Source organism: Cryptomeria japonica, chromosome 4 (genome assembly GCF_030272615.1).
Source record: "Cryptomeria japonica chromosome 4, Sugi_1.0, whole genome shotgun sequence".
NCBI classification, from domain to species: Eukaryota; Viridiplantae; Streptophyta; class Pinopsida; order Cupressales; family Cupressaceae; genus Cryptomeria; species Cryptomeria japonica.
The window spans coordinates 517,229,376-517,517,733 of record NC_081408.1 but is presented as its reverse complement, the minus strand read 5'-3'; the positions used below and the strand labels follow the sequence as shown (position 1 = coordinate 517,517,733).

General features: G+C 37.6%; 2 protein-coding genes across 10 annotated transcripts; one reads left to right on the top strand and one right to left on the bottom strand.

Annotated features, from left to right (window-relative positions):
* The first annotated feature begins 21,588 nt into the window (after positions 1 to 21,588).
* On the top strand, positions 21,589 to 25,825 carry LOC131031246 (putative UPF0481 protein At3g02645). Of its 2 annotated transcripts, none has more exons than XM_057962302.2 (2): positions 21,589 to 22,325; positions 23,598 to 25,825. In XM_057962302.2, the coding sequence occupies exon 2, from the start codon at positions 23,608 to 23,610 to the stop codon at positions 25,225 to 25,227; it is 1,620 nt and encodes a 539-aa protein (XP_057818285.2). In that variant the 5' UTR covers positions 21,589 to 22,325; positions 23,598 to 23,607; the 3' UTR covers positions 25,228 to 25,825. The 2 variants fall into 2 exon arrangements, with proteins under 2 accessions (XP_057818285.2, XP_057818284.2); XM_057962301.2 differs by lacking the exon at positions 21,589 to 22,325 and adding an exon at positions 22,487 to 22,915.
* A 34,002-nt stretch (positions 25,826 to 59,827) lies between these two features.
* Positions 59,828 to 254,804, bottom strand: LOC131031236 (phosphoglycolate phosphatase 1A, chloroplastic). 8 transcript variants are annotated; one of them, XM_057962287.2, is made up of 12 exons: positions 254,489 to 254,800; positions 254,335 to 254,402; positions 245,123 to 245,215; positions 244,959 to 245,030; positions 182,948 to 183,019; positions 165,636 to 165,695; positions 165,442 to 165,494; positions 138,142 to 138,239; positions 96,789 to 96,888; positions 69,582 to 69,685; positions 69,247 to 69,314; positions 59,828 to 60,293 (listed from the first exon to the last, which is right to left on the bottom strand). In XM_057962287.2, the coding sequence occupies exons 1-12, from the start codon at positions 254,589 to 254,591 to the stop codon at positions 60,273 to 60,275; spliced, it is 912 nt and encodes a 303-aa protein (XP_057818270.2). In that variant the 5' UTR covers positions 254,592 to 254,800; the 3' UTR covers positions 59,828 to 60,272. The 8 variants fall into 8 exon arrangements, with proteins under 8 accessions (XP_057818270.2, XP_057818269.2, XP_057818268.2 ...); XM_057962286.2 differs by lacking the exon at positions 59,828 to 60,293 and adding an exon at positions 68,714 to 68,878 and having other exon boundaries at positions 254,489 to 254,801; XM_057962285.2 differs by lacking the exon at positions 59,828 to 60,293 and having other exon boundaries at positions 68,931 to 69,314; positions 254,489 to 254,799.
* Positions 254,805 to 288,358: the final 33,554 nt, after the last annotated feature.

Here is a 288,358-nt window from a genome sequence, read left to right as displayed (position 1 = left end):
CACCCCCCCTTTTCAAGACCTCCTTCCTTCAACTTAAACACTAGGCTCTTGGAGGATGAGGATCTCTACTCTACCTTGGCCTTCATCAGACTTTTTAATATGAAAGAGCATAACCAACTCTCTAATATTGATAAATGGAATTTGAACATTAAAAGTTGGACCACCCTCTGCCAAATAGTAGGGAAAAATAAAGCCAAGGATGCCAAGCGGGTTGAAAGGATGCTTCAGGAAGATCTTTGTAACGCAGAGATGAATCTTCAGAACTCACCTAATGATGAAAGCCTTACTAACACCCTAGTGTCAATCAAAAACCACCTTAGGAAGATCCAGAATGAGAAAATTAGAGGGTTGAAAACCAGGACCAAATTAAATTGGTTGGACTCGAGAGACAAGGGCTCAAAAATTTTCTTCCAATTGCTTAAGGTCAAAGAGGCAAAAGAGAACATCAATGCTATCTAGGATAACAATACCCATATTACAGACTCAAAGGAGATCCTAAAGTGATTCACCCAATTCTACCAAAATTTATTCACTGCAGAAGAGTTAAATGATGAACATAGGACTGCCAGGGTGCTCATTAAGGAATTGATCCCACCTAAGCTTAATGTGAAGGATTATGAGTTTGTAGGGAAACCCATCTCAAAAGAGGAAATTGAAAAGGCTATCTCCTCAATGGGCAATGACAGATCCCTTGAACCGAACGACTTTCCGGTGGAATTTTACAAGAAGAACATTAGGTGGATTGTTGGTGACCTCCACAACCTATATCTGGAAGCTATTAATAAAGGAACCCTGGGAAAGAAATCAACCAAGGGGTTATCAAGCTCATCCCTAAGGAGGGGGACAAGACATTGCTAAAGAATTGGAGGCCTATCACGCTATTAAATGTCTCCTATAAGATATTGGCCAAAGTGGTGGCTAATAGGCTGATTAAAATCCTTCCAAAGATAATCAGCCCCACCTAAACAAGATTTGTTAAAGGCAGATATATCGTAGAAAATTTGGTAACCTACTGGGAATCTCTCGAGTGGGCTAAGGACTCAGGATAGAACATGGCCATGTTGTTGACTGACTTTGAAAAGGCATATGATAGGATAGAGTGGAGCTTCATAATTCAAATGTTAGTAAGTTTGGGGTTTCCAGAGACATTTTGTAGGATAGTTCAAACATTACTCTGTGAGGCCAATGTTGTTGTTGATGTAAATGGAAATAGATCTGGTAATATTGTTCTTTCCAGGTCAATAAGACAAGGCTTCCCACTTGCCCTGACCTTATTTGCATTGGTTGTTGATGCTATGCACTATGTTCTTAAGGATTGCAATATAACCCCCAGGGTCAAAGGCATCTCTCTCCCTAATAAAGAGGAAATCATCAATGTTCAGTTTGTTGATGATACAACTATTTTGTTAACCTTGGAAGAGGAGAACTTATCCTCTCTCTTGTACAATATTGAAATCTTTTGTAAGGCCTCAGGCAGCAAAATTGCTCTCCATAAATCTACCTTGCTAGGATGGACCGATTCCCCTCCTAACTAGATGACTAAAATTGACTTGAAATGGGGAGGACCGAACATGATCACTAGATATCTGGGTATCCCTTTCTCTGTCTCCCTGAATCTGAAAGAAATGTGGGAGTGGTTCAAGAATAAGGTGGATTAAAAACTCACCAAATGGAATAGGAACTTCCTCTCCTTGGCAGGTCAGTTTCAGGTATGTCAAAAATTATTGTCGTCATATAACATCTATTGCTCCTCAGCCTGGCTATTCAGTAATTACCAGTTCAATTATATTCAAAAACAAATCAGGAAATTTCTATGGTCGGATGGGAAGGGGAACAGGAAGCAACATGCTGTAAAACTGGAGTGGTGTGTTAGATCTAAGATGCAGGGGGGTATGGACCTCAAAGACCTCAAAATTCAGGGCATTGCCCTGGCTGCGAAGTGGATTTTTAAAGCCCTTGATGGCAATGAACCTTGGAAAGTTCTGATTAGACATAATATACAGTGCTCCACCCCTAAAAAGGAAAAGAATTGGAAGAACTTGCCCATGTGGGACCTGATTGCTGGTAATTTCGAGATCTCTCCTACGAGATCAGAAGTCTTCAAGTCTATATGGAGGGATTGGAACCATGTCATACAATTCATCAGTAACATGGGCATTGTTGATAATAAGGGTTCTCTCAACTTGGGCAGATCTATATGGTGGAATACTTTACATAATGGAAAGCAGCTAGCCTGCCTTCAAGGATGCTCTGCCTTGAAGTGGCACAACTTAGGACTGGTTACTTTTGAACACATCTTGAAAGACGGTTCCCTAATCTCTTGGGATGCCCTTAGCTCAGAATTCAACCTCCCCGTTTCCCAAGCCAGAACCTACAATATCCTCAAGACTGCACTCGAATCCATCCTCTCCTCACTTGCCCCTTCTTCGCTCTCCCCAATCTCCTCCCTTTGTTGGGGCAATGTATCTCCCCTCCCTCTAATGAAGGCCAAACTGATCTACTCTACCCTTGCTGACTCCGAAGATATCCTAACCCATCTCAACAATATCTGGAACCTCACTTGGGATTCTAAAATGTGGTACTCTAATCTCTTGAGATTCTAGTCTGCTCCAACTGAACCAAAAGAGAATTTCTTTGCCTGGAAACTTTTGCTTCTCAAGCTCCCTCTTAAGGACAATAATGGCAACCCCCTATTGTGTAACTTGTGTCATCTCCTTGAATCTGTGCTACATATTTTTTTTGAATGTCATTTCGCCAAAGAGGTGTGGAAATTGTTTGGTTTTTTAGTTGATAATAAATGTCTTTCTATTGATGAGGTGGTACTTGGTTATATTAAAGGTGGCGAGAAATGTGTTAATCTCTTTTGGTATGTTCTCTCTTTGGAAATTCTTTGGATCATTTGGAGATCTAGGAATGATGATGTGTTTATTAGAAAGGGTAGATACCTCACTGAGTCTCTTAAGAGACTCATTCGTTATCTTGTTGCTATGCAGGTCACTGTGGTTCTACGACTTGATGAGGACAAATTTGACAGATGGTTGAATGATGGAACAACACATGTCTTCATCTGAGAACTGTCCCATGGGTTCACTTGGGACCGAATGAGAAGCAACAAGTCACACTTTGAGCAAGCGCTAATGAGATTTATGTAGGAGATGGAGGCAAGACAACAGAGAGAGGATTTCATTCAGATGGAACCAGAAGGACTACCTACCCACCCCTATAGAGACCAGTTCGCCGAAGGAAATGTACTGGTGTGGTGCGAGGGAGAGTTAGGATGGACTGCGTGGCTCCCCCCCCTTGGGAGATAATATTGACCCTGACTCCTCCTTCCTCTTTAGTTAGTCGACAACATGTTTCCTCTATGATATATTTTGTATATGGGACATCCAACTCTGTAATTTTGTGATTCAGTCGCAACTTGTGTATAATGGTCACATGATATGGCCTGTTGGCCTTCCTGCCATGGTTTTTTGTCACTATGAGATCTATCTGCCAACCGTGTGTTTTCCAGCCTGATCTGCTGAATGTTGTAATGATATTTTATGATAATACATATATATATATATATATATATATATATATATATATATATGTGTGTGTGTGTGTGTGTGTGTGTGTGTGTGTAAAATTTAAATATTATGAAATATTAAAATAATTAATAAATGATTGAAATAGAATAATAAAAATATTGTTTTTAGAGAAACTTTATGAATGTTGTATTTTAAAATTATTAATTAAAAAGATAATTATTAATTCAAAATCAAAATTTATTAATTATAAGTTTTAAATTTATAATGTAAGTTAGTTTTAGGTTTTTTATAAGAATTATTCAAAAAATAAGTAAATTTCAATCATGAGTGTCTTTTAATTGACATGGGTAAAATAAATTAACTTTTGCAACTACCCATTTTTTTAATATTAAGATATATTTTATTTAAAATTAATTATATAAAACTAATTTTAATTTTTTTTATTAATTTAATCAAATCATTTTTATATGATATTAGAAAATTGTTATTATGGTTTATTATTCATATATATATAATTATATTTATTATTATTTTATATAATATTTTGTTTAATATAAATTATATTTTTAGTAGCTATTTTTAACAATTACTTTATGTATTTTTTCTTAGATAAAATTAAAGTCAAAATGGCATGACATTTTTCTCAAAAAATTGGCCTTATTTTAATATTTCTTTAACAAGTGGGTATTTTAATAGTCCAAAATCTATCAAAAGTAGTTTTAATTTAAGCTTAATATTTTTTAGGGACAAGTTACCTTTTTTTTATTTGAATCTTAGAATTTAGCTCGTGGAATCTAATTTTTTTTTTTTAAATAATTAAAAAATATATACTATTTTATTCATAAAATTATTATTTTTAAATATAATATATTATTTATTATTATTATATATAATATTTTAATTTAACGTTTTATCAATTATTAATTTTTCTAACTATTATTATATTATAAAATTATATATCTACATTAATTATGTTATATTTTCAATGTTGATGTATATTATCAATTTTTTTGAAAAGAGAAATAATGTTCCATTGAAAAAAATGGCTTACAAATTTAAATCTAGAAGCTATTAAACAATTTCTCACATACTGAAAATTTGATACATTTAACATTTAATTTTTTCTTTTGATATCCTATCGGCTTATCCTTAAACCTCCTCTAGGTACAAAGTGCTAGTATAATTAGACGATAGACTTTGTTATAAGTGGACCGTAAAGTTGTCTCACACCGTTTGTTGTTGTTTTTCGGTAGTCGAGAAATCTCGCCTTTTTTAATCGTCGGTTTTCCCTCTCGCCGTTTTCCCTCGAAATGGATTGCCCTTTTAAGAAATTGTCAATTCGCAATTCTTCAGGTAGCACACGCCTCAACCAATTCCCTTGCTTTCCTTTCAGTCAAATTCTCACCTCATTTCAGAACAACCGTATTGTTGTGGATATCTCTTATTCGAACTGGTTTTATGAAGAAATCAGTGCATAGAGCAGCTTGAACATTGCCTGCCGATAACCATTTCCCTTATCCCCTGTACCGAATATGTTACCATCTCAACTGTGTCTTCTCTGTCTTCATACTAGAATTTTCAATTCAATATCTTCTACAACATCATAAAGTCCAATCGGATGCCATTTCCAACTCTTTAACCACTGCTGCGACAAATTTATCAGCAACCCTTGGAGTGAAACTGTTGTTCGCGGCCAATCTGATAGACGTAAACTGAATAACACTGCTTATTTTCCATAATCATAAAATACCATTTCCATCCATCACACATCTCAGTCTCACAACATTACAGCGTCTCGTGGAATATGATTAATGGGGATTGCAGAAAAAATGGGCATCCTCATGAAGTAGTCCTATTCTTTCACCATATGCAACTAACAGGTCTCCAACCCGATCAATTCGCATTTGCCAGTGTACTCCCAGCCTGTGCCAGCATGGGAGATTTGGAACAGGGTATGGACATCCGTCAAAGAATTGAAGATAGAGGAATTTCTTCAAATGTTGCAGTTGCAACACCCTAGTACACATGTATGCAAAATGTCGAAGCATAGACAAGGCACGTGAACTGTTTGACAAAATGCCTCAAAGAAATGTGGTGTGATGGACTGTGATGATCGCAGGATATGCACCAATTGGATTTGTTGAAAAGGCTTTAGAAACATTCAAGCAAATGCAATTGGCAAGTTTAAAGCCAAATTCCACAACCTTTGTCAGCGTCCTCCCTGCCTGTGCCAAAATGAGAGCGTTGGAACAGGGCATGGACATTCATCAAAGCGTAACGAAATTGAGCAGAGGTCATCATCAAATACATGAATAATCATAGCCTTAGTCTGCAACATTAGAACCAATTCATCTAATTCTTCCCTGAAATGCAGGAAGAAAAGGTATAAGTGGTAAAATGCACATTACTAATAATCATAGGTGAACAGAGTGAAAACTCACTACTTTTATGATATGCTCTTAAATAACTTCATATAATTACAAATTTCACCCTATAAAAACTATGAATACAGAAAAATTAATTATTTCACTTACAAATCATTAATACCGTGAGTAAACTGTGAACATCTTTCACAGAAAGGCTCAAGTCTCCATCTATCGTTTAAGTAAAGCCCCACATAACCATGAATCTACTCTAATCAAATAAATCAATATAAAATCAATCCATTAAATTTGATGTTTCCTCCTCCTTTTAGTACAACAAGTTACATCTGAAGGTAATAACCATACCTCCATTAGACAAAGTTGTTGTACACCTTGTCACAAAATGGCCTTCAACAATGATCTCCTCATAAATATTTCTAGCCCTTTGTTAAAATGTATTCAATCAAAAAATTAAGCTACCATACTTAAACTTCAATTAATATAGTAAACTTGAGTATGATATATTTAAAATATGTGTTGTGCACTTCCCTCGACCAAAAAGTAACCAAATGTAACCTCTATCATACCTCAAGACCAAGAAACAAATGAAATAAGTTGATATCATTCATGTCAAACTCGAAGGCCGACTTCCCCTCACACCATGCAATTAGATCTCATCATTACTTATACCAATACAATCAATAACACGAGACAAGTGTAGACAAATACCACTATCCATGACATGCACTATCAATCAATTCTATCATATTATTCATGTAATGGAATATGGTTATTTATATTCTTCAAGTTTTCATCTCTAACTCTTATTAAAACAAGCAGTGTATATAAAAATTTATTATCAGAAAATGTATAAATTTATATTATCATATAAATGTTGTTGAATTTGAATTAGTTTGATGCTTGTTAGTTGAACTGTATTGTTATATCTAAATCTTCCTTCGTAAAAGGGTTCGGACCTTTTTTATACTATTTATTTGTTTTTTAGCTAATGATTTATAATTGCTATTGTTAAGTCTGATTTAATAGATTGTGATCGTCAGTTGTGTTAGAGTAAAGTAATTAATTAACTTTACTCTCCTCTTAAGATTTCTCTTTATGCATACATTAGTCATTTAATAATTAATATTTAATTATTAAATGCTCACACCTTAGGGTTAGATTTTCCTTTCGGTGTTGATCTCCTTTATAAGGATTGATCTCTTGTATTATTGTCATATATTCTTGATTCATTTTTCTCTGATAATAAATCTTTTCTCTTTGTCAGAGCCAAAACCCTGGTATTCGTTCTCTCTCTTTCTCTGTGACAGGTTTCTTGCATGCAGGTTTCTTTGGGTTCTGTGGATTTGTATTTCTCAAATCCTACATGGTATCAGAGCTGGATCTGCTGCAGCTTGTTCAGACTTTTGAAAGATTTTGAGATCCAGTTTTTGGTTGCATCAGATCTGTGTTTGTCTTCTGTTTTTTTATTTTGGAATAGGGGGGTATTTTTTTTTCGATGCACTTTGAGCCCAAACGGACCTCACCGTTGAGCTCGTAGCGCCCAAAAACCCCTATTTTCATATAAAATTCGTCTGATTTGGACACAGTTGCTCCAGAAGGCAAATTTTTTTATGCCCCAAGGCCGTACGGCCCCAAAGAATGCAGTTCGAGACAGGAAAATCAAAAAAAATATAAAAACCATGGTTTTTTTTTAAAAACCGGGTGCAGCCAGCTTTACCGTTGCGCAGCCCAGCGGTAACCACCGTTACGCCGCCCAGCAACGACCACCGCCCGCGCGCCGCGCGCCGCCCGCACACCGCCCCTGCGCTAGCTCCTGGTCACCCAGCGAACCAGGGGCTTCTTTTTTTTAAGCCCTTGAGGGCTTAAAGGCCCATCTGGGTCCTTTTTTGAAGCAGTTTTACAAAATCGGGCATAACTTGGGCGTCCGATCTCCGTTTTTTGAAAACGAATAGGCGTTGGAAAGCTGACTCTGAGCCCGTTCTAATGGTGTAGGAATTTTTTCAAATTTCTCCATTTTTATTGCATTTTTTCGCAGTCAAAGTCCGAAGAGCCTTTTTGCACTCCGAAGGGCATAACTTGCTCGTTTTTGCTCCGTTTTTCGAAAGCGAATAGGCGTCGGAAAGGTGGTTCTGTGCTCTTTCCAGATCTACAGTCTATTTCATCAGTAAAATCTTCAAGTGCTCCAAATTTTGTCTCAACCCGTTACTGCTTTCTCTCATTTTTTGGCTTTCAGTTTGTACTGGGGATTAGTTTTTTGCATTGTGGGGGGGTGTTTTTCTCTTGCTTTCTGTTATTTACATCAGAAAACCAGAATATACAAACACCAATACAAAACAATCAAACCCCTTCTGCATCTTCTATCTAGTTCTGAAAGACCACTTAATAATAATTAAAAAAATTCAAAGCAGTTGAGGCACAGTTTACAGGATGGCAGACAAACCTATTGACTCTCTCACACTGCATAATTACCACACTTGGAAGGGTCGCATGATGACTCTTCTCCAGTCTCGAGGGTTATGGTCCTGTTTGGATGAGATTCAACCTTAGTTGACACGTCCCTTTGAGGTTATGCAGCACAAGAACAATATGGATCAGGCTATGGGATTGATGGTTTTACACATTTTCGATAGTCTCCAGTTTCATCTTGAGGGTTGTCTCACTTCTCGAGCCATTTGGACCAAGTTTGAAGGACTTTTTGGTACTGTCAACGAGTTCAGAGCTTTGCAGCTTGAGGCAGAGTTAACTTCCTTGGTACCTGATTTGTTTCCCTCTATTGAGGACTTTCTGATGAAGTTCAAACAACAAAGATCTATCTTGCAAGGTTGTGGTAAGACTAAGACTGATACAAAGTGCATTTTCCTGATCCTCTCCAAGCTTCGGGGTCCATTTCAGATCTTCTCTTCGACCTTCTATTCCACCATGGATGCCTTGGGTGCTCGACATGTCATGCCTTCTTTTGAGGTCTTTGTGATCGTCTGACTCGTGAGCAAGCTAAACTTAAGCAGTTGGATTCACTTTCAGGTTCACAGAACCAAGCATTGGTAGCCCAGTCCTCCAAAGGAAAACAGAAGCAGAAACCGAAGCCTAAGAAAGATTCAGAGACTAGTGAGAATCCCTCCAAGCCACCACCTAAGTTTGATTCAAAACCACAGTCCAATTCTAAACAGGGCAAATCTTCAAAGTCTAGTGAGTCTTCCTCCAAGACTAAGAAGAAATCAGGTGATCCTTGCAATTTTTGTGGCAAGGAAGGACATCCTGTTTCCAGGTGTTGGAAATGTTTAGAGGCTTTGGAGGAAGCCATGCAGCAGCATAATATCAGTGCACCACAGCCTCCTTCACAGCCCACAGGGAAAGGTCATGCTCTTTCTGCACGAGCATTGTCCTCTGCATCCACTTGGATTCTAGATTCTGGTACCTCTCACCATATGACACACACAGAGGATTTGGTCACCGCTCTTGCCCCTACCAGCACTAGACATATTGCAGTTGGTGACTCAGCACAACTTTCCGTTCAGGGTTCTAGTATTGTTTCATTGGATGGTGGTTGTCTTCAGGATGTGCTTTTGGTTCCTGACATTTCGACAAACCTTCTATCCGTTTATCAGATTTGCCACTCTGGCTCTAGTAAGACAATTGAGTTCTCACCTCATGATGTGGTTATTCGAGATATTCATGATCCTGACTTGGTTGTGGCTACTGGGAGTGTGGATTCTGCATCTCACTTATATAGTTTTGATGGCTTTGAGAGTTCCAACACTGTTGGTTCCTCTCTTATAGCACATGCAGATTCAGTGAGCAGGCTTTGGCATGAGCGTTTTGGCCATGTCAATTACAGATATCTACAGCAGATGAGTACACAGGCACTTGTGATTGGACTTCCACAGATTTCTTGTACGGATGGTGTATGTCATGGTTGTGTCCTTGGCAAACATCATCGAGATCCTTTTCTTAAGGGTCGAGCCTCTCGTGCTAGGGCAGCCCTAGAGTTGGTACACAATGATCTTATGTCCTTTCCGACTCCTTCCTTTTCCGGGGCCCGTTATGTACTCACTTTTATTGATGACTTCTCCAGACGTACATGGGTGTACTTTCTTAAGTACAAGTCTGATGTCTTTGACTCATTCAGGATTTTTAAGACATTTGTGGAGAAGCAATCTGGACTTTCTATCAGGCGGATACGCACAGATAATGGGGGGGAGTATGTAAATCAGGCTTTCAGAGATTTTTGCACTGAGCATGGTTTACAACATCAGTTTACCATTCCTTACACCCCTCAGCAAAATGGTGTTGCTGAGAGAAAGAACAGAACCTTACGGGAGATGGCAAATTGTATGATACAGTCTCGAGCTATGAGTTCTTCATTTTGGGCTGAGGCAGTCAATTGTGCCAATTATATTCAGAATCGGATGCCTCATAAGGCATTGCGACATATGACTCCTGAGGAGGCTTGGACCCATGTTAAGCCTGATGTTTCTACATTCCGAGTTTTTGGTAGTGAAGCTTGGGCATTTATTCCTGATGCTCAATGAAACGCCATGGAGAGAAAGAGCCGACCACTCATTTTTGTTGGCTACTGCGAGGATGTTAAGGCATACAGGTTGTTTGATCCTGATTCCAGAGAGGTCTTGTTTCGGCGGGATGTCCAGTTTGATGAGTACTATCCTAAGATGGATTCTCCATCACCAGCTTCTCCCTCATTGCCTACTCCTTCCTCTTCATCTCTTGAAGATTACTTATCTCTTGAGGATGATGTAGATGATGATCCACCATCTCCACCACCACCAATTGCTCCATCTTTGTCGAAGTGGGCCCGTGATATTGTTGATGCAGCTGGTTCTTTGGCAGGTGATCCTTTAGATACTCATCGCACTCGTGCTCAGACATCTGGTTCTAGTCTTTTGAGTCATGCCCTTTCAGATGATCCTCAAAAGTTTTCAGAGGCGACAGGACACCTTGAGTGGGATAGGGCCATTGATGAGGAGTATTCTTCTTTGATGAAGAATCATACTTGGGATCTTTGTTATCTTCCTAAGGGAAGAAAGTTGGTTCGGTGCAAGTGGGTGTATCGTACCAAGTATGCTGCAGATGGTTCTATTGATAAGTATAAGGCCCGTCTTGTTGCGAAGGGGTTTTCTCAGGTAGAGGGTATTGACTACTCTGAGACCTTTGCTCCTGTCGCCAAGATGAATTCTATACGCCTGGTACTTTCACTTGCAGCTTCACAGGGATGGACAGTGTTTCAGATGGATGTGAAGAGTGCCTTCTTGCATGGAGACCTACATGAGGAGATCTATATGGAGCAACCTCAGGGATTTGTGCAGGACACTTCTTTGGTTTGCAGACTTCGTCGTTCATTGTATGGTCTCAAACAAGCCCCCAGGGCTTGGTATGAGAAGATGGACTCTTTCCTGCTTTCCTCTCACTTCACACGCTGTCATTCCGATCACACTGTGTATATTCAGCGTCAGGAGGGTGATCTTTTGATTCTTGTGCTATATGTAGATGATCTCATTCTTACAGGTAGCTCATCCTCCATGATTCAGAGTGTTCAGAGAGCTTTGATGGAGCAGTTTGAGATGACAGATCTTGGTCTCTTGCACTTCTTTCTGGGTCTACAGGTTATTCAGTCTTCAGATGGGATTTCCATATTTCAGGAGAAGTATGCTCTTGATATGCTTCAACGATTTGGCATGCTTGATTGCAAGTCTGCCCCCACTCCATTTCAGTCAAGTGTTGTTTTGTCTTCCACTTGCTCTACTCCTTCAGTAGACCCCACTTTATACAGGCAGTTGGTTGGCAGTTTGTTGTACCTGACACATTCTCGTCCTGATCTTTCCTTTGCGGTTGGCCTTGTCTCTTGGTTCTCCCATGATCCTCATGAGAGCCATTGGCAAGTAGCCAAACGTATTTTGAGGTACATTCGGGGCACCACACATTATGACATTCACTACACTTCAGGATCCCCTCACATCATTGGCTTCACTGACTCTGATTGGGTGGTGATGTCAATGATCAAAAGTCTACTTCTGGCTTCATTTTTTGCCTTGGTTCTAGTCCTATTACATGGTCTTGCAAGAAGCAGTCTGCTATTGCATTATCATCTACCGAGGCTAAGTACCGTGCAGCAGTGTTAGCCAGTCAGGAGGTTTTATGGCTTCGACAGTCGATGACAGAGTTTGGGTTTCCTCCAGATTGTCCCACTACTCTTTGGTGTAACAATCAAAGTGCCATTCACATTTCTCACAACCCAGTGGAGCATCAGTGGACAAAGCATATTGAAATCCACATGCACTCCATTAGACAGTTGATTCAGGATGGTTCTCTCATCTTGGAGTATATTCCTACAGAGGAGCAGGTTGCAGACATCTTCACTAAACCTTTGGCATCTCCGCGCTATCTTCAGTTGCGCTCCATGCTTAGGGTGAAGGAAGTTGTCCTTGGGGGGTCTCAGTGAGGCCTTCCTTCCTTCATGTTTTCTTTTCAGCATGTTTCTGTATCTCTTTTTGGAGAGGAGTTTTTTCCCACAGGGTTTTCTCCTTTACTCCGCTTTATAGAGATTTTCTTGTATTAGGGTACCTGATCAGGCCTTGTTGCCGGGACCCTCTTTTGCATTGTAGTTCCTTTGTTTTCTTCTGCATTGTTTGTAGCTGCATTGTAGCTCATCTTAAGGGGGGGTGTTAGAGTAAAGTAATTAATTAACTTTACTCTCCTCTTAAGATTTCTCTTTATGCATACATTAGTCATTTAATAATTAATATTTAATTATTAAATGCTCACACCTTAGGGTTAGGTTTTCCTTTCGGTGTTGATCTCCTTTATAAGGATTGATCTCTTGTATTATTGTCATATATTCTTGATTCATTTTTCTCTGATAATAAATCTTTTCTCTTTGTCAGAGCCAAAACCCTGGTATTCGTTCTCTCTCTTTCTCTGTGACAGGTTTCTTGCATGCAGGTTTCTTTGGGTTCTGTGGATTTGTATTTCTCAAATCCTACAAGTTGAACTCTATTGTTAAATTTTTTTTTTTTTCTTTTCAAAAACCCATCTTTATTTCTTGTAAAAAAATACCATTTTTTTTAACGGATACTGCTTAAAATCAAATGGTTGGTAGAAGGTAGTATAACAAAATAATTCAGCTGATCAGCGCCTCTGCAAAGTGTCGAATGGAGAAGTTTAAGAGAAAATGGACTCTTCAAGGTTACTCCTCAAGACCTCAGGATTTCTCCTTAAGAGCTCAGAGAACCCAGAGAAATCAGAGCTTTCAGAAACCCGTGCGGTTCCAAAATCAATACTTTAACCAGGGCTCCCTTAGGAGGCAGTACACCCGAACGAGCTTCTAGAAATCCTCGAGCTACCAGAAGAACCACAAAGTCCAAGGGCTTCATAAGAACCAGAACTTTCAAAGTCATTCCTGGTTAGGTCTTCAGGCATGCCTTCCACAAGAAAGATCAGTCTTTCCTCGTCGGTCTGTCATTTCTTAGCAAGCTAATAAACAAAAACATATGTTTAATGATGCTTCAAAGCACTAAATCTTAGAATCTTGTGCTAAGAAAGTAGCAACAGGCCCAAATAGTATCCCTATTTCATCCAGGGATCAGAGATTTGTTCCTCCCAAGCAAGCCTCATCATATCATCAGCACCCTCAACACCAAAATTTGCAAGCTCACCCTATAGTCGCATCCACATTTCCCTACAGGGGTCAGAGGGCCTCGGGTTTCAAAAAACCTTTTCCCTCATGGCAAACACCTAACTTTGATCACAAGGTTCAAAAATGAAACAGGAAGTCCATGGGAAGCAAATTGTTTGTTTTACCTTCAGACGCTTTGAATCCTACAATTGTTCGACTCAAAGAAAATGCTTTCTTTGCGCAATGGTGCGGTAGCGGTGGGAATAGCAAAGAAATAATTGCCTGGTGGATGTCTTCCTTTCTAGGTTTGATTTCAGCCAAACAACTACAAAATGATTTTTTCTTCCTAGAATGCGTGGACTCGACACTAAAGAAAACAATCATGAAAGGCAGCCCATTGTTTTTAAAAAGGCTCGACCTTTCACTTTCTAGACTGGAAACTAGGCTTTGATCCGATGAATCATAGGTTTTAGAAAACTCCAGTGTGGCTTTCCTTAGTGGGCCTCCCATCTGAGTTTTGGTGTTCGAAGGCTCTGTTGAAGATCGGTGACGCATTAGGATCCTTAGTGGAGATTGAGGCGGATTTCCTAAATGGCCTCAAAGAGGATGTAGCTAATATATATGTTGAGATTGACCTTAAGAAAGGCTTTTATAGAGAAATAGAAATCATTTCAGAAATGGGTAGATGGAAATAGAAAGTGTTGAGATTAGGAAAGGAAATCCTTGGCAAATGTATTGGCAGCTTCTATGGGAGCTCTGAACCTACCACAGTCGCCTTCAGAGCCAAGCACTGCTGGTCAAGATTTTTAGAAGGGGGTCAAGGGAATGGAAAACCTATCGGACCCACCTATATTAGATGCTGCCCAAGCAAGCAAGTATGCTACTCTGCAGTCTCAAGATAGATCCCTAGCTCCTCTACCTATTTCTCCTGCTCCTATAGACTCACAACACCTTCATACTCCTAGAATAAATCGGCTTTCAAGAGAGAAGCTAGGTAAGGTGATTTAATCTAATCTAGGTCAAGTATCTCAGACTTCTCTGCCACCTCCTTTAAGTTTTCCTCCTCTCATTTTATCCCCGATTGTCAAGATCCAACCACAAAAGGCTGCTAGGAGTTTGTTTGGTCAAAAGAAAACTCCCTCTCTAAGAAGAGGTGCATTCAATATATTCTCCCAACCTCTTGCTAAGGTTTCAAAAAGGAAGAATAGTCTAAGATGAAAGAGACCAAGGGGAGTTCATCCACTAATAAAATCTAGTAAAAGTAAACCTATGCATCTTGCTAAAATCTTACAGGAAGAGGATGTTATTGAAAAGGACCTTAAAGCTGATCTGGAGGAGGAATATGAGCCACACTTATCTGAAGGAGAGATCTCCCCTTCTCCAGAACCATTTCCAAAAAACCAACATTTTAATCTTTTGGCGGAAATTCCTTACCCACTTCTGTTATCACCGCCATTAGTGCCTCAAGGTCTGGATTTGTCTATGGATCAGAATGCCCAGAAATTTCTTTAGGAATTTATGATAGAGGATGAAGATTTGTACTCAGTCTTAGATACTCCTCTAGCATTACTGTATTCATAGATTAAGGAGAAAAGGAAACTAGGGTTGCATCAGATTCAAGAGGGATTGGAGAAACTGGACTTTGGATCTTCCCCTCCTAAGAACAGTCGCAAATCCCTCATTGAAGCTAGAGCCCAAGATGGGGCTGCAAAGAATCAATCAAAATTACCAGATCTTTGGACAATAGGGAAGGGAAATCCCCTTCCTGAACAACAATGAAAATCCTATCATGGAATGTTAGGGGACTCATTTCCCTTAACAAACAGAGGGTGATCAAAAGAAGGATTCTTTTAGTCAATGCAGACATCATCCTCCTGCAAGAAACTAAGTTGGAGTGTAAGAAAGAAGTCTCATTTGGTAGTGGAATTAGTCCCTTGTTTCAGGCATCTTTGCAATTGACAATGGCATCAGAAGGGGCCTCTGGAGGCTTAATGATAATCTGGAAGTCTTCCCAAGTCAAAGTTGAGGGCATCGCTTCTAGCAGAAATTGGCTCCTAGCCAAAATTACTCACCTTTAGTCAAACTCTTCCTTTTTTGTTATAAACACTTATGGCCTAGTGTCCCCACTCAAAAAGTGACTCTTATGGATTTCTTTAGATGGATTCATATCCCTTTTGGCCGAGGAACAACTCATCATAGGAGGAGACTTCAATGCCATTAGGAATGCTTCTGACAAAAGGGGAGGCATCACCCAATTAGGTGGATCTCAACAGGATTTCAACGATTGGATTGATAGGAATAGATTATTAGAAATAGATTCAGGGGACTCCTTCACATGGACAAACAGAAGGAAAGGCTTTAGCAATATTGTAGAAAAAATAGATAGATTCTTCTGGCAGGGTGACTTTAGGTCCTTTCCCTTTACTCTCACCTGTGTCGTTCTCCCATGCTCAGGATTAGGTCACTATCCCATTCTGCTTTCACTTCAAGGTAACCAAGAAATTTCCAGAGCTCCATTTAGGTTCGAGAATATGTGGATGAAAGATCCAAACTTTCTAACTTTGATTGAAAATTGGTGGAAGGAAGAATTATTTGAAGGATCAAAACTCTTTTGCTTTATTGCAAAGTTAAAATTAGTAAAGCAGAAATTGCTTCAATGGAATTCTCAGCATTTTAAAAACATTTTCTCAACCAAAATTCTTTAGAAGAGAGATTGGCAGCTCTAAATGACAAGATCATTTCGGTGGGAATGGATCAAGAATCCTTTCAACAAGAAACAAACCTCCTTTTGGAGTATGAGGATATCCTTTCAAAAGAAGAAATCTTTTGGAAACAAAAGTCTAGAGAGAACTAGCTCAGAATGGGGGATAAATATACCAAGTTTTTCCATAATGTTACAAAGCTTAGAAGGAGCAAGAATTGGATCTCAAAATTGGAGACAAAGAAAAACCAAATCTCAGATGACCTTGAAGAGATAAAGAAAGAGATCACCACTTTTTATTTCAATCTCTTAGATAACACAGAAGGATCCCTAAGATCATAACAGATGAGCAGAACTAGAAACTAAATGAGAAAATCAATTTGGAGGAAGTATTTCAAGCCCTTAATCAGCTTCCCTCTGGAAAGGCTCTTGGCCCAGATGGCTTCCTTGCAGATTTTTTCAAGAAGTGTTGGCATATATTGGGTCAAGAGCTTACAGAAGCTCTAGAATATTCAATAAGATCAGGAAAAATTCTTAAAGAAGTCAATAATACGTTTATTGCTCTCTTTCCAAAGAAGGAGAAAGCAACAAATCTAGGTGATTTTAGACCCATTTCCCTATGCAACACAGTTTACAAAATCCTCTCAAAAGTCATGACAAACAGAATGAAGCCTCTCATGGAAAGCATTATATCATAAGAATAGACAGGGTTTGTCCCGGGCCACTCAATTCTTGATGGGTTTATTGTGGTGCAAGAAGCAATCCACACTCTTCAAAGCACTAACAGACCAAGGATGATAATAAAATTAGACATATCAAAAGGTTATGATAATGTAGATTGGTGTTTTCTCTGCAAAATCATGCAAGCCTTTGGCTTTGCCAAATAGTGGATCAACTGGGTCTATGAATGCATCTCAACACCTAAATTTTCAATTCTGATAAATGGAAAGCCAACAAGCTTCTTTTCCTCCTCTAGGGGCATCAGACAAGGAGATCCTATATCTCCTTTCCTCTATATTATAATGGGGGAAGCTTTAGGAAGGGCAATCAAAACAAGACATACTAATAATCTACTAGAAGGAATTAAAGTAATCAAAAATTTTACAGTTACCCATTAGCAGTTTGTAGATGATAATCTCCTCTTGGGGGCAACAAAAGTTAAGGAAGCAACTCACCTAAACTAGCTATTAGAATCTTATGGAAAAGCCTCAGGCCAAATAAGAAACAAAGATAAAACCAAAGTTTGCTTTTTCTCCACCCTAAATCTCCTACAGGCCAAGATTCTAAGAATCCTAGATTGCAAAGTAGGAACTCTCCCATGTATACATTTGGGCATCCCAATAAACTGAGGTCTAAGGAATACTAAGTTCTAGGATCCTCTAAATTTAAAAGTGGAACAGAACTCAAACTCTTGGAAGGGGAAGTGGCTCTCTTGGGTTGGAAGGCTAGTGATGATATAAGCAGTGGTTTTAGCTCTACCTATTTACTTATTATCTGGATCTTATCCCTAACAACTAGTGCAAACTCATTTATAATTAAGAAGATGAGAAATTTATTTTGGCAAAACACTGAGGAAAAGCACAAAATTGCCTTAATTGCTTGGGATAAAATAATCAAACCTAAGACAATGGGGGGTTTAGGTATCAAAGATCTAAAATTGCAAAACAAAGCCCTAGGGGCCAAACTAGTCTGGAAGTTTATAAAAAATCCTAACACCACATGGGTCAAAATGCTAGCAAATAAATACTTATCAGATCAAGATCCTCTTAACCTACTAAGAACAAGCAATCATCTCAAGGGATCTAGAACTTGGAACTTCATCATCTCCTGTAGAAAATTGGTTTCAAAATCAATCACATGGGATATTCACGATGGTTCATCTAGTCTTTTTTGGGATGACTCTTGGGGTGGTTATCCCTCTGTTGCAAAATCCCTAAACATTCCAATAATAGAGCACTAGTTTAAACAACATTGGGGTGTTCGAGTCAGAGACTATATGGTAGAGGATAGCATTTCGAATATACAAAGTTAGAGGTGGAAACCAATGGTAGGACTGCCAATCCCAGGGGAAGATCTAGAACAACTCTTAGACCAACTAAAAGCAAGAACCATCAATCCTAGAAGAGGAAAAGACACCTTAATTTGGGCATCCTCCAAAATAGGGTAGTATAATTCTAAAGATGGCTACAAAGTTCTAGTCAGTAATTCAAATCAAGAAAAGCAGGACATACCAATTAAGCTATTTTGGAGCACTAAGATCATTCCAAAAGCAGGGATTTTCGCATGGCTAGCCTTTCAAAAAAAAATCCTAATTGTAGAAAAGTTCACTAAAATGGGGTATGAAGGACCATCTAGGTGCATTATGTGTAAAGCACAGGCAAAGACAGTGGATCACCTCCTTCTGAATTGTCCCTACGCTTCTAAATGTTGGTGTTGGTTCTGCGCTAAACTGGGGTGGATCACAACCCTACCGAATGACATTAATTCCCTATTTCAATACTGGTCTCTCCTAGTTAAGGAAAGCACCATGAGTCAAATCATGGAAGTGTCCCTATCATGTCTAGTTTGGGAAATTTGGAAAGAAAGGAACCACAAACTATTTGAAGACAAAGCCAGAAGGCTTGAATCAATCCTAAATTCAATTGAAACAACAATTGTGGACACAGTAAACTGCAAAATAGATTTCTCATTGGAACCGCCCAAAATTTTCTCTTCATGGGATGAAAGCATTAGAAAAAATTGGCAAGGAATTGGGATCCCTTCATCTTTTGGGCAAAAAACCAACTCTAGAAAGGATGCTACCTGGACCCCTCCAAAGCCTGACTGGCTAAAATTAAATTTTGATGGTGCCTCTAAAGGCAACCCAGGCCCCTCAGGCATAGGATATGTAATCAGAGATCACTCAGGATCAATCATAGGGAAAATGGCAAAGCTGATTCCACTTGACACTAATAATATAACAGAATTCAAAGCTTTACAGCTATGACTGATGGATTGCATCAAGCATGGTTTAAGAAACATCACAGTGGAGGGAGACTCAAAGATAGCAATAAATGCAATCAAGAGGAAAAAAACCCCAAATTGGAGGCTACAGACAATTCTAAATAATATAACAGAAAATTTGGCGAGATTAGAGCATTATAAGCAAAACATATCTATAGAGAAGCAAATTTAGTGGCAGACGCCCTCTCTAAATTAGCAGCCCAGGGAACCTTTATTCATTGGTGGGATCAGGGAGCTCGGTAGCTTGGTCTAGTAGAATAGGTCAAATTAGTAGGAATGTGCCCCTTGGGTCTATTGAGTGCGAGAGAGGGATTCAATAGAAGTGTGAAAAACCAGTAAAAGATCTCTTCCTAAATTAAAGCAAATGTCTAATGTCTATCTTAGGCGTTCAAGTGGGGAAACAACTACTCTTTATTTGAATTCAAATCTTCACATAATTTCGGCAAAACAGCAGGACTGGACCCAATGACGTCATCTTAATGCACTCTCAAATTAAGCCTTTCCTTTTTTTTGTTTCTCGAAATCCAGTTGGTGAGAGCCGTCATTTCGGACTCAAGGAATGCGTTGTCCATAGGACAGTTATCTTATCTGAGCCGGGGAGATTTGGCTTGTCTGGGACAAATATACTTCGCCACCTTTGTAGGCGAATTTAATGCAAAGCAAATCCTCATAATTAGGCATTAAAGAGTGTGCCCGCCAAGCTATACTTAGCATATCCTGCAAGCCGTTATCATTTCTAATCCTGCCAAAAATTATTCCAAAGATTAATCTGCTTCAATCCTTCTCCTGTCTGAATCCTCTACAATTGCCAACCATGTCTGGTGAGGAACTGTATGGGTTTATTATGAGTGTTTATCCAAGGCCCACTTCTTGCCTTGGAGCAAACACTCCCATTTCTCTCTCGGCCTCGATGCGTCAAGTATCGTTCAGAAGAATAACAGACTTGAAACTGAAGCGACTCCTACTCCACATAGAGCCTTCGATTATCTTGGTGGTTAAAATGATACTGGGTAATGGGCATTTGAACAGGGAGGAGTTTCCTCGAGATAATACAAGTATATCATCCAGGTTCGTTGCTTCCTTGATGGACTTAAAACTAGCTAAGCAAGCCGTATGGAGCCTTACCAAGAAGCTATTCTTAGAAGAAATCCTTCAAGAACTCCAAGAAATTATTAATAAGGCGCTTCATGAATCTGGAGCCCCTCGGCCAAGCGAAAGGATTATGTTCAATGTTCATGGGGAGCTCATAAAGTATTACCCCTTCCTGCTAGACCTGAAAGGTAAGGACCTGGACAAACATAGGGTATTTGCTGGAGTTGGGCTCAGATATCTCAAGTGGCGATTAATGGGGGAAAATCTGGAAGACCAGGGTAAAGAGGAAGAAATCATTCAATTTGCAAGATAAAATGAAATCCTGCCTCCTAAAGCTGAAGAAGAGGATCTCCAGGCCGAACAGGGTTGTCGGGGTGGTGCCAGAAGGGTACATCGTGGGTCTGGTCGCGGCTGAGGTCGTCCTCCAGGTAGAGGTCGAGGAAGAGGGAGAACTTCTACTTCTCCAACCGAGCCATTGGATGAAATTCAAAGCTAGGTTTTTTAATTTGGTTCTTTTTTTAAAGACATTTCGATGCTTATAGCTGGACACTGGTTTTAGTTAAAATTTTGGCTATATAATCATGGTTAAAATCTCTATTAATCTGGCAAGTTGAGAATCTGTTACTCAAACTTTTTATAGTTTATATGATGTTCGATGTTATAAACCTGGTAGGTTTTGGAATGATAGATGATGATGCATATGGTTTACTGTTTGCCTTGAAACCTTTTTTCTCGAAAGTGCTGAGAATGGTTTCAGTAGCATACAATAAGTTTTTTGATTCTTTATTATTCATCTATGTTTATACTGTAATTAACCATAATCAATATAAAAACTCGACTCTGCCTTTACTGATAAAAATAAAAATAAAATTATCATATAAATAATTATACTGATAAAAATAAAAATAAAATTATCATATAAATAATTATATAACATTAAAATATATTAAAATTTATCTTTAATTTCCTATCGACGTTTCCCATGAATCGCCTATAGGTACATATGCTAGTTTAAATATAGTTTAAGTAACATATTATTATTGATAATATAATACAAATCATGCTTAGAATTAATTAAAATATGTTCTTACTGGAATATTGTCCTCTAGTGACCTTTTTTTTCACTCACATCGTAGTGTTTGTTTCCCTTTTAAATATTGATGGTACACAACCTTCAACATTGACCAATTTTAGCATCAAATTTCACATTCGTTTATCTAAAGTAAAGATACAAAATGTAATCTACTGCAAAAGTCTACAGGAGATCTGCAGCATGTAAAGGGAGATCATAATCTCTCCAACTTACCGATGAAGCTACCACCAAAAATTGCACCACAATCTCAGATATAACTGCTCTGGTCTAGCTTGCACTTTGCAGTGTTTTTGTCAAGCAATTGACTAAATTTACCTGAAGGCCATACTCCATGGTTGATCCAGTCAAGCAATTTTGTTAAGAAAAATTAACAGTAAAACTTATAAAGGATATTTTCTGCTGCTTCTCTTACTCAACCACATTTTTTCCCTTTCAATATTCATGGTACATAACCTTCAAATTTGATAGGGAACATCAGCAGGATGGAAAATGACATCATAATGATTATTTTTTAAGCTGTAACTTGCAGAAAACTGTGTAGACAATACGTACAGTCATACGATGTAGCATCAAATTGTCATGCCATCTGTAATATACTAGCCGTGCTGCTTTGCTCATTGCTGGCAAGCGGCAACGTCTAGGTATCTGCTTCTAATAAAAGCCTTTGATATTTCCAGTGCATGATAAGGCTGCTGGACTCTCCTGCACAATTAACATCCGCGTCGCTTCTGAAAAGTCTGACATATCAAGATGCATATATAAAGAGGCAAGACAGACAGAATATGAAGTCGGAATATCTGGACTTATTTTTAATATCCCCTCTAGCTAATAAATTGGACGATTGGTACAACTAAATCTGGCAAGTACTCTAAAATGTTCGTGGAGAGAATAGGTAAAATTTTCCACTCAATCACATCGATTATAATTCCTTTTAATTTAATTTTTTTTCAAATTGTACAAGATTTGAACTCACCATATTTAAACCAAATGCCCTAGTCAAATTCCCATCTTGACTTTGAAAAATTCCAAAAAAAAATAGTTGGGATTATCTTGCTTGCAATTACTGATAAACATTTGAGTGTACGTTTGACCAAGAGTTGCATATATAATTTCAGCGAAGCATCTAAATCTTGAATAGTGGAAACAGAGTTGTTAGTAAACAACATTTCCAGTCAACCCCCTCGCCATTCACTTGAGGAGATGAACTGTATTTGCTAGGTCCAACCTAATGGTCAGGAAATTTTCCGCTCTAGTGCAGCAGGTATTTCTATGAAAGTAAATGGGTGGGAACTCTACCCAACAACGTCTCGCACTGCATTTTTTGTACCATCTTTAGTTCAGAAAGGTTCTTTTCAGGTTTACAATTGTTTGGAGGCATTTTCTCAAACGAGAGCATCGGGTGCACTCTTCAGTGGTCAGATTTTGCTGCCCACAAAATCTTTTGCCTTTTCAAACAAAGAAAGTTGCCCGGCTTATCAATTTGTAAGTAGGATTTTTTATGTTCTTATGAGATTGCTGTCTGTTTTAATAAAGCTCTATAATTAGTCATAGCATTTTCCTCCTCTTCGAAGTTGGTAATAATATTAAACCTTAGTTAATGATGTTTGGTAAGATGGGTTTAACTTGATGCTAAGTGACATGGAGTGATATTCATGCAGTAGTTTGGCCATTTACTGCCCATACTGATTTAATATATCTGTGACACTTAAATTTTTCATACATCAATTAGGAGTCCAAACTAGGATCTCCTGCCGGTACTCTACCACTAAGCTATTGACCCTCTTGGTGACCAGCCCATCTACAGTTCAGATGCGGCTCATGTTTCAACACCTCCCTTGAGCCATACTGCAGGTGCATATCGTGGACCAGCTAGGAGATGAATCGAGGACCTCCCATTGCTGGGGGTGCCTATCACTGGCCTACTGACCTTTTTATTGATCGATCCATCTTTGGTTCCAACATACACAACTGCAGATTCATTTGGCTTTGCCTTAAATATATACTTTTTTCATATTAGTGTTTTGGAAAAGAGGGTCGAATTCCAAAACTGCCAAGTTGAATTTTGGTGCTATAAGTTCTCCCTTAGGTCTTCAACACTGCAACTTTTTCCTTTTGGCTCATGTTCTCCCTTTCAACATTAACATATAGATTAAATTGGCTGCAGAGAAATCTAAATGGCAAATGTAGTGCTGGAAGGGAGTTTGACTGACACCCAAGGCTGCAGCAGCAAAAGAAAATTAGATGAATGGGTACTACAAGTGGAGCAGGAGCTGATGAATGATGAAGAGATAATTGATCGAAAGTTAGCTACCATCTTCCACGTGCCAAAGCCACTGCGAGACTCCAACAAACATTATTATACTCCAAGTCTTGTTTCTATCGGGCCTTATCATTTTGGGAAGCCAGAGCTGAGTAGCATGGAAAACCATAAATCTGAAGCAGTGCGCAGAGTGCAATTGAGAGTTCAGAAGAAATTCCCAGAACTTACTATCAAGTCTATAGTTGAGTCAGACATAATGAAAATGGACAAGAAAACGAGGGCGTGTTACGATGAAGAAATTCCCTGTAGTCCCATAGCATTATCTTGGATGGTCACCAGAGATGCCTGTTTCATTCTTGAATTTCTCCTCAATTATATAAGTGGTTTTGTGGAATACAAGGAGGAAAAAGTTGTTTCCATAAAGTACAATTCAATTTTTGATGGGTGTGTTAAGAACCCTACATGGGAAAGAATTATAGATGATCTTTTACTACTTGAAAATCAAATACCTCTTTTCATTATGAAACACCTCCTTGAAATGGAGATGGGTTCTAATGTTGCAGCCGACGAAAAACTTAATGATATGATGCAGAAACTGCTTTCCGTTAACTTACATGTAATTTTTTCATGGGATGCCGAGCAATTCAATGGGAAATCTTGTCATCTTCTTGAAGTACTCTACCTTTCGATGGTGGGCTCGAAGCTTGAATCTTATTACCAAGAAGCTGCGTCACTTGAGAAATCACAGTTGTTTTCTTTTTATTGCAGTTCCATTTCCCCTGCCTTTTTGAAAAATCATGCTGATTTTATTAAGACTGTTTTTGAATCCATATTGATCTATTGTTGTAAGCCGTGTTCACATTTGATGAAGAGGGACTTGGATTTGTCCCTACCAACTGCTAGCCGTGTTTTTGAAGATAAGGTAGTTCCACAAAGACGAAGACCAAAGCTACCCTCTGCAGTGGAACTAAAAAATGCAGGAGTGAAGCTTCAGCCAGTGATCCTTACAAATGCAATTGCCTTAGGGGAATCAGTTGCACCAATCAGATGGATACGATTTGATGAGAACACAGCAACACTCTATTTACCTGAAATTTTCATAAAGCAGAATTCACATTCACTCATCAGAAACTTGATTGCGATGGAAGTTTCCACTGACAAGTATGATCCGAGCCCAATTACTCAGTTTGCTAAATTTATGGATGAGCTCGTTGACAGCCAGGATGATGTTGCCGCGCTGAAGAAAAAAGGAATAATTAACAATTTCCTGGGAAGTAATGAAGAAGTGACACAACTCTTCAATTCCTTAACCTCTGGGATTGTCTCTCAATATTGGTGCAAACCTATTGACGACGCAAGAATAGGACTTGCCAAGTACCAAGAAAAGAAACACAAAATCCTTTGGAGTGAATTTGTGGCTGCTTATTTTTCAAAGCCATGGCTGGTTGCTGGTTCCCTAGGAGCCATTTTCCTCCTCCTCATGACAGTCTTGCAAGTTTTCTGTTTATTTTACTCATGCAATAAGTCTTTTTAAAATGTCATGTGTTCTCTTTAGATGTGCAAACTCTTAAATGAACATACTTGAGGGAATTGAATTTGTTTTTCTTTGTTTTACTCAAAGCTTCTCATTAGTAAATGTATGGAAGTAAAAGTATAGTATATTATCCACAATAAGGCTGAATTTTACAGAAATAAATAGCAGATTTAGTCCCTACCAAAGAGCATGGATTATTTGATTTTCAGAAGACCATTATACTCTCAAAATCCACCTTTTCAATAACAGCAGTAGTGAAAAATTATCAACCTACAATAGAGTTAAGAATATTTTGTTCAATTGTGCAATCCACGTAATATCCTCTGCAAATGATTTCGGAGATGGAATTCGAAATTCTTTTAAATTTCTCTATTAAGTTACCAAACACTGGTTGTCATGAGTATGACCTTACAAAAATATTCCTCGGGAATCCAGAGTAATCACTTCTCTGAAATCCACCCTTTGTTCTAGTACATTAATGGAAAGGAAACATTCAGAGTGCGCCTTCCATTCCAGCACTTTTGATGTTGCTTAGACTTTACCTTTAGAGTGAAAAATTAGGTAGGTCTCCCATATCCAGTTCCAAAGAGCTTGGAAGTGCCACATTGCAAAACAATAATTATTTAAGTAAGATAGACATGTAAGAAACTGAAGCATAGAGATAGACCTACTAGCAGTAGAAAATATCACCAAACAAAACCAATAAAATTAACATTTTGGACAATGAGCTGAAGCAATCAATAATGAAATTACACATAACAGCTCTTAATATCATATCAGGTATTAATTTCATTTCACATTAAGATCACCAGGTTCTCACAGTTGATGATATTTCAGAATAAAGTTTTTAGACAAACTTGATTTACATGTTTAGACTGTGAAGATCTGCTTAACTTTTTACCTAGCTCCCAAAGTCATGTTACAGTTAGTTCTGTAAAGCGATGCCTGTAGTATATGATATATGCATCAGGATTTTATTTGTAATAACTTTTGACACGATGGTATTACTTTTATGCAACTATACAATATGGGCTTCAAGTTTTGGTATAATCGAGATTTTACCTATAAATCTCTTAAATCAATAGCAGAAATTCAGTAGAAATGTTTTGCAAAATCAACGCAACATCTTAAAAGCTTTTGCAACTAGGCCTTTTAGGAAGACTTGGAAGCAGCTTGAGGTGATATCTTCTGCAGGTTAAACGATTGAGTCTGCTCGTTTAAAAATCTTAATATCATGAAGCTAGCTCCGCCATTAACATTTGACATCAGCTTTACCACATTAAGATACAAGGAGATTGATATAGTAGATCCACATCATGTCTCCTTCTCAGACCACATTGGTGCCACAATCAGAGATGTGTTTATCATCTGCAGCCTTCTATTCTCTGCTTCTCTAATATTATAATTTTCTTCTTGGAGTGCATTATTTGTGTCAGTGAACCGCTCTGTGATTTAAACTTTAGAATGTACAGATAAATGCAAGAGCAATTGCTGTGACTACAGGCATTGCTCATGCCGACAATCTCTGTTGCTGCAAATTTTGATACTCTGTTCTAACTGTTAATGGCTCAAAACACAATCTACAGGTGAAAGAAGGAATCAACAGACATACAGTACAGCAACTGAATAATAGTCTTTGAAATGAAACACAGCAGACATTACAGAGAGGAACAATCTCTATAAACTGTAACAGATATACAGAAAATGTCTTTTATTTACCTTTAAATAAGAAGCTTTTTACAAAGTCTCTATTCTATCTCCTCTAATCTCCTAAAACTAACGACAAAACTGACAAAGATGTATTTATCTCTATAGCCTAACAACATCACAAAGAGAACCCTGTTTTAACTTTCTAATCCAAAAATAGCAATTAGTTGATGGTTGTTCCTTTATCCCTCAACAAAATCGATCCAGTCAAAAGAATTGCTAAGTTCAGAAAAGCAAATCCTAAAATAACTGAGCAGAAACTGAGAAAAGTGAATCAATGGAATTGGAAGATGTCTTTATTGAAGGCACTCCACATCATTCTCCTCATCTTTTAGCAATTCTGAACCTCTTGGTTCACGGTCATATGATGGAGTTGTTTGGCTGTGCTTAAGCAAGTCACCCTCCACAATCCATGTTAAAAAAGGGTCGCAGCCAAATTAGTTTCCAACACTTGTTCACTCTGTTCTCCTTCCTTCTTCAGTTGATCCACTTGTTGTTTTCCTTCTCAGGCTGTTCATCATTCATTTGATCGTAATTTGTCCCAATTGAGTGAGAGTGAAGGCCAGTGACGTCAAAAATAGGACTGATGTCCAAGTACTCAATAAGATTAATCACATAAGCTTTATCATTTATCCTCTTCAGAATTTGACAAAGCCCAGTTTTCATAGGCTTCAATTTTTGTAGACATCTTGAGGATTCCTCTCTTTGCACAAATGTAACATGACCATTTCTCCTTCCTATGCAAGTCAGCATTTTTTAATAATACTCATTCGTTGCCAACAATTTGGGCCTAACCTATTGACGTAACTCTCTAAAACTCGTAAAAATTCTATAGCACCTTGGCTGATTTGTGGGTTTACACTTTACAGGCAGACCGCAGATCATTAAGTTTACAGTTCCTTTAGGATTTGTACCATACACAATCTGAAATGTAAGCTTACCTGTAGACCTGTTTATACTATAATTGTAAGCAAATTCAGTGTGGGATGGTACCAAATCCCAATGCCACAGACTGTCATCAACTAAGCACCTCAAAAGATTGCCCAAGCTCCTATTCAGTTAGATCATCAATTTGATAATGATATGCTGAACTGTAGTGCAACCTGTATTCCTTCTCATGTTGTCCATCATTCATCTGATCATCGTTTATCCCAGTTGAGTGTGAGTGAAGGATGCTGAGATTAAAAATAGGGCTGATGACCAAGTCTTCAAGAACATCAATCACAGAAGCGATTATCATTTATATTTTGTCTCCTATGCAAATCAGCATTATTTTTATACTGTTCTTTCATTGCCTACAATTTGTGCCTAACCTATTGATGCACTTCTTGAAGTTTTGTAGCATCTTGGCTGATTTGTGGGTTTACAAGCAAAGCATTTAAGTTTGCAATTCCTGTGGGATCTGTACCATACACAATTTGAAATGTAGATTTATCTGTAGACTTGTGTATACTTGAATTATAGACAAATTCAACTTGGAATATTACCAAATTCCACTACCATGGATTGTCACCAATGAAGCACCTCGATAGATTGTCTAAGCTCCTATTGACCACCTTAGTTTGACAATTTGTTTTTGGGGTGATATGCTGAACTATATTGCAGCCTGTTGTTCATCTTTTCTACAAGGTCCTCCAAAAGTGGCTTAGAACTCAACATCCATGTCACTACTTAGGGTTTTTGGGATACCATGCAACCACACTACTTCCATAAAGAACAAATGTGCAACTTCACTCACATCACTTGTCTTCTTATAGGGTATGAAGTGGGTTGTTTTAGAAAAGTAGTACACTACTACAAGCACTGAATTTTGTGCTCTCTAGGTTCATGTCAGCCCCAAGAAAAAATCTATCAAATATTAGTCCATGATTCCTTTGGCACAGGTATAGGCGTTTATAGGCTTATATTTTGTTGTCCTCCTTTTGCAATTTGGCACACCCTACAAGCAGTACCAAACCGATTCATGTGTATTCTCATATTTGGGAAAAAGAAACTCTCTCACAAATCCAAAGTCTTCTATTTGAAAGTGTTTTCTTTTAGCTCTCTTGAGTGCACCTCTCTCACTAGTTTTTCTCTCCTTGATCTAGGAGAAATGCAAGGCGGAGATCCCTTAAACAAAAAAAAAATCTATAAATAAATGCATAGTTGTATGGTCTTGATTACTTAGAGCTACATAAAATTCTTCCAAAAAAATAATTCATTTGCATATTTACCCCTTATTTCCTCAAAGCTAACCAGCTCATTGCTCATTACAGCTAGCAAATGATGCCATCTATTCAAAGCATCAGCCACCACATTGGTTTTCGCACTCGTAATTTTTTTTCCTTTGCACTAGTTCATCTAGACTTCTTGCAGGCAATGAGTATATGCTTGCAAAATGAAGCCCATTTAGCTTATTTGTGGGACTACTTATCCTAGGAATATATGTACTTCAAGGCTTGATTATTAGTTATCAAAATTTACTCCCCATGTAGAAGATAATGTCTCCATTATTTCAATGTTTATACCACAACATAGAATCCCTTATCATAAGTGGTATACTTCTTTTTAGCGTCATTTAATTTCTTAATAAAAAAGGCCACATGTTTACCTTCTTGGTGTAATACTCCTTCAATAGCTACCCCTGAAGCACCACATTCAATTGCAAAACATTTCTCAAAGTTTTCTATTGCAAGAATTGTAGCTTCAATAACCTTTCCTTTGAGCTGTAAAGCTCAGTTTAGGTGTCTTTGTCCAAGTAAAGACTTTCCCTCATGTGCAATTAATCAAGGAAGCACTTTACTGCTGAAATTCCTAATGAACCTCTTATTAAAATTCTACATCCCATGGATTAAGCTCCTTTTTGTGATACTTTGAGGTGTACACCACTCAATAATAGCCTTGACAGTTTTTGGATACACTCAATCCATCAACTTTTTTGGATATGTGCTCAATCCATCAACTGAAATAACTACCCAAGAATACCAACTTATCCTTGCAAAACTCATTCTTTTCAAGATCGATTAACAACCTTTCAGCTCTAAGTATGTCAAATATAGCTCTCAAACGGTCTACACCCTCCCCCATATTTCTACTAATAATCAAGATATCATCAAAATAGATTATGACAAATTTTCCAATGTGTAATCTAAATACTTGATTCATTGTCTGCATGAAGATAGCCAAAGCATTGGACAATCCCAGTGGTATCACCATCCACTCAAATAAACCAGCATTGGTTTTGAAGGTGGTCTTCCACTCATCACCTTCACTATTCCAAATTTGATGACATCCACTTTTGATGTCAATCTTAGAAAAGATATTGACAACCAACAAGCAATCTAGTAAGTCATCCATTTTTGGCAACAAATGTTGGTACTTCACAATGATTTTGTTAATGGCTCTATAATTCACACAATCTCCATTTTCCTTCTTTCTTGACGGAGAGTAGAGTAGGTTAGCACATGGGCCCATGCTTTCTCTTGCAAATCCTTTTTCCAATAATTCAGTCATTTATCTCCTCATTTCCTCATTTTCTAGAGGAGTCAACCTGTAAGCAGCCTGATTTAGAAGTTTGGCATTGGAATTAGATCAATTTGATGATAATGCCTCTTAAAGGAGGCAAACCAACTGCCTGGTCGGATGTTATCAAATCTGAATATTGATATGGTAATTTCTGCACCTCCAATGGTATTGCTTGCTGATTTGGTTTCTCCTTTCCTTAGGTGTATGGTAGATAACAATCTTACCATTGCCCTTTTTGAAAAACTTGTCCAACTCACTATAAACAAAGATAAAGTTGCTATTTCCATTGTTCCTTCTCCTTTAAATGGATTCAAGATGTGGAATTTACCTTCATGTTGTATCTCATAAGTGTTTTCTCTGCCATGGTGAACTACATTGTTATCATATTGCCAATATCTACCTTATAGAAAATGATATACATCCATCAGCACCACATCACACAACGATATGTAATATGTAATATGAAGCGAGTATTAGGCTGAAGGAACCTGTGCATGGCTGTGCAACCCAAGTTCAGCAACTACAGAAGCAAATCGCGGAGCTGAAGTCCCAGTTGGCAGCCACACAAGCAGAAGTAGTAAAGACAAGCTTGGAGAGGGATGAGCTTCTAGCCCTCCTCATAGGTGGGTATCAAAATGATGGTGAACATGTTTACTGTGAGGTGCAAACAAGTGACAATTTGACAGTGGATGATGTGGAGCAGCTATGGAAACCACTTTGGGAGGCATAAATGTAACCACTAGCAGGAATTAATAGAAAATATTTCTGTTTTGTATTGATCAGAGAGAGATTGTCTTCTATAGAGTACTTAGATTAGAAAAATAATTCCCGGTAATGATTCGTCAATATCTGATTTTGTCACGCCTCTAAAATATTCTCTGTTGCTTGTACTCCCAATTTAGACCTTTAGAAAAAGCTTGCCATTCACATGTGCTGGTTCCTAATTTTCTCGTGGCTATTGTGCCAATCACAATGATATGTAATATGTTCCTAATTTGTCCCGTCAAACAACGGAGCCTTGTTGGAAGAGAATCCTTCTTGTTCACCCATGTGTGCTCTTAAGATATACCTTCTAGCTTGTTATACTAATTTTAAGAAACTGACTCTAATATCATTTGATGAGCACACGGTTATATTGAGAGGGGGCGTGTGAATCAATATTATTTTACCTTTTTATAACTTATTTAATCACTAAGGTTTATATGTGAATCAACTAATGAATAACACAACAAAAACACAATTTATATGGAAACCTTTGCAGAAGAAAACTATGGCAAAACTATTGCTTTTATTAATCTTCTTTCTACAAATTTTGTATACACCAACCTACTAGAGGCAACAACCCCTAAGAAACTCCAATTTCTCTAATTTGTAGGCACCAACCCCTACAATATGAGGCATGAAGCTCACCAATATGAGGCACCAACCTCAGTATCATTTTCTCCTCCATTTTTTTTTTATGATTTTAGTCACCAATCTACTATAATGCTGATTACAAATCTGCTACAACATTATTCATAAATATGCTATAAACACTAGTACATTCATGGCTAATTTCCGACGGTCTATCGTTGGAATTCCGACCACTTTTCGTCGGACTACCGACAAATGAAGTCGTTGAAAACTCATTGTTGGACTTCCCGATGATGCCATTGAAGGTCGGCATTACAACGACACTGTGAACTCTTTCGATAGCGGCCATGATCGCTCCTGCAAGAAAAAATATCGTCAAATGGACGTCGAAATGCCGACGCGCCCCCACTAACATGCATCGACGAGCGTCTGACAAGGAAGTGTCGTCGAACATACAACATCCTCATCGGATGTTTATTTAGTTGGCGTCGGACACCCGACGGATACCAGAAACTTTGCACCGATGAGAATGTTGTTGGTCCGACGGTTTGGCTGTTGGTGCAAAGTTTAGTAGTTGTCGGAATTCCGACGACTACTTATTTTGTTAAAATAAATAAATTTGATTATTCCGTATTGTGACTGGTTCTCCTTATCTAGATGTAAAGCACACCTCATTGATATGTATAGCGAATGGTATTCTATCCCCATCAGCTACCAATAGGGGGCATAGGTTTCAAGCTAATATGAGGGGGACTGGTTTCAAGCTAATATGAGGCGCACCATGGTTGAGATGGTCCAACTCCTAAGAGGGCTATATGAACCACTGAGTATTGGTAAACCTATTAAAAATGGGATCAAAGGGAGCAGCTCTGGTGCTGATAGGGAATTAGCTAACCCAAATACAAGAGCCTTTAAAGCCAATTGTTTGGAAAAGGAAGGGACAACACCAATGGAAGAAGAGCAACCCAATCAGGGAGATGAAATGACTTTATCTACTTTATCTAAGTTAGTTGTTCTTGTTCTTTTTGTTATTTTCATAAGTTAGTTGTATGAGTCACATTTGATTTGCAATGACTTCATCTACTTGAAACCTACTTTGGATGTTTTTCTTAAGCTTGTAGCCTTTGACTCCCTTGCATGTTTTCAACATTGCCCCCCATCAGGTTTCCATTTTAGGTTATCAACCTAATGGGAATGGTACAACTCTATCTTAGTAGAAAAATCCATTTGCCTTCAACATATTCTCCCTAAGTTTGGTATCTAGCTCGAATGACCATTTATCATATTCTATAAAAACTCTAGTACCATAAATTTTTCATAGCACCAGTCACATAGAGGTTCACATTGACTAGAATCAAGAGCTTATTCAAAGACCAATTGTACATATCCAACACCTCCTAAATTCCAAATAGATGTCAACACCTTCATAAAACACTTTACAATAAGTTTAAGGTATACTTAGCCCTTCATTTCTCTCTACTTGGGTGGTTTTTTTCCCCATTAGTTATGGGTTGGGTTTTATCTCTCTTTTTGAAGGGGTTTCTTCTCTTGAAGCATTTCTATGCTAAGCTCACTCTCTCTTTCTCACATTGTATTTGTGGTGAAGGATTGAGGGTCTGATATCTCCATGTATCAAACATTTAAGGACAACGAGATTGAATAAACACCATGTTCAATGAATAGAGATTAATTCACCTTGTGTTTGGTGATAGAGATATGTGTGGGGGCCTTGTGCATCCGATCAACAAGGTTGGAGATCATGTTGTAAAGGAAGAACACAAGCACTATTGACTGTCCTAGAAGGACAGATTGTGACAAATTGAAATTACTAGTGTCATTGCTACAAAACAAAGTCTTATTGTAGGGTTTGGGAGGTTGGAAGTCCAAGAGACTGGTCCTAGTTCTTGTGTAGGTTCTGCAAGTCAGTTTCAAGGGTTTTTTTTAAAGGCATAGATGTGTTGATTTGTCCTTTGGCCATCAATGTTGACAGTCCTAATTGTAAAGGACTAGTAACCATCAATGATAGTATGTGTGGCATTGTTGAGATCCACTAATTCACACTTGTTATGATGTCACAAGCCCAAGACTAGTTTACCATGATGTTTATATTGCCTTGTAATGTTGGATCAAGCCTTGAAAGGGTGATCAAATTCTAGTGGCCAATAGGTGTGTCCAGGGGTACCCATAAAGGATGGGATATGAAACCATTGTCATTGTGAATTGAAACACTTGTGAATTTTTAATTTGTGAATTCTTATGTTATGGATTTGTTGATTATTGTTATCCAGTGAATGACCTTTTGGCCATTTCCTTATATTAAGTTCATTTCTATACCTTCTTAAGCATATTTGTTTATTTTGCTTCTCCCTGGAAAAGTGAATGCAAAGAACCTATTGAAGATCTTATACTTAGTTCTCATAATCACAAGATGATTGTGCTTGATCAAGTATTAGAGTGCGACATATCTACACACCAACAATACTATAGGTAGGCTAAAATTAAATAACAATTAACAACATAGTGGAAGAACGTTAAATTTATAAAGAATTACTATCATACTTACAAACTTACAATAATGTCTTGAAAGTTATTTTCTTTGTCTATCATGTCTCTCAACTATCTTCAATTTCTATTTGTTAGCTCTATTAGTTTATCTCAATTTATATATATCGGTGAGCATGCTAACATGAGTACAAGGATCATGTGACAAACACGATCGCTTGCCAATTCTAGGGTTTCTACATATAATCAATCTATGCAGAATGAATTGGTCCCTAAGGAACCCTTGAAAGGGCTTTCTATCAATGGGTAGACAAAAGTGACGAAGTTTTCCCGAGGAGTTGTTGCATATCCTTCCTCAATTGTGTAAACTACTTTATGTAAAACTCCATTGGATTTATCTTAAGATTGAAATCTAAACTTAATTATTATTATAATGACATCAAGCAAACAATAAGGTAAAGAAAAATCGAAGCCAAGCAAAACCTTAGACAAAAGGATATGCAACAACTCCTTTAATAAAAGCATCCATTAAAACTCATAGTTGTTGTCACCTCATGAAATGTTACGATTGCAAGATAAGCATAGGATGGGTTTGTTAAAAAGGATTTAGAATCTTTCAAGAAAATGTGATTGGCATGGTGAAACCCTTGTGAGAAAAAAACCACACCAAAGAGAACAATGCTTGTGTTATTCCTTCAAATGGGTTACAAGAGTACTTCTCTCTAAATCCCTCTAGCACTTTATTATTGCTACAACCTACAAAACAACTTGTCTAACCTCCTAGACCAAGCCCCAATTCACAAAATAAATAAAGGTGAAAACATGAGATGGTTTTGCAAAATATTTTACAAGCCCAATTTCACATCTCACCAATGCAAAAGGTATGCATTTGATTTCACAGTATCGAATGATTTCTCAACTTGTCTATTATGTTTGTCACTCGAGGATAGGCCAATGGGGAGATTGTTAAATTTATTTGTTGAAGGGTTTGGGGGAACTCTATGAATCACTGAACACTTTCTTATCAATAATGAGATTTGTGGTATTTTTTTCTTTATTGAGAGGTAGAAATCTTTATAGCTTCTCTCATTAAAACTTCCAAAACACATTTGTTTTTGCTAATTCACATGGTTTGATGGTGCAGGAGCACCCTAGGGACCTAGGTTTGGCCAAAACGGTCAAAATTTGAGATTTTAGTTTTTTTTGTGTTATTTCATGTAAATAAGGCCATTTGAGGCCATTATGATGTCGTTGGACCTAATTGGGAAATTTTGAGGTCCATTGGGCAAAAATTGTAAAAATTGTAAAAAGTTGTCATTATTGTCATGACAACTTTTTAAAATTTGGTTGGGAGGTTGGTTTTTGGCGGTTTGAGATTGTAACCCACTTGGATGGGCATAAATAGGCCTTTGTCACACCACCCAAGTTTGTCTTGTTGAATTTTGAAAGTTTTACTAAATGAGTTGGAGATTTTTGTTCATACAAAAACGTTTCAGTCTGATTCTCATTATGGAATGTTGGAAGAGATGTGTGGGACCCCTGCACACCCCATAGAAGAATTTATAAGCCATAAAAAAGTGCCATAGACCAAATATTAATGATTGTCCTAAGGATACCAATTGTGACAATCACAATTTTACTAGTGATATTGCCTACTCAAACAAGTTGTGTTTGGAAACCCCAGGTGTGGATATGTAATGGTAATGAAATGTCCTAAGAGTAGCCCTTACATCAGTATGCACAAACCTTGGTGTCACAATTAGGACAATGGTGGTTGACTATTACAATTAGGACAATGATCTCAAACACAATTTACAGTGTTTATAACTCTAATGTCCCAATCTACTTGTATATATTTTCACAAAACAATGAACAACCCAACCATAGCTATTAATAAGATTTCCCCATAAAATGCATACAAAACATATCATCATTGATAGGATAACTGACTTGCATTTAGTAAGAGACCTCAATGAGTGGAGTTTCATGCTGGAAAGAGTACTTGCAATAAAGATATTGAAATCAACAAGACATTATGCATTCAAAAATCCACAAGGAAGATCTAATATTTATGAATGAAATTGCAAATCAATCTAAGTTACATGTTTGATTATATCTTACTTATATCATGGCAACATAAAATGTATATATGCACTCAACATACCTCTTTGCTTGTTTATTTGAGAATGTTGCTAGGAATTAATAGGTGAATGATACATTGATCTACACATGAATCACTTGTACTTTCCCGATACTTTCATCCCTTGGTCAAGGCCACATACCCCCTAACACTTGAAGATTGTTTCCACACTCTTGATTACTTGAAGTCCATGCTCAAATCACACTAAATCACAATAGTTAGTATAAAATAGGGACCATAGCCAAGGAAGCCCAAATTTACTCATACTCAACATAATAAGAATAACTAAATCATCGGGACCATTATTCATAATATAACCTCTTTTCACATCATGGAAGGCCAAAATTACAAGGATCACGCTTCTTCGAAGGAGCCATTGTTCAAGGCCACCAAACTATCAACAAGAGTAGAAGCTATTAGGCTCATACAATTTTAGGACATAAAGAGTCACCTTAAAAAACCCACACTAATTGCAAAAGATCAAAAGCTTTCCTAGAACAAAAGTACAATATAACATAAGGATGGTGATAGACTATCAAATAGAAGAATGATCTCCTTATCCTTAACTACTCCCAAAATATTAATTATCATATAGAAAATATATATTAAAAAATATTTAACATCTAAAATATAATGTTGATATTCTTTTCCTCTGTCAATTTTGTTCCATCAAATATTTTATCTAATACTCTTTTAAAAGTAGTGAACCTTACCAACATTAGAAATGAGGCAGATGTTGATTTTAAATTTTAAAATAAAAAGTGGTGAGTATGATCAATGATGCTAAGGTTCTATTCATATTGTGTAACAAGGCACAATAGGCTAGGGATAGGAAAGATTGACTTGCTACTCTTCAATTTCATATGGTAATTTAATATATATTGTGGACTTTTTTAGGTTGTATGCCTTAATATATATTGTATTAAATGTCTCTTTGTGGGACTACGTGCCCACCATCCATCCTCTCTTTTATACATGACAATACATTTATTTTCATTGACCAAAGATGGACAAAAATATTTCACCGAAAGGATATCTTAACCGATTCTCGTTGAATCAGAAGCGAGAAAAAAAAATGAAAAATTGTTGAAATATAATCTTCACAATTCTATCATCACGAGTGCAAACAATCTAGTGAGGAGGACAAAGCTAAATAATGTGATGAGGATCAGAGCCATCCAATCTAGGATGCATATTATGAGACTCTTTTTGAACCAATGCTAAGGGCTATTATGATTTGAAGCTTCTCTTAAATCCTCACATTTTGTTACCACATAATGAGGTAGAAGAGGTAGACTCAAAGTCTTAGAATGAGGTCGATATATATATGGATGGCAATATATTTGAAAGGATATATGAAAGATATATGAAGGCCATGGTAGAAGAGAATATTTACTTCACACTAAGTGAAGTTATGGAGGTAGTTGCCATGGATGTAAAGTGGGGAGTGTAAAGGATTCTTTGGATTCATGAAGAACATTAAGGAGAAAGGTTAGTTATATCAAGGAAAAATAAAGAAAAAGGGAAGTGATAAAGAAGGGAAGAAGAAAATAGGGAAGAAAGTGAGGAAATAAAGAGAGAGATCTAATTTATTTTGGTATGTATCCTCTACTACTCTTTTTCTTGTTCAATGATTTTGCAATATTTTGAGAAGACTGCAAGGCATGAAGTAATGCTCATAAGGCATGAAGGAGCTATGTAAATCACAAACCATACATATGAATACATGAAAGGCACGAATCATACATGTAAACCATGAAGTAATACATAAATACACATAAGGTACAAGCATATATGAGAAAGGTTCTCATGGAGTGGACATGTTGAAGACACATCGATCATGAAGCATACAAGAGAGAGGTATTCATGGAATAGACATCTAAAAACATCTCATTCATGAAGTAGCAAAATGCTAAAGAAAATGACAAGTAATAAAAAAACTTACAAGGATGAGGCATATTCATAACTTTTGTAGTCCCGCCATGGATATCAACACTAGAAGCAACTCATACTGTTAGTGTACATACAAGACAATATGGGGGTTCATTATACCCAGCAACTTGTGGTGTTGTTGTTCGTGTTGGCTCTGTTGGACCCTGCAATTAAGATTCAATATACATTATTCAATAAGATTAACTGTGCAACATAATGAAATATTGAAAAGTATGTTATCTTATTGAGCTTCGCTTGGTTTCAAGAATAGTTTAATATTCTCTACTTAATAGGGCCAACCATGTGAAGGTGGAAGCTCATTTGGCCCCTCCCCCCCCTAACATCACTCTAAATTCCCCGTTAACATCTTATAACATTCATTAATTCTTTCTTTCTACCATTAATAAAATATAACATTCATTCATTAATATCACATAACGTTCATTAACACATAACATTGATTAACATTAATTAACACGCAACAGTCATCGATATTAATTAACACATATAATTCATAACCATTCATTAGCACATAATTTCATTCCTTAACACATAAAAATTAGTCATTATCAAATAAGGTAGATTACAATCATTTTTATTTATTTTTTGTTTGAAGCTATGAAAAGACTAAGTGGAACATCAGTTTCTTCATCATTTCCCCCCTTTGTAGTTGTTCTGCCCTCTGCTCGTGGTCTCAATGTATGCCTAGTCCTATACTGAGGACAAGGACACTGAAGCGAAGGGGGGTCCTCTGCAATAACAAAGAAATGGGTTAAATTCAAAACATTTTATATTATTGTTACAAGTATTTCATTAATTTAGAGAACATAACTGTTGCGCTCTTTACCTGATGGGGCCACATCATTTTGTCTAGCCTCAAGCTCAACATGTTGAACACCCTCTAGATCATCTGGAGTTGAAATACTAAAAGGTTACATTAATGTTGAACACCAATTGCAATTATATTTGTTTAAAGGAATAACAGTGGTCCTCTTTACCTGATTGGGGAACATCACGTTCCTGATGTTGTGTACCTAGATCATGCTCCACTTGGTCACCACCGACTACATGCTCTAAAATATTAACAAAAAAGGTTACATCAATTACTACTCTAATTACAAATTAAGATGTTTAATTGTGTTAATAATTACATAAATAAATTTGAATAGCAAATGAATACCTCCACTACTGGGATGCACATCTAAACCTTCATGTGCAGGTGGTGTTTCATGATTAGCAGGCTGCATTCCAATGTCATGCACATTGTTATCATTGCTTGGTTATTTAAAACAAATATGGTCACTTTATGTTGGAACTCAACATCAATTAGATTATTGGTAAAGTATTCAATTTGAAACAATTTCCATTTAGCATATTTACCTATGTGATGGATGCACCAAAATATTGTGTATGCCCACTCAATTCTCATAGCCGATTAGCCACGACTGTATAGCCTTGCTGGTAGGCAATTATCTTGTCATCTTCTGTAGGTGCTCTATTGAATTTAGAGCCCTGCAATTTTGCTTGGTATCATGCTTTTCTTGTCTTGCCTTGGTTGCCTTTGACATGTCACTCAGTCTATAATTACATCTTATAATTAACTACAATAACATCTTATAATTACATCTCACTTTCTTCAATCTACCTATCCCCGCCAAGTACTCCCCTTCGAATTTGTTAATGGGGTTGGGATCCCAAATGCGATCCAAGTGGATCTTTGCTGCAAACTTAGGAAGATATTCAAAAATGTATACCATATATCCCTCCACAATAGAACCCTCAGGATGTGCTCTTTGTCGAACCAAAGCCTTCAAAAATTTCAAGTGCCTCTCAACCATCCACATTGACCTAGTGTGTACAAGACCACACAATTCAATCTCCTCAACTTGGTGTATGAGGTAGTGTTCTTGTGCATTGAAAAAAGATGAAGGTAGACACTTTTGCATTTCACACATTAGATGAGGAATTTTTCTCTTCCAATATTTTATATCTTCTTTATGGATTTATCTACATGACAACCACCTACAAGATATTCAAGATGCAAAAAAATATATTACATAACAAGCAAAACAAATTGCAAATATAATATCTATACAACGAACAAAACAAATATCACTACTTACCTCATGTATTTTCCAAGATCATGTATGACTTGCTTGACATTATTGTCGAAGTCGTCTAGGAGAGATAGAGGTAGAACATACTGCAACAATTATAAAATTATCTTTTCATTTTTTTCTAACATAATACAATGAAAAGTACATGCACAGTATACAAATATATAGTAAAAACACAAGATCATGAATTACCTTAATGAAGTATGCCAATCATGCGTTTTCATCCCTGGCCCAAATTCACTTTTCTTTGATATGAGTTTGTTTATGTTTGTAGCAAATCCTGTGGGAAATCAAATTTTTCGTATGACTTCTTTTATAGCATTGCTTTGCTGGTCCATTAATAACCAAGGAAGCTCACTTATATTAATATGGTCTCCATGGCTATTTGATTGAATGATATTTTTCATTACATGATTGGAATCCTAAATGTCACTACAAATTTTGACAATTTTTTCTTTGTCACGCCTTCCATCCAATATTTTCCATAATGTCTCTGTTATATTCTTTTCAATATGCATAGTATCAAACAAATGCACAATTTATAACTGCTCGTAGTAGGGCAACCTACTAAATTGTTAGGGATAACTGTTTAGTCCCTTAGGAAGGTGGTGATTTATGCCTTGACGACCTTCACGATCATCAATCATATCCTCGGTAAACAAAACACAATAGAAAAGATGTTTTATGACATAAATCATTAGATGGAATGGCATTACCTTGACAATTAATTATATTATATTCCAACTTCCACAGGTGAGGTGTCATTCTTTGTGGCTTTGATGTATTCTCTTCTTTCCCATTGAAAATATGTTTTTTAGTATTTCGATACTTATGTTTTTTGTGGAGAGAGTGTCTATACTCATCAAACACCTGTTTTCCTAAACTTTTTGAATGACGAGATTTCATCTTTGGACCACAAACTGGACATGCAAATTTTCCCTTTGTTTGAAGACCTACAAGATAATGTATAATTGGATTAAATATGTTAATTTTTTGAATTATAATTATCATGCGCAACTTGAACACTATAACATACCACAAAAATGTGTTAGCCCTGGGGCATCACGTATTGTCCATACAAGCATCACATAGAATTGAAATTGTCTTTGTCTTATTGGTCTAGAGACGTCATACATAGTGACACCATTCCATAACTCCAACAACTCGTTGATAAGAGGCTCGATATATACATTCATATCTTTAACTTGGTACTTACCTAATCGAATGAACAAAAACATTACACAATTATTATGACCATTTTACTACAATATTTATAATTAAATGTAGACGACTATATTTAAATGATAAAATACTTGAAACAATCATTGCCAACATTATGTGCTCTCTCTTTATTGACATCCATGGAGGAATGTTTTGTTGATAACAAAAACAAGCCACACTAGGTAAACAGATCTCAGCTCTCCAAATGGATTGGCACCGTCCGCTGCCAATGAAAGCCTGAGATTATGAGGTTCTTCTTTAAAGTGTGGCCACTTTTCTTCTATGTCCATAAATGTTGAACCATCTATAGGCATTCAAATAATGTCATCTCGACTTCTATTACGTGCATGGAAATTCATAAATTGTGCCAAGCTAGTGCACTTTAATAATCATTGCATACGTGGAATAATGAGAATATAGCGAAGAACCTTGCGAGGAACCCTTTTTGTTATTTGATTTGTTCGATATCTACTGATATGATATTCTAGACATTCGGTTTGAAATTCATGTTGTTTGTGATATATAATATGATCATTGGGACAAGCATCTATTGATTGATACTCCATTCCAATATCTTTCATAATGGTAGATAATTCTTGGTATGAGCAAGGTAGAATATTTGATGGTGGTAACAAAAACTCACCTATCAATCTACAACAAAAAAATATAATTTGTTAATATAAATAATATTAATGGTACAACATGATTCACCATTTATTATGACATATATGACATACCTTAACATATGTGAGATTTTTATGTTGGATAAACCATTCATAACCTTCAAGTTCACCAACAATAATACAATGGAGAGAAGAGTTGTCTAGGAGCCTTCGTAAAGGGCCTTAGATGCCTTCTCAAGTAGAGGGACATCATGAACAACATCAAGGTCATCTTCATCATCATGATCAGCTGCACTAGTACTAAATGTGTCATGGATCAATGTATTTGTACCATCATCTTCAATTGTGTTTTGTAGCTCATGATCGTCATCTTCCATGGGATCATTATCTTCAGCTTCGATATTCACACCTCCATGTTCCTCCACTTCGAAAACCATATTCTTCGGGTTGTGTTGATCCATATCATGTGCTCTGGGGTGCTCGACCTATATAAAATTGATAAACTTAAATAAACCATGATCATGATCTCATCATTAAGTGATTTCTTATGTATATAAATTGTTAAAACGATATAATGAAAAACTTACCAATGGATGATAATCATGTCCACCTTCAATGTGACCATACAATCTACAATGTTTCTTAGTTGTTTTGATTAGAAGTCTTCTAGTCTTTAACCCCTTACAAATTTTCCAAGGACAATAACATTTTCCATCACCTTTTCTTTTCAAGTTAGACGACAATCTAGCAATTGTCTCCTTATTTTGTTGTTCGTTGATATTGTCTGACATGGTCTTTCTTCACAAGCAAAAAAATCAGGCTATAGAACTAGATATATAGAAGTTGAAATCACATTTCACTATAATATACCAAATTAAATTACTTGAACATTTTAATTATGAAAATTGAACCAAAACCAATTAACACTCATTCATGGCCACAAGGCCAAATCAATGTATCTACGCTTCAAACTCCTTACTCTATGCTTGGAGGACCCTACAACAGGTCTATTAATTTTACCATTATAATTATTTTTTAATGGATGAGGATCTATATTATCATTTTCAAAATAGTGTTATGAATATTCACAAAAAGAAAGGTAAGTGGAAAGAGTGACATCCTGTTGTGATGTATTCACACATCGCCCCATTGCAAATGGGGACCCCAACTTTTTTGCTTTCTAGTTTAGTTGTCTTAGCTTAGTTGGTTGTTGTTGAGTCTTTGTTGTTAAGATTTTGTTCATAGTTGCTCAGGAGATGGCCAAATATTTTTCTTTGAAATGAAGTGAGGTTTAACATTCCCTTTGCCTAGCCAAGGCATAATCCCTTCCACTTCTGTCGATCTTGTCAGTGGGTGCCCAAACCCAATCTCCCATTTCCATTTCCTCCCATTTCCACCTCCCCTAACACTCTTCACTTCCATTTACCATACCTTCTAACTCACCTACCTTCCTATCCTCTATCCTTTATCCACCTTTCATACCCCATGCCTTAACCTCCTTCACATCTTAACTTAAACCTACCCTTCCATCTTACACCCTCACCTCCCTCCACTAACTTCATTTCCACCTTACCCCCACCCCTATTCTATCCTAGCATCTCCCTTCCCCTCATACCTTATATCTCAAACTCCCCTCCACAATACCTACGCCTTTATTCCCCTAAAATCACCTATTCTAACCCACATCCCATAAGTCTTACTTCCTTTATTTCCCTAAGCTTACCTCTACCACACACCTATTAACCTTCCCTTTCCATCTTATCACCTACCCCCATCCTAGCCTACCCATATCCTATCGCTATCCTAACCCACCATCCTACCCCCTTACCCTTTTTCCTTACCCCTTATAACTCCCATTATAATCTACATCCCCTTTACCCTTTCATTACCCCCTTATACCTCCCACTCCACTTTATTCCACAACATATCCTAACTCCAACCCCTTCTACCTCCCACATCCTAAACCTCTTCCCCCCCATGTATCTCCTTCTTACATCATTTATATCCCTTATGTCCCCCTTTCCCCACACATCCCATTCCCTCCTCTTTCTCCGCGTAGCAACTACCCTTAACATTTCCTACCACTCCCCCCTCATATTTCTCTCCACCGTATCATATCATCCTTTTGGGCAAGAGCACCTAGCACAAGATGGCCACCATGAAGCCAATTTAGTAATAGGTCAAGGGTTTTGAGTTTGGTTATGAATAAGGTCTTAGAAGACCACATTTCATGTAATAAATTTCATTAAGACCATTAGATGGCGTATTGATTCCTAGTGGGGGTCATGATGATCAATACTGTCAAAATTGTCACTATGTTGCAAATAAGTCTCAATGGGTCAAATGTGATGTTTAATGATATGTAAAGGTCTTATAGACCTATTTGAACCTATTTCTATAATATTTGAGTCATAGTGGTCTTGGGTTGAGTATAGGAACAATTTTTGACAAAGTTGCTAATATTTTCAACATTGTTAAAGCAACATTTTGTGCATTTTATGAGCAATTAGGTGTTAGTTTGTTGAGACAAGTTTAAATCTGGTATTTTGGAGTTTGGCATTCCTTTTCATGTTATTTTTCTTTAAAAATCTCTTGAATGTGTTATAGGGGTCAATCCTCTTCAATCTCCCTTTGGTTTCATCTTGTTTCGTTTAGTATTGCAAAAGTTATAGCCAAATTGGTGAAAATTGTCAAAAACCTAGTCTAGGGTAACCTGAGGCAAACTAAAATGCATTAGGGGTCATTTCCATGTTGATAAATCCATTTCAAGGCATGGGATGACCCATAAAATCATGTATTTTGTTTTCTTAATCATTGCAGGGTCTCATGAGCATTTTGGCACGTGCAAATATGTGGAAGGTGTTGATTTTTGTGTCTTTATTTGAGAACACAGTGAATGCATGGAGTTTGGATGGTGTAATTGAATCAAGGGTACTTGAATGGTCTTGTTAAGGGATTGGAGAATTTGTGAGGGATTTATAAACATAATTCAAGTGTTTGGTGACCAAAAAAGCCGATCAATCTGTGAGGGTGTATGACTGTCCTAAACCTTGCATTGACTATCACAATTCGACAGTGAGTTGAGTTAGTCCATTAGTGAGATTGGGAAGGAGTTTGGTATTGATTTTGGTGTTGGTGGAAGGTTTAAGGAGGTACACTATCATCACAATTAATGTTAGAGAGTGTTGTGAAGAATAATGGCCATGAAAGGAGTGACTATTCTAAGTGCTTGAGATTGTCACAAAAAGTGAGTGTTGCAGTAGTGAATCTTCCTTTGACCTTTGGGTGGTTGGGAGGGTAAAGACCCATGGTGGTATATGTTCAGTGGTCCTTGTAAGAGTGTCTGAAAGTACTTTGGTTTTTGGATATCTAATACATTTTGTGAGTTGATTACAGGGGGATTAGAAGACCTAGTTGAAGGAGGATTTGTGTGAATAAGGGTTGAGGGTGTTGGTGGTGATTGAATGTTGGAGAGTTGGATTGTGAATTAGACATGTTTATTTGTCCTATTTGAGTGTGATTCAATGGTTGGGTGAGGGTTGGTGAATATGGGTGTGTTTTGGGGTATTGAATCCTTTTGAGTAACTTGTGGCCTTGTGAGGGGTCTTGTGAGTAAGTGAAGGGTTGACACCTAATTGAATAGGTGAGTTAGGAGAAATATCTCCCTAGTTGGTTGAGTTTATTGGATTCTCTGCATCACCATGCCTTTTCGCTATCAATCCATTCAAACTTCCACCCAAAGATTCAATCTTGTCAAAGTTCAAAATAAATTTCCTTGTTGTCCTTACTATCTTGCATCAACTTTCATATCATTAGGTAGTCTTTTGCTTAGAACTATCATATTTCATGGTAGGATACCATCTTAGTCCCTTGAGTTAAGTTAGCTTACCTTTAGAATTTATCATTTCCTAATCAAGTTGTTCAAGGGGAAAATGTCACTGATCAAGTTGAAATGTCAATTTCTCAATCTGCCTAAGCTAAAAGGTTAAAATAAATTGCAAAAGATAGAACAAGGCTACAAAAGAATGAATCATCAGTATTACCTAAACCCACATTATCAACAAAATCTAGAAATAACCTTTTATGTAAATAATTTATCATGCCAAAATTGCCAATTCTAACATGAAAATGAGACCAAGGAAAGCTCTAGAACAATTACTACTATTCATTCACATGTTCCTTATTAACCTCAATCACCACGAAAGATGCACAAATTGATTATAACAAAGAAGATGTTTCATAAATGTAAATATTAATTCAGGACTAAGGAAAATGAAAGAAATAGAAGAATACCAAGCAATAAAAAAAAACTACCAATACCGTTGCAAACTATGAACTTCGTTTCCATTAATTCTTCAAAATATACCAATGAAGCATAAGTATTCAATCTACAGCCTATTGCTAAATGCCTTTTGAAAGAAAACAAACTAAGTAGTGTTACTAAACTTGGACCTTAAATAATCAATTCTTAGACCCTCAAAATGAATTTTGAAATTACATTTACAGGGAAACTTTTTCCTCAAAATTAGAGATTAAAATCCACCCAAAACCTTATCAAACTAAGAGGTACAATCAACACACAAGATACTAGCCTATAACTGAATTAATACCTATAAGTTGACTCATGAAAATGAAATATAAGTTGGAAGGAACTTAGAATATGGAGTCAAAGAAGCATGGAGAACAAGAAAAAGAGGATCTATTTGGGCCCCCACCCCCAAGATGACTCCTCCAAAATTTTAAACATAGGTGCACAAGCAACAAGATGAAGAACAAAGGCCAAAGTAGGTTGTAACTACCATGAACCCATCCATCCAAAGTGATGAGAATCTAGATGTTCCTAAGTGGCTACAATTCAACTTTGAAAGGATAAAGAAGAGAGTATTGAAGAAAGTAAGTTTGCAAAAGATGATCGTTGAGGTTGAGACCGCAAGGAAGCCAAAGAAGGCAATGACTTTGTATGCCACCTAAAACTATGCAAAAGGAGAGATGGTTGCCAATACCCTAAACTAGAGAAGATTTAGTAAAAACTACCGATACCCTAAACTAGGGTAACCCGAGACAATAAGAAAATGGTTTGGGGGTCATATAGACTAGCTTTATGATGTATGCTAATTACAAAGTGATAAGTTATGTGGTTGGATATTTTCAGTCCACCCCTTCTAGGTTGGGATTGTGTTGAACCGAACACAATTGTATCTCCCTATGGCTTCTGGGTCAGGTGTGTTAGGCTGGCTGGAAAGAGAAAGAAAGGCTTGCCCAGACAACACTGAATGAAGGTTGCAATTGAATAATATTCATTCCTGTTGTTTGCTTGTTTGTTGGTTTGATCTCCATCGATTCAGCAGCCAGAGGCAAACACCACCCTATATATTATCTCGTACAATAATGATCAATCAACACATATACGAGAGGAAGGGATTGCTCCGACAAACTTGAACGCTCACTCCTCAATCAAAGTTCTATGGTTTTACGAGGAGTGGATTCATATAGGGATTACGCATTCAAGGAACCACACCTTTAACCAGGAGCCATCCGGCCTGAGATTGGATAATCAATTTGAATATATACGAGATTGACCAATTTGCATCCAAAACTTGCACAATTAACCACCACATGTATCATTTCCTAACATCTTTTGCATAAAAAAGGAATCTCTCATACTCCAAGAGTTGCTTCCACAATCGGTCAATATCCCACAAGAATGCAGGCATAGCTAGCATGTATAAAAGAAAAAGTTGTAGAATCTCTTGAAAGGAATATCTTGAATGGTGTATTTTTTTGCAACATGAAATTAAGATGAAGAATCTACCTCCTGCATGGGATTGCAATGCACAAATTCCTTCGACGCGGGTTTGATCTTTTTGGGGGTTGAAGTCGACATGGACGCCTACACGGGATTCCAATGCCACAAATGACTTCCCTCTTTTCTTTTTTTTTAAAGTAATGCCCGTTGTCGTCAGAATTCCGACAAACGTGAGCACTTTTTTGAAAAAAAAACAAATTTCATTGCTAATGCCTTCTTCATCGAAACCAAATGTCAAATTACCATCGGTATTCCGACAAATTCGGGCATTTTTTCAAAAAAAAAAATCAAATTTGGTCACAATATACCTTCTTCGTTGGAAATCTAGACCAAATGTATTAGTGAAAATTTGTCTTTAAAGTATAACTTATTCTCCCCAATTATTTCATAAAATTTGCAATTTAATTCCTCGTTTTCTTCTCTTATAATTCTTTAATTCTCATAAATTCTTCATATATTTGTGTGATGTATTCGATGAGATTTTGCTAAGATCTAGAGGCAATGAAAAGCACAAATAAGAGAGAAAAAAATAGATGATAGGAATAAACTGTATTCTATCAAGATGAAAATACTGATCAACTGGATCATCAATCATTCAATGATTGTCGTATGTTTGCAATGTAGATGAGCCTACTTATATAGGCAAGGCTAATGGAAATGTGAGCACACAAACATGACATCTGGCTCAATAAGAAACAAGGGTAGGTAGGAAATAGGTGTGGGTAGGTAGGATAAATAATATAATATTCCACATGAGGTGGAATGTAACAAGAAGATAAGATCAACACCATAAAAGGTGGAAATTCTCCTACACACACTATCCCAATGTGGCACAAACACCCAAGTGTCTCATACCCAAACTACTATGATATGCATGTACCTAAGTAAACTTAAGTATAATGTAATAATATCCATGATGAATAATTATTTACACCAACCTATTCCTTTGGTTCTATACTCACTCCCTTCTTTACATTAACTTGTTGGTGTGTGTCTGATGTAAATTTATTCATCCTTGCACCCACATCTTCACAATAACTCACAAAATTATTTTATATCTTCCCAAGAGGGACAATTCCCTTAGGGACATGTTATTTCATTAATAAACATAACCCAAAATAGGTCAGACCCTTTGTAAATATGAATAATTTTTGGCTTTACTTTAATCGTTGCTTTTCACTTTTGTCAAATTCGTCTTTGTCCTATATGTTTTTGTCTTATGTTGTCTTTGTCTTTATGTTTGTAATTTCCTAGCATTGCATATAAACTTCTTTATCGCTACTTAAAAAAATTAACTTTAGACAATCTTTTTCATATTGAATCAATTCCTTCTCATATAAAATTATTTAACAAGCAAATATACTTTAATAAATAAATCTATTGTCTAACATAGAAGCATTGCCATATTGAATATCATAGTTGCCACCTTCTTAATAAATCATTCCTTAGAAATATTAGTTGTTGCTCCTCATTATTTAATTGTTGCATATATAAAACATTATTGTTGTTGGCCCAGTTTGTCGTTGCGTCAAAAGACTGATCTGTCAACACCCGATACAAATTGTAGAGATATGGATCGCACAGGAGGCGGTCAGTCCCTTGTCACAAATCTCGAGGGGAGCGCTGACCATTTTGCCAACAATCTCCCCCTTGGCATTACCTGAGGGGATTCGAAACCGTGACCCAATGCTTTGTTACCACTTGTTGGCTCAATTTGTCATTGTGTCAAAAGACTAATATGTCAACACTTGATACAAACTGTAGAGATATAGATTGCACGAGAGGCAGATAGTCCCTTGTCACAAATCTCGAGGGGAGCGTTGATCATTTTGCTAACAATTGTTGCTTCTTAACAACATTTGTTGCTCTTCATTAGTTTGTTGTCTTTGATAGATGCAATATTAATGTTGCATAAAGTCGACCATTCTTGGATATGTATAATACTTTGATTTCCTTGTTGCCCATATTTGACATCAATGACAATTTTTCCAACACACACACACACACACACATACATATGTATGTACATATATGTATACACACATACACATACACATACATGCACACACATACACATATGTACATATACATACACATATATACATGTATATGCGTGTATATATATGTATATGTATATGTATATGTGTGTGTGTGCATATATATTTATGTATATGTATGTATATATATATATATGTATATATGCATGTATATGTATGTATGTATATATGTATATGTATACGTATGTGTATATATATGCATATGTATATACATTCATATGTGTGTATGTATGTATGTATGTATATACATACATGTATATGCATGTATATACATATCAATATATATACATACATACATGTACATATATATGTATGTATGTATGTAAATACATGGATATATACATACATATAATACACACACATATACATATACATATACATATACATATACATATACATATACATATACATATACATATACATATACATATACATATACATATACATATACATATATGTATATGTATATGTATATGTATATGTATATGTGTGTATTATATGTATGTATATATCCATGTATTTACATACATACATACATACATATAGATGGAGACAATGACAACATCCTTGAATATTGAAGAGAAACAACCTTTTCCAACAAGTTGCCCTCTCACCTTAATTGTCATGCAATGAGCTAAGGAAGAAAAGTCATGGGTTCCAATTCTATGTCCACAGATAGTTTTAGGTGGTCCAAAATCAACAAAATCAGTTTCAAAAGCAAGAGTAGCACCACCTTGAAGCATGAGGGTGGGTATATGTATGTATGTATGTATGTACGCACACACACACATGTATGCATATATATGTGAGTGTGTGTGTGTCTAATATGTGTGTGTGTGTGTGTGTGCATGTATATATAGATATGTATGTATATATGTATCCATGCAGACACACACACACACATATGACCTCACCTTGGTGTTCTATCTTTCAATGTCCAATGTCTACTTTGATTCTTCTCACACCTCCCACAAACATGCATTTTCAATTTCTCTTTTGTCTCTTCCCCAGAGCCGAGTCATAATTCCTGGCGCCTTGGTCCTCTTAATCTAGACCCAAATTTGGTCCTCACAATGGTCACATTAAGTGAGTCAAAATTTAGGTCTTGTGTCAGCCTACTCCAAAAGTTCAAATAATTTCTGGATGATTAAGTATAAAAGGAGGCCCAACCCTATCATTTGAAAACCTAATCCATCTAAAATCTCAGTTGCACTTTAACAAATTTCATTCAAGTGAGAAAGAAATCAAGCATTCATCAAGCATTGAAGGAGAAATTTAGTCAAGTTCAAGCATTCAAGATGGCATCCATGATCAAATTTATATGAAGATATTCTACATGACATCCTAAAACCCTTGTGTGAGGATTCAAGAGAGCTTCATCAAGGTATACACTTGAATTACAAGCATTAATTTTAGATCTAGCCTTTCCCTCAAAAGGAAAGCATCTTGATGCAATTTAATTCTATTTCCTTTACATTTATTATTCCAATTTCAAGGTTAATTCCTAAACTAGGGTTTAACCCAAGGAAAAACCCTATCCACTTGATCCCTTTTCCTCTCTTTCTATGTGTAGGAAATTGATTCAAGAACTCCGAATGAATATTTTGACAAAATTGATGACAATGAACAAGTTCACATTTCGAAGGAGCAAAAAGCAGAGGACTAGGGCGACCTACCACCACAGTCCCTATAATTTTATCTAATCTTCTGATAGTGAATCTAGTGCCTCTCCCTTATCCAAAAAAGATCCCACTTGCTCGTCAGAGAGTTACAAGACTAGGACAACCTACCACCACAGTCCCAACAATTCAAACCAAATTTCTAGCAATGGGTTTTGATCCTCTTCTTCTGCTCAGATTCTTGTCTGTTGCTCAGTCTGATGTTTGTAGCATTCTGATTTTATTGTTTCACTTCAATTATCCATTGATTTGCCCTAATCTTTACAATTCAAATCAAATTTCAACTCAAAAGGAGGTGGCGAACAAACACGTAAATCTAATCTGTATCTTAGCCCTTTTCCTAATTGAATTGTGGCTAGATCTATCAGATTTGCTCCTCTTTTAATGCTTTTGTTAAGTAAATGAGATTAGTAATTTTATTATCTTAAGTAGTGAAACCCTAATTTTCCTTCACCAAATTTTTTTGGTGAACCCGACTTCTTTCAGGCTTATTTTTTATTTATTGTCTCAAATTTGATTTTTATGCACTTAAACATTAATATTTTCTCATAAATCATATATGCAGTTGAATTACATAAATTTAGAGGTTAAATTCATAAAAACCCTAATTTATTCTTCTGAAATTGACTAGTGGGTTGCATAATTTTTTAATTGAATTTTACCCATAGAAACGAGACTAGCCCAGACTCGCCTAAACTCGGCAAGTCCGAGTTCGAGTCATGCTCGCCGAGTCTCTGGGACTCGCCAAGTTAGCGAGTTTGGCTTAAACTCGCTAAACTCGGCGAGTCCCGAGCCCCAAACTCGGCTACTGGTTGGGTTAGTAAAATGACAAAAAAAAGAAAAAAATTTAAAAAGTTTTTTTTTAAATGAATGGTATCGTTTTTGTTCACTATAACCTTCGCCTGAGAATGAGAAAAATTAGGGTTACAACATGTCAGCCAATAGAAAAATAACACCCGACACCTTTATTAAATAATAAGTTTTTTTAGCCTTGCGGGGCATTGCCCCTCGACCCCGCCCTGTATCGTGACAGGGAGCGCGCAAGGGGCGATGCCCCTTAACCCCACCTTGGGGGCGCTGCCCCCAAACCCCCGTCAAAAAATATGGGGGGAAATTGCGTCGATAGAAGTAGGGAAAATTTAAAATCCGATTTTGACACTGATTGGATCGACCAGGTAGATATAGAGGCTGAGACTGTAGCCATGGCAGAGGAGGAGCGGAGAGCATGAGCACAGATAGGAGATTTAGAGGCAGATAGTGACATGGATGTTCTTGATGTTGGTGAGCATGGCATGGTGTCACGGGGAGTGGCTATGATTGTCAAATCATCTAGGACCTACCTTAGATGCCTTTACAGGGGGCTGGGGCCGGAGGGTGCAGGCTCCTCTGAGCCATAGGCTTGTAGTTGTATTTACCTTTGGTATTTGTATGAAACATTTGATGATCATCATATGATGACATGGATTTTTTATTCCATGAGTTTTGTAATATTGTATACATTTGACAATATTTATATATCTATGTTTGTTATTTCCTTCAACTACAATTTGCATTTATGCTTATGTGATTGATGTATACTTGTGTATGTAATCAGATGAGCCGAGTTTGATGATGTTATTGTGACTTTAAGGTGTATTCAATAAAGGGTTCCTGAAACAAGTTTTAAATCTTTAAAAATCTCTAAATTTCTTGAGTTTTTCACTTTCCTGAGTCCACCCGAGTCTGGAGCCGAGTCTGACGCCGAGTCCGAGTCCGAGTCGGCCTTGCCGAGTCTGAGCTGAGTCCGAGTCCCGTTTCTTTGGTTTTACCACACCCAAGAAGAGCAATTTGAAAGAAATTAAAAGTTCTCGTGGTGAGGAGGAGCTTACCCAATCATTTCAAGCAAGAGTGCAAGTGAAAGATAAAAATTTGAATGCTTTATTTTACTCATATTCTAAATCCAAACTCGTTAAATTTGGATATTGTGAAAGGCCCAACTCTATAGTGTTGGTGGGGTTGCTAATGTTGTGTACACAAAGGAAAGTTAGTAAGCAATCCAAAATGACATTTACCCTACACTCAAAGTATGAGGATACAATTTGGTTTAAAATGTCATGTTGTTATAATTGTGTAATCTAATTTTGGGTGTTCCTTGTAATTGAGGATACTATTTATTTTAGGCACAATAATCAATATAGAATCTGGTTGAAGGATAAGACCTTCATTGGTAATTCATATATTGGTAGCACCTCAAATTCAAAGAGGTTGATTAGTGATTCTGGAAGTTTGATGGATTCCCCATTGGATGATAAGTTGCATGCATATCGAGGGACAATAAATAGGGCTATTATAAAGATTTAAAATAATGTATACCAACAAGATATCACATAATGACAATTATGTATGAGTTGAGAAAGAAAGGGAATCAAGAAGGTAATTGCAAAATTGGTCAAACATTTTTGTTTTGATTTCTCTAATTTGTTGAGGTATCAGCCATGTTCAAGTTTGTTTCCATTATTGGTTACATGCACTTCAAGAATGAAGTAGGTTATAGGGTTTCAAGATACCAAAAAAAAGAATTATTGAAAATACATGTGTGGGTGATTGGGAGTTCTTCATTTGGTTCTACATTGGAAGATTTTGGTGACCAAAGTCATCTTGTTTGGGGAGATTATTATCCATAAACTTGAATGAGTTAAACATTTGAACCATAAATGTGTTGCCATTCTAGCTTGTGGAGTGTCAAGAAGCATAATCGATGAATTCATAACCAAACTTGTGTAACAAGAATGTTTCTTATGAGTGGTGTTTTTCTTTGATGCATATGATGGTTTGAAGATGTTATGGAAGATCTTGAAACATTCATTGGAAAATAAGACATCTTTCAAGTTGATTTCACTCACGAGGATCATAAATACAATTTTTTACAAGGAAAAAATTATTGCGAAGATGAAATAAAAATTTGAGTATGATTGCATATTTATATTCCTCTTAATAAGTAGTGTAATTTCAAAAAATGGCAATTTGTTCCAAGTTTGTATGTAAATGTTATGGCTTTTAGAAAGAGGAGGTCAGAAGGGATACAAACATGGTGAACTTGCATTCACTCCAATGTCAAACATATGGTCACTTTGAAAAACTTGTCATGAGAAGTGGTGACAAATTTGTTCAAAATCATCAAACTTTTTAGTAGTGAAGTAGCGAACTCATCATTATATGGTTTAAGAGTTAGAAATTGGAACACAAAATGTTTTGTCTTTCATTTTATGAGGTTAATATTCCATCTTAAATGTTTGGAAAGTAAGAGAAAGTTGCTATGAATATGTTCTATGGTTGGTGGTGTTAGAGCCATTTCTTTTAAGACAACTTCTATATCAAAGTTTGTGATTAGTAGAGTGCTTGTGGAGGTAGTTTAGAGCTCTTTTATATATAGTTAAATCCTATTGAGACCTAATTGGCTATTTTAACCTCTATACTTCCTTTTTCTGTAGTGGAAGAAGAATTATTTGCTTCTCAAATTAGAGTTTTTGGCTCAAAGTGGGTTTTCTCTAGAGTAAATGTGTTGTGTTTTTAGATTTTGAGCATGTTATGCTATTTCTGTATTATATTGATGTTTATATCTCGATTATGTGATGCATTATTTTGAGCATGTTCAAGTCTTTATAGTAAACCATTGTGGAAGGTATTAGTAATTGTTAAAGTGTATTAAGTGGTCCTAGCATTTTGTATCCATTCATTATTGACTATGTGTAGTATAGCAACCCTAGTTTTTGAATCAATTGGGTTGCCAAACAATGTCTTCACTAGAGTTTACACACCCACCACAAGGTGTTAGCATAGTTGACATCACCCAACAATGTGTTGTTTATATAGTTTCATTTCCAAGACTATTACGTTGCACTCCATTTATGTTGTTTGTAATTGTTATATTGTTACCATGAAAACTCTAGGGTTCACAAAAATTGTCATAGGCTATCATAGAGGAATCAATTGCACAAATGTGGCAACAAATAATAAGTTTTTGGTGCCTCCATTCATGTTGACTTTCCTTCCAGATTTGACATTTTTTCCATCTTAGGTCTCTTAAGATATTTTTTTCAACTAATGTAGCCCAATGTCATAAAATTGGCATGAGTAGTAGAAGAAAAGATATATTGGGATTCACCTTTTCACCAAAACATGTTAGTGAAATCAATTTCTACTACAACACACCATTCACAAAAAAATTCTCCCTTGAAACCCTAACACTACATTATATTGATGCTTTTTGCAACATTGATAACTTCTTCCACAAGAAAATTATCTAGAGTTTGCAAAACAATATAGGATATAGTAGAGAAATCAATTGTGCAAATGTAATAAAATACAAGAGGTTCTTACATGCCTTAATTTGTGTACATCATCCAACAAAAGTTTTTTTTTTAAATCATCTCAAGTCTCATAAGAAATTCCATCCAACTAATGTAGCCCCATGTAGTTTGGGAGGCATGATTGGAAGATTGAAAGCTCAACTAGCCTTATCCTTTCCACCATGACATCATTGAAGGTTTTCTCCTATCTTTATGTTGCTTATTGCCTCCCATAATTATAAAAATGTGTTATTAATGTGAAATGAAGTTGAATTTGATGTCAATGACAAAAAAAGATACAATCTTTTTTTGAACAAAGAACATGGGGTTGAAATTCCATTCAATAGTTAACTTTATATGAGATGGAAACAAATATCTATTTAAGATAAAGAGCACACGATTATACTGGGAGCGAGGGGGTGAATCAATATAATTATGAACTTTAACAATTTAAACTTTATTGATCATAATAGCAATATTCCCTATCTTTTAACAATCATGCACATAGTAAGAACACAATAACACAATGTTTTACGTGGAAACCCAAATGGGAGAAAACCACGAAAAATTAATGCTTTTATATATTTTTTCTTTTACAATGTCTGCAGGCACCAACCCCTAAGTTTGTTTGTGAGCTTGTGAGCACCAACCCACTAGAAGCACCAACTCCCACAACTAAGCACCAACTTGGCAAGAGACACCAAGCTCTTTTCTATGAGGCACCAACCTTCAAATCAAAACTAGGTTCCACCTTGATTGTTGCTTCTTCAACGGATGATGGACAATTTAACCTTTTCCTCCACAAACTCTCATTCACTGTTTTTCTATAATGACGTTCCTTACACCACCTTCAAATCTGCTATAAGCTTGATCGCAAATCTTAAATTTTAAAGAGATCATTATCTCTTCTTTTTAATCTGCACATCAATTTCACATACACTTCCGAATTGATCCTCTATATACTAAACTCTCTTTGGTGTATGTACATAGTCTATCTCCTTTCAATACTCCACACACAATATGAATTTCCTCCTTCCAAATTATGCTCATATCTTCTTCATGTAAACTTCACTTAATTGTGCAATCCCATTACAACTAATCGTAACCGGGGGTGAAGCAACTATCCAGCCAAACAATACCAACTTCATTAAACTACATGAACCTAGCCTAAATGAATATACTGATTTAACCTTCCTTCTTTCTCGTTAACTTGTTACTACCTTCCTTTCTAGCAACTACTAGAAGAGCCATACTTCCTCTAGACACATATTTCCTTCTAACATAAATATAGACTTTCTTCTAAAATAAATCTGAATTACACTTCATATTTCTACCTTTTTTCCTCTTTTTTCCCTTGAAGTCTGCTCAAAACTCAGAAAAATAAACCATTACACTGCTAACCTTCCTTGATATATCTTTTATTTCAGTCACATATGCTTCTCTTTTATTTAATCTGCTATCATCCTTTACTTCAATTCCTATATGCCCTTTTATCTTTTTATTCTCTCACCACATACAATACACTTCAGCACTCCTATCTTCCATCTCCATTTATTCCTGCCAAGATATACGTTTCATTTCAAAAGTCACACCTCTTCATAATTGAAGAGTTTTCTCCAAGAGAGATGTCTTGAAAGAACCGCCTTTTATTTACTAAACAAGTCGCATTCCTTGCTAATATAAATACTTAAGCAAACGCTGCCTTTTGTTTATCAAACAAATCTGTATCATTGACTTTATAACAAATAGCAACCTTTAGACTAATATTTATTTATTCTTTTTTTTAAACAAATCGCTGACTTATAAAACAATTCCTTAACTCGTTCCTTCCTATAAGGTTTGCTTTTATAAATTGCATCTTTATTATATTACTCCACATTCAACACTCCATATACATTTGCGTTCAATAGATTGAAGAGTAGCGGCTACTAATAGACGACAAACATCATAACATCTTGCAGAAATAAGAACCCATGACTTTCATTTGCTAAGATAGTTTCTCAAGTTTGCGTAGATCTCTTGTGTCTATGAATGTGATCTGTCACCTTACTAAGTCTGTGTCCCTTGATTTTTCTCACAAGGTCGCTGCGCTTATATAAATCTCTCGTATGTTTATTTACATTGCTGTCTTTATACTTATTCAATGGTCTTCATAACACAATTATTTGATTGCTGAATGTCTTAATGAAAGAAACTTGTCAATAAGGAAGTCACCTTGCTTTATAAAGTATCTTGCCAATGATTTGGCTTGTTTTCATTTAGAGGAGTCGATCATCATTTGTTTTGGACATCAAATTCGATGATATATGTAAATCAAAGCACAACAATGATAATCTTGTTTTTTTTGGCATTTGATATCAATGATAATGAAATCAATAATTTTTTCGAATGTTTTTGACATCAATGACAACATTTCTAACAATCTCCTCCTTTATCATTGATGACAACATAAATCTTCTAACTCTCCTCCATTCTATTTCTCTTCCCTTTTGACATCAATGGCAAAGAGATATCTATTAAAACTTTTGTCCATGAATGTATCATTAGAAACATTTGATTGCAAACTCACATTGAATGCATAAGATATACTTCTCCCCCTATCAGAGAGTCTCTATTACTCCCCCAATCAAGGATTCTTTAATTCTCCCCCTTTCTCTAATGTTCATTTTCCTTTGTATTCTGATTTGCATGAGTAAAATATTTTCTTATGTGTTTTCTTCTTTCTCTATCCATGTCTACTAGACGAAGAGTATCTTTTCATTTCTCTATGAGAGTCTTCTATCTTCAAGATTTCTGTTTGCCATAGCTAAAAGGTTGCCTTTCTGCTCTTAAATGATAACTCCTTACTCTTCAAAGTCTTCAATTCATTGCATGGGTTAAGAACATGCAAAATTTTCATCATCTAGGATCTTGAATATGCATGTACTAATTCATTACTTTCCCTTGTTGTTAGCACAAGTAGATTTTTTTCTTTATGCTTTAGAGTTCTATTTGAAGATTCCTTTCAAGGTCTTTGACATCAATGCAATCATTACTTCTTTGTTATAACTTTCCAAACTCTTCAATCATGAGATTGTGACTGCCTACTTCATGTGCATGGATAAATATATGCAACCTCTTATCTTGAATACTTCCAACCAAATATGTAAATACCAAAAAATTAGATTTTGACCAAAGGTTTATCAATTCAAGAAGTTTCAAACTGATTTGTACTTTTGACTAGAAGTTTGACTAAAAAGCTTAAAATTTGGCAAGTTAAAAGATGGTGACTTTATGAAGAATAATAATTAAAAAGTTGCGATGGCAACAATTCATATTAAAGTGGTGCTCATTAACATTTATTAAGTAACTAACAAAAAGCAAACAACAATTTAAGGGTGCAATTTTTATGCATAAATAATATTGGTTGTGAAGAGGTGTAATTTATTCTTAAGGTGGTGACTATTTATGAAAGGATTTTGCATCTCTTGTGGAGGGGCATAGGAAAGATGTTGAAACATGATAGCTTCGTTAAGATAAATGATTGAATGAGAGATAAATGAAGTCTCTCATTCAATCATCTATCTCATCGATGAATAATGATAGACTTCATTTATATATATCCTTTGTAATCTTCATTCAAATTTCTTGTAATTGCAAATACATTTCATGATCGGTCTGCATATACCGATATGTATTTTCTTGAATGATCGAGTACATGATCATATTGATATACTTCTGCTTAATTACCATTCACGATCATGAAGATATTGTATTAGACTTGATTGGGTTATCGTGTATAATAACCATGCAACAATGTCAATACTCCTAACATCCCGATTGGTATTGGGTTGGACAACAAAAGGTATTTAAGCACCGATTTGTATTGAGCATTATCTGTATTAAACCGATTGGTATTTGTTATGCGCTAACACCGATTCATATCGATATGATCATATTTGTTATCAAGAGGCACGATCAAGTGTTACCTTGATCGACCATGTCTAAAACACATGCCCGATCAAGTTAACACTTGATCAAACAATGTCATCATATATATGCCAATCAATGGATGAGTGATAAGACATCGAAATTTATTAATGTTCTATCACAGCCACCTGCACAAAAGAAAGTATAATCAGCAATATTCATTGAAGGAATATATATACAATTAGAATTTAAAGACAAATAAATATACCTTTGAGCATTTGAACATAGATTTGAATACTTTTACAAAAAATATAAAATCATAAGACGAGCTGATTGAAACATGTGGTGTTTTCAAAGATAGATCAAGCATATACACCAATTCTAGAAGAGTGGATATATGAATTCAACATATGCAGATTTGAAAAAGAGAAAATGCAAAGTTGAAGGGTGAAGTCTTACAAGAAACATCAGACATATTTATGAAAATATTCATGGCAAATTTATGAAGGCAAAGATTTTTTGCAAGACTTATGAGCAGATTTGTAAGAAGACTGTAATCAGTTTTATAAGAGATTCGTGATTAGCATCATAGCAGAGTTTGAAGAAGAGATTATAGTAGATTTGTGGAAGAGAGTATAGTAGTTTGAAGAAGAGATTTATAGTGAAAGTTGTGGAGAAAAAAGTTATCCATCATCTGTTGAAGAAGCAACATTTATAAGGTGGAAATTTGAATGAGGGGTTGGTACCTCTAGTGAGTTGGTGCTCATGACCTAAATGAGGGGTTAGTGCCTCTAGTGGGAAAGTTCTCATGAATTGAATGAGAATTGGTGCCTCTACTAGGTTGGCGCCTAAGAACTTTATAAAATAAGGATTTATATAAAAGAATTAATGTGCCATGGTTTTCTCCCATTAGGGTTTCCATGTAAATATTGTGTTATTGTGTTCTTCTCATGTGCATGATTGTTGAAATTAATCACTCAAAAAATTAGTATTTTATTAGTTATAATTTTTTTGGCATTTAATATCTATTCGTTGATGACTATGTGTGTCACAACCACCCTTATGAATCATGTTGGTGGCCAAATAATGTCTTCACTAGAGTTTATACACTCACCACAAAGTCTTATGAGAATATATTTATTTTTTTCAATTTTTTTAAGCTAGAATAAGCCCTTTGCTTTATGCCTCTTTAAACATTTAAACAACACCTCTTTAAAATTTGTGATTTTCATTGCAATATATTGCAATTACTCAAAAAGAAGTTAATAACTTATAAATTGTGTTCAAAGTGTTGTGTCTTATATTCTTATTTTTATAAAGTTTTTCTTACCTTTCAATTTAATATGCAAAATTACCTTTATGTCTATTTTTCAATATCTTTATTGTTACGGAAGGGTGTAGATTGGCCCATTAATAGTTTACACCAACCTTTCACTTGTACTACATACTCTATAAACAAGAGTGCATTCATTGATCAAATAAAAAATGATTAGTAGCTCTACAATATTGTCAATTGTTTGATTAGACAAACAAATTTTAAAACAAAAAGTAACTTTCTTATTTTATTAAGATTATGAATACAAGATTCAATAACCTTCTATTTAAATTGAATCCTTTCTTAAATTATTATTTTTTTTAGTGGGGAAAATGGAAGGTGTTAATGGCCCTACCTTTTGAAAAGTAACTTTCACACAAAGAAATGATAAAATATCAAAATATTTAATCCTTAATTATTATATCTATATCATAATATATTTCTACTATACTCTCACGATACTACACAATTCAAAAAATATAGTAAGCAAATAAAGAAACTTATAACAAGTACAATTTACAAGCTTGTATAACCAACACAACTTAACATGATTTTAAACCAACAACTTCCCAACATCAAAGTTAAACCTAACTAGTTGTGTTCATTAGCTTCTTGCTAAATACTCATGGGCTTCTGATATTACATTCAAACTCTACTTGAGTCACCAATCTTCATTCTTTATATCTTCTTTTTGTTGTGCAACATTGAACTTAGTTGCAGTTTGTTTGTTTTTTTCAACAAAATTTCTTTAACATTTTCTTCACTTTTTCATCAAACAAATGGTACAAAGACCTAAATGCGTTGAAGATGAGGCAAGGATTAGGTAGCTTTCAAAACGGTCCCTAACTAGATCAGTACTGTTAGTATATTGCCTTTCAAACTCTTCATTTTTGTTGGAACATTTTTCAATTTCTTCAAACCCTTCATCCCACACTATTTTCATGATTTTTTTTCTAGAATTTGTTTTAATATTAGAAGGGCATGATGAGTACACAAAATTGGGTCTCCATCCTACATAACAATTACTTAACCCCTTAAAAATTGGTGCAAGAAATCAAAATCAATTTTTGGGGGGTAAGTCATTTTGTAACTACTAGTTAAGCATGACTAAAGTTTTCCCACATCACCTCCACCTACAAACAAATCCTTCAGCTTAGATAATTTTTCAACCACCCAATCAAAACTAATTTCTCCAAGGTTTCTTCAATAGTGTCATGTCCCATTTTTTATTAATTTAATTTTATGGATAAATCGCTCAATTAAAATAAGACGATTTATTTATTGTATGACCTTGTTGTGTAACTTCTAATTTTTAAATTTGGGGCCTAGACACCCAATTAGAATTGGATTGATTGTTTCAAAGAAATATTTTAATTTGTTTTCCATCCAAAATGAGGCATGGGATTTTGGGCATCCAAGTTTGGATTGTAACATATAAACATGTTAACATTTCCATTTGGGAAAGCATCTAGTCTTATCTCAATTTGTTTTTTGAAGTACTTTGTTTTTAGGTATCCTTTTGTGGATAAAAACCCATAAAGGATTATGGCTTGTGGACCAAAAACTCACAAGTTACAAGAGTCAAAAGGACAAAAACCCTTTGATTTAAGAGTATATTCTCATTGAGGGATTGCATTGGATCTTCACAAATATGCAAGAAATTTCAATTAGTTAGTGTATGTTCATTTATTGCAAGTTGCAGATGAAGTATATGTAGTTGGAGTACAATATATGTGTTAATTTGTTGTTGCATTGTGTGTTGTTGTAGGATTCCTTCTTGTTATTTTTGTTATTCTTGATCCTTTCCAAGAGTTGAACATGTCAAACTTATTGTGCAGAAGATTAAAGTGTTTTGAATGCTTTGGCTGGCAATGTGTATATGAAATGAGCATTGTTATTTTTGGATATTGTATTTGCTCTGGTGGCTATTGTAAGGATTATCAATTCAATTTGTTATGTTGCAAAAATCAGAATTATATCAATTTTAAAGTTGCATACATTTCTAGTTACATTTGTACAAGTTTGTGTGTTGACTAGCTAGTTTTATTGGTGTTGTTTGATGAAATTTATTGTATTTTCAAATTTGTAATTATCATTGAAATTTTTTACTTGGAACATTACATAGAGGCCCTTGCCTTGTATTCATTTGTCTTTCAAACCTACTAAACCTATTTTTCTCTTCACCATAGTCAATTGCAAGTGAAGTTCAAAGAAGTTTTAGTAGCGACACTATGGAAAAAGTTGCAAGGCTTGAGGAAAACAAAGGAATGAACAAATCACCTTCAATAATATGAAAATAACAATGCTTATTTATAACTAGAGTTCATTTTGAATGTGTTTCAATAATCCAAAACAAATAGAATTCTCATCCATAACCCATTCTAATTGCATTTCAATAATTCAAGACCAACAAAATTAAGTTTAGGTATGTCATTCATTAACAATAAGCTTTATTTTTCATAAATGAATTTGCTCCTAAAATAACACTATTAAAACTACTACTTAAAGTGTATACATAAAATCCCACCTTCATGTAATAAACTTTATAAATTATTTTCTATTGTAAAAGAAGAATAACTCAAATTTTATAACTTAAATTATTCTAATTTTTATTTAAGAGTTTTAAAAATATAATATGAATTGATAATTTATAAAAGTAGAAATTCATACAATAGAATGAATTGAACGTGAAGTCTTTGTCTATAGGATCAATTACACTAAAGAGGAAATCATTGATATCACGTGATCTATATTATTAGTAATCAACCTATAATTGTTGAGTGGTCTATTTAGTTGAAATCTTAATATGTGTTGGAAAGTCATTAATTTTAGTTATAAATCTTTAGGAAGATAAAAATGGATTTTTAGATATAAATTTTACTTCATACAATTTAATCAATACTTTTTATTAATTAATTTACATGGAAAATAGATAAAAAATAATTATAGTGTCACCCACTTTGAAAGGTGTATCATATGCTGTGAAAGGGTGTTGAAATGGTTTCTATATCATACGAGATCGCATAATTAGTTGAAATCATCTAAATTGATTCTCTCTAACAATAAGGATTAGTAACAATTCATATTGGATTTGGTTTTATGAAGCTATCAGATGGAGATACTTAGATGCCCTGATTACTCTTTAATATATGTACATACTATGTTAACAATACTACATTTGCCCTTTATTCGGATTTGGAAAACATTTTAGGTGCTTGAAAAAGAACAACTACAACTTGATGCATTGGTAATAGATGACAATTCATTGTACAAGCTCTTTGCCTCTAAGGCTCATATGAAGATTGTTAAAATATACACCAACATAAATAGCTGTCATTAGGTATCCAGTTTGCTGTTGCACAACTCCAGTTAGTTGTCAATGACTCTTAGTTGTTACTAGTTTCCAGTTTGCTATTAATTGTTTTAGTGCGGTGTCAAAAGAATTAGTTGTTTTACAGGAAGATCTTTGAGACTTCAGCAGCTATTAATTTGTAATCTATTGATGCATAAATAAATCAAATAATTTGTTGTTCCTTTTTTTGCTCCATTCTACTCTCTATTCTCTGCTAACTTTTTAATTTGGTATCAGAGCCTTGTATATTTCTGTATGTTGCTTTGCATAGCAGTTACGAGGATAAAAACTATGTTGCTTGCATAAGTATCGAAAGGCTTTGTGTCTCCAATCTATCCATAGATGTTGGAGCTCCCCAAATTTTACAAGAGATGAGACTATAGTAGCCAATGCATAGATTGATTGGAGAAAGCTATTGCCAGTGTGTTGGAGGGTGCTGCTGCGTGGACTTATGGTGGATATTTAAAAGATTGTAGAAAAAACTGTTTATGCTTGCTAGTTGCTAGAGGAAGAAACATAGTACAAAGTGCAAAAAGTTGCTAAAGCCCCTGTTGCTTCTGCAAATCCTTCTACTGTGATACAGTCACAAAGTTTTTTTTTTCATCATAAGTATCTGAAAATTGAAAAACTGAAAAAATTTAATGGCCATAATTTTGACCATAATTTCCACATATGGAGGCTGAAAATACAAATGTAATTTCTGAACAAAAATTTATGGAGTATAGTGAATGGCACAAAAGTAGTATCTACTGATGCTAAAAGGAAGATTGATTGGGAATATAGAGATGAAAAAGCCGGGTCCATTATTGGCCTTGCTCTTCGAGATATAGAAGTGCATCATGTTGATTTGGAAAAATCATCTAAAAAATTTGGGATAAATTAAATAAGCTGTTTGAGGCAAAAGCAACAAATGAAAAGTTCTCTTTGAAGCTGTAATTATTTAGATTCAAGATGTCTGATGAAATTACTATGTCTAACCACATAAGCAATATGAGATCTCTCATTGAACAACTAGCAGAATGGTTGTTGTGGAAGATAAAGAGGATGCTAAAGCTATTTTGTTAAATAGTTTGCTTCAAGAATATAGCAATGCTATTTTTACTCTTAGCCAAATGCTTTCACAGACTTTAGAAGATGTGATTTTGGTGCTCTTAATTGAAGAAAAGAGAACAAGTACAGGAGATTCAAGAGGTGATACTCAACAAGAGCTTGCAGCCGTGCATTATACAAAAAGAAAAGGAAGGGAAAGAGAATGTCAGCAAAGAATGAGATTGAGTGCCAATACTGTAGGAAAATAGATCATACTGCAATTAACTGTAAAATTCATGCAGTGACCTTCTCAAAGAGAAATTTAAAGAATCAGTAAATATAGCAGCTGTTGAGGAACATCGTTGAAGATGAAAAGTTTGTTTTATTTTGAAGAGGCCAACACTTTGAAGACAAGAAATGATACAGTAGAGAATAGTTAGATACTCAAGAGTCTAAGGTGCTTGTTGATGCAGATCCCCAAGGAACAAAGGTTTCTCACACAAACTCAACCCACTAGACCCTCAATCAAGGTCTCAACATTCACATGGATTCTTGGACAATCCTAACAGCAACATGAAAGAATACCTCTACACTCCCCTTTGCTCAATGGGACCCCACTATATCCATGAACAACTCATGGAGATACAACTTCTCACATCAAGACTATTCTTGACACCAACTATCCTGTAGCCACCTATGGCCAATTTGGATTACAACACATCCACCATTGCAGAGCAGCTATGGACCCTATAGAACCTTTTGTCTAACCCTAGTAACATTGATTACAACCAAAACAACACCCTTTTGTTTGTACAGATGCAAACAAGGTGACTGCCCTCAACAAGATGCCTACTCCTAGTAGCCTTGTTTTGAACTTTTAAGACAAAACTCGGAAATCCAACTAATGATACTACAAACTCTTGACACTTTTTGATGCCACTATTGATGACACAAAACACTTCCAAAACTCAAAACCCAACTCTTGCATTTACTGGGTCAAACGCTGCTGCTACAGGAGGGCTAAAAGGCTTTTAGGCCACTTTACAAAGCAACTCCACTCCAAAGGTCTGATCCAATGGAACCAATGGATGGGAAAGGTCTACACACATCCCAAAACAACAAATCCACGGTCATATAGGGTCCAGTACGCTTAGTTTTACCTCCAATTTTTAACAGTCAAAATAGGCTAGTCACATGAGGATGCCTAGCCTAGGGCTTGATCCCAAACTCCACCAGTTCAACGGCCCACTCAGAAACTTCAAGAATCTTAAAGTACATTGTCTCCCCTCCCATTCCTCTGATTTTGAGCCAATTTGGCCGGAGGAATGTGGGGTTAAGAAGACATTTCCTTAGAAACCTTGGTTTTGGAGGGTTTTCAGACCACCTGTTGCAAAGATGCAGATATCTTTCTTATTACACAGACTTTTCCTGCCAAATCAAAGCCAAAAGATCATCAACTCAAATGCCTATACAAATCAATGACTTAGATTGCACATGGAGTCCATACAAGGCACTGTTACAGCAGATTTAAGGAAATTTCTGAGTGTTTATTGAAATCTAATCATGAAATTACATCCAAACTTCTTCATCAACATTCTTCTCGACCTCCAAGGCTTTAAACAAGGTTTCCCCAACCTCCTCAACCAGCTCCAACTGAAATTTGAATTAGGTAGCCGTTGGAGGGAGATTAGTTACATTTTGACAACAAATTGACAACTTTGCACAAACTTGACAATTTATGACATTTGCCTATGGGACCTATTAGAACACATCATAGACCTTACAAATAGGCCACATAGAAGCCAAAATACATTGCTTGGCTCATTTAGGCATGTTGGATGTCATTTGACCATGGTTGACCAAATAGGTCCTAGGGAGTGTACACTACAAAAATGGCATCAAAGCCTTACATGGCTGATCAAAACAAAATGAATGGTCTTGAAAGACCTTATTACAACACAAAAACATTCAAAGAACCTACAAACACTTCTAAGAGCCTTCATTGCTCAAATGGTCTTCAAAATCTGCAAGGTGCTCCTGCACCACTTGTGGATCAAAGAAACTATACCTCATTGGGGATATGATACATACATGTGTGAATTAGTGTCCAATAGTTCAGAGTGGGATCTAAAATCTAGAAGTTCAACATTATACATTTATGAGGGTGATGAGACATTTCATGTGCAAAGGGCATCCACTTGGGAACTTGGATGATAGCTAGGTGACTATATCTGCAATTGAGGAGCAGCTTGAAGATGTCCCACTAGTTCAACAACTATTTTAAAAAACTTCTTTATAATTTAATTGCTATTGTTTTGTTTTATGTTGTTAGTCAATTTAATGTTGCAGCGTTAAGAGGGGGTGTCGGAATACATGCTCCAATTGTATCCACTTTGCTGTTGGACAACTCCAATTAAATGTCAATAACTCATAGTTAGTTGTCACTAGTATCCTGTCAAATGTTTTAGTGTGGTGTCAAATGAAATAATTGTTTTAATTGAAGATCTTTGAGCTTTCAGCAGCTATAAAATTGTAATCTATTGATAAATAAATCAATCAAATAATTTGTTGTTCTGTTTGTTCCATTCTGCTCTGCTGATTTTTTAATTAAAAGACATAATCATGAATGTTACTATGTCAAACAAGCCAATAATAAAATTCGGCCATTATTTTTTAGCAATAGAAAAAAATGTCATGTTCTAGGATTTTCTCATTGTCATATCAACACCAAATCAAGCCCATCCAATCACGGTTATTAAGATTGTCATATCTTACCAAGGAATGACATAATCAAAACCAAAGTTGTGTCTTAATTAAAATTGATATCTATAGCATGATTTTAGTGACACCATATATTGCCATGTTTGGTTAACCTTGTGAATGTGAACTATTCCATCTGCGGTTATGAAATTTCCTTTCCCCTCCTGCCTATGGATATTAATTAGTATACCGACTAAGAACAAGATATATCCGGCCAACCATTAACTTGATTCTAATGACATGTTAATTATAATGCACACTTGCACTGGACAAATAAATCACCTCAACTTTGGCAAACTTGCATAAACCAGCATTACCTAGATCAACAATTGTGCACCCCAATAAGGGTTCCATTCTTTACTTTAAAGATAATATTACCTTAAAAACTCTTTAAATTAATGATGAAATTATAGTAAGTTTGGATGTAGGACACGATCCCTATATATCCATGTTATCAGATTAATAATTTAAAACTTTCTTTTTTTTTTTGAATAATAATTTATAACTTGACAAGAGATCAAGAATAACTCATGCAAATTCTTCTTTGACGAACTTGCAAGTATATGGCAATAAGCACTTTCAAAGTTCTTTATTATTCTTTGTTTGAATTGATAAAATTGTATCAAAAAGATTACAGCAAAAAGCCTCATACGTCTGTATCATTCTGGGTAAGGAGATTTGACACCTTTTCTGTGTAAAAATCAGGTTGAATATCATTTTCAGGGCTTTGAAGCATAGATAAAGTCGTGACACCTGTATAATTACAAAGACAGAATATCGGACAAAATCATCACATGTAATGCCATTCAAACTTCAAAAAACAGTTATTTTCATTTTAAAGAAAAGCAAGAGGCCAAACAAAGAAAATTTCCACTGGTAATTGCACGTAGAGAGAATGTTATTGCATACTCAATCTAGTATAGAACTGTGACAATGAATATGAACATTCCACATTATATTGGCATGATATGAACATGAAATTCTTTTCTGATGAAGGTGGAGAGCTTTTTTTTGGTATACCTGAAAGCACGAGAAGAGTTTTGCAACCACTATTTATTCCAAATAAAATGTCAGTGTCCAACCTATCACCTACCATACATATTTTTGACTTATCAGTCTCAAATCTGCATCAAAATCACACCAAATTAGAGTCAGGAAAAACTCACAGAGCCTGAATATAGTTTTTTCTAAATATGTAATGCATATTGGCAAGAAATCGTACGTCTATTGTAAGATAAAAGCATATCATAAGACTAAGGGATGATAATATCCACCAATGCTTGCTACTGTCACCATGGATATAGCTTTTACAAATACTGGAATAAAACTTGCACACCATCATGAATTGAAATTTATGATATGACTTTGAAAAATAAAACAGCTATATCATATTGCTCAGTTCAAGTATTGATGGAAAAGTTCTAAAGCTGTTATATCAGATATAAAGTTTAATAGCCCTGTTTTCATAGGTATAGCTCACAAATGCAACTGAAATGATATTTAATTGCTTGCTTGCTGGCATATTCTGATTAAAATGCTGTCACAAAGTTATGAAGAGTGAAACTAAGGTTTTAATGTATGAAACTATGCTTAAGTACGACCCTTGGTACTTCCTGGGTTCTCGGGTTCGCTATGGGTCCTTCACAAAAGGACCCATAGCGAACCCAAGCACCCAGGAAGAACCCAAACCATTGTTAGACACAATGCACCACTAAGAGGGGGGGTGAATCAGTGGTTCTCAAACTTTTCCCTTTAACTATTCTAGGTGAGCATACCGATTAACAGATTCTAACTCAATGCAGACTTGCCGGTTAGAGGAGAGACCACCACAAATGCAAACACACACAAATGGACATCACATAACACTAGTATGTACGAAGAAAACCCAAGATGGGAAAAACCTCGGTGAGCAATGCTGTTGGAGTCTACTACTCCAATCCAGCCTCACAATAAATCTTTGTTACAATGTTTAGGGCTACAACCCAAGGAGCTACAACACCTAATTTAGGGCACCAACCCAAGGAGCACCAACCCCTAACTTGTTTATGGGCTACAACCCAAAGGAGCTACAACCCCTGCACCAAGCTACAACTTAGTGATCTCAATGATATCTTCAAATACAAAATTAGTAATATTGTTGTAAGTGAATCTTGTAACCATTTTATATACCTCACTCTGCCAATGAGACACCTTCTCTACTGCACCGACTCACTCTTCTGCTTCTGCAATGCCGGTAAACTCTACCAGTTCACCTCTTCTTTTCCTCTACTCTGTCGGATCTCCTCCTCACTACTCTGCTCTTCAGTTCTCTCAATTGTCTTCCTGCCGGTACAAGTTCCTACCAATTATCTCCTCAGATGCACTCTAGCTGCTATACCAATTACTCAAACCATACCGGTTATCTCTCTGTTAAAACCTATCACCGGTTTAACCTTCACTCCCTCAGTCACTCCTATCCTTAGCTATTTTCTCTCTGACTGATCTAGCTCTCTCATGCAACACTCACACACTTCGCAGCAACTCTATCTTCTTCTATCCAGCATCCACCTTCAATGATTTTGGCTTCCTTATAACCTGGTTTTCCCGCCAAAAGACAATTCAAAAACATGGGCGGTTAGGGTTTCCTCATTAACCTCGAGGCAAACCAAATCCAATCAGATCTTATCCGATCTAATCCTTCAGACAACTATTCGCACAACACCCCAATTAACGCGCCTTCCAATACACATTTTCCAAATATAGAAAACACGACCCTATATCTCGACTTGCATCTATCAAAACGCCATTAATATCTTTGTTGTTTCCTTCTCGAGGTCTTGTCACACTCCGATTTCCTTGCTTCGATCCAGGCGCCAACAACTCCCTGATTTTTCTCTGTTGTTCATTCTTCCTCGAGCCACACTCCTCTGATCTGATCCGCAAATCACGGGATCCATATTAAATGCACACCTACAAAAACACCTATCCCTACACGACACTTCACCGACCTCTGCGAGCTTGCCACTTCATCTCTATGTGGCATCCACATCGACCAACTGCCAGCTTGGATCTTCATGTCGGTCCAGATAGGATCACCGACCAAACACTCTACCGGTTCCTCTTTTCTGCCGGTATCTTACACTGTACCGGTAATTCTTCATGTCAGCTCTTTTGTTGAACTGCCAATGGAACTTCTTAACCGGTCACCAGACATGTCTACCCATAGCATGCTCATTCTCATTAGGTAGAGTCACATATCTTAGCCTCTTCGCTTCCTTGCCGGTTCTCAAGCTTACTGGTAGCCATCCTGATGACATGTCATCATCCTTCAGTGGTTTCCAACTAAGGCATCTGCATGCCGGTTTCATTCTCTATTTTCAGCTGCACCACTTTGCCTCCTTTATCAACCTGAATAACATCTCTTCCGGTTTGTCAAGGTGCCAAACTCATCACACTTCATTTGTTCCGACATCCCAACATGCCTTCACTGTCGGTCCAGTGCATAACCCTGATTTCATGCACTTGAGGCATTCCTTCGATTCTCCGGTAGATCCGGTGTGAGCCTTCAAACACCTGCCTTTGCCTCATCTACCTTATCTCATGGAACTATGATGCACACTATGCATAATAGGAGATAAGCTCCACATACCAGTGGAGTGATACCTTATCATCAGCATCTTGCAATGCACTCATGTGACTTCCTTGTTTGTGCAGCACATCTTCAAACAGGCACATGTGATCCAGTGTGGACACATTCACAGTCAGTCATCTCTTCACATGCTAACTGCATCTTCATCCAGTGGGAGTCCTGTTGTTCTGCAACATCACAGCATACCGGTGACCTATTCATCTTTCTCCTCCTGTGTTGATGTGATTTAGGTAACATTCTGCCTCTTCATCACAAACAATAGCTCAAGCACCTTTCTCTTCCTGCTTGCCCATCCTTGGTAACCACACACTGTCAACACAACACTTATCAGTTGACATCCTTTCCTTGCCAATGATACACTGTACCGGTACCGGTAAACTTACCATTTCATCCACACAAGTCAGGAACTAACTTGTGTACCGGTGACACCAGTGGTCATTCATCTGAATGACATTCTCTTCCTTACCTTACCGGTATTCTGCAACACACGGTGATATCAAAGATATCTCATCCTGTACTTCTTCATGACAATGTTGCACATACATCTCTCATACCGATTGACATCAACGACAACACAATGCCAACAACCATACCCAAGGCCATACCCGAATAGTACTCGTACCAGGTCTCAGGCTTTACTAGCAGTACTCGGTAACAAGGGTTTGGTCTTGTGGAAAGGTTTCAGCTTTGTGTATCGATGACCTAGGTTGAGGAGGGTTGTCCAAATTGTGACCCTTTTCCATGCTACAAACAATAGTTATATCTTGCCGTCCCAAGTTAGAAATTGATTCTAATTGGCTCTATACATCTAGTTTCAGCAAAACTCTCTTCATGATCAGTGACTCACCACTCACTAGTTCATCTACCGACTTTGTGACCATTTTGATTCTTTATCAAGATAAGTGTTTCTTTGATTGATTCTTCTCTAACTTTAGGATTACTCAAATCCTCTATGACCTTCCACTCCACATCTAAAGCAAGATTCTCATAAACATCTTCCGCTGCCTCTACGATTTCTTCCTCTACCGCTTTGGTAACCATCACTTCTATCGTTGCAACATGAACTATTGGATTCTTTTGCATTGTAGCATGAATTATTGCTCTCTCTATCATTGCAATATATACTATTACTTCCTATTCCTTTGACGTCTTCTTTATATGAACTTTTTTCAATGCATTGATATCTTCCTCTTGGAAATCTCCTCCTCTTCCTCAATTTTGTTTGATCTGAAATCTTCGTCCAGCTTGTCATCAACCCTCAATGCAAATTGATATGCATCTTTTACTATCTTCAGTCTCACCATACTTAGCTCTTCTAGGATAGGTTCTCTCAATCTGTTGATGTATATGATTATGGAAACCTTCTTATTTGCTTCACTAGATGCTCAATTATAATGATCATCCTATAAAATTCTTTAGAATATTCCTTGAAGTTTGTGGTTTTCTTTGTAATAACCCTTGGAAAAGATTTAAACCAGTTTTGATGTTCTTTAAATACCTTAAATGAAACTTTGCAAACAAACTGAAACTACCAAAAATTTGCAAGGAAATTGCTTGAAATCACACACCGAAAAGTGACCAAACCACATAGAACTGATAATATAATCAGATAATCAGTTTTGCAGTAAGAATAGAGTTTCATTTTACTGCCATAAACTGATTTGCACAGCAAACAACACCTGTAACAAGTATTTCAAGCTGAAACCCAAAATATGGCTCTAGTAGGCACAGCGAGAAACAATGTTTACATGAAACTTCACCCAACTTACAAAGTCTTTATCAAATGATAAAATATTAGTCTAGGACATGAAATAAAAGTGATGCACAGCCACCATGCTGTTATCAAACACTGCAGAAATCTGGAAATACTATCTCACCACAAACCAAACAAAACTACTAACAAACCCTTAGAAACTGCATATAGAAAACTATGAAAGTTGAACCTTTCTGCACAATGGTAATCTCTGTGAGAGACTACACTATGGTGAACCTCTGACTACCATCCTTAGTCCACCTGGAAACCTTCAAACATACCATTCTTGGGCCTCCTTCACAGGTTTGACCTCCTATAAAGAACAAGTAGTTGATTAGCAAAATAACAATTGGATGAATGAATAATGGGAACCAAAACCACATAAATATCATAACACATCAAACACATATTTGGGTGCTCAAATCCCATGCCAAAGAGAAAAGATGTCTTGCATGCCAAGAATGTAACTCTCTCTACCACTTGTCCTTCACCTCCTAACACTCCCCTTTGCAACTTGCCACTTGTTTGGTGTTGTCTTATGTTTCCAATTGCCACTAACATACTAAAATATGAGCTCCAATTTCTCACACCACAATTGGGAAAGTAATTTAATTTGAATATCCTTTTATGACTAAATAATATTTCTTCTTTAAACTCAACATCAAAATAGATACGATTTTCTGGTTTATCCACCACTCCTGATTTACTATTTTTGGATAACCGGACTTACTATAAATAGTAAGTTGTATTTTTGGAAATGGGACATGACATTCTCCTTCTATCTCAAATTTTGCAATCTTTCAACAATTCTAACTCATAATCTGCAAGTATGAATTGATTCTTCAATTTCTACACCATCTATCCCATTTTTCTATATTTTTTTTTCATTTATTTCCAATTGTACTTATTTCCACCAAAAAATAGTGCGCACTTTTAGTATACTCTTAACAAATCCAACGCTTTCAATATCTGCAATTTATTCATAATCAAAATAGTTTTTTTGATCATTTATCCAATCAATCATTTCCTCAAGATTCAAATTACCAAAATAGCTCGAAATATCAACTTAAGATCTCTTACCAATTTTGGCGATAACTTTAAACATTTTTACATGATTTGATTCTTCTTTCACTTGATCTTTCCATATCTTTTTCAACATCTCATACATTTTCTTTTGGTTTAGTGTCTTCATCATTGCTTTCATCATTTATAGGGTTATGACCTCTTTCTATCTTCTTCTACAACATCCAATTAGATCTTCATCGCTCTCATCATCTCAAACATTTCTTCCATCCTTCCAACAACGTTAACAAACACCTTGTCCTCTTTGTGGAGGCATCTTACCCTGGATCTGATGCAAGTTGCCTCAAGGTCAACAATCTACCCACGACCCATTCTACAAACTACTTCAAGGTTGACATTTTGTTCAGTCATTCCTATAAATTGCTTCACAATCAATGCTCTATTTACAAACTTCTTTTAGACTACCTCAATTTAAATGATCTATTTACCAGAATAAACCTTTGCTCTTTATAGGATTCAAAAATATCCTCTAGTACTATCTAATGCAATCATGATCAAAGGTCCAATTGAGATTATCCAACCATGCAACCAAATACACAAACACACAACAATTATAGATCTTATTGATTGACAGTCATGAAATATATTACAATCTGCCACAAGGGCTTATAACGTCAGTTTTATTCTTTCAAAGACACATTGTCATTACTATGTGCAAATTATAGAATTATCAAAGGAGATTGCAATACAAAACCTCCATTTGCCACTAAACACTCTAACGAACATCTAATTCATCTTGCATAACTCCTTTCAAATGTTGCTGATATGTTTATTTAATAGCAATAAAAAACATTTAAGGAAAAAATCAGCAAACCAAAAGTCTAAGATGATTTGAAAAAATCAAGATTCAAATGGGAAAGAATCAAGAAAAAAAAACAGATTCAAAAAAGAAAATGTATATTATTATATTAAAATGAAAATTATTATATTATATTATAGTTTGAATATAAATTAAAAAAATAATGGAAAAAAATTATTAAAAAAATTGAAGTTAAAAAGAGAAAAGATAAAATATGGCCACAATAAATAGGGTTGATGCCCTACCACCTGCACCTTGCTGCATAGGGGTTTGGCCCTTGTGGCTTGCACAACTATAATGGGTACCACGGCTCCATGGAGGGCCAACAACTGCCAAAACAAATTGTGTAATCTCATTTCCGCCATCAATTTTTTGAAACTCTACCCATGAAATTTTGTGAAACCCTAGTGATTTTTTCCCTTATTTTTTGGATACTAATGCATTTGCACACCAAAAACCCTTCGAATACCGCAAGTCAATGATTTTGCTGAAAAACACAATTCAATGGTGGAAAAATCAACAAACCTAGCGATTTCTGATTTTTACGACTAATTGTGAATTTTTTTGCAATTTCTGCTTCTATTATTTATAATTTATATAGTGAACTTTTGGCTTCAAAATGATCTACACCAGCCATGAGGTGAGGTAAAACTCGATAGTAGATGAAATGTGCGTCTTGGTAGCATGTAGTTGGGAATAGCCTTTTAGGTTATTTGTTGTTTATAGGGATCTTTTTCTTATAGATCAAAGACCAGTTCTACTAATTTAATCAATAGGGAGTTTCCCCTACGGATTCACACAGTAGTTCTACTACATATCTATTTTATTCTGTCACATTAAAAGGTGTGAATTAAAATGCTAACACATAGCTGAGATCTTTAGACAGTTCTACTAGTAAGGAAAACTTTGAGACCTACACTTATCCTATTGTGCCCATCAAGACCTTTCCTAATTTGTGATTCCAAGAGTATATGATATCAAACTAAAGGCAAGAAAAGACCAAGTCATTCAAGTATGGATATTCTTCACAAATGAATAGAGGCATGATAAATGGGAAGGGGAGACGAGTGTTCTTAATAGTGTTGGATTGATCTCTAGGAGATCCTTGATATTCTGTTAACAATGTGTAATGTCCCCTTTCTAGAGTTACTTAAAATTTCCCTTCAATCTAAAGATTCAATGCCCACTATTGCAAGGGACCAATAAATTTTAATAGATTGTATCAAATTGTATAAATGGATATAGATATTTGCTATTCCTATTCTAATTTAGATTTATTAACATGAGGCTTGCTTACTGAACAACGTGTACACCGATAAGAGAATGAGGAATTTAATCAACAATGATGTCAAATATCTTTATGGTCTAAAAGATCAGATCTATTACGAATTCTGAAATTCTGACCAAATAAAGAAATCTGATATGATTGCTGATTTGAGGATGGATGTCTGCCAATAATATCTAATCTGATACATCTACGATTAATGTAATTATCACGTGGAAGATGGGACTGATTGCAGAAGCATGTATCTATGTCTATGGACCAATGGTTCGTTATATATGAAGAATAGAGTTAAAATGTAATCGCTTTTCAGAGTTATATCTCTATGCTTGTGTCCTCATATGTAATGCCCACTTTTACCCAAGCGAACATCACTAAAAGTAACAACAATTTTTTTTAAAACAACATATTACAACATTACTTAAAAAAGCTTATGATCATACATACTATACATTGTGAATTCTGATTTAAACAACCCTCAACTAACAAACCTGTTACCTCATACCTAAGTTTTCTCTTCCCAGTATAGCACATATCTCGACCTACCGCACATTCCTGCACACAAGCCTACACCGCTAGATGCGCACATTAGATCTATCAAATGTTAGATATATGTTCAACAGGATAAATCATACAATGACTTTAACTGGGTCAAACATCTACCATCAAGAACACACAAGGGTAAACATATAACCTTGGAAGAGTGACAAGACCAAACAACTCAGAAGAGCCAGACCTAAGGGCTAGACCTACAGTCTCGAGGGCTCATCGCAAATGGCCTTGCCTACGTCAAAGCATAGAGACTTCGTAGTTTGACTTTAAAAAAGACATAACAAAAGCGAGTACGCAGCCCTTTATAGGGCCTCATACCCCAGACAATCCTCTCGTCGGTTGCCACCCACTTAGGTGAAACAAAGACAAAGTCCTAGAAAACTTTAATATAAGGATTATTTGTACAAAAGTTCCCATACAAACCCACCCCAAGGATCCCAAAACACCGACTCCAACACTAATATAAACCAATATGATACCTTGGAGCATTAAGAATATTTAAAGTGCTAGATATAACTTACATCTTACATTTGAACCAAATTAAAACCAAGGAAGTGCATCACTAAGATACTCACACCTAATTCTACATAAATGAATCTTAATATCATTATAATATCTTCAAACAAGAATATATTTGGGATAGCTATTGCTTTTAAAGGTTAGCCTCTAACATATAAAATTAGCACTCTTCCTCTTGGTTCCTATCCACTCTTTGCCTTTTAAGAACAATCATTACTTAATGCTAAATTAAAGGTAACATGTCTAGAATTAAAAGGTTTACATACTCAACTAACTACCTCAAACCAAAGGGAATTCAAGTACAAGATTCCCCTAATTACCAAACACACTTTACCCGCTACTAAAGAACCATAAATCAACAAAGACTCTACAAGATCGCTTTCTAAATTTAATAGCAACCTATTAAATAAGATTAACTTGATATAAACATTATCCTTAACAATGAAAGTCCTTAACTAAAATTTTACTCTTCTACAAACAAGAAAACCAAATAAGTATAAAAGAAACTAATAAAACCTCATCTATTGACATAGGATTTCTATTGTCTAAAGGTACCATTTATTTAGATAATAATCAAATCAATTTAATAATAATCCAACTACTTAATGCACAAGGACAACAAAAATTCCCTTCCGAGTAAATACATACACACTTCCATACTGGTCTCGGTTGGGAGAGAGAAATAAACTCTAAATACTAATCCAATCACCCTAATCTAAAATTATATTAAATTTCATTTAGCATTATAATTTCATAAAACATGTGATTTATATTCAATAATTTGAGTCCACTATAATTATAAAATTATTTTCACAATTAAAGAATTTAACCACATTATTCATTAATTATATGAAATAACATTTATATTAATCTAAATAAATTTATTTTTATCAAAAATATATCTAATTTCTCAAATATATCTATATTTATCAAAATACATATATATTTCTCAAACTATAACTCCATATTCGAATTTGATAATATTAATCTAATTATCACAATTTCCAAAATAAAATTTTCATTAGTAAAAAATACCACATTAACCAAAATGAAATTAAACTACTTCTTTATATATATATATATATATATATATATATATATATATATATATATATATATATATATATATATATATATATATATATATATATATATATATATATATATATATATATATATATATATATATATATATATATATATATAATTAAAACCACATCGAAATTTATATATAAAAAACCAAAGATCATCTTTTAAAACAAACATAAACTAGTCATATTGCAAGTCTGTGAGAAACCACAGATTGTGGGAGTCCCCACACACCATGGAGAAGCCCCCACAGCTGTGGGAATGCTCCCCACAGCAGTGGGTTGAGTTGCCCATAGTTGTGGGTGCTTCCCACGGCTATGGGAAAGCTCCCCATAGCGTGGGTGCTCCCCACAGCAATGGGTAGAGCTGCCCAAAGCATGGGTGCTCCCCACAGTCGTGGGTTGAGTCGCCCAGGTCTATGGGTCAGCTCCCCACACCAAGCCAAAAATAAATTAATTAATTAATATATATATATATATATATATATATATTTTAAACCAAACAAAATATAATTAAATTTTTAATACATAAAAATTCAATAGCAACTCCAAGCATTAAAAATTTCCATAATATGACGAAGAAAATTTATTAAAAAATCAGAATTTATTTCCCCAATAATAATCTGGAAATTTAATTAAAAACAACCCCCAACAAATTATTATTGCCAATTTCAACCAAAACCCATAATTATTTCTTGAACAATAATCTGGAAATCTATTAAAAATTTTACAAAAACCCCAACTCTTAATATTATAATTTAAAATTTCATTTACAGAATTGATATTTACACAGGAGATTCAATTCAAAATCAACTTTCCAGAAAAACCAAATTTAATTTATTTTCTTTTCTTTCAACAGAAGATTTCCATCCTTTGAGTCGAAGGATGATGGCAATGAAGATGGCAATGAGGATGGGGAAGATCGTGAGGATTCTGCAAAGGATGATGAATCTGTAGATAGTGACACCATTCGTGAGATGGCCTGTAGGGAAGTATGGAAGGAAGAGCGCGAGAGATTGAAGACATTTGGAGAGAATGCGTGGGAGATATTTGTAAATGATGTTCAATTTACATTCAATATGCAAGTTATATTCTACTTACTATTATCTTGTTTTAACTATTACTTAATTATTATATAAATCTGATTGTCTTCTTTTATGTGGCAGGAGAGGAGGAGCATTTATAAATTTCAATATCAATTCTCACACATACCATTTGACATATATAGTGGGTTGGGTACAGTCAAGCGATGCCTTGACCGGCCATGTCTTTTGGACATGGCTGATCAAGACATCACTTGATCGTGCTCCCTCACTATAATGGTGTATGGCGTTTTACTTAACCAACCGGTGTATATTCAAACACCCGATAATTATCGGTGTATGGTTATATTTAATACTTTGAACACTATCCTTAACACCCGGTATTAATCGGTGTGAGTTTAATATACCACCCGATATTTAATTGGTGCAAACATAAACTAATATCGATATCAATCGATAGTCTAACTGATAATCATTAAGTCGTATTTGCAATGTTTAACTCGATTTGTCAATCGGTGAATACGAATAGATTATCAAATTGGGATACTATGATAATGAACAGTTAATATAAATAAAGAATGTTTATCAATTGAATGCTTGAGTTTATTCATTTTAATAATCGATATGATAAATGATTGAATGAGAGACTTCATTTATCTCTCATTCAATCATTTATCTTACCGAAGCTATCTATGCATTAACACTCCCTCTTAGCTAGGTAAGATAAATAAGAGTAGTGTATCAAGCATCACAATTCAACTGATAGTTAGCATTCTTTTAAATATTTTAATTTTCTAGAGGATCATATCATCTACTCACAAGATATGAAGTATCACCTAACCACGTGATACAAAATGTCTATCACATTAGTCTTGTGATGACAGGATATCACCTTAGCACGTGATACTAGTATTACCTAAGCATGTAATACTTAAGGATAATCATATGAGAAAATATTCAATTCTCACCTTTATCCAAGTTATGGTAAGTGCACTAACACTTCATATGAATGTTTTACCACAACACAATCATGGCTTCATCCATGATCCACCAGAGATCCAACATGATAACTGGTTTGGACATTATAAGATTGTCACCTTATAATGTCTCCATACAAGTGTTCATTATCTTGAGAGATTGTCACCTCTTAGATATGAACCCAGGGGATAAAATCCAAAAATGTCCTATCATGACAAAGAGGTTTACACATTAAACATCTTATAGAAATGCAAATACAGATTACAAAGCAAATTACCTTTCTATCATACCTAAACCTTTTTTGAAGTGATCAACCTTCACTCTGGAAAGAGGTTTGGTCAAAATATTTGCAGTTTGATCTCCCGTACAAACATATTCTAGTTGGATTGCATTCCTGTCTACCATATCTCGCACATAGTGGTATGGAATCTCAATATGCTTGACTCTGTCATGAAACACTGGATTTATTGAAGGTTTTATGCAGCTCTGGTTGTCACAGTGTATAACAGTGGGTTTCATAGGTTCTCCAAACAACCCCACAAGCAACTTCCTAAGCCATACTGCCTCTCGGGCAGCCATAGAAGCTGCAATGTATTCTGCCTCGATGGAGCTTTGAGCTACAGAAGACTGCTTCTTGCTGATCCAAGATATCATAGTTGAACCTAGACTGAAGCAACACCTTGAAGTGCTTTTCCTGTCTGTCACACTTCCAGCCCAATCTGAATTTGTAAATCCATGTAGGTCTATATCAATTTTCTCATATTTGAGACCAAGGTTTAGGGTACCTTGTAGGTATCTCATAATGTGTTTTATTGCAACCAGGTGTATCTCCTTCGGTTCACACATAAACTGACTTAGAGCATTAATTGCATAATAGATATCTAGTCTTGTATTTACCAGGTACATCAGGGACCCAATCATCTGTCTGTATTGAGTAGGATCAGTGGGTTGTGACTCTGCCGCTGCTTCTTTAAGTTTATGTAAATTGATTTCCATAGGAGAGGTCACGGGTCTACAGTTTAGCATTCCGAATCTCTTCAAAATATCCAAGGTGTACTTTCCTTGGTTTAGTATAATGTTGTCAGAATTCTGCCATACTTCCAATCCTAGGAAGTAATGAAGGAGTCCTAAGTCCTTCATATCAAATTCTTTGGATAGATCATTCTTGCATTGATCTATAAGGTGATCATTTCCTGTGATTAATAAATCATCAACATATAAAATCAATATTAGCATATCACCTTTATTTCTTTTGTAGTAGAGATTAGGATCTGCATCATTTTGGAGAAGCCTAGCCCTGAGAGATAGGTGTCAATTCTTTCATACCAAGCCCTGGGAGCCTGTTTGAGCCCATAGAGAGCTTTCTTGAGTCTACACACATGAGACTCTGCATCATGAATTTCAAAACCTTCAGGTTGCTCTAGGTAGACTTCTTCTGAGATCTCACCATTTAGAAAAGTTGTCTTAACATCCATTTGGTGTACCTTCCACCCCTCCACTGCTGCAATGGCTAATACAGCTCTTACTAATGTATATCTGGCAACAGGTGCAAAGGTTTCTTCATAATCTATTCCTTCCCTTTGTGAGAACCCTCTAGCTACAAATCTGGCCTAGTGTTTTTCAATACTGCCATCTGCAACTTGTTTGATCTTAAAAAACCATTTAGATGAAACCACAGATTTCTTAGTTGGCCTAGGAACAATCTCCCAAACATCATTTTTCATAATGGACAGATACTCTTCAGACATGACATCCTTCCATACTTGATGTTCAAATGCATCTGATACATTGTTTGGTTCGGCTTTAGAGAGATCATTCATAAGGGCAACATAGCTAGTGAATTTATTAGGCCTTTTGCTTTCTCTGAAGGTTCCTAAAGGAGCAACAAACTTTTGAGCTTCTTCTACAGTTTTGGTGGCCCATAGTGGTCTTTTCTTGAGGTTTTCTCTAGGTGGACTTTGAGTTTCACTCATAGTTTCCTCAAGATTCTCCCTCTGAAGCTCAGGTGTAGGATCTCTATCTAAGCTAGGGGTGGGGACATAGGCTTCAAGATCTAGAGAACTTTGGGCTCTTTTGAAGGCTAAGTTTTCTTCAAAGATCACATCCCTACTTAGTTCAATATTCTTTTGACCAGGTATACATATCCTTAGGCTTTGGAGGTTTCACTATATCCTACAAAGATTCCCCTTTTTCCAAAAGGCTCTAATTTTAATCTTTTCTCCTTAGGTACATGAATATAGACAGGGCATCCAAAAATCCTAAGGTGGCTTATATCCGGTTTTAATTTAGTAAAGACTTCGTCAGGGGTCTTATCTTCAAGATGAGAGTGAGGACATCTATTTTGAATATATACAGCAGTGCTAGTTGCTTCTGCCCAAAGATTGATATTTAGATTCTGATCAAGAATCATAGCTTTGGCTGCCTCAACGACTGTCCTATTTTTTCTTTCTGCTATCCCATTTTGTTGAGGGTTGTAAGGTATTGTTAACTCCCTCTTAATCCCTGAATTTTTACAAAACTCTTTAAATAATTCTGATGTGTATTCCCCCCCATTATCAGTTCTTAGGGCTTTAATTTTGTTGCCTGAGTAGTTCTCTGTTAGTGATTTGAATTCTTTAAACCTATTAAGGATCTCTTCTGATTCTTTACATTTCAGAAAGTAGATCCAGGTTTTCCTAGAGTAGTCATCAACAAATATTACATAATACAAAAATCCCCCCAATGAATTTACCGACATTGGTCCACATACATCAAAATGAACTAACTCTAAAATTTTACTTGTTTTCCTAGTACTACTTTGAAAAGCACCTTTAGTATTTTTACCTAGGGCACATCATGTGCATGCCCCTGAATGATATTGCTTTAGCTTAAGTAGACCTGTGACAAGGTCTCTCATTGATGATAAAGCTCTAAAATTTAGGTGGCCTAGTCTTCAATGCCAGATTTCATTGGCATCTGTAGTTACATGAATTAGGGCTAAGTTGGGCTATGTGCATAGCTCATACAAGTAGCCTTGTCTTTGACCAATTGTTTTAGCTTTCTTGATGGATGAGTTCTTTGGCCAAGCCAATACTTTGTTGTCCATGAAGGTCACTCTGTATCCATTGTCCTCCAGTGCTGATATTGAGACTAGATTCCTCTTAATGCCTGGAACATATAGCACTCCTCTAAGTTGTAATGATCCACCTGGCTTTAGTTTGATGGTGCAGTTTCCAACTCCTTTGACAGGGTGTGTAGAGTCATCTCCGATGGTTACCTCCTCATCATTCTCCTCTTTCATAGAGTCTAGTACTTCTCTGAATCCTGTGATGTGTCTGGATGAGCCACTGTCGATTACCCAGGAGTTCACTTTTTTTGATGCTTGATTTGTGAGTGTTGAATAGAGCACATACTTCTCGGAGTCCTCTTCCCTTTTGGATTTTCTTGTTTTGGCAAATGTGGCCTGTTTAGCTCTTTCTGGACATTTGGCAACATAGTGCCCAAATTTGTCACATCTGTAACACTGAATTTGAGAGAGATCCTTCTTGAAGGAGTTCTTGCTGTGACGACCTTTTCTCTTCCTGAATTGCTTCTGCTTGCCTTTCTTGTTTGAGTTCGTATTTAGAACTTGTAGATCTTCATCAATATTCTTCTGTTTGATCCCTTTCTTATTTTGCCTTGATTCCTCTTGGAGACAGTCAGCCTTTAGCCTATCGAATTTAGGGAAGTTGTCCCTTGCACTGATGCCTTGGACGAATGTTTCCCATATGCTAGGCAACCCATCTAGAGCAATGAGGATTAATTCTTTGCTTTGGATCTCATATCCAAGGGTTGCCAGTTCATCCCTTAAGGTAGATATTCGCATGAAGTAGGCATTGACTGATTCTCCTTTTATCATGGCTATGTGATTTATCTCTCTTTTTAGAGCCAAGGTTCTACTGGCATTGGATATCTCAAAGGCGTCTTCAAGTGCTTTGAACATGTTGAAGGTTGTTTCATGTTTCCTTATAATGGGCATAATGTTGTTCCTTACCCCATCAACTATGATTTTGATAGCTTCATCATTTCCTTTTCTCCAAATTGCTTTGTCAGGTTCAATCTCAGGTTCTTTAGTTTCAGTCTTTACAAATGATTCAATTTTATTTTCTTTTAGAATCATTTGAATTCTGAATTTCCATGCAGAGAAGTCATCACCCCCTGCAAGTCTATCTTCAAATCTGATAGCGCTAGCCATTGATAGGATTGTGATGTTGAATATATACTTGATTTGAATTTTACGTAAAATTGAACAGCCTCAGGTTCGATTTAACCAAAGCTCTGATACCATGTAAATGATGTTCAATTTACATTCAATATGCAAGTTATATTCTACTTACTATTATCTTGTTTTAACTATTACTGAATTATTATATAAATCTGGTTGTCTTCTTTTATGTGGCAAGAGAGGAGGAGCATTTATAAATTTCAATATCCATTCTCACACATACCATTTGACATATATAGTGGGCTGGGTACGGTCAAGTGATGCCTTGACCGGCCATGTCTTTTGGACATGGCCGATCAAGACATCACTTGATCGTGCCCACTCACTATAATGGTGTATGGCGTTTATTTAACCAACCGGTGTATATTCAAACACCCGATAATTATCGGTGTATGGTTATATTTAATACTTCGAACACTATCCTTAACACCCGGTATTAATCGGTGTGAGTTTAATATACCACCTGATATTTAATCAGTGCAAACATAAACTAATATCGATATCAATCGATAGTCTAACCGATAATCATTAAGTCGTATTTGCAATGTTTAACTCGATTTGTCAATCGGTGAATACGAATAGATTATCAAATTGGGATACTATGATAATGAACAATTAATATAAATAAAGAATGTTTATCAATTGAATGCTTGAGTTTATTCATTTTAATAATCGATATGATAAATGATTGAATGAGAGACTTCATTTATCTCTCATTCAATCATTTATCTTACCGAAGCTATCTATGCATTAACAATATTTAGGTGTGTTGTATTCAATGGAAATATGGAACCTTTTCGAAAGGTAACTGAATCTGATGATTGGTGGCTTTCGGAGAACTCCACCCGCAATGCAATCAGCATTGGTGAATTCGCTGCTGTGATCTATATAGCCATTGGGGGGCAGGTGTAATTTCAGGATAGGGTCGGATTAGAATTTTGGGTCTATTTGGATAGTGTGGGATGATAATTTTGGATCTTTATGTAATTTTGGGTCTATTTGTTTAGAAAATGCTGGGAATGCATAGACGAGTGGGTTTCTCTTGTCTAAAACTATGTGTAATTTTTCATAGTCTCATGCAATATAGGGAGCTACCCCCATTAATGGTAGTACTTATCTTTTAAAAAAAAAAAATACAGAAGATTTCCAGAAAACCAAATAACACCAATCAAAAATTTTTGAAGAAAATTTCCATTATCAATCCATTAACAGACAAACTTTCCAGAAGGCAAATTCCATATTCTTCCAAAATAATTTCACAAAGGGATTTTAAACCCCTACCTTGAATCACACTCCTAGTTATGAATTTGCAGGAGAAGCCTCGAAATCCGGCCTCGGCAACACACAGCAACCCAAAAAGCGAAATCCAAAATCCCAACCTCTGCAAAAATTTTCTTCCGAGAACTCTTTTCAAAATCGAATAAAAGAAACAAAGAGCCCCCCCTCATTCTGAAATTTCCAAAATATAAAGGGTTTTCCCCAAAATCCATCTCGGAAAATAGAAATTTCCCCAAGAACTCACGCACGCAGCGAAGATCCAAAAAAACATGCCACTTTAGAAAACTGTAATTTAATTAAAAATTCTCATAAATTAAAAAATCAATTAATTTATTTTAACATTAAAATATGATTCAATAAATTCATAAATAAAGCTTTTTATTTACTTTATTTAAACAAAGCATTTTTCTTAATTAATATATTTACAACTATAATATTAATTTATTAATCAAAAGATAAAGTGTTAATTTAACTCCTGTAACATCTTTATAGTTTATACATTCCAAAATATACATCAATCATTAATTATTCAAAAGTAAAATAATTCATTAAATTAACTCAAATATAATCAACACTTAAATAAATTAATAATTACTTCTACCAACACCTTAAAACAATTAACCCAACTCAACACATAACAAACACATACCGCATATCAGAGGCATCGAATAATTGCCTAAGTGACGAACCAATAAGGCTAACAATAGACAACAGACTATGCTCTAAAACCGAGCAAGGCTAAGGGTAACAAGGACGGGGGCCTTATGTTCAGCATAAACCAACATTAAATACCACATAAAACAATGAATAACTAGCATAAACCTGACATTACCATAGAAAACCAATAATATAAAAATTCACAAGCAAATAGTATAACTTCGCCTGTTGCAACGTAGGTTAGAACATCAAAATCCCTTATAAAAATAGTCATTCTTCATCCTATGAAAACATTAACGAAACATATTCATTATAAGCATCAAGTCCTAAGCCAACCACACACCCTCAATTATCCATATTCCTAACTATATTGATTAGCATTTAATATCGAATATATCTATTGATAACATTATAGCAAAGGTATAATATCACAATACCTCCTTATTTGTAGCCGGCCTAGAGAGGCATTACATCATATATGTAAAAGACACTTGCCTTTGTCTGATCGCCTTCCCTGAATAACAGCATATACACATGCGATGTCTCCCAGATGCTTTGCCTGTCTAATGTCTTTATACTTGTTCTCTTAGCTTTGCAAGTGGGTGGATCCTATACCACATTCCTGGCTAGTCAAAGGCCCTAGAGAGCACTTCTATCTGAATTCTAATATTCCCTTTCATAAAATCTCCCTCCCTCCAATCAATTCTTGCCTTATGGTTTTATATCTTTCACATACCCCTTGACAAGAGGCGTGAACCCCTTTCCATGGAGTCATCCTTATTCAAAACATATCTAACTTTATTTACTACCTTCTAAAACAAATCATACCTCTAAGAATTGTCGCCTTGACTATTTTTTAATTGTTGACTTGAAAGCTTGTTTATAGTCGGCTCTTATTAATATTTATTGATACAAACATGAGTTGATCATTGCCTTCTCTATGAAAAAATACACATTGTTGTATGTGAATTGCTGTTCTTAAACATCATCACTCACCCTGTAAGTTACTATTAGTTATGATAAGAATTACATTTGTTTGAATCACACCTCCTCAAGACCTTAATTCAGATTGCACCATTTGCAAAAAAGAATGGTTATTAACTTCACTAGCCGCTGGTCTTCAATGTACCATTAATTGCTGCCGTGTGTTAGGTGTCCATCTCTTTCATATTGAATAGATGTCTTTTCTTGTCAAACTAATCGCTGATTATATTACTTGTTTCTTATTGAGTTCTGTCTATTATCGCTGGATACAAATACATGGATTGCTGTCTGTTTCTTTTGTTTAATCATTTCTTTCCTTGATGCTTATATAGTTGCTGTCATAATGAAGTCGGTAATATAAAGATATACAAGGTATAATCTTTGATTAATGGCCCATGATGAAGTTGGGCATTCTATGAAAGAAACTTGCCCATGATGAAACTCGTCATTGATTTATATGTCTACTTATTTCTTTGCATTATGGAGCACACATTGCTGCATACAAAGTGTATTACATGTCTTCCATCTGATTTAATGTTCTTATTAAGATCTTCAATCTGCAAATAGTCACAACCTAAGTCACAAGGTTCGAATTCGAGTTCGAGTTCTAAAACAGTGCGAGACACGCAATGGATTTCAAAGAATTGATTGATTAATCAGAATGAGCAAGACGCTCATAAATAATACAAAGCTATTTACAAGAATAGCAAGTTTCTAATAAGAAACTGCTGAGAAGATCGAAGACGATCTGTCTAAAATAGAATATACACTGATGAGCATTAATACTAAAATTAACATTATTCTATTACCCTCCCTTAATGCTCAATCTATTAACTACACCTATAGACCCCCTGAATTTTACAAATTCATCAGGACCAAGGGGCTTGGTGAAGATGTCTGCTGGCTGCTCCGAGGTAGGGACATACAGCAATTGGATGGATCTGTCTTCAACCAGTTGTCGAATATAGTGGCAATGAGTTTCCACATGCTTGGTTCTTTCATGGAAGACTAGATTCTTGGCGAGTTTGAGCACTCCCTGATTATCACAGAACAAGGGAGTTGGACCTGCCTGGGAGACATGCATATCCGCAAGCATTCGTCGAAGCCAAACCGCCTCACAAGATGCCTTAATTGCTCCCCGATACTCTGCTTCTGTCGAGGAGAGAGCCACTGCCTGCTGCTTCTTACTAGTCCATGTGACAGCACCAGATCCCAAACTAAACACATACCCTGCTGTAGACTTACGGTCATCAACCGAACCTGCCCAGTCAGAATCTGTGTAACCACTGAGTATAGGATCAGAACTCCGAGTGTACAGAAGTCCATAATCAGGAGTGCCACTCACATAACGCAGCACACGCTTCGCTGCTAACCAATGATCAGCCTTGGGAGCTGTCATGAACCGTGAAATGTAGCTCACTGCAAAACTGATGTCAGGTCTAGTGGCAGTAAGATAGATGAGGCTGCCCACTAGTTGCCTGAACAGAGATTCATCCACAACTGGTGAGGATGACTGAGCTGAAAGTTTGAGCCCGGGTTCCATAGGAGTAGAGGCAGGTTTGCAATCCTACATTCTGAACCTGTCCACAAGACTTCTGGCATACTTGGACTGAGAGAGAAAGATACTGTGCTCAGTCTGCCAGACTTCAACTCCTAAGCAGTAATGTAGAAGTCCTAAATCTGTCATATCAAAGGTACGGCACAAATCCTGTTTGATCCCAGTGATCAAATGTGCTGAACTGCCAGTAATGATTAAGTCATCCACATAGACAACTACAAACAGAATATCATTACTAGAATGCTTGATATACAAGTTTGCATCAGATGGACTCCACTGAAAACCATGATCTGTCAGGTACTTATCAATTTTCATGTACCAAGCCCGAGGAGCTTGTTTCAGACCATAGAGTGCTTTGACTAATCTACAGACCTTCTGATCTTGACCAGCAACCTTGAATCCTGGGGGTTGCGTCATGTAGACTTCTTCCTATAAGTCACCATTCAAAAAAGCACTCTTGACGTCCATCTGATGGACTTTCCAACTGAACTGGGCTGCCAAGGCAAGAACGAGCCGTATGGTACTCATTTTGGTTGTAGGAGCAAAAGTCTCCTCGTAGTCAATGCCTTCTTTCTGTGAGAACCCACGAGCAACAAGACGAGCCTTATACTTGTCTAAGGTTCCATCAACTTTGTATTTTACTTTGTACACCCATTTGCAGCTAATGGGCTTCTTCCCTGAAGGAAGATCAGAAAGGGCCCAAGTGTGATTCTTCTGAAGACTTTGGAACTCAGCTTCCATAGCCTGTTCCCACTCAGGTATACCTTTAGCCTCTGAGTATGTCTGAGGCTCAAAAACACTGTGTATGTTAGCCATGAGAGCAAAATTGACTGTATGTTGCTGTTTGCTCTTATTACGGGAGGTTCTACCCTCAATGAGCTCAGTATCCCTGAGATCACCAATGGTCTTGGCCCACCATTTAGGCCGGAGAGTAGAAGTGTGAACATCTGGAGGAGCTGGAAGAGGCTCAGGATCAGGAACAGGAGCAGCAGGAGGAGGATTATTCTCCGGAGGGAACTCAGGTAGTGCATCATCGAAAATAGATTCTGCATCATCCCTCCCATCAGGCGAACCTAATGGAATAAGAACATTGTGAGGCTGATCCTCAGAACTCTGCTTAGAAGAAGGTGACTGAAAGAATCCTCTTTCTTCATCAAATACAACATCACGACTGAAGATAAGACGTTCAGTGTCTATATCTATCAGTCTGTAAGCCTTATGGTGATCACTGTATCCTGTCATCATGAGTTTCTGACTTTTGGAATCCAACATGGAGCGCTTAGCATCTGGAATCCAAACATAGGCAACAGAGCCAAAAACCTTCAGGTGGCTGATCTGAGGCTTCCGACCAGACCAAACCTCTTTCTGGAGTCTTCCCCTTAACAGCCTAAGTAGGAGAGTGGTTAAGAAGGTAGACAACAGTAAAGACTGCTTCAGCCCAATACTTATTCGGAACACTCCTGTGTTGTAACATAGAGCGAGCCATCTCAACAACCGTACGATTGCGACGCTCGACAACACTGTTTTGCTGAGGAGTGTAGGGTGTAGTCAACTGGCGTTTGATGCCATGGGTATCACAGAAGTTGGAGAATGCAGAAGAACAAAATTCCCCCCCGTTATCTGTCCTAAGAGTAATGATACTATGTCCAGACTCTTTTTCAACAAAGGACTTAAACTTCTGAAAGATACTAAATACATCTGATTTATGCTTAAGAAAGTACACCCACATCTTTCTACTAAAATCATCTACAATAAGCAAAAAATATTTGCAACCAGTAATAGAAGATGTATTCATAGGACCACAAATATCAGCATGAAGTAATTGAAGTACCTTAGATGCGCGCCAAGACTTTCCATGTGGGAATGAAGTCCGATGCTGTTTGCCAGCTTGACAGGCGCCACATACTCCAAGATGCTGAGTCTGAATATCAGGTAACCCTGAAACAAGTCCCTCCCGAGACAGCTGAGAGAGATACTGAATGTTGAGATGTCCATATCTCTGATGCCACAAAGTGCTAAGAGGAGAAACACGAGCTGCCAGAGCCACTTCAGGAGAATCACCAGTGTCAAGAAGCCTATATAGGCCATGATCCTCTAGACCAACAGCAACAGTAAGACGAGTCTCCTGATCAATGATGGAGCACTTGTGAGCACTGAACACCACATCTAGTTGAGGAGAATTCCTCATAATCTGGCTGACAGAGAACAGATTAAGTTCCATTCCAGGAACATAATACACATTCAGAAAAAGGAGAGTCCTGCCACCAGATTGTATCTGAACAGTGCCTTTGCCAACAACTGTATACTCCTCACCTCCGCCAAATACAACGGAATCACTGAAAGGTGAGAAGTCTGTAAACCAGTCACGCCGATGGGAAAAGTGACGTGATGCACCAGAGTCGATGTACCAAGCAGAAGACCTGGCATGATCTGAGGACCTCTTAGCCATAAAGGCATAAAAGGCAGACTCCTTCTGCTCGGAATGTTCCGCAACATGCGCCTTCTGGTGTGACCCTCCCTGCTTCTTTTGTTCAGAAGCGAGCCTCTGATGGCAATCTTTCTTCATATGGCCGTACTTGGGACAGTAATTGCACTGCACATTCTTCTTCTTAGCTCCATCCTGTGTCTGAGAAGAGCCTTTCTGCTGAGAAGACTGAGAGGACTGAAATTTGCCTTTATCCTTCTGAAAGGATTGAGCTGTGAAGGCATTTTCCGAGGAGGCTGATGTAGTACCACTACCAAATTGCTGTTTCCAGCGATCCTGCTGTAGAAGTTTGGTGCATAATTCTGAAAACTTCAAATCAACATTAGTGGAAGTAATATTGAGGGTTTCAATGAAGTGTTCATACGATTTCGGAAGACTTTTTAGAGTGATTACAACCATGTCTTCTTCCTCCATAGTCCGACCAATAGCTTCAAGTTGATCTCGAATGTCCTTAATCCTCGTGAGGTGCTCCTGTAAGGACATACGTTCGTCCATCATAATGGAGAACAACTGATTCTTCAGAAAGAATGCTCGGCTCTTGTCGGATGTCTCATGCAATTCCTTCAGATGCTTCCAGATGTCAGAAGCTGTCTTGCCGGAAGGAATCTGCGGTAACTGATCATCAGTTATTGAGAGTTTGAGAAGCATGACTGCCTCCCGATTGCGTTCATCAAACTTATCTTGATCTGCACCAGGTGTACCAGGACTGAGCTCTTTGCCCAAAACAAGCTGGTCAAGACGCCTATATTCAAAAATGGTCAACATACGTTGTTTCCAGATGTTGTAGTTGTGACCATTAAAGCGTTGACTGCCTTCTAACATCAGATTGGTGAGAGAAGCCATTTGCACGTTTCCCAAGAAAAATTGCTGGCTGACCCAGAAAAATCCAAAGACAACCCAGAAATGCGTGCAAAAAACCCAGAAGGATTCTTCTGTCAGAATCTGGATCCGCGGGCTCGAAAATCGAGGCACGAAAATCGAGGCACCCAGAAAAAACGGACAACTACCCAAATTGGGTTTCGAAAAACCCACCAAGAATCTGCAAGAAAAAATTATTTTCGATAAAAAAATGGAGGTAAACACTTCAATCGAAAAATGCAGAGGTCGTGGGCGCCATTGTTTTCTCAGAAAATGACATCGGCGTTTGCAGACCGTGACCAGGTTGCAGGTGCCGAGAACCGGTCGCAGGTGCCGAAGCGACGCCGGGAACAGGTCGCGACACCGGAGGTCGCGAACAGGCGAAGTGGAGGTTGCGAACAGGCGAAGACAAAGCGAGGTTGCAGGCACGCGAACAAGCTGGCACGCACAGGGCCGCAGACACCGTCGGAGACAGACCCTGTAGGTCGCGCAAACACAGGTCGCGGTAAAACGCGACGATACAACCCCGCAGGCACGCAAACACAAATCGCGAAAAAACGCGACGACCCTGCAAACACAGGTTGCCAAAAACAACGATCCTGCAGGTCGAAAAACGACGATCCTGCAGGTCGAAAAACGACGATTCCACCCCAGAAGCCAAAAAAAACTTTGATAAATTTTTCCAGAAAATAATTTCGAAAATTTCCACTAATTGGAAATTAGGATTAAAAAATTTTCGAAAAAATTCCTCCTATAGCTCTGATACCATAAAACAGTGCGAGACACGCAATGGATTTCAAAGAATTGATTGATTAATCAGAATGAGCAAGACGCTCATAAATAATACAAAGCTATTTACAAGAATAGCAAGTTTCTAATAAGAAACTGCTGAGAAGATCGAAGACGATCTGTTTAAAATAGAATATACACTGATAAGCATTAATACTAAAATTAACATTATTCTATTAAGTTCGGCAACAATAAAATTCGGATGAAGTTCGACAAGGGTAAAAAATTCGAAAGAAAAAATCGACAATAAATTCGCCTTATATAAATTTAATTTTTTTAAATATAAATATTATATTCACAAAATAATCAAAATAGTTTAAAATTAATAAATAGATTTAAATTTGTTCACACAAAAACATATAAAATTAATATAAAATGAAAATATTAATTTAATGCCACATACATAAGATAAACCGTAGATATAATAAAATTGAATACATAATTTATAAATTAAATTAATTTTGAATTTTAAATATATATGATATTATATTTATTGATTAAAAATATTAAAATTTACATTAATATTCTAGACAAATAATATTATACTAATAAATTATAAGTATTTTTTTTTATAGGTAATGGGCTGAAGCCGATAAGGTGTACATACCCTACCCCCTTGTGGGAATTGAACCTGTGACCTCTCTTTCAAGAGCACAAGTTCTCCACCATTAGGCCAACTCAGGGTGCACATTAAATTCTAAGTATTTTAACTTTAAATATAATTGTATTAAATATTAAATAATAAAATTTAACTTTAAAATAATTGTAATAAATTCGTAAATTAATAATAATAAAACTATCGCTTTATGTATTGTTTCAAAGTTATAAGTAAATATTTCAAAACAATCTAAGTCTCATAAATTAATAATAAAGAAATATTGCTTAGTGTATAGTTTCAAAGTTATGTTGAGTAAATGTTTCGATTCAATCTCTCAACGCAAATCGTTGCAGAGTCCTTATTAAAGCCTGCTGTAATATTTCGAATGGTTAGGAATGTCCGTCTGCTGCCATATTTCAAACACTCCAGAATGTCCATCTTCAGGAAAGACATGACGTCTCATTCAGTCATTTGATGAAACATTGCGTGCGCATCTACTAAATTCCCGCACTTGTCATACATGCGTATAGGAGTATCTTGCAAAAGTTTGTGTTTGACTGTCTTGAACCCTCTTTCATTCACGTGGGTATAGATTTGCTTACAATCTGAACGGGTTTCCTTGTAAATGAAGGTCTTCAATAGTTGAAGAAATGTAGAGTTTACAGGGGAGGTATATGAAGTAAAAGAATTTGAAACCCTTAATAAAGTCGGACGCCTAAAAAGGCGGAAAAATCCTCGAGAACCCTTTAGAAGCGGGAAATACTCCTACAGAAAACGTTTACTCAAATATATTTTATTAAAAATGCTATGCCATATAATCTATACGAATTTTGTAGCGAATTTCAACGATTTTCCAGCAATTCTTTGAAGTTTGCCAAATTTTGAATTTCAAGGGCGAAATTCGGCGAACCCTGTGACTTAGGTAACAACTGTAGGTAGGCTTGAAAGGCTTTCATCCCATCAATGTACAAGTCCTGAATAATGCACTCATGTTTCTTTAGCTTTAGTCTTTCTATCATCATATCTTAAACAGCCATTTGACATCAATGATAAGCCATAATGCCAAACAATTCCAACAATCCTTAAAGATAATACAAGGAGCTTTCTCAATATTAACATTTCTTGACAGAGTCTTGTTTGGGGACATCACATAATGTGGCTCTAAAATCTATTCTTTTGGAGTTGTTTTGTCACAGTTTATAACTTTGTATCAATTGTTCAAATAAGCGTACTTTATATATATTGTCACCAGGTTCACCAAATTTCGGCCACGAGGATTGAAATTCGATAGAATTCAAATAATGACTAAAAAATTCGTTGAAATTTGATTGGTATTTGTGTAGGTCAGGGGCATAACTTGTTTTCAGTAAAATACATTTAAAAAATGTTTTTTATAACTCTCGTTGATGCAAAGGCTGATTCAGGCTTTTCTCATCTGCACAAGTCCTGGCATGGATAGAGAAATCCCTCTAACGGTGGTGCAGGGTATTGAGGTGTACCATATTACAAATTATAGTTGTTGCCATTTTCCATACTCAAGTGGTGCACAAGCCCATGCATAGGTCATTTGATAAATGAGTGAAGCTAAAATTATATATAATTAGGCAACAACCATAAAAAATTTAATCAAAAATCAAGTATATGCACAATAAACAAGAGGAATACCATGCATTCACTATGTTATGGAGTATAAATTATCAGATAAGTGAATATGAAGGATGATGGGATATTCACACAAAAGTTGAGATTCACAAGAAGGTTGTGCCAGTCTTGGTAACCAAACACTTATAATTATTTATATAGCACACTCATTCTGGTGCTTTTAATAAATACAAAATTGCATCCCCAATATATGGTATCATGTAACTATTTCAACTTCAGATTTGAACATTCTTAGTTCCATCAGCTATTATAGATCATATTATCAACTATAAGATTAAGTTTGAAGAAAATTATTTGACATGTTAAAGTTCACAATTTACCAACAACAATTTTAGCTGATATATTTATGAAGACAACTATGAAATAAAAAAATTCAATAAGCCTACACACTTTTTCGAAACATGATCCATCATGAATGTTGATGGCTTTCCTAAAACAAGAGGTTCCTTTTGAGTTGACCCCTTTATTGCACCAACCATTGAGCCACCACCTGCATTTGTATATTTTTTATCAATAACCTCTCTCACTATCAAACACAGAACAATTATAATTAATATAATTATGAAGGAAACTCAAATATGTGACATACAAATCTAGCCAACATAAAAAATTAAGCAACAAGCATACTCACAAACTGCAAAGAAGATTACTTGGATGTAGTAAAGGGAATTTGGGTGGTGTGAAAAATTGGTGCAACTACAAGATGACCTTGGTTGGTGACAAGGTGAGTCATTAGACGGCAAGGGACATGCCAAGATAGCTAGACAATCATCAAAAGAGTTAACATACAATGGTTATTAAAAAAAATATTCGCTTGGATAGCATATTCACAACTATGAGTAATGTTTTTTCATTTTCTCTACAAGAAGCTTTGCTAGGATTCCACCGACTTTGATAATTAGAAATTTTTTCTGATCCTAACTTTTTGAAGTCTGTCTATGAATATTGGAAGCTCAGTGTCAAATTCCTTTTACAGTAAGATCTCAAATTGTTTAAAGTAATGAAAGTGATCACATGTAATCATTACATAATTGACTTGCTAGGTGATGAGTCACTTGGAATGTTATAGGACCCTTGAAAGGCCAAAGGTATAGACAAATCAATGAATGAGCATTCATTTATCGATGAGAAGTTGGATTTGATGAAGATATTGATGCATCATGTACTGATAGAGTCACTACATTCCTCCCATGTTTCTTGCTGTTTTGTTCATGTTTATTCATTTCTGCAATTGTCAATTGCTGATCAACATTTAGAATCCGTAAGTATTAGTGAGAGTTGCAAGAATCTGCGCCTCTCTTGAAATGGTGAGCCTCAATTAAATAACCACCCAAGCAAGTTAAATTGGTTCCTTACGCCAGATTTTTTTGTGGCTTGGCAAGTCTGAAAATGTGATAAGCCTGACACAGACTTGATGAACTCAAGCATATGCCTCAGCCATCCTGCAACATAAAACCACAAAAATTGTATTTTTATTTATCTTCGTCAATCTGACAGCTAGAACTTGTTTGACTGACAAAAACACAAATTTGATGGAAAAGCTAAGATTTGGCCACAATTTGAACCAGTTTAGCATCCAAATTTTATTATTTCAAATCTCCCCAATTAATTTCGCAAAAATTCAAAACTGGTAGTGACTTTTTTCCAACTTGGTTGGTGGGCAAGAGTTTTCAATCATATTTTTTGTATAATTTACAGATTTCAAAAGTATTTCTCTGATGCTTTACTTCAACTTTTAGATACACTTATTTTGATTAGTATTTTTTCCTTGAAGTCATGCATTGAACTGGAATTCTCCAGATTACTTAAAAACAGGGGTCTGTACAAGAATATAACATCAGGAAACAAGAATATACACACTCTGTCTACAGTCATGTATCAAACTCAAAGCATAATGAGTGAATGCGACCTCAAGTTCCAGTGGGCTTTTAACATCAACTGAATGAACTCTTGGAAAATATTCTTGAAATAAATATTAGTCATTGTTCAATATTAAAATAATAAAATCAGCATTGGTAATGCAAATTTCACCATTATAACATTAACTAACTTTATTGAACATTTTTTAAAGTGGGAGGTGCTGACGTGTTTTTTAGGACAGCGTCTAACACAAAAATAAAGTTACCAACGGTCACCTTACTCTCTCTTGAACAAAATTAAATCATATGCTAAGATTGTGATAAGATCAAACGGCTAACTCCAAGGTTCCTTCGTGCAATGGGTGTTACTCAATTGGCTGATGTGTTTTACTGGTAATCCAAGGGGCCTTATGCATTTTCAAAGAAGATTCCAACAAATTTGCGGATTCAAGGACAACTTTGCAAATGATTTACAATAGAAGTGCTCTTTTTTTTGGATTTTGGATAAAATATGCGGAAAGTAAATAGGAAGGGCCGAGAGAACTACGCTAACTCTAATATAATCCTAGAACAAAGAGACGGGATTACTTGCACAAAATCAAACCACGCTTCGCTTTGCCAACATAGCACAACTACACAAAGGCAGTGCAATCTTCAGGGATTGTGAAATAATTTTTTCAGATTACCAATGAATGCCATCAATTCGAACAACATCCACCCGATAATCGAAGTTAAGTCCACACATAAAATAGGCTTAGACTAACCTTACACAATAGACAACAATCAGCTGCAAACCAAAGGTATGAGCTCGGATTTTACAACAAGAAATCCTATCAAATCCCGTTCATCTAAACCATAAAAGAAAATCTAATCTAATGAAGAGAGCAAGACCATGCGGATTGCTAAAATAGAACAAGAATACACCATCAAATTGAACAGTGTATTGAATTTGCTACTTTCAACAAGCTTGTTGCAACAATCTGTAATGTCCCCGATATAATTATTTTGTCAATTTAAATAATTTATTGTACGGCCCCGTACTTCATAATATATTTCGAACCCCTTTTATTAATTAGTTAGTTATAAACTTTTTTGGTGTCGACCCGTTTGTAACCCTTTGGGAAACTTCCTAGAGCCCATATATATGGCCGAGTTAGTCATTGTTGTAGGTATGAGAATTTGGTATCTTTTCTTGTTTATGCGAATTCCAGTTGGAGTTCTGTTGTCCACCATTTCGGAGGTGAAAGACCCTCCCTACTTGGTATCCGCAGTTTCGGTGGGATTCATCCCTCACCCTATTCTGCTTCTGGGAGTGTGAAATCTGTTGTGCGAATCTTATCAATATAATTTTCCTTGTATGTGCGAATCTTATCTAAATCTCGTGTTTGGCATGACAATAATTCATTCCACACCTTTGTGCAATATCGAACTAACAAAGTATCCGGAGAGCTCTGAGGGCGGAACTTGGCGAGTATTCACCCATTGTACGGACCCCTACCTTACACCCCGTACGGCCGAACAACATCTACCAGCGAGTATTCACCCACCGTACACCCCGTACGGACGAACAACATCCACCGTACGACTTTCCAGCCATCGTACGACACTACGCCTTCAGGTGACCCCAGTCACCGTAGGTCTCAGCCATCGTACAACAGACCACTCCATCGTACGGCAAATAGCCTCCGTACGGGCTCGGGACATTACAGTGGTATCAGAGCTAGTGATCTTGCCAGCCTGTCAAGTTGTGGATGCAGGTGTACAACAGAAGGAGGTACCGTTCTGCCGATAGAATGGGGGAACCATAGGATCCTACCAAGGAAGTTATGGCACTGTTAAGGGAGCTAACCAGAAGCCAAGCTCAACTCAACAAAACAATGATCAGAGGGGAACAACGACAAAAATCATGGAGGATAAATTGCGACAATTGGTCATAGGTAAAACAAATGGAGATCATGGCGATAATTCGGCCACTGGAAGGTCAAACCCACAACGCCCCCATTTCTGGCCACTAATGCCGACATTTCCCCAGAGAAGAGAAGCACCCCGCGGGGAGCAAGAGGCCACTTTCCAAGATTTGCAAGAACGGCTGAATCAAGATTGGAACGATGCAAATCTCGAGGGAGACATATCCTTCAAGGATTATGTTGAACTCCGGATGAAATACTCGAGCGGTAGAAGTCGTGGCTACTACAACTATGATATCAAATGGAAGGTTGGTAAGATTAATTTGTCATCCTTTGATGGGAGCGAAGCAACCTCGGCACAAGCTTGGGTACAAAAAGCAGATACCTACTTCCAGCTCAACCTGATCCCTGAAGATGAAGCTATCAAATTTACAGCACTTTGCCTCGAAGGAGTCGCTCACGAATGGTGGCATCATGGAATGGTTACCCACGGCCATGATCAAATAACTTCATATGCCGAATTCACGGAGAGGCTTATAGACCGTTTTGACAGAAATGACCCAGAACTCAACTTCAAGGAACTGGCTCAATTAAAGCAATCTGGGCTAGTGGACAGTTACATTGCAGAATTCTAGAGCTAGTCCGTGTTAGTAACAGATATCTCGAAGAGGAGATTGGTGGTTCTATTCATGGACGGATTGATGGAACCATTGAAGGGTTGGGTAAAAGGGTTCAATCCCAACACACTCTCTGAAGCGATTAAGAAGGCGCGTGACATGGTGACCTCATCTTCTTCCTCCGAGAATTGTTTGCATGACAAACCACCCCTAGCCCTGAAGAAGCCATCATTAGATGAAGCCACAAGGCAGGAACTCAGGAGAAGGAAACTCTGCTTTACCTGCAAGGAGCTGTGGGGACCAGGGCACCGATGCTTAGCCATTGAAGTGGTGTCCAACAACGAAGAAGAGAATGAGGAAGATGGTCAGCAAAGCACGGGGGAGGCTAAAGAAAAAATAGATCGTGTAGAGAGAATTTCCACACTGGTCCGTAGGGGAAGTGCCATTACCGCTCTGACCAGCACTCCAGAGTGTAGTGTGTTTCGGGTTCGCGGTACACTCCAAGGGCAACGGGTCATAGTCATGTTGGACAGTGGGGCCACTCTCAACTCTATCAGCTCATCACTCATCACCAGGAGGGGTTTGCATACAGAGGAGCATGAGGGGTTCGAAGTCAAGGTAGCGGGAGGAAATCTATTGTCATGTACTCATCAAGTTCCACAACTCAGCATCACCATGGGAAACTACACAATGACAGATGATTTCTTCGTGATTGATTTGGATAATACAAATGCCATCTTGGGCATTCAATGGATGGAAACCCTCGACCAGTACACACAAAGCTTCAAGAGGATGGAATTCTCATTTGAAGTGGATGGCAAGAAAGTGGTACTAAGGGGAATGTCCAATGGCCGCTTGAGGGAAATTTCGGCCAGACGGATGGAGGCAATCTTCAGACATGATGACATCGTCTGGGAGAGTGTACAAATCGGGGAGCATCGGAGTTTACAATTGCTTGAGGGCAAGCAATTTTTGGGCCGGGAGGAATGTAATGTCCCCGATATAATTAAATAGTCAATTTAAATAATTTATTGTACGGCCCCGTACTTCATAATATATTTCGGGCCCCTTTTATTAATTAGTTATAAACTTTTTTGGTGTTGGCTCGTTTGTAACCCTTCGGGAAACTTCCTGGAGCCCATATATATGGCCGAGTTAGTCATTGTTGTAGGTATGTGAATTTGGTATCTTTTCTTGTTTATGCGAATTCCAGTTGGAGTTTTGTTATCCACCATTTTGGAGGTGAAAGACCCTCCCTACTTGGTATCCGCAATTTTGGTGGGATTCATCCCTCACCCTATTTTGCTTCTGTTTGGAGTGTGAAATCTGTTGTGCAAATCTTATCAATATAATTTATCCTTGTATGTGCGAATCTTCATCTAAATATCGTGTCGGACATAACAATAATTCATTCCACACCTCTGTGCAACATCGAACTGACAAAGTATCCGGAGAGCTCTGAGGGCGGAACTTAGCGGGTATTCACCCACCGTACAGCCACTACCGTACACCCCGTACGGCCGGACAACATCCATCGTACGACTTTCCCATCCACCGTACGGGTGACCTATCACTATACGACACCAAGCCTTCGGGTGACCCCAATCACCGTACGTCTCGGCCACCGTACGGCACACCACTTTACCGTACGACAGATAGCCTCCATACGGGCTCGGGACATTACACAATCTCAAAAAACAATCTCTCCTCTACAAATGAGGGGGGTCACCCCTTTTTATAGGCCCCAAACCCTAAGGACATGCAAACCCTAATTAGGGTTTTCCCCAAAAGATTCTCCACTCATGATGCAACAAGGTGGGAATCAGTTCATCAAGCCCACATACAATTAATTCAAAAAATGCCAAAAAATGGCATCCATTCGTGCATTAAATGCACCACTTCATCAAGCATGTCCATCATGCAATGAATATTCTTCAATGCCCACCACTCCATGCGATGACAATGTACGCAAGGAATTTGTCATATACTCATAAATATAGCAGTTGCATGCAAAAGATGTTCCATAAATTTGCCATGCATTGACCAGTCCACCACTTGGTCAAAATATTCCTGTAATAAGTGTGCCACGACTACTCGGTCAAAAGATTCTCGTCCAAGAATGGACGACTGTTGTCACATTCATTAATTGCATATGTGATGAATTTGGAGATGATAGCTTCTAATTCACCCACGGCAACACTTGGCACACTCTCACTCTGGTACTCCATCAAGGTGATTTCCTCTTCGCTCTTGGAGAAAAAGTTCTCCCACTCCACCACCGTTTCCAGTGCTTTCTTCATAGTGCTGGAAAATGAAAAAACATTTTCAAAGTGTTGTTTGGAAAATGATCCGACAAAGAAGAATTCATGCAGTTGATCACTCAAGAAGTTCATCGTCACTCCGTTCTGTTGACGTGGATGAAATCGCATTGCTGCAAACTCCATACGGCCAACGCAGAATAGAATAGCCGACTGATTGAGTATCCTACCCTCTCTTGAAATAAGGGAATCCCTAATGCTATTTTCTACGATTTGATCAATGGGGATAACCTCAAGGTTTCTTTTGTCAGGTCTTGACTACGGGATCTCTCAGTGGTTTGATGTGTTTTTTTTGCTGGAAACACAAGGGGGCTTACGTTTGATTGGCAATTCCATGTACGAATTCCCAGGGACTTCTTTTGGTTTTCTTTCAGGTGATGTTGGTTAATTTGAAGCTGATTTAGCAGGACTGCAGATTTCTAAAAAAAGGGGATAAAATTGGGAGGAAAGAAAGGAAGGGTAGGGAGAAAGAGAACTGTAAATGTTAACTAGGACAACAGATTTACCCAAGCAGACAGACACCTCCAGGAAACTAAATTAAGCATCATCAATCATTTAGACACAATGTTTGCATAAACTTAGTGCAATCTTCAAAGGAGAAACCAGATTTTCATATTATCAAATACAATATTAGAACTTCTACATCCATGATATGTGTTCATTTGATAATCGAACTGAATCATAAAATAGCCCAGATTAACCATGCAGAAAGGAAAGAAGCAATCAGCTATCCTCTAATGGTATGGACTGTGAAGATTCTATCAGATGCTTGGTAAGAACTGCTGTGCAAAATGAATAGACATAATTTAAAAGCTTTCTAATTTAAATGAAGAAGGAGACCATGCACTCACAAGGAAATTTGAAGGTAATTTTAAGCCATTGTATTAATTCCTGCAAAATTTCTTCAGAGTTTTCGCAACAATTCAAGAACTTCCTCTCAAATGAGGGAAAACCAGTCCCCTTAAATAGGTTTCCAAAAATGGATGAATGGCCAAGATCTAATCTAAACAAGTGGCCCAGATTCATCCTTACAAAAAGAGGGACCCACACTCATAAATAGGGGGATAAATATCTACAACTACCCCAAAAGGAGCAATAACTACCAAAGGATAATTACAACTTTGAAATAATCCAAAAAGGGGAGGTGCACAAAAAACTTTACAATATGTTGACCAAAAGTCAAGTGTCACCTTTTGGGACAAAAGTGCACTTTTTAGGACTTGGAGGGAAAAAGGCATTTTTGAGAAACTACTTTCTCTATCCTGGTTTCACATTCCTTTTGCAGAAACTGGTCTTCGCCATGCAGGTATTCTCGCCATAAATCACGACCTGCTGCTCGTTCCTCGCGGACATATTCCTGAAACTTGATGCATAATTGGAAGAGGGGATTAAAAGGCGGCATGGGAGGGTGGCGAATTTTGTATTGCATGCCTTCGAGATACTGGTCCACGTGCCTTAAACCGTCCTTCCAGCTGGAGCGATTACGCTCGAAGCACAATATGTCTGAATGGAACTGACCAGCAAAACTCAAGTCTTCAATGGAATAAGAAACCTTATCTGCTCCCAATCTTTCCTCCCAATCCAGCCGGATTACACTGTCGGACAGGTCATTTATCCACCCCAAAACCATTGATTGGAGGATGGTCTTGCCTAGTTCTTGCATGTTCCCCAGAATTGCCTCACATGCGTCATTTTCTTTGTCAATAATTTCCTGGGCGTCGTTCTTCATGGTGACGGTCCAATACCATTCCTTGAGAACACTGATGCTATGGGGATTCAGGATGTCAGGCAGTGTGGGAATTTGTGTATGTGTCCAGAAAAGAGCTCTTAGGAGGGGAAGGGTAGAGGCCGCTACTTCATGCATGTGAAGGGATTCTCTCTTTACTTCCAACAGCTTGACGAGAGTGAGCTCTCGAAGGAGAGCCATTTCCTTTACTTCTTTGAGGATCTGTTCTCCCTTTTTCTTGATGTCTTGCACCCATTCCTTAACGGCCTTTGCGGTATCCCGGATTCCTTCAAATTCAGTTGTGGTCCTCTGCGCCAATGCCATTGGGGGAATATGGGATTCAGAGGGGTTGTGTAGTGGCCGTAGGAGCTTATCGATGTATCCCTCGGCTTGTTCAGCACGGGCCCGATACATATCCTTTTCAGCCGTGACTTCCTCGAGCTGTCTGAGTATGTTCTGCACTGAGTCCTTAAATTCCTCCTTTTCTTGCTCTTTTGTAGCTCATCCGATGGGGACAGTCGTAATGCTATAATCTGCCAGGGTTATTTGATCTGCTGGCTTGTTTACGGGCGGGGTAGCAATATGAAGAGTGCGGTTCCTTTGCCCATCCTTGGTTATCTTAGAGTATGTTCTCGGTTTCTTCTTCCCTTTTGCTTTTGTTTGATCCATTCGTGAGAAGATGTCTTCAAGGTCGATGGGCGCCTTGGTGGCGGCCCTGCGCTGAGCTCTGGTGATCAGCCACTCTTGAGGCACTGTCTGGGTTGAGGATAGGGTTAAGTTAGCACCTTGTGCTCCCATGCTTCCAACTGGCTGATCACAAATTAACAGCTGTCCCGCCATCGGAGGGGTGGAAGAAGGAGGAAGCTCCTTGTTTGCATCTGAGTTCTCCCCTATCTCACTGAATAATTGTCTGACATCTTCCTGTGATGGTGGCTCCTTGGTTCCCTCGAGCTCATGGATCTCGTCTGTTCTTTGTTCCCCTTCGACAGTTGAGTCGTCCTTGGCTGCATGGAGGAGTAGTAATTCATGGCGGCTCTGCTGGGTAGGTTCATGCACTTCGATCCCCTGGGTGGATGGGATTTCTCCTTCCTCTATCTGGTCACCCGGCTTAGTCGGATTGGGGCCCTTTTGCTCGGTGTCCGGCATATCTGGAGCAGGAGGATCACTGGCTTGGAATGCCTCTATGTCGCTCTGGGAAGGAGGAGCAGGTATGCAATCCAAATCTATGGCGTCGTCGGACGAACTGGGGTCCCTTGAAGATGAAGTGGTTTCTGGCCTTCTTATGGGAATCTTCTCCCTCCTTGTTCTCTTGGACGTCCGAGTCCCTCTGCAAGCCTTAGCTTTCTTCCTTTTCTCTGGTTTTTCAGCTGATGTCCTTTCGTCTTCGGAAGACTGAGAGTCGAAACTGCCCATCAGATGGTAAGTAAACTGGACCCCTTCATGGACTAGCCTCTCGATCTGGTGTTGTAACCACTGATCTGTGTATCTTGCCGGGGCTGCCATGACTGCTTCGAAATCCGTGATTGGGTCTTGAGACCAATCAACGCCTGGCAAGAGATGCCTTACTGCTTCGAATTCCCGGACTTGGAGACAGTTCCCCGAGTCTGTGAGCTGATCCGGGACCCGACGGTACTCAAAGAGTCGCATTTGCTGCACACTCAATCTAGAATATTCCCGTCGCCTAACTTCGTAGTCATCGGAGCAATTTTTCCAGTAATCTTCAATTGACTCCTTTGCTCTGTAGCGCCTACCGTAAGCTCTCTTTGCCAAATTGTCATGATCAAAACATTTTCTTGGAAAATGTTCCTGTAGGCCATAGGAGGCTAGCTCTGCAACGGACTCTTCTGCTAGGGTGGGAGTTCTCAATTGGACATCATGGTTGCCTATGATCATTGGAAATGCGAATCCAGCTTGCTTGCTCTCTCGTAACAATATGCCGGCAGGGCGTGATTGTCTTGCCACCTCCATGAGGACTACTTTATCGGTCGGGTACCGCGGAAGTCGAAGGGGGGCACCTTCAAAGCCAGCAATTCGGATGTAGGAGAATCTTGGGAACTGAATAAACCAGGCCCCATACCTCTGCACTAAAATGGTAGCTTGCTCTGAGAGCCTTATGTGTAACCCTCCCTGCATTACCCTGACTAGGCGCATTGTGAAGGCGTCGTTGACGCGTTCGTATTGTCCAACCGCGTAAGCCGGGCTGCTCTTTTCCCTTTGAGCTATATCCTGGTAGTGCAGCTGCGGGTAGCAATCATAAACTTTTACCTGACCAGGCCCATTCCCGATCTCTCCTTTCATTATTAATCCTGGCAGTGGCTGGTTCTTTGGGAATATATAGACCAAATAGGAGGTCATGGTGAAGTACTTCTTTGTCTCAAGCTCAATCAGCTGAGCATGGATGTTATCACTTATGATCTGGGCCCAGTCAAACTTAGACTTTCCGGCAAAGACCTGTTCTGTAAAATAGAACATCCATTCTTCAAAGTAGTTGGACTTAGGGAGTCCCATGACTCGACTAAGTAAGGTGACCATATCGCCATGTTCATTATGAAAGTCACTTCTGGGGGTCTTTTTCACAATCCTGGTGCTTGAAGGCCTTTTCTCTTTGAACCATTCTTCGTTAATCAATGCCCTGCATCGGGCTGGGTTCATATCATATGCCCCCTGTGCCTCGTCCATTGTTGTAGCTATGGGATTATTTGGAAAAGGGATATCAAATGCATCACCGATAGCCTCAGGGGAGAAGTCGGCAATAGTGATATCTTCCAGAAGCACTAATCTGGACTTTGGCTCGTAATGCCGAGCAGCTTCCACTACTAACTCATAGTTCTGGATTGCTGGAGGAAAACCTGCCGCTTGGGCGATGCCACTTTCTAGCATTTGCCTAGGCCTGCCATATGCATTGGGTGAGAAGACCCGATCCCTGAAATCCTGAATATCAATATGGCCAAGGTCGGTGTCACCAATGTTGTCCCAGATGCTCTGGACCTTTGACTCTCTTAACCCTCCTCTCTGGTACTGATACTTCATTCTTTCAACTTTCCGTGGGACGTCTGATTTGGATGCTCGTGAGGTTTCTGTTGCAACGGGTGTTTTTGATGATTCTGCCGCTGATTTAGGCATTTATCCTGCACAGCCAGACATGGATTACAAGGTGATACGAGAATGACGATGCGGGTTAGATAATAACAAAAGTGTTTCAACAGACCGAGATTAGTTTAAATATCATTCTGGGCTAACAATCTGATTAACTTCAACAGCATCATATTCCTGAAGATTTATGACTAAGCATTCTTACTCTCGAATTTTTTGGATTAATTTTAACAAAGGCAAAACATGAGAATTTTGAAAAGAGACGCAGTTTCCGGCCAAACCTTGGGAATGAGTCCTAAATTTTGGATGTTCGAATAACGAAGATGCAGACTCTAAGCATTTCAAATTTTGCGTATTTGCTTATTTGATTCACACATTTTAAATGACCGTACGCGATAAGGCGTACTTACCTGATCGGAGCGAATGATGGGTGAGTGCCCGACCTTGTTGCGGTGGGGCGAGCGGATGACCCTGCAAAATTTGAATCCCAACGGTTATCCTTCCTGTTTAAATTTTCGCAGTTTGGAAGATGAAAGAGGATTTATCAATTTCACATGGTTCTGTGCCTAGCAACCTGAATTTTAAATGGTTGATGGGAGGACGATGCAGTGTCTTACCTCCTTGTTTTCGGATTTAAGAGTTCCTTTCGAATTTTGAATTGGAGGTTTTCGAATCTAACCTTCGCGGGTTTGCTCGTCCTGACCTCCGCGTTACACACTGTGCCTTCTGCGTTAATGTTTTGCTTGCTTTTTGGACTTCGTTTTTAAACTTTCACCTTGGAATTTCGGACGCTTAGGGTCCGAAAACGTTGTTTGCCCGACCTTGTTGAAGTTCGAACACAGGGGTCCGAAATGCGTTTTGTTTACACTGCGTTAAATCTTCGCACTGCGTTAAAACTCAACACTGCGTGTCGTTCGGAGCTTAGGGTCCGAAGTACGCATCTTAATGTCGCTTTTAAAACCTAACACTTGGTCTTTTTCGGAGCTTAGGGTCCGAAGTGCGTTTTGATATGTTTTAAAACCTTAACACGCCCTTGTCATTCGGACGCGGGGGTCCGAAGTATGCATTTCGATGTTGCTTTTAAAACCTTACTTCGCCCTTTTCATTCGGAGCTTGGGGTCCGAAGTGTGCCGTTTGATATGTTTTAAAACCTTACTTTGCCTTTTTCGGAGCTTAGGGTCCGAAGTGCGTGTTTCAATATGCTTTAAAACCTTACTTTGCCTTTTTCGGAGCTTAGGGTCCGAAGTGCGTGTTTGATATGTGTTTTAAAACCTTACGCTTTTTCTCCTTTTCGGAGCTTAGGGTCCGAAGTGCGTGTTTGATATGTGTTTTAAAACCTTACGCTTTTTCTCCTTTTCGGAGCTTAGGGTCCGAAGTGCGTGTTTGATATGGTTGCTTTTAAAGCCTTACGCTTTTTCTCCTTTTCGGAGCCTAGGGTCCGAAGTGCGTGTTTGATATGGTTGCTTTTAAAGCCTTACGCTTTTTCTCCTTTTCGGAGCCTAGGGTCCGAAGTGCGTGTTTGATATGTGTTTTAAAACCTTACTTTGCCTTTTTCGGAGCTTAGGGTCCGAAGTGCGTGTTTCGATATGCTTTAAAACCTTACTTTGCCTTTTTCGGAGCTTAGGGTCCGAAGTGCGTGTTTGATATGTGTTTTAAAACCTTACGCTTTTTCTCCTTTTCGGAGCTTAGGGTCCGAAGTGCGTGTTTGATATGTGTTTTAAAACCTTACGCTTTTTCTCCTTTTCGGAGCTTAGGGTCCGAAGTGCGTGTTTGATATGTGTTTTAAAACCTTACGCTTTTTCTCCTTTTCGGAGCTTAGGGTCCGAAGTGCGTGTTTGATATGGTTGCTTTTAAAGCCTTACTTCGCCCTTTTCATTCGGAGCTTGGGGTCCGAAGTAGGCATGCGCCTGCGTTAAAACTCAACTTTCACCTTGGTTGACATTCGGACGCGGGGGTCTGAAGTGGGCATTCGCCTGCGTTAAAACTCAACTTTCATTGAAGTTCGGACCTAAGGTCCGAAATGGATGGGTAGTGTTATGTTTTTCGAAAATTTTAACCCTTTGGAAATTTCGGACCTAGGGTCCGGAATGCGATTGCCACCTTATGCTTTCAAAATTTTGAATTTTCACCTTTGGACGCTTAAATCCAAAAGGGGGAGCGCATAACGTTTCCCTTTTACCTCAACTTGACTTTCGCCAAGTTCGGACCTGGGGTCCGAAATGTTTGCATTACGTTAAGCTTTGAAATTTTGGAACAAACTTTCGGTATTTACGCCCGAAAGCCAGATCAGTCAAGAGGACTCATTGGTTCATTATTCCAACGTTGATCAGCTTACGAACTGATCACGAACTCGCTCGAGGAGACACGAGAAACTCTGCTTCGATTCTCGGGATGATGATCAAAAAACTCAAAACTGGAAAGGGGGGACCCTGTCGGCGACAGGGGGCGTGTGCAACGCACAACACGTTCTCATTCAGCTTCTTCACGAACAATGCTTCAATCACGCCGATGATTCCCTCCTTCACCCTCCTGATTGAGTCTTTCAAAGCTAAAGACTCAATGCTGAATCTTTCAAAGATAATCTTTCTAGAGCAAACAACGCAAAACCACCGCCGGAAGTCGTAGATTTTGTTCTCCTGGATTACTTTCCCATCAATCAATGTTTTCTTCGTAATCTTCATCAAAGCTCTGAGTCACGGAATGGTGAGGTCTTGATAGATGTGAACATCCTCCCATAGACCTTCCGCTACTTCCAGTCTATTCAGAAGGGCAACAAATCTGGAATGAAGACTAGCCAAGTCTTCAACGAATTTTCCAGCTGCAGTAAAGACGTCTTCCACCCATTCCCTGGAACACCGCATTTCTCTGATTGTCTTTGTGTCATCAACGACTTCCTTAGGGAGAGAAGGAGGAGGAATAAAGGATGGATCTGCCTCCCTAAGCGACCGCTTGAGACCTCTAATATATTCACACAAGGCCCTGTTTTCTTCTTTCAACCTTTTACATTTTGCCTTCGTTTTCTACATCTTTTATCTCATAGCTAGGGAAGATTCTTCAAAGTCTTCTATTACCTGCCCTGTACAAGCACGCCCTAGATCAACTTGTTTGATTACGTAATCATCTGGTGTTATTTCATTCATGTCCTTATCTGTTGCAGGCTCAACTATATGCGAAGTTCGGGATCCAGATTCATCTCTCACAACCTCGGAGAACTTTCGGGGTGCCTTCTTCTCTATCAGTTTATTCATCCTCTTCAGGAGCTCTTCCTATTGGTTTTAAGATCAAATTTGCAATAAGCAGAATGTAATGTCCCCATTTTCGTGAGCATCAGAGTTATAGGGATTAGCCTATTATTTTGACTCTTATAGGCTAACATGTTTGGATAGGGTCTCAGTGGCAGTTCCACTTCTTCAGTTCAGTCTTGGGTTCAGTTCCAGGGCCTTTGCAATCAGTGTGTGGACTTAGTTGAGGGCCTTACTATTTATAGTAAGTCAATCTGGCAGTGGTGTTATCTTTAGTCAGGGCACTTTGACACATGGGGGTTATTCAATGTTGACTCCAGCTTCAAACGGCACGTCAAAAGACTGAATATTGAGGGAGATATTAATATTTTACTGGTTAAGTTATTAAATTAACTTATATGGATATTATAAAGTCATAAAGTGACTTTATTAAAATTAAAAGCCACTTAAATATTATAGTGTGATTTTTATTAAATCACTTAAGTGAATTTGGATGCCCAAAACCAATTAAACTATGGAGAGTAAATTAAATATATTTAAATGACTTTGGGTGTACTTTCTTGGGAAACATGCCATTTGGAGTTAGTATAAAGTTATATAGTAACATTATTAAAAAGTGGGCCACATAAATAATATAAAGTGAACATCAAAAGGGTAAGTCCAAGTGGGGAATTAATTCAAATGTTGCATAAAGTATATTAAATACATTTTAAAAGTATTTAACTCCCTTCAAGAGTAAATCACACTTTTGGATAATTATGCCTTTTTGGCTTTATAAAGGCAAAGCAAGCAATTCAACCTCTATTATTGATTATTTGACATTGCTTGATTTTGCTCTATGGATTGTCTGAGACAAGGGTTTCAAAGGGTTTGCTATTGAAGAACGTGCATTCTTCATGGATCTGTGATTCTGAGGCTATGAAAGATCACCCTAATTATTGCAAACTAAGAGAGCTTCATCCTGGAGTCTTACTGTGCTTCATCTGGGTTTCTTAATTTCAGTTATTTGCAGATTTTTACAATAAGGAAAGGGCTTTCAGACTTAGACGCCCAATCAGCAGTAGTTAGCATCAAATAAGCAAGTCGTACAAATCCCATTTGCTGGTAGTACCAATCAGACTCAGCATGTGGGCTCCAAAAAGAGGGCGTTTTGCTTGGGAGGTTGGAACGCCTACCCAATTTGCATTCTGAGTGCACAGTTCCCAATGCCTAGCCTATTCAGGCTATTCCATCAACTTTCTGGCTCAGAGAAATCACATTCTGGATTTGTACACTCATTTTGGTTAGTTTCCCAGTTTTGGCTGGCAAACTCGAGAATTCTTCATTTAAAATAAGCTAAGGACCTACAGGTATGCTATAAGCAATAGAATTAATTGTATCTATTATCTTATTCATAATTTAGTTGCAGTTGCTCTAAATTCCATTTCTATTCAATTTTATGTACAATTCTTGTCTGGCACACTTGTTATTTTTTGCTTTAAAATTGTTCAAAAACCTTGAAAATCCAAAAACACATCAGCAATAGTATTTCAGGAGAGTTAGAACCAGCAGGGTTCTTACACAGAAACACAAAAATATAACAGCACATGAAAAATAGAATATAGCATATATCCTGGGAAAACCCTCCTTGAGGGACAAAAACCAAGCCAAGAATATATCTCTTATATATTGAATGAAAGAGCAGAAATCTGCTTACAATCTAGGCCAAACTTTAGGCTGATCTGAAATAATGAAACACGGCACCTATTCCTAGATGCGAATGCACAATTACAACGAATTTTCCTTGATGTCAATCTACTCTAAGCAAAATGATAATCTGCTGTAGATAAGCGAACTCCTTGATAGGTGTGAATTGTCTTGAATGAATTGATTGATTAAATGAAATGATCATCACCTTCTATATATACAAAGTAAAGTGCCTTTTCACAAGCAAAGGCGACTCTTCAAAAGGGGTGACCTCATTCAAGAACCAAGGCGACTTTTCATCTTGGTCGGCCTTATAAATATAAAATAATAATAATTAGCAAGTCCGACTTGCCTTGGATTTATTTAACTAACATTTATTCTTTCAAATTTGAGAGAAGGATATCTCCCGAAGTTATAACATCAACACTCCCTCTTAGCCAGGGAGATATCTTTCCAGATATCCACGTCATGGAGTCTCTCAACATGATGCCCACAATGGCTACACCCATTTGTGGAAAGCTCGAAGGTTCATCACGGAGTCCCTCAACGTGATGTCCTCATGGAGTCTCTCAACATGACATCCACCATGGCTACTCCCACGCGTGGAAAGAAACACATGTACAAGTGCCCATCACGGAGTCTCTCAATGTGATGTTGTCATGGAGTCTCTCAACATGACGTCCACCATGGCTACTCCCATGTGTGAAAAAACAAAAGTACAAAGAATTCATCACGGAGTCTCTCAACGTGATGTTGTCATGAAGTCTCTCAACATGACATCCACCATGGCTACTCCCAGAGGGTGGAAAGGACCACATCTCCGTCTCAGAGATGGACAAGGGCTTTCACCTCAAATTTCTCCTAGAGAAAAAATGCATTAACAAAAATTTCCATGATGATGTAACTCCCTCTGGAGCTCCATGTACTTGCATCATCCTTCTAACCTCCTCATCCAAGGTTGCCTCTTGATGGTTTGTTAGACTCCCTCTGAATGTTATTTCCTCCTCTTTGAAGAAACTAATCTCAATTTGTATAGGTTCTTCCTCCTCGAGAGATGTCTCAACTCAATCCCATGGCTGCAAGCTGTGTCTCCATACATTTCTTCAGCCTGTGTGACTTCCTCACAAGGTGCAGCAAGCTCTTCCTCCCTTGAATTCCTTATGTAATCTCTCATCATCCTTTTGCTCCTGATCCATTCCGAAAGCATTTTAGAGAGAAAAATAATAGTTCAAAGAATCAAGCTACTCGAAGAGAAAGAAACAGACCAATGCTGGAAGCATGCATGATTCACTATTAACAATGTTATTGTATGAATTTTATGACTCATAATGTTATTGCATAAATTATTATTAACTACATAAAATTCATGATTATTAATCAAAGGTATAAACAAAAAAAATACTTATCTCTTTATTGTTGGTACACCTTTGAACTAGACTTGAAGCTGTGTCTCATCTTCGCCACCTTCAGTGTCGCCATCCATGCAGCCAACCTCACAATTTCGCAAAGAATAGGGATGGAGGCAGCTAAATTAGCCCGACCCTTCAACACTTCCGTCACTGCCCCTTTCAAATCAGGAAGTGCTACAAGGGCCTATAGAGATGCTCTTTTCACTTCATCTACATCTGCATAAATTTACCTTCAAAGGATCTGCCCTTAAGTCTTTAATAGTTTGCAACCTCATGTCTGCAATACTTCGCCTCCTTAGGCCTGCAATATTGATCACCACTGCCATATCTTAATCCTGATTGCAAAATCCTTTGAATAGGAGAACACAAGGGATTCAAACAGGGCTTCGATTAGTCGGCCAGCACAATATATCACCCAAGTCCTATGACTTTCCTTTTATCTACTAAGTACTGATCATAAATATGTCTCTGCCATATTGAGCGCAGTTTTCCTATGGCATAGCCATCCAGTGGCCTGGGATTACAAACGATTTGATATGCCTCATCACCCAACGTTGTAAGTCGTTGGCTTCATTTCAATTCAGTCTCCGCACTCTTAAGGAACTCCTCAACCAAGCCAATGACCTGGACTTCAGTGTACTTCATGCACGAAAAACCTCTAAATAAATATATGAATTTGTGTTTCTTCACAACAGGGAGCTACCTCAAGGAATACGATTTGCCTTACAATAGATGATGCGTCAAGATTCATGATTTCGAAAATGACATCAAAATATCGTGCACCAATTGAAATAGAGCTTAGTCCTCTTCTCCGACATGTCATTGTTTTACTCGACTCGCTTTCACAGCTTTTCAATCCAATAGCATGATGTCTCCAATGATCTTTGATAGAAGCTTGTTTTCTATTATTCTTTCTAGGACTGCCAATAGTTGATCAAGCAAGAGCCATTGACTGTTATTCCAAATCAGGAGGATGGGATTTCTGTTGTACCAATGCTTAGTGCATTCATCCTTCTCAATCATCTTTGCCGATGCAAACCTTCCATCCAAGGTTGACCCAATCAAAGCACATTGAATAGAAATTGCTAAAATGGTTGTGATGAGTTATCGATCTCTCCAAATTGCTTTAAGTCAAAATTGATCATTTCATTTGATCAATTTAATATTGATATTGCTTCTACCTCTGCAATTCAATTCTATGATTATCAACGAATCAATTTCATCATCCAATTGGGTGCCCTTGTGTCGCACCAGCATGTTCGTGACCAAATCAGTCACCACAAACTCTGTCTCCGTGGAGGATGTCGGCTGCATCATGCTACCCTCCACCACTAATCCCCCCAGCCAATACTTGTTCTTTGTTGGGACTCTGCAGAACTATTCCATGGCGTTCGTCGAAGTCACATAGAGCACCAACTATACCTAGAAGCTACCCAACACAATGATGAAGCCCGATACAGCACTCATAGACAGTGCATATGTCCACAACCTTCGCTTTTGATTGCTCCTCGCTCTGGCACTGATGTCCACCTTCGAGATCCCTTTGCCCCTTCCGCCTCCTATCATCGCTATGCCTCTGACGCAATCTTCTCCTCCCATACTTTGCCTTCCAATTGCGCCTCCAACCTTCAACTGCTTTGCATCAAAGAGGAGAAAGAAATCAGTTGGCGAGGTTCACGAAAACAGAAGGAGATCAATCTGTGGAGTTGTCTACAAGCAGAAGAACGACGGAGGATTTTGGCGATTGTTTGCTAGGCCGATCAACAAATTTCAACCCACAATATTCACATTTTTTAAAATTTGGAAACCCTAACCCTAGATTTAACCCGTTCTGATACTATGTTGGTTTTAAGATTAGATTTGCAATAAGCAGAAACACAAAAATACAACAGCACATGAAAAATAGAACACAACATATATCTTGGGAAAACCCTCCTTCTCAAGGGAGAAAAACCCAGCCAAGAATATATCTCTTATATATTGAATGAAAGAGCAAAAATTTGCTTACAATTTGGGCCAAACTTTAGGCCGATCTGAAATAATGAAACACAACACCTATTCCTAGATACGAATGCACAATTATAATGAATTCTCCTTGATGTCAATCTGCTCTAAACAAAATAATACTCCGATGTAGATATGCGAACTCCTTGATAGATGTGAATTGTCTTGAATGAATTGATTGATTAAATGAAATGATCATCACCTTCTATATATACAAAGTAAGGTGTCTCTTCACAAGCAAAGGCAACTCTTCACAAGGGTCGGACTCATTCAAGAACCAAGGTGACTTTTCATCTTGGGTCGGCCTTATAAATATAAAATAATAATAATTAGCAAGTCCGACTTGCCTTGGAATTATTTAACTAACATTTATTCTTTCGAATTTGAGAGAAGGATATCTCTCGAAGCGATAACATCAACACTTCCAACTCTCGTGTTGGATCAATTTCTTGTTCTGGTTCCTTCCTCAATCTATCATTTAGCCAATCAGGAGCAAACATTGGTTGATCTTGAATCTCCATCTGCTCATGCTCTTGTGAAACTTCTTCCATTTCGCCAAGGATGGCTTCTACGAAACTATCTTGGCGTGGATCTTCGGGATGAGAGGAAAGTCCTTGTCTTTGCATCCTTGGTTGATTTGGCCTGTGTGAGGCACTGATGCTGAGAACATCCTGCGCTGGAGCGCAATAGGGAACATTTCCTTGCGGTAGATTTAATGGATATTCTTGCATAAACATTTCTACCTCCTACACGCTGGAAGAGCTAACTGGTGATTGCATCCTTTCCACCCTCGCTCTTTTTTGTGGTGGTTCTTCCTGCTGGATTTCCTGCTGGACTTCTTTATTGTTCTCGGCCTCTTTGGAGCACTCTTTCCTTTGTCAAGCTCAACTCTTTTTTGTCACACTTTTCCTTCCTCAGCCTGCGCCTGGGAAGATCCTTCAATAGCTTCACTGTGGGAATCCAAATTCCCCATCAACTGGTAAGTCAGGTAGACATTTCCTTCTCTCAACCTCTTAATATGCCGATCTACCCAATGTTTGGTGAATTTCAGTATGAGTCTGGCCAAAATCTTCAGATCATCAATTTCGGGCTCTGACCAATCTGGAAGTTGAATAAGTTGATCTTTCACCTTTTCAAATTCATTTTGCACTAAGTCGAAATTTCACTTGATCCCGCACCTCCATTACTTCACCTATCCTAATTGTGCCAAGGGGCAGTCGGGAAAACATTTTCTTCCTGACCTCAATGTCATCCTTGGCACCTGCACAATAGTCTTCTAGGTGAAACTTGTGCAAAAACTTAACTCCAACAACCTTTTTGATCTTACGATATGGATCATAGTGAGACATGGTGGTGTAATATGCCAAGCGGTAAAATGCCAACTCTTTTGCTGCCTTCTCAGTTGCCGCCAGGTTCGAGCACACTTCCACATAGTCCCCGAAGACGACTGGGAATTCAATAGACAACTTCTTTTTCTTCTTTTGGATTTGGTCATAAGCTGTCAACTGCCTCATAAGTTCTAGCAGTATCAGTTTGTCGGATGGATACCGTGGCAGTTTATATGGTTGGAAATTGAAACCCTGTGTCCTAATATATGTGAACTTTGGAAATTGCAAGAACGTGGCTCCAAATTTCTGAATCAATACCCTAGCCTGTGGTGACACTCTTGTGTGGAGCTCATTCTACATAAATCTGGTCAAGTACATGGTGAAAGAGTCATTCACCAGCTTGAAAGAATTAGTATTGTAGAGATGCAGCTGAGGATAATTCTCATGAACTTTCAGTTGTGCTGGTCCGCAGCCCATTGTTAAATTTAAATCAGATTTAGGTAAGCCGGTAATTTTAAATTTTAACTTTGATCTCAGTTTGATATTAATTCAACCTATGTAAGATTCAAATCCAATCTGCAAAATATAGATTGAATTTACTGTGAGTGAAACTCTCAAAATAATATGTATATGAGTCACACTTGAATGTGATTCTATCTGTTGTAATCACTCAGACTATAGATCACACACTGTTGTAATCACACAGATATAGTATATAATCATGAACTGTGTCGAACCATATATCTATATTCACCGACTGCAGAATATTATCACGCATTGTTATATTGTGTCAAGCTGTATCTCTATGTTTCTTATTGTATTGCTATCCCCCACCTCCAAGAGAAAACGCACTATAATATATATGAAACCCGACGGCTTCCACTGAAGTCGTGAATTTATCTGAAGAGACACAAAGACCATACACTATGTTAGTTTGTTACAAACTGATTAGTATAATCGAAGTTATGTTTAATCGGGATCATATACAATCAGTTATGAATAACAGATTATCACTTCAGCGACCCGATAACAAAAATAGAATCGGTTATGATAAACTTAAATCGATAGTCAATATAATCAATTACATAACCAATATTAACAAATCATAGTCAGTTATGCTTTGAACCGATTCAACCATAATCAGTCAATAATCAATTAACCCGACGTAGCATGATAGGCAATTCGATATGATTATTAGATTTAAATAAGGTTGATTGATTTATCAAATGTGTGAGGCTGATAGGCCACTTACACATTTGATCTGTAGAGTCAATAACTAGGATTCCGACTGAAGCTACATCTTCAACACCCATAACTCCTTTTCCAGGCACGCCATAAAAACCACCCATCCTCGCAAGCATATAAATTACATAGGAGCTCATGTAGAAGGATTGAGACTTCTTTTCTTTCAAATCCTTCAGCTCATCATGAACATAATGGTTGATTAGCCAAGCCCAATCTACTAACCCATTGGCATTCATGACTTCGCCAATGTAGAAAAACATCCATGGCTTCAAATTTATAGCATGTGAAAATCCCATTATCCTGCTCAACATCATAATCAGGTCCACATACTCCTGCTTGAATTCGAAAATGGTGAGCGTCTTAGGCATTTTGGAGATGTGTGATCTAGGTTTTTGCAACCAATCCTTATTGATAGTCTATGCACATCTGTCAGGACCTGCATCATATATTGGCTTAGCTCCATTCATAGTCCGGTAAGTCATCGAATGATGTGAAGGAATTCTGAAGGCTTCACCAATAAGCTCTGGAGTCAAGGTGGCTAACAACTTGCCACTTGATGTCGAAATTGTCCTCCTCTCCGAATTGAAATGTTTCGCACATTCCAAGATCAAGTCTGGACATTGGATAGCATGGGGAAAACCAGCTACTGCAACAATTCTGGCAGCGGTAGGAGACGGGTTGTGCCCTCCTGTTCCAAACATCCTGATTTTGAAGGCAGCCATGTTGAATGTTCCTAAATTTGTATCACTGATCTCCTTCCACCTGGACACCATTTTGGAATCAAGAAGATAGCCCTTCATCTCAGCCTTTATCTGTGCCTGCCTGGTGATGGTTGTCGCCTTGCTTGATTCTGCCATCCTCGGAATAAATTAGCACTTCCAATGAACAAAGCTTCTTGAAAAGGATGAAAAATTTCTCTAAGTCTGACTTTCTTTACTTTCTCTCCAACTCTTCTTTCTTGAAATTTGCATGTGAGAAACGAATTGTACTTTCATGCTCATATAGAATTTCTCCAAGGTTTTGCTAAGTTGAGAGGAATCAAATTTGGTAATTGTATTAATTACGCGTCATACTTTCCTCTCCAAGGCGCCATGCAAATAGGTCCTACCTTCGTAGTTGAGTTCAAAATTGGAAATTTCTTTCATTGCATTGAGTTGTGTGTCATGATTTAGAATATTCCCTCGCCAACTCACCAACTTCCATTCTTCGAATTTTGGAGGGGTTTTAGAAGTTTAACTTGATTTTCCTTCTTGTCCGTCCACTTGGCGCCAGAAACCCTAGGAGAGAGAAAATTTTAAGAGAATTTTTTGACTTGGGAAGAATTTTCTTGAAGCCTTTTGACCTTTTCACACCTTGGAGGAGATTTTCAACACTTTTCCATCATCTCCTAAATTTTAGGAACTTTCTTAAAATTTAGGACACAAGTCTAGGAGAGAGAATTCTCTCACGATTCCAAATCTGCAAAAATTTCGAAATCCTGATGAGATTTGGTGTCTAAAAATGGATTTTTCTATAAAATTCCTAAGGGGATTTTCTATTTTTCCATTCCATTCCTGATCCTCATTTTACCCTTTGCCTTGGAAAATTCTTGAACCTTGGACATGGAATTTCCTGGCTGATGGAATTTCAGCATTTCCATGCCTTAGTCATTGTGGAGCCTAATTTCTTCCTTGGGCGCTAAATCCACTCTACCAAGGAAATTTCACATTTTCCACTTTTCCTTGGCTCGATCATTTTGGCGCCCTCTTTTGGACTAGGGCATTGTTTTCATCTCCTCATGGAATTTTGTGTTTTTGTTGTTTTTCATCACCCCATGGATTTGGCACTCTACACCTTGTCTTGGGCGCTAGATTCCCTTGGTCATGGAAAAGTTAAAATGTGCAAATTCCAAGGGAATCTAGCGCCCATGGAGTTTGTCCCCTACATTACATGGATCCAAACCAAGTTTGAACCAAACCTAGATCCATGTAATGTAGGGGACAAACTAATAACTTCAAATAGGTGCCTCCAACTCTTTTAGCATATACTATCACAGGGTGATATATTAGAAGTTTTGCCTAATTTTTGGATTTCATGATTTCATTCTAATGGCCATTCATTCCATATGTCATATCTCCTTCAAATTTTGTGCAAGTGCCACGGGAGGGACATAAGACTCCTCTGCCTGATGTAAGGGTCTGAGCAAATGGTCAATGTACCTTTCTGCTTGTTCGGCCTGGGCTTTATACATCTCTTTCTCCTTTGTTTCTTTCTTCAGTCTTCTCAACATCGCCTCGAAAGAGTCTCGAAATTCTTCAACCTCTTGCTCCTTGGTCGTTTTCTCCATTTCCACAAATAAAATTCTAAAATCAGCAAGTGTCACTTCTTCTACTGATTTATTCAATGGTGGAACAACAACATGCACAACCCTGTTTTTCTCTGCATCTCAAGTTATTCGTGAGTAGGTCCTAGGCTTCTTTCTCTCCTTGGTTTTAGGCTGTCCTACTCTAGCAAATAAGTCGTCAAGACTTAGAGATGCTCTCGTTGTTGTTTTCTTCGCTATTCTGGTTTCCAACCATACGGGAAGTGCAGGTTGAATGGAAGTGACTGTGATTTCTTTCCGCTACTCTCTAGAAGCTGCAACTAACTCGGCATTCACATTCTCATGCCTATCCATAGAAAGAGGTTGGCCCTCAGTAGCATCTTGCTCTTTTCCTCCAATCAAGTTTTCTCCAATTTCACGCAATGGCTGTGATATACCTCTGTTTCTTGTTTTGTACCTCTATCTATGTCCTCTTCTTTATCATTCGACCCTACAAGCGGGATTTCCCCTTCCTCGGTCTCATTTCTAGGGTCTTCTAAGTCAATGATTTGTATCTCTTGTTGTTGGTAATCCGATTCCTCTGTGTTTGTTGTCTCTACAAAGATTGCTCCCATTTGCGGCATAGCAGTGGGTAGGTGCTCTATGTTAGTCTCATAAACAGAGCAGTCCTCTTGAGAAGTGGTTGCAATAGAGGGTCGCCTTATTTTTTGCTTCTTGGGGATAGGAACCTCGGGTGATGAGTTTTTCTTTCTTCTAGACTTCCTAGATGCCTTTGGCTCTTTGCTAGCCTTTTCCCTCTTTTTCCTCGGGGGCTCTTCTTCGCTATCTTCATTCTCTTCATCTCCTTGGGTTGCAACTTGTGTTTCTTCTTCACTCTCAGAGGATTGCGACTCAAGGCCTCCCACCAAATTATAGGTCAACTTCACACCCTCACGCATAAGCTCTTTAGTTTTCTGATGTATCGAGGCGTCGGTGTATCCTTTTGGCTCCCTCATTATCACCTTAAACTGATGATTGGATCCTGCGACCAATTGATTAAGGCCGGTAGCCAATCCTTGACAAAGTCGTATATGTGATGTTGTAGGCAATCTCCATCATCGTCCATCTGATCAGAGACTTGAGCATGTTCATATATCCTTATTTGATTCAAGCTCAACTGAGAACATTCCCTTCTTCGAACCTCAAAGTCATCGCTGCAACAAGCCTAATAATCCTCTATGTATTCCTTGTACCTATAATGCCTCAAGTAGGCCTTTTGCCCCAGTCTAGTAAGATCAAAGCTTTTCCTACTGGTGTGCTCCTGCAAACCATATGCTACTAGTTCCTTCGCTAATTGATCTGCTTGAGCAGCGGTTTTCACATACACATCTCTGTCCCCAATTGTCATTGGAAATGAAACCCCTATGACCTTCTTTTCTCTTAGTATCTTTCCTGTTGCACTTGCATGTCTGGTCACCTCCAAGAAGACCAATTTGTCTGTAGGGTACTCGGAAAGTCTATACGGAGAGCCCTCAAATCCAAAAATTCTCAAGAGAATCTAGGGAGCTATATAAACCAAGCTCCGTATTGATTCACCAACGCGATCGCCTGTTTGGATAACCTTTCTTGCAATCCTTCTTGCATTATTCTAACCATCCGCATGGTGAAGGCATCATTCACCCTCTTGTACTATCTTAGTACATATGCAACGTTATTCCTCTCCCTTTGGCCAATGTTATGATAGTGCAGCTAGAGGTAGAATTCATGAACTTTCATTTGCCTTTCCCCCTTTCCAATCTCGCCAAGGCGGGTAATAGGACATGGTGAACATCTTCTTCGATAAGTGCACCAACTGCTCATGGATATTATCGCTTATTATTTGGGTCCAATCTATCATGAGCTTGTCCCCAAAGACTTCTTCTACATAATAAAACATCCATTCCTCGAACATGTTCGAGTGGGGTAATTCCATGACCTGGCTAAGGAGGGTGACCATATCCCCATATTCCTCACCGAACTCACTTCTGTAGATCTTTTTGGGGATCTTGGAGCTATGAGGCCTCTTTTCCCTGAACCAAATATCAGTCATCTTGTTTTTGCACTTGGCTAGGTTTTGATCATAGTACATACAATTCTTGGGCCTCCTCTATATGCACGACTATCATATCCTAATGGATAGGGATTCCAAAGACCTCTGTGATAGCTTGCGGCATAAAATCAGCTATGGCCATCTCATTGACGAAAACTACCCTTTTTGATGGTTTGTAATGTTTAGCACGCTCCATGATCAATTCATAGTTTTGAATAGCCTATGGGAAACCAGTAGCTTGTGCTATCCCACTCTCGACCATCATTTGCACCCTCCAAGTTGGATTTGAGTCGAACATCCTCTCCTTGAACTGTTGGATATCAATGTGTCCAAAATCTATATCTCCTACATTCTCCCACTTCCTCTAAATGTTGGACTCCCGCAATACTCCCTGGTATTCATATTTAATTTTGTCTAGTTTGCGATGATTCCCTACTTTAGATGTCTGGGATGTACTCGGTGCCTTGGAAGAGCTTGTTTCCTTAGGAGGCATTTACTCTACACACACATACTCGAATTACAATGGATTTTTTTTGGATTAAAAAATGGGGATCAACTTGCCAAAAATGACATTAGCACACAGGCATTAGCACAGAAACGAAAAAGTTTCAATTTAAATTGTGCAAAAGCAAAGAGGCAGTTTTAGGTGTTTGACACAAGCAACAATTACCGGTTTCAAATTTGGGGCATGTTTCAGGACTTAGGCAAATTTCTAAAACAGAGTTTAATATGCGTTATTGTACAAAACCGAATTTGACAAAAACTTGGGGAAGAGTTCGGAGTTGGGAAAGGTTTTAGAAACAAGCCCTAATTTTGCTTTTCCATGCAAATCTCAAATTTGTAGCAGCAAGGTGATTTTTCTGTTTTGTTTTCAGCTTGAGTTATGCTTGTGTTTAACCTAGGGCTTAGCCTCGGTGACATTTTGAATAAAACTTTCAAAAGAAGTAAACAATAGATGCTGATTTTTAAACCTAGGGTTTGAATGAAATATTTCATCATTAATCTCATCAAACACAAACTTTGAATATCTGCTAACATGACCATTGGACAAAAAACCAAACCTAGGAAGATTATTTCAATGCTTTTTGCTTGCTGGTCCCCCCTTTCAACAGCTTCCTTCCAATGCCTTTCTCTCTGTCCAGGCAGTGTTTTGCTCCTTGCAATGTTTTTGAAGAGCAATAATCCTCTCTTGTTAGGGCAATGGCTTGATTAACAACACTTCCTCTTGCAACGGCTTGGTTCTGGAACGTTTTTGAAATGCTTTGATTCTCCCTTTTGTTGCGATTTGTATGGATGGCACGCTTTTCTTCTATGCAGCGATTTTACCTTCTAGAATCACTTATGGTAACGTCTTTCCCTTGGCATGGCTCTGCAATGCTTTTGGCCTGGAAATCGTTCCCTTCCTCAAAATCATTTTGAATGACCTTGGCCTTTTACGTTTAATGGTGCGACTCTCCTTGCTGTGGTTCTATATGAGCTCACTCTGCTCGGCGTTTTGAAGGGCAACAATTTATTTTTAAAAAGAAATATGACATTGAAACATTCTTGAAGGAATTTCAGTGTTTGCAAACACATCTTAAACTACTTTGTTTGAAAAAGCCAACTTTATGGTTTAGGCATTTTAAATTTTGACTTTTAATGCTTCTAAGGGAAGTTCGATGTTTTTTTGGTGAAATGAAGAGTTTTTAGAACAAGGCTCAATTCACTTTGGGTCTGGTGTTTTAAAGTTTGATTTCTAATGCTTCAAGAGGAAAATTGGTGTTATTTTCGGTGTTTGCAAAGACATTGGGAGTAAGATATTTCAGCGTTTTATTTTCCTTCCACCGAACTTTGGAGTCACGCCTTTTTAAACATTGGCTTTTTAACACCCTAAGGCGAAGTTTAGCGTTATTTTTGGTGCTAGGATGGTCGATAGAAATAAGTGCCTTATTTCCTTTAAGATGGCAAACACCGAAGTTTGTTCTTTTGTTCAACATTTGACTTTTCCAAAAAACTGAAAAATTTAGGCAACAACTTTGTACCTAGGAATAGATGCTGGAATAAGCCAGTTTCAGTCTAGTACGCAAACACCAAAGCTTGGAGTATGATCTTCAAATTCAGATTTAAAAGCACTCTCCTTGTTCTCATCATGTATGCATACATGAAAGTATTGTTTTAAAATTTTCATTTCCCATATTTTCTAGAATATCATTATGGAATGAAACATTTACAAATCTGAGCATTCAAACCTGCAACAAAGATAATTTGTTATTCAGAAGTCTGAAACTGTTTGACAAAATAAGCATTGGGAATAGAAAAAAAATTGGTTAAAATTTGAGGGATCTTACAGTGTTATCAAAGCCTAAGACCTGTCAACCTAGAGGGTTATGAGTATTAGTGATAGGGCAAAATGTTATTATGAAAAAGAACAAAGAAGAAGACGATTTCAGTTTGCTGGTCCATATCCGAAACAGGACACATTTTCAACAATTTTAGTAGCAAGGCAACCACTTACAGCCGTAATAGGAATTGTAACAATGATTGGTTCAGAGAGTCCCTGAGATAGGACTAAAAGGAGATATGATGCTAAAAGTCTGAAGAATATACTAAATGATCTTGCACATGGAAAACAACAAATGATGCAACAGTTTATGCAATCAACACCAAATAACTTCCTAGACCCCAATATTAGATCACTTTATAAAGTTAAATTATGTTTGTTAAATAGTTAACTTAACTTTAGTATTTTAACATTATTTAAAATAAAATATCAAAACACCGTAAATCGCCAAGATATCATCAATTTAAGCAATCACCGACTATCCAAAAATAGAAGTACTGCCAACTAACCAAGTCGGCAACCAAACGGATACTTTCTATAAATACTAAGTACGGGAAAATTATCTGAAATCCGTCTAGAAAGTGTCGTACAACTCCATTGAATCATCTGAGCACATTGGTGACATCAAAATACTCCTTTGATCAAGCTGACACAAACCCAAAAAGTCAGCCCTAGCTAAACTACAAGAGAACCCGAAAAGAGGGAAATTACAATGTTGTTGCAGCTGGACTACTGATGGATAGGCACCCATCATTGTTTTGGACTCCATGTGTTGCTCGTTGCCTTGACCTCATATTGGAGAATCTTGGCAAGATTTTGTGAATCAACGCATGTGTGGAGATAGAAAAAAATATTTGTAAATTCATATACAATCACACATGGGTCCTCACCTTAACGAGGCAATTCACAAGGCAATCGATACGGAGCCTAAAATTCCCTATTCGTCACCTTGGGTGACTTCAACACCTATGTCAACTAAATTAGTAATGACTTCTTAGTACTTAATTACAAAATTGAAAAATGATTTTTTTTTTAGTCATGAAAGAAGCCTACCTTGAAGCTTAAATAATCCTTTAAATCCTTTGATTCAATAATGGATTGGCATCAATCTTCCTCTCACCATCCCTCAATATTAATTCCTTCAATTGCAATTTTTTTTCACTCTTACAACTTCTTGTTGCAACTTTCAACTTTGTTGTTGAAGCTTTGGTATGAGTTGCAATGAGACATAGATGCTTATTTGTAATTTTTTTGTCAATGTTGAGGGTTTAGGTGAAGGCCTATGGCACATATTTCAAAAAAACTTGATTTGTCTTAAACAATTATATTTTGTATCTTTCTACCACAAGGGAAGCTTGGTACTTTGTGAGAAATTCAAGAGACTCCTAGGAGTCCCCTGGACATCTCAAGGACATCCCAAAGCCCCCCATAAGTCACCAAAAAAAGGGGACATTCTAAAAATGTCTCCAAAACATAGGCAGCAATGTTGAGACAGTGAGGGGACTTACCCTCCAAGTCCCCACATCCTAGGGACGTCCCCATCTCGAAAACATGAGAATTTTGGAAAGGGGTGCATCGCTGTGCAAGATTGACAAAAACGAAACACCACACCATTTGACAACTTTATACCCTAGTTCCCTATTAATAGGAGCACTAATATATAGTAAAGAAATTATAAAGCCGGCAAGTCCGAGATGCACCAAAGCCTAAGAACTGCCAACCTAGAGGGTTATGAGCATTAGCGATAGGGGGAAATGTTATTGTGAAAGAGAACAAAGAAGAAGACAATTTCAATTTGCTGGTCTATATCCGAAAGTAGACACATTTTCAACAATTTTAGTAGCAAGGCAACCACTCAAAGCTGTAAGAGGAATTGCAACAATGAGTGGTTCGGAGAGTCGCTGAGATAGGATCAAGAGAAGATATGATGCTACAAGTTTGAAGAATATACTGAATGATCTTGCATGTGGACAACAACAAATGATGCAACAGTTTATGCAATCAACACCTTATTACTTCCTAGACCCCAATATTAAGTCACTTTATAAAGTTAAATTATGTTTGTTAAATTTTAATTTAACTTTACTATTTTAACATTATTTAAAATAAAATTAAAAAACACCATAAACCGCCAAAATATCATCAATTTAAGCAATGACAGACTATCCGAAAATAGTACTACCAATTGACCAAGTCAGCAACCAAACAGATACTAACTATAAATAGTAAGTACGGGAAAATTGTCCGAAACCACTATAGAAAGTATCATACAACTCCATTGAATCATCTGGGCACATTCTTGACATCAAAATACTCCTTTGATCAAGCTAACACAAACCCGAAATGTCAGCCCAGCTACACTACAAGAGAACCCGAAAATAGGGAAATTACAATGTTGTGGCAAGTGGACTACTGATGGATAGGCACCCATCATTGTTTTGGACTCTTTGTGTTGCTCATTGCCTTGACCTCCTATTGGAGGATCTTGCCAAGATTTTGTGGATCAAAGCATGTGTGGTGCTAGAAAAAAATATATCTAAATTCATATACAATCACACATGAGTCCTCAACCTAACGATGCAATTCACAAGGCAATTAATAGGGAACCCAAAATTCCCTATTCGTCACCTTGGGTGACTTCAACACCTATGTCAACTAAATTAGTAATGACTACTTAGTACTTAATTACTAGATTGAGAAATGATTTTTTTTAAGTCATGAAAGAAGCCTACCTTGAGGCTTGAATAATACTTTGAATCCTTTGAATCAATGGTGGATTGGCATCAATCTTCCTCTCACCATTCCTCAATATTAATGCCTTCACTTGCAATTTTTTTCACTCTTAAAACTTCTTGTTGCAACTTTCAACTTTGTTGTTGAAGCTTTGGTATGAGTTGCAATGAGACATAGATGCTTATTTGTAATTTTTTTGTCAATGTTGAGGGTTTAGGTGAAGGCATATGGTTCATATTTCAAAAAAAAATGATTTGTCTTAAACAATTGTATTTTGTATCATTTTGCCACAAGGAAAGCTTTGTAATTTGTGAGACGTTCAAGAGACTCCTAAGAGTCCCCTAGACATCTCAAGGACATCCCAAAGCCCCCCAAAAGTCAACAAAAGAAGGGGACATCCTAAAAATGTCTCCAAAACATAGTCAACAATGTTAAGACGGTGAGGAGCTTACCCTCCAGGTCCCTGCATCTTAAACACCACACCTTTTGACAACTCCATTCCCTACAGTTTCATCTTAATAAGAGCACTAATATATAGTAAAGAAATCATAAAGCCGACAACTCCGAGATACACTGTAATGTCCCCTACTAGGTTTAGGCTTGTTTTAACCATAATTAACCTATTCCAATGTACTTATGACTTAAACTAAATTGATTAGGAGACAATTTTATCTTAATATGAATGAAATCAGTGATATTCCATTAATTTATTAATAAGTAACTTGTTCATCTATCATACATCCATAATTCTTAATGCAAGTGTTAAACTTTGTTACTACTTCTGTTTTAAGGAAGAAGAGAATGTGAATGTTACCCAAGTGCTTGGATACCAAATACAATAGGTTCCCTCAAAGTTTACAGATCCAAGCCCTTACCCTATCTTGGGACCCTCTCCCTCAAGGTTCTCGGGACGTTGATCCCCACCCTCTCTTGGGAATTGTTATCACAAAAGCTTGCACCCTTGCTAAGCTATCAACTAAGCAACCTTGTGAAACATGGAAACAACCCCGAAGTGTGGGACCTTGCACAAGGGGGTTGAATCTCTGGAGAAGGCCGGCTTCCTTCTCACTCCAGGTGCAGGTGTCGAACCAACTAAAGACTTCAAAACTAATCTTTTAACCTATCCTAACAGCTTGAAGAGGAAGAGGAGAGAATTGCTTAAAATGAAAGGAGGTGAAGCACCAAGAGGAGATAGTTCCTCTCCCTACCGAAATGACACAAGTAATTAACTGAAACACCCTGAAGAAGCACAACTTTCAGTTGTATGAGTGACCCCAATGCATATATGAAGGTTAGAATTCACTGAATACCAAGAGGGGAGAAGGATTCCCACAAGTCACACTCAGAAAACTAGCTAGCACAGCATATATGAAGAGAAAAAGCCAAAAGACATACACCTATGATGGAGGTAAGAAAGCATACACATCATACATAAGTTGAAAAGAGGCAAGAATGGTGATTTTCAATTAATCATAAGGCCAAAAGCCAATCTTACAGTTGCAGAAATGCAAAAGATTACTAGTCTTCAAGAGAAGAGAAGAGCATAAAAAAGCTCAAGGCAGCAGGGAGAAAACCCTTTACAATGAGGCTTAAAAGCCATTATATAGAAAAATGGGTTACAATGGTGATCATGACCCCTGCATGTCAGTCTGGAAGTGTAGGGAAGTACATGCACTTGGCTTGTACATGCAAGCAACCTAGCCATACCCACAAAGGGAAACCCTGAGAAGGTGGATTGACTGACCTTCCAAAGTCAGAGTATGCAGTCATGACACAAGTCACCAAGCATGGCCCCGTACCTCTCTTGATGGAAATCCTGCCAAAAACATTAAATGCACCCTTGTGGCTCCACAAAAGAAAGTGTACAAGTCCCCAAAACTGTCGGAACATTAAAAGCCTTGAGTGTCGATCACGCCATCCGAAAGTGTTGCAAGTCGGAAGTAGGCTTGGAAGACTTCGGAGACCGGACTCTCGAAGTGGAGGAAGACAAGGGAAGGAGCAAGGAACTACGGAACCTCGGGGTTCCGGAGTTCCGGGATAGGAGAAAGGAGGGCTAGGAAAGGAAATTCGGAACCTCGGGGTTCCGGAATTCCGGAGGAACTAGGGAGAGAAGGCAAAAGGAGAAGGAACTCCGGAACCTCGGGGTTCCGGAGTTCTGAGGAACTGCTCAAAGGAACTTCGGAACCTTGAGGTTTCGGAGTTCCGGGATAGAGAGGGAAAGGGTTAAAGAGAGAAGGGGAACTTCGTAGACCGGAGTCACCGTAGTTGGACAAGGAACTTCGGAGCCTGGGGGTTTCGGAGTTGCGGGGTTGAGGAACTGGGACTTCGGAACCTGGTTGAGGAGTTGAAGACTAGGAACTTCGGAACCTGGGGGTTCTGGAGTTTCGGGGTTGAGGAACAAGGAACTTCAGAACCTACGGGTTCTGGAGTTCCGAGGTAGAAGGACAAGGAACTTGGGAACCTGGGGGTTCCGGAGTTCCGAGGTTGAAGAAGAGGCGGCAAAGGGAAGGAACTTTGGAACCTCGTGGTTTCGGAGTTCCGGAGGAGGAGAACAGAAGAAAAGCTAAGGGAAGGAAGGGAACTTCGGAACCTTGGAGTTCCGGAGGAGGAAAACAGAAGAAAAGCTAAGGGAAGGAAGGGAACTTCGGAACCTTGGAGTTCCGGATTTCCAGAGCAGGAAAGAAAGCGGCTAAGGCAAAGAAACTCAGAACCTCGGGGTTCCGGAGTTCCGAAGAAGAGAAAGAGAGGGCCAAGGAACTTCTGATAAGGTAACACTTCAATCCATGATTTCACTGCTTTTATCCTTGATCAACTGGGGCATCGCTGATCCATGGAACATATCTCTGATCGATTGTCATTGATGGACCAAGGGTGTCATAAAAATGACAACAGGAATCACCCTATTGTCTGGATTTAGACTGCCCTCTTGTAAACATCTCATTCCCATCTTCTTAAATACTGACAGTAATAACATGATTTAGACTATAAGTATGCTAACTTCTCGTGTATTATGAATATATGTAAAATTAAGTATGATTGTCATACATATTACAGTCTATATTAATAATACTATTAAATTATGCATAAGAACATTATCAGGCAGCATACATATTAAGCACATCCTCATGCATACCACCAAGAGCAAGGATGTTACCGCCTGTAACTTATAAACAGTTCTGATCTGATTTGATCTGATCTAATCGATGGTGATCTCCTGGACCCTTTTGATTCCTTTCCTTTATATCTCTCAATGTTAGGGAGAGGTCACACCTCCTCATCATGTATGCCCTTTGGCAAGAGACACACCCTTTCACCATTAGCACCCTTTGAAAGAGTGCAACTCTTCATTATTTCTGCCATTTGAAAGGGACACAACCTTTCATAATCAGATCTGCACTTCTGATTTTCAAATTGTCCCCCTCTCAAATTAGGTTCTCTTCTCCCTTTTATATCTTATTGTTGAAGGAGTCACAATTTTTCCTTCCATGTCTTTTGACCATTCATCAACTTAATTAAATTTAATTAATTATATTTAATTATATTCTTTTATATTTTAATTTAATTTTTTAGTTTTATTCTTTTGTATTTTAATTTTATTATTATTATTATTTAATTATATTTCAAAGCAGGGACATTACATGCACCAAAGCCTAAGACCTGCCAATCTAGAGGGTTCTGAACATTAGTGATAGGGGTAAATGTTATTATGAAAGAGAACAAAGAAGAAGACAATTTCAGTTTGCTGGTCCATATCCAAAAGAGGACACATTTTCAAAAAATTTAGTAGCAAGGCAACCACTGACAGCTGTAATAGGAATTATGACAATGAGTGGATCTGAGAGTCCCTGAGATAGGATTAAGAGGAAATATGATGCTACAAGTGTTAAGAATATACCGAATGATCTTGCACGTGGACAACAACAAATGATGCAACAGTTTATGCAATCAACACCTTATTACTTCCTAAACCCCAATATTAAGTCACTTCATAAAGTTAAATTATGTTTGTTAAATATTTATATTTAACTTCAGTATTTTAACATTATTTAAAATAAAATATAAAAACACCATAAATCGCCAAGATATCATCAATTTAAGCAATCACCGACCATCCAAAAATAGAAGTACTACCAACTGACCAAGTCGGCAACCAAACAGATACTTACTATATAGTAAGTACAAGAAAATTGTCCGAAATACCTCTAGAAAGTGTCATGCAGCTCCATTGAATCATCTGAGCACATTGGTGACATCAAAATACTCCTTTGATCAAGCTCACACAAACCCAAAAAGTCAGCCCCAACTACACTACAAGAGAACCCGAAAATGGGGAAATTACAATGTTGTTGCAGGTGGACTATTGATCAATAGGCACCCATCATTGTTTTGGACTCCATGTGTTGCTCATTGCCTTGACCTCATATTGGAGGATCTTGGCAAGATTTCGTGGATCAAAAGCATGTGTGGAGCTAGAAAATAATATATGTAAATTCATATACAATCACACATGGGTCCTCAACCTAACGAGGCAATTCACAAGGCAATGAATAGGGAACCCAAAATTCCCTATTCGTCACCCTGGGTGACTTCAAGGCCCATGTCAACTAAATTAGTAATGACTACTTAGTACTTAATTACTGAATTGAAAATTGATTTTTTTTAAGTCGTGAAAGAAGCCTACCTTTAGGCTTAAATAATACTTTGAATCCTTTGATTCAATGGTGGATTGGCATCGGTCTTCCTATCACCATTCCTCAATATTAATGCCTTCAATTGCAATTTTTTTCACTCTTACAACTTCTTGTTGCAACTTTCAACTTTGTTGTTGAAGCCTTGGTATAAGTTGGGATAAGACTTGGATGCTTATTTGTAGATTTTGTCAGTGTTGAGGGCTTGAGTGAAGGCCTATGGCACATATTTCAAAAAAAAAACGATTTGTCTTAAACAATTATATTTTGTATCTTTTTGCCACAAGGGAAGCTTGGTAATTTGTGAGACATTAAAGAAACTTCTAGGCAGCGTTCCATGGAAACGCGTTTCACCCCCTTTTGGGCCGTGTTTCAAAGACGAAGACGTTTTCGGGACAGGGAAATGAGGACATGACGTCTCCTGCCGTCCCGCCACCACCACCGATGCTCCGTCGGAGATGAGGAATCGTCTTTGTGTCTCCCAAGGAAATGTGGAGACGTTGAGATATCCCCAAGTCTTCTTGGGAGACGTCTTGGTGGTTCCAAGTCTCCTTGGGAGACGCCTAGGCAATTCTTGAGGGGTGGGGAGACGTCTAGACATCTCCCGTCGCCTAAACGTAAAAGGCAATGCGAAAATTAAATTTAAAAAAAAAGTGCTATTTTTGGGGGTTGGGGGGTAACACTAATATGGCGTGGGACCCACCCCTTCCCCCAAAACAACACAAAACCACCATATTTCATTCACATTTTCAAAGTCTGATTTTTTTTTTCAGCAAGCTAAAGAGGAGGAAAAACTTGGAGAAGTGTGATTTAAAGAGTGAAAAGAGTGAGTGCAAGTGTGAGAGGAGTGAGATGGAGCAAGAAGAAGAGGACAAAGAGCATTCTACAACATTTTGGTGAGATTTTTCAAGCACGAAGTAGGGTTTTTCAGATTTTCTTGTTTTTTGTTTGTTTTATTTTCTGATTTTGAATTCTTTGTTTGTTTAAACATGTTTTTATTTATTTATTCATCTCAAAATCAGATTTGATGTTGAATCTTGATGGCAAAATGATGAATGAATCATTCATCATTTTTCCATCAAGATTCAACATCAAATTTTATTATTTTTATTTTAAATAATATAAATTTATAAATTGTAAATTTTGTTTTCAAAATTGAAATTTCAAATTTGTATTTCAATTAGTTAAACTAGGCTAAATTTATTTTTATTTTTATTTTGTGAAATGCAGTGTCACTATCACAATGAGCTCCCATGACATGAGTGAGGATGAGATGGAAATCCATTCTCATAGTGAACATGTTTCAGAATTTGAACCTGAGAACGAGGGGGGTGACTATGGGGCTGATCCTAGAGCCCAATCTAGTTCCATGGCGAGTGCACCAACTAGTACAGGTTGCCCTTTTGAGTTGTTGGCACAGTTTGCTAGGGGCGCTTATGATCCTAGATCACCTCTAAGACAGTTTGCTTCAAGAGTAGAAGGCACATCACGTACAAGTGGGGGAACAAGGAAGCGGAAGTGCAACATTTGTGGGGTTGAATGGTTTGGTAGCATCACTAGAGTGAATGCACACTTCTTTGGAAAAGAAAAGGTGTGGATCATTGTAAGTTTTTGAAGGAAACTAAAAATATAGAGTACAGAATTGAGATGAACAAGCTTTGCGGCGTTCCAGATGACACACATGGTTCAGTCCCTACTACTTTGTCTGCTACGGCAGCCTTTCAACAGAGCCAGCAAGTGCAACATACTTCTCCTCATGCATCGCAGACAAGAGGAATGATGTTTATACCTTCATCCACTTCCACTTCTAGTGCCATGCCCCAATCACGAGAGGCTAGGGGGACAAGGAAACGCAAGTTGCAAACATCACAGAGTAACCCCATAGCTGATATGTTTAATGTGCAGCTGAGAGATGAGATAGATGAGTCCATTGGCAGGTCCTTTAACAATGGCATCCCAATTCATGTTGCACGATCTCCTTATTAGGGAGATGATATCTATGGTAGCGAAAGGAGGACCATCATATGTGCCACCAGGTGAGACGAAATTGAGGACCTCAATCTTGGATAAGAGCTATTCCAAGATCAATATTTTGATGCAGAAGATGAAGGCATGTTGGGTGGCATCTGGGTGCAACATAGTTATTTTAATGACATTAGCCATCGTCCACTCATCAACATCATGGTCACATGTGCAGAGGACCCATACTTCCTTAGAGCAATTGATTGTACAGGGCATCGCAAAGATGTTGATTTTTAGTTTCAGGTCCTCAGGGAGGCTATTGAGGAGGTTGGGCCACAAAATGTGGTCCAAGTAGTGACAGATGCAGCCCATGTGCTAGATGCAGCCCATGTGTGTAGAGCAACAGGGAAACTCATTGAGGCAGCCTATAGACATATGTGGTGGACCCCATGTTGTGTGCATGCCATGAACAATGCACTCAAGGACATGGGGAAGAGTGACTATATTAGAGGAATGGTCAGCGATGCAAGAGATGTGCAGATGTTTATCTGCAACCACCACACTTCACATGCACTCTTCAGGACCTTCGCAAAGAAGGAGCTCTTGAAACCATTTGAGACCAGATACGCATCCTATTTCATTCTCTTGGAGAGAATGATTGAGTTGCAAGAGGCATTGTAACTCATGGTTATGACTAATGAGTGGAATAGGTGGGTTGAGGCCAAGACAGAGCAGGGGAGAGGGGTGAAGGAGATAGTGAAGAGTGATGTGTCTTGGACTGATGTGAAATACATTGTCTCCATCATTTCTCCAGTATTCCAGGTCATCAAATATGGGGATGGGGATGCACCTAACCTTGGAGAGGTGTATGAGTGCATCGACTCTATGCTTGACCAGATGAGGGTTGCTATGCGAGTGAAGGACCCCTCTCTAGCATTCTACAATGAGCACATCCGGCCAATCATTCGGCGCAAATGGGACAAGTCGAACACTCCTTTTCATATGGCTGCCTTTGCCTTGAGTCCTAAGTGGTACAAGGCTAGACTGGGTAGAGTGACACTGATTTAAAATGATGAAGTGAAGGTGGGTTTCTTTAGGTGCATAGAGAAGATGTATGATTCTAGAGATGCTGGCATAATTCGCACTGAGTGGGGAAGATTTGCCACTCTTAGAGGCTATTTAGATGCGGCAAAGATGGATATAGAAACTATGGCACAGGAGGACCCATTTTTGTGGTGGAATTGTCATGGTCTGAAATCTTTGACCACCATTCTAGCTATCTATCTGTTATCCCAGGTTTCCGGTTCTTCAGCTGCTGAGAGGAACTGGTTTACATAGAGCTTCATCCACTCTCTTACGAGGAACAAACTTACCTCTAAGGGAGCAGAGAAGCTTGTGGTTGTACACGGTGCTTTGTGTCTCATGGACCGCAAGACACTTGTGTACAAGGAGAGTCCAACGACACAATGGGATGTAGAGCCAGAGGAGCCTTCACAGATTGATGAGGATGATCCTACCACTTCAAATGCAAGGCTGGTTGGTGTGAGCTTGAGGGATCTTGACCTTGAGTCCAGCAGTTCCAGTGATGAGGAGTTTGCAGATGATTAGAGGCCTCCCTTCACTACATTGAGTTTTGACATTTTGATTTTGGCATTTTGTCTTTTGTAATGTTATTGCTATTAGTATCTATATTTGATACTCATTGTAATGATGAATCATGTAATCATCTTTATAGACTTTGTGATATCTCATATGACATCAGATATTCATATTTCCGATATAATAGAAATCTCCAATTTGACAATTACATTTGTCAAATTTTATTAGCAATTAGCATTCAAGAAATCTTTGTATTTAGATTTACTATTTCAAATTTTGCTATGTTATAATTTTACTAATTTCCTATAGTTTCATTTAAAATGTAATTCTTATACTATTGTATTGTTATACATCTTTTCAAAACTAGTTTTTCAAGTACTATAAGTATATGTATAAATATATCAGCACCACCACCCCGCCACCCCCCTATCGTCGTCCCCCCACCGTCCCCAAACTTAGGCGCTTTGTCCTCCCATCCCTACGTCCCCAACGCCCATGGAACACTGCTCCTACGAGTCCCCTAGACATGTCAAGGACATCCCAAAGCCCCCCAAAAGTCACCAAAAAAGGGTACATCCTAAAAATGTCTCCAAATCATAGGCAACAATGGTAAGATGGTGAGGGGACTTACCCTCCAAATCCCCACATCCTAGGGACGTCTCCATCTCAAAAACATGAGAATTTTGGAAAGGGATGCATCCCTATGCAAAATTGACAAAAACTAAATAGCACACCTTTTGACAACTTCATTCCCTAGAGTTTCCTTCTTAATAAGAGCACTAATATATAGTAAAGAAATTATAAAGCCGACAAGTCCGAGATGCACCACCAACATGCTTTCAAAAGTTTCATCAATTCCAAATTCTTCATTTGAAAAACACCTTATTCTTATGAAATGGAAATAGCCAATGGTTAATAGAAGCTCTTATGTAACTTATAAGTATTCCTAAATGTGATGATGTCAATATAAGTGTATATAAATGATCAAGATTTTGAATTGATGACAATTGAAATATACGATGCAATGTATGAACGAAAAGGAGTTACTAATGTCTATATACATCTATGTTCATGCTCTCTAAACCCAAAAAAGCTAAAGGTTTAGGATGTATGGTTCTAAACATGATTTCAATATCCCTTTAATGTTCGTGTGCCATTCCAAGGTAAAACAATACCAATATATTCGAACAAACAACTATACATTGTGTGATGAAAGTTTGGTGTTGCTTCAACCTTTATAAAATATTAAAATAGCAATCTTCTCAAAACCATGCAATAAGCTATAACACCTCTTTCTCATGCTAGAAAAAAAAGATCATGAACCATAATCATCTAATGTACAAACATTTATTGCGTTTCCTTATTATGTTAACGGAAATGTGTAGCCTGCATGAGACTTATTTAAAATCCAAATTTGCAAATAAGTGCAATAAACAATGCAGGCTTCTCAATAGACTTGTTCCAATGCATTGATATAGATGATACCTAACAGTTACTCCTAGATAAGCAAATCTATTTCACTTATTTTACTAACAAAGGTTAACAAATAAATATGATAGCATAAAAAATCAATGTTAGGAAGTTCAAATGACAATGAAAATGTACCCCAATCACAATAGATGAGCTCTAAAATGTACCTGCCCATTCTTGTGCATCAGTAAAGTGACCTACAGCATCACAATTGGTAGCAATGAAAAGGCATCCTGGATTCTCTCGAATACAAAGTGTTCCATACCTATGATTTCCAACCCAGTTTTGTGAGTACTCTTAAGTTCTTAACAAACAAGTGCAGAGCATATGTATATTATTTCCAAATTGAAATGAAATGAATAATTAATTAACGTTCACTAGTATTCAATATAAGATTAATGGGATTATAAAACATGAAATGCCAATAGGACCAAAGAAGTGGTTTAAAGAAAATTCTAATACAATAAGTATAATTTCAAGGACTAAAATAAAAGTGTTGTTTTATTTTGCCTTTTTCAAGAAATTAAAAAACAAAAAAATGTAATGGATAAAACCTCTTTTTGTAATGTCCCTAACAAAAAAAAATTCAACAACTTGCCCTTTTTCAATGTTTACTCAAAGGCATTCCGTCAAATAATTGGTGGAACATTGAAAACCATTCAATGTTTTTTTATTTTTATGATTAACAACAGCTGCAACTCTTCTTTCAAAACATGGGAATATTCACAAACACTTTGTTATGCAAATTAAGCCACAAACATTTTAAGAAGAAGATGGCAAAGAGTTCAATAATTGGTTTCAAATTTAGAAATTTTAACCCCATTTGTAAATCAATTGTGAGTGTAGTCAAACAATCGACATGAAAACTGCAACGTCTCCATTTTTGGGTTCTCTTGAATTACAATTGGCACTGACCTTCAGGATGTGTGTCAACCTTAATAGAGGGGTTATTTAATGTTACCCTTGAGCTCAAATGGTCTAGAGGACTCATATGACGCTCTCTGAAGTTATTTCTGACTTCTAGTGTATTCTACAAGATTCTTGGAGAGTGCATATTTATATTTAGTCACCCAATTGGCTTCATTTCTCAATATTCATAATTGGGATCACTCTGGTACAGTCAGTTTGATTCTGATGCTCTTCGGCAATTTCTGAAAAATGGGTGCATTAATGACTTTATTTTAATTATTTTTTCTAAGGTTGTTTAAATTTTATTATAATATTTAAAAAGTGAATTGTTCAACCCCAATTTCTTTTTTTTGATTTTTTAGTTTACCAATGTAAAGATATTTTCTGCCTATGTGGTGTAGATTGGAAATTTGAATGTAAGTGCTCATACATTTATTATTTGGCCAAAATACACGCTTAAACAACAATTCATAACAGGCTTAACATTGCAGAGAAATAACAGCATACAAACAAGATCTTGTAAGAGTAAGTACCTTAAATCAAGTCTTCCATTAACCTTGTTGGTCTGATACATACATTATGAGTAAGAGTGAGCTACAGAAGATAAAGAAGATTCAATCCTTGGAGAATACATTCACTAGTGCAGCAATAAGCTTTTCAAAACTCATAGCCCTGTCAAACTGCCCCAAAACACTTTAATGCAATTAACTCTGAAGATAAATCAGTCCACACTTGCTGTAGAAACAGAATTTTGAAACAATGATTAGAGAGCAATCACTTGTTGGCACTCCATAATGTTTTTTTCTTTGCTCAGAAGAACCTAAGGCACATGCTGACTTCAATCTTCAAGACTGACTGCTCAAAAATCTGCACATAAATGATCTCTAATCACACCAAAATCCAACTGATATACCAAAACCTTAGCCACAAGTTGCAAGAATATGGAGAGACTAGGATGAATCATCCCTACTATTTCTGAAATGATCACCAGCAAATCTGATTCTTCCTGAAGCAAGGAACTAGCGCTTCCAAAAAGGGGCGATTTTTCTTAAATAATGTAATATGTAGCCCTGTTTTGCTTTGTTTTTTTCTTTTATTTTTTAATGTCTTTTTGAATTGTTTTTGCAGTATAATCAATGACAATAATATTGCAGACAAAGAGATAATATTGCAACAACTTTTCTGTTCAGAAAACAATTAATAGTCAGAAATAACACAACTGAAAATTTCCAGATTTAATTTGATCTGGAAATACAACTTTTCTCAAAAATAAAAGCAACCTAGTTCATAAAAAATACACTACATATCTAGATCCAACACACCCAAAAAATACAGTAATAGTTTTGCTTCAGCTGCTCACAAAAATCACCAAAATATCACTCCAAAATGAATACCAACCCTCGCAATCTGCTCCATAGGCTACAGTGAAGGTATGCAAGGAAGTGCGGGTCTAAAACACCCAAAAACAACAAGTGTAACCTCCTCAAAACCCTAGACGCCTATCAAAAGAGTGTATGGCCAGCATATATTAGTGTACGACCAGCTTATGGGTGTATGGATTGCATGAAATAGGAAATATTTGCCTCCAAAGCTCCTCTACAAACTCAAATCTGCAACTGATAATGCTTCTTCAAAATAAACTCCAGCTATAAAATGATTGGTTGCATAAACTGATTCACAATGAAGCACTAGCGTGTTCCCTAAGTGAAAACAACAATAAATTCTCCAGATTCTATCTTTCACTGATGTGGAGAATGTCACCTACAAGGGTTTCCGTCCTCATAGAACAAAGAGAAGCAATCTCCTCCAAAGAATAGCAAAGTTTAATATCCAAAGTCAACATGCTGAAAATAAGCTCACAAAGTGCCTTTTATAGACTCCTCCAAAAAGTTCAAACTTTTCCTCTAGGCCTTTGTAATCTAACAAAAAACATCTCTTTTAAATCACCAATGTCTCATTAAATATTAAGGGCCCATATATTTAACATAAATCATTTTTCACTTCATAACTGGACTGATATAGTCCTTTATTAAATAAATCAAAATAATAATAAAGTTAAATCTTTAATTTAACTTTATTAATTAATAACTTATCATTATTTTATTTAAAACCACAGGACTATATAAAATGTTGAGATAGTTGTCAAAACCGAACCCACTGACAATACTAAAAATAGTAACCTTGTCAGCTGAACCCAAAGTTCCACTTCTCTAATACAAGTAAGGTTGATGAAGAGGTCAATGAAGGTGTTATCTCATGCATTTATAAGAGGAACCAAAAAATGAGATGAGACAATTTTTGATGAGTTGGAGGCCTACAAAGGTTTGGACGAAATGATCTTTTCTTCAACCCAAGCAACTCAAAGGAGGGAAAACGACTAAGTAAAAAAGAATCTTTCAATTTTTAGCTTAATACTAGAAGTGGAAACTAGAAATTTGAAAGTTTGAACAAGCTCTAAATTTCATTCTTAGTTCTTATATTTTTAAAAGTTTTCTTTGTAGATTTATGGTGGGAGAATTATAGTGTTGGCACACCAAATCTTTAAAGTTTAAAGGATAGCTATCCATGTTTTGTGTAATGTCCCCACTTTGAAATAAAATTCAATAATAAATGATAATAATAAAATTAAAATATTTAAAATTAAATTAAAATATAAAGTAAAATAATTAAATATAATTAAATATGATTAATTAAAAATTAATTAAGTTAATGAAAAGTCAAAAGAAATGAAAGGAAAGGTTGTGACTCCCTCAACAATGAGATATAAAAGGGAGAAGAGAACCTCATTTGAGAGGGGGGAATAATTTGGAAATGAGAAGTGCAGATCTGATTTAAATGATATGTGTAGATCTGATTATGAGAGGTTGTGTCCCTTTCAAAGGGCAGAAACAATGAAGAGTTGCACTCTTTCAAAGGGTGCTAATGGTGAAAGGGTGTATCTCTTGCCAAAGGGTATACATGATGAAGAGGTGTGACCTCTCCCTCACATTGAGAGATATAAAGGAAAGGAATCAAAAGCATCTAGTAAGATCACCATGGATCAAATCAGATCAGAACTGTTATTAAGTTACAGGCAGTAACATCCTTGTTCTTGGTGGTATGCATGGGGATGTGTTTAATAAGTATGCTTAATATATGAAGCCCGATAATGTTCTTATGCAGAATAAATAGTAATATTAATATGGACTGCAATATGTATGACAGTCATACTTAATTTCATATATATATTCATAATACATAAGAAATTAGTATACGTATAGTCTAAAACATGTTATTACTATCAGTATTTAAGAAGTGGGGAAGGAGATGTTCCTAATAGGGGACATTACAATTGGTTTGATACTTACATTAAGAACAAGGGATGTTTGATGGACGAATAGTTTATTTATGAATATTTAATTGATTGATTTGCGAAATATCATTGATTTGATGCATGTTAAGGTGGAGTTGTCTCCTAATATATTCAGTCTGAGTCATAAGTATCTTGAAATTGATTAATTATGGCTAAAGCATCCCTAAACCCATAAGGGGACATTACATTTTGTCCTAGCATTGTAGTGCTTGTGGGTATGAATGCAATTGGAGGATATTTGAGAGAATTCACACAAAGAAGAGAAACAAGTTGACCTAGGACCACATCGATGACCTTGTCTTTGAAACAATCTTTGCCTTCAAACCAAAAGGGTGGAGGGTCCTCATGATGCCATCAACTTAAAATGAGATTGATCCTTTTATGATTGGACTATCAAAGAACATAGTGATGTCCTACTTACTGATGAAAATCTTGCTAAATTGGTGAGAGAAGCAGCAGAAGTGATAGAGTTCGATGCAATGTAGGAAAATGAAAACCTCGAGGAAACAATTAGTCATCATTTTGATACAGGCTTACATTTTAATTCAAGGCCCAAAAAGTTTACTCTGAGAGGGGGAAGAGAGGGATGTGAATTGCATTTGGTTGTTTTTTGAATATGTAAACAATTACAGTATTGTTATACATTTATTATTTGTAATTTTGTTCTATTACAATGTATTTTTGACTTTGAAACTTTGAAATTTCAATTTTTTAGAATTTGAGAGTCATGTGACATATATAAATTTTGAACTATGACAAATTAATAATCAAATTAGACTTTTGCATTCTCTAAATATTTAAAAAAAATATATGTAATTATGAGGTATTTTTTCTATGTTTTGCCAAGTCTATGCTAAGTCAAGTCCAAGTCAAATTTTTGGGCTGCCAAGTCCGTGTTTTGGAACTGTGTGTCTCAATCTGAGTGTGGCCAATCATCTTTACAGAACAGTTATGCATCATTGACATCGGCAGCATTTTCCTAATTACCTAATACTAAGCAAGCTCACAAAAATATGTGTTGAGCTTTCATTCATACTATCATTCATTCATTCAACAACAACTGAACTAAATTTTACAATGAATGGTAGAACGTGAATAGTATTCAAGATTTGTTGTGACAAATATCAAATATTCTCACATGTTATGCATCCACTTACTACTTTGTTCTCAATTGCTCCCTAAAAAGAAGTTGGCATTATGATTGAGAGGCATAACTAACTAACTAACTATCTATCTATCTATCTATCTATCTATCTATATATATAGCTAAACAGAGTGGACATTCCACTACTTGTCTTTCTTGAAGATTTGTATGCAATTCCCCTCTTCTAATTTACCAAGATGTATGTGTTGTTAAAACCAAATCCTAGCTTTGCATGGACTTGCACAACTTAGACTTTGTCTTTTGCTAAACAACATAAGCATGGTAGTTGTCAAAGGTTTTATTTTAGGTTTGTTTGTATTTCATGCTTAAACAAACACCTTTAGTTTTGTTTACTATGCATAAATTTCCCTAGGAAAAACACAAGTACAAATTGTAAATAGAAAGTATATACTATTTACTTTATATGTGGATAAAAGATTTCTTCTTCATGAGGACAAAATGCCAACATAATTGAGAAGGATGAGTTAGTATATATTGTCAATGCATGCAAGCAAAAAACACATATTAGAGAATGAGAAGAAAAAATGTGATAATTGCAAGCCAGCATCAAGTGGCTTTAAGTTGAAAAAAATGAAGAAAAATAATATATGTAGCTATGTTAAGATATGTATGCCTTGGTGTCTTCCATAACTAAGCTTTTGTTGGACTAAGCACCTATCGAATTAAGAAGTCAATAAATGAAATGGATCATTCAATCGAATGGAGATGCAATACTCTTAATAACCCAATAGAAGCAGCAATATTTACTTAACCAAAACCCATAAAGGAAGAGAAGAAATGTCATATTAAAGTCAACATTTGTGCACTTAAAGGCAACTTTACAAGGATATCCAAACCCTCTAGGCAGTCAATCAAAAATGCCAAAAAGATAGATCAGAGTTTTGTGACTCGCCACGACTCACCAAAACTCCGCGAGTCATGGGCCGAGTGACCCTCGGCGAGTCCTGGGTGGCTCGGACCCGGACTCACCAAGTTTTGGACGAGTCATGGTGAGTCACATGACTCGGTGACTCGACTCAAACCCGGCGAGTCCCGAATCCATGACTCGGCCAGCGGAAAATACCGAAAAAGTAAAATAAAAACACGTTAAACAATGGAGGGCATCAGATCTGCCTATGAAGGGGATGCGAGTAAGTATCATCCCATTTGGGATATCAATGACAAGAGGTGCCAGGCCCGGCTTCACAAGCCCCTTCATGCAACTGCTTATTACCTCAATCCGGCATTCCATTTCCGCCTTGATTTCAAGGCAGATGAGGAGGTTCTTAGTGGGCTCTACTCGGTGATAGAGCAAATGTCGCTGGTCATAGCAGTAGTATAATCCAGCAGCTAGAGGTCTTTTCTAATGCAAAAGGGGAGGTCTTCTCTCATCAGCTTTGCAAAGAAAATCAAACAAAAATGCAGCCAGGTAAAATGTATATTTTAAGAAATTAAGAGCATAATTTTAATTATATGTTATTCAATTTGTTATTAATTATTAAATGAGGCAGATTTTTTTTTCCTTTTTCTCATCTCAGATAGGTGCTGGCAGATGTTAGGTCCTAAAACACCAAATCTTCAACGGGTAGCCATTCGTATTTTGAGCCAGCCATGCAGTGCTTCCGGTTGTGAGCGCAATTGGAGTATGTTTGAGCACATACACTCCAAGAGGCGCAATAGACTGTCTGTGGAGAGGTTGAATGATCTAGTCTTTGTTCATTACAACCTCCGTCTTAGACAGAAACAGGTTATGGACCATGACAACACCCCAGTCACGCTAGAGGAGGTTGATCCAGAATCAAAGTGGATCAGTGAGGCTACAGATCCTATCTTTAGTGATGAGGACTTAGATTGGATCGACCAAGTAGATAGAGAGGCTGAGGTTGTAGCCATGGTAGAGGAGGAGGTTAGAGCGCGAGCAGAGCTAGAGCTAGAGCTAGAGACAGACATAGTTGATGTTGGTGAGGGTAGAATGGAGTCACGGGCAGAGAGTATGGCTGCTGACGCATCCAGGACCTACCTTAGACGCCTTCGTAGGAAGGACCCAGGCTCCTCTGAGCCATAGACTTGTACTTGTTTTACTTTTGATATATGTGTGGAACTGGAACATTTGAATTTTGATGTCATGGATTTCATATTCCATGAGTTTTGTAATATTTTTACATTTGACACTATTTATATATCTATGGTTATTGGTTGCTATTTCCTTCAACTACAATTTGCGTTTATACTAATGTGATCGATGTATACTTGTGTATGTGATCAAATTAACTTCTATTTGATGATGTTACTGTGTATTTAAGGTTTGTTTAATAAAGGGTGCATGAAACAAGTTTTAAATCCTTAAAACTCACTATATTTCTTGGTTTTTTCACTTTGTCGAGTCCTGGCCAATCCGAGTCCCGAGTCGAGTCACCCTTGCCGAGTCCGCGTCGAGTCTGAGTCCCGTTTCTATGAGATAGATAGAACCTTAAGCATGATTGGTTTACTACTTGCTTAATCTATGACTAGTGAAATGTGTATAACTTATGATCTATCCAAAAAATGTCAAATAATCAAAAATGTACATAACCTATCCACGAACTGTCAAACTTGTTCAAAAGAGGTTTGGTGGGTGTTTAAATCCAACTACATTCATCTAAACAAATTTGCCACATGTTGAACCTATACGAGCATCTAATAGAATTAAGGTGCCATTTACCTTGCAATCATATGTATTTTTCATGTGTCTCCAACACCCTTTGAAAGTTTTGTTGGATGCCTAGAGTGAATTTGAAAATTAATTTGTAATTTAATTCTCTGAGAATCTTCGCATTAGTTGTCCTATGCATTCATGAAGAAAGTGGAACACAACAATGGCAATTGCAATCAACTTTTGGATCATTATATGCACTTTCCCAACTCAAGGCACTAGGATTGAGGAGTGGAGAATCTTGTATGACAGATGAGACCCACACTAGTTGGTCATTCCATTTTGGAGTTCTATACTTTTTCAACCGTCAGAGGTTATGACACCAAACTTGCCTTTGTGGGGGGGGCAATTGATTGTGCCCATGTGATGTCCATGTGAGGTCATTGATGCACTTGCTATTCTCAAAAAATGCTGTCCAAGGTGGGTGTGGGGTTTTTACATGATACCATAGTTTTGGTATCTGTAATGTACCCTTCCTAGTTTGCCCTAGAAATTGCCCTAAAATCACAATTACAATAAATTAGGGTTAGGGTTACGTCTTACCAAATAAATATATCTTTAATGATATGATCCTGGATTTGAATCTTGCAATCACAACATGAACAACATATGCAAATATACATACATACATACATATACATATATATATATGTGTGTGTGTTGAATCATTAGTGTTGATGTGTTTTTTATGACACCTCAAACACAAAATAAAATACCAAATTATTATATCCCCTCTTAAACAAAGAAACCTTATATGCTGAATGATGTGATCAAATAAGGAAACTCCAAGGTTTACAATGCGAACAATCGACTTTATTGCTCGAGATAGACTCAGTTTATAGATGTGATAATGCTGAAATCACAAGGGGACTTACGTTTATGAACTCCACTACAACGTAGTTTCTTTTAAACATGGATAAATAAAGATAAAAGGGATAAGGGTTGAGAAAGTCTATGCTAATCCTAAGAATGTAAGAGATGACTATTGACTCGGTGCAACCAAACCAAGCTTTTCTTCACCATGCGGGAACAACTACACAAAGATGTTGCAATCTCTTAGGGACAAGCGAATGATTTTCAGATTACTTATGCACACCAACATCATGAACAATGAGCATATAGCAATTGAAGTTAAGCTTTTAATCAAGTTCAGTCTAACCACACACTACGATTTGCAATCAACAAACTCCAAGTGGTATGAACATAAGGTTTCACCATTCATCAACAATAAAGCCTTCCATCCATCTAACACATCTAAAATATGAGAAGTGGAGACCATGCAACAAGTTGAAATAGCACACAAATCCACCATCACTTCAATGAAAATAGTATGTTTATTACAACCAGCCTTGGCAACAATCTCCTTTTCTCCTACTCTACTCTAGCCCTAACTACTACTAACTGTCTACCTATTTAATAATAACCTTTACAAATGAGAGAGTTGAGCCTTATATAGAGGACTCAATACAATGCAATGGCTCAGATTGATTCAAGATCAACAACCAAGATTACAAGCCAAAACCCTAATTAGGGTTAGTTACAACTAACTCCTTTTGGCCAATGAAATAATTACATCTTGATGGACACATGTTCTTCCTTGAATTCTAACAAATAGAAAATGAGATTAGGTATGTGAAACAATATTTGGTGAATCACAATGTGTCACTTGCTCCTTCATGAGATGAATCAAGTTCAATGAAATAGAACATGCTGACTTGTCACAACTTGATTGGCTTGATGATGACCGGATGCCACTTTAGCTTGCTCATGCAGATTATCACAAAGTAGTGATTGTGATTGAGCAATATCTCTTGATACTCAACATTATCCAGTTGCTCAATGTGATGTAGATGGGGCATATTCCCAAATTGTATCATCTTAGTGATCAAGCATCTAACTTTGATTAACGCTTCTAAAACTATCTGCTTCTTTGATCACATTTGCATTTCAACCCTCAAACTTGGGAATTCTCTTTCTTCTTGTTATGTCTTGAACTTGAATTCCTTTATTTGTTCACCATCATTGTAAAATCTTCTCTATATTATCCTTAAGGAACATTGATTTCCTTGACGTGAATCCACATGTTGAACTTAGGATCTTGGATTTCTGGAGAAAATTTAAGATAATTGTAGTTGTATCCCTCCTTATGTTGCAACATTGTCTTGATCTCCCCTACACACCTTTGAGGTGTTCTTGGTTGAGTTCTTCATTTGATTCGCCTCCTTGGATTACTTAATCCCTCACTCAAGTTGTGAAGCCTTTCCTTGTTGTCTCCTTGAATCAGAGAAACGGGAATCGCCCAATATCGCCGAGTTTGGGCGTTTTTTGAGTCGAGTCATGCTCACCGAGTCCAATGGGCTTGGACGAGTCTAGGTCAAAAAATCGCCCAAAATCGCCAAATTTGGCGAGTACTGACTCCCAAACTCGGCCGGTAGCATGTAACTTTAAGTTAAAACTTTAAAAAAACACAACTTCTAATATGTTTTGAATTGATTATTTTTGGTTTATATTATGCTTTGAGCCTAAAAGTGAACTTCATTTCATTCATTTGGCAAAATAGGAGGAGAAAGGTGAGTTGTGAGGAGAAACAATAGAAAAATAACACCTGACGCCTGTATAAAATAATAAAAGTCTTTTGGCCTCGCGGGGCACTGCCCCTTGACCCCGCCCTATATCACGACAAGAAGCACGCTAGGGGCGCTGCCCCTGGACCACGCAAGGGGCATTGTCCCTTGACCCCAACTTGGGGGCTCTGCCCCCAAACCCCCGTCATAAAATTAGGGGGGAAATTGCGCCAATAAAAGTAGGGAAATTTTAACCTCTGAGTCTAATTAGGCTCCAATTCCATATGACAACATATACTTTCATTTGGTGCATCAAGAGTTGGAAAGGAAGAGTTTACATCTCATTTGATCATATGATGACATGGATTTTTTATTCCATGAGTTTTGTAATATTGTATACATTTGACAATACTTATATATCTATGTTTGTTATTTCCTTAAGCTACAATTTGCGTTTATGCTTATGTGATTGATGTATACTTGTGTATGTAATCAAATTACCTTCTATTTGATGATGTTATTGTGTCTTTAAGGTGTATTTAATAAAGGGTGCATGAAACAAGTTTTAAATCTTTAAAAATCTCTAAACTTCTTGAGTTTTTCACTTTGCCAAGTGCAGCCAAGTTTGAGCCGAGTTTTGACTCCAAGTCCCGAGTCTCGAGACGATTCAGCCTTGCCGAGTCCCGTTTCCTTTGCCTTGAATGTCTTGATGTTGTAATAGCATCCTTTGTATTGTGAAGTCTCCTTCATGCTTGGGGCAATCTTCCTCTTCACCTTGCATTGCTCAGTTTTTATCTTTGAAATTCTTAAGCGATCTTTCTCTATATTATGAAATCCTTCCTTGGACATTCTTCATGATGCTTGGAATACCTCGTAATGCTTTAGATTTCTTGAGTTACATCCCTCCTTGATGTTCCTTGATCTTGAAATGTGGAACGTGTCCTTCATGATATGAAACCTCCCTTATATTGATATGCCTTGAAGCTTCTTCCATGTGGTGAAGTCCTCATCTCATCCTTTCGCCCTTACCAAACCTGAAAAAGGAAACACTATGAATCAAAAAGTATGTAAAGATAAATGAAAACGACATCAATCAAGAACCAAAACCCCTTTCAAATCTAGAAATGAATATCCAGGTCTGGAAATGATGATTCTTGACTTGAAATCTGATCAGACTGAATAAAATTCGCTCAAATGAGAGTGCTTTAATTCTGCCTTGGGTGGTAAATTCACCCTTCCTTAGGTCTGCTCTGAAAATCAGAACCTAGCCTGCTTCTGATTTTGGTATGAACTGCTGGAATTCGCACCTAAGCCTGCTTCAAAACTAGTAAAAATGTCTACCAAAATTTTCACCAATCAGGCTCTAAAAGTTTACTCCAAGATCCAGTCTGTAAATTTGCTACCATATAAGAGAAAATTGCCTAGCAATTATTAAGTCTTCTGGTCATTCTCGCTCAGGTCCGCTCCCTTTATTGTTAGTCTTGCATTGAATTAATTTGATGTCCAAATGGAAGATTTGATCCTCTTTTTATATCATCCCTTGACCTGAATTTACAATCTTCTTATCAGGCCGACCTAGATTGAAATTAAATAAATTGCAATCAGTTCCATGTCAGCTAGGCTTTATCCGTTTTTATTTCATCTTTTCTGCACACGTTTTGAAGGAATTATCTTGCCTTTTGCCTAGGTTGGCCAGCACAAGTCCAACCTTGAGCACTTGCATTCACATATTTTTGAAGGTTATTTTATTGTTTTTCTTACCCTAGGTCGGCTGGCATGTTGATGTACCCTCTGCCCTGTATAAGTAAAAGTTGAGTGCTTGTCTTCACAACCTCCCAATTCACACTCGTATCAATTAATTCACTGTTCTGCCCTGTCAATTTAGATCTGCTTCTGCCTTCAATATTGGCAGAATTTAGATATTGTTCAACATTTAGCTATGGCAGACTTTATCCAAGTTTTGCAATTTTTCACGAGTAAATGGCAGACTTTCATCAAATTTGGTATTTTCACTCCAAATAATGGCAGAGTTGAGCTGAGTTTTGCATTTTTATCTCCTTGGGATAGCGAGCTTTGATGAATTTCCCAGCTTTCCACTCAAAAGGTGGCAGAGTTTGTTCAAGTTTAGCATTTTTCTCCCTTCCTTCACGGATGTTGCATGCTCAACAACATTTTTACTCTTGCAATGGCAGACTTTGGCAAAGTTTGACATTGTGTCTCCTTTCGTTGGCAGACTTTGTAGCATGTTTCACAATTTTCCAATGGTGGAGTTAGGACAATCTCCCGCATTGTGTCAAGGTTAATGCAATGTGAGTTTGAAGGCTTCAATGATATTTTGAGTGGAATTCAAGCCTTAACAACATTTTTCTATCACACCATGGCGGACTTTGGTAGAAGTTTTACATTTTCACTCAGTGCAAGTTCTCATTAAAACTCAATGGCGGACTTGAAGCAAACTCCTGCATTGTTGTTACTTGGTGCAAAAACTGAAGAGAGAAATCATGGGTGGACCTCCATCCTCATGCAACATTTTTCCATCAAACCATTTTTTAACAAAGATGCACAATTACAACATTCTTGAAGTGAAAATGCAACATTTTGTGATGAAAATGTAACATTTTGTTAGGTTTGTAGAGAGAGATTTTATGCAACACTTGCAATTCTTGATGGAATCGCAAGTGATTTTCCACTTGAAAGTAACATTTCATCTTGCATTTTAACAATTTGCCTTGACAACATTTTTTTTGCAACCTTTCTTGCATTTTTTATAACTTTTGCAATAATAACAAAGTTTTGTAATATTGACAAGATTTTGCAATTCCAACATCAAACAACGCTATTTGACTCAAACATACTCTAAAGACGAACTTTGCACTCCTAAGACTCACTCCATCTCGAACTGACCAAACCAAACCCTCTCATAAGCAAAGGCTAAATACTAGAACTATTGCCAAGCTAAACAAACTAAGCAGAACAACTATCTTAAAAAAGTGAAAAAGTGGGGGTCCCCATTCACAATGGAGCGATGTGTGAAAATGTCACAACAATTAGGATTAGCCAATTACATCATATTCATAGATTATCAATAATGCAAGCATATTAGGGTTTGGGAGAAGAGACAAGATGGGTTCGCCCGAAGCCATTTCTATACCAAGCCCAAGAGTGGATGTCTACCACAGCCCTCTTGCTTTCTTGGCTGCTTGTACCTGCTTTCCCCAACCATGTCTTGTCTCCCTACAGATTATTGTCATCTTGTGGAGTCAAGAAGAGGTTGTAAGGGGGTTCCTTGACTCTGTAAGTGCCCTCTTTGTCCTAGGCCACTATGGTCCTCTAGGATGGCCTACTTACGAGCCCACTTGTCACCCTTCTCTTACATCTCAAGCCTTCTCCTGCAAGGTGGATTTCAGACGGTATGCATATCAAGAATTTGGATGTAATGGTTAGATTGAAATCTCTTAACTGCTATTTATTGATTTACTGTGTGACCTTGTCCAATCTGATGTCAATTGTTGGATTCGATGCTATTGTTGCAGACTGAGTGATGCTGAAAGTACCATCTGTTAGCAGTAATATTGTATGGAATAAAATAGTTAATTAGATAGTACTTTACTTTCATTAGTAATGTAACTAAGGGATGGTAGTTACGGTGTGACGGTTGGCACTCGCACCCTCTCAGTACCTTTATATACCTCGAAATGTAACTTGTGAAGGACATGAATTATGAATGGAATAGCATTTCTTATGTTTTATCTTATGTCTATGGCATTATTATTCTGCATTGAATGTTTTATCTGTATGTTCTAAGCTATTCACCCCGAAGGGTAAACATTTGGCGTTGTTGCCTAGACATACTCGGGAAAGGAAGGAGCGGATGGCGCACGGACACGATGGGCCTACCCGTTGGTGAGATTAACCCAGAGGCCGACGACGCGCAAACAGAGCTCTATGACGGAGAAGACACTACAATGAGGGAATTCTCAATCCTGCTTCAAGTGGCCATCAAGACCTACGTCCGAAGGGAGGCCACAGAGGCTGACGTCCCAACAAGTGCAGTGTGGACCGCACTGGAAGTTAGCCCCGCAGCGAATTGGTTCATGAACCACCTCCCCATAGGCATCACTGGCACAGCAAACCCGCCTGCAGGAGATTGCCCGTGAGGAGCGACGACAACAGGTCCTCCAACAGTACGCAAAAAACAATCATCGTTGGGACGCAAAGCGCGATGGCAAGAGGCGAAGGGGAAATTGAGCCCTGTAATAATCCCGACGCAATGTTGACATAAATTGTGGCCAAAAGGGAAATAATAAAAGTTTTTTTTGTGTACATGGTGTGTGCTTGCTATGTACGGAAGTGATTTATGCCCAATGTACTAAATAAGGACAAAAATAAAAAGATACAAAGTGATGAATGGGAAGTGGCACAAAGAGCATTGAATCTCAGACAACAAATAGAATGAAGGCGTAGGCTAAGGCAACTTGCCAAGGGACGACCAACCGAGGGGTTGCTCGAAGGGAACCCAGGAGGTGTCATGGAGGTTGCGGAGGCAGAGATAGACGGAGAGAATTACACTCTCTACACTATCGTAGGGTTGCCCGAAGGGAACCTAGGAGTCACGGAGGGTGCCGTAGGAGAACTCTACAATTCGCTAGAATACCACAGTAGGGTAAGAAGTTGCGAAGAGTTGGTGGAACAAACAAGGCGAAGTCTACACCTGATCGACGCTACCAGAGACCTACTAAAGAACTTGTCCATTTCGGAGAACAACCGGAGGGAGACGACCGAAGGTGACGGTACGGCCGACGATGTTGGTGGAGCACAAGAGTACCGTACGGAAGGCAATTTGTTCGGTTCAGGGTTAACGACCTTCTCCGAAGGACCCACGAGTGGAGGGTCAGGTGCAAGAGGCGGAGGCGGAGGATCACCAGGTACAAGCACACAAGGCACCAGAGGAGCGAGACCCAATGGTGGGATAGCAAGTAAGCAGAAGTTGTCGAAGTTCAACGGCAACAGGAAGGAAGATCCCGTCCGCCATTGCCGCACTTGCAAAACCATATGGTCAGCGAACAGTGTTACCGACCAGGACGAATGGGTAACACACTTTCCAGCAACCTTAAGGGGAGTGGCCATCGACTGGTACTCCGATACGGATAAGACCAAAGTCGGCACATGGCCCAACCTGAAGGAGTTCGAGATAGATTTTCGCCTCCTCAGAGACGACAATGAAATAGTAGCCGAAATCTATGGCACAAAGCAGAACAAGAACAAGACTGTCCGTGCCTATAGTCCGTGGCTCAAGGAACTGTTGGGGAAAATGGAGAGTCAACCAGCGGATAGGTTGAAAAAGAGATGGTTCATGGAGGGACTAAAACACTCCATCCGGAAGAAGATGAAAATTGTTCCACCAACCTCGTACGAAGATGCATATAATAGAGCGATGGATCTCGAGAGCGAGACCAAGACATCCAAGAAGAAAAAGAAGAAGGATAGCTCGTCCGAGGATGATGACTCTTCCGAGGGAAGCAACAGCGATAGCGAGTCTGGCAAAAAGGTGCAAGCGCTCCAGAAAGACATGGAGCGAACCAGGAGAGAATTTAAAGCAATGAGAAGCACGAATCAGTCCGAAGGGGATGTATGGTGCACAGAGTGCAAAGAGGAAGGACATACAAAGGGTATTTGTCCGAAGAAGGCCTTTTGCGAGATTTCCAAGTGATGGGACACTCCATCAAGGAATGCCCATACAACATGAAAACACGAAACCAACAAGTATTGCTTACGCAGGAACAACCAACTACATCGGGCGGTACCGACAGCTCCCAGGTGAACAACAATGCAACATCGGGAGGCTACCGAGATAACCGGTGGGGAGGATGAAACAACAATAACAACAATAACAATACAACGAGATGGATCTAATACGACTTCAAAGGCCGACCGATGATACAATGCAGAGCGTGCAGCCAGTGGGGGCACTTCGCTCGAGACTGCCCAAAGGGAGAGGCCACACAATATTTGTGCAAATGGTGCGGACCAGGAGACCACGAAGATGCCACCTACCCGAAGTCCGGCGTCAACTTGCTCAAAATATCGAGGAAACCAAAGAAGAGGAAGTGTTGGCCGTAACCCGCACCCAAGTCTGACAAGCAACGTGCCTGGACCCGAAGACAGAGAAGCGAAGGGTACGAGAAGCACGGGAAGAAATTGAGAAAGAGATACAAGAAAGGGCGAAGGCGAAGGGTACGGCAGGTACTTCTAGCCGACCGGAGGCGAAGGAGGCTATACTAAATCAAATTTTAAAACTGGAGGTGCCTATGAAGGTACACGACCTCCTCCAGACAATACCTCAATTATGAACGGCATTGCTGAATAATCTCTCCCAACCACGCACCAATACCAACCACCGCACAGATGTTCCTGGGGGGTCTACAATAGACCCCAGGCTGCTGACAGTTAACACTGGAAGGAACCCGGCCATTGTGGAGATGGGTATCCTTGGCACCATTCTAACCGATACCATCATCGATGGTGGATCAGGAGTGAATGTTCTTCCAGAAGAAACCTGGCGGAAGCTGGGAAAGCCGACGTTGTGGCCATCTACATTCAATCTCCTGGTAGCGGATCAACATGGAATCAAACCCATCGAGACACTGATGGGCTAGCAAGTTACCATTGGGACGCAACCCTTCATACTGGACTTCGTGGTAATCCCAATAAAGAAAAAAGGGTATGATGCGATCTACCAGCCACCCACAACTGGAAGAAGAACACTCTGTCTATGGAGAATGGAGGAAGGAAGTTTATCATAGACCTCGGGACACAGTTGGTTAGTGAGGAACTGGCATCATCTTCGGAATCGGAGGGTGAAGGAGAAGGCGACCTGAGGAACGAAGGACGGGGCTACAGGGAGACCAACGACGAAGGGATTCTCAAACTAGGAGAGTGCTCTGAGGATGAGACGGGGTCATTGAATGGGCTCTTCCACTAGCAGATGGAGGATTACGAAATGTTCCAGAGCTACAGGCTCGAAGTAGAGGAACCAGAGCAAGTAACGGAGGAGGTGTACCTGCCAGAATACAGAGAATATTGGAAGGGAGACGCCCCAAACCTCGGTGACGAAGATAATCCCAAGATCATTCGTGTCGGCAACGATTAGAACCCTGTGTGGAAGGCCGCAGCCTTCAAAATCTTTATTATTATTCTTCTTCTTATGTATGGGAAGGAGACTGTGGTTCCTGTAGAATTTATGGTTCCAAGCCTTCAGATGACCATTGAAAATAGACTTGCCATCAACGGGTCCAAATTGAAACCCTACCATGAGAAGCACGCAGAAGACCCGAGCGGCCGAAAGGACACCCGAGAGTTCGAAGGGGGACCCGAGAGGATAGAAGGGGACTCAAGAGGCACGGGACCAAAGCGGGAGACTCTCAGGCGAGGCAAATCGAGAAGGATGAAGGGTGATCCCAGAGGCATGGGACCCAAGCCGAAGACTCTCGACAATTAAAAAAAAAAAAATTGAACAAAAAAATTTTAAAAAAAAAAAATGAAAAAGTGGTGGTGGGACCACCGTGCGGTGGGACACCGTGCGGTGGGACACCGTGCGGTGAGACACCGTGTGGTGAGACACCGTTTGGTGGGCCACCGTGCGGTGGGACACCATACGGAGCACCGATGTGCGATGGGACACCGTACGGTGGGCCACCGTCGACGGAGGTCACCGGCCTCTAAGGGTGTTCATCTACCGTACGGCCAAACAACATCCACCGTACGACCTTCTCAGCCACTGTACGACAGACCACTCCATCGTACGACAAATAACCTCTAAAGGACCGTAGGCTTGAAGGAGCACAGCGGCGGTGGTTTAAAAGAGGGTGAAAGGGAAAATACCACGGCACAGGGATAAAAAGTGGTGATGGGTGGTGATGGCACGTGAAAAAAAAAATGACGACCAGATTTAAAATCATTCGATGGAGTCTGGAGCCAGGACACTCAAAACTTAGAGTGGAGAAGCAGGTTTTTAGCATCTTAAAATATCACAAAAATGATGTGCGCCATGGACTTCCGTGTGGTTCTGAAGGTGTTAAATTGGTGTTGACGACGCTTCCCCCGGACCCCGCGAGGGGCGCTACCCCAGACCCCCAATTTATTTTTGAGCTACAACACACTTTTTGAGTTGGGCGAAGGAATCAGAGAAGTCACGGTAAGTGTTAGGGTTGTTCCGTACTGTGAGAAAGAAGCCTGAAGCTAAACATTGGCGGGGAAGCCATAAGCCATAGAGGGAGACGAATTATCAGCCTTTAGGGAGTGTGATAGAGGATTTGAGGTGTCTCCTAGCCTTTGTGCCAGAAGGTTGTGGCCACTTCCAGGCATGAATGGTACGCTTTGAGGCACTCGGAGTATGTCTCGACTGGACGTGAGGTTGCCTTGGTGGAGGCACAGAGGGCTCGGGAGGAGGTGACCACCAGGTTGGAGGCAGTAGTAGCGTGAGACTTAGCTCAGCGTACCCAGGAGTTGGATGTCGAGAGACCAGCGCGGGTGGCTATTGAGGACAAATTAGCTAGGGAGACAGTATCATTTGAGTAGCAGTTGGTGGAGGCTAAGACTGAAAAGCATGTCTTGTAGACAAGTTTGGTTTAGGCACAGGAGGACTGTGATGTCAAAGGAAACACTAATGGTGAAATCCGCACTTGAGCATCGGATGGTAGCAGAAAAGGGTTTTCAAGCGAGGATGCAAAGGGTGTATGGGTTCCGGACTCGACTGGCGTTAGCAGTTCCTGCAGTTCTCTACCTTGGTTCTGTTTAATGTCATCTCTATTTTGTATTAAGTCGTCCGGAGACGACTTCTTTTCTTGGGGGGGATGATGTTGCCGGGAATAATGATTATGATATGTTGTCATATTATGTTTATGTTGTCATCAATAATAATGAGTTACAATAGTCAGTTAGTTAGTCGTCCCGAAGGGCAGTTGGTCGCACCCCTTCGGGTATCATATATTGCATACCTTCCCTTCATAGTGGCATCATAATAGTCGTATCTGGGTGTAATGTTATAAGCATTTGATGTACATGGACTGTTGAATTTATGCAGAAACTGGTTCTTTAATATATTTCCATTTTGTTATGTGCATTTACTTTCTGCATTTAATCGTTTACCCGTATGTGGCAAACACCATCTGCCTTCTGATTGGATTGGTTGCTAATCTACTGGTATCGATACCTGATTCTGCAGATGTGTTTTTGGATTCCTTCATGATCCGTCTCTACCATTTTGTATTCTCTTCATATATCTTCCTCCTATTGCTGAAATGATGTGTCATTTGGGTGGACCTTTCCTTTGAAAGGCAGTGTCTGTAATGTCCTCGATATAATTAAATAGTCAATTTAAATAATTTATTATACCGCCTCGTATTTAATAATATATTTCAGGCCCTTTTTATTAAATTAGTTCGTTATAAACTTTTTGGTGTCGGCCCGTTTGTAACCCTTCGGGAAACTTCCTGGAGCCCATATATATGGCCGAGTTAGTCATTGTTGTAGGTATGCGAATTTGGTATTTTCTTGTATGTGCGATGTGATGTCCCCGATATAATTAAATAATAAAATTAAAAAACTTCATTGTATGGCCCCAAATTTAATAATAAATCTTTCAGGCCCTTTATTTGATTAGTCAAGTTTTATTTTGGTCGTGTCACCACGTTTGTAACCCTTCGGGAAATTTCCCGAAGCCCATATTTATGGCCGAGTTAGTCATTGTTGTAAGTATGCGAATTTGGTATTTTCTTGTATGTGTGAATTCCAGTTGGAGTTCAGTCGTCTGCCATTTCGAAGGTGGAAGATCCTCCCTACTTGGCATCTGCAATTTCGGTGGGAGTAACTCCTCACCCTAGTCTTCTCTGCCCTTAGTCCGGGATTTCTTTTGTATTCTGAAGTTCTATCATTATTGCATCTGAATTTCTACTTGAATGTCTACTGTGTTCATTCTTGTGCCAAATTGTGTTAAACTAATCATATTGTACAACATATTACGGAACAATCTTTCAGAGGCCGAGATTGTTAGTTTCACACAAGAGAGTCAATTGACCAAAGGTAGGAGCGTATGGGTGGAGGGTCGTACGGTGGAGGTGTTGGGCGTACGGAAGGGAGGTCGTACTGTGTTGGTTGTACTGTGTACTAGTGAACGGTGTTGGTGTTGACCATACAGGGTGGATCGTACGGTAGAGTGGGTTGTCTGTACGGGGGAAGGTTGTTGACCATGCGAGGAGGAGAGGTTGTGCTGTCGTATACTGCAGTTGGGTTGTTCGTATGAGGTGGAGAGTTGTGTTGTCATACACTGGGTTGTCCGTACAAGGTGTCGTACACTGCAGTTGGGTTGTCCGTATGAGTTGGTGATCTTGCCAACCTGTCGGGTAATGGATGCAGGTGTATACCAAGAGGTATCGTTATGTCGATAGAATGGGGGAACCACAGGATCCTGCCAAGGAAGTTATGGCACTATTAAGGGAGCTAACCAGAAGCCAAGCTCAACTCAACGAAACAATGATCAAAGGGGAACAACGACAAAAACTCATGGAAGATACATTGCGTCAATTGGCATCGGGAAAAACAAATGGAGATAGCGATAATTCAATCACTGGAAGGTCAAACCCATAGCGTTCGAATTCTCGACCGCTGATGCCAACTTTTTCGCAGAGAACTGAAGCACCGCGTAGGGAGTAAGAGCCCACTTTCCAGGAGTTGCAAGCACAGTTGAATGAAGATTGGAGGGATGCAAACCTCGAGGGAGACATATCCTTCAAGGATTATGTCGCGCTCCGGATGAAATACTTAGGCGGCAGAAGTCATGGCTACTATAACAATGATATCAAACGGAAGGTTGGTAAGATTAATTTGTCACCTTTTCATGGGACCGGAGCAACCTCGGCACGAGCTTAGGTACAAAAGGCAGATACCTATTTCCAACTTAACCCGATGCTTGAAGATGAGGCTATCAAATTTGTTGCACTTCACTTGGAAGGAGTCACTCACGAATGGTGGCATCATGGAAAGGTCACCCTCGGCCATGATCGGATAACTTCATATGCCGAATTCGTGGAGAGGCTTATAGACCGTTTTGACAGAAGAGATCCTGAACTCAACTTCAAAGAGTTGGCTCAACTGAAGCAATCTGGATTGGTGGACAGTTACATTATAGAATTCCAGAGACTATCCGTGTTGGTAACAGATATCTCGGAGAGATTGGTGGTCTTATTCATGGACGGGTTGATGGAACCACTAAAGGGTTGGGTGAAAGGGTTCAACCCCAACACACTCTCTGAAGCGATTAAGAAGGTGTGTGACATGGCAACCTCATCTTCTTCCTCCAAGAGTTACTCGCTTTACAAACCACCCCTAGCCCCGAAGAAGCCATCATTAGATGAAGCCACAAGGCAGGAGCTTTAGGAGAAGGAAACTCTGCTTTACCTGCAAGGAGTCGTGGGAACCAGGGCATAGATGCTTAAGCATTGAAGTGGTGTCCAACAACGAAGAAGAGAATGAGGAAGATGGTCAACAAAGCACGGGGAAGGCTAAAGAAAACATAGATCATGTAGAGAGAATTTCCACACTAGTCCGTAGGGGAGGTGTCATTGCCGCTCTGACCAGCACTCCAGAATGCAGTGTGTTTCGAGTTCACGGTACACTCCTAGGGCAACGGGTCATAGTCATGTTGGACAGTGAGGCCACTCTCAACTCTATCAACTCATCACTCGTCACTAGGAGGGGTTTGCATACAGAGGAGCTTGAAGGGTTCGAAGTCAAGGTGGTCAATAATTCTTGGACCACTGATGCACAAGCATCTATGATAAAACAATTTGATCATGCCTTTTGAAAAACACCCTTGTAGTCTTGTGCAGACAAAACATCAGATGGGAATCCAATTTATTGAAACATGGGAAAACAGGCTGTTTTTAAGATATTTTTATGATGGCCGTGTTAAAAATCTTTGTTGTCTTTGCAGCTGTGATACCATATCAACAAGCTACAACTCGTGATGTTCAAGATGAATGCAATGGCAACATCGGGATCTTTGACTTACATTCTTGCCAAGACATCAAGTTGAAAATGAACTTGTACCCTTGCACCATGAGATTACTCATAACGAATTGGACTTGGACATTAAAACTCTGAACCGTCATTTTTCACATGAAATTTCAAGTATGCAATGATGCAATCTGATCCATATGGTTGTAATCTCACTGTGGCTAATGATGTTGAAGTCCACCTTGTGGACTAGAAAAGAAATACTAATGCAGACCTCAGACTATGGTCCAGCCGGGAAGACTTCACATCGTCAGAAAGACCATCTAGAGTTGATGCCTGGCAGAACATTAATCATGCAATGATAATGCCTAGCACAACATTAATCATGCAATGATAATGCCTAGCACAACATTAATCAACATGTGTCATAGTAGTGATCATGCTATGTATCATCCATCATCAACCCTGTATAGGGGCCATTTTGTGGAAATTTTGACAAACTGATTCCAGAGACAACCATGTGTTAAATTACACTCAGACACTTCAATTTGTCAGATTCAACATGTAGCTTAGTTAATCCATCTGCAGTTGTATAGCTGGGTTTCAGCTCAAAACTTGACATCTTGTTTTCAATGCATCTTCCCACCAGAAGGCGGCAAAACCCACAAAGAGACAAAAAATCTGAGTAAGAGATAGGGGATTTGGCAGCCCTGGGAACTAGGATTCTCAGTAAAGGAGCTTTTTGGAGCCCTTGCCTACTGGAATTTGGAAGAGCAAAGTTGGTTAAATTAGGGAAGCTTGTCAGGGAGTTAATGGGTGCAGATTGCAAGGATATTCTCCAGAGTGTCCATTAGCCAAGCTAGATGTAATGCATTTGCATGTTTTAATCTGAATTTTAAACTATGAAGGGGAAAATTATACTGTTGACATCTTTCTACAAATGGTTTATGTATGAGTTTTCTATTATATGAATAGAATTGATTTCTGTTCTCTGCGCTTATTATTTACATTTGCAATGTATTGTTCTGAACTTTAATGAGTTGAGTGGAATCAGTTGTTCAGTCCGACCACCATCCAACTGATCAAGCCACTACCAGAATCCCTGTGCAGAATTATATTTTCTCCCAGTTTTCTAGCTAAACTTCTGAGAGGGTTACAACACAATTACAGCAGTGATCAGGCTAGGATCAAAGCAGCAGCAAAGCCACTCTCAGCCACTCTCTTGTCCTTGTGGATCATCACCATTGGTGACTCCTCCAGCCATGGGGGAAAATTTAAGCTCTGAAATTGCCCTCTTGGTAGGGAAGCAATTAAACTCCCACTAGAAGAAATGAAAGAAACTATCAATAAGACAAGCCAAGCTTTATGTTCTTGGACTCGCCTCATCAAAAAGTGGAAAAGAGGAGATGGGAATAGCAGAGTACAGAAATGTTATAGGAGACCACAAAACCCAAGAAGAGATACTAGCTGCTATGATGCAAATCACAAATCCTTTATTGGAAAGAGAGAGGAAGAGTATTCGGGCAAACTTGCAAAACTATGTTTGACTGAAACATAGTTTATTTGTACATCTTAGACTTGCACGTGTATTTTGTGTCATATCACCAAAAAAATAAGATGCATGTTGTATTTTGGTCATATGTATGTGTGTAAATGATAAGGTGATGATAATTAATTATTAAAATTAATTTTACTTTACACGATTATGTAATTATCATGTCAATTATTATTTCATTAATGTACATGAATATATTATTTCATTAATGTGCATGAATATATTTATGACTAATCTAGACTAAATTTATTTGGTGAAATTTGTGTCATCAATGTTTGTTAATTTTGTAGGTGTACGATACTGGATGGCACAAACTCTATGGTTTTGCTTTTTAGAAAGATTACACTAATAGGTTGAGCACCCACACCTACTTAATGAATGCCTAGCCCAAGTTTGGGGTTCTACCAATTGTAAGTACCCTATATCCAAATAATGTATTTACAATTGGTGATGGACACTACAACTCTTATTCTTATACTCTCTTAGGCCTATGGATTTATTGGAACATAACATATCCAAAAATATTTGCTTCTTGCTGGGAGGTCATCTCTAAGATTTGTTAGTTTGGCAATACATATTTGTATTGAAACTACTGCTTTGATTAACTTGTATATATAATTGGTGTACAATTGGAGGATATCTATTGTCATGTACTCATTTGGTTCCACAACTCGGCATCACCATGGGGAACTACACAGTGACAGATGATTTCTTCGTGATTGATTTGGATGATACAGATGTCATCTTGGGCATTCAATGGATGGAGACCCTCGACCAATACACACAAAGCTTCAAGAAGATGGAATTCTCGTTCGAAGTGGATGGCAAGAAGGTGGTACTAAGGGGAATGTCCAATGGCGGCGTGAGGGAAATTTTGGCCAGACGGATGGAGACAATAATATATTTCGGGCTCTTTTTATTAATTAGTTAGTTATAAACTTTTTGGTGTCGGCCTGTTTGTAACCCTTCGGGAAACTTCCTGGAGCCCATATATATGGCCGAGTTACTCATTGTTGTAGGTATGCGAATTTGGTATTTTCTTGTATGTACGAATTCCAATTGAAGTTTAGTTGTCTGCCATTTCGGAGGTGGAAGATCCTCCCTACTTGGCATCCGCAGTTTCGGTGGGAGTAACTCTTCACCCTACTCTGCTTTGCCCTCAGTCCGGGATTTCTTTTGTAATCTGAAGTTCTATCATTATTGCATCTGAATTTCTACTTGCATGTCTAGTGTGTTCATTCTTGTGCCAAATTGTGTTAAACTAATCATATTGTCCAACATATTACGGAACAATCTTTTAGAGGCCGGGATTGTTAGTTTCGCACAGGAGAGTCAATTGACCGAAGGCAGGAGCATACTGGTCGAGGGCCGTACGGTGGAGGTGTTGGGTGTACGGAAGGGAGGCCGTATTGTGCCGGTTGTACGGTGTACTGGTGAACCATGTTGGTGTTGACCATACAGGGTGGACCGTACGGTGGTGTCGATTGTCCCTACGGGGGAAGGTTGCTGACCGTACGGGGTGGAGAGGCTGTGCCCATACACTGCAGTTGGGTTGTCCGTATGGGGTGGAGAGTTGTGCTGCCGTACACTGGGTTGTCCGTACAGGGTGCTGTCATACGTGTCCGGGTACATTACAGTGTCTCCTCATTAGACCTTAATGGCTGCTCTAAACTCAGTTGTTGCTTTAACGAATCGTTTGCGTGACTAATCCATTTCTTAATGGATTGTATTGGATGCTTAATCATTAACATGTTATTAATACTTAATCAATCACTGTTAGGATCGAATCAAAGGCATTTGATGTGTTTTCATCCTTGCATTGATTGTAATCAGGTTATCATGATGAAGCAAGACAAGTATGAATCAGATCAGGGGCATGACAGTATCCATTGTTTTTATCATTTATGAATTTGTCCTCTCTTTGTACCTATATATTGAGAACATGAGATGGTGATTTCAAGTCAGATTGTTTTACAGGTACACTTGTCGCTAAAGTGTCGTCAAAGTGAAGCAGGTATTAGTATGTGGATGCATCTCACATTTGAAGATTAACACATACTTGTCCTCTTTCTTGTGTGGAGGTTTATTCAAAAGGAATTCTCCACATAAATTCTGTGTTGACATGGTTTGCTAATTTATTTCTAATTGTCGATTTATGCAATCCATTAATTAGTCTTATCATAATCCTTGTTTAAGGAAACAAATTTCAAATTTGCATACAATAGTAAATGTTATTCTTGCAGCAGTTTCACCTTGTTTCAAATAGCTTGCACATAAAGAGTTGAAAGTCAAATGGGCCTTTTGGCTTTGAAGATACTGCCGTACTGACACCTTACTCCACCCATTCATTTTGTTTTCACATGGCATGTCAAAGGTGAATTGTAACTGTTTCAGCTAGTTGGAATGTATAAACCCATGCATTCGGTCCATAATTGATCGGCAAGAGAGATAGATAGTAGAATGTGGGTTTCTTTCATAGCCATTCTTCAAGATCGTGGAGGATTGTCAACAAGCTAAGAGAGAGAAATAGAAAGAAAATATGCTAATGTCCACAAATAACCAAAAACAGATCAACAGGACTGGAACATAAAATAGATACAAGCAAAGCACTAGGAACTGGAACAAAGGCTCTTATATTTAGAAAATTTATACTTGTAAGCAGTACTCGTTGAAAGAACACTGGAAGGCATTAAAATCAGAAAGTGGAGTGTTCCTATTTATTAATTTTTTTAGGCTAATTGCATTCTGTCTTATGTATTTATTACTTCTGAATCAGTTTTTGTTTTATGTTAATTGTCATTGCAATTTATACTTGACTTTATGGTATTTTCTATAAAGAGAATAAAAAGTCATAGCTTGCACACAAGTAGTTAGAAGTATAACTGCCGCATTAAGATCTGTGTTGATGAATTTCGAATTGGAATATCTAACATAATTACATATCCAAAGATGGGAAGACGATAGGGTCTTAGTTTATGAGTATAAATACACTGAAAAACCTCTCATGACAGTAGAGAAGATGTATATTGAGATAAGCCAGAAAGCATCTGCCTAGAAAATATTGTTTTTAAACGAGAAATCATACCAACTATTTTTAGAAGGCCAAAAATGATGAATACTTTCAAACATGTGTACAGCATAAGGTTACATATGGTATAAAAACTTCTAGACACTTTCTTCATTCATTTTCACTATTTAATGCTATTTCTTAGTGCTTAAAAAATGAATTCAAAACTTACTGAATCTTGTAAAAATTAATAAATTGGTCAAATCCAACCACAACTGCTCCAACCTACCATAAAAGATTTTCAAGTTAATGAAATATGTCTACAAACTAAATATAGGAAAATACAAAGAAATACTAAAACATGCATAAAAAAGAAGACAGAAGTGCAAAAGGGAAAAAGAAAACAAAAAGTAATCATAAAAATACATCTTTGTCATGCTCGATAAAAAATCCAGGTCCAAATTGTATTGTTTTGTCACGATCTTCCTGCCAAGAATAAATCTAATCTATCAAATCCACATTCAGACTTTTTATTTCACCCAAACACACTTTTCTTAAAAACTAACAAGATATTGATAAAGCCCATAAATTTAGGACATACCCTTTGTAACACAAATTGCATGTCCAATTAAAAAAATTAGAAATTGTTGCCTTGAATACTACTGGAGTGTAATTCAATTTGAACAGTACATATCGATACTATGGGGTGTAAGAAGGCTCTGGATATCGACTTCAACTTAATCTACATCTCTAAATAGATGAAAAGGATTCCTCAAACTAAAGTATTATTTTATAAAATTCATATTATATATGAACCACAACTGTTTTGTAAGACAAAGAATATGATAATATCTACACCATCTTAAAGTTTATATTCAAGCATATATCTTTAAAGCATCCTAACAAATGCAAATGTTATTCATACTCAATAGCGTTAGTGTTTTAATTGCACCTTTCAGTGTGACAAGAAATAAAATAGATTGCAAGAGAAATCCTCTTCAAATTAGAAGGGGAAGTTCCCTATAACAAAAATAAAACCTAAAACCCTAATTAGAAGTATGTAGTTGCTATTTACAATTTGTACAAGTGTGTGTTCTCGGGTGTTTCATGCATAGCAATGATTGTGATGACTGTGTTGGCTGCTCTAATTGCACACTGCTCTCATGATGATCACTTATTTTCTTCAGTCTTTATTCTTTGAAAATTTTCACTACTGCTTTGACTTCTTTTAAAATTTGTATTAATATTAGGTTCATTTGGTAAAACAAATGAGCTATTTCAGAAACCTACATACTCTAAACATTATGAGGCAGCATAAATATTTTTCATGGTAAATTATTTTCATCCTTTATATCCTAAGTTACCGGTTCGGGTTCGGATTCGGGTACGGATTCACAGATTCGGCAAAAAAAAAAATCTTGGGTACGGGTACGGGTACGGGTACGTCCGTATATATATATATATATATATATTTTCATTTTATATATATACCCATATACTATATATATGGTCAACATATACAATCCATACAACAAAAAAATATACAATGTGACTTTCCATACATAAATGATAAATCATAAATCATAAATCCATAATTATTAATTGCCAATGCCAATAAATATTCATATATCACAAATGTAATCAGTAAACTAATAACTAAAGTCTAATATCATATTCATAATTTGCAAAAAAGATAATATTCAAGTTTTAAGTCTTTTTTAAAAAGTCATAAAGGGGCGAATTAGAATTTTATTATTAAAAAACTAGTTTAAAAAGTCTTTTTTTATTGTTTTTTATTGTTTTTTTGACCCGTGGGCCCTGTTTTTGGGAAACCATAGGCCTGGGTTCATGCCAAAGGACGAAGAAAACAATTGATTTGAACGAATTTGAACAACTTTCTATTTTTAAAAAGTTTGCTTTTTTGTTTTTTCCTATTTTTTAGGAAGTTTTGTTTTTGGCATTTTTAGCCTGATCCTCGATATGGCTATTTTTAGAAAGTTTTCCCTATTTTTTAGGGATGCCTGCTTTTTGCTTTTTCGGAGTGGGGACCTAGGGTTTGCACTGGTTCCACTGACCTGCTTCAATCGCGATCGAAAATTTTCAAGTTTTGACCTTAAAAGCTAAGTTCCTACATTTTAGGGGTCATGATGCTTCAGATGGTTGGCCTGAGTATGGATTTCAAATTTCAAGTTAATCTAGTTAAAATTGAAGAAATTGTGGAATTTTGAAGTTTTCCAAATATTTTCCAAGTCTGGCTAATCAATGATTGATGGTGAGTGTTATGGCAGGAAGTTGAAAAGTCCGCCCTCATGAAAGGAAAGTGGCACGAGCATGAAAAGTCCGCCCATGATGGAGACTCACAAAGTCCGCCTTCATGTGCTAAAGGTGCTCAAGAACTCAAAAGTCCGCCCAAGGTGATAAGTCATGAACTCTCCAAACTCCACCCTATGGAGAGAGTTGAAAAAGCCCACCCTATGGAGAGAGTTCAAAAGTCCGCCCAAGATGTAAGTGGAGATGCCTAAAAAGTCCGCCATGAAGAGTTGAGGTGATGCCTATGTCAAAGAAGTCTGCCTTGGTGCCTAGGAAGCAAATACTCCGCCCAAGTTGAACTCCAAAGTCCGCCTTCTTGAACCAGCTCAAACTCTGCCCTCCAAGCTGCCTAAGAGGTGACAAGTCCGCCCAAGTGGATGAAGGAAGATGCCTACCTCTAAAAGTCCGCCCAAGTTAAAAAGTATGATGCACAAAGTCCGCCTTCTTGAACACTCTAAACTCCGCCCCTTCAAATGAATCAAAGTCCGCCATATGAGAAGGGATAAAAGTCCGCCCAAGCAAAGTGGTGTGTGAACTTAACAAAGTCCGCCTTGTGGGATGATAGCAGGTGAAATAGCTTCAAAACTCCGCCCTTCCCTTGCCTTGAACAAAATGAATGAACTCCGCCCTTGGTGATCTCTCTAAAAGTCCACCTAAGGTGATGAAGGAAGATACCTACCTCTAAAAGTCGACCCTATGGGATGATGGTGAATAGTTATGGCCTGTCCAAACTCCGCCCTATCTATGATGACATCAAAGCATATCTATCAAACTCTACCTTGAAGGTGTTAAGGGTAGCAAGAGGTAAGTCTAAGGTAAGCAAAAGTCTGCCTTGGAAGACATGAAAGATGATTTCCAAGTAAAGAAAGTCCGCTCTACTTGGGTGATGAAAGATGATGCCTATGTTGAAGAAGTCCGCTAAAGGTGAACTCAAAAGTCCGCCCTCCTAACATCATGGCCAGCTCAAAGTCCACCCTATGTTGGGATATAGTTCCAATACTTGTGCCAACACTCCAAATAAGTCTGCCATGTGATTAAGGAGTCAAACTAGTCAACACCAGTTTGAAAAATGAGGTAAAATTCAGGGTGATGTCAGCATATCCAAGGAAATTCGAACTTTGAACTAAATTGGAAAGTTTTGTTGGAAAAGAGATATTGCAGATTGAGGAGAGATTCGAACTTGGAACTAAATTAGAAAGTTTTAGAAAGAAGATATTTGGAGATCAAGTTCGAGTTTAGGACTAAGACTCAAATTAGAAACTTGCACTTGTGAAAGTTCGAACTAGATGAAGATGACTGTGCAACTCAAATAAAAATTCGAAACTTTCTCCATGAATATTCAGGATTGAAGCTAATTTAGAAACATGAATTGGAAGGATATTTGCGTGTTTCTAATTGTGAAAACCAACTCTAATACAAATAAGACATTTCTCCTTTTATTTATGCACACAAGTTCGAGTTTCCTAAGTGTTGAGAGCAGAGATAAGAATTATTCTTGCAGATTGAAGGAGGTTCAAAGAAGATTTTCACAGGTTGAATGTATTTTTGGAGGTTTTGAAGGCATTAATCATCATTTCCAGCCTTGTTTTTCATAAATGCTGACAGATTTTGGAGTATAACCAGCTGATAGGAGGCAGATCATTCGAATTTTTTGAGTTTTTCTAAAGATCTTTCTGTCTTCTTGTCCTTTTCTTCTCTCCCAATCGAAGGTGAAGTTGGTTTTGAGAGGAGATTTATTAAATTTTCTGAGTTTTCCAAGTTCGTTGGAGGTGATTTTTGTGGATTTATCCAAATTTTCAGTAAGAAAGATCATGTTGGACTGAATGGGATGAGGGTTTTCAAGATTATAAGACCTAGTTTTTGGATTGAAATCGTAAATATCCCTAGAGTGTGGAGTTTACATGTGAAAAATCCATCTTTTTGTGACTAAGCGTCAAGAATATAGTGAAATACCAACCACTTAGTCATCAAGATCCTAAATTTTAAGTTAAATTTCTGGTTTCTAACTTCAGTTTCATCTTTATTCGCAGATTTCAGGCACAATGAAGTTCCAAGTAGACAAGGATGCTCCTCCTGAATCAAGAATGAACTCAAAATGGAAGAGTATTACTGATACCAACCTCGGGCACATCAATTTGAGGGAGTCTAAGAAGTGGATGTTCGGCTTAAATAACCTTGTGCCTACCGTGACCACATGTAAAATGATGAAGAGTGGTATCGTGCATGTTGTTGGCTTTCTCCCTACGTGCAGTGCACGGAGTTGGTAGTTGAGTGCACTAGGCACTATAAGCCTGTCAGTAGAGATATTGTGGCACCAGATGGAAGAGTGTTGGCCAATATCAGTGATGAGGCCATAAGGAAAGCTTTCAGAATTCCGGAATATAATAATGTTGTATATGTGACCAAGGATGAGGCTGGTCGAATGTATCAAGACCATATCGAGGAGTACGACGCCACCATCAATCATTCATGGTTGGACAAGCCAAGAAAGGGTGCCTCCAAGTTGTCAAGGAAGAGCTTGGTAAGGGAATATTTTAAAGAAGACATTGGAGATATGATTTTCCTGTTGAACAGAATAATGGGTAATCCCCAAGGCGCTCCATTTGAGCCTTGGATGTATTACTTCATAAACGAGATAATGAATGGAGTCAAGATGATTGACCGGGCTCAGATGATAAGCAATAACTTGGACAGCCAGCTAAGAATCTAGAGGCAGATAGAACCTTTTACATGAGCTCATACTTGTTCTATTCCCTTGCTACAACCTATGGATACAGAGGCCTCACCTGTAGAGAGGAAGTGGGAAATAAAGAGAATCAATTTCTTGGCTACGATTGTTACCCTCAGCTGCACATGGAAGAAAAGTTACATTTCAAGAGGGTAAATGATACATTTTTTATGCATATCACACAAACAATGCAAGGTGGATTACATCAGAGACTCTCTCAAGAGTCTATGGACTTCATAAGCAAATTCAGGTATTGGTATATTCAATACCCGAGATTCACCTATATCAAAATTCAGGGATTTTTCGGATCTCCCTATAAGCTCCCAATCTACCCTACCAACCGAGTTGTGCTACTGGAAGATGTGAGGCAACTAGAGGGCTATATGACAGTTCAGAGAGATAAGCAAAAGAAGGTGGGAACATCCTCTCTCACAATTGGAAATGGACTAGAGACATGCCCGTCATCACAAGCTGCTGCCACTGCAGAGAAAGAGTTGGCTTGGTACCCCTTCTACCAATACAAGGCAAGAGGGAACTTTGATCCATTCCATAAGATGAAAAAGGTAGAAGGAAAGGTATTCGAGCACAGAACTGATTTGGAAGATTATTGGGCTAATGCAGCCGATATTTTCGAAATCAGAAGAAGATTTTGCTCAAGGATCCCCCTGAGTACGGTGAGAGCAACAGAAGTATTCAAAGTTGCTGATCAAATAGAAGACAGTCCTGAGTTTCAGCAGAGGGGCTTTGAGAAGATAAGAAATGAGCCACTAGCCTTGGTTGATTGGTCATAAGGAGAAAACTCAAGTTTGGCAAACCTTATGAGATCAGTGGTCGAATACTCCAAGTGGTGGACATCTGAGAAGACAAAGCAACTGAAGTCCAAAAGTGTTGCCCTGACTTATGATTTAATGGGAACGAATGACTCTATGTCTTCCAACCCTGGTATCTCTATAGGCAATGCTCGGAATCCAAAAAGTGTTGGGTCCTCGAAAAGAAAGGAACTGGTTGGAAGCTCTAGAAAGGCCAAGGGAAAGAAAGTTGTTGGGAAGAGAGGTGAATCCAACGAAGGTCATTCCATCTTGAGTGTCGCATCTGTTGTGCCTGACCAAAATGCAATTGAAGAACATGAGATGGGACAGATGTGGGGAATAATGAAGTAAGAGTGCCTTCTCCTTCGATTGAAGAAATAATGAGAGAGGCTGTCCAAAACCCGGACAAGGAACAAGTTCTTAATAAAGCCACAAAAGTTGAAGAGCCTGAGCCTCCAGTAGTTTTCCTTGATGGTATAGTTACTGGACCAAGAGGGACAGATGGCGGATTTGATCAAAATACTATGGAGCAGTCAACCATTCCCGATTGGTTGAGAGAAAGGATAAGGGCTAACGTTCCTAATGAAACCCATTCTGAAGAGAATAAAACAACATTTTTGGCGAAGGTGAGCGAACCAGTCGTAATTAAACCACCTAAGCCAGCTAGAAAATTCTCTTTGATTCAGGGGATAGTGCAGGATTTAGAACAGTTCAGATAGCTATGCCGAAAGAAGGTAAAACTCGGGACAATATTGCCCTAAAAGATTACAAGATTACTACAATAGAGTTGGGTAAGCCTACTCTGGAGCAAGAAGTCCAATACTTTGACGACTCTTGCAACGCCCTCAAGGCAAGGCTAGCCAAGGAGAACGAAAAAAGAAAGAAGGTTGAGGAAGAGAATCAGCAGTGGAGGAAATATGTTCTCCATCTAACTAAGCCACTTAATCATGAGATACCAGTCACCCCTCTGCAACCTCTTCCGCAAGAATCAATGAAAGATTATGAGGACATGAAGGGCATGTTCACGCAAGCTAAGGAATGGATCTCAAATGCTTCGGCACGTGCTGACATAGTTGTGGAAAATTTGGTATAAGCACATGAGTCGGCTTTTGCATTAGTCAACAGAATTCAGGACTTAGCTACAAACTAGGAAGATATTGAAGAAATCCAAGATGAAATACTTCCACAATTGAGGGTTATTCGAGGTCTGTCAAAGTGAAACTTGGTAGATGCAGGTATCATCCAGGTTGGGGATAGGTATGATTTTAACACTTGGTATTATGCTTTGGTCACCAGGATTGAAGTCCTGAAGAAATCTGAAACTAAGTGTTTTGAAACAGAGGAAAGTGTCAAAGATATTTTAAGTAAAGTGTTTCATGTGACATCAGAAATTTGGCAAAAAGAGGGTATACGAGAAAAACACCTACAAGCAGAGAACCTGAGAGCCAGAATTCAGTCGAGCTTTTTCAAAGACTCGGGGATGATTGATAAGGGCGATATCTCAAGGATCACGAGTTTTCTCCTCATTGACGAGAACTTTCTCGTCCAGGCAGTTGAGTGGGAAGGCATCCTCGCCACGTGTACTGATGAAGTGGACATCGTCGACTTCTAGATTATTAACCTGCCAAGTGTCACTATGGAAGAGGTTCGGCTCATTGTGTCCAGATACATTGAATCTGCAAAAAGGGAACCTGGACACTCACCTCAGTGACAATAGCAGCTATGCCACATGTCACTCTTTTGTTTGTTTTGACTGATAGAGTTTTTAAAAACCCTAATTAGGGTTTATAACTTTCAATTTGGGCCCTTGATCACTGTTTGATCTCGGTCGTTCATTATTTTCTGAGAAAAAATATAAGGCTACCTCCTCTCATTTGGAGAGTGTGAGGTTTTTGATATATTGTTGCGTGAAGGTCATTTTTTCAAATAATATATTGCATGTGCGCTTTCTCTTAAGGCTTTGTAATCTCTGTTGTTTGAGTGATTAGCATGGTTTCAATTTCATCAACACATTAGTTAAAAGTTAATTTAGATTTGTTTTCATGTTGTTAGAATTGAATGAAGGATTTGATAAGTAATAATTGACGGTGTATCTTTGCTCATACTTTTGGTGAATGGATGATTTCCATTTCATTGTGCAAAGTTAGTCTAAGCCTATCCCCTGTGTATGCCAACATTTCGATCATAAGCACAACCCGTTGAAGATTGCACCCGCTTTGTGTAGTTGTCCTCAATGTGGTGAAGCAAAGTGTGGTTTCCCAAGAACACCTATGTCATGTCCCCTCTTTAGCTCTGTCTAGCAGAGACATGTGTGTTAGCCTATTATGGAGTCTTGTAGGTTGGCAATGGTGGATAGAGACTCAGTCAGGATATTCAGTGTTTGGATTTGGTGTTTCTGGCAGTAGTAGACCAGTTTGGAGCAGTTCCTTGATTTTAGGAGGCAGTTCCTACTTTTTAGGAGGTTGTGACAGCGTCCAGGGTTGGGGTTCCATGAGACCATTCCTTGGTTTCAATTTCAGGAGATTTGGGTGTGTTTCCTAGTTTCTAGGAGCATCCCTAGATTTTAGGGATGAGATTGCCAGTTGATCCATGATTTTCGACATCAGTCACACACAGGACACGTTCCATTTCAAACTTTTGGAGTCATTTGAGCCTTCTGCAACTATTTGGGTTATATTTTTAATATATTTAAATATTTCCTAAGTTAGCGTTTAATTAATTAAATAAGGCTATGTTTATAGCCATTTTCGAGTAATAAGGGGTTTTTGGCTTCATTTGGATGCATATGCCCATGTGTTATAGCTCGTTGGAAAGGTCTTGAACTTTTCTAAATGTTTCCCATTTGTCAGGGACCCTTTTGATGAACGGAATTCTTTTATATTAAAAAAGTGGTGTGTTCTCTGTACTTGGCGACTAAAAAATGAGAAATAAGACTTTATAAGCCTAAGCGCACTTTTCATACACTTTTAGGGTTCGAGCTAGAGGGAAGGAGTTATAAGGAGATGGTAACCTAATTATCAAGCATCTTTTACACATTTTCATCTTTGATTTGGAGAATTTTCTCTGGAGAGCGATTCAGCATCTGGGACGAAAACCCCAGGGTCTTGCCTGTCTAGGACGTAGCCCCCAGCACAGTGGTTATTTGGTTCTTGCATTCAGTTTTCAATGCCTTAGAGTTGGTACGACATCTTTTCTGGAGGATTCAGTGGACAGAGTTAGGGTTCAGCGTGGAGATTGGGGTTTCCAGCTTGGCATCACCTAACAGCCATATGGCTGTACTTTGCAGCCATTTCTCTTCTCACCTGGAGCTATGTGAGAGCTTTGGACATTTGCGGCAGCCTCCTTATTTATTACAGTATTCACTCTTCATTCAGTTGGACTCATTGCTTATTGTAATCTTCCTTGAATTGTTTGGAATCACTATCTAGATAATTATTTGATTTAAATAATCAGAAATCTGCTTGGTACGATTCTGATTTGGCTGTGTATGAACAATTATTTCCAATACTCTTTTCATGTACTTGTTCTTCAATTATTACTTGCTGAAAAACTATCAAAACATAAAAAGAATTCAACCTTCTACAACTTCTGTCTATTTCTGGAAGATTATAGTAATAAACAGGAAATTCAATTAAAAATAATTAAAAGACTTACAGCAGATCAGCGAAGGGATCCATCAGGGATCTTTCAACCTAGTTAATACCGACTTCAGAGTTAATAGGTTTAGATCAGCCTTCTTAACCCTATCTCTCTTTTTCCTTTTTGAAAGTCTAAATCCCGAAAAATCAAAAAAAAAAGAGAAAGAGCCTAAAACTAATAAATGTATCTAAGTCCAGAAGCTTAAAAGACATTCATAAACGTAAGTCCCCCTTGAGATTTTCAGCATACACTACCCAAATAGCTATCCCACTAAAGTCGCTTGTTCGCACATATAGACCTTGGAATCAGCAGTGATTTTTCAGGAGATGATAGAATACCTTTGGGTATCTTATTCTAATGTTTAGTAGATGATAAAACGTACACCAACAATACCCAAAGGTATTCTATCCTCCCCTGAAATATCACCGCTTATTATATGGCGATTCCAAGGTCTACATGTGCGGACAAGCGACTTTAGTGGGATAGATACTTGGGTAGTGTATGCTGAAAATCTCAAGGGGGACTTACGTTTACAAACATCTTTCAAGCTTTTGGACTTAAATAAATTTGTCAATTTCAAGCTCTGTCTTTTTTTTTGGATTTTCCGGGATTTAGACTTTCAAAAAGGGGAAAAGGGATAGGGTTAAGAAAGTTGATCTAAACCTACGAATTTTGGAGATGGTATTAACTCGATGTTCTCGGGAAACCGCACTTTGCTTCACCACACTAAGGAAAACTACACAAAGCGGGTGCAATCTTCAATGGGTTGTGCTTATGATCGAAGTTTTGGCATACATAGGGGATAGGCTCAGACTAACTTTGCACAGTGAAATGGAAATCATCCATTCACCAAAAGTATGAGCGGAGATACACCGTTAATTAATACTTATCAAATCCTTCATTCAACTCTAACAACTTTGAAAGCAAATCTAAATTAACTTCTAACTAATGTGTTGAGGAAACTGAAACCATGCTAATCACTCAAATAACAGAGATTACAAAGCCTTAAGAGAAAGTGCACATGCAATTTATTATTTGAAAAATGACCTTCACGCAACAATATATCAAAAACCTCACACTCTCCAAATGAGAGGACGTAGCCTTATATAGTTTTCCAGAAAAAAAATGAACAGTCGAGATCAAACAGTGATCAAGGACCCAGATTAAAAGTTAAAAACCCTAATTAGGGTTTCTCAAAACTCTATCAGTTAGAACAGACAAAAGAGTGACATGTGGCATAGTTGCTATTATCACTGAGGTGAGTGTCCAGTTTCCCTTTTTGCAAATTCAATATATCTGGACTTTATGAGTCGAACCTCTTCCATAGTGACACTTGGCAAGTTAAATCTGGAAGTCGACAACGTCCACATCTTCAGTACACGTGATGAGGATGCATTCCCACTCAACTGCCTAGGCAAGAAAGTTTTTGTCAATGAGGAGAAAACTTGCAATTCTTGAGAGATCTCCCTTATCAATCATCCCCGAGACTTCGAAAAAGCTCGACTAAATTCTGGCTCTCAGGTTCTCTGCCTGCAGGTGTTTTTCTCACATACCCTCCCATTGCCAAATTTCTACTGCCACACGAATCACTTTACTTTAAATTTCTCTAACATTTTTCTCAATTTCAGAACACTTAGTCTGAGATTTCTTCAGGACCTCAATCCTGGTGACCAAGGCACAATACCAAGTGTTAAAATCATACTTATCCCCAACCTGGATGATTCCTGCATCTATCAAGTCTTGCTTTGACAGACCTCGGATAATCCTTAATTGTGGAAGTATTTCGTCTTGGATTTCCTCAATATCCTCCCAATTTGCAGCTAAGTCCTGAATTCTACTAACCAATGAAGAAGCCAACTCATGTGCTGATACCAAATTTTCCACAAGTATGTCAGCACATGCCGAAGCATCTGAGGTCCATTCCTTAACTTGCCTGAATGTGCCCTTCATGTCCTCATAATCTTTCATCGACTCTTGCGAAAGAGGCTATGGAGGGGTAACTAGTATATCATGATTAAGTGGCTTAGTTAGATGAAGAACATATTTTCTCCATTGCTAATTCTCTTCCTCAACCTTCCTTCTTTTTTCCTTTTCCATGGCTAGTCTTGCTTTTTAGAGCGTTGCAAGAATCATCAAAATCTTGGATCTCTTGGGTTTGAGTAGGCTTACCCAAATTCATAGTGATGATTTTATAATCCTCAGGAGTGATGTTATCCTGAGTTTTGCCTTCTTTGAGTACAGCTACCTGCACTGATCTGAATCCTGCGTTATCTCTTTGAATTAAAGAGAATCTTTTGGCTAGTTTGGGCTGTCCTATTTCAACAGGTTTACTCACCATAGCTAGGAATGTTGTTGTGTTCTCCTCTGAAAGAGCTTCCTTAGGAGCCTTAGCCTTCATTCTTTCCCTCAGCCAATCTAGAATCGTTGATTGCTCCATAGTATCTTTATCAAATCTACCATCTATTTATCCAAGTCCAGTAACTATACCATCAAGAAAAACCTCTAGAGGCTCAAATTTTTCAACCTCTGTAGCTCTAGTAAAAACTGGTTCCTTGGCTGGATTTTGGACAGCCTATCTCATTATCTCTTCAACCGAAGGAGAAGGCACTCTTACTTCATTATCCTTTATATTTGTGTCCATCTCATGTTCTTCAATTGTATTTTGGTCAAGCACAGTAGATGCGGCACTCAAGATCGAATGACCTTCATTTGATTCATGTTTTTCCCCAACAATTTTCTTTCCCTTAGCCTTTCCAGAACTTACAGCAGGTTCTTTTCTCTTCCGAGCCCCAACACTTTCTGGATTTCGAGCATTGCCTAAAGAAATACCATGGTTGGAAGACAAAGTCATCCATTCCCATCAAGGAAACACCTTTGGACTTTAGCTTCTTTGTCTTCTCCGATGTCCACCACTTGGAGTATTCAACCACTGATTTCATAAGGTTTGCCAAATCTGATCTTTCCCCGTCTGCCTAATCAATCAAGGCAAGTGGCTCATTTCTTATCTTCTCGAAACCCGGTTGTTCAAGTTCAGGACTGTCTTCTATTTGATCAGCGACCCTGAATACTTCTGTTACTCTCACCATACTTGGGGGAATTCTCGACCAAAATCTTCTTCTAATTTCCAAACTATCGGCTGCATTAGCCCAATAATCCTCCAAATCAGTTCTGTGTTCAAATACAATTCCTTCTACCTTTTTCATCTTATAGATTGGATCAATTCCTTCTTGCCTTATATCGGTACAAGGGATACCATGCGAGCTCTCTCTCCACAATGGCAACAACTTGTGATGATGGACATGTCTCCAATCCATTTCCAATAGTGAGAGAAGATGTTCCTGCCTTCTTTTGCTTCTCTCTCTGAACTGTCATGAAGGTCTCCAGTTGCCTCACAACTTCCAGCAGTACAACTTGGTTGGTGGGATAAATTGGGAGCTTGTAGGGAGATCCTGAAAAATCCCTGAATTCTGATATAGGTGAATCTTGGGTATTGGATATACCAATACCCGAATCTGCTTATGAGGTCCTTCGACTCTTGAGAGAGTCTCTGATGTAATCCACCTTGCAGTGTTCACGTGATATGCATCAAAAATGCATCATTCACCCTCTTGAAATGTAATTTTCCTTCCATATGCAGCTGGGGGTAACAATCGTAAACAGAAAACTGATTCTCCTTGTTTCCCACCTCTTCTCTGCAAGTGAGGCCTTTGTATCTATAAATTCTAGAAAGGGAATAGAACAAATATGAACTCATGTAGAAGATTCTACCTCCCTCCAAATTTCTCAGCTGGTTGTCCAAGTTGTTGCTTATTATCTGAGCCCAGTCAATCACCTTGACTCCATTCATTATCTCATTTATGAAGTAATACATCCAAGGCTCAAATGGAGCACCTTGGGGATTACCCATTATTCGGTTCAATAGGACAATCATGTCTCCAATATCTTCTTTAAAATATGCCCTCACCAAGTTCTTCTTTGACAACTTAGAGGCACCCTTTCTTGGTTTGTCTAGCCATGAATGATTGTTGATGGCCTCGTACTCCTCCATGTGGTCTTGATACATTTGATTGGCCTTATCCTTGGTCACATATACAGCATTATGATATTCCAGAATTCTAAAGGCTTCCCTTATGGCTACATCATCGATATTTGCCAACACTCTTTCATCTGGTGCTATAACATCTCTACTGTCAGGGTTATAGTGCCTAGCACACTCAACTACCAACTCCGTGCACTGCATAGTAGGGAGAAAGCCGATAGCATGCATGATGCCACTCCTCATCATCTTACATGCGGTCACAATAGGCACAAGATTGTCCAAGCCGAACATCCTTTTCTTAAACTCCCTCAGATTGATATGTCTGAGGTTGGTATCACTGACATTCTTCCATTTCGAGTTCATCCTTGATTCAGGAGGAGCATCCTTGTCTACTTGGAACTTCATCGTGACTGAAATCTACGAAAACACATGAAGCCTAAGTTAGAAATCAAAATTTCAACTTAAAATTTGAGGTTTTGAATAAGTGGTTGAAGTTGTTTGCTTCATTTTTCATACTTAGTCATTAAAATGGAGTTTTCACATGTAGGAATTTTGAAAATGATATTAAAACTCCACACTCTAGGATAACTATATTCTGATTTTAATCCAAAAACCAGGTCTGCAATCACATCAATCTTATCCAAACTTGCTTTGAAAGGCGGGAAATAAGAAAGAAGGTATGGATATTCAGTCTTAATATTATCTTTCTTACTGAAAATTTGAATGAATTTGCCCACAAAATGAAATTTCACCTCCAACCAGCTGAGTTGAATGAGAGAAATGGATAGAAAGAACTCAGAATCAGATTGAAAAACTCAGAAAATTAGATAAATTTGCTCCCTATCAATCTGATTTCTTCGAAATCTGCATGTAAACTTGTGGTAAATGGTTGAAAATCTCAAACTTATAAATGGAATCACCTTTAAAATCTTCTTTCAACCTGCAAAACTCTTAAAACTTCTCTCAAAATGTTCTTTACCTGCAGAAAACCTCTCTTAATTGCTCTCAACTTGCTTCAAGAAATTCGAAACTCATGTGTAAAAATGAGAGAGTGAATGAAATATTTGTATGAGGGTTCGATTTTATAATTAAAAACTAAGAAAATCTCTTCAAAATTTGTTTCTAATCCTTCCCTAGCCTTTTGAATCTGCAAAGAATGTTTCTAATTTGGTCTTTAGTTTGCAAATCGAACTCAATATTCTATATTCTTCTTTCAAAACTTTCCAAATCTGCACTCAATTCAAACTTGGATGATAGACTCTGCTGACATCATCTTCTTGTCTTCCATTTTAGCAAGTATCTTACTTGGGCGGACTTATTTTAAGTTAGGGAACTAAACAAGGCACCACACTCCAGCATAGGGCAGACTTTGGAAGATTGGTGGAACAAGACAAGGTACCATACTTCATATTCATTCATACTTAACCAAAATCTGATCATTTCATCTTGAACTTGAACTCCTCTTCAGCTTAACACCTCATCTTCAAACCTGATCTTACCATGATCTGATCATTTTCAAGGCATACTTTGGAGTTTGTTTGATCTTTCATCAGTGAGGCGGACTTCAACCAACTCATGACACCACACTTGTTCATCTTTTAGGGTGGAGTTTAGAGAGTTTGTGGCACCACACAATCATCTTCATTAATACTTCCAAGGGCGAACTTTATGAAGTTCGTGGAACAGCTCTTTCAAACATAGGGCGGAGTTTTTGAAACTCATGGAACAAGTCTTAGCACTTCATCAAGTAGGGTGGACTTCCATGAGTTTGTGTATCATCATGTTAACTTTGCAACCATTACTAGGGCGGACTTTGAGAAGGTCATGACCATGCTTCCTTCACCCTTAGGCGGACTTTACTTTCAATGCAAACTAGTCCTAGGCGGACTTTCCTTGCCTTATGCACTTGGTCTTTGTAGGAGGGCGGACTTTCTCATGTTCACACACCACTCACCATCTTCTTAGGCAGACTTTGTGAGACCTACGCACTTTTTACTTGCTTCTTATCTCACCTTAGGGCGGACTTTGAGAAACTTGAGAAACCTTAAACTCTCATTGCAAAGCGGACCTTTGATCCATGATCTTTTTGCTTCCTTGCACCATGGCTATGACCTCCAAACACTTAGAAACTTCCTTCACTTTGACAAGGCGGACTTTTTGGAGTTAGGCACCCTCACTCATCACCTTGGGCGGAATTTCTTGCCTCCTTGGACCTTCTTCATGGGCGGAGTTGCTTGGGCAGACTTTGAGAAGGTTTTGGAAACCTTGGACAGCGGACTTCTTGGCTCATGCTCCAATGCTATAAAAAGTAGGGCGGACTTTGTGAGTCTCCATCTCCATAGGGCAGACTTTATCTCTCCTACATGGCAGACTTTGAGAATGTTTGAGAACCTTTCATTTGCAGCAAGGCGGACTTTGAGAAGGTCATAACCACGCTTCCCTTCCATGAGGACGGACTTTGCGAATCTTCTAACATAACATTCGACACCAAACATGATTAGCCAAACTTAGAGAGATACCTGGAAAACTTCAAATTTGATAACTTCTTCAATTTTAGCCAGATTAATATGATATTTGAAACCCATACTCAGGTAACCCATTTGAAGTGCCATGACCCCTAAAATGTAGGAACTTAGCTTTTGGGGTCAAAACTTGAAAATTTTTGATTGCGATGGATGCAGGCTAGTGGTACCAGTGCAAACCCTAGGTCCCCACTCCGAAAAACAAAAAGCAGATATCCCTAAAAAATAGGGAAAACTTTCTAAAAATAGCCATCTCGGAGATCGAGCTAAAAATTCCAAAAACGAAACTTCCTAAAAAATAGGAAAAGGCAAAAAAGCAAACTTTCCAACAATAGAAAGTTGTTTGAATTTGCTCATATCAATTGCATTCTTCGTCCTTTGGCGTTTCTGGGCACTTTGACGGTGTCTAGACGCTGTTATCACTTGGTTTGCAAAAACTGCCTTTCAATCCTTAAGACTCGAACCGTTCAAAACTGAGCAAAACTGAAGCAGAAGGCCACGACACACTAACAAAAACCCTAGAAAGCAGGAAAGGAGAGGGTCCCCATTCTCAACGGGGTGATGTGTGAAAAAGGTCACAACAGATGGATATCAAGAGAGTGTATTATCTGCTTCTAAACATGATCCTGCCTACAAATCCGCCTATTTGTCCATTGTGACAATTTGGTTTTGACCTGGATAATACTTGCTTCCCAGAGACATTCTTCATACTTAAGATGAAGAGGAAATCCCACAATGTCAAGCACTTCCATCTTTCTCCTTATCGGAATATTGATAAAGATGATATGCAATATTTTTGGTCTGCCCCAATTCCAGCTATACATATTCAAGAGATGGAATTAATCAATTTCACACATAATGAGGGATAAAACTACGAAAGTTGTAGGCAAAATAAAGGGCTACAATTGAACATTGTATCTCACCTCCTCCAGAATCTGCATAACTTATCTTCCATGATAATGAATGGGCATGGCTAAGATCTGCTTAAGCCAAGCTTCTGGAGGGATTGACAAGTTTCCCTGTATCACCATTGAAAGAGATTGATTACATGAGAGTGGTGATACACCTTCTGATGAAAGTGATAATTGGTTCACCAAAACCAAATGCCTGGAAAATAAATAGAATTAATTTAACTTTACTCTTGATTCAAAAGCTTATTCTTTTCCTCCATATCAGCACTGTAGATTGTGTTTTCCTTTAGAACAAATCATCCACCTTTGGATGGATAAGCACACATTGAGTGAGACCTTTGGATAAGTAGTTTCAACTAAAGTGATTGTAAGTCTGCTTGATATTCCCTTGGAACAAATCACTCACCTTTGAATAGATATGCACATATTAACTGGAATCTTTGGATAAGTCATGCCCATTCAAGGAATTGTAAGTTACTGCAGGATAATGATGAATTTCAAATTTTCTATGAAATTAGTCTTGAATTAATTAGTGTTGGATGGAATATTTGTGGGGTATCATGTTGATCAAGCATGACACTGTAACTTTGTAATAATTCTTCCGGAAAGGATACAGAGGTTTACTGGACTCATGAAATCATGTATGGCAAGTTAATAAAATTTATGCTCTGATATTAATGAAGCAAAGTGGTATCCATACTCTAGAATGTCTCTTTGTGCTTGTGGATAATTAGGTTATTTCAATTTTATATCATCAAAGAATGAGACAGAAGGGTGTACCGGGCCACCAATTCCTTTGATGCCACAGAGCTCTAGTTCCTGCAATATTCCCTCCCCACCTATAACATATACCTGAAATTCACAAGAAAACAATAATCAGAAAGATTTATACAATAATCAATCTTATTGCATTTACAGTTACACCCAAGTGGATAACTGGCACAGAAAAACGAAACAAAGTTTATCCCTTGGACTTCTTAAAAATATGGCCTAAATATTATAATGCGCCCACCTTCCCCAACACTCATAAACAAATATATATAGCCAGAAAATGATAAATACAATATAGTTACTCCAGAATCAGGCCACTTCTAGCATTGAATAACAAAGCAGAGGAAGGAATTTAAGAGTGTTTCGTCGGATACTAAGATCAGACATCTTCTAATAAAATAGACTAGCAGGTAATAGGAAACTTCTGCATAGAAAAATGAACTATGGTTCTCTGCCTGATTTGGATACAATAAAGCTACCCTTCATTTCAATTTTTTCCCTTTCAGTTTCAATGGGGGAGGTGCCTTAGTACTATTTAAAGATGGCACCTATCAATAAATGTAAATTCAAATAATTGAACACTTCCTTTAAACAACAGATCGAAATAATAAGTTAGGGATCAAGATGTGCATTTCTTTCTTCAAGGAACTTGAAAGATCCAGAAGTATATGGTCCCAACAGACTACTATGTCCCATGGTTGTATTATTAGAGGCAAAGCACTAATAACAATACCTCTCAAAGAAAAGTTAAAGAAAGAAGAACAAAATTAGATCAATGTCCCTAAATGACCAGTGCCGATCAATGGGACTCAAAACTAAAGCAAGCTAGAATAGCTACACAAGAGTACCAAAAGAAATCCAATAAAGAATATTAAAGCAATGTCCCAAAATGACCAGTGTAGATCAATAGGACACGAAAGCAAAGCATGTTAGAATATCTACTTAGTAGTACTATAAGAATCCAAAAACAGAAGACCAAAAACTGGTCTAAAACTAGTTGTAGATCTATCTAGGCAGCATAAGAACCTAATAAGAGAAGCTTAAGCCCTAGATATATCAATGTGCTACTAGAAATATCATAATAATATTGTTGTCATTGATGTCAAGGACTGTTGAACATATTGTTATTGATGTCAAAGGTGAGAAGATTAATTTGTCATTAACATCTAGAGAGTTTGTAATATAAGAATGACAATAAGAGTGAAGGTGACACGAGGAGAAGAAGGAATATATAAGTGTGCTATGTGAACATATATCTATATATATATATGATTTCCAAGGCAGTAATTATCACCGTTACAAGGGAGAGATTAATGGATTACTGAAGGCAGAAATGATAATGTAATAAAGAAGCAACGATTAGAAAGGAAGATATAAGAGGCTATTAATAGCAGTGATTAATGTATGCAATGATTAATATATAACAAATGAAATGACAAGTGATTCATATTATGGCAGCGACTATATTCATTAAGTCTAAAGCAGCTATTAGCATAATGAAAAGTCATACAAAATAAATGCAATATAAGACAAAGATCAGATAAGACAAAAAAGTCCTAAGGCAGCAATAAAGAAAAACATTAAAGGCAGTGATTAGTAAGTTACCAAAGGCAGCGCTAAAAACTAAATATTTCACCCATTTTGTTAGAGTCATGTCCATTCATAAAGAGGTTAAAATAATTAAAAACAAAAAGAATGATTACTAAGATATTCGATATTGAAATAAGGGGTGAAGTCTCCTTAAATAAGAGAATACAAAGATCTATCCGTAAAGGATAAGATCAACAATTAAGAAAAGTAGAGGATAAGAATATAACTGAAAAAATAAAAGAATACTCCTAAAGTCTATCCTAATAACTTAATTGACCATTATAAACTAAATATTACAATATTATTTTAATACCCTCTTTTAATGGTCAGTCTACCAACTACGCCAACTTTGTCCCAAAACTTTACAAATTTATCTAAACTCAAGGACTTGGTAAGAATATATGCAATCTGATCCTCAATCGGAACATACTGCAAGTCTGCAACATTACTAATCCATCTTCTACAAGTTGTAGTATGAAATGACAATGAAGCTACACATGTTTTGTACACTAGTGGAAGACTGGATTCTTGGTAAGCTTAGCACCCCTTGATTGTCACAACACAAGGGTGAAGGCCTTGCTTCAAACATTTGCATGTCAAAAAGCATCCTCTGGAGCCAAACTACTTCACATGTTGCTTTGACAGTTCCCCAATACTCTGCTTCGTGTTGCTTCTTACTAGTCCATGTTACTACACCTATACCAAGACTGAAAACATATTCAAAAGTAGACATCCTATCATCAACAAAACCTGTCCAATCTGAATCCATAAGCCAAACCAGCCTAAAATCTTTGATTCTACCATACAAAATGCCAAAGTCAAGTGTCCTTACACATATCTAAGTACCCACTTCGCTGCAACCCAATGTTCTGCCTTAGGGTTTGTCATGAAACAAGAAATGTAACTCACAACATAACTCTAATCAGGTCTAGTGGTTGTAAGGTAGATAAGGCTGTCAACTAGTTGTCTGAATGCTTACTCATTGATCACTTTTAAGGCTGTTGTGGCTGAAAGCTTCAGCCCTTCCTCCATAGGTGTAGACGAGATTTTGCAATCTAGCATTTTGAACTTGTCTAGCAAACTCCTAGCATATTTAGATTGAGAAATAAAAATACCACCACCTATCTACCAAACGTCTACATCTAAGCAATAATGTAGAAGACCTAAGTCTGCCTTATCAAAAGCCTAACACAAATTCTATTTGATTTGCTCAAGCGAATCTGCCCCACCACCTATAATGATAATATCATCCACATAAACAATGAGAAGAATTATATCATTACCTATGCGTTTGAAATATAAATTGGGATCTGAAGGACTTCTCTTAAACCCGTGTTCATCTAAATACCTGTCAATCTTTATGTACTATGCCCTGGGTTGCTTGTTTCAAGCCATAAAGAGCCTTCATCAAGCCATAAAGAGCCTTCATCAATCTGCATACCTGATGTTCTTTTCCTGCAACCTAAAAATCTTGAGGTTGTGTCATGTACACCTCTTCCTTCAAATCTCCATTGATGAAGACACTCTTCACATCCATTTGATGGACTTTCCAGCCAAACTCTACTACCATGACTACAACTAGAAGGATGGTGCTCATCTTTATTGTAGAGAAAAGGTCTCCTCATAGTCTTTTCCTTCTTTCTATGAGAATCCTTTAGCCACCAACTGTGCTATGTATCTGTCAACTGTACCATCAGACTTGTACTTGACTTTGTACACCCATTTGCAGCCAATGCATTTCTTCCCTGGTGGAAGATCTGAAAAAAACCAAGTCTATATCATTAAGGGAGCATATTAAAATTATATTGTAATATTTGAGGTGCGATAGAAATATAAAAGCATGGAAATTTGAAGTTAGAAGGTGTGGTGATATGTAATGAAACATTATTCGATTCATAGAAGATTTTTAGAACAGATCTAGAGTGGAAAAATAAAAATATATCGAATTGATATATGAAGAAATACAATATTATTTGAACAAGAATATATGTGACGAATAAAAGTATATAGCATAGTTACACATACATATCTGTGAATGAGAAGATGAAAAAAGAAGATCATCAAAGAAGTTGTAGGCAGATTTATAAGGAGGACCTATTGCAGATTTGTAAGAAGAATTTATGGTAGAATTGTAAGAAGACTTTATGGCAGATTTGTAAGAATGGTAAGTGTAAATTTGAAAGGGAATGAAGTATGGAGATGTAAAAGGAAAAATCGGTGAAACACTTAAGAGAGCAAGTAAGGAGTAAATAAAGATAGAGATCATTCAAATGATAACACATTTATGAGTGATTATAAAAGACAGATTGGTGGAAGAACGAAGATATTGTTTTTCAACTTATGCAGAGTAAAAAGAATACATTAGAAACAATAACATACCAAAATAATATCAATTGACAACATTCAACACAGCATATGGCAAAAAGATATTCTTTATTCTCCAGTGTAAAGTGTATGATTATCCATAGAATGTTTCCCAATGCAATACTCCAAACCTATAAAGTGCCTAGTGGTTGGTCAAGACCGCCAACCGTCGACAAGTGACACAACCACTCTGGACTAACTAATTACACTGCCAAGTACTAACAAAATATAACCCAAAACATTATTTATTTATTAGCGGCAGATTTGCCATCTATTTCAATCCCCACAAAAAAGAAGTCATCTTCCAGACAACGAAAACAAAATGGGGCTTGACTCAACAGAATCACTAAGAACTAGGTGGGTGAGAGGATGTCCCTAGAGTGGCCGAGGGCATCAAGAGTTGTCGCTGCAAGTGTTGCACTTGCTCCATTCGCAACCGCAAATCTCACTTTGTTACAAGCTGGTGTTCCCATGCAGTCTTCGCCATACACACAACCTCCATGGCATCCTTCTCCTTTCGCTCCAGTTGTGTAGTTACTGCTACAAGACGTTCCTTCAACTCGGTCAACTTGGTGTCTTGGCCTGCCACGGTTGCTTTTTGATGCTCCACTTCCTCCTCATGGCCCGCTTTCAGCTCCTATTCAACACTAGTAAGTTTCTTTTGAAGTGCCAACTCCTCTCCTACAACTGCTACCTTCTCCAATGCAACTAATCTCCATACCGCAGCCTCTCTCGCCGAGTGTGTTGCCTCCTACATCTGATAGAAAATATCCCTGAATGAGCTCTCCATGCCATGCAAGGTGGATAATCTACCGCCCTGACCCTCCATGGTGTGAGCATGATGCCAAGTCTCAATCATGTCTGGTGTCTTCATGGCTGGCCAACCACAATGCGTGAAGTGTTGTGTGAATTCCTCCTTACAGTCACCCCTCATGAAGGCAAGAACCCTCTTGGCCTCCGGTACAACACTAATATCCACCTAACTCACCATTTTTGCGACCCCTTGGATGACCGAGGTAATGCCAACAAACTTTCTGAGAAATCTCTGAATGGACCTGAGAGTGTCATGTGGGTCGGTTTTGAAACCCGAATGTGTCTCTCCTCCCTCCTGCTCGATTCCTCAGTCTCAATCACCATCACGATCTCCTCACGATGCGTACTCTCCTCAATTTCTATAAACACTTTCTCCTTCTCAGCTAGTGCTTCTTGTCGTGTTCCACCGCCTCATTAGTATGCAGTTCCATCTCTAGATGCTCTGTTCTTCCTCCCTCTTGTTGTAACTCATCTGCCAGGTGAGTTCCTTCTATTGTACGTGGTAATGGCGGTGGCGGTGCACTTGGTGCCACATCAAACTTACCCAACCAGCTGTCCAGTGAAGTATCAACCTCGGTATCCTTAGTAGGTGCACCCGTACTCCCAACTAGTAAGTACTACCAACTAGTACTGTGCTCCCAACTGGTACGGTGCTCCCAACTAAAATGACAGAAAAAAAAAAAGTTGGCGACTAGTACGACAACTAATACTGTGCTCTTGGCCATTGCAATACGAGAAGGCTTTGTTTTCCATGCAATAGCCACAGGGGTGGCATCATGCAACCCCTTTGGCATTGCAATCTGTAGGACTATACTAGGTAAGAGTAAATACGTCGTCGAGGATAGCCTGGATGGTGCGAAGGTAATGCTACGACCCCCTAAACCTCTCGAGGCCATACTTACCCTCGGTTGTGCTAGGGTATAACCTAGCTGTAGAACTCCTTCAACTGAATCATTCCTCACAGTTACATCATCCTCCAATGCACCTTCATGCTGAATCTCACCTTCGTCCTCATGAAGTGCCATCTGGAATGTATTATCTACACTCTTACTCTCGGTGGATGAAACTTCCATTGTGTCTACCTCCTCGCCAGGGCTGCCCTCATCCTCAGCACTTGGCTCGATACGTCTCGCAACTCTTGTTGTCTCTTCTTGTGTTGAGCCTGCTCATCTCCTATTCCGAGTGTGTTGAAATGCATCCAATAAAACATAGTGGGCTTATTCGGTTCCACTCGGCTAAGAGGTTGGAACCATCACCATCTATCTACAGCTACCTGTGTGCAGCGTGCCTCCAAGAAGAGCCAAATGGCATGGTGGCTCATGTAAAACGTCTTGTGCTTGAGAGTTAGGAATTCCTTGATTCGTTCTGAGACCACAATTGCCCAATTGTATACAGTGCCATTCTTGAGCCCATTCATCAACCATATCATCCACACTGCGATGTTAGAAGCTTTGCTAACCCCCATAAGACAGCTCTTTACCAATTCCATAATACATCTCCATTCTTCGTTGGCTATGAAGCTCTTTTTCACTCCTTCGCTATTGCTACTGCTCCATAGGCTTTCCCAATACTTCTCTGTCAAATCACTTCGGCATACCAATTCTAGCAACCATTGTTTTTCTTCTTTCTTCATCTTTCTCAAGGGTTTGACCACCTTGTGCCCTCTTGATGGAATGCCATGTTGTCATCATTTTTGTTTTCAAAAATGAAGGATGTCATGTCCCCTCTTTAGCTCTGTCTAGCAGAGACATGTGAGTCAGCTTATTATGGGGTCTTGTAGGCTGACAATGATGGATAGAGACTCAGTGTGGTTATACAGTGTTTGGGACTTGGTGTTCTGGCAGTAGTTGATCAGTTTGGAGCAGTTCCTTATTTTTAGGAGGCAGTTCCTACGTTTATTGAGCATATCCCTACTAATTAGGAGGTTATGACCATACCTAGGGTTGGGTCTCCTTGAGATTATTCCTTGGGTTCAGTTTCAGAGGATTTGGATGTGTTTCCTAGTTTCTAGGAGCATCCCTAGATTTTAGGGATGAGATTGCCAGTGGATCCTTGATTTCCAACTTCAGTCACAAACAGGTGGCAAGTTGACTTTCTGGTTTGTGGTGTCATTTGAGCATTTTGCAACTATTTGGGTTATATTTTTAATATTTCCTAAGTTAGCGTTTATTATTTTAAAAAGGCTATGTTTATAGCCATTTTGGAGTAATAAGGGGTTTTTGGCCTCATCTGGATGCGTATCCCTTGGTGTAATAGCTCGTTGGAAAGGTCTTGGACTTTTCTAAAGATTTCTCTCTTGACTCAGATCCTTTCGATGAACGGATTTCTTTATATTTGAAAAAAGGTCGTTTTATATGCACTTGGCAACTTAAAAATGAGAAATATAACATTTTAACCCTAAACGCCACATTGAGTCACTTTTAGGGTTCCAACTAAGTGGGAAGGTGTTATAAGGAAGTTGAGACCTAATTCTCGGTATCTTCTACACATTTTACATCTTGGATTTGAGATTTTGGCTCTGGAAGAGCTTTTCAGCATCTGGGACGCCAACCCCAATGCCTCACCTATTTGGGACGTAGCCCGACGTAGCCCCCAATACAATGCTTTGGATTTGCTTGCAGTTATTAGCATCTTGGAGATTGTACGGCACACTTTCTGGAGGTTTCAGTGATTCTGACAGAGTTCAGCGTGGGGTTTGGGGGTTTCTATCCAATTGGGTGTACTTGGCAGTCGTACGGTTGTACCTGGAAGCCACTTTCCTTCCCACGTCCAGCACTTGGAGGGCTGGAATCTTGCCGCAGCTGCATTCCTGGTTATATTACTCTTTCAGCATCCAGGTTGGGTTCATTCCTCATTGTAATCTTCCTGAAATTATTGGAAATCTTCATCTAGTCAAATATTTGATTTGTCATTCAGAAATCTGCCTTGAATCGAATTTGTTTTGGTTGTATATGAACTTCATTTTCAGTACTTTGTTCATGTACTTGTACTTCATTTATTACTTGCTAAAAAATCAGCAAAACACAAAAAGAATCCAACCCTTCTGCATCTTCTGTCTATTTCTGAAAGAAAATATTAATAAACAGGAAAAATCAATTTAAAATAATAAAAATTACAGCAATTCAGCAATAGAGATCCATCAGGGAAATTTCAGTGGTATCAGAGCTATCATCCTGCCAGCTTGTAGGGTTTGTGTGGAAATTTCACACTAGGGTTACATTTTATTCTATGTATCCGGGTAGAGAGGAGATACACAGGTATTATACATGCAAGGTAGCTCAACAGGAGCGTGAGAGTGGAATTGAACAAGTACCCAGTATGGCAGATCAACAAGGGGGTGCTAGACAAAATCGGATTGAGGATGAAGAACGGGAGATGATGAGAACTCTCATCACTACACAGCCCAGGATAGTCCAGACACTTGACAGATTATAGGAAACCTTGGCACGAATGGAGTTGGATAGACATAGGGGCAGACATGGGCAGAGCAAATCAGTTTTAGTGGTAGGCAGTCAGCATAGCCATCAGTCCCATTCATCAGTTGGGAGCTCCCTTCATTCCTCTAGGCAGGAACGCCATCGTACACCTGCTACGGATAGACCTTTGCTTCCTCAGTTTGTACCAGGTGAACAGCTAGCATAGGTAGATCCACCAGAGGTTGGGTTCAAGGAGTCAGTTTTGGCAGCCACAGCTGAGTGGAGAGCCCTACCCCCAAAGGTTAGGGATGTTTTCCCTCTTCCCCAGTATTGTGCACAGCGTAGAGATACAACTAGGTTCGGAGGAGATCGTGGTTATAGACCACCACAGCAGCAGAACTATGACCTCAATACAGCTACTGGGAAGATCACATTGGCTACATATGATGGCTCTGGTGATACGAGTGCACGAGCTTGGGTGCACAAGCTGGACATATATCTATCCTTGAGGCCCATGCCTGAGCGTGAGGCTATTCAATTTGCTGTGTTGCATTTAGACAGGATTGCCTATGATTGGTGGCACCATGGATTGGTCACCCAGGATCACGCCTTGGTACATTCCTATGCCGAGTTCACTGAACGACTCATTACACGGTTTGACCGTAAGGATACAGAGCTCTACTATAGAGAGTTGGCACATCCTAGACAGACTGGGCATGCAGAAGCTTTTATTAATGAGTTCCAGCGTATTGCGGTTAGGGTACCTGATATGCCACAGAGGCGGAGTGTGATGTTATTTATTGAGGGATTGCAGGATAGACTTAAGTGATTGGTACGTGCTTTCCAGCCGGCCACTCTTAAGGAGGTCATTGATGTGACATTGAGACTGGATACCGTTCCCACTTCTTATCAGGCAGATAAGAAGCCATTCAGGGACTCTCGGCTTGCACAGAAGGCCAATACTTCACAGAATAGAGGGTCATCATCTAGACCCCCTTGGATGAATCAGGAGACAAGGAACGAATTGAGAAGGAAAAAGTTATTCTTTTCCTGCAAGGAACCTTGGGAACCAGGACACCGTTGTATGGGTAAAGGAAAGGTTCATTTGATTGAGGTGACATCTAAGTTAGGGGATGAGGAGGTACCCGACACTGACACTGAGGATAGCATGGAGAATGTTGAGTAGGTGCAGACACAGTTGCAGTTAGATACCCCTGGGCCTTTGGCGACAGCCAAAGTAACTATGGCTACCCTCTCCAATTATCCTAAATTTCATGCCTTTCAGTTGAAAGGTACACTAAAGGGCAAGCGGGTCATGAGCTTGGTAGACACAGGTGCCACGCATAACTTTATTGATCAGAAGTTAGCGGAGAGGCATGGATTACAGTATGAGGAGTTTGGTGGTTTTGGAGTGAAGGTGGCAGATGGTGCAGTTTTGGGTTGTACTAAAGGGATTCCACAGTTTAGTATTCAGATGGGGGATTATACTCTGACCGATGATTTTTATGTGCTTCCATTAGAGGATTATGATGTGGTCTTGGGCATGCAGTGGTTACAGGGTATTGGGCGTTACATTATTGATCACCACCGTATGCAGTTAGAGTTCCTTTCTGGGGGGAAGAAGACTATCTTGAGGGCAGCTTCAGATGGTGGACCTAAGGAGGTGTCTTTTCGCAGGATGGAGACTATTATTAGACATAATGATGTGATTTGGGCTACACATTGTTTGGTGAAGTCCAAAACACCTACACCTCAGGATGGTAGGGTATTTCATGTTGATATTCAGTCAGTGATGGACCGTCATGGGAGAGTATTTGGTGACATACATGGTATAGAGATGTAGGATGGAGTGAAGCCAGTGATTACTACCCCATATCATCATCATAGAGCCTATAAGGATGAAATTGAGAAGACTATTCATGAGTTGTTGGCTATGGGTTTCATTCGGCCTAGTTCTAGCCCCTTTGCTTCTTCTGTAGTGCTTGTTAAGAAGAAGGATGGGACTCTACGAATGTGTATAGATTACAGAGCCTTGAACAAGAAGACAATCAAGAACAGATACCCTATTCCACGCATTGATGAGTTGTTGGATGAGCTTCATGGAGCTATCTACTTCTCTAAGATTGATCTTTGTTCAGGTTACCATCAGATATGTGTACGAGCAGAGGATGTACACAAGACTGCCTTTCGTTGTCACTATGGGCACTATGAGTTTCCGGTAATGCCTTTTGGCCTTAGCAATGCACCAGCCACTTTCCAGTCCTGTATGAACCATATCTTCAACAAGCAGTTGAGGAAGTCGGTTCTAGTGTTCTTTGACAACATATTGATTTACAGTCGTACTTGGGAGGACCATCTCAGACATGTTGAGGAGGTACTTAGCATTATGGAGAGCCAGTCTCTATTTGATAAGTTATCCAAATGTGAGTTTGGACTTAGGGAGGTTTTATATTTGGGCCATGTGATCAATGCTGATGGGGTGAAGGTGCATGAGGAGAAGATTCAAGCGATTTGGGATTGGCCCCGCCCTCAGAACATTACTAAGTTACGTGGGTTCCTTGGTTTATGTGCTTATTACAGAAGATTTGTGAGAGGTTTCTCTCAGTTGGCAGCACCTTTGACAGACCTCACAAAGAAAGGGGCGTTCAGATGGACAAAACAGGCACAGGGAGTCTTTGATAGACTCGAGGAGGTTATGAGCACTTGTCCAGTTTTGGCATTACCTAATTTCTCGCAGCCATTTGTCCTAGAGTGTGATGCTTCAGGTTTGGGCATAAGAGATGTGTTGATGCAGAACAGACATCCCATTGCCTATGAGAGTCGGAAGCTGCGAGATAATGAGAGGTTGTACTCTACCTATGATAAGGAAATGTTGGCTATTATGCATGCTTTAGCCAAATTCAGACAGTATCTTGTTGGTAGCAAATTTGTGGTAAGAACCGACCATAGCAGTTTGAAATATTTCCTAGATCAGACAGAGCTCAATGATCGACAACAAAAATGGGTGAGCAAGATTTCGGCTTATGATTTCGATATCGAATCCATAAAGGGGAAGAATAATATTGTAGCTGATGCACTCTCTAGGAAACCCTCACTTGCTGCCCTATGTTCATTGAGCGAGATTTCAGCAGATTGGAAGGCCCAACTTTTGGTTGAGTATTCCAAAAATCAGTATGCTAGTGACGTCATGGATGGTTTGATAGTGGATGACAGATACAGTGTGGTAGATGATATTATCTATTACAAGGGCAGGGTTTATCTTGTTTCGGGTTCACAGTTGAAGGAACAAATTTTGCATGCTTTCCATGATACTCCTACGGCAGGACATCCAGGGTAGGTTAAGACTTACAGAGCGGTTCGAGAGAGATTCTCTTGGAAGGGTCTCAAAGATGATGTTTTGTGGCATGTCCGTGAGTGTATCACTTGTCAGCAGAACAAGTCGGAGCATACTTATTTTGCTGGGTTGTTACAGCCCTTGCCTATACCGGAACAGAAGTGGACTGGGATTTCTATGGACTTCATTATAGGTCTTCCTCGGGTGCAAGGGAAGGATTGTATCTATGTGGTCATGGATAGGCTAACAAAATATGCCCACTTCTTTCCCATTGCAGTTGATTTTACAGCATCTCAGGTGGCTGAGCTATTTTTCAGAGAGGTGTTTAGACTCCATGGTCTTCCCAAGACCATAGTGAGTGACAGGGACAGCAGATTCATGAGTTCCTTTTGGCAGGAACTTTTCACGCTAGCAGGCACTGAGTTGACACCTAGTACTAGTTACCACCCTCAAACAGATGGACAGACCGAAATAGTCAATAAGTGGGTTGAGGGATATTTGCATAACTATGTGTCAGGGCAGCAGAAAGTATGGGTACGTTGGTTGTATTTGGGCAAGTATTGTTATAATACTACGCACCATATGTCCAATGGTATGACGCCTTTCAGAGCTCTCTACGACTATGAGGCATTATCCTTCATTGATTTAGCTCTGAGTGACAGTAGAGTTCCTTTGGCTCGGGATTGGTTACAGGAGAACCAGGATATCATGAGATCTCTCAGGGAGAATTTACAGCATGCACAGAATCAGCAAAAGATATATGCTGATCGGCATAGGATTGAGAGAGCATTTGAGATGGATGACATGGTTTTCTTGCGCTTACAGCCATACCAGCAAAGCACCCTTAAAGGGGGGGGAGCTAAGAAGCTCAAACCACGTTTTTATGGACCATACAGGGTACTCAGGCGATTTGGAGAGGTTGCTTATGAGGTTGAGTTACCACCAAGCAGTAAAATTCATAATGTGTTTCATGTATCTTGCCTGAAAAAGGCCCTTGGACAGCATATTACAGTTTCACCCGATTTGCCTCCCATGGATGAGGAAGGTAAATTGACTTTGGATCCTGAGGAGATTCTTGAGGTGAAGGAACGGCGGTTGAGAAGCAGGGTGATTCGTGAGTATTTGGTACGTTGGAGAGATCTTCCCATAGAGGATGCCACTTGGGAGGGTGAGGCCATTTTACAACATCCAGCATTATAGTTGCTTGTGGGCAAGCATCTCTGAGAGGGGAGGACTGTCATGTCCGCTCTTTAGCTCTGTCTAGCAGAGACATGTGAGTCAGCTTATTATGGGGTCTTGTAGGCTGACAATGATGGATAGAGACTCAGTGTGGTTATACAGTGTTTGGGACTTGGTGTTCTGGCAGTAGTTGATCAGTTTGGAGCAGTTCCTTATTTTTAGGAGGCAGTTCCTACGTTTATGGAGGATATCCCTACTATTTAGGAGGTTATGACCATACCCAGGGTCGGGTCTCCTTGAGATTATTCCTTGGGTTCAGTTTCAGAGGATTTGGGTTAGTTTCCTAGTTTCTAGGAGCATCCCTAGATTTCAGGGATGAGATTGCCAGTGGATCCTTGATTTCCGACTTCAGTCACAGACAGGTGGCAGGTTGACATTCTGGTTTAAGGTGTCATTTGAGCATTTTGCAGCTATTTGGGTTATATTTTTAATATTACCTAAGTTAGCGTTTATTATTTAAATAAGGCTATGTTTATAGCCATTTTGGAGTAATAAGGGGTTTTTGGCCTCATCTGGATGTGTATCCCTTGGTGTAATAGCTCGTTGGAAAGGTCTTGGACTTTTCTAAATATTTCTCTCTTGACTCAGATCCTTTCAGTGAACGGATTTCTTTATATTTGAAAAAAGGTCGTTTTCTATGCACTTGGCAACTTAAAAATGAGAAATATAACATTTTAACCCTAAACGCCACATTGAGTCACTTTTAGGGTTCCAGCTAAGTGGGAAGGTGTTATAAGGAAGTCGAGACCTAATTCTTGGTATCTTCTACACATTTTACATCTTGGATTTGAGATTTTGGCTCTGGAAGAGCTTTTCAGCATCTGGGACGCCAACCCCAATGCCTTGCCTATTTGGGACGTAGCACCCAATACAGTGGTTTGGATTTGCTTGCAGTTATTAGCATCTTGGAGATTGTACGACACACTTTCTGGAGGTTTCAGTGATTTTGACAGAGTTCAAAATGGGGCTTGGGGGTTTCTATCCAATTGGGTGTACTTGGCAGTCGTACGGCTGTACCTGGCAGCCACTTTCCTTCCCACGTCCAGCACTTGGAGGCCTGGAATCTTGCCGCAACTGCATTCCTGGTTATATTACTCTTTCAGCATCCAGATTGGGTTCATTCCTCATTGTAATCTTCCTGAAATTATTGGAAATCTTCATCTGGTCAAATATTTGATTTTTCATTCAGAAATCTGCCTTGAATCGAATTTGTTTTGGTTGTACATGAACTTCATTTTCAGTACTTTGTTCATGTACTTGTACTTCATTTATTACTTGTTGAAAAATCAGCAAAACACAAAAAGAATCCAACCCTTCTACAACTTCTGTCTAATCTGAAAGAAAATATTAATAAACAGGAAAAATCAATTTAAAATAATAAAAATTACAACAGTTCAGCAATTGAGATCCATCAGGGATCTTTCAAAGAACCATTACATGAAATTTTTGTGAAAAAATAAAAATTTACTCTATGGCATGCTTCCCGAGGCATAATTTCGCCTAATCCTTGGACTGGCTTAATCTTTAGTCCATCCTCGAACCACGTTTCAAATTTCATCGCATTCTGGATTCGTTTAGTATGTCTTTTCTTCAATTTCGGGTTTTTTCTCCCTGAATGTAGGTGGAGAATTTTCCTTGAACTGCAAGTTTTAATGATTTCCATTGTTTTCGTCTTTCTAGGGAAATTTTTAGCTTGTTACATATGCACTTTTTTAAAAAATAAAAAACTTGTAATTTGCTTTAAATTTCCCCTTTATTGTTTTTATGGTTTTTTCGCTTTTTCATTTAAAATAGGGATTTTTTGATTAAGTTACAAGTAAACTTGTAATTCTCGCCAAAAACCCCTACTTTGATGGTTTTTACATGTAATAGGGATTTTAAACCCCTATTACATATGTGCAAGTTATTAAAACTTCTTGTAGGGATTTTATTTCCCCTTTACAAGTAATTTGTAACCTGCACATCTCTCTCCAAAACCCGATTTTGCCTAGAATTGAAATAAAGTGACATTTTAAACTTGCTATTTTGCCCAAAAAACATTTTGCCCAAAAAACCGATTTTCTCCATAAAGTGCAAATTGGGGAATTCGAAACTTGTAATTGCATTTTTAAAACCCGATTCTGCCTTGTTGACGGAAAAGTGAAATTTTAAACTTGCAATTGGATTTTTAAAACCTGATTTTGCCTTGTTGAGAGAAAAGTAACATTTTAAACAACTTGTTTGCTCTAAAAAAGCCCAATTTTCCTTATTGCATGTAATTTTAAACTTCTTGTTCTTTCCCAAAAACCCGACCAGCAATATTGGAGGATTTTGTTGAAGATTTCCAACGATTTTTGTGGAGAAATTTGAGGAAGGCGTTTTGGATTCCTTGCTATTTTCATGCATTTCCCAGCTCTCTTCATGCCATTTGGAAGACATTAACGCTGGTTTTATGGGGTTTTAACAGCAAAAATGTTTTTGAAAAATGCCACGATTTGCCTCATTCGAGTGCCACAAATCTTATCTTTCCTAAATCGTTCTGGCTTGTCTTGCCTAGGCGTGGAGGTTGGGTGCTTTACTTGACCGATTCTTCATGTTTTTAATGGGCATTTTGATACATATGGCGTGTTTTCAAAAACGTGGCTAGGGTTTTGGGATTGCGGTTAATTTCTTTTTAAGAGTTCTCCTTCCTTCTTTCAAAGATTCATCATCTTTTTGAAGAGGCATTTTCAGTTTGAAGCAAGGTTTGATTTCTTGTCTTTCTTTATTTCATTTTCTTGTTTTCTTGTCTTCTTGTTTTTCCTTTCTGGTTGTAAATTTGCATATGATTATTTTGCCCCAAAAATCGGTTTTGTGAGGAGAGATTTTCCCCTTGCAAGTCAATTTGTGGATTGCATTGCTCTTCCCCATTTTCCCTTTTTACTTGTATTCAGGATTTTAAATCCCAATTGCAAGTTGGATGAAAATAATTGTTCTTCCCTTACGGTTAAAAGAATTTAACCATCTTTGGTTGAAATTCCAAGTTGCAAAGATGAAAAATACCCATTCTTTCAAAATCGGGTTTTTAGAACCAGATTACATGTTGAATGTTCTTCCCATTTTCTTGAAGACTATCTTCCCAAAATCTTTTCATTTTCACTCATATTCATTTTTATCATCCGTACATACCATTTCATCCACTCATTTCACACCTTCATTCATTTTCCCCATTTAAAATCTACTTGCGGTCAGCCATCCAGAACCCGAAATTGGTCCAAAATGCACTCAAAAAACACTTGAAAATGAGCTCTAAAGGTCCAATTACAAGTGCAAACTTGTAGTTACCCATTACACATATGAAGTTGCATGTTTGTTCCCCGCAATTTCAAGTTAATGCTCTTGTTTCCCCCACACACGTAATGCAACTTCCAAAACCCGAAATTCACTTGTGAGCCCATTTTTGCATCAATTTATCTCTTCCCTTGTCAGTCTGGTTTGCACACACGATCTACCAAATCAATGGATTAAGGCATGGGCCTTATTTTGCAAGCAGATTTCAAGAATGGAGGATGATACAAAGAAGAGATACAACAACAATTCATGGTTGAGAGCATAGAATGCTTTCAAGACAAAGATGGTCATGACATGAAAAGAGGAAGGCAACCCTTTCCCTCCTGAAAAGCTAGTACTACCCCAAGCAAGAAGACAAGGATGCAAGTTCTCGTTCTGGTTCAAGATGTCTTTACCAATCCAGAATACTTCAAGTTCTAGCATCCTGAAGCGACATGAAGATCATCACCGACAAAGGATGATGCAGTTAGAGTCGTGTCTTTAGACACATGGAATAGTTTTAGTTATGCATTTGGAATTTTGTTTTGACAAGTTACATGTAAAAAATAACTTTATAATTGCAAGTTAACTCATCACTTGCACTTTTGTAATTACATGTAAAGCAACTACAAGTTGTGTTCAATTAGGACTGTAGTTGGAATAAGTCTTAGTTAGTTATTGAATTCTTAGTTAGTTATTGAAGTCTTAGTTAGTTATTGAATAAGTCTTTGGTGGTTGAGAGAATCTCTCAAGTTAGTTAGGATCCTCCCACCTTTTTCTCAAGGCTCCTCTTCTATAAATACTTGAGGGGTCTATTGTAATTTTTATCTTTTGGAAAGCAAGCAAATACTCTACCAAATTTACAGCAGAGAAGTCTTTGAGCTTTCATGTGTGAATTCAAGAATTGAAAGGAATAGAAGGAAATTGCTCAAGCTTTGAGTCTTTGTGCTACATACTTGAGTTTGTGTTCTATATTATCTTTCTTGCAAGTGTTTCTTAAAGAGCTTAACCATATTTGATTTGCAGTCTTTGTGTTGCAAGTATTTGAGGTTGATATAGATTAAAATAAATATTTTGTTGAGAGAAGCTGCAAACCTTTGTGCTTTCACTTGTTCTTAAGAGAATTTAGGAATAGATTTTGTGAGAAATAGCTGTAAGTCTTTGAGCTTATACTACTTCCCATTGTTTTAAGTAGAAAAGAATAAGATATTCCAATCTTTGAGCTGTTATAATTTGTTCTTTATAGCATTAGTATAGAAAAGGGTAGATAGGACTTCACAAAATCAAGTATATTGTTGTCTCGTCCCGAAGGAAGTGACGGAAGTCTTTGTGCTTTCAGGAAACTTCATTTCCTTTCTCTCATTTCATTCTGAAAGTGGTTACTGCTGTTTATATCAAATCGCTATCCTTTTCTGTGAAGAGAAAAGGATATTGTCTTTCTTGAAAGAAGAAAAAAGATTGATGTCCCATCCTATTTTATTTTCAAAGTTGTAGTTAGATAGGGGGAGCCTTCCCTTAATTAGGAGAGTTTTACTCACACGCTGTGGTTGAAACCAAAATTTTGTATATTTCACCAAGTATACAAAATTTTCAACCAACATGCCAAAAACCCTCATGAACTGTCCAAGACCGTATGATATTGTGACCCTACTTCCTTGGAACTCTATGACAAACCGATTAGAATGTTGGTCATATCCTACGACTAAGATTCTCAACACTGGCTCGAATTCCCTCAAGTTGAACACATGCATTTGAATTGCCTTGTTCACTTCATCTTTTCTCAATGAGGTCTTCGTGGGGTGATCATCTAGAGTCTCCTGCCACCATGTGTGTCAATCAACACCACTCACACCCTCAAATATTAGGCTCTCAACTATCACTTCATCATTTTCTGGATTTTCAGCCACATCTTCTTCTTACTACTGCTTGCAACTATTGCCATGGCTGATTGTGACATCTCGCCTTTGTCTTTTTTTATTTTATCCGCTTTGGAATAACTATTGTAGCTGCTAGCGTTCCCATAGCTAATATTATCCATATTCTAAATTTTCCTACACCCACTTCCTCACCTGGCTAACACGTTCTTCTTCCCTAGTACCAGTCGCCTACAGATTTTGTCTACACGACACCACTCTTGTTCATACGGTGTTTCTTTCGCCATTCCAACAACATACAGACCCTCAACATACATAATTCCTACCTTGCGTAGGGATTTGAGTGCAAGTTTTGGTGCAATAACTTCCTCCAACCTTTCATATGGTATTGATTCATATGGTGGAACTTCATACGGTGTTTGGTATGTTTGTACAGTACGCGATTTTTTCTTACGATGTTCCTCTTTGCCCCCGTACGGTGTGTGGCCTTCCCCATCTCTGTACGAACTACGGGTTTATAACTTTGCAAGTGCGATCGTACGGTGTTTTCCTATGAGCACTATACGGACTCTAATCCTCCTCTGTGTACGCTGATATCCATACAAGTTTTGCTATTCCTTCTTCAGCATACGGCACAAACATTACCGTACAGCTGCCTTCCTTCGTACAGTGAGGATTCCATACGTTGTCTCCCTCCTTGTTGTACAGTCGTGTGTGGTGAAATCAATACAGCATACAGAATAACTTCTTCCACCTTTTTCTTGTCTCTGGATCACCTGACCCTACTGAATTACTATAAATGAGTTCTCTGTCGATCCAAACCTAGCCCGACTGACTTACTATAAATAGTAAGTATCCCAAAAACACACCAAAACACCTCGGAATCGCCTACAACTAAAACTGTCTAGGCCAAATATCCTTAAGATCCCTTAAATGTCCTAGTTAGCCTATGGGACCATAGAGAAATAGGCTAACGACAACCTCATACAACATGTTCTAGAAAGGGACATTAAAGTCCGCTCTTCCCAATATTGCTTGTCCTCAAGCAATTCAATGCAGCCCTAAGATCACTATGTTGAACCAAACTAAAACTGAGTATGATCCCAGGGTCCCAAGTCAACCTAGGAGATCTATAGCACCAACCCCTGAAAGCACTATCCTGTTGGATGCCAACACAAGAGACCTCCCGATAACAACTAGTAAGTAGACCAATCAAATACTGCACCATCTCTGTCAACTCAGGAAATCGCTCTCCAAAAAAACTAAACTGGAACACCATGGGAGTAAACCCCAGTAAGCCAACATTGGCTTCCTCATCATCAACTGTTGAACTACACACCCAAGTGATACCAGGGTTCCAAATCAACCTCAAAAAGGAACCACCATGCTGACGTTGTGCCACTCTAATATATTCATAAATTGAAACTTTGCTATCATGTGCAAGCCTGTCACCCATGTATGTACCTAAATCTCTTATGTCATTAAGCATACTCAGCATGAAATGGGGAATAGGTTACAACTTATCTCCAAAAGTAATCATGCACATCTCTTCACAATTTTTAGTAGCAACAAGTCTGAAAATCTGATTTATACTCACTTCCCGAATGCCTGTGCTCTCACGGACTGGTAAATTCTCATCAACATCCAATTCCCAAGCACTGTAGAGATCATTATGTGCACTCAAATCCATACAACCAATTGTTATCATCACTCCATCATCTTAAAATTCAACAATTAGCATCATAGGAGAACTTTTATACATTGAAATGTGAACTGGAGGACAAGGAACCAGATCTGAAAATTCACTCCCAATTAGTTGTAGGCTGCTAGAATATGGCTCATTCAACAAATATAATGTTTTCTTATTGGTTAGAGAGAGTGTGTGATCATTTGCTAACCACTTAACTGTCAACTCTTCAATGATATGAATCCCAATTAGTTGTAGGTTGCTAGAATATGTCTCATTCAACAAATATAATGTTTTCTTATTGGTTAGAGAGAGTGTGTGATCATTTGCTAACCATTTAACTGTCAACTCTTCAATGCTATGACTCCCATGTTCATTCAAGCTTCTTGGTATATCCATACAAACAAGAACTCGGTATACCTCATGCTCCTTAATGCAAATCTTCAAATAGCAAGGGAAGTTCGTACCATGTGAGAAACTTGAAACAATGAAGACATCCTCATGCTTAGGCTTGCAATCTAGAGTATATGCAAAGTGATTTTCCAAATCCATGTCAACCTGATAATTCATATTGGACATCTTATGACAAACACGTGCACAAGGACTGCTGTTTACCATCAACAAATCAGCATTTGATACAAATTCTTCATAAAATCTTCATAGTGTTCAGTCAATTCTTCAAACGTTGGCTGCTCATCATACATTGTTGACCAGATTGTAAGCAGTAGTAGATATAACCAATTTTTGTTTATATACAGCCAATAGGAAAGTTATGAGAGGCTGGGAAATGACATCATATTCATTAATAATTGTAGTAATAATGATTCTCATGAAATCATGAATGGATTGGACATGATCTTCAATGATAGCAAAAAGAAAATGATGAAATGTTTAAAAAATAAGATCATCACATCTGCAGTCAATCATGACAACACATGATCTCACCTTTGCCGTCAATTCTAAATCCATAGCCCTTTTACTGAAAGGACTGCTGATTTCTCCTAACCCATCAAAACTTTCAATGATTACTTGAAAAAACTCTTTCACTTATCATCTTTGTAAGGAGTTTCCGGACCGTAATTCTTATAATTTAGGTAATTAGAAACAACTAGTCTTACCTCCTTATCTAGGTGTCTTGGCTATCTATGTTCTCCCAAAGAGTTCACTGCCGAAGCTATTGCTATTTGGATCAGCTGAGAGGGTGACTAGTTCACCTATTGCAAACACTCTGCAACTTCCTCTAATGAGCTGAGAAGATCATCTTTTGATAGAGATAAGTGTCCCAACTTTTCTCCTGCAATAGACACCTTTTTGCCTCACTCCTTATCACCTCCTGATGTAGTTAGTCCATCCTTCATCATGTCTTTTCTCCTTTCTTCATTTTCGTTGACTTTTTGGATTTGGTCACTGAAAAAGTCTTTTTCATTTGTTTGTGATTTCTTTTTAAACATGGATCTAAACCAACCAGGATGCTTACGCAAGTACTGAAGATCTTCTAGTAGCTCTTCATAAGTCTTCATCTTTCTTGACTGACCCTTCAGGATGGCAAGATACACCTGCTCCCACTTGTTCAACTTCCCTTTTCCTTAATCTTTCTTGGTATCTCCTTTCCCTATCACTGGCTCTCATAGAACATGCTCAAAACTGCCAAAAACTAACATGCAATGGGAACCGAGTACTCCAAATAGCTTCAAACTGACACGCAAGAGTTACTCGCTTCCGAAAATTGCCTAAAACTGACACGCAAGAGTTACTCGCTTCTGAAAAATTGCCTAAAACTGACATGCAACTCCAACTTGCTAACATGCAAGGCTCGAAAATGACATGCAAACATCTAGGTAATCTCAAATCTAACATGCAAAGTAAACCCACCTTCTGGAACTAATCAAAATTACCAAGCAATCAAACCCACAAATCTGTACTGCTCGAAAATGGCATGCAAAAGAAACCCACTTCATAAAATTGATCTAAACTATCACGCAACTATCTAGGTATCTGAATACAAGACATGCACTGATAGAAAACAACATGCAAGACCCTGGGTCACCTCCTAACTGACATGCAAGCAATTGGGCATCTGAAAATCACACATGCAAGCACTATTCGCTCACATGCAAACACAAGATGGCAGGATTTTCTACTCTAATACCACTGTAATGACCACCCCTGATTTTTTTGCTTTTGATATAATTGGAACAAGATATACTAATGTTGAATGTTAGCTTTAGATTGTCTGCATACAACTTAAACCAAAACATGCAATTGCCTTTAAAGATAAACTAATTGAGTGGGGAATGTCCACACCAACTCAATTCAGTATGATAACATAAATTAGAAAATGAGCATGCAACTATCTAAATGAGCGGGGGTTTGTCACCAACGTCGCTATGATGAAAGCTTAAGATATGCAATAAGCATGAAATTACAATGCAACAACCCAACTAGAAACATCCAAATGATAAAAATCGATTAGAATCTTATATCTAACATACCCAGTTGTTTGATAAGGGAAAATAACATACATGCAACAGCAATACCAGCAATAACAGCAATACCAGCAAGCGATTATTAATTTATTTAACAATAAAGTTCAGTTATAAAGTTAAATTAAATATTTCTTTATTAATAATGTGGGAACTTAAGTAAAGGGAAAAGTTATTTAAAAATTAAAAGTTCCCTTTCACTAGAAGTACTTGGAAACTTGAATATTAAAAGGAAAAGTGTATCTATTTATCCCACATTGGCCGGAAAAGTGTGTGAGCTCTCCCAAGAAAGTTATAAAAGACTCTTAAGAGTTCATTTTCAGCATGCTTGGTTGTTGATGAATTGGATATTGTTTATGCTTATGATTCTGAAAGAGTTGTTGCTTATTCGTCTTGGTTTGTGAGGACAGAAACCCTTGCAGGCAACATTCTTCACATTGCTGAAAGACACAATCTAGAGGATAACTTGATGATTTCACACAGAGATCACAATGGAGCTTCAATGGTGTTGATATTTTCACTTCTTTGGACAACAGAGTGTTAGAGACCATTTGTGAGGGCTGATTGGCGAGTTTTTGCAAAGTTGATTGCATATTTGTAGATCTTATCGTTGTTGGTCGTTCCCTCTAAGGCTAGTTGTACATCTTCAAGGAGTTTGCAGAGGTCTATAACTAGTTTGTGGTGCTATTACTCATTCATACTTCCAATCATCCATTTTGGAATTCTTATTGTAGGCGGCTAGGGTTTGGAAACCCTCATTTGCTAATATTGTTGTTGCATGTTATTTTCACTTACCATCAACTGGCTATGTTAGATATAAGATTTTAATCGATTTTCATCATCTGGATGTTTTTAGTTGGGTTGTTGCATTGTAATTTCATGCTTAATGTATATCTTAATCTTTCATCGTAGCAACGTTGGTGACAAACCCCCACTCATTTAGATAGTTGCATGCTCATTTTCTAATTTATGTTATTGTATTGAATTGAGTTGGTGCGGACATTCCCCACTCAATTAGTTTGTTTATCTTTAAAGGCAATTGCATATTTTGGTTTAAGTTGCATGCATGTATTCTGAAGCTAACATTCAACATTAGTATATCTTGTTCCAATTATATCAAAAGCAAAAAAATTAGGGGTGGTCATTACATCCGTATCGCCTTTTTTCTTTTTTTGTGCTTCTTCATTTTCCTTGTCAACCTTCCATTTTGTCCACCTCGATTCGACATTAGGTCGGACCCTAACCTCCAACGCATACCGCCACCAGCAGATTCTCGGCAGTGTCTTATAGCATTCGTCCTTGTAGCATGTTCCAATGTATTCGAGATCAAATATTTTGTCGAATATGGGTGCTGGCCCCACCCCTTTGTAACTGCCATCTATGTACCTCCTGCCATACTGTTGGTATCACATTGCTTCTTCCCCGTCAATAGTTGGTGGCCTTGCTGAGTTTTTGGAATAACTCTCCACAAAGAGTTCAAAGTTTGCTTTGGTGGAGGCTCCTTCCACTCATCTATGGAACGTTTACTGGTGTACTCATTATGACCATCCCTCTCCACGACAAATAGGTTCCTTGCCTTTGCTACCATCTTTAGGCATGGGCCAAGGGTGGCACCTTACTCCAAATCGATTTCTTCCTCTAAGTCCTCTTCTTCGACCTCCCCCTTAGCCACTTGTTCTTCCTTTCGCTTCCTCTTTTCTTCCTCGTCTATATTGTATGCTATGTAGCCACTGCGTTGTCCTTCATAGGATGCCTTCCATTTCCAATACCCATTCAACTGCACCCACAGTGCAAGTGTACCAAACAAGGCATTGGTGAGGTGTTTCTAGATAAAACGAACAGCAATGTTGTCTACATGTTTTCTTGCCAACCATTCTTCAAGGGAAGTTACAAGGTTGGCCCAATTCTCATCAGGTTTGTACGGCTGCTCCTTGATCACCGGGTCTTCTTCGAGTGCTTCACTTCTTCCCACTATCCAGTCACCTTGGGTAGCGTACCCTAGCATGTACTTGAATGGCAGGTTCCCTTTCCTTGTAGATCTTAAGTTTGGAGCCATTTATTAGGTCCCGAAGGGGGTTATCATCTAGTGTTGATAGTTTAATGGCCCCATTATGACCAATCTCCCATATCCTATATGGCCGTAACCAACGAACTCGAAACTTCCCTTGTTTGAGTTCATTACAACCATTATATTTTAGGACTAATTGTCCTAGTCAGAAGTTTATCCATTGGAGGTATTTGTCATGCCAGAATTTGCGTTGCCATTGAGCAACCTCTGTCGCGCACTATGCCATCGCTTGTCGCCCATACAGTTTATTGAGATTGCGGAGGCATTCCACCAAGTTCTCAACATCCCCGAGTCGATTCTCCAGAGCAACCAATAGACTTGGTATGGTGTGCTGTGCTGGCACTATTGCCTCTTGCCCGTACATGAGCCAAAAAGGAGTATTTGTATATGATTGATACTAGGACTTTATTCATGGACTTGGTCTGACCATTAGCTCAAGGGTAGTATGGGCTCGACAGATTGTGGAATATTTTGAATTCTAACGTCATGGCCTAGATGACGTGGTTCACAAAGTGTACCCCGTGGTCACTTGTGATCTCGATCGGGATGTCAAATCGTGTTACAATGGCAGTATTATCCGAAAGTGCCCTTGTCTCCACCCATATCGTGAGGTACTCCATCACCACCATGATGTATTTGCAGCAATGCATGTGACTTTCTCTCAGTGGCCCGACAAAGTCCAAACCCCACCTTTCAAACAACTCCTTGGGTTGGGTGAAAAATAAAGGCATGAAATCCCACTTCAATGGCTTACCAACTCATTAGCATGTATCGCATCCAAGTACCTATTGACTAAATTTATGTCAACCTTAGCCCTGAAAATTAATGATCTGAGAAAACCCAATTGGCTAAGAAAACACTATTTAAACCCTGCCAAAACCTCCAAATGAGCCCTAAAACCCTTAACCCTAAGGCATTTTTGCCTTCAATCCCTTTTCGGGCTCTAAAATTCTATTTTTATGTTGACCGGTTCGAGCAGTCAAAACACTTAAACGGCACCAATTGAAGGGTCCTTACACATTCTGGGGCCGGTTCCCTTTTTTCTTCACCGGTCAATGCAAAGCTTCATGGCTTTCACCATTTCGTGAAGAGGGGGACTTATTATTTTGTTCCCCCTGCGAAATGGCGAAAACGCTAAGCGTTTAGCTATTTCACAAGAGCATCAGGACATATTCCACCCTTCCCCTACGATACAGCGAAGCGAAAGACAAAGGCTCATAGTGGGGCCCCCTCGGCAAAATAGCGATAGGAAGGGCAGAGGAGAGATAATGTTAAGTTTGAAGACTTCGCGGTTTCGCGAAGACAAAATGGAAAGGCGAGGCCCTCCCTGCGAAACTGCGAAGTGGATGAGGTAGCATAAAGGGTTATCACCATTTCGCAGCAGTTAAGGCCAATGTAACATTTCAACCTACGAAATGGCGAAAACAGCCACGGTGAGGGGAAATGAGATCGCTGTTTTGCAGCAATGGTTTTATAAAGGGTTTTCAAGGCCGCAAAATGGCACTGGCTTCGCCATTTTCCGAAGAACATAGACGCTGACTTTTCAAACCCCGCGAAGCAGCGAAAGAGAAAAATGGGCGATTATGTGGAGTCATCTCACGCGACCTCCATGATCGAACGGCCAGAATTCAAATTTGCAAGTGCAGGGTAATTTTAAATGCTTTGTTGAACGGTCGATTGTAGACATCGTCAGTGGCCAATATCTGATTGGATTTTGATCCAACCACCGGGATTTTTTACCTTAACTCCAAACTTGACTCTACAGACCATTTTCCGACGCCACCTGCAGCTCTTCAATGCGGATTGAAGACTTTTGTGCTCTACAAGTGCACTCAACACATCATGCGCAAGGATTCTCTTCATTTGCAGGGATATTTTGTTTCTTCCCAGATGGGGAGGATATTTTCAGACTGTAATGCATGCAATCAAATCAACTTGTTGATTTGATCCTCCTTCTGATATTTTGTAACCTAACCCTACTAGGGTTAGGGTTTCTTAACTGTAATTCAATCTGAGTTATGCCTGAACTATAAAGGCAATTTTGTAACCTTGTTTCAAGGATCTCTTTTTCTTTTTTTATCTTAGAATACACGTTTTCTGTGATTTGTAAAATTTTGCTTTGCCTTGCATAAATAAAATTAGCCTTCTTGCCTTCATTCAGTTCTCACAACTTGTGTAACTTGTTACCTTCTTGTTTGAATGCATTCATATATGTTTTCTTTAGCATAGGTGATTGTGTTGATCCCTTTGTAGATGTCATCTATGAACTGAATCAGTTCCTCTTGTCATCTTGCAAGAATTCCAACCTTCACTCTTTCTTAGGGCACTAATTTGGATAGTATTGGTGTTATGCGTAGTTATAGGCAGGGAGATCACACTTCAATCTAGGTGTGAACCTTTTTTCTTCTTTCAAGCATTCCTTCTTCCCCTTTCCCCCTCAAATCAGTAGATTAGGATTTATCAATGTTGGGTTAGACCAACACTTGCACTCAGATTGTTAAGGAAGCCGACCTTCTCCGGAGATTCAGCCTCAACTATGCAAGATCCCACACTTGGAGGTTGTTTCAATGTGTTACAGGGTTGATGAGCTTGAGAGTTCATCAAGGGTGCACACTTTTGTGACAACAGTACCCACTCTCGGGCATCCGTATGCAAGGTTGGCCACCAAAGCCCTACCAGCAATACCTTCCACATGGTGGCATCTGACCCCATGTGTCCTGTCAGCCCTTCGTGCAATTCTCTCAATACTCCTGAGATCTCCTCTTGCATCACGCATATCCGTAGGACCTAGTCCAACCCTATCTTGTACAATAGTCCATTGATCAATTGGAATGTCTTACTCTTCAAGGCGAGCTTTCTCTGTTCACTCAACGACATGTCCCTTGGAAATGTAGAGGTGGACAAGTATTCTCCAATGTTCCCATACCAAGGTGGTAGTGCAACAATCTGAAAGAGGTGAGCATCGAAAAAATCTTCATTTACCCCCTCTAGAGGCTCTCCAAACTTAATCCTTGATAGCTAATCTGCGATGACGTGACTCTTTCAAAGGCATACGATGATGGTGAAGGTGAACTCCTACAATAGGAGCAACCACCTACTCACCCTTCCTTGAATAATTGGCTTGTTGACTAGGTACATTAGCGCCTAATGGTCCACATAGAACGTGAAGGATGTTGCGATCAGGTGGTGATGAAACTACTGTACGGAGTACACCATGCCGAGTGCTTCCCTCTCCGTCATACTGTAAATTCGTTTTACCTTGGGGAGTAAGCGGCAGGCAAAGAAAATAGGATGGTCCAATCCCCACATGCCCACTTGTGCCAGTGTAGCATCGATGGTATAGTTGGAAGCGTCCAAGTTTACGTGGAATTCCTTATCCCAGTCGAGGTACACCAAAATAGGCGCACTCACTAATCTGGTCTTGAGTTCCTTGAATATCTCCTCATTTTTTTCTCTTCATGCGAACGGTTCACCCCTTCTTGTCAGTCTATTCAAAAAAATATGAGATCTGTGCGAAGTTCTTGATTAACCTCCAGTAGTAATCTACATGTGCGAGGAAGGATTTTACTCCCGTCACATCTTCTAAGATCTCCATCTTGACAATGACCCCTACCTTGTCCAAGTCTGTCTTCAATCCTTCCTTACATACTATATGCCCGAGTAATTTCCCTTGTACCATGAACAACACTTTTTTGGATTTAGAGCCAGTCATGCCCTTCAACACCACTCCATACATTCCCTTAGTGTGGTAAGGTGGGTCTCCTGTCGGCTATAAATGGACCAATCGTCCAAGAAAGCCTTGAAATTCCCTACGGACATCCTATCAAATATGTGCAATATTATCTGTTGGAAGGTGGCGGGGGCGTTACATAGGTTGAATGGCATTTTGTTGTAGGCATACACCCCATCTTCTACCACGAACGTGATCTTCAGTTTGCCTTCCTCCGCAATTCTAATCTGGTTATATCCTAAAAAACTTGTCCATGAATGAATACATCTCACGGCCGGCCACCTCCTCCAATATGCTATCAGTAAACGGGATTGGGAAGGGGTCTTTGATTGTGACAGCATTAAGACATTGAAAGTCCACACAGATCCGAATTTGATTTTCTTCCTTTTTCAGGGATATCATGACCACTGAGACCCACTCACTAGTCTTTAATTTGAAAATGATACCAGCTTCCAACATCTTCTCAATCTCCTCCTACACTTTCGCCGCATAGTTTTTGTTCATTCTATACAGTCTCTTCCGTATGGGTTGTGCACCTAGTATGAGAGGGATACTATGCACGCACAGCTCTGGAGGTACTCCTTTAGGGTTCTTGTACGTCCATGCGAAGACATCCTTGTATTCCATGAAGATTCTAAATGTCGTTGCCTTGAGTATGGGGTTCTAGTAATCCCCTACCAATACCACCTTTGGGTTGTCATGTTCCCTTAGGTCGGCCTTCTTTATGTTCGGTTCCTCATACTTCATCATTTTATCCCTCTTGAACCAGTTAGCAGGCGTATCATCTAATCTCACCACTCCCTCCTTGTACTCTTTGTCTTACGGGGGGAAGGTGGCATTCTCCGTACCAGCTTCTTCAATCTCTTTGATTTGGAGCATGTGGCACTCAGGGTGGAATACTTCATAGTCCTCCATCTCCCAATGAAACAGCCCATTGAGAGAACTTGTCTCGTCCTCTGAGCAACTTTGGAGTTCTAGTACCCCTTTGTCATTGGGTTCCATTACACTTTCTTCCTCCATCCCGAAATATCCACCTTCAGACTTTGAGTTTGATGCCAACTCCTAGCTTACCACCTAGTTCCAAAGGTCGATGGCATTTTCCCTCCCATAACTCTCGATGCAAAATGAATTTTTCTTCCAGTTATGATTTGACTTGGCGGTGATCATCCATCCCCTTCTGAGGAGAGCATCGAAAGACTTCTTTTCCAGCAGAATGAAGACAAAGTCTAAGAAGAAGCATCGCGTGTTGATTGTGACCTTTTGTGCCATTATTGTCCCAAGTGGTTTGATGTCGTGTTGGTTGGCCCCTACTAGATGGAAGGTTGGTGGCCAAAGTGTTGGCTTGCCCAATCCTTTCCATGTCTCCTCCAACAGCACATTTACACCCGAGCCTCCATCAACAATGGTGTTTGTGAGCTTCAACCCCATTATCTCCATCTCAACAACGGTTGGCTTCTTGCAAGTACCAACCATCAGTAGCAAGGGATCAATGGGCAAGTCGCCAAGTGGCTTCACCATCGGTTCCTTTGGCGGTTTGCACTATACCTAGTTAATTGTGTTGTCACCAACTATATTGGTGATGGCCACTTTCAACTGTGGAAAGTGTTGATGTGGCAAAAGTCGTGCTCCGACTCTTTCCAGTCAACACAGAATAGAATGCTAAGTATCATATGTTGTCTTGAATAAGGGAATCCCTAATGCTATTATGAATGATCAAAGGGGACAACCTCAAGGTTTCAAATGTCAAGTCCTGACTATGGGATAGCTTAGCGGTTTGATGTGTTTTGCTAGTAAACACAAAGGGGCTTACGTTTACAACAAGTTGGCCTGCATTTGATGATGCTTTGAATCTTAAGTTGGGGGAATAAATAACAAAAGGGAAGAGTTTAGGAATCCTTGTTGGTTGAAAATTTTGTACACTAGGGGAAATATACAAAAGTGTGGCTCCAACCACAGTGTGCGTAAAACTCTCCTAATTAAGGGAAGGCTCCCCCTATCTATCTAATACTAAAACTAAAATAGGATGGAATAGCAGTCTTTCTTCTTTTTTCAAGAAAGCAAATATCCTTTTCTCTTCACAGAATAGTGATAGCAATTGAACATAAAACAGCAAGAACAACTTTTTGAAATGAAATGAGAGAAAGGAAATGACGTTTCCTGAAAGTTCAAAGACTTTCGTCACTTCCTTCGGGACAGGACAGCAATATCAAGCTCAAAGTCTCGACTATGTGAAGTCCTATCTACCCTTTTCTATTCTAATGATATCAAGAACAAATTATGACAGCACAAAGTCTGAAATAACTTATTTCTTTCTACACAAGACAGCAAGAGCTAGTGTGAGCTCAAAGTTTCACAGCTATTTCTTATTATAAAATCTACTTCTAATCTCTTTCAAGAACTAGTGTAAGCACAAAGTCTTACAGCTTTTCTCAATAGAGCTTCTATTTTAACTAAATTAATCTCCAATATTTGCAGCACAAAGTCTGCAAATCAAATTTGATTAAGCCCTTTAAGAAACACTTGCAAGAAAGTGTTAAGTTTATAGTCTCAGACGAACGTCGCACAGTAACGATCGTACTGATTGCATATTTGTTAGCAGACTTAACTAACAATACTTAGACATAAACAAACATCCTAAGTATCTCTTCCGTTGTTGACGCCAATGTTGGGTAGGATCGTGACTCCACACAGGGGTCACGACCCTATGTGGAACCATGATGGTTCCACATAGGATCGTGACTTCCTGTGGAGACACGATCCAATATGTGAATGATATATAGATGCCAAACATGTTCCCTGCAGATGTTAAGAAAAGATAACAGAGTATAGGCGACCAGTATACGGATAAATACGAAACTCTATACTGACATTGCCAAAGGTTCATACAGTAATAAAATCACTGCAGAGATCAGTCACAGATATATGTAATTTGCAAACCAACAGAGGCAATTCGATAGAAGAATAAAATCGAATTAACAACATACAGAGATCAAAGAACTGATTAAATAAAACTATTTTAACAGTCTGTTTAACATTTACATGGTATCAGAGCCTAACTATTCAAAGATCCGAACAGACTAAGGGAGAAGTTTACAATTAAACAAAGACTCATTAAAATGGCGCACACAATCAGATTCGAAGACAGACTTGAAGGAGCAGCAAATTTTGCATCTTGGAAAGTCAGAATTATGATCGTGCTAAAACAGAACAAAGTAGACAAATTCATCAAAGAAGACAAACCTGAACCCGAGGCTAAACCAGAGAAATCTATATGGACTGAAGGAAATGATAAAGCAGTTAAAATCATTATCGACGCAGTTAGAAATCATATAATACCAATTATATCAAAACATGCTAAAGCATATGAAATGTACAGAACCTTAGAGAAGACATATGAAATAAACAAAACGAGCAAAACCCTAGCTCTAAAAAGACAATTAAAACACATAAGCATGAATAAAGGGGAATCAATGAATTCATATTTCATGAGAGTAGGTTCTCTAAGAGATCAACTACAAAAACTTGATTATCATGTCGAGAAAAGGGAACTATCAATGATTACTCTAGATGGATTGCCTGATTCTTGGGAATCATTCAAACAAGGCATAAATGCAAGAGATAATTATACAGAATTTGACCGACTAAGGGAAGACTATCTTCTAGAAGAATCAAGGCAAATAAAAGGGGGCAATCATAAAACTAAAGATCAGGATCTTCACATTCTCAATACGGACTCTCATAAGAAAGGTAAGAAGAAAAACTTCAAGAAAAGAAAATTTCACCATGGGAAAAGTAAGAGAGACATGTCAAAAATTCAATGCCACAGATGTGATCAGTACAGACACATGTCATTCAATTGTCCTAACAAAGTAAAACAACAAGCATCATTCACCGAAGTAAGGAGGAAGTCAGAAATTGAATCTGAGAAGTTTGTATTCTACTCTGCACTTTCAAGTCAAGCTTCAAACAAATCTACCACTTGGGTGATAGACAGTGGATCGTCAAGGCATGCCACTGGATTCAGAGAATTACTAGACTCAATGGAGGAGGAATCTAATAAGGAGGTAACGATAGGAGATGATTCTGCACATCCGGTAAGAGGTGTCGGAACATGTACCATAAAATTAAAGTCTGGAATCACAATTCAACTCACCGGAGTACTATTTGTACCAAGAATCAAAAGAAACCTAGTTTCTATTTTTGCGCTTGAAGATAATGGATACAGGGTCTCATTCATAGAAGGAAAGGTAATGGCATGGCCAAAATCATCCACCTTCAAAAGAGCACAAGTGATTGGTTACAGACAAGGTCATCTATATGAATTGTGTAATGAGCCAAATCAGACTTTATTTCATGAAGTCACAAATCAAACGGAAATTTGGCATAGAAGACTAGGGCACTTACACTTTCGCACTCTACCCTCTATGGAGAAATTAGTCACAGGACTACCTAAATTAAATCAAATTCATTCAGACACTTGTAAGGGATGTGCACTAGGGAAAAACATTAAAAGCTCATTTCCCTGCAGCTCTAGAAAGACTAAGGATGTTTTAGAACTAATTCACTCTGATTTATGTGGACCTATGTCTGAACCATCAACAGGAGATTCATTATACTATGTAATATTTGTAGATGATTTCTCTAGGAAAACTTGGATTTATTTTCTTAGAAGCAAGGAATCTGAAGAGATACTTAGAAAATTTAAAGAATTCAAATCTATTACAGAAAACCATTCTTGTAGAAAAATCAAAACACTAAGGACTGACAATGGTAGGGAATACACTTCAGACTTATTTAAAGAATTTTGTAAAGATGCTGGGATTAAGAGGGAGTTCACAGTACCCTATAATCCTCAACAAAACGGGGTTGCAGAAAGAAAGAATAGAACAATAGTAGAAGCTGCAAGGGCTATGCTATTTGATCAAAACTTAGAAATTGCACTTTGGGGGGAGGCTTCTAACACAACTGTATATATTCAAAACAAATGTCCTCACTCTCATATCATTGACAAAACTCCTGAAGAAGTCTTTACTGGAAATAAACCTAATATTAGCCATCTCAAAATATTGGATGTCCTGTCTATATTCATGTACCCAAGGAGAAAAGAACTAAACTAGAACCCACTGGGCAGAAAGGGATTTTTGTAGGATATAGTGAAACTTCAAAAGCCTACCGAATATACATCCCTGGTCAAAGACAAATAGAATTAAGCAGAGATGTCATATTTGAAGAAGATGTAGCTATTAACAAAACAAGAAGTTCCATTACACATGAGACTTCAACCAACTCCATAAATTCGGAGGAAGATTCTATTTCTAAAACGCAGAGGGAGCATCCTGAGCAAAACACATTGGGACAAAAGAACACTACTACTGAGAACCCCAGAAAAAGACCACTATGGGTCACCAAAACAGTACAGGAAGCAGAAACCTATGCAGCACCAAGAGGAACAGTTAGGGAAAGCAAAAGACCTTCAAGATTTTCTAGCTATGTGACTCTAATGTCAGAAATCATAAATGTTGAACCCTCAAATGCAGAACAAGCCCTTAAACAACAAGTATGGAAGAATGCCATGATAGAGGAATATCAATCTATCTTAAAAAATGATGTATGGAAAATTATGCCTAGACCTAAAGAAAAATCAATTGCATCCTCTAAATGGCTCTTTAAAATCAAGCATGCTGCTGATGGCAGTATAGAAAAACACAAGGCAAGATTTGTTGTTCGAGGCTTCTCACAGAAGGAGAGAATTGATTATGAAGAAACATTTGCACCTGTTGCTCGATACACTTCAGTCAGAACAATCCTAGCTATAGTAGCATCTAAAAGATGGAAAGTTCATCAAATGGACGTAAAAATTGCGTTTTTGAATGGAAAAATTGAAGAAGAAGTATATCTAGAACAACCTGAAGGATTCGAGGTAAATAATGCAAAAACACATGTATGCAAGTTAGAAAAAGCACTGTATGGATTAAAACAGGCTCCCAGGGCATGGTACGAAAGAATTGACAGTTACTTATTGGGAATAGGTTTCTCTAAGAATATTGCTGATCCAAATCTGTATTTTAAGACAGTCAAAGGTGAAATGCTAATGTTGATACTATATGTAGATGACTTATTAATTACAGGAGAAGATCATCTCATTACAAAATGCAAACAAGAACTAGCTTCAGAATTTGAGATGAAGGATTTAGGATTACTCCATTACTTTCTTGGATTAGAAGTATGGCAAAGACCAAATGGTATTTATCTAAATCAAGGTAAATACACCATTGTCATTCTAAAGAGATTTGGAATGTTGAATTGTAAGTCAATGTCATCCCCTATGGAAACAAATCTTCATAAACTAAAAGAAGCAGTAGTAGACTCCAAGTTTGCAGATCCGACATTATACAGGCAGATTATTGGATCACTGATGTACCTTGTCAATACCAGACCTGATATATGTTATGCAGTGAATGCACTCAGTCAACACATGGTTGAGCCCAAAGAAATACATTTCGTAGCAGTAAAACATATATTGAGATACCTTCAAGGTACTCTGGATTATGGACTTCACTATGAACACACTGAATTGAACCTACATGGATTCTCTGATTCAGATTGGGCTGGAAGCGTAAGAGACAGGAAGAGTACTTCTGGATTATGTTTCAGTTTGGGATCAGCTATGGTATCTTAGATATGCAGAAAACAATCTTCTATAGCCCAGAGTTCTACAGAAGCTAAATATATAGCTGCATCCATGGCAGCAAAAGAAGCAGTATGGTTGAGGAAACTGATAATAGGATTATTTGGTGAAAGCCTAAAACCTACAATCATTCATTGTGACAACCAAAGCTACATTAAACTTTTAGTCAATCCAGTTTTCCATGATAGATCCAAACACATTGAGATTCCATATCACTATGTAAGAGACATGACAAAAAGAAAGGTAATAAAGTTGGAATATATCAATACAGGAGATCAGACAACTGATATTCTCACCAAACCTCTAGCAAGAGTGAAAATTGATCACTTCAGTAGGCTTCTTGGTATGGTTAAAATATAATTATTGATATATATAAAGATGTTTAATTATGTAAACTTCTTGTTCATGTAAATGAGTATATGAAATTTATAATCTTTCTTGTGTACATTACTAAAGGATGACGATTCTCTAGTTAATGAACACTTGTATTTAAACATTCTAAGGTGACGATCTTACAAATGTTTGGAAGATCATATAAACTGAAAATCATACAATTTGAATATCAGTAATCTGATAAGTTATGGTAGACATTATGTAAGTGTATTAATGTCAATGCACATACCATAACATGGATATCAAAGTGAGTATATCCTTAGTATCACACGTTGATACGTCACACCTAGGTGATGAGATTCTCATGAGATTAGTGTTGAGCTCAGTTAAAGTGATATGTATTAGGCCTATTCTTCTGAGACTAAGAGGGAGTGTTAAGTTTATAGCCTTAGACGAACGTCGCACACTAACGATCGTACTGATTGCATATTTGTTAGCAGACTTAACTAACAATACTTAGACATAAACAAACATCCTAAGTATCTCTTCCGTTGTTGACGCCAATGTTGGGTAGGATCGTGACTCCACACAGGGGTCACGACCCTATGTGGAACCACGATGGTTCCACATAGGATCGTGACTTCCTGTGGAGGCACGATCCAATATGTGAATGATATATAGATGCCAAACATGTTCCCTGCAGATGTTAAGAAAAGATAACAAAGTATAGGCGACCAGTATACGGATAAATACGAAACTCCATACTGACATTGCCAAAGGTTCATTTTATTACATACAGTAATAAAATCACTGCAGAGATCAGTCACAGATATATGTAATTTGCAAACCAACAGAGGCAATTCGATAGAAGAATAAAATCGACTTAACAAAATACAAAGATCAGAGAACTGATTAAATAAAACTATTCTAACAGTCTGTTTAACATTTACAGAAAGGTAATATTGAAGATAAACTCAAGAATATAGCACAAACTCTCAATACTTGACTAATTTTCTTCTATTCCTTTCAATTCTTCAATTTACACATAGAGCTCAAAGTCTTCTTTGCTGCAAATTTGGCAGAGTTTTTGCTTGCTTTCCAAAAGATAAAGATTACAATAGACCCCCTCAAGTATTTATACGAGAGGAGTCTTGAGAAAAAGGTGGGAGGATCCTAACTAACTTGAGAAATTCTCTCAACCACCAAGACTTATTCAATAACTAACTATGACTTATTCAAAGTTACAAGTCCTATTCTAAATTGACTTGTTACTCGTCTACTTGTAATTACAAAAGTGCAAGTAATGACTTGACTTCCAATTTACAAAATGTTTTTACAAGTAAACATGTCAAAAGAAAAACTACAACTAAGAGATTACAATTCTGAAAAATGCAACGAAGTGTTAAAAAACACTTAAGTTGCAGCATGTGAAGGCATGAATGCTTCGAACTTCTATATGATCGTTCGTAGCTCAGCAAGATTCGGCTAGTGGGTGTTCTTGGCAACAATCATAGTCTTCACAATAGTATCATGGCATTGAAGAAGCATAGAGTTGTTCTTCTCCAAAGTGGACTGGATTTCATGCAAGAAGATTTAAAGTGTCATCAAAACTTGAATTGAGGCAGCTGAAAATTGTTGACTCCTCCACTAATTATGAATCTTCATCTGTAGATCTGCGAGCACTTTCTTTTTGGTATCAAACTCCCCATTCTGACCTATAATATTGCAAGAGGCCTTCTCATAGTGAGAAACAACACCTTAGAATACTTCAACTCGCAATCTCATTGTGTCATCAATCTCTTCAATGAGGGATATGAGAACAAGGGCTTTGTTCTCTAGAAGCTCTTCAAATTCCACATACATGACCCCGGAAGGAATAATGGCATGCTCCTGAAGAACACTCAACTATTGTCGAGGCATCTTGCGCCAAACCATCAAGCTACCTTCAACCCTTTCCAAGTTTCGTTTGAAAGCCTCGGAGCTATGATTCAATTTCTCTTCAATGGTTTCCAACTCAACCATCATTTGGAATATGTCTTTTAGCACTTGCGCAAACAAATCATGAAGTTGATCCACCCAAGAGTCCAACGCTTGTACCTTCTGAGCAGCTCTTTCAACTCCTCGAATCGATTCTTGTGAACTGGAAGAACTTGAAGGATTACTCCCTTCACCAGCAAGTTTTGTTATTTTATGAACAGCTGCAACAAGTTGCCTTTTCTCCTCTTCTAGCTTGTCTTTCTTCGCTAGGAGTTCATCATACCGTTGTACTAGTGAAGGTATGGATTGTTGGGCATCATGCTTGACCACTTCATGCATTTGTTTACCCAATTCTATCCTCATAACCCTGTAATCAGCAGCTTGCATTTCCTCGCGTGGCTTATCTGCAAGAGGCCCAACAATTTCTGTCACTTTCATCTTGTTGCTGTCAACTATTACCCTTGAGATTGTCTTGGCTTTTTTAGCAACCTTGGGCCTAGATTACTTAAGTTGTTGATAATCAAAGACATCAAAAGAAATTTCTTGCTTCTTCCTCTTGGGGGTAAAAGAACTAAGCCATGGAGGTAAAACAACTAGTTCTCCTCCAATAGCTACCAAAGGCAAAAGGAGAAGCAGTTTTTGTTTGAATAGTCACCCTAGGAAAAGTATCTGTCTGGATGGCAACCATGGTTTGCTTGGTAACCAAAGGGCATGAAGATTGTCTCATAAACTCTTCAAAGCCGGAAGTAGAGGTATCAATCTCTGACAAATATTGCATGCAGGAGTATCCTCGAAGATTTCTAGCAAACTCTCTTGTTGATGATCAAGAGGTGGCTCAACTGCTGAAATAGAAATGACATTCTGAGGAGACTCATCCACTACTGTGTCAGGAGGAGACAGAGGCAGCTCCATGGAAGTTGAGGGAATCTCATGAGGTGACTCTGAAGCCAATGACTTAGGAGCATCATCAGGTTGTTGTCCTTCCTCCGGATCATCAGGATCAATCACATGAATGTGTATCTAGGACTTTTCTTTTCCACGAACTGTCGCCTCCTCAGGAGGAAGCACTATTGCCCGACTAACCCACAATTTGATCCTAGTGCCTGAAGATGATGCACCTTCCTTGTTGTCGATTTGAATCTCAGACTTACGTCCAAGTGGCCCTATAGAGTCATCTTCTTTTCCAACCTTGATCTTGACGAGTCTAACATCATTACCTTTGAGCCAAGTGTTGGTGTTAGCTAGGATAGGCTGAAATCTCTCAAGAATAGAAGTGCATTCTTTATGTGACCATTGGATTAAAAGAAGTGGGATTTCATCAACCCTTAGTGAGACATACTCTGGATCAAGCACATTCCCATCATCAATCATCCCTTGCGGAATGTCCACCAAGTTCAAATCAATAACTTGCTCAAAGGTGAGCCTGCAGTAGTCCATCTTAAGAACCTCCATTTCTATACGATGATCCACCCAGATATCCTCAATGCGATGCACATGTATGAAGGACTTTTTAATCTTTTCCTTCATACCTCGGTAGTCAAAATCTGCCCTTGACTTAAACATTTTGAGTTTAATCTCCTGCATCTTGGTCTCCATAGCTTTGGCTTTGGCTTTGGTGGATGTGATAAGGGAGTACCGGCCAATTTTTAATGGGTTGGTTGTAGAAATCCCCATCCCAACCTTATGTTTGACAGATTGATGTGCATGTACAGCCATGATCTGTCTTCCCAACTCCATAAGAATAATCTTATCAGTCGAGTATCTAGGAAGCATGTATGCTTGCCCACTGTAGCATCCGACTCTTATCTAAGTGAAAGTCGGAAATTGAAGGAACAAGCAATCATACTCATTTACTCTTTCCCATGCTTCTTCTGACACCCTTCTATTCTTTAGTCTTGTCAAACTGGCACATCATGAAGTAACCAATGAATGCATCTTGAACCCTCCTGAAATGTAATCTGTTGGGTCTTAAGGGCAGCTGATCATAGTATTCCCACACAGGTATAAGCTAGCAATCACCCTTGGTAGAAAGACCAGGGAAATGTCTAAGTGATGCTGCCAAATACACTAAGTATGAATTCATGTAGAATGTCATGGTAGTAGGGACAGTTGCAAGTTATTCACACAAAGCGTCACTGATAATCTCTCCCCATGATATATGATGGGACTACCTTATGAACATTATAAATTGATACATCCAAGGCTCAAAAAACATTAGAGTGCTCAAAACCCATCATCCTCCTCAGGAGAGTAATGATGTCTCCAATTTCCCACTTGAAGTCACAACAGTATAACTTAGCCCACCTTGTGAAAGCAGCTCGTGGCTCATGAATCCATCTGTTAATGTGGCGTTTGCAGTCCTTTTCCCTTTTGACATAGTAATCAACTGCACTATCCTTTGAAATCTCCATATACACAAGTGTCGATGGTATTCTGAAGACTTTCTCAATAGTATCCGCATCAAGACGGATTATTGCCTCACCATCATCATTTCTAATGGTTCTCGTCTCCTTGTCGAAGTGGTGAGCGCAAGTGAGAACAAATTTGGGTTCTAGGGTAGCCACTGGAAAAGAAAATGCATGATGAATGTGGTTGTCCAACAACCACTGGATACTACTATCCTGCAGATCCTCCACCCTTTTAATGAATTATGACATGTCAACATGCCCAATCTCCGTATCCTTGATATGATCCAAAGGAGAGGAAACTAGTGAAGGGGAAACTTCATTCTGGTACTTGTCATATTTATACTTCATCTTCTTTGGAATGGGAGATGATGGTAAACCTAACATTGAAGAGCAACCTGGTATGCTGCGATGAAGACTTAAAAGTGTTAAAGCAACATCATAATCAGCTGCAACTAACATTTTTCCTTCTTCAAATGGGAAGAACTCCAACCCTTGCACTTCACAACTTTGTGAGAGAAAGATGGGAAATAAATGGGAATGTCTGAAACTTGACTTTGACCAATTTTGGATCTTGGGGAAAGTTTTACAAGTATACAAGTGTGGAAGAACAAACATGCAATTGGATTTTTGAAACCCGAATGCAAGTAAACTTGTAAAACGGAAAATGGAGAAATTAGTGAAAAATGAGATTTTGACATGTGGGAAATGGCTTGAATGGAATATACGGATAAAGGCAATGAGTATGAACAAAAATGGAAGGGTTTTGGGAATGTCATCTTCAAGAAAATGGGAAGAACTTTCAACATGTAATCAGGTTCTAAAAACCCGATTTTGAAAGAATGGGTATTTTTCCACTTAGAAAATTGGAATTTTACCAAAAGATGATTAAAATATTCTAATCACATGGGAAGATAAATTATTTCATCCTACTTGTAATCGGGATTTAAAATCCCAAATACAAGTAAAGAGGTAAAATGGGGAAGATCAATGCAATTTACAAATTGCTTTGTAAAGGGGAAAATCTTTCTCACAAAAACAATTTTAGGGCAAAACCGACATATATACAAATTTACAACTAGAAAGATAAAACAAGAAGACAAGAAATAAAAACAAAATGAAAAGAAAATATACCTTGCTTCAATCCAAATGCTCTTCCAAAGAAATGCAACAATCCTTGTGATGAAGACTTAAAACCTTTAAATAAGCAACAAATCGAACTTCAAAACCCTAGCCACGTTTTTGAAAAACGCCTTTAGCAACAAAAACGCCTTGTAAAATAGCACAAGAACCGGTCAAATCTCAACGCCTAGGGTTGAGAAGGCAAAACGATATGGGAGAGAAGAGATTCATGGCATTTTGGAGGACAAAATCTTGGTATTTTGGCAAACACGTGTTGTTGTTATAACGCCTTCAAACCAGCAAATAAATCCACCAAATGGCATGGAAAGAGTTTCAAGATGCATGAAAATAACTAAGAATTCAAAACGCCTTCTTCCTCCTAGAAATTCTCGACAAAAAACGGTGGAAACTTTCAACAAAATCGCCTAAGAAGCTAGTCGGGTCCTTGGAGAAATGCAAAAAGTTTCAATTTTACATGTAATAGTGAAAATCGGGTTCCTTTCTTCATATTACGAGTTTAAAATGTTACTTTATCTCCATTCTAGAGCAAATCGGGTTTTGAAAACTCATTTACAAGTTTAAAATGTTACTTTTTCATTGCACAAGGCAAAATCGGGTTTTTAGGAGAGAAATACAAGTTATAATAACTTGTAAGAGGAAAATAAAATCCCCTCAACAAATTTTAATAACTTACATTAAAAAAGAACTTGTAATGGGGATTTAAAATTTCCTTCACAAGTGACTAGAAAATAAAACATGTAATAGGGAAATAAAATCCCTATTACAAGTAAAATCACTTAAATAGGAACTTTATAAAAGAATTACAAGTGACTTTTAAATTTATAATTTAAAATTAACTTGTAACTTACCCAAAAAGTTCCTATTATAACTTAAAAAACCAAAAAGCATCAAGGGGGAAATAAAAAAGTAAGTTACAAGTTCTAATTTCATAAAGTGCACTTGTAATTAACTTAAACTTTCCCTCCAAAGACTAAAACAAAGGAAAACATTAAAACTTGCAACTTAAGGAAAATTTCCCACCTGCAATTAGGGAGAAAAAACCCGAAATTGAAGGAAAAACATAGCAAACGAACCCAGAATGCAATGAAATTCGAAAAGTGGTTCGAGGATGGACTGAGGATTAGTCCAATCCAAGGATAAGGCGAAATTATGCCTCGAGAAGCATGCCATAGAGTTAAATTTTCATTTTTTGACAAAAAATTTTATGTAATGGTCCATTTTTTAAAACAAAAATGAGGACAACAATCCTAAGCACAATGACATAACAGTTAATGTTGCTAGTAGACAGATTTCCATAAACAAACCCCTGCTTCGCCAAAGATATACTCACAACTTCACAGGGATAATGCAAGCTCCAAGGGAATGAAGGATTTTCAAACTGGAGGTACTCATTTAGGCACCCAATTCTGGCATAGCCTAAGACAAATACCTACAGTTGAACTAAGCACAATAGTACGGTTCAGACTAACCATACACGGTGACCTACAATCATCAAGCCCCCAATGGTATGAACTTGAAATCAAATCAAATACCCCCCACATTTCACCATTAAAATCACAAGACTGTACTTGACCAGCTGAAAGAAAACCATGCAAACAAAAGAGAGCAAAATAACAAACACCATACTTTAATGTTCATATATTGATTTCAACTGCCATTTCAACAATTTCTTCCAACAATCCTATTCTAGTCTAAATCTACTAACTACAGCTACTTCTAACTTGCTGGTTATCTAACTCTAAAAATCTAACCCATTTACAAAGAGAAGCACTGCCTTTTATACAATTTTGAATCAAAGGTCAGGATTGACTGCATCCAACGGCTGCAATTTGCCTTCTAGAAGCTTGGCAACTTTAGCCCAGGCCTAGTAATTTTCATAACTCCCAATTGCCACATTCAACCACTTTCTTAGCTACTGACAATTATTCTACATCAATTCAGGCAATCAGGTAGTTGAGGAATAACTGACCTGTGCCCCACTGTTTTAATTTGCATTAATGGGGGGCCACAGGTAGCTATTTACATTTAATCAATTTAGTTTACAAACAAATTGTTTGATATTTCCAACTGCATATATCTAAGTTTGCATACTTCTGCATGCATTCTGAGTGTTCTTTTCTCTTCAATCTTGCTAGTGGACTTCAACTTGTGGTCCGGTGGTGGTGTGTATCTTTGTGCTTTGCCTTTACCTTTGCAATGCACTCTTCAATTTGAGCTTCATTTTCCCTTGGCTCTTTCCAACAGCATCGACCTACAAAAGCACGTTCAACCTGAATCAACACCTCAAAAAGTTTAGGTAAATTTAACAACTATTAAATGTCGTCGAGGTAATGTCGAGCTTGGTTTCAGCAAATAGGAGAGGAAAATGAAAGATGTTTACTTTTAAAATGATTCGAACCTCCTTTACTTCATTTCATTTTTGAATTAAAATCGCACACTTTAAAGGGAAAATTTAGGCAACTTTAGAACAAAAGTGCCAAAAAGTTACTTTAAAACTTCACTTGATGTTTTCTTTTTACAATTTGCCTAACTAAAGGGAACATTTCATGGATATTAGGCCAATTTTTAAAAACACTTTTCCCTTTTTGCCTTAATTTGCATATGTTAACATTGTGCTACTTTTTAGGGAAAAGTCAAGCAGAATTAAGCATATGTGCAAAATGCTTTAAAAGGCCCCCCTTTATTTTCTCTCAATTTAACACTTCGCAATTAAGGGGAAACTTCGGTGATTGAGGAGACCATTTTAGGAGATTAAGGGTGGAAATGTAAAAGAACATTTCATTGTTTTAATTTCACCGAAATCTCCCCCCTTTCATTTTCACTCACCAAACCTTGGCACTTTGGAAATTTTAGGATTATTTTCGATGAATACAAGGGTGAAATAACAAAATGCATTTTTATACGAACTTTATTTAATCGATTTTCCCCATTCATTATTTTTCGCTAGTAGGCTCCGTAGTATTTCTCGGCATTTTGAGGGCGATGTGAAAGATGATTGAGGAGGGGAGAGATAATAAAAGACTCAAGAAATACCAAAATTTTGCCTTGCTTTTACTTTGACTTGGCATTATGAGTTATATCAGGCTTTTATAACAAAATACCCCTCAAAGTTTCATTTTACTTTCATCTATTTTCAATAACATTCAACTTATTGATATTTTGTCGGCATCCGCAAGGGGTTCCTATCGGGATTATTTTCAGCAAGCACAAAAGCATTTTGGGAAAGGGTTTAAATGCGATCCTTATTCTGCTAGCACTCTGAGGATTTCGGTTTTTCCTCAACGATTTGAAGGCATTTGAAAACATTTTGATGGATCGAATTTAGGGTTTTCATCGGGCTTTCAGGGGAGATATGAAAAAATAAACGCGAATCAACAGATATCACAAATGCCAAATATTTCTCCTTTGTTTTCTGATCCTGATCATATCGGGGAGATTTTTGGCGAATGAAGGCATGATTTCGGAGAGGCGATTTCGGTATTTTCGTCAATGATTTCAAAGGGGATGGCGACTTCATTTTTGGTTGCCCTTCGAACACCTAAAATCTTGGCTTGAGATATCTTTGACTTTAGCAAAGGAACAATTTTACTTGAACGAAAATGCCCGAGCTTTAAAATTTTCGAACTTCAATTGTGTTGTGCCCTCCGAATTATTTTCGGCAAATTTGGGGACATTCTGGCAGACTTTGCAAGGTCGAGAATGAAGAGCGACTTCAAACATAGGCGCCTCTTTCTCTTTCACTGGCTCGAGCAGGAAGAAACAAGGGGTCCCCATCATCGAGATGGGGTGTGTATGCGACACGCACAACAGCAAGGTTTGTAGAAGGTCTGATACTTGTACGAGTATCACCGTTTGCAACACCTATCTTATAATGTTCTTTTCCGACTCCGACCGCAATGGAATGCTAGCAGCTTCATTTGAGGCTCGTCTCTCCTCTGCCATCGCACATTCTACATCAACCATCGCTTTTATGAGTCTCCCCTTTTTCGTACGGGGGTTGACGTATACGGCATTCTTGGTTTGAAGTTTGGTGATCGCCAGTACTCCCTCATCCAGCTCTTCCACGGCTAGCATGTTTACCCCTTTTTGTTTTGGCAATCGATGCCTTCATGGTTTCCAAGTCCACACCATCTGCAAAGCAACCCTGCATTGTTACTTTTGCCATTTTGACAATCCCGCACGAAGTGACCCCATTCATTGCAATTCTGGCACTGGATCATGGGTCTACCCTTCGTGTCGTACTATATTCTCCTTCGTGGGGTGTTGTTATTACTATTGTTGTTATTAGCTCACCTGTTATTTCAATACCCTTCAGGAGATGCATTAAAATTAGCAGGTGGTTTCAGAGGTGTGGTCGGAGGCGTTGCTTGGGCAAAAGCACTTGTGTGCTTCTTGTCTTCAGGTTGTACAGGCATTCCTTGATGGAATGTCCCAATGCCTGACAGATGTCGCAAAATGACTTTTTAGGGCAAGTAGCCTTCATGTGACCTACTTTGCAATCAGTGCACAACAATTCTTTACTATCCTTACCATTGTCTTTCTCTTTCTTTAACTCCATCATCTACAACATATCCCTCTGTAGGGCTTGTATGGTTTTATATTCTCTGTCTTTGCTTTCTCCCGTACTATCATCGTCACTGACCTTCTTCTTTCCCCACAATGTCTTGTTCTCGCTCTCTATGTCCATGGCTCGATTGTAAGCGTCAATGTACAAAGACAGGGGTACTACTTTCATTTTTTTCCTCAAGGAGGGAATCAATCCTTCCATGAACCACCATTTCTTAAGCCCATCGGCTGGTTGGTTCTCCATCTTGTTTAGCAATTCTTTAAGTCTATGAGTGTATGCTCATATGTTCTCATTTTTTTCTTGACTGGTGTTGTAGATCTCTGCAGCAATTTCATTGTCGTCTCTCAGCAGTTTAAATTCTTCCTGAAATACCTTCTTTTGTTCGTTCCATGATGCTTTGTATTGAATTGCTAGGTCTGTATACCAGTCAATGGCAATTCCTCGTAGGATGGCAGGAAATGCTTTCTACTAGTAATCATGGTCATACTGACCATTCGCCTCCCATATTGTTATGCAAGTTTTGCAATGGTGTACGGGGTCCTCCAATCTGTCCCCTGTGAATTTAAGGAGTTTATGCTTCTCCTGGGTGTTTATCATTGTTTTCACTCGAAAGGTACCATGTGTATTCGACCAGATTGAACCGTCTTTCTCTCATCCGCGTTCATGTGCCTCTCTTGCACTCGGCCACATGTGAGCTCTATCCATGTCCACCTTCTACGTCTTCTACACCTTCGTCACCTTCTTCGTTTCTATACTCTCTCCTCATCAAAGTCTTCGGCTCAGGCCCCCCCTATTCTCGGTTCCTCTGCAAGGGACAAGTTCCCAATACGGTGCGAATTGTTTCAAAAAGTTCAACAACTTCAGTCTGGAGGTTCCTTTCTTCCCCTTCATCACATACTGACTATATGGACGGGCTGCTAGTACAGGTACTATCTGTGGATTTGAAGTCCTCGCTTGAAGCAGAGTGTACGGTTTGGTTACTTGCTTAGTTGGGGAGATCTTCACTTCATCATCTAGGAGCGGCAGGTTTTGGCAACCTCTTCCAACTCACTCCACGTACACAATCTTTCTCTGTCCCGACTACGGCTTCGGCTAGCACTCTGGCTTCTACTTCTAGCTGTACTCTTCCAACCTTCGATGATTCCCAGTAATCGTTGTCTACTCTCACTTTGCTCTCTTGTGCGAAGAGATCTCCTTACTAATCTATCCCCCTCCTCTCAAGTGTCTCTGGTACATTGGTCCTTCTTTGGTCGTAGGGGCTTTAATTGCCACGTCTACCAATATCCCACTCCCTCCTCCCTACTAGTCCTTTCTTCATATTGTTGCAGTATTTGTTGTCCATGCCTCTCTCGGTTCCTTTCCTCCCACTAGTCTTGGAGTTCAATCAGATTTTGTGCCAACAGCCTTGGAATTCTCTCGAGAAGATCAAATGCCACGTGGTTTACTGAGAGTTCATCGCGTACCGTGCTCTCAAGGACCGCTCTCTCTCGAGCTTCCCTCTGCACGTACTGACCGACCAAAACTTCCCACAAGTTTACCAAGTCTTGCATCAACCGATCTTCCAATGTTTCTTCCTCGTCACTTTTCGTTACTAGTGCTTGTTAAAACGATTGGTCCATTACTCTGCCATGGCTGTCACCACTCTTGAGTACTCTCAAATCTCCAAGTTCAAATAGGCAATGACACCAAAATGTTTAATCCCGAAGGGATTGTTCTTTAACTTATGTAGAGTAAACAGAATACATTATAAACAATAACATACCAAAATAATATCAATTGACAACATTCAACACAAACATATGGTAAAAAGATATTCTTTATTCTCCATTGTAAAGTGCATACAAATTATCCATAGAATGTTTCCCGATACAATACTCCAAACCTATATAGTGCCTAGCGATTGGTTAAGACTGCCAACCTTTGGCAACTGACACAACCTCTCGGGAATAACTAATTACACTTCCAAGTCCTAACAAAATATAACCCAAAACATTATTTATTTATTAGCGGCAGATTTGCCTTCTACAATGTGTGATCATACAAATACGTTATGATTAATGAGAAATTGTGGAATGAATAAAAGGAAGAAGATCAAGATATTCATCATCCGTTGAAGAAGCAACATCTTGAAGGTGGAACTTTGTTGTGGAAGTTGGTGCTTCCTAAAGGAGAGATTGATGTCTCTTGCTAAGTTGGTGCCCAGTTTTGGGGGTTGGTGCCTACAAATTGAAGAAATTGGTGCCTCTTAGTGAGGATTGGTGTCTCTCGTAGGTTCGTGCCTACAAAGTTTGTAAAGAGATTTTGCTATATATAAAGTAATTATTTTGTCGTAGTTTTCTCCCGCAAGGATTTCCACGTAAATCTTGTGTTTTCCTTGTATTACGTAATTGTTGCATCTTATTTTGTTGTTATCGTGGAATTGATATTCTTATGGTATTTAGGTTGAAAGAATATACATTGTTGTTGTACTGATTCACCCCCCTCCCCTCCCCTATTAGTATAGCTATGTGCTCATCAATTGGTATCAGAGATGGTTCCTTCAAAGTTAGCCCAAATGGTAGAATGTAGGTTTTGGAAGCACACGTTGCAAGAAGAAAATAAAATGTCAAGCACAGTGTTGATCAACAAGCACCAAATCCAAGTGATGAGGTGACAAACAGAACACACTTGGAAATAGAAACAAAAGATGATATCTTCAAAAGAGAAAATCATCTTGTGAGTAAAAGAAAAGAAGAGAAGAACTTAGAAGACAAGTCAAAAGAATATGATGAGAATGTTGATATGAACCTATAAGAAGAAAATTAGGATGTAGAGGATTTTGAGGAAGAACTCAATCACACTATAGATGAGATCAAGAGGCTCAGAAAGAACCAGAAACTTGAGCTACAATGTCAAGGGTCAACTTTTGAAGATGGAAAAGTTTGGATCATTTCCTTGAATTCAACAAGTTAGGAACTTGTTTAACTATCTCATCATTCTTTCATGCATCATCAACTCTTCCTTCTATATCCATGGCTGACCTTGTGAAGTTAAGTAGCCAGTTTTGAAAGCAAATGAAAATTGAATAAAATATTTATCTTGGCCGAATTATTCTTGAGAGATGCAATTGTTGGTAAAGAGGTGCATAAGATAGGTATAAATAAGAGATCAATTGAGGTTTTTCAGTCAAGCATTTTTATTGAATATCATTCCTATTCATAGCAGATCTGGAGCAGACCTCAGAAGAAGATCTAAGGTGCATACTGGAGCAAATTGGAGGAGAATTAATGCAGATTTAAACGAGAGCTAAGACCAGACTTCAAGAAGATTTAAGTGCAGCCTTTAAGGAGATTATGTGAAGCAAAATAGCAGATCCAAAGGCGATTTGTAGCAGAATTATAGCAGACATGAGGGCAGACTTTGAAGATGAATTAATGCACACTATGAGCAGTTAGTTTCAGACTCTATGAGCAGTTAGTTTCAGACTCTATGAGCAGATAATTTCCAGACTTATGAGCAGACTTCAGGCTTGTGAGCAGTTTGTTTCAGAACCTTTTGTCATATTCCCGTGTAGACAGCGGGAAATGATTAGAAACATTAAACAATACATGTACATAAATATATATATTCTTTCAATGCACAAATTATTTTTACCGCTTAAAATGTGTTTTATCTTAACTAGTGTGAGTGATGAAAGGGCACGTCCATTCCCAAGTCACCTCCGGAATAGACGCCATGTTTCAAGAGGAATAGAGTGGTTTCAAGAGGTATAAACCCACACCCCAAGGGAAGCACGGGAGAGGAGGTGACAAGGAGAGAAGGGCAAGGAGAAGTGTCCAACAGGTAACTTCGTTACTCAGCAATAATATTTATTTCAGTTTTTTATAATTTATGATGCCTAGACAACCATGAGGATTGCCCAGTGAATGCATCAGTCAGCAGACGGTGTGAAGGATTAGTCGTTGGTTCTTCCCAACGATAAAGAACCAGCGCCTAGTAAGCATCCCTCCCCATCGCCAGCAAGCTGGTACGTCCCCACGCCAGTCCGCCTAAATGTTGAAATGTGCCCATGTGTTTATCGCCAATGAAGTATGTCTCTGTGCAAGTCGTATTAAATCTGCTTTCATTCTTCATATAATAGTAATGAATATAATTTAACTAGTGGCCCAAATTAATTGCTAAATCGGTTCCATGCCTAAAAATGTCTTGCCAAATGAACTAAGTACATCTGTAATGTACAAATGATAAAATGAACTTAATCTTCATGCCAAATAGGTAACCTGCAATATCAGGTTTAGTATGTTGAATTAAAATACACTTTAGTGACAGACAGAAGAATAAAATTAATTCATTCATTCTCAGACACAACTAATAAGTAAAGAAAAGGAATACTAATTAATGATAGTCATGTTTCTACAACTAGGCACAAATGTAATGAATTAATCCCTACAAATTTGTATAATGGATAAATGTTAACCAAGTAATATAGTCATGAATCTATGTTTTCTATAGGCATTTATTATCTTCCCGTTATCCTCTATTTGATAGTACATTCAAGATAATGAGTGCAAGCCAGGGGTATGCTGGGCCCATCCTCAGGTGGCCCTATTAGCCCTAAGAGACGGGATGGGTCTAGATGGGTAGCCCAGCCAACTTGGAAAGTCCTCAAAATCTAGAATGGGTCGTGTATGTATTTTGTGCTGCAATAATTATGCCACTGATCTAATATTACTGCTGACATAGAAAATGAAATATCTAAATGTTGCAAGAAACCGTAAATCCTTTTGTGGCCCTAAATCCAGCTTTCGGTGGACAGATCAGGCCCTAATTATCAGGAAGGTGAGGCAGGTACAGCAAAGGATCATTACACCTTTTGAGCAGGAATTTTGAAGAGTATAGGCAGACTTTAAAGGTGATTTATTGCAGACCTTAAGGGCGAATATTTGCAGACCTATGAGTAGAGATTCTTGAAGATCGTAAGTAGATTTAAGGAGCCTGTTGAGCAGATTTGTGAAGGTGTTTCAGACCTGATTCAAGAAGGAGATCTAACATTTATCACTTCATTCTTTTGAGGTCGGTGCCTCACTTAACACTTTTAAAGAGATTGGTGTCTCTTGCTGAGTTGGTGCTCAATTGTGGGGATTGGTATCGCCAGTGGATTGGTGCCTACGAATCATCTAAAGGGGGTTGGTGTCTCCTGTGTGCTGGTGCCTACAAAATTTGTAACAAGCTTCTAATACAAAAGCAATATTTTGTCGTGGTTTTCTCCCGCAAGGATTTCCACATAAACCATGTGTTCTCTTTGTGCTAGATCTTGCATTTGTGGTTAATTATGCTTTGAAGTATTGCTATTGCATCTAATCAAGTTTTGTAAAGTAAAAGTTTGTTATTATACTGATTCACCCCCTCTCAGTATAATCATGTGCTCTTCAAATGGACCATTCTATATTTAAGTAAAAAATATTTTTAATTTTATTTTAATCAAACTTGCTAATGAGTTTGTCTCAAAGTGGAAATCTCACATTTGCATAGAAAAAAGTGAAAGACAAAAAAAATAATGAATATAGCAAAATAAAAGTGGTGAAAAACAAAAATCCAAATATAAGAAAAAAACATTAATACATATATTAGAAAATGCCAGCTCCATGTTACATCTCTGCGTTAATGTTTGTAGTTATTCTTTTGGTTTATTCTCTAAATAGAAGAAAATTGTTTTGTCTACATTACAAATGAATATCATTACCTAATATTTGTAAAGACCCATGCCAATTTTCTATGGCAAATTTTTCCACTTTCCTCATCATTTAAAAAGCAAGCATTTTGTTGAACAGTTTGAATGCAATAAAGTTTATGAAAACTCAGTTTACTATTTGTGATGTCCCCATATTTAACCTAGAAAGTTAACCAACAATAAACTATTATGTGATTAAGGATGGCAGCCTTGATTTGCATCTTCAATTAGCTAGGAGTTAGAAGATTACAATTTGTACATCGTACTAATAGTTAGTTCCATATTTATATCAATTATAACATAGAAACATTGTGGAAAATCATCTTATTCCATAAGACTTCACGATTTTCCTATCAGGTCTCCAGGAAAAGCCCAATAGGTCAACATGTAATGAAGACAAGCAAGTCGATATGTTATTCATCCATCAAGGGAGAAAGGCTTCATGAGCATGCAACACACCAGGTACATGATGTCAAAAATGATCCATACTGAAGCAGTAATCAGAATGCTAAGGATGCACAAGCAGTGATGAAGATCTCTTATATAAATCCCTCTTCACTATGAAGGCAGCACATATCAACAACATACTGATCACATAAGGTGATCACTTCGTAGTATCTACCCATTGATCATATATGAATCCTTATCACACAAAGGTGAATAATAATTAGCAAGCATGTCAAGATTATCTCCATATGTCTCTCTCAAATGATCATTTACAAGAGATATCGATTAGGAAGATCAACCATATGTGAAACTCAATTCTCATTGATAAAGAGATATTATCAGATTAAGGAAGTATGTCTAGAGATGAAGGACATATCGATATCTTTATTACAGATCGATTAAACATGAAACAAGGATTTGAGCAATTGATGAAGATACCATGGGGTCGATTTAAGCAGCCTCATGATCATGGCATAAGAAGGAACAATTGATACGAGAATTGTGATTTCAAACAGTAACTAAGAGCAGTGATTAAAAGGATTATGAACACTTAATGATAGTGATCAGACAAAAGCATGGAAATGGTGCAATTAAGGATGATTAAGTTAACCACAATTAATAAGAGAAAAGGGTGCGAATGCATTAAGAGAATCTACATTATGAAGAGGTGTGATCTAGTTATGAGGAAACACGATTAATGAAAGGATATGACTGTTCCAATTAAGAGATGCACCCGATCAGCATTACACGATATTTAATGGAGGTCTCACACTCATTTGCTATCATCGAAGTGGAATTTGTATTCTTTATTTGTATCCAATTTGGATTGGCTCTCTTAAACATTTTTCCTTTGGCATATCGGTTGCATACATCAAAGTTTATATCAGAAGTAGCACCAAGACAATTGCATATTTACCTAGTATAAATCTGAGGCAGTAATTCATCCTTCATCAATATGGGTGAAAGGGAAAGTTTATATTACGATAATAGATAGTTTCTATTTATTGTTAATGGTTATCTACTGTAATATTCTGTAAATACTTAGTTAGCTGTTAGCTAGAATAGAATGTTTCTATTCTTCACGATTGTTCCCTAAGGAAACATCGTCTTTCTTCTTGTATATAAAGATCTATTGATCTTTGTTAATATTAAGCAAATATTTACCAATTACATCGTAATATGGTATCAGAGCATGAATAAAGAATTTGTGAATTCTTTTCTGAGCTTTTTCGGGCCTCTTGGGTTTTGCTGCAGATTTTCGGAAATTTTTTGTTTTCAAAAGTTTTTCAATCAAAAATTCGTGAAGAATTTTTTCCGTTTTTTTTTTAAATCTTCATTTTTTTTAGGTTGTTAAGGACTGTGTTCATCCCGTGTTCTGTCTGGCGAGGGTTTTCGGCATTTTTAGGCACAGTACAAACCTGCCATTTTTTCTGCAACCTGCAACTTGGTCAAACTTGCATTTTCTGACTTTCGGCTAGGGTTTTGACCCTACAAATTCAGTCGAAAAAATTTTCTACGCATAGATTCGTGGTGGGTTTTTCGAGAGCTCAACTAGGCTATCATCCGGGTTTTTTGGGTGCCTTGATTTTCAAGCCAGCGGATCCAAATTCCGACAGCATATTCTTTCTGGGTTTTTCAAGCTCTCTTCTGGGTGCCTCTTCATTTTTTCTGGGTCCTCCGACATTTTGCCTCAACATTTTGCCTTGAAGTACGTGCCTTCTCAGTTTTTCACAAAAATTCGTGCCATGGCATCTCTAACGAATATTCTGCTCGAGGGAAATCAGAAGTTCAATGGTCGGAACTATAGCATGTGGAAGCAGCGGATGCTAACCATCTTCGAATATCACAGCAACAATTAGGTGGTTTTGGGTACTACTCAGCATCCGACTACAGCTAGTCCTGATCAGGTTGCATATGCCCAGCATAATCGGGAGGCAGTGATGCTTCTCAAATTATCCGTAGCTGATGATCAGCTCCCTCAGATTCCATCTGGCAAAACAGTTGTCGAGATATGGGCACATCTCAAAACCCTACATGAGACTTCTAATAAAAGCAAGGCCTTCTTTCTCAAGAACTCTCTGTTTTCTATTGTCATGGATGAGCGGAAATCGCTCCAGGATCACCTGAATAGGATTCAGGAAATCCGTGATCAGTTGCTTGCCATTGGACGCAAAATGGAGGAAGAGGACATTGTGGTAATCACCCTTAAAAGTTTACCCAAGTCCTACACGCATTTTATCGAAACTCTCAACATCACTTCTACTGGTGTTGATCTGAAGTTCATAGATCTCTGCACACTTCTGCTTCAACAAGATCGGTGGACACAGCAGTTCAGTAGCAGTTTCAGCTCCACCTCCACAGAACAAGCCTTTGCTGCTAATTCTTTTTACAAGGATAAGGGCAAGTCTCATTCTCAGCAGTCTCCTCAGCAGAAACCCTCTGCTCCTGCATCAGAAGGCTCCAAGAAAAAGAACATTCAATGCAACTAGTGCCACAAGTATGGTCACATGAAGGTTGAATGTCGGAAGCGCTTAGCTGCCCAAGCTAAGCAATCTAGTTTGCAGCCCAAAGCGAACAGTTCAGAGCACACTGAGCAGATAGAATCTGCCTTTTACGCCTTCATGGCTAAAAGACCCGCAGATCATGTCAAATCGTCTGCCTGGTATATTGATTCAGGTGCCTCTAGTCATTTCACCCACCGTCGAGACTGGTTCACTAACTACCAGCCTTATTCAAATTTTTTATATTTGGTGGCAGGGAAGAATACACGATTGTCGACAAAGGCAACATTCAAATTCAGTCTGCTAGGAGGAATCTCATTTTCCTCGATGTCTTCCACGTTCCAGGGATGGAACTCAATCTACTCTCAGTCAGTCGGATGCTACGACACTCTCCATAGTTGGATGTCACCTTCAGTTCACATCAGTGCATCATCACTGATCGGGAGACTCAATCAGTTGTTGCAGATGGTCTTGAGGATCATGGTCTTTTCAGACTTGCAGATTCTGGTGTTTCTCAAGACCTCGCTATGGCTGCTCAGGAGTCTTCTCTCAGTACACTTTGGCATCAACGATATGGGCACTTAAATGTGTGCTATCTTGCTCAGCTTGCTTGGGACGCGCTTGTCCTCAGATTGCCAGAGATTCAGACTCAACAGCTTGGAGTTTGTGATGCATGCCAGGCTGGGAAGCAACATCGCACACCCTTCAAAAGTGGCGATTCATGGCGGGCTTCTCTGGTACTTCAGCTTGTTCGTGTTGATATCTGCGGCCCTATGGGTACTCCTTCTGTTCTTGGGTCCAAGTATTTTCTGTTGTTTGTTGATGATTTCAGTAGAAAAATGTGGGTCTATTTTCTTGCAAAGAAATCATAAGCGTTTACTGTATTTCAGAAGTTTAAACATCTAGTTGAAAGAGTCTAGGAAATCTATTATTGCTCTTAGATCAAATAATCGGGGGGAATTTTGTTCTAATGAATTCTCTAGCGTCTGTGATATTCATGGCATTAAGCGCCAGTTAACCACACCCCAACAGAACAGTGTAGTTGAACGTCAGAATACAACAATCACTGAGATGGCTAGATCCATGCTCAACCACAGACATGTTCCGAAGCAATTTTGGGCAAAAGCAATTAACACTGCAGTCTACCTTTTGAACCAGTCACCCACTGTGGTGGTCAAAGGCAAGACTCTGGAAGAGGCTTGGTCAGGTCGCAAGCCCAAAATCAGTCATTTGAAGGTTTTCAGCTTCCTTGCTTATGTTTGGATCCCTGATGCTTCACACACCAAGTTGGATGCCAAGAGCCAGAAACTTATGCTTACTGGATACAGTAGTCTTCACAAAGCCTACCGCTTGATCGAAATTGAGACATCTCGTCTCCTATATAGTCCTAATGTAGTCTTTGATGAGCAGCGAGGACCCTTCATGCCTGTCTCTCCTGTTCCTGATTCAGCAAACCAGCCTATGAAGGCTCATGATTTGGGAGTTAGACTTCCATTAGGTCCACCTGATGGGAGGGCTCTTGCAGCTCCAGTAGCTCCAGTTATCCCAGTGATTCTTGTACATACACCTCCGACTTCTCCTGCAGGATCACCCAGATTTGCAGATGCTTCACCTGATTTTGATCCGGATTCTTCTGATGAGGAACCTGATCATAGAGCATCTCCTGATGCTAATGTTGGTCCTTCTCCTCTCCGGCCTAAATTGTGGGCCAAGACACTTGTTGATCTACGGGATGATGAACTCATTGATGGGAGAACTACTCGGAAAAAGAGCAAACCTGCAGGGACAGTTAATTTTGCTCTCATGGCCAACATTCACAGTGTGTTTGAACCTCAGACATACTCCAAGGCCAAAGATATTCCAGAATGGGAACGGGCTATGCAATTTGAACACCAAAGCCTGTTGAAGAATCACACCTGGGAACTTTCTGATCTTCCACCAAGGAAGAAACCCATTGGCTGCAAATGGGTCTACAAAATCAAATACAAGTCTGATGGTACTTTGGATAATTACAAAGCTCGCTTAGCTGCAAAGGGATTTTCTCAGCGTCAGGGCATTGATTATGAGGAGACCTTTGCTCCTACAGCCAAGATGAGCACTATCAAATTAGTCCTAGCCATGGCAGCACAGTTTGGCTGGAAGGTCCATCAGATGGACGTCAAGAGTGCTTTCCTAAATGGTGACCTACAAGAAAAGGTCTACATGACGCAGCCTCCAGATTTCAAGGTTGCAAGTAAAGAACACCAGGTTCTCAGACTGGTGAAAGCTCTCTATGGTTTGAAGCAAGCCCCTAGGGCATGGTACATAAAAATTGATAAGTAACTCAGTGATCAAAGCTTCAAGAGGAGTTCTTCAAACTCAAACTTGTACATCAAAACTACTGACAATGATATCATCCTTCTGGTCATTTATGTGGATGATTTGATCATCACCGGCAGTTCGGCATCTTTGATTCGGGGAATCAAACAGAGTTTATGCCGGTCTTTTGACATGACTGACCTTGGGCTCTTGCATTATTGCCTAGGTGTTGAGGTTTGGCAGCAGCCTTCTGGTATATTCATTTCTCCGTCTAAATATGCTAGGGCTCTGTTAGACAAGTTTCGTATGCAAGATTGCAAGACTGCATCTACACCTATGGAGAAAGGTCTGAAGTGATCAGCCCAGTCTGATTCTCCTCCCGTTGATGATACTACATACAGTCAACTAGTAGGTAGTCTCATCTACCTCTCTGCTACTAGACCTGATATCAGCTTCGCAGTCAACTACAATTCATGCTTTATGATAACTCCCAAGGTTGATCATTGGATAGCTACAAAGCGAGTGCTTTGTTATGTGAAGGGCACTACTGATTATGGAATTCTCTACTCTCGGAGTTCTAATCCTAGACTCCGTGGATTCACAGATTTAGATTGGGTCGGCTCTGTTGACGATAAAAAGTCAACTTCTGGATATGTGTTTAGTTTGGGATCCGGTGCCGTCACATGGACCAGTAAGAAGCAACAGGTTGTTTCTCTCTCCTCTACAAAGGCCGAATACAAAGGGGCAGTTAAGGCAGGTTGTGAAACTGTCTAGCTTCGTCGGATGCTTGGGGATATGCAGATGTCACCAGCAGGACCGACCACCGTGTGATAACGATGGCATTATCAAGTTAGCACGGAATCCAGCCTTCCATGAACGAACCAAGCATGTAGATGTTCATTGTCATTACATACGGCAGCTGGTTGAAGACACGATCATAGACTTGCAATATGTTCCTACAGTGGATCAAACTGCAGACATTCTCACCAAGCCACTTGATCCAGATAAGTTTGTCAAATTCAGAGGACAGCTTGGTGTAGTGGATAGATTAACCATTAAGGGAGGGTATTACGATAATAGATAGTTTCTATTTATTGTTAATGGTAATCTACTGTAATATTTTGTAAATACTTAGTTAGTTGTTAGCTAAAATAGAATGTTTCTATTCTTCATGATCGTTTCCTAAGGAAACGTCCTCTTTCTTCTTGTATATAAAGATCTATTGATCTCTGTTAATATTAAGCAAATATTTACCAATTACTTTGTAATAGTTTATCAGTACAATACCATTGTCAAATCAGACACAGCTTGCAAACATTATTGCTATAATTCAAGGAGGAGGTTTGAAACTTTGAAGCATCTATTCAGCAATTGCCATATCAGGAAGAGCAGTAATGTCATCTAAATCTAGAGATTGAAAAATCTAACTTACAGCATATTCTACACTGTTATATCAGACATTGCAGAGTTGCAGATCAGAGATCATCTTGCATAACATCATCGAATATATTAGGAAAAGCAGAGATAATCCATTGGTTGCATTGCACCTAGTGCATATACATATATATATCTATTGGTCAATATCATTTTGCATACACCTAATTGCTAAATCAGAGATGGCATTAATATTGACTTCAAACCATCATATTATAAGTGGAAATCATTGTGTATCAAATCTTTCTTGCATTGATTATCCTCACTTATAAGCATTAATAGTGATCTTGAGTAAAGAAGTCTCTTGCAATTGATTCTTATGAGTTAAATGTTCCTATTTCATAATTAATAACTGAAGGGGACATTACAAGTGGTATCAGAACATTGCATTTTGAGGTTATATTGCATTGTTCCTAAAACGGGCATTACACTATTTCTATGAAGATTTTAACAATCTCATTACCCATGATCACTACATTCATTCACCATTACAACAACAATTGCCATAGATTCACTATGTATTTAGGAACAAAAATGTAAGGTTTGTAACTGTTGTTTACAAGACAAAGTGCCGATACTAGATAGTGACCTTGCAGCCATTATAGGTGATGACATACTCCCTCCTCACCCGATCATAATGAACTAACATGGCCTTGAAGTAAGGCTCAAACACCTTGGAGCTAAAAAATGGCAACTACATGGCCTTGTTGACTGACACATTCCGAACTGCCCGCTTCAAAATCAAGCCGTCATCCTCGGTGTTTACCCATTGGCTTCTACATTCACTCTCAGTCAAGTTTTCCAATGTGATGGAGTCAGTTCTAACTAGTTCATCAGTTCTCTATTTCCCACCTACAATGTGGGATTTGTGCTTTTTCCCCTTTGTGTTGCTCGCCATGGCTGCAACAACTGGTGACTTGCCTTTGTTTTTCTCGTTTATAATATCAATCAAGTCGTTACAATGACTATGATGAGGGTTGCCAAAACTTGTTCACACCATGTGATCTTCTTCGTTGGTTCCTCCCTTGACACCTCCGTACAGATTGCAACTCGCACCTCCATACAGACTCCTTACAATGATTTCCCCCTCATACGGATTGCTCTGGCTTCCTCTCGCAATGTACGGCCTCCACCTGTACGGTCAGATTGCATACGAATAGCAGTATCTTTTCACATGCGGGTTGCTCACCTTGTTGTGTGGTCCTACATTCCTCCCTTTGCCATGTGATATCCTACCAAAGTGTACATACAGTTTGAGCTCTCCATGCAGATGCATCTTGTTTGCATACAACTTTGTGACCCTCCTCACGTATAGTCTTCCTCAGTTGTACAGCCCCTTCTCAACCCTGTACGGCTGTACCCCCGTGTACGGTTCCCTCTGTAACTTGCTTGTGTACAACTTCTTGTACGATTTCTTCCCTCCTAGCTTCACATGCGGCTTGTCTTCACCGTGCTTGTACGTCCTATGTTTACCAGCCTTCCTCAATCATCTTTGGAACTTCTCAATACATGTACCCTATTGAGTTTAACTTTTCATGCTCTTTTCCATGGTATGGAGAAATATCTTCATCGACTTGCTTTATAATGAGTTCCTTCATTCAAGGTTATCTTAGTGATGACACACTTTATTATTCATATAAAAAATAATTTCCTTCACTTAATATTCCTAGCTCCTTTTTTTTTAATATTTGACTATCCTTTATTTTCTTCCTTTGTTTAAATTTTTCAATTAACTCCATATTTTTTATTTTCTTTACAAAACTCCTTTGTGCTTCCACCATATTTTTTAATATTTTAATAGCCAATTTCCTTCTCCCTATTCTTTTCATCCTTAATTTGTTCACCTTCAATCCTTTGTAAAAAAATTTACCTTCAGATTTTAATTTTTTCAATTTTTCGCACCTTTGGCTTACCTCTTCATCCACTTCGCTTTTTTGCTTTTTTGTTTGTTGGCCATCCTCGTCATCAAATTTTCTCTTCGTCCCCCTAGGTCCATCCAAAAAATCAAACTTTCACCTCAGAGGCATACCGCCACCAACAAGTGAATGGTGGGCACTTGTAACATTCCTGCTCGCAACATGTACCTATTGTGTTGTAAACACACATGCCCTATTGCAAATGGGGACCCCCACTTTTTTGCTTAGTTGCTTAGCTTGGTAATAATTTCATGTCTTTAGCCTTTGTTTGTGAGAAGGTTCTGTGTTGTCTTGTCAATCTGAGAATAATGCTTTGATCAATCCTTGAAGTGACTTAGAGCGCAAAGTTTGTCCTTGAAGGTGTGGTCCAATCAGGAATGCATGCTTCGGATCCAGAATCCATGATAGACTGTCAAGACTGAGAATTGTGAGCAAGGTTGTCAAAGCTGCAAAATATTGTCCATGTTGTCAAAGTTGCAAAATATTGTCAGGGTTGTCAAAGTGCAAAAATTGTTGCAAAAGTTGTCAAGAAAGTTGTCGGAAGGATGAGGTTTGAAAAATGATAAGTGTTGAAAAATGAGGAAAAATTTCAAGAATGTGATGTAAGGACAAGGAAAATCCTTGTCAAGGTTGGATTTCCGACCTTGACAAGAAGGGAAAATAAGGAAATGTTGTGAAAATCTTTGGGACAAAGTACATTTTTATGAAAACCCCTTGTTTGAAATGAAAAAATCCAAGATGAAAGGTTAAGGTCTTAAGTCAAGATAAGAAATTCCTAAAATCAAAGATTAAATCCTTGTTTGAGCATGGAATGCCTAAGTTGAAAGCTGGAATCCGTGTTGAGAGATGGAGTTTTCATTCACTTGTCCTTAATTAACTTTGAATTTTCACCAATTTGGTCATTAGTCCTTATTCACCTTCGATTCCGCCTTTCATTTGTCCTTGACTACCATGGAATTCCACCTTATTTGTCCTTGTAACACCTTGAACCCCGCTGACCTTTGTCTCTCTCCAGCATGGACTTGCGCCCATACTTGTCCCTAACTAACCTTCGGTGGCGCCATTCCTTGTCCTTGTGCACCCTTCAAGAGCGCCCTCCTTGCCCTTGATTCAGGTGAAAGTGCACCTATACAAACACGGGTATCCCTTGGTGGAATTGTGAGCTTCCTTTTTGTTATCAGCCTCTACTTCCATTTGCAAAGCTTAAGCGTGGAGTTTCCCTTCCTGTGAGATGCTATTCCTCCTATCTTTGGTGTAGAATCATTTCCAACTCATGATACGCCTGGGATGGGTTTGGTATGAAGGCAAGATGCTGTCTACATTGCTGTTCGAACTGATATAATCTCTACAATTCGGAAGTGCTGACATTAAGGTGCACAATTTGTATAATTTTGTGTATGCCATAAATGATAATATCATTGCCTGAGTTTCAAGAATAAAAAAGGAATTCTAGATCTGATTTAAATCTGAGAACCCTACTTTAGGCTGTCATAAGTTGTATGACTCTGTGCTACTGGAAAATCTTTATAATCTGCCTGCAAATATCATTGGTCATTGGATACAAGTTTGCATACAAACTGTTTGTTAAAATTACTTGGGAACATATTGCAAAAATTCTTAAAAACCAGTGATAGACATTTCAGCTAACTTAGCAATAACTTTGTCAACTTCGTACAGAACTTACCAAAGAATCATTCACTAGCAAAGCTTACATGCTACACCGCATTCTGCTATTTTAGACAAACTTTTCATTTGGACAATTCAAAGGCTAAACTCTCTATTTTAGACAATTCATGGGCTAAACTCTATTTTATTTGCTCTCTATATCTTTATGCTATGGAAATGCCTTTAAATTTCAGAACGAGTAGTTTTTGTCGCTTTTTCAAGAAAAAAAATATGTTTTTTTTTATCCAGATTTTTCCCATTTAAATCCCAATTTCTCCAAAAAAAATCTTATACTTTTAGTTTGCTGATTTTTTTTCCCAAAAGAGTTTTACTGCTATGGCTCAAATAAAGGTAAGATGCAAGATTTTGACATTATTCAAATAAATTATGATTCCTAAGCAACCTTCTTATATATGTTTGGACTGAATTAATATTTCTATATCAGATACTAATGTATTTTTTCGGAATTTAACATCAGTCCATTTTATTTCTATGGTCAAATAAAGGTAAATGCAAGATTTTGAAACAGTCAACTTTGATGAAATATGATTCTCAAGAAAAATTCTTATGTATGTTTTTTTATTGAATTAATAAATCTCTACCAAATCCTAATATATTCTACTAGAATCCATTTGTTGTGATATGAATTCCATTTCGGAATGCTTATTTGCACAAGAGAAACTAATGTTTACAGGCTAAAAGTCTTAAAAAGAGATTTGACACTTCCAATTCCTGCCTACCAACTTCCAACAGTACAAAACTTTTATTTATTTCTCACTCTTCAAATAATTCCACAAACACATATGCTTATGGATTCTGCTAATTTATTTTAACTCTAGTCAACATAACAGCTATAATAGATGTCCCAATCATGTAGTATTTTTCAGCCCATATCAGTTATAATATTATTTAATATTGTCCTGATATGATGTTATCTAGCACAAATATACATTGTTTAGCAAAGCCAAAGCTAAAGTAATATTTCCCAGTTCAACTAAATTAAAAATACGTAATAGAAGACTTCACACGAAAGCAATCATTTAAAGACACCTTTTTCTCCTGTGGGAAATCAATAGACTTCAAATAAGCAGCCGCTGCAAAAGATGACGGAAAAATCTCTTCCTACACATTACAAAGACAGATTAGGATCGCTCCATATTTAGTACTAGTTATGGCATGAAGTTAAAGACAATTTTGAGATGTTCTAGTCTAACCTCCTGAACGGTAAGACCAAGTGCTTCAAACTTCTTCCTGTATTGCTTGCGTGACTTTGTTGAGTTGTTTGTCATGAATACAAGGCTCTTTCCCTATATGAAGAATACGTATTGGTGAAAGTTGTAATATATTTTACATTTCATATATACAAATCAAAATGCAAGACATTCCTTTTATGTTTTCTTGCAAAAATAAACAAGATTCTTTTAGTCCAATATTTATTCCTTGATATTATTTGGTTCTGAATCAGAATCAACCTAACCTTAAAAAATCAGCATTTATGTACATGAATCATATATAAAGGGTGAACTGGAAACACCTAAGAATAGGCTTCCTCTCACATTGATTTTTCTCTTGTTGTTTTCCTATTAATAGAAACTGAGCATATGTTTGTTCTATTCTCTTTTTCTATTTACAGTAAACCAACTTTTCTCCTTTTAAGCTTAGCTGTGCTTGATTTAAATATTCACTTAAGATACTAATGTTGAATATTAAAGCGATAGCTTAAGTGTTATATCTTTTTTTTAAAAAGGCATTAAAGTGGGTTTCCAAGTTGGACACATAGGGCATGGGGGGCATTTTTGCACATTCAAATATCATTTACTTTTCAAAAAGGTCATTTTGGTGAAAAAATAAATATTAAATTTTTAAATTGAATATTTCCATCCAGAAAGCTATATAAGGAGGATGTTAGCTCATTTGTGAGCTTAGACTTGTGAATGATATTGTTATGCTGCCAGAATGAACCTGAGTTCTTCCAAAGCTTCTTGAGGACGAAAACCCTCTTGGAGTTGCTGGCTTTGGGGATGAAAACCCCCATAGCTAGCTGATTGATTTCATACAAAGATAACCATTGTGCTTCAAATCAAAGTTTCAATTTTGAGTGTTGTAGTCATGGATATTTTTGACATATTTTGATGTTGCAGATTGTTGAAAGTGTTTGTGTAGTTTTATTGAAGATTTTGTTGAGTATAAAGGGCAATTGAAGGAGTTCTCTTATATTGGGTTGTACCACTCTTACCAAGCCTATCATTCATCGAGCTATTTTTGTGGTATATTTTTCTTGTGTTTGGTTCTTATCTATTGATATTTGGAATCTCCTATCTTCTAACCTACAGGCCATACAATATTGAGGGGCATTGTTTTTAAAGGAAGCGGGCCCTACCATATCCCTGCTAACTGTGCATTCTTGTGGAGGGGCTTAAGACTCCCTGGGAACAAAGCGCCCAAATTTTTGGTCTAGTTTCATGCTATTTAGAGGCACCAATACCTACTAATCACTTTCCAAGGTGTTAAGCATTGGGTTTTGTGTTTTAATGAAGATGTGATGAAATTAATGGCATTGTACCTGTTGATGTGTTTTTTATGACACTTTGAACCCAGAATTAAATACCAAGTATTCTATCCTCACTTGAACAAGGAAACCTCATATGCTAAGCTATGCGATCAAATAAGGCAACCCCAAGGTTTATAATGCAAACAATGCGACTTTTATGGTGGATAGACTTAGTGAAATGATGTGATATTGCTGGTAACACAAAGGGACCTACACTTTGCTGGAACTTGGAATACTTAACTAACTTGGAAAATAAAAAACAAAAGGGACCAAGGTTTAAAGAATCTAATCTAAAATCCTAACAATACAAGAAATGATCGCTAACTTAGTGAAACCAAACCAAGCTTTGCTTCGCCATGTGGAAACAACTACACAAAGATGGTGCAATCTCCTAAGGGTACGCAAATGATTTTCAAATCACTTATGCACATCAACACCATGAACAATGAGTATAAAGCAATTGAAGTTAAGCTTTCAATATGAGTTCAAACTAACCATGCACTAAAACTTGCAATCAATAAATCACAAATGGTATGAACATACAGGCTTCACCATTAATCAACAATAAGATCTTCCATTTAACTAATCAACTCCATGTAAACAACTCTAAACTAATTGAGAAGTAGAAACCATCCAACAAGTTGAAACTCATACAAAGATCCACTATATCTTCAATGAAAATCATGTATTTATTTCGACATAGTCTTGGAAACAATTTCTAGTCTCCTCCTACTACTACTGCTTCTATTGTTGGCTCCTAATCTGTTACTATTGCTCTATTATTAACCTCTACAATTGAGAAGGTCAAACCTTATATAGAGCTCTTGATTACAAATGAAGGGCCAGGATTGATTTGAAATTAGTGGCCAAGATAATTCAAATAAAACCCTAATTAGGGTAGTAACAACAACAACCACCTTTCATTTAATATCACCCAATGGGAAAACTACATGTCTTGAATGTATGTCCTTTGAGGGGAAAGGACCAATGAGAAAATAGGAGTTGTTACATTGAATTTAGTGCCTTCCACATGTATAGTTGTTGATGAATCAGGTCCATTGAACTTGGACATGTCAACATGGCATCGCTTGATTGGTTGAGGTGAACAAGCGCCACATTGGCTTGCACTCCTTGTAGATCGTCACAAAGAAGTCATTCCATCCTTATCAATATCTCTTGATACTCAACATCATCATATTTTCCTATGATTGATTGTGATGGTCCATATTCCCAAATTGCATCATCTTGATCAAGTTTCTAATTTTGATTCACTCTTCTGAAACTATCACAATATCATCCTTGATCACATTTCATCTTCATGTTTTGGAATCTTTCTTCTTTGGAATCCTTTTTTTATCTTGTGATTCCTTGGTGTAGTTTTGACTTCATGTTGTGGAATCCTTTGTTCATTTATCCTTCTCCATATCTTGGAATTCTTGAAATGTTTTCTTCATCCTTTTGAAATGTTCACCCTGCAGTTGTGGTTCCTTGATTTCGCATTACCTCCTTGAAGTGTGAATCTTGCCTTGATGCTCCTTGTTGTAGTTAAGCAATCCTCCTTGTTGTAATGTCTTGTACCTTGTCCTCATCTTGATGTCGTCTTGCACTAATCATCTTGTAGAGTCCTTCATCTTGATCTTGGATTTCCAAGACCAATGTAATCAGCTTGTTTTTCATCCTTCTAGAGTAATCTTTCTTTGGTGATCCTCTTGTAATGTGGAACATGTCCTTGATTCTCCTTCATTGTGTGGATTCCATGACATTGATTCTCCTCGCATTGTTGAGTTCCTTCATCCTTGATCCGCTTCCTTGTATGAATTGAAACTTGACTCTTTCATGTTGTGAAGTCCTTCACTCCATGTTCCATGCACCTCATTCCTTGCATCAAGCCTGAAAGATAACACTTTTTGACTCAAAAAGAATGAAATAAAACTCAAACTTACACATTCCTAATTCATGATGAAAAACCTTAAGCTTTCATGATAATTCTTTCTTCACAACATTATGAAATGAATGAAAATAATATTAACACTTCCCAAATCATGTTTCCAAAACCCTTTCCAACCTGGAAATGACACTTTAAGTCTGGAAACAAAGTCTATAACCCTGAAATTCTGCACTTTCAGACCTGAAAGTGTTAAAAACAGTGAAAAAATGTATTCACATCTGTGTGTAGTCAATTTGCAATCTTGTCTCAATTCGCCACCTCGAACCCTTATGTTGATGCCTAAATCCAAATGGCACTTCTGCTGGTATGGAATTTGCTGCCCGCTCCTTCAAATCTGCCTCTGCTCCATTAATATTAACCCCTTCATGCTTCATGCACTTTCAACATTTCCTTAAATGCTCAAGTTGTTACTTGAGATCTGTTCAACTTTGCACCTTGTTTGCTGGTATTTGCACACCTTGTTTGCTGGCATTTGCACTACTTTCAGGTCTGATCTGCCTTTCACTCATCTTCAATTCGCACTTGAATTTTGCTCTTAATTCACACTTTGAGTTGTTTGTGAAGATTCGCTTCTTCTCTGCCCTGATCAGATTTATTTCTTGACAATATTTGCAGATTTCTCTGGAATTTGCTTTCCTGCTATGGAATTTGCTATCCACCTGCTGCTGGAATTCGGATCCTATTTTCTGCTCTGCAATTAATTCCATTTGGATTTGAACTAGAAAATGAAAATGATCTCTCTTTTATATGCATTGTTGTAATCATTTCACACTTGCACAAAGGGGTCGGCCAAGGGATAATTATATCTTGTAAATTTCTTTTGTTCCCCTCAAGCGTTTTAAATCATTTGTAAATAGAACCTGATCGCTTACTCTTTACTTGCACTTTCAAACTTCACACGTTTTATTTCTCCAAGTCAGCCAAGACCTACTTATGCACTTTCACACGTTTTGTAAGGTTTTAAACACCTAAGTCTAGGTTGGCTCAATTCACATCTTGCACCCATTCATACACCATATATATATATGTGGTGGGATTTCACAATCACCAAGAATTTCAAATCCGAAATAAGACCTGCTTATGCACTGCTAGTCTGCCTTCAATCGCTCCCAATCTACTTCTGATTTTAACATCCCATAGCAAAAGTATATAAGAATTAGCTACATATGATTTCATTTTATTCACAAATATAGTTCTTGTTCTTATTAGAATGCTCTTGGTTGTTCTATGGTATTGTGAATTGATTAAGCATTCATATGTTTGTTGTGTTGTACCCACACAATTTTTTTGAATTGAATTGTTTTCATATGAAGATTGCAACATTTCCCTACCTAGCTAGTCATTAAAAACTCCTCACACATTTGCTTGTTTCATGCGTTTTCAACTCTAATCAATTTCAACAAGAGAGTTGTGTTAGCAAGAAAAAACTGTGACAAGCCTTTGGTGAGACACACAACACAAAACTACCTGCCCAAAATGTTCAGAAATTAGAAAAGCAACAAACACCTTCAAATCAACCAATAGAAGATAGGAGTATCAAAAATGTTTTTTTGTCAAAAAATGACATCTCATTGGTGAGTTGCACAAGCACCATAGGGACATCAAAAAAATTGAAGAATCCAAAAGGTAGCAAATGACTTAAAAGCATGCAACCATGCATTTGAGTATCAAAAGTTTGCAACAGTAAAAAAAGGGCATGACATAAAATCACACACTCATGTATCGTAATGTTGAAAAGTTCTTATAGTGAAAAACAGGCAAAAGACCTCAAACCACACAACCAACCATTGCAAGACAAAAGTTTGAAAGGATAAAAATCAGAAATCACTCAAACTCACAAGATAGTGTTAAGCTTTGTTAAAATTTGGCAAAGGCCAAAACGTGGCAAATAACCCAAGGTCATGTGATGTTGTGACAAAGGACCAAAAATTGAATGTTGGCAAAATGAACAAGATCGGATGAATCATGTGACATCCCAAAAGATCCTTTAGTTTTTAAAAGTGCCAAATCAGCTTCATGAACACAAATCTAGCAATTTGGTAAGTAGAGGGCCAAAACACAAATCAGCAACGGTTGGGTCGACTCAAGGGCACAATTTTCCTCTATAATGTCATTGTCAAATTCCCATTTCTCTCACAAATATCAATCATATCAAATTGCAAAGAACAAAGGAAAATAGGGTTTCCCAAAGAGCCCTCAAGAGTATCAACCAGTGATTTTCAGCACCACTGTTGTCAAAGCAACATCCAAGGTCTCTCATTTTTTGAAATTTCTCAAACCTTAGCTAGTTGCCACAAAGAAATACAAGATTTTCATCTTTTACAAATTTTTCAAAGGCACCTAGGGTTTCCAAGTTTTTGTATTGTGCTAAGGCTCTCCAGGGAATAAAAAATCACTCTCCAAAAGTGTGTGCTAGAATTTTGGCAATGATTTTCAGCAACAGAGATCAAGTAATATTTAGATTCAATTCACCAAGCTTTGTCAAAATTGTTGTTGGGGTATTAAAGAACACACGATGGCCTATCAACTTCAAATCATGAAGCCACCTTCGATGTTGGAGTGTGAGTATCCTATGATAAAGGATACTAAACTAGGGCAGGTAGACGTGCAAGAATTGATCTTGAATGAGAAATAAAAATTGGGACCAAAATTGCTCAAAGACACTAGAATACTAGTCTTGTGCAAACACAACATGCCCTATCTCTAGTAAAAGCCAAGAGTTGGTCATTGCTTGCCAAAAACTTGAACAAATGGTAGGCATTCTTAATTGAATTTTTTACCATAACATTAAGCCAAATTTCAAAAAAGCAATTGATTATTTATGTATGCATTCAAATATTTGGTCTATTGGACTACAAAATAACTATTGTTTCATAAGATTATCAGATCCATGATTTCATATTTATTTTTTTGAACTTTACTAGAATATTGATATTTCTCACTGTGAATGGTTGGTGCATCACATCACATAGATGATAAGACATCTTATGTTATGTCATCTCATAAGCAAGGCGCTTATACAATGTATCTCCAAGGTCCATATTCTATCATATTATAGTTGCATAATCTGTCTTTCTACATGATCTTCAGATTTCATATTGCTTTGTCTATATCTTTCATTTTGTTTTGTTTACATCTTTCTCCTATACCTTCTGCAATTTTAAAATGCAGATCAAAGGTACATTGTTTATGTGCATTTACCATTTCTTGTAATACAATGTATAAGTACAATTATAATTAAACATCAGAATATGGAAACTCCCTTACTATAAAACCTCCAATTGATGATGTTTATATTCTGTTTTCTACGTCCATGTTATGTCCCTTTCCAAAATTTTAATGAGATAGCAGATTTGAAACTAAAACTACAATATGTTGATGGATAGCGTCGGTCGGATCCTCAGAGCTGACTTTACTATCAAATGTGTGAAGGACCTTCTCGGTCGTACACATTTAATCAAGTTCAATACATTACCGACTTTCATATTGAAACGGGTTGCTAACAAAACATAACTAATTATGACCCACCACCTTGGAAGACGTGTTAGTGATTAAGACGTGTCATTTGGCATTGGATCGGTTCTTGAAGAATACGTGATGATTGAGCCGACTTTTGGAAAGGTCGTGTTGGTTGGCGCCACCCATGTATGGGTTTATATAGATCCGTTCCCTCTCACTTCCAGATCATCAAATATATACAATCATTCTTCAGCAGTTCGGAATATATATTCATAAGCATATCGAATAACTCTCACATCTAGCAGATCGTAGAATACATTCTCCAGCGAATTGTTTATCATCCTTCAGCATATCGAATAGAAGCAGTTCATATTCATTCACGACAGTTTGAGAATTTATCAAGGAAGATCGAGTTCATTGCAGATCATACATTCTATATTGCAGATTGGATTTTCTCTATAGCAAACTGTTGCAATACATATATAGGTTCAAGTGTGAAGCAAATTTCTTGTAAAATCACTTGACATAACTAAGATAACAAAGACACATTTCGTTGCTGGGTTTTTTTCACCTTCAAGAGGAAGGTTTTCCCAAGGTAAACTCTGTGCATTTGTGTTTGATTCGTTGTCTATCTAATCTGATCATTAAAACTTAACACAAAATTCGCCAAATAATATAAGCACGGTCTTCCCCGAATTATATTCAAACTGCAATAATTACTTATACTCAAACAACACAAATAAACTTGGACAAATGATTAAAACTCTAGCTGTAACTTGTATTAATTATGATCTGATCTCTACAGCAAGGGACTATTGTGACAATCATTACATAGCAACATAAAACATTAACCAACAATGTACACACTAACTCATTGAACTTTATTGCAAATCCTTAAAGCTTCAATGCACTCCCTGAGTGAGAATGCTCTTAAAAACCAAAGAATTTTTGTCCTCTAAGTCCAACAACCAATGGGTTTTCATCCACTAATCACAGTCTGGTATAGGCTTTTGTCCACAAAAGATCGCTACACACAAGTGCCTAGAAGATACAATAACATAACATGCATACCCACAATTGAAAAGTCTTCCTAGTTTTATATTCTACCAACACACAAAACAGACTAGCCGACCAAGACCAAAATTGATGCCAAGGTTCCAAATTCAAACTTTATGCGCTACAATTTAGGTCGTCCTTACAAACCTTATAGCATTTCCAATCAAAGGTTTGGCATCTTTCTTCCCTCCCAGCTTGGCACAGGTTAGACTAAAGCCCCAACCCCCAACCTCAGTGTGTTGTTGAGTCATCTCCCTCTTCGCGCTTTGGAATGGGTCAGGTGATATCCCAGGAACCCAATCCTTGACAACCGTCTACCAGCACTAGGTCGGCTCCCTCCTCGTGTTCTACCATGGGTTGAGCAGTATCCCCAAACCTCAATCCCCAACAACTATCTAGTAGGTATCAAGCCTCGGCCTTGATCCCTGATCTTCGATGACTCCCTGACATGACCCCAGTGGCAATTCCAACCTCAAATTGCCAATGTCTTCCTAACATGGGTCAGCTGGCAACCCTGACCCCCAATCTCCGAAAGAGGACATGACAGTCCACATTATTGGTTGCTATTTCCTAGAATAGCTCAATAAACAAACCCATAAGTTTTGGTTCTTAATCAAGCAATTCTGTCTAGTGTAGGAATTATACACTCAAGCACTCAAGTTTTGGCTCTCCAAACCTGAGTAAAACACAATTTAGGTCCGGTCTCACTAATGATCCTCATATAGATGATACCAAGTACTACCTAAAACTACCCCACGCAGAGCACACACACTTCTTACCCACTACTGTATTACAATAACCTACAGACTATTTCCTTGCTTTGCAACGAACCATAGTACCTGCTGTATTACTACTAAATCTTCAACTAATTTAATGTAATTTCCTATCATTGCGCCATTTGAGGGTACCCATTGCACAATCAAACAATCGACCTGAAGCCATTTATTCTATGTTTGTTCAAATATTGTACCAATGGGATTTGGCTAAGCTGTAGAATAAGTTGAAAACAACTACCGAAGTATGTAAGAATGTGATATTTTACACATATGGTGACTGGTGACTTGTTTTTAACACCCCTTATACAAACGTAATCTACAGGATCTATCAAAATGTATATATTTAGATAAAAGATCATCTCTACGGTTGTTAAGCTTTATGATAAATTCGCCCAGAATGTCATGATTCAAGGTTTCTCTTCGCAGACTAACGTATCATTGCAGGTGTCTGTAACTAATTTAATATCCGTTTAAAAACAAAAAGTCGATAAAACTGTTCATTTGAATTAACTGTTTCCTTCTTGTATAAATTTAGAATTATGTTGACCAAGGAAATACTGCTACTAGTATCATACATAAACACTTCCAATTAAATGCTAACATATAAAATTTAAATTAGAGCACAAATTCGCTTACCCTGGATCGTAGCATATCTAGAGTTTCAGGTACGCCATCTATCAAAGTTTCGCCCTTCCATATAACACCTATAGTAAATACAGGGAACAAAACGTTTAACCTATAGCTCCATCAGTTATTAGAAACAAATTAAATGTGCGTTATGGCAGCTAACCATCACAGTCAAAGATAAACGTATCCACTGAATTTATCAAATCTTCAGCGTTGCTCAGTACAGGAACTCTAAAGTTGGCGGAGCCCTTGGCTGAGTTCGTCATTGTCACTGTGTTAGGACGAAAACAGCTACTCGAGAGGTTTTCAAAGTGAGTCCCGTAAAATTCAGGATTGGCGCTCTTAAATACAGAATAAGAATATTTAAAGGCTTTCGGGAATCAAGCTGTTCTTTGGCTTCAAAATTCCAGCTTTTTGACTGAATAGTTTTGGAGCATATTATAATTCTAGAGGCGGAGCATATTCTCTTGGTTTCTGTTTGGTATCTTAAATATATCAATCTTAATAAATGAAATTTATGAAAACATAAATTTTATGTATTGTTTATTTTCAGAATATTATGTTTAATATTAAATTTAAATATCATGATATATAATTAAAATAAAAATATCTTAACACAATAAATTAAAAAGCTATAAAAGCATAAAATAAATAGTGTATTAAAAAAGATAAGGTTTTTGTTCTAATTTATTTTCGTTAGTTCTACATTTTGCTACCATAATAAAATGTTGAAATTAGTAAATATTATAATTAGTATTATATAATTAACTGTTAATTATATCAAATTTAAAGTTAAATATATGAGTTTTTGTTTTTTATTAAAAAAGCAATGTTAATCAGGGCACTAACCCTTAACATAGCAAAAAGCTATCAACAACACTAAAACAGTTTCAAAACATCAAAAACATAGATCGAAGAGAGTTCAATAGTAGAACAAGAGGGTCCAACCCCAAACTAAAGCAAAAAGACCAACAACTTAAGACCTAAGGGGTCGATTTACTAACCTCAATCATTTCTATGACCTTATCCCAATCATCATAGAGGAACTTATATAGCTCCTTAGCTACCTGTTTGTCAACATCATCCATGACAGTTATTTCCCGCTGGAGGGAGAGTGTCAACGCAGAGCTATGAAGCACCTATAGGTAGAATTTGTTGATGATGACAATCTGATTCTCTCTGATATCCAACCTGTGCTTTATTTCCCTGATTTCCTCTTTGAGTTCCTTGGTTTCCAGAACCAGTCCCAAGTTGTCAATGCGTTTTAATAGTTCACGAACCTCTTTGTTCAGGCCATGCAGCTCCTCCATTCTAGGGTTACCATTGGGAACCTCTTATTCTTCCTTTCAAATATCCTTATGCTCCTCCTACATGGGCAAACTCATACCAGCTTCTTTTTCTTTTTCGTCCCTGTCAGACTCCTTGTTTTTTACCCCATCATCCCCAGGAACCCCCACATTAGCCTGGGTTCCAGAATCCAACTCAAGGGCCCTCCGAACAACAGGGTCCACCATTTCCATAATTTCCTTTAGGTCCACTAGGCCAATTTTTCCACAGGTTCCTCAATGTTAGAATTCAAATTCTCAGTATCTAGAGGGGGCCCAGGGATCACCACATATGTCACATCCATAGAGGTCATGGCTGCCTCTTCTCTCGCCAACTCCTTCAAATGGGCACCACCCCTGCCCTCGTCAATATCATCCTCAAATTTCGTAGTGTTTTGGGGTTTTCCCTTCTTCTCAGTAGAGCCCTTGGAGGCAAGCCTATGAGACCTCCTTTTGCCCTTCGTTTTAGGAGTAGGGTTATCCTCTTCCAGCTCGTCAGAGGAAGAATTATCAAGGATAAATCTCTTCCACTTCCCAGGGGACTTTCCTTTTCCCCTTGTTTGAAATGGGTTTCTTGTCCTTCCTGGTAGAGGAGGATGGGAGGGTGTGAGGGGCTAGCTCAGAAATAGAAACAGAGGACAAGGGAAACTGGAGGGAAGCAAAAGCTTCAACAAAAAGATGAAACAAAGTGGAGGGGGTCAGGCCACTAGGAGATGAGAGATAGGCAGCGGGTGTTGAATGAGCATGAAATTTCTTGGAAGGGGGGGCACTCAGACAAGTGGAAATTATAAATCCTGTAGATAAGGCCCTGGTGAAGGGGGATGGGAGGCTTATTCGCATTCTTAGGGTCGAGGGCTTCCTTTATAGAATTTTCCAAGGAATGCATAAGATAAAAGGGCAAACAAAGTAGATCATTGTTTTGAAAATGGTTCAACAAGGGAAAATGGTAGTAGTAGAATACTTTGTAGTAGCCCTTGAGGGAAAAATACTTCATAATCATCAAGCAAATATAGTTCCACGGGTGTTTGAGCTCCTCCCTAGCGAGCCCTCCTTCAGTTTAACCGATTCTTCCTTTCCCCTAAAAAAATTGTTTAGGCCCTCACTATTGGTGACGTGGCTAGTCCTTTTCCACCTTCTACCATCCAAAGAAAGGCTCGTCGCCTAAGCAATGGTTTCCTCTAAGATGTCAAAGGAGATTCCTCCAACAATAACCCTTATGTTACTCCAGGAAGTCGCAAATTGAGTAGAAAGTTGCTCATCATGGCCACAGAGGTTCTCCATAAATTCTACCACCCCGCCTTCCACACAATAATTTCAGACCACTGCATCTTGTTTAAAATCATCTGGTTTGTCAGGCTCGTAGAAAACTTTATCACCTCCCACGGTCAACCCACGAAACTTAACAATGAGAGATTTTTTACAAGGACGAGACATATGCAGAGAGGCAAAGAAAGTGTCCAGAATACAACACTTAATCAAAATAGAAAAACTTTTATCATAAAAGCTAGAGATTTTGATAGGGATTTGGTGATCATGCAGCCTTGTTGAGAAATAATTACCAAAATTATCCATCAGACAAGATAAATCATGTGAACCATAAATTAAACCTTTCGACATGACCTTGGGCATGTAGAAGGCCATCTTGGAATCAGAGCATGAATAACAATTATTCATGCAAGATCTATGTGGAGCAATTTGCTTGATTTGTCTAATGAACACAATCCCTCCAGCCGAGTTCACATGCATGATAGCACACACCAACTTCATAATTAGCAAGAACAAGAGGAAAGTATGTCGATAAATGATGATGATGCAAACATCACACGTCATGGCCGCATTGGCAATCCACATCATTTGACCATTGATGCTAGTCAGCAAAAGGTTAAAGTTTTTCAAATTTGCATAGTCTCTCCTCCAATGACCCCTTCGAGCCGAAAGGGAAGGACATGAACAACCAACAGAGGGCTTATCCATGAGGAATAAATTTAGTACACTCTCCATGTAGGAGGGAGGTAACACTAAGGGGTAAGGAATTGGGATTCCTCCAACATCTCAAACCTTGAACCAGGAGCCTGTGAGCCGCAAGAACATCAACAAGAGAAAAATAATCTTGTCGGTTGTTGGATCATAACGTGAGATATACATTATCCGATGATCATGTTGATGCCAGCCTTCACACACTACCATAAATTCCTTCAAAGATATTATCGGGGTCCCAAAATATCTTAACCGGATCCTACACTTAACCAAGTTCCAAATTACACGTTACCGGTATCAAGACTAACCGGTTATCAAGGATAAAGTGAAGTGTGAATATACTGGTTGACCCAATCAATACAAAATGATAAGACAATGAATCTCGATAAGAATTATCAACACCTGAAGATGAGTTGCCATCAATGACAACCCTAAATGGAATTTACTTTACCGGATGAGTGTCAATTGCCAACAATCTCCCCCTTTGGCATTGATGGCAACACTCATGTGAAAAAAGATAACATCTCTGAATCTGCTCCCCCTGACCTGTACACTCATGCTATATACATCTGATATACTCCCCTTGAGCTATTACATTTTTCATTGTACTCCTCCCCCTTTGACATCAATGACAAAGCGGGGTGCCCACCCAAAATGTTGTACACACACACACACACGCACACACACACACACACACACACACACACACACACACACACACACACACACACACACACACACACACACACACACACACACATATATACTAGTTCTATACAAGTTTCAAAATGCCAACATACATAGTCTTCAAAAATGAGAAGTTTTTGTCCCAACCTTGCTTGAGAGAATCAAGAATGGTGGTGAATCCATTCAAGAGACTGGCATAATATTCAATTGCCTCGAATTCTGTGGGATCCTCCTTCTGCATGTTAGATATACACTCAGTCTTGTGAAATAATAGATTATCAAGTCGGGGACCTATAAAATTTATGAGCTCTGTTGCTCTCCTTATTGTGATGTCCCTTTCCTTTTCTAACCTCAAAATTTGATCCATGACCACCAAGATTGAACCATCTAAAGAACTTGTTAGGTTCATTGTCGGGTTATAATAATTAGAGATTTGAATCAAATTATCCTTACAGTTTGAAATTTACTTGTCTAAGTGACAAGTAAACTTTGAAAAATCTAGACAAGTCTTATAAACCTTTTCAGCCAATCCTGCATCAATGGACTATAGACATGTTTGAAGTTTACTCTTCTCCGATGCAATCATCTACAAGAATGTTTGCTTCTGGGATTCTACAAATTTATTCTTAGCCTCTGTTATTGAAAGTTTAACCAAAGAATCATATTGTTTAGGAATGAAATTAATGATCTCCTGTAGTTTATCGGATGAGCTTGCGTTCTCTTATGCCTGAAAAATTTGGTACTAACCGGTTCAAAACTTCAAAAGTATTTGGAATCAGTTGCATGTCCTTTGATTCCTCCTGGGCCAATTCATGTGTTGCTTGTGCCTAGAGTGCTGCAGTGGCCAAAATTTTCTCTACCGGAGACATCATGTGATATGGCTTGTCAAAATTGATAGGAAATTATGGCACTTTCCCTTTGGCTAATGATGATGTGTCAATTGCCAAGCTGGAAGGGAAGTCTATCATTGTTTCCTTGCCTTTGTCTATCGGTGACTTAACCTCTGTAACCTTTATCTCCTATGTATCGATGGCTTCACCACTTGGTACCTTATTTTGTTCTGGTGCATCCTCATAAACCTTATTATAAATATTGTTATCCTCATTATCCTTATCTTTTACAATATCTACCTCTGCATCCTATACATTTTTTGTCAGAGGATTCTAAGTATCCTCAGTTCCAAAATTGGACTCACTAACCGGTGGATTTATATTTACATTTTGTTCATCTACTTTCATTGGCTCCTTGTCCCTTGGTAATTGAATATTTTATGACTGTACAAAACTGGGACTCAACTCATATACAAGACAAACAATTCTGACTCAAATGTCGATTGTCTATTTCTAGATTTCCTCAAATTTCTCTAACATCAAGTTATTTATCCGGTATTTAGGATTGAATTCTGATGAACCTATCTTATTGATTAAATTTGCTATCTCTGGTGGGTTTATTGATGGACAAAGATTAAGTAATTTTGTCTCTTTTATTTGTCAATCTAGAGTTTGAGCATGTAATTTCCTAACCTCTAACTTATCATACAGTCTCTTAGGCAAATTTTTTTCTAACTCAATCAATGTCCTACTGAAAGAATCAATATATAAAACAATATCTTCCTCTAACTGCATCTTATCATTATCTTCAAAATCATCAAAGAATGTGGAAATGTTATCCAAATTACCGTCATTAATAATCTGATCAATAATGTCTTGAGCATCTAATTTCTTCTTATCGGTTCTCCTTTTTGCTTTCGGTTTAGGTTGCTTATCAGACTTTGGCTTTTGCTTATGTACAATGGTGATTTTGGGTGTCTTTCAGGGAGGCTCCTTAGCCGATTCTTTCTTCTATTCATCCTTCTTCTCCCTCACCACTCTTGCAAAAACACCTTTCTTCTTTGGAGCTTGCTTGATTTCTTCATTTGTTTCAGTCTCCTTAGAAGACATAATCATATACTACCTAGCCACTTTTTGTTTTCCTTTCACTGATTCTTTTGGCTTAGGACTGGCAAGCTCACCAAATGGTACTTCTGATTGTTTGGATGATTCTATAGAAACTGAGACCACATTAGGAGTGGCCTAAGTTGCCTTCTTTGCTTCTCTTTCCTCCTTTCTCTCCTGCTTCATCTCTTCCTTTCTTTAGGTCTCAAGAATTTTGACCTTTTGTTCAATTTTGGCTCAGTCATGACCCTCACTGATTAAAGTTTCAGTTGCAACCTTGGTCATCTTCCTTCTTATTGCAAGTGCAACTTGTTTCTGATGAACTCTTAATCCTTTCTCTTGAGCTGTGCCAATTTTTTCTTCTTTTTCATCAACTAGAGCTTTCAATAAGTGTTGTGCATAAGCGTCCAATGTGGCCTCATCCACTTCATATCCCATCAGCATGATCCAAACTATTCTAGGTTGGACTGCCTCCATAATGCATTCATCCTTATTTACCATAAAACAAATAGCATCTTTATATTTTTTTATAATTTCTTTAGGGATTCTAGCCCTGTTTTTCATCTCTTCTTGGAAGGTTTTAAAAAATACCTATAAATTGGCCTTATGCTGCTTATCACCTTGATTATCCAAAATTTGTGCTATCTGGGTGGCTATTGGTCTATCAAAAGCCCACTGTATTTTACCATAACTGGGAATCACATTCAAAAAGTAAAATGCCAAACATATAACAAAAGATCCAATACCGAATGTATTTTTCTTATCTTGCTTTATTTTCTGAAGATTAGTCATTAACTCCTTCAGTATTACATCGCATAGGTCATAATGTGCGTCCTCCTTCACCATTTGATGTGCAATAAGGATGTTGTTACCGGAGACAGAGTTCAGCCGGTTTGATTGATAGACTTTGTATCTGATTACCATTGCTGCAAATTTCACATCAATATCTCTTATGTCATCAACTCCCATCGATCGACAATCGAAGGTGGTGTCGGTGAGTTTGTAGAGTTCGGTGTTGGAGATTTTTGACCTAGGACCGGGCAGACCTCCAACCTTATGAAGACATGTGATATTGTTGATGACCTCCTTAGTGATTTTGTAAGGTCGGTCCAACCAAATGAATTCCCCATGAATGGGGCTGAGAATATATCGAACCCATTCAACTTCGTCAAATGTTGAAAAGTCCATAAACTAGGTAAAACCCTTCCTCTGCAAATGTTCATATTCTGGCTTCAACTGATTGTCGGTAATCAAATATTTGGTGAACACGTAGGATAACTCGTACCTCCCAAGCTCCTCAATTTCACAATGGATGTATGCCCTAATGTGTTTGGTATGAAGAACACCATCGCAAACGCTCGAGAACGCTCCCAAAGGATCATCCAAAAGAGATTTGGAAGGATGCTTCTTAAATTCAGGATGGGGCGGTTCTTGATTTCCACCACCAAAGGAGTATCAACATTCGATGAAGAAGCCATGATAGATAACTAGGTTTGCTGCAAACGATAAATACCTCAAGATTCTGTCGGATGATGAAATCGCCTTCGAGTGTAGATGCTCCCACAAATCGCTTTTGGCTTCTTGAAATGCTCTAGAAATCGTTCTTCAGAATGCTTGATCGTTGTGTGAGGAAATGACTTAAATTTTTCCCTTTTATCGCCATTAACCCTAATTTTCATTGTCATAAATGCTACCAGAGAAACTGACCGGATCACAAATTCTGCATACATGTTCTGGTAAATGCTCGAAATCTCCTGAGTATTTGTAATGCCCTGCCAATAAACCCTAAAGGATTCAACTAAAACTCTCAAAAAGAGTGCAAATATTTTTTTAAAACATTAATGGACTTAAAGATGCATTAAATTAAACATTGCAATAACATTTGCACAAGCGGAAGACTTAACTTAAACACCTAAAGGGTTTCCAACGAAGATTACTAGATTAATCCAATGAACATTAAGGTTTGTTAATCTAATTAACAATGAGATTGATTATACCTACTCATGATAGAATTATTACCACAAGAACATAGCAATTACATTCCATAAGAGGTTAAACTAGCATGATTGAATATATACAACTGACATTAGCTACATTCATCATAATCCATATTATTGCATCTAATTGATGACTTCATACATGCATTTAAGATTAATATCATCTAAACTACATTATACATTTTAACCATAATATCATTCATACATCCAAAAATAAATAGGAACCATATAAACACATACACCATACAACACCAATTGAGATCGGAGTTCACCCCTAATGGGCTACATCTTTGTGTCTACTTCAAGTGCAAGACCATGCTATAAAATAAAAGGTGAAAAATACATAAGGTTTACATCAATTATATCCTGCCATCAATGTGTACAAAAGAAAATTAATACATATGACCACATAGGGTCCAAGAGATATATGAATGATGCAAGAAGAAGAAAGAGGATCCATCTGAAACATGATATGGAGTAAATACAAGAGAATAATTGGAGCACTAGTGAAACTAAATCCTCGCAATCCATCATAAGCGTCACATGATCTAACATGAATATCAAGTACTCACAAAAAGCATAAACAAACAGATATGACTCCCACAATAGAGCTCCAAGCAAAAGCAACACAAACTGCACACTAGTGAACATAAGGGAAGAGTGTCATCACATAGCTTGGTATGGTTACCCTGGCAAGCCTCCATAGGTCCCGACCCCATCCACTGGGTTACCTTGGTAACCTCTCCCGAACCTCTGGCCTCATCCAAGTCTCATGTGGACCTAACACATCCTTTCATGAAGACAAGGTTGTTGGTTTACCATTACAGGCCTTCTCACTGCATCTTGAGTCTGTACTAGCACTCAACCATGAGCGAGGCACAATTATCTTATTTAGTGTTTCCATCTACCAAACCCCCTAATAAATTATTAAGTTATCACTTTCTTAGACAAACTTTCGATGGGTTATCCTACTTACCACTTTGGGCGTGACCCCCACTCGAAAGCCACTCTCCCATATGACACTTAACCACAAATCAGATGAACTCCCAAAACCAAGGTATACACAAGAAATAGTATACAGAGTTCAAAGCAATAGAAAACCACTTGACCAAACAAGCCCTTGCCCACAGTTAACTAACTGGCGATTCTTTGACTCGAGACATGACCAGATACATTAACAACCACATGAAACAACTAAAACATATATCCAAGGACTTGCAGTTTCGAAAGCAAATGCAAATACAGTAACTGAAAATACACATCTTTGCTACTCTAATATGACATTAATTTTTCCATTTCGTTTAACATACAATTTGGCCAAAGTTTTCTAATCCATCTGAATTTTCAAAATATCACATTTGAAAAATCACCATAAATCAAACACCAAAATATACATTTATATATTTGAACTATACATATACAAATAAATAAATTAATATAAGTATTTATTCATCAATATTTCACTAATAATGAAAATAACATTAAATATCCAACTATATCTTTCTCTAATTTTCTAATTTCAAAATTTCCCAAATACATATGATTTAATTTACAAATTTCACCAATAATATATTATTTTCCAAATTTCCATATAATATATATTTTTTTAATTTCTAAAATATCTATTTTCCATTTTACATTTTCAAATTTCCCAAAATGATATATTTTAAAACCACTAATTAAAAAAATAATATATATATATTTAATATATTTATTAATTAACATTTATTAATTTACAAAATAATTAAAAAAATAATAAATTAAAAATAATAAATAATAAATAAATTAAAAATAAAATTATTTTTATAAAGTGTTGTGCACTACGTGGGGGGTTGGCCCACCCATGAGGGTTGAGCACTCCCCAATGCATGGGGACAGCGCTGCCCATAAATGGGGACAATGCTTCCCATGCATTGGGGACAACGCTCCCCAAAACATGGGGGTTCCCCATGTGGTGGTGAGGTCGAGCCTTCGGGCTCCCCCACTACCACATATATATATATATATATATATATATATATATATATATATATATATATATATATATATATATATATATATATATATATATATATATATATATATATATATATATAATGGGGACAATGCTTCCCATGCATTGGGGACAACGCTCCCCAAAACATGGGGGTTCCCCATGTGGTGGTGAGGTCGAGCCTTCGGGCTCCCCCACTACCACATTAATATATATATATATATATATATATATATATATATATATATATATATATATATATATATATATATATATATATATATATATATATATATATTTATTTAAATTAAATACATTTTTTTTTTAAAATGCATTTATAGTGACATATGAATGCTCAGAAAAAATTTCCGAGTCTTCACAACAAACTCAATTTTTTTTTTGAGTTTAAAAAATTTTAACAACTAAAAATTTAATTTTCTTCTCTATATTTTTTTAAAAAACAAACCCCCCCCACAAAACAAGGTATAATGAGAATTTTTTTTTCTTTTTAAATAGTGACTCCAAAAACATAGAAACTCAAAAAAATTTATGAGAAAAAGAAAGAGAATGCCAATTTTTTTTTAAAACTACTAGTCTCAGAAAACTAAAACTGGGAAAATTTTACCAGCATACAGGGGTGAATTTTAACAATACCAAAACATTCCTCACTCCAATTTTACCATACATAATCTAATTTCTCAGTTTAATAACAAAATTAGAAAGCATCCACATGAAATTTTTAACAAAACTCACTGTGAACAACCACACCCAATTTTCATTTGAAACCAATTTTGAACAAATGAGAAATTCATTTGGAGATTGGAAATGAAATCAAGGAGGATCTAAATTTGAAATTTAATTGCTACTCTTCCTTATTCCTCTTCTATGAACAACCACACCCAATTTTAATTTGAAACCAATTTTGAACAAATGAGAAATTGATTTGGAGATTGGAAATGAAATCAAGGAGGATCTAAATTTGAAATTTAATTGCTACTCTTCCTTATTCTTCTTCAACCAGAGATACCCCAAAATTTTCAATCCAAACCCCAAAAAAAGCCTCCCCCAAATTTCATGAAAAATATAGGTTAAAAGGAAATTTTTGACCTAAAAATCCATTTTAGGTTGAAATTATTTTTAACCAATTAAATCATTTCCAAAAAGTTAATATTCAAAAAATGCTTTTCTCTTCCTCATTTAATTTTCTCAAATTTTAATTGAATCTAATATTTCCATTTTCAAAGTCAATGAGGGAAAAAGATTTTTTTAGTTTACTTTTCCAATTCCATTTAACCTTTTTTACAAAAATGCATATACATAGCTAATTTTCACAATTTCTATTTAAAAATGCACACACATATTTAACTCACCATTCTGTTGTTCCTATTTCTGCATTGACTTGCTATATGACCATATTTATTGCAAACAAAGCATGTACCATTGAATTTGTGAGCATTAGGTTGTCTTGTCGATGATTTATGGTTCTGGTTGTTGGCATGATTCTGCTTCTGACCGGATGATTGATCTTGTTGTGCAGTACCAGAGCTTTCTCTTTCTTCATAACCAAGACCTCTCTTGTCATTAGCATCTCTCTGACTTTTCAGTAGTTCATCAAGTTTTGCAGAGTTGGCTTTGAACTTGTCTTTGTACTCATTTGCAGTGACTAAATCATCTCTCATGATTATGATCTATCTCTCAAGTTCCTGTTCATTATTTTGGGACTGAATCAACTCAAGTTTCAACATGTCATTCTCACGTGTCAGTCTATTGCATTCCTCATATTTGTCCTTCAATGCTTGAGCTAGGTTTTCTTCATTCTTCTTCCTGTCTTCAATTTTGTTGCACATTCTCATGGTTAAGGCTTGCATCTCATTCTTCAAGATAGTGTTCTCTTGAGTGAGTTTCTGACATTGATCTTTCAAGGAATCTTCTTCCTCACTACTCTTATTATGCAGTTGATCACAGAGTTCCTTCATCTTGGTTTGAACAACTGAAAGCTTTCCTTGCAACGAAATGATGTGTTTGCTGGCTTGCATTAGTTCATTCTTTAGTTTATTGTTTTCCATCTGTTCATTATCAAGATCCCCAAGAGTAAGTTGAAGTTATTGTTGCAGACTGGTTTCCATTGATTCCAAGTTCCAGATCTTCCTCAAGTGGTTAAACTTCTTCCAAGGAACTAAGCTCTGATACCAATTGTTGGAATCCGAGAATACTAAGAGAGGGGGGAATTAGTGTTCTACCAGTAAACAAATTTTTGAACTTATTGCATATGAACCAGTTAACAATAAATATAATTAAAGTGCATAAGCCAAATAACACATAAAGATGCATAACCATAACACCAATATTTATATGTGGAAAACCCTATAAAGGGAAAAACCGCGACATGGATGATACCCACAATATCTATATACTTGATAAAGGTATACAAATATTACATAGAGGGGATTGCACATGCAATCAGGCTCACCGCCTAGAGCTCAAGTTGCTCAAACATAAGTCTCACTAACTTACACAACATTAAATAATGATTACAAATAAAAATGAACTTATAGATTGCATCTGACCATGCTGGATAAGTTCCGGTTAATGCTTTGTCAACCTTCCTTGTGAACCGGTTTACTGATACTCTGTTCTACCTTGTTCTGCTACCAGTTGGAACTGTGCACGTGAAACTATGCACAAAAGTTTTTACTCGCTAATCAAATCGCATGCCATCAATCTTTGACTGATTTGCATCCAAAATCGCATTTCTACTTACCTTGAATCCATTGCTAAGAGATCTCCCTTAAATACCCTTTAACTTTTCACCATGTTGGCCTCAAATAGAAAAATAATCATGTCGACTGCCAGATCATAACATGAGATATGCATTATCCGATGATCATGTTGATGTCATCCTTCACACGCTACCATAAATTCCTTCAAAGATACTACCGGGGTCCCAAAATATCTTAATCGGGTTCCAAATTACACGTTATCGGTATCAAGACTAACCGATTATCAAGGATAAAGTGAGGTGTGAATATACCAGTTGAGCCAATCAATACAAAATGATAAGACAATGAATCTCGATAAGAATTATCAACACCTGAAGATGAGTTACCATCAATGACAACCCTAAATGCAATTTACTTTACAGATGAGTGTCAATTGCCAACAGTTTTCATAATGTCGATGACCAAAAAACTAGAAGGAAGAATAGGAAATAGGGTGCCCAAAGAGGTCCAAAATGTGATCAAAATCTATGGGGGTTGGTATATATAGCTTCCTACATGGTGATACATGTGAATACAAAGGTTCAATGTTGCACATATGGAGGTCTTTGTTGTCATTGATGTCAAACCTTTGTCAATCCTATATGAACTAGTTGTTGCTGGTGATATATATATATATATATATATATATATATATATATATATATATATATATATATATATACATATATATATATATATATATATACATATATATATATATCTATCTATATATATATATGTATATCTATATATATATATGTATATCTATGTATATATATATAGATATACATATACATATATAGATATACATATATATATATATATACATATATGTATATATATATATGTATATATGTATATATATATGTTCAGTTGTTGTATGGTGTATCTAGTTACTAGTCTGGATGTTAGTTTCTATGATACTTTGGTACAAAATTGATTGTAGATTCACATTGTGGTGATGAGATGATATGAGATGATGTAAGGTGATGATTTAATGTGTTTTTGGAAGTTTGGTTCTTCCTACCTAGTCCAAAAGTAATTCTATTCTCTTTTGTATCTGCTTTGGTGAAACTTATTGTGGTACAAAATGTGTGTTTGTATCGGATATCTTTGATGATCATGTTGTCCATTTGGATTGCTTTGCTCATTGTGACTATGTTGCAAGTCAAGATGTTGTGGTTCTTTTGGGGTGAATTGTTTTCTTTTAGGTCTGAAACAAGATAATGTGTGTTTAACATATCAAGTGTTGTACCAATTTGTTCATATTAGTTCGAGGGGTTGTGCGTAAAGGTTTTTGGTGTTAATTGGTAGGTGTGCCAACTTGGTGTGAACCCTCACATGTTTCTTATACCTTTCAAATTATGTATTTTTTGGTCGATGTTATTTATATATTTCATATTCTTTTGGCCGACCTAGTGAAGTTTACTTTGGATTCGATTGATATATATTGAGTGAATTGGTTAGAAGGTATAGATGTATGAGAGATGGTGTGAAACTGATGGATGTGAAAGTTGTTCAATATTTAGAGATGTGCTAAGTAGACATATGAGTATACATTGTGAACTGTTATCTGCATTGTAATAGATGCTATTTTGTATACAGTTCGATCTACTATTTCCATTGTATTATAAGAGAAGTTTTTTATCTTTCCCTGAAGAAGTGATCTTCAACTGAGTAAGTCCCTATTTGTATCTTTCCTGAGGTTGTGCGCTTCAGTTAGGAAGTCCAAAGAAGTGAGTTCTTTTGGAAAGAAGCTTTGTTCATTTTAAAATAGTTATTATATATTTTAGTTTCAATCTCACAATGGTTTTTCCTAGTTTGAGTTTTCCATGTAAAAATTTGGTGTTCTTGTGTGGATGCATTTACTGTTTATACTATTTACTTTCCAGCATATTATTATGAATGGATGGTATGTTTCAAGCATCTTACATTGGTAATATTTTGAGAATTTTGATTCACCCCTCCTCTTAGCTTCCGGTAGTGTTCAATATTCAAAGTGAAGCCCTTTCATTACCTAGATAGCCCCCAAGTTGAGCATCGTTAACAAAGTTTTGTAGACAAATTATGGATTTTCATGATAATTATTATGGTTTGTATCAAAAGTTAGAGTTCATTTTTCTTCTAAAGATGGGTGGATTCATATGTGATTCTCTTGCATGTGCACTAAAAGCATAATACGACCTTTTAGCTAGGCACTTGTAGTATCTTGATTTTCAAAGAACATCTTTTGATCCATTGGGAAAAATAATCAAATTCATTTCAAAGAAAATAATACATGTCCCCGATATGGAGGATTATTGGATAGACTGTAAGGATGAAAAGGAGGTAAGAAAGAGATAGTATTAAATACTGACTCTAAAGTAGATGCAAACCCTTGGTTTTGATATCCCGTCCCAAATAAACAAGGATGATGAAGAGGTATTGCATCCAAGCTATATAACATGGAAGTAGAGTCAATGCAGAAGGATCAAGCAAAAGAGTTAGAAGGTAATGAGCCACAAAAGGATGTCAAACAACATCAAATAGAAGGAGTAGGTTTGAAGCAAGCACCAGTGTGGCTACAACAATAAATACAACCCAAGGACAAGATAGAGTTGTTTTCCTTAGAATTTAATATTTTATTAATAACTCCCCAGGTAAAAAAGAAAGGGAGGAAACCCAAAGTCAAATTAGCTACCCATATCAATGCAAAGGGAGATCAAGAACTACACATTATGGAACCAATAGCAAATAAAGACCCACAAAGCATTACAATGAAAGATTATCAAGTCACAACTATAAATTTAGGGAAACCTTCTAGGTTTGATGGTGCAGTAGTGACTAAGGAAGGGTTGGAAATGATGGAAGATAGGCTCTGTAGGGATCAGAGGAAGTTGCAAGAACAAAAGAGTCATATTGACCAACTGACTTAGTTTATTAAAGGAATTGATCAACCAGGGAAAACACTGCAAGAAATACCATTGCATCCAATATTGATGTCCAAGGAGAAAGTGAACACCATGAAAATTTTAAAGCGTAAAGCTATGAATATGGATGGGTGGGTATAAGACATTCAAGCCATGGTGAAGGGAGCGTTGTAGAAAGAAGTAATAAGGTTTCTATCATTGGCACAGTTACTAGATTGAGTAAGCAAGTTGCAACAAAAGTGTAGAGAAATGTTAGAGTGGGTGGAAACTAAATTGCAAAGAGCGACCAAGATGGAAAAAATGACAATGAGTGCCTTAGTAACTAATGGGATGTTATCCAAAAAGAAAGTTTCTAAAAAATTGATGCATGTAAAATACAAGAAGAATGACAACTAAACATGTTGAACGAGTGTATGACAAAGGTAAAAAGGATGCTTAAAATTCTAAATGAGGAAAGGGAGCAAGATAAAATGATCATTAAAATTCTCATGGAGCTGTTAATTGAAGATTCTATGCATGGTAGTGATGAAGGAATAGTAAAATAATTTGAAAAATATTGGAATGAATGAGTGGTTGATCCAGAAAAGGGTACAAGTTTTCAATTGATAAGATATTTGACTCAAATGGAATACACTACAAGGGGATATGAGAATTTCACTGAATGGAGATAAGGAAGTAGTTGAGATAGAGAATTCGTACAAGTCCTAGATGCTCAATTTGTCCCAAGTGGATGGTTTTGAAAAATAAGAAATACTAAAGGCCATATTTGGCTTTGAAAAGTTTGCACTCTAATATCGAGATTAAAGGTTTGCAAGTTCAAAACAAGACAAGGGTCACTAAATAAATAAAGTATTAAAAATACTCAAAGGTCTGTGATCCACAAATAATAATAGGATGTCATAAAGATTAGTGGAGAAAGACTGTAGAATGTCGTTGACCTGATCAACTTACCTTTGTCATTTCTATATGTTTATGCTTGCCAGTTGGCAAAAGTTTGTCGTATTTGAGTCATATCAAAGGATGATGTGTATAAAAGGTGGTCCTCCTATCACTTTGAGGGGATTATAAATTTTAGAACTTTGAAGAGCTAAGAAAAGCTACTTGCTTTCCTCAAATCTGTTTCTTGGTTTCTTTTCGATAGCAGACTTCAAGTATGTAAATCCTTTGCAAAGTATTGAATTTGGGAAGATGTAAGGCCATTTTTGTTGAACAAATTAGGAAATGTACATCTATTAATGTGTGAATGTATAACACTACATAGAATTTTTTTGGTGTGTTATGCTATTTCACTTGTTAATGGTTGTTTAACTCTTAAAGATAACACACATTCGCATGGAATTGTGAATTGCTCTGGTGAAGTGTGAATTCATTGTTTTTTCAGTTCATATTTTTAGGATTAGCACACAAAAGTTGAAATTTGTGACGTAGAAATAGATTTTGTCTTTACTTAATTCTTTTGTAATTTATTTTGAAATAAAAATTGTACAAGTCTGGAAACATTGAATGATAAGCATATTTTGAATTTATCTTGCATATTTTAGTTCATTATTTTTATGTCCAAAAGAAACACATCAGTACCCTTTGTGAAAATAGTATTAAGCAACAAATCCTGAGTGAAACCAGTAGGTTATGAACTAACCATCTCGAGCCTTGGAATCAAGTGTCCCTTGATTTTTCAAGAAAGATAGAATTTGTTGTTAAGAATTCTATCTAGTTGAAGTGTGACTGCAATCCACATCAACAATATTCTTTTCTCATATCAAATTTTTATTTTCTTTCTTCGTTATTTTATCAATCTTTTCCTTTGGAACAAATTATTTTTAATCAAGTAGAAAAAATATTTAAGTAATACCCAACAATGATTATTTTAGCAACTTCGTGTACCTCTCCTAGATTATTCCTCTATTTTCAACAATTATCCTAGGAATATTTGAATGCTTTCATTTATTATAAGAAATTCATACACCAATAGATAAAAAATTCCTTAACACCTCATTTTTAATTAAATTGCTTGGGGCAAGTTATTGGCCTTCGTGGATAGGATAGAATCACCCAAACAATCATTATAATGGCTCAAGTTTCATTTCAAATATATTTTATAAGATGATATACAAACACTTCAAGCTCTATGGAACAAATTTGAGTCTTATATTTTTGAAAATTTTATTCCACTTTAACAAATCTACACCTTACACTCGGTGAATTCTCTACTAAAAGAGATTCAAGTATCTATTGTATAGATGGTCAAGCATCTACCCTAATCTTTGTGGAATGAATTGACATCTTATGTATGCATGTATCACAAGACAATGCATACACTTGCCAATCATGTTGAAACTCACACCAAACTCTCAAAATAAATATGCACCTTACATATTTTTTCCTTAAACCACCATTTCAATGTAGGTATGGTCTATGACAATAAATAATAGGATAATGATTCTCATACTTGTTCTTGCTAAGAATCCATGTTCCAGTTCAATTTCAATCCTTAAATTTCAATCACCAAGAATTGTATTCTAGGTTTGCAAAAATGCTATCTAATCTCTTTCAAATGAATTTGTAGTGATTTTCAATAATTGTAACTTTTATAAATAATGTAGAATTTATCTATAATAGATTTTTGGAATATTTTGTGCAAATTTATTATCAAACATGTGGTGATAACTCAATGCTTGACAAAATATAATTAGGGAAGGGTAATTTACAAAGGTATTTTTGAATCATATAGTTCATGACACTTCAAATCCTAAAGAAATTATGTTTCATATTTTATTCATTTCTCTATAACAAATTAGCAATTATACGTTTGGAAACAATTGTTAAAATTAAGAAACTTGAATAGATTTTACTATGTTCAAAGAATGGATCCAAAGATCTTTAAATAAATAACATGGATGGAGAGATGTATCTCGTGTATGAGACATGTCCTACATGACAAATATGTTAAAATGAATTTATATATTCTTAACGACTAAAAAATTAGACATTTCCAAATATTAATTTAAAATATATTCCTCTAGGAATACTCCCACTCCCACCCCAAGAACAACTTCTTGAAATGGATTGACTAACATGTCGAGAAAAAAAATGATTAAAGTGGACGTTGGTTTGCCTAACATCAAAAGAAGTGTGAAATGGTCATTAAAAGGTTTAGAGTTTGTTGGTTCCCAAAACCGCAGGTTACCAAATCCTAAAAGGATGCCAAGCTTTATGATTAGGTTCAACATCGGTTTTGGCCAACAAACGAGAATCAACCTTGAAGAGGGTTGATTTCTCTTGCACTTCTGGCTCTGCAAGACCTTGACAGGTGTATCCTTTTAATTATTAAGAAGATTATACCTTTTTATGAAATCTTCAATTAAATCAACATCTATTTCAGAGTGGCATGAATGTCTAAAATAGATAATTAAATCTAAACCTATCTCCTACCTCAACTGAAACTTAAAATAAAATATATAAATTGACTTTGTCTGTTCTTGAATGAAACATTGATCAATGCTTTATCCAAGGCCATAGAGTTAATTTTGAAATTATTTATGTTCTTCCAATGGTTTAAATTCAAGTTATTGGACACTTTAAATTGTCTATGAATTACATAAATGTACGTCAAATATTCATCACAAAATTATTCTTATTAATTCATATGAACATGAAGATTACAATCTGGAGACAATTCTATGATGATCCCTTCGTTATATCAATGAACAACTGAGTCATTTTCCAAACATATTTTTTTTGCACTCTCTTTGAAAAACCCTAAGAAAATATGAGACAATGACCAAATAATATTATCTTATAATGTTCTCCTCTTCTATTTCTCCATCCTGATTTCCATTTTATAATATTAAGGGAGCATTTCAAACCATTACATCCCTTAGTAACTAATATGACTTGTTTTATTTTCCTTTGCTCACACAGAAAATAATTACTTTATTTTCTTGTTTTAATCCTCCTTTCTTTGTCTTTCCCATGAAATAATTCTTCCTTCATAGTGCATCTCTGAAAAGAGCCTCACCCTAAGTGATAATAATGTGTTGCATCTTACATTTCTCCTCTATATGAAGTCATTTCATTTTTAAGTGAAAACATTTAATACACAATGTTATACCTCTGCGACCGAATAATTTCCTCTTCTGTTATTCACCTCCAATATGGTTGAAGATAAATACCCCTAGTTTGTGAAAAAATTATCTTCACCTTGAGTTAATTCCATTTTATGCACTGCCTGCAATTGTTTTATTTCACTTCAATAATGGATGTCTGTACGTTGTTCTAAAGCTCAAATTTTGGCATGCACAGAGAGGATATTAACAAAGGTTGAGGATTTTGGTTTTATACCAATCGATTTCATTTGCTTGGAAATATCTATTTTGGTGCAGGCAAGAGTGGAGTATATTCAGAAAACATGGCATTTCATCTGCCAATTGTATTTATTCGATAGTCTCTAAAGACTTTCAACAAATCCACTTTGCACATATTGCTGTAACTAGGGCGGCAGCGAGATCACATTCCATCGAGGCATATGTAAAACCAGTTCACACGCTTTGTCTGTGCATCCACATTTTGTGTACCGGGCTCTAGTCCCTTCCCGTTTCCGTTTTGAAATGGATTCTGTTCCTGTTTCCGTTTCACTGCTTTCCAGCGTCAACATCCCGCACAGTTTAAACTTGTTTCCTTTTGTAATTTTTTAATCCCCTCCAATATTTTTGTTCAGCTGTGAAGTGAGGGCCGACAGGAGGGGAAAGAAGAGCAGTGAAAACAAAAACTCATCTGTGTTTGTATTCTGCTAATGTTTCCTATTTTTATTTTAAATCAAGATTGTAACTGTAACAATAAACCCTAACCATAAACTTAACACTAACACTAAACCCTAAATTTGATATAAACTCTACACATAATTGTAACACTAATAATAAAACATAATCCTAACCATAAAATTAGCCCTAACATTAAACCCTAACGATAACTCTAAACCTAACCCTAATTGTAATCCTTAATCGTAACCCTAACCACAATCCTAAACCTAAACGAAACCCTAACCTTGAAGCTAACCCTAACCATGATATAACCCTGACCATTATCATAACTTTAACCTTGAAACCTAATCCTAATCATAACCCTTAACCCTAACCCTAACCCTAGCGATAATCCTAGCCATAATTGTAACCCTAAGCATAACCATAAACTTAACCCTGACTCCAACCCCAACCATGATATAAACCATAACCCTAACCATAATTCTAAACCTTAACCCTAACCTAACCATAACCATAACCATAACCATAAACCCTAACCCTAACAATAATCCTAACCATAACCCTAACTCTAACCATAGCTTGAATCCTATCCCTAATCCTAAGAATAAATCCTATATATAATCCTTATACTAATCTTAAACCCTAACCTAAACCATAACCTTAATCTTATAATTCTAACCCTGACCCTAACCCTATTCTAGCCCCAACCCTAATCCTAACCCAAACCCTAACTCTTATAGCTATCATCACATACTATCTTTGATTGAAATCTTAACCCTAACCCTAACCCTAATCTTAATTATAATTCTAACCGTAACCCTAATCCTAATTTTATTTGTAATTAATAATTATAATCTTTAACCTTAACCATAATTACAATCACTAAGTTTAACTCCAATCCTAACTCTTACCCCAACCCTAACCCTAATCCTAAGTATAATACTAACCCTCATTATAATTATAACTCTAACCCTCATTATAATTATATCTCTAATTCAAAACCTAATCCTAAGCATAAACCTAACTATGATATTAGCCTTAACCCTAACCCTAATCTTCAACTAAATCCCATCATAATTTTTATCCTATCATGATCATAATCTTATCTATTGCCATAGCCCCACCCCTAACCATAATCCTAACCCTAACTCTAACCAAGATTTAAACCCTAACCCTCATATTATACACTTAATAACTATAAAACGACATTACAATTTCAAAATAAGAATATAATAGTATTATACTTATCATATAACACTCTATTAATATAATATTACCAATAAAACTATAAAAAAAATATTATCTAAAAATAATTTAAAATAATAATATAATAGATTTAAAATATTTCAAATTTATATTATGAATATTATTTTCAATAAATTATAAAATAATATCATAATAATCAAAACAATATAAATTAATAATAATAGTATTTTATAATATTATTACACAAACAAATAGAAAATAATAATAATTGCAATAATAATATTACATATTATTGCAACAAACATTAATAATATAATATTATATAATTCTATTTTGATTTTTTTATTGTTTTCCATGTTGTGTCGCAACTGCTACTAGCTTACATATATTTGATTTTAATCAAATATATATATATATATATATATATACGCCGAGAGATATTCTTCTCGAAGCGCCTATTTTTATCATGTACCCCGAATTCTAATAGGCGCCTCTAGAAGGATATCTCTCAGCGTATTATATATATATTTGATTAAAATCAAATATATGTAAGCTAGTATACATAGTCCTCTACCAAACGCCCCCATGTCTCTATTATGCTTAACTGTCTTCTATCTTCTTTCGTTGCTCTCTTGCAAAAATCTTTTTTTTTTTTTTTAAATAGGTTGGATTTCTTTACACGGTTTTATCACTTGTTCTTTTAATTTCTTGTAGAAGTCACAATTAGGTTTATGTTAAAGAGATTAGGTTTATGTTAAAGTCTTAAGTCTTTTTTCTAAAAATGTTTTATTTTTGTTTTTTAAAATATTTTTATTTTCTAAAGTTACTTGTGACAAATAATGTTTGTGACAACCATTTAGGCAGATATAGGTATCGATTAATAATGTAATTTTTATAATATAAAAAATTGTCAATTAAAACATATCACAATGAGGCCAATACCAAGCATATCAGTAGTTTGGTGTTAAATATTTAGATTAATTAGTTTTATTGATGTTTTTTATAAAAATATTATCATATAAAATTTATATTATTTAATTAATATACATTAAAAAAACTAAAAAAGTCATGACAATTAATCTTGAACTATGATTATAAGTAAGTAACTAAAATTAAATAAACTAGATGCAATAAAAAAACGTAATAAATTTACCCACAAAGAAAAAAAAAAATCTACTTGTTAGGAAAATAACAATTAAGACGAGTTGAAAGAAATGATAATTGAATCTATTTATCACTTTTTGTATTTAAACAAATAAAAAACTGCATACAACTAACAAAATATATCAAATAAATGAAATAAAATATTCTAATTTTTTTTTACAATATTATACAGAATGATATAAAACAATGATATAAAAATATAAAATATAAATTTTTAATTTTTAAAAATTAAAAAACATAATATATTCTCTTATATTTTTAAAGAATAAAATAATCTGGATTGTGAGATCTCTAAAAAAAAATTATAAAAAACACTTCAGCAAAACTATGACACCAAGTTTGAGTCAACCCTAAGTTGGAAACAAAAAATCACAGTTCAATTTTTTTTTTAATTTCTATTCGCAAAATTTGTCTATTCACAAAAATATCCTTCACATAAGGTGCCCCCTAAATATAGACAGTACAACATAAACTCTATTTGAAAAGAACAATCACAAAGATATTTTCTATTTTTAGCGGCACCTTCAGTAATAAATAGGGAGATTGTCTAAACAAATAATACGTATCATAATAAAATTCCTCATAGCTAAAAATTTTCTATGCTCCTTCGAAATATAATTATTCATTGAGGTAGTGTGTATATCTGGCTTTGTTTCATCAGTGTAGTGCTCAAAATTCTGTTAATTGCCTTCCATTTGAGCTTACAATTATAATCTGTAGCGAGGGTATTGAGTATTGCTGTGGCTTGTGTAACTTGAGTTGGACCTTCTCCGAGTTGGAGGGAATATAAGGATCAAGTACTTTGGTTTCTCTTGTAAGTTTTCTGAATCTTTGTGTTTTACTATCAATTAATTGATAATTGCTTTCTACAAAAATCAGATGTTGTTTGGCCATTTCTGAATTTGCTTTTGGTTTTGCTTCCTTGTATTTGTGGAATGCAATGTAGGGACCCGTATGAACAACATGAAATTCAAGGAAGGATGCATGGTTGAAGTTTGCCGTTCAGATGGGGGTATATTTCAGTCTTGGTTCCGGGTGTAGTACTCCTGCTCTAATCAATTTCTAATCTTGGTTTAATCTTGGTCAGTTTATCTTAATATAATGTTATAGTCAGATGTTTGATTTAATGCATAGCTGATGATGTGGTTTCCACACTAGTTGTATGCAAGTTGTTCAGTGTTCCTATTTCGTGGTATTAATATCGAGCTAACACTTTCATTAAGTTTATATATATATGCATGTATGACTCTTGGTTGCAGGAGATTTCAGGTACAACGCCGCATGAGTGCGAGGTTCGTCTTCACCTGGATTTGCAGGTTTGAGTGTACCTCTTTAATCCTTAGAGTTGGATTAGGTGGTCGTAGGACCCTAGTTGACCATAGTCGTGCTCAAGTGAGCATCGTCAATCGTCATCGGTATTCCCTTTTTGTTTGGGTTGCGAGTCGTCTGTCTGGTTGACTTTCTTGGTTTGCGTGCTTGGTGTGTATGGTTAAATTGGCTAATTAGTCCTTAGTAATTATTTTGATTATATATGTGTTTGTGCATTGATGATTAATGGACTAAATTAATTGGGATTTCGTATGCGATTATCATTGATATTGGATTGCTCATCTTAAATTGGGAGTAAGTTCAATTAAATGGTTGATTTTGAATATTAAATGCATTTTGTATATGCTATTGAAAAAGAAAGATTTGAATTTAATTGCAATATAATTAATTTAATCTTTTGGCATTTTTAAAATAGAAAGGTTAAATTTCAGTTGAGTGAGAAAATCAATTTTGGGTTGAAAAACAATTTAATTTGTTGATATAGTTGGAAAATAGAAATTTTTGTGAATTATTTTTAAATAAAAAAAATTTAATTCCAAAAAATGAAATTTTTGGTCAACTCTTCCTTATAACCTAGACTTTTGGAAAATTTTGGGGATGGAGTTTTTTGGAGAAAAAATATAATTTTGGAAAAATATTTTTTTGGATGTAATTTGGGGGTTTTGGATGGGGAAGGATTCCTTGAGCTGCAGATTGGGGCTCTTCAGCAGATCTTGCCAGGAATGCGAGATAAGGTAGGATTCAGATCCATCTCTTTGATTTCTGGTTGTATTGTTCTTGCTTTTTCAAAACCAAATATTGGATATCAATTGGAAATGGCTGTTCATGAGGAACTCTTGTTTAAATCTCCATTGGGTGTTCTCAAATTCAAATTCTATTTTAGAAATTAGATGTTGTTGGGAAGAATGGTCGAGTTATTGAGTTTAAATGCCCATTTTGCCCAAGTATGGGTTTTTGTTGAAGAAATTTTTATGGTTTGATATTCTTCAGATTGTTTGGGGATTTGAAACTTTATTCTTGCTGGGAAAATTCTCATTTTCAGTTTATATGACGCTGTGTGTTGTAAAAAAAATAAAAATCAAATGGGGTTTTGGTTTTTAAAAAAAAAATAATCTGTTAGTCTCTAGGAGACTGTTTTTTTTTGGACTGTGTTTTTTATTCACAGTAATCAAGTTTTTTTTTAAAAAAAATGAATTTTTTTTTTGTTTGTTGAAACCCCAACCACGTGGGAGAGTTCCCCACCACGTGGAGGGGTGCTGCATGCCCATTGGGCAGCAGCGCTTCCCATGGGGGCTGCGTGCTCCCTTTGGGAACAGCAACGCTCCCATGGGGGTTGCGTGCTCCCAATGGGATGCAGCATGAGCTCCCAAGGGGGGGCCCCACGTGGGGGTCCACGTGGGTACCCTCCCCCATATTTATGTTTTTTTTAGTATAAAAAAAAAGAAACGTTTTTTTTTAATGTTTTTTAATATATATATATATATATATATAATAGTTTAATATTATTAAATTTAATTTTAAATTAAGTTTTTAATTATGTTTGATATTTTAATTAAGTTTTTTTTTATTATGATTAAATATTGGCATTAATTAATAATTCAAGTATAATTTGTTATTAATTAATTGTATAAGGTTAAATATATAATAATTAATATTCAAATCTTATCTTATTATTAATGCATATTTTTTTGTAATTAAATACTTAATTTGTTAATTCCGTTATTAATTATTAATTTGTTATATTTAATTAATCGTGGATTATTAAATATATTCATTAATTAATAGTTAATTTTTGTAATTTTCTTTATATGCTCAAGGAAACAATTTGTTAATTTGGGAATGGATTTTCTTTATTTGGCTTCCCTAAATATGTATATTTTCTTGATCTGTATAGTGTAAATTGGTTCTGGAAAAGACAAATGTGTAGGATTTATTTTGAACCAATACGTCAATGATGTTTTAATTGAAGATTAAATATTTTAATTAATTGGTTAATGGTTGTTTAAATTATATTCTTGTGAAATTGGTTAAAGAACTCGTTATGGCGTAATTTGGTATGTTCGATGCAATGAACCTTAGAGAGTTAGAAAACCAAGGACAACCTGTATCTAAATGAAGTAGATTACTGCAATCTAATATAGATCATGTAGAAAACTTGATCAACTTTTAATGTTTAGATCAATTCGGAAAAGATTGTATCTGCTGAATATTACCTATGCGAGTTTAATTTCTGTATTCGCTTTTGCTTATGTAATGGCAAGTCATGCTTTGTTTGATTGGACCCGGTTGTATGGATTGATTTGGGGTACCTGTATCAATCTTCGGTTCCGAGTTGACTGTTATTTTGTGGCGGTGTCGTATTCGGTCATATCCTCTATGTGGGTGTCGAATGATGATTCGTGGTTGACCTTAGTCGGTCAGGTCTCTAGTTAGAGTACCGTCTGTCAGTGCACCTTGTATGAAGTCATGTTTGACCAAATGGTGGATTTCTCTATTTGAACTCCGTTCGTCTGACCATGTGTATTCCTTGGTTTTTGAGTTCATCTAAGTATAGTCTAGTGTCGTAAGGGAAAGTGGCTTTCGACTGGGGGTTGCGCCCAAAGTGGCTGCTGGGTAACCCGTCGAAAGTGAGTCTAATAAGTGATAACCTATCAGTAGATTAGAATGTAATCTCTAAGTAAGATAAAATTTGCCTCACACATGGGACGAGTTCTAACATAGACCCGACATGCTGTGAGAAGGCCTGAAATGGCAAACCATCATCCTTGTCTTCACGAGAGGATGTGTGGGTCCACATGAGGCTTGGATGGGCCGGAGGCTCGGATTAGGTTGCCAGGGTAACCCAGTGTATGGGGCCGGAACCTATGAAGACCTGCCATGGTAACCATACCAGGTTGTGTGATGACACTTGTCCCTACGTTCGCTAGTGTGTTGTCGTTTTGTCCTGTTAGGAGCACTTTTGTGGGTCGCCTTATTGTCTTTACCCTTGTGAGTACCTGGTTTCATGTTAGACCTTGGGTGGTGATGACTCAGTTTTGTGGATGCTCCAGTGGACCTTCGTATTAGCTTTGATTATGTTCAGCTGGATCCTTTTCTTTTCAGGGATCGTTTATGTATTAATTGACCGATGTGGTCATTTGTATATTATTTATATTTCGCCTTGATGGCAGGATTGTAAATGGTGTAACCTTTTGTATTCCTAACTTTATTAATTATCAGAGGGGTCTTGCAGTTGAGCAGACCCGGAGATGTAGCCCTTTAGGGGTGAACTCTGAGATCATTATGGTGTTATGTGATGTTATTCTCTTATGTTTCCCTTATTCAACTTTATCATGTATGAACAACTTATGTTAGAATGTATAAGTGGATAAGATGGAATTAACTTTAAATGCTTATATGCAGTCCTTTCTTGAATGCCATTTTGATCGAATGCATAAGTGGTTTAGATGAGATTTATCATAGATGCATGTATGCAATCGTCTTTTAAATGCAATAAATTGGAATATGAAAGAATGTAACTTAGAGTAATGGAATATATTCAGTTATTGTTAAGGAAATTAAGTATGCTTGAAAAGATCTCATATGTTTATGATGAAATTCTAGTGTGTTAGAATATTAGATGTATGGCTTGTATTTTAATGAAAAGCTTGAATGAAGATTATGAATAGATCTTAATGGATGAATCTTTGCTTGTGATTTATATTTCCATCTTTTGAAAGAAATTATCCCGATTAAGAATTATCTCGTTATTAAGATAATCAACTTATTGGATTAATCGTGTGAGTTAAGTGAATTGTGAAATTTAAGTAATCTCGTTGGGAAACTCTTTAGGTGTTAGTTGATGTCTTCCGCTGTGTAATCTGAATCTTTGATATCTGTTGTATCTTAATGTGGTGTAATTTTAAAAAAAATAAAAAATTATTGTACTCTATTCTTGTGTTTTGGCTTATCCCTTTGGGGTTTCCTGGCGGGGCATTACATTTGGTATCAGAGCCCATGTTGCAAACACTGAGATCTCTGGTGTCGCGTGTGCCCTCGATTGGTGTGAGGTTTATCGACCTTATGTGTATGCTTGTCCTCCTTTTTGTATATGAGTGATTGAACAAACCTTAACTTGTGTGTAACGTGTGTGTTCACACCTTGTTCTCACCTTCTTGATGTTGGTGTTTTTGAGTGATTATATGTGCTTTGTTTGCTTATTGATGTCTTGGTCTACGATTACTCTTATTCTGAAAGAGAGTCGTATGAACCTTCCTTATTGAGTCTTGTACTCTTTAGACTAATCCATTTGGGTTGGTCAGTGCTTGTCTTGAATTTGAAAGTGCGTATCGTGCTTGTTTAAGATTATGATCTAGCTTAGTGTTGTCCACTTGAAGGACTAGTATGGCAATTATTGAATGTTTATTTTGTAGAAAATTAAATGATCATCACCATTCCTCTCTCTCTCTCTAGAAATTAAAATGATTAGGATATGTGTAATTATCTTTGATTCGAGTTTTCTTGTTTGCGAGAGAGAAAAAGGGTGTGACTTCTTGAACCCTTGTGTGAGCCTTATGACGCTTATGTTTTCAGATTATTAAAGGGCTATGGGTTTAAAAATTTATTTTGGTTACTGGGAGAAAATTGTAGGTGTACGTATAAAGTATTCTCCATGTGTTTTGTAGGAGTAACCTAATTAAATTTTATCTTAAGTAATGTGCATTAAAATGCGAATAGTTGAATTATGTGAAACTGCTTTGTTTGTAAAAGATGTATAAATTGGAACATGTTATGGTAGCTTCGAGAGTATTAATGTGTTCCCCGAAAGATTGTTTGATGTGTTCAGTAAACCAAGTTGATCGAGAATTTATTTTTGCAATGCTCCATTGAACTTGCTTTTGGATATATAAATTGTCTTACTACGTTTAGGAAGTGCGAATGAAAAGCTTGTTTGATGTGTATGCATTAATATGTTTTAATTGGGTGATAGCTCCTTGCTTATTTTTTGATCGTAATGTGATTTCTATAATAGGTTGCGAATTATGACATGTGTCTGTATTGTATTAAGTATAAGAGAGTGTTCTCAAGAGGTCTGGTATTATCGAAAAGATTGCCTGTCTTGATCTTTGTTTTGTTTGGAAAACTAGAACCTCCTATTGCAACCATAATTATTGGAAGTGTTTTGTTAGGCTGATTGTCATCCTTCTAAATGGTAGCGAAATGAAAACCGTGTAATTAAATGATAGGCTTATAGTGAGAAATTTTATAATGTAGTGTGATCTGTTGATCTTGCGTTTTTGTAGGAAATAGTTTGGTTATCAAACTCTCTTTCCCTTCTCTTTGCCTAATCATAAGATTTTTAGAAATGGTATTAAAGAATGCATTGATTTAAATAGAATGTTTATAAAACATGTGAAATTGTACTATTGCATTTTGGCTTCATATTGAAAGGTGAAAGTCCTCTTTGAGAAAAGAGTTTGCATAGCTAAGTAATTTAGTTACGAATGCTTAGTGAAATTTGATAAAGATATAGAATGATGTTATTTCCTTATGTAATTGTGAATTGTTAATAATTTCAGTACTTGTATCTAGAGTAAACTTGATTCAGTTATTTATATAGAAAGCATAATTAAAATCTTCCTTGAATAGATGTTAGCGTGCTGAAAAGTACTCCCCGTAAATGTGACTAAACCAGTACTGGTGTAATTGTGTGTATTGTAAGAAACTAGTGCTTATTGTATGTACCCATGGATTTGTGAAGTAATCAACCATGGAGGATATGTTGCTTACGAGTATGGGAAACCATACTGTTTATGTGATGTTGATTAATTGTTTCCCTACTGAGTACCAAACCTCGGGTTGTGGGTAACTCAGTATGTTAAGGGGTAGTATTCGAAGTAACCATTCCTTGAATAGTATGGATTGGCGTACGAGTAATATCGGCGCGAAGCGACTTTAGCTTCTCTACTTCGAGGAATGATATAGTTGTACTATTAAACTGTATCAAAGGTGTACTCAATACTTTCCCTTTTGATGAATCTATTTTATAGGTTTATATGTGACAGCCTATTCCTCTCCTTTATTTGAGCATATGGATGGTGATTCTTGTGTATAGTGATGGTGTAATTTGGAGGATCCTTTGCCTTGTCTTCATGAAAGGTAGGTTTATTCACATGTGCTGCCAGTTTGTATGTGTTGGTGGGCATGTGGGTAGACCCTAGTCATGTATACCTTTGACTTACGATGAGTATCCTTCTAGATACGTCGCTATGCGGGATGTGACCTGCGCGTGCTTTTTCCGTGAGGTACACTACCATGCGGGATACGTCCATTGCGTGTTTTCTCCGCTTGGGGTATTGCCATGCCGTGTGACGACGTGATGCGGGGTGATGTCGAGGTGCACACCGCCATGCCATGTGGGTAGTGTGACTATGTTGCACCACATGATGAGCTACTGCAATAGCTAGTCAGTTGTTCCTTCCTTCCTCGTTGGTGGCTAGATGTTAGTCACATAGTGATGTTATGTGCAGTTGTGATATTCTTTATATTTCTTTGGGGACCAACAATTGATTTTATCTTGATTTTGAAGGTTTAGCCACGATCTTGTGATCTTTTGCACTTTTGATTTGGTGTTGAAATTCCGGATTATTTTCTTACCTTACTGTTGGAATTGATGATTTATTATCTTTATTCATCTGTACTTTGGTGGCTAAACTGGTTTATTCTTATTGTTTTCGAATGCTGGTCTTGTGTTGAAATGTGAAATTCCTCTCCAAAGACGTATGCTACGGATTTGGTAGAGTGTGTACGAGGAAGTTTGTGTAGGGAACCTTGAGGATGGGGGTATGTGAGGTTGTGATGTAGCTAGGATCCACTACCTACCTATGTGTGGTGACTATCTCTTGGAGGCTAACCACCTTGCTCAACAAGGGATATTCACAAAGGTCTTGTATGGAAGGTAGCACCGCTATGGTGTACCCTAGCACCATCAAGCCTTTGAGTGAGATATTGGATATTTATGATCATATTGTTGTTATGAGATCAGGCATAGAGATGCTGATCGTGCATGTTATCTTTGACCGAGCATTAAACATGCTCACATGTGGCCTTTTGAGTTATGCATTCCAGTTATGTGGATGGTTATTATTTGTATCATGGAGTAAATTGTGTTAACTTGTCACTATGTTATGGGACATAGTCTTTGGAAAGGTTTTCTTATGCCTGGCAAGTGTAATCAATTGAGTTATTTTGTTGCTCTTATTTATTGGAAGTTAATTTGGTTGTAGAAATTGATATTTTAAGCTAGTTCTATGTTATAAAGTTTATGAAAAAGATGTATTGGTAAAAGAATTGATCATGATGGCATGTTTTCTTGTCATGTTTGATAGATGATTATGGTAATTGTTGTTTACCTCTTTGTAATACTTTAATTTGGTGTAATGAAAGGGAGAAAATTCTTGTTTCTCTGCTATGATTGTGGATAAATTTCTAGAATGTTATAAGAAATGTATGGATTTAGATGTATCTTGCCAATGGATAATGGCGTTTGTAAAGGATTTTGCAATAATATTTCATTTGATTATGGAAAGATTTCTATGTGCAATTTGATATTTGTTGAATGAGTTTCAGGGTTGATGCGTATGACATGTTCTCCATCTAGCCTTACGACTTCCAGGAGTAAGTCGGAAGCTGGGGGGGAGAATGTAGTACCCCTGCCCTAATCAATTTCTAATCTCGGTTTAATCTTGGTCAGTTTATCTTAATATAATGTTATAGTCAGATGTTTGATTTAATGCATAGTTGTTGATGTGGTTTCCACACTAGTTGTATACAAGTTGTTCAGTGTTCCTATTTCGTGGTATTAATATCGGGCTAACACTTTCATTAAGTTTATATATATATGCATGTATGACTCTTGGTTGCAGGAGATTTCAGGTACAACGCCGCATGAGTGCGAGGTTCGTCTTCACCTGGATTTGCAGGTTTGAGTGTACCTCTTTAATCCTTAGAGTTGGATTAGGTGGTCGAAGGACCCTAGTTGACCATAGTCGTGCTCAAGTGAGCATCGTCAGTCGTCATCAGTATTCCCTTTTTGTTTGGGTTGCGAGTCATCTGTCTGGTTGACTTTCTTGGTTTGCGTGCTTGGTGTGTATGGTTAAATTGGCTAATTAGTCCTTAGTAATTATTTTGATTATATATGTGTTTGTGCATTGATGATTAATGGACTAAATTAATCAGGATTTCGTATGCGATTATCGTTGATATTGGATTGCTCGTCTTAAATTGGGAGTAAGTTCAATTAAATGGTTGATTTTGAATATTAAATGCATTTTGTATATGCTGTTGAAAAAGAAAGATTTGAATTTAATTGCAATAGAATTAATTTAATCTTTTGGCATTTTTGAAATAGAAAGGTTAAATTTCAGTTGAGTGAGAAAATCAATTTTGGGTTGAAAAGCAATTTAATTTGTTGATATAGTTGGAAAATAGTCATTTTTGTGAATTATTTTTAAATAAAAAAAATTTAATTCCAAAAAATGAAATTTTTGGTCAACTCTTCCTTATAACCTAGACTTTTGGAAAATTTTGGGGATGGAGTTTTTTGGAGAAAAAATATAATTTTGGAAAAATATTTTTTTGGATGTAATTTGGGGGTTTTGGATGGGGAAGGATTCCTTGAGCTGCAGATTGGGGCTCTTCAGCAGATCTTGCCAGGAATGCAAGATAAGGTAGGATTCAGATCCATCTCTTTGATTTCTGGTTGTATTGTTCTTGCTTTTTCAAAACCAAATATTGGATATCAATTGGAAATGGTTGTTCATGAGGAACTCTTGTTTAAATCTCCATTGGGTGTTCTCAAATTCAAATTCTATTTTAGAAATTAGATGTTGTTGGGAAGAATGGTTGAGTTATTGAGTTTAAATGCCCATTTTGCCCAAGTATGGGTTTTTGTTGAAGAAATTTTTATGGTTTGATATTCTTCAGATTGTTTGGGGATTTGAAACTTTATTCTTGCTGGGAAAATTCTCATTTTCAGTTTATATGAAGCTGTGTGTTGTAAAAAAAATAAAAATCAAATGGGGTTTTGGTTTTTAAAAAAAAAATAATCTGTTAGTCTCTAGGAGACTGTTTTTTTTTGGACTGTGTTTTTTATTCACAGTAATCAAGTTTTTTTTTAAAAAAAATGAATTTTTTTTTTTTGTTTGTTGAAACCCCAACCACGTGGGAGAGTTCCCCACCACGTGGAGGGGTGCTGCATGCCCATTGGGCAGCAGCGCTTCCCATGGGGGCTGCGTGCTCCCTTTGGGAACAGCAACGCTCCCATGGGGGCTGCGTGCTCCCAATGGGATGCAGCATGAGCTCCCAAGGGGGGGCCCCACGTGGGGGTCCACGTGGGTACCCTCCCCCATATTTATGTTTTTTTAAGTATAAAAAAAAAAAAGAAACTTTTTTTTTTAATGTTTTTTAAATATATATATATATATATATATTATAGTTTAATATTATTAAATTTAATTTTAAATTAAGTTTTTAATTATGTTTGATATTTTAATTAAGTTTTTTTTATTATGATTAAATATTGGCATTAATTAATAATTCAAGTATAATTTGTTATTAATTAATTGTATAAGGTTAAATATACAATAATTAATATTCAAATCTTATCTTATTATTAATGCATTATTTTTTGTAATTAAATACTTAATTTGTTAATTTCGTTATTAAATATTAATTTGTTATATTTAATTAATCGTGGATTATTAAATATATTCATTAATTAATAGTTAATTTTTGTAATTTTCTTTATATGCTCAAGGAAAAAATTTGTTAATCTGGGAATGAATTTTCTTTATTTGGCTTCCCTAAATATGTATATTTCCTTGATCTGTATAGTGTAAATTGGTTCTGGAAAAGACAAATGTGTAGGATTTATTTTGAACCAGTACGTCAATGATGTTTTAATTGAAGATTAAATATCTTAATTAATTGGTTAATGGTTGTTTAAATTATATT

What these genes read in the sequence shown, in the direction of transcription:
- LOC131031246 (XM_057962302.2), top strand. Translation starts at nt 23,608, where the DNA reads ATGGCAAATGTAGTGCTGGAAGGGAGTTTGACTGACACCCAAGGCTGC.
- LOC131031236 (XM_057962286.2), bottom strand. Translation starts at nt 254,591, where the DNA reads ATGACGAACTCAGCCAAGGGCTCCGCCAACTTTAGAGTTCCTGTACTG. An exon ending in TCAAAGGAATTGGTGGCCCG is followed by an intron (nt 165,696 to 182,947) that starts GTACACCCTTCT and finishes TATTCTTGGCAG; the next exon opens with GAAGATCGTGACAAAACAAT. An exon ending in CTGATTTTTACACAGAAAAG is followed by an intron (nt 68,879 to 69,246) that starts GTGTCAAATCTC and finishes TTGTTGATCTAG; the next exon opens with GTAATGCTGGTTTATGCAAG.